The sequence below is a fragment of the Mesoplodon densirostris genome, chromosome 6, assembly GCF_025265405.1.
Source record: "Mesoplodon densirostris isolate mMesDen1 chromosome 6, mMesDen1 primary haplotype, whole genome shotgun sequence".
Taxonomy (NCBI): domain Eukaryota; kingdom Metazoa; phylum Chordata; class Mammalia; order Artiodactyla; family Ziphiidae; genus Mesoplodon; species Mesoplodon densirostris.
The window spans coordinates 24426745-24715102 of NC_082666.1; the positions used below are offsets into that span (position 1 = coordinate 24426745).

A 288358-nucleotide genomic window follows, 5' to 3' on the forward strand; every position below is an offset into this window, starting at 1 on the left:
ATTAGTAATCTGTACACCAATATTAAAAAGTTTATATTAATAGGGTCTATCCCACCAGAAACTATCTTATAATAATCCAAAGACACCTTATTTTCTGTCCACACATATTCCTTTTTATGAGCCATTTTAAAAATTAAAACACTTAAAGTTTCTGTTTGGGTTTAAGTGGTTTGTTCTGGAAAACATATTAGCCTTTTAAGAAAGTGGGGCTTTTGGAAACAAAAGCAAAACTAAACAAATGGAAAAAAATAAACAAATGGTACTACATCAAACTAAAAAGATTTGCACAGTGAAGGAAACTTATCAACAAAAAGGCCACATACAGAATGGGAGAAGATATTTGCAAATGATACATCCAGTTAGGCGTTAATATCCAAAATATACAAAGAACTCATACAACTCAACATTTTAAAAAAATGATTTAAAAAAGGGCAGAAGATCTGAATAGATATTTTTCCCCAAGGAAGACATACAGATGGCCCATAGGCATATGAAAAGATGCTCAACATCACTAATCAGGGAAATGCAAATCAAAACCGCAATGAGATATCACCTTACACCTGTCAGAATGGCCATCATCAAAAAGACAAGAAATAGGTGTTGGTGAGGATGTGGAGAAAAGGGAACCCTAGTACAGCGTTAGTAACAATGTAAGTTGGTGCAGCCACTATGGAAAACAGTATGGAGATTCCTCAAAAAAACTAAAAATAGAACTAACATACGATCCAGCAATTCCACTCCTGGGTATTTAGCCAAAGAAAACAAAAACAGTAATTTGAAAAGATATATGCACCCTTATGTTCACTGCAGCATTATTTATAATAGCCAAGATATGGAAGCAGCCTAAGTCAAGGGTATGAAATGTACAGTGTGGAGAATTTAGTCAATAACTATGTAATATCTTTGTATGGTAACATATTGTAACTAGACTTATGGTGATCAGTTTGAAATGTATAGAAATATCTAACCACTATGTTGTGCAAAAGGAATGAACATGTTGTAGGTTGTGTTGTAGGTCAATTATACTTCAAAAACAAGCTCATAGAAAAGATCACATTTTGGTTTGGGGGGAGGATTAGATGAAGGCAGTCAAAAAGTACAAACTTCCAGTTGTAAGATAAATAAGTGCTAGGGATAAAACGTACATGATAAATATAATTAACACTGCTGTATGTTATATATGAAAGTTTTTTAAGAGAGTAAATGCTGAGTTCTCATCACAAGAAAAATTTTTTTTCTTTAATGTTGTATCTGTGTGAGATGATGGATGTTCACTAAACTTATTGTGATAATCACTTCATGATGTATGTAAATCAAATCATTGTGCTGTACACCTTAAACTTATACAGTGCTGTATGTCAATCATATCTCAATAAAACTGGAAGAAAAAAAAGGTGGGGCTTTTGGGGTTGTTTTGGTTATTTTAAGTCGTATTTTGGATACTCTATTCTTCCAGTATAGAGGGAATGCATTTGCCTCTGTTGGAACTGCATGTTCACAAAATGATCGTGACTAAAGCTTCGGCTCAAACCGGACCTAGCTGGGCTGCTGATAAGACCGGATGGGTCTTTGCTTCAATCCAAGGAGGTAAAGGTGCAGCAACCGCTTGGCTGGCTTTGCTCCATCCAAGGACCTACCGATTCTTACATCTTAGACCACGCAGGAATAAAAATCCTCCCACCTTTTTCCAGATAACTCTACCTGGTACAAGTGGGGAAACCAAGACGCAGACAGGAGGCGACGCGCACCCACTTGGCCACGGACCCAAGCTTGGGGCGGCCAGGGTCCCTGCCCCGCGCTTCCCCTTGTGGGCGTCTCTCCCCGGCAGGGGACTGTGCGCTGCGCCCCGGCGCCCCCGAGTGGAGGGAGAGGTAAGGAAGGCGAGCTGGGCGGGCGGGGCGGGGCGGGGCGGGGCGGGGCGAGGCGTGGTGACAGCGCAGAGCCGGGCCCGCCCCTGGCTCCCACCCCCGGAGCCCACAGCGCCCGCCCGCTCGCGGCCGCCCGGGAGCATTTCCAGCCCCGCGCTCCCCTCACCCGCCGGCCGCCCGCGCTCGTCCCGCCGCCGCCCGCGCCCGCACCAGCCCCAGCCCCAGCCCCAGCCCCCGCGGCTCCACTGACCGGTAAGCGTCCCACCGGCCAGGGGTCCCCCTCGCGCTCGCGGGGCTCCCTGCCCCCGCGCCGGGGCCCCAGCCATATCTGGGCAAAATATTCAGCTGTCGCCGCCGCCGCCAAGAGGGACTGAGCGTGGCTCCCTCTATAAATAGCCGCCGCCTCGTGTTGTCTCCGGGGCTGAGGAGCCCGGGTCTCGGGGTCCGGAACCGGGCGCCCGCATCCGCGCCACTCGGCGCGCGTGGCCCCGGCCAGGGCGCCCTTCCCTCTGGACCCCGGCGCCGCGTCTGTAAACGGGAGACGGACCTGGGGGCTCTCGAGGAGCAGCGCCGAGGACGGGGGTCATGGCGGGGCCGGCGTTCCCGCTGCGCGCTTGACTCCAGCGCGCAGTGGTTAGGCGCCCCGGGCGCTCTGTTGGGTACAGGTGCGCCGAGCGCGGCACTCAGGCGCGGCTTCCCCGCCGGCTGCAGAGAGAGTGGAGGTGGGAGTGGGGACGCACTGGCGCAAGTGAACGTGATACCCGGGTTCGCTCTGCGCCTGTTTGCGGCAAGAAAACTTTCCCAAACTGCGTGGGATGACAAGGTTTAAAGCACCACCGTAACGCGCCTTTCGCGCAGAGGTGGAAAGAAGAGGGGAAGAGCCTGGAGGCAGGAGTTCCCTGGCTATCGCCAACTCACTGGGTGAACTTGACAAGCCTCCTCCCTTCCCTGGGCCTCGGTTTCCCCATTTGTAGGAGCGGGGTTTGGTTCCCGCGATAGAGCTCGTGGCCAGGGCCGTGAGAGCAGTAGGGCGCGCTCTTGACCGCCGGCGCTCCCCCCACCTGTTCACCGGCTCTGGGCCTGAGACGCTGGGGGCACAGCCGCGCATATCCGGAAGGGTTGCGGAGACCAGAAACTTTGGCGGTCCCTCTGACTCGGATCTTATACTAAGACCCAGTAGGACCCTCGGAAAGCCTGGGCAGTACACACCCAGGAAGCGCGCTCCACGGTGATTATGGGCATCTGTGCTGGGTGGCAGCCATCACCTTCGCAAAGAAGCTTGTGAGTCAAACAGCTTTAGACCCAGTGAACTGAGCAGGACTAGAGGCTCCCGTCCAGCCGCTCCCTGGCCTCTGTTTCGCCGTCTGTTTTGTGTCTGTGATGGTGCCTCGGAGCTCTGCAGGCACACCCCCTCCCCATCTCTTCTAGCCTTGACCTTGGCCCTCTCAAACTCTTGCAGATTACCTGGCCTAAACTTTTCCCTGTACGAATCACAAAACCAGACCCTAATCCAGGTTCTGGGCCCTCACCGGGGGCACCCCCAAAATTCCCATTTTTCACCCAGTGGTGACAAACATTTTGTTCCTGACGAGGGGCTGCAGAGCCCCCTGCTCAAGGTCACACGCTGCTGGACATGCCAGGCAGAGTCTCCACCAGCCTTTCTCATGTCTTTCCTGACACTTCCTGCTGCTCAGGCAGGTCTTGGGGATCTGTTCAACAACCCCTGTTCTTTGGTCTGCTGCTGTCCAGGACTTTCCCTTGCTCAGGCAATAGCGCCCCCATCTTGAAGTTTCATTTTTGTTTCTACTTTACTTCCTATCATATATTTTTTCCAAAGCCATCTTAAAGCCTCACAGAATTAAGAGGAAATGGAAACAAATAGTAAGGTTCTCATCAATTCGAGCCACACAACAAACAGGCAGAGAGTGAAAGCAAGGAGTGCTGTCACTTAGATGTGTTAATTCTATTTAATGAGCCAGTCTTAGAAGATCCTGGCTCTTAAGTTCCTCCCAGCCTAAGTAGAAAGCCAGTGTCCTCTAAAAATAGCCTCCGCCCCACCTTATCAGGGTCTCACACTTTCTCCCTCCTCCAGGGTTGGGCTGCTTCCTGCTGCTCAGCAAAAAACCCACAAAAACTAAGAGTAGGTAGTGGCAGCTCTGAGTAATGGGCTGACCTGGAGATTAGGACACCTGGCTCCAGCCCCAGCTCTGCCACCCACTTAGAGTGACCCTGAGCAATGAGGGGGTGGGCAAGATGCTCTCCAGTGGACCTGGAATTAAGAGGACTCAGAGCTTCCCTTGGAAGACTTTTTATCATGAGAAAAGTGAAGCACCAGGGATGAAATCCAGGGGAACCCACCCTATGAAGAGGAAGGAAAGAACGGGAGAAACTGGTTCCCAGGAGCCAAGGGAGGAGAGATATTGGCAGTGCCAGCTGGTGCAGAGAGACAGAGGGGAAGAGGACTGGGAAAGGGCCACCATGATTGGCAGGAGTCACGGGTGACTTTGGCCAGGGCATTGCAGAGGGTTCAAAAATGGGATCTGCCACTGCTTTACTGAAGCCAGTGACCCAGCCTGTCTGAGCCCGTTTCCTCCTCTGTACAAGGGGATAATAATAGCATCCATTTCAGATGGGTTGCTGTTGGGATTAAGTGGGATGATGCAGGGAAAGCCCTTGGTCCTGTGCTTGGTACCTGCAATGATGTTAATGCTAGCGAGAGGAAGAAGAAGCTAATGGGAGCCGAAGATTTGGAGACAGAGCCCACAACTCTTCTAAAAGCTTGGAGGAGAAAAGAAGGAAGAGAGGGCTTCCCTGGTGGCGCAATGGTTGAGAGTCTGCCTGCCAGTGCAGGGGACACGGGTTCGTGCCCTGGGCCGGGAGGATCCCACATGCCGTGGAGCGGCTGGGCCCGTGAGCAATGGCCGCTGGGCCTGCGCGTCCGGAGCCTGTGCTCTGCAAGGGGAGAGGCCACAAGAGTGAGAGGCCCGCGTATTGCAAAAAAAAAAAAAAAAAAAAGAAGGAAGAGAGAAGGTAGTAGGAGCTGGAGACAGGGCCGAAAGGGGAGGCGGGTGTTTCTGGGCTGAGGAGTGTGAGAAGAGGCAGAGACAGACCTGGGAGAGGGGAAGAGGTGAAAAGAGCATCTAAAGGACATGCACATGGGAGGACTGAGGGCCTTAATGACCTGCTGTATGTCACAGGCTCTAAAATCACATTCCTCTAGATTCAGGCTGAGCAAAGAAAGGGTAAAATGAAGCCAGTCCTGGCTCAGACCCTGGTGTCCTCTTGGGAGACTTCGGTATCTGTGAAGGAGGGTGGTGATGGGCCGCAAAGGGTAGTTTGACTCTGTCCAGGGGGCTCACGACCTTGGCTTGCTTGTTTCTGAAATGACGTCATGTATCAATGACTCCTGCTGAGCCCAGTCATAATGACCTTTTCCAGTCAGTGTTTTGATTTTTCGGTCTTACTAATGGACCAGCCAGGCTGCCAACATTTCTAAAGAGGCCAGTTCACTTTTCACTTAAAGCCAAAACACCAAGTAGATCAATTATTTGGCTGCTAGGAGCCATTATCCGTTTAAAGCCACAGGCTTGTTTGTATGGAAAAACATGAAGCAGATGGCATAATTTGGGGACCATTTCCTGTCTCTTGTTTTGTTTTGTAAAATCCTCCTTTGGTTAATCATGATAAGACCAGACTTTCTTTGCTCTTAACGTTAAGGAAAGAATGAGCTCACTGGAGTCAACCTAGGACAGTCTAGGAGGTTTTCTTCGATGTTAGGAGGTGCTGGATCCGTTTTTGATCTGAAAAACAAAACAAACTCAAGCATTTCTTTGTTTCTCCTTTTCTTACATCCTTTCTCTTGGAGAAAAAGAGGTTTGTGAAAGCGCTGTCTCGTTTCAGTTCTTCCTTCTCAGGTCCCCAGCCACCGCTCACTCGGGGGCTTCTAGGGAGGTGTCCCCAGGACTGTTCCTGGGAGATGATTCTGGTGGGTGATGAGGCAGAAATGCCTCTTGGCCTCGCTCAGCCTCCTTCATGGACTCATCTCTTCCCATCCCTTAAATATTAGTGCCACTCTCAACCCTATTCCTTTTCACCCCACACCCTCCTATAGTCCCATCCACTCCCAGGGCTCCCACTACTCCCTATACACTCAGAAACTCCCAAATTCCTGTGTCCAGCCTGGACCACGCTCCTCAGCTCTAGGCATCTCTGACTCCAGCCTAGGGGACAAAGCCAAGAGGGTGTCCCAAAGGCACTTCACACCCAACAGGCCCAGCTCAGGCTCACCACCCAGTCTCCCTCCAGGGTCCCCCCTTCTTGGTTAACAGTAACACCATCCACCCAGGCTCTGAGCCAAAAACCTCCATACCTTTCACCACCCCATTCATTTGGTCAAAAGTCCTGTCAATTCTACCTTCCTTAACATCTCTTCTATTCATGTCTATCCCCAGTCGAGTACTTTGCCATCTCTCCCCCTGAGCTCTTAGCAGAGCCTCTTAAGAGTCTTTCTGTCCCCATCTTCTCTCTCTCTCTCTTTTTTTTACCCCAGTCTTTTCTTCCCATGCTGCTGTTAAAAGAGTTTTGTGAAACATAGCTCGGATAGTGTTATTCCTCTTCATTCAGGGATTCCCCATTTCCTACCAGATTCCTTGGCATCCCACACGAGGACCATCTAAGATGTGGCCCCAAGCTACTTCTCCAAAACCATCTCCTGACACGCCCCCCAGTTCTCTACACCTTCTGGTCATGGTGCAAGCATATGTGACTTCACGCCTCGCTGCCTTTGCCCCTGCTGTTCCTTCTGCCTGGAATGCTGTCCTCTTCCTTCTCAACCTGGCAAACTTGTAATCCTCCTTTAAATCAACGCTCCTCATTGCCCCACCTGTGCTCCCACAGCCCCCTGAATGGACCTCGGAGAACCAGATGTAGTGTGTTCTAAGTGTAATCAGCTGCTTACATCCTTATCTCTGATTAGACTGATAGATCCTTGAGGGCAGAGTTCATGGCTCATTTACTGATATTTGTGTTTCCCCAGTGTCGAGCTCAGAGCTCAGCGCTTGGCAGAGTGCAAGTATTTTATGTTTTAATTGGTGACTGATCACTGAGTGAAAGATTATGTAAAAGACTAAGCAAATGAAAGCCCTGAGGTAACCGTGACAGTCACACAACATCATCTACATGTTTTCCCATCCCACCAGCCCGTCAGCTCCGTGAGGGCAGAGACCACACCTGTTCTGCTCCCCACCGACCCTGCAGCCCCTCAGCCCCCTCACAATAAATAGAATGAACCTATGATCTCATTTGAAACTCACAGTAATCCTGTAAGGGAGGGAGGGCCGGTATAGTGACCCCTTTTTGTAGATAGCATAGTGAACCCCAATAGGAATTATTCCAGGTCATCCAATTGGGATGTGTATTCCAGAAAAACCCAAGTGCTCTCCAGGGTTTGGTAAACTTGAGAAATCAGAGTGCTTCTCTAGTGCTTCTCTAGCACTGGAGATACTCAGGATCTTGTTAATGCAGATGCCGGCTCAGTAGGCCTAGGAGGGAACCTGAAACTCTGAATTTCGAATAAGCTCCTTGTTTCTAATAATCTTATTAAATAATAGGCTTAATAATTCCTAATAAGCGCTAATACACATCATAATGTGAGGCTTCTCCTGCATACACTGACCACCAGACTTTGACCATCAAGGTGAGTGCTGATTATCTCAAAGTTTTCCCTTGGCCTTTGCATTAAGATAGTATTTCTAGGGCTTCCCTGGTGGCGCAGTGGTTGAGAGTCCGCCTGCCAATGCAGGGGACACGGATTCGTGCCCCGCTCCGGGAGGATCCCACGTGCCGCAGAGCGGCTGGACCCGTGAGCCATGGCCGCTGAGCCTGCGTGTCCGGAGCCTGTGCTCCGCAACGGGAGAGGCCACAGCAGTGAGAGGCCCACGTACCGCAAAAAAAAAAAAAAAAAAAAAAAAAGATAGTATTTCTATTAGAATCTACAAATGAATTCATTTAAGCCTTGACTCAAAGTCAAAAATCAAGGGCTCTTTCTGGGATTTTGTTGTTGTTGTTTGGTTGTTTTGTTTTGTTTTTGTCTTTATGAGCACTGTACGGGGCATGAGGAGAACGATGGGGCACCTGCAGGGGTTGGAAGAACGCGGTGGAGCACGTGGCACAGTGGGGGCGGGACCTGTGGTGCGTGGTGGGCACGTGGGAAGGCCCAGGTGATGGGATGCACAGGGGGCGGGGATTGGCGAGGGGGCGGGGCTTGGGAGCACATGGCTGCAGCACGTTGGCAAGGAGGAAGTCCCAGGGATGGCAGGCTACGGGAAGGGTTAGGCTTGCAGCTGCGGTTTCTTTCCACCTTCTTCTGCCTTCCTGGCTTCTCCTTTGCTTTCCGGAGAAACTTAGGCCCAGACAAGGCTTTAAGGTCACACTGCCCAGTTCCTGGTCAGCCTAGAAACCCCCTGGCACCAGAGCTCCAGGCTTCTGTGTCCGACTGGCTTTTTCAGCGCACACTGCTTACAAGTTTGCTATCTATGAGTGCAGGGTGAGCAGCTGGCCCGTGCTGGGGTGGGAACCGGACTCCTGCCTCAGAAGCACTCAAAAGACAAGAAAGAGGAGAGTCAGGGAGGCGGACTTCCTCCACGCAAACCCAGGTAGATTTAAAAAGTCAGACTAAATGGCAACATTGCGTGCATTTGTTTATGGGTTTTATACTACATTCCACTTACACCATTAAAAGGGTATGGGCTTCCCTGGTGGCGCAGTGGTTGAGAGTCCGCCTGCCGATGCAGGGTACGTGGGTTCGTGCCCTGGTCCAGCAGGATCCCACATGCCGTGGAGCGGCTGGGCCCGTGAGCCATGGCTGCTTAGCCCGCGCGTCCGGAGCCTGTGCTCCTCAACGGGAGAGGCTACTACAGTGAGAGGCCCGCAAACCGCAAAAAAATAAATAAATAAATAAAAGGGTATGAGATTGCTTAATAAACCAGCATAGGCAACATAACTGGTGAGAACAGAAAAAAGAAAGAAAGGAAGGAGGGAGGGAGGGCAGAAAACTTGAAAATTAGGATCATGAAACTCTGAGAATCTGATGGGAGACATGGACTCTTGCTCCAGAAAAATGAATATATCCATGCACACAACAGTTTGCATGTCATTTGCGTGGGTGCATGGGTCTCTCTGAAGGCCTTTCAAAATGCCCAACACAGATTAAGGAGAGAAAATATGCCAGTGTCCTAGCTGAATGTCGGCAACTCTGTTTGGACACTCAAATCAGCTGATGAACCATGACAACTGAAAGGGAAAGGCAGAAGCAATGAATTGGAGACCACATCATGTCTGATTAAAAAAGACCAGTCCTCAGGAGAAAGAAATGTTTTCTTAGCCCTAATTCTCAGAGTGTTGGGAGGCAGTTTTGCATAGTGGTTAAGAACATACCTCCCTGGGTTCAAATCTAAGGTCTGTCAGTTATGGGCTGCATAAACTCAGGTAACTTTTAACTCCCCGTGCCTCAGTTTCCCCATCTGTAATATGGGGTTATTGTGGGGAATCTCTACACATGTATGAAGTGGGCTTGTTGTGGGGAGTAAATTAGTTATATGTAAAATGCTTAAGTCAGTGCCTGGGACACTGTTAGTGTTATAAAAGTGTGAGCTGTTATGGGAAGGCAGCGTGGAGCAGTGGTAATGAGTACACATTGCCCCCCTGGATTCAAATCCCGGCTCTACTACTTACTAGCTTTGTTACCTTGGTCACTGTAGTAGGTTAAATAGTATCCTCTGAAAAGTCATGTCCACCCGGAACCTCAGAAAGTGACCTTCTTTGGAAATAGGGCCTTTGCAGAAGTAATTAGTTAAACTGAGGTCATACTGGGCTAGGGTGGGCCCTAAACCCAATGACTGGCGTCCTTATGAGAAGTGGAGTGGACATACACAGGAAAGAAGACCACGTGACAATAGAGGCAGAGATTGGAGTGATGCAGGTACAAGCCAGGGAATGCCAAGGATTGCCAGCAGTCACCAGAAGCCAGAGAAGCAGGGTACAGAGTCTCCCTCAGAGCCTGCAAAGGGAACCAACCCTGCCCACATCTTAGTTTCCAATTTCTGGCCTTCCGACTGCAACAGGATAAATTTCTGCTGTTTTAAGCCATCCAGTTTGTGGTAATTTGTTATGGCAGCCCTAGGAAACTGATACAGTCAGATTACTGCATTTCAGTTTCTTCAGCTAAAATGGGAATTAAAAAGTACCTACTTCACAGAGTTATTAGGATTGCATGAAATTATCCACATAAAGAGTTTAGTACTGTGGCTAGTATGCAGTACGTACAGAATACTGCACGCTGTTAGAAGGTACATTGACGTAACAGGCAATGGTAGCCTCAAGGATGGTGTTAATAGCATTCTATTGTATGTCTACATTATAATTCATTTACCCAGTGCCCTATTGATGAACTTTTATGTGGTTTCCAGTTTTTTGCTAAGATAGATAATAACCAGATGACTTGTACATATATCTTTGTACAATTCAGTGAGTAAACTGGCAGGATAAATTCCTAGAAGTGGAGTTGCTATGTCAAAGCGTGTGTGCATTTGGATAGATATGACTTAACTTGCCTCAAGAGAGGGTACACCAGTGTGTCCTTCTATTCTGTGTGACAATGTTGGTCTCCTCCATATCTTGTGAACACCAGAGATTCTCAGACTTTTTTCATCTTTGTTAATCTGATAGAGGAGAACTAATGTCTCATTTCTCAATTTACTTTTATTATGGGTGGGTTTCATTCTCTGTTCATAGGCTTATTAGCCGTTGGTGTTTCTTTTTATGTGAATTGCCTGTTCTTTTCCTCTTCCCACATTTTCGCTGGACTCTTCTTTTTTTTTTTTTTTTTTAATTTAGGAACTCCGTTAAAAAAAATTCCCTTTGTTCAATATGTGACAAATATTTTCCCCCCAACTTGCCTTTTGCCTTTTGGTATTGCCCATGCTACTTTTCATATTGGCTTTTTAGAAAATACAAACACGTGCTTCATAAACCTGTGCCTATGTTAACCTCTGCTGTGAGGCAAGGTGACAAAGTTCATGTGTATGAAATGGAGAGTGAGAACAGGAGTTAGTTCACAAGCTTTTCTACAAGCCAGCTTTTATTCCACCAAGGCTTTTGTCTTAAGGCTGTCAAAGTCAGTAATAATGCCAAGCATTCATTCATTCACTTATTCAACAAAACTGACTTCAGCACCTGAGAGAAGCAGGGCTTTATGATGGACCATGGGAGACAAGGATGCTTGCTTTCAAGTAGCTTTCAGTCTTGGGGGGTGGGGGTGGAGTGCAATAAGATGAAGCTTCTAATGACAGAACTCTGACGGCCCCTCCCCTTGGTATTAGTATTTGGCTTGCTAGTACCCTTTTCAGCTGGTGTGGAGAAAGAGGCCATGGAAGAGGCAGAGGCTGGTGAAAGCACGTGGTGGCCTGAGCCAGGTCAGTTGCAGAGAGGTGGGAGAAGGAACCACAGAGTGGAGTACGGCAGGGTTTGCAGGGTCGGTGGGCAGGCCAGCTGGGACAGGGCGATGGGTTCAGCGTCTTTTCCTGGAACCCTCTTGTTTACAATGATTCGTTCAGTGACTCAGACACCCTGATGACCTCAAGAGGTGCAAAATGAAAACACACAGTGGTGCACGCACACACACGCGCTTTTCTAGTTTAAACCCTTTGACACCTTTGACGTGTGGACCTTTGAGGCTCCGTGTGAACTGGGATGGGGCTCAGAGTCACTGCAGAGAGTGACTTTTTTCAGAAGGTACTTTCCCGTATGACTAAGAGAATGAGATCAGCCAGGGAGAATAATGCAAACAAGCCAGGAAACAAGTCTTTTTTAAAGAGAGCTGATCATCTCTGAGGCCCCATGCTCTCTACTCAGTGGCTCCAAACATGTCTTACATAACAGAACCAGGCCTTGATAGGCCTGAAATCTCATCTTGTCAACTCCTAAAACCCACCATCAGTCGAGACGTCAGCCCTCTCTGGAAACCCTCATCTAGGGCTCTAGCATCTCTGCTCAAATGCCCGGCATAACAAGTGCTCACCACCTCCTGAATCAGCCCAGTGCCTCCTTGGACATTTTTTATTTTTAGACAATTCGTTGTGCTGATCGGAAATCCATGTCCTGGTCACCTCAGTAAATCTATGTCTTCTGAGCGCTGGGATCCACAGACCACTTTTGTTCCTTCTTCCCCAGGTCAGCCCATTAGAAGTTTGCAGAGTGTGACCATGTTCCCCCGGCCCTTCAACTGTTCTTCATATGACACCCTGCCCCCCTTCTCTGGACTCAGCCAGCACCACTCAAGAGAAAAGGCCCAATTCACAGGAGAGGTCACCCATATGGCCAATAGGCATATGAAAAGTGCTCAGCATCCTTAGTCATCAGGGAAATGCACAATGAGATACCGCTACCCACCCGCCATAATGGCTAAAATGGAAAGTACCGACAATACCAAGAATTAGCCAAGATGTGGAACAACTGGAACTCTCAAACCCTGCTGGAGGGGATGTAAAATTGTACAATTACTTTGGGAAACTTTTTGACCGTACCTACTGAAACTAAGTGTATGCCAACTCTGTGATCCAGAAATTCTGCTCCAGGTACATACCCAAGAGAAATAAGTGATTATTCCCACCAAAAGCCATCATAGGACTACTTATAATTACCAAATACTGGAAATAACTTAAATGTCCATTAACAGTAGAGTAAACAAACAAATTATGGTATAGTTCATGTAATGGAATACTACACATCAACAAAAAAGAATCACCTGCCCCTCTCACACACAACGTGGGTGAATCTCACAGATACAAAGTTGCATCTGAAAGGAGCCAGTTGCAAGAACATACCCTCTATATGTGTCCATTTATATGATGTTCAAAAACAGTCAAAGCTAATTTATTAGAAGGCTTTAAAAGTCTGAACAGTTGTTGCCTTTGAGGGAGATGGACTGGGAGGGGGATGAGAAAGCCTTCTGGCGGGCTGGAAATGGCCTATATCTTCATCTGAGTGGTGTTTACATAGGTGTATGCATATGGGAAGATTCAGTGAGCTGTGCTCTTAAGACTTGCCCACTTGACTGTATATAACCAGTGCCTTATTTATTTATTTATTTTTGCGGTACGCTGGCCTCTCCCTGTTGTGGCCTCTCCCGTTTTGGAGCACAGGCTCCGGACGCGCAGGCTCAGCGGCCATGGCTCACGGGCCCAGCCGCTCCGCAGCATGTGGGATCTTCCCAGACCAGGGCACGAGCCTGTGTCCCCTGCATCGGCAGGCGGACTCTCAACCACTGCGCCACCAGGGAAGCCCAACCAATGCCTTATTAAAAAAAGAAAAAACACCACACACCCCCAGTGCAAGAGTGGGGGCCCAGAACTGAGCTCCAGCCTGAAGCCTAGCAAGACCATCATCGCCCTTACTTTGTCCACTGTACCTTTATTTATGCAGCTGAGATCACACCATGGCTTTGAGAGCCAACGCTTCACACTGTTGATTTATGTTGGGTAGACAGTCACTTGAGAACCCCCAAACCTTTCTCGTGGCTACCCATCCATGTCCACCCATCTAATGCTTGTAGGGTTGGCTTACTGGGCTGGAGCTTCGTGAAACTGAGGAAGAGGGAGGGAAACCAGCCATCTGAACTGCCCATCCTTTATGTCACTGCTTCTTCACAGCACCCCTTCAGAGGTACAGGTTGTGCCCTCACCTTACAAATGAATCCATGAAGCTCAGAGGCACTAAGTGACATGCCCAAGATTGCCCCACCAGTTAGAGCCAGGGCAGGGATTTTAGCCCAGGCCTGCGTGACCCCTAGTCCATGCTTTCACCTGCCACCAGGCTGACCCAAGAGGAGGCATCATCTGTAAAGTGGGGCTAATGGCCCAGCTCAACCACCCTCTGAGGGTGGTGGGTGAAGAGAGGATGTGTATGACACCACCCCAGGGATTTCTGTGTGAGTCTTATCCTCCCGACTTAATTGCAAGCTTCCTGAGGGCCAGAACTCTCCTATTAATTTCTGTCTCTCCCACAAAGGCCCACTATGCCCTGGACAACGTGGGTGCTCAGTAAACACTCACTCAACGAATTAGGTTGTGGAAACAGATCCAGAGAGGTACAGCAACTTGCTCGATGCCACACAGCAAATCCTCAACCAAAGTCAGGACTTGTAATCAAATCCCCTGACTCCTATCCCAGTGTCCCTCTGCCACTGCACAATGGCTCCAGCTTCCTATAGACCCCAGGGAGTGGAGATCCCAGTGGGTTGGAGGATACTAGAAGAGAAAAGGACCATCCCAGGTGAGCCAAGGCTGAGTCTAGCCCTGGAGCCTTCAGGGTGTGTGTCCGGGGAAGAGGGCTGGAAACAGGTTGTAGGTTGTACAGAGCCCTGCTCTCAGAAGCACTCTGTGCTCGGTTGAATGCTCGGCAGTCAATTTCTTGAAATTCTTAATTTTATCTTTGGATTTATATTTTACTTTCATCTTTTTTTCTTTTTTTTTTTTTTGCGGTACGCGGGCCTCTCACTGTTGTGGCCTCTCCCGTTGCGGAGCACAGGCTCCGGACGCGCAGGCTCAGCGGCCATGGCTCACGGGCCCAGCCGCTCCGCGGCATGTGGGATCCTCCCAGACCAGGGCACGAACCCGTGTCCCCTGCATCGGCAGGCGGACTCTCAACCACTGTGCCACCAGGGAAGCCCCTGGATTTATATTTTAAAGTGAAGCCCCGTGGACAGTGAAGTGTGCCCCAGGGCTTTGAGGTCCCGCACGAAGTCCCATCTCCTGCTGCCTCTCTGCTTCCTGAGGATGGGTTCTCAGACTCCAGCTGCTTCGCCTCCTGGCACCCCCAGGTCCTACCAGCCTCCCCCTCCCCACCACTGCCCAGCTACTACTGGGGCTCTTGCCCTGGGTGCATTCAGCTGACAACCTTGCAGGGCAAACCTCTTGTCGTCCCGTGATCCAGGCACCTATTGTCCTGGTGCAGAGGTTGGGATACCCTTGGGATCACCCATCTCCGTGTGTTAGGGCAGTGGCCCCATTGGAAGGGGAGAAGCCTGGCTCAACTGCCAGGCTCCCTACAAGGGCAGAGCATGTCTGTCCTGCATCTGGCAGGGGAGGGAGGCTGGCAGCCAGAGGACTTGGTGTGCACTCTCTGAGTCACAGCACTTGGGCACCTGTGTAGATCATGATATTCAGTCATAAATTTTAAAGACACCATGACAGATCAAGACAGAGACCATGAGAGAAAGGAAAAACTTTATGTCTTGGTACCTTTAATGGCACTTTTTTCCCATTTTTGAACTCAGGACCCCACAGTCTTATTTTGCACTGGACCCGGCAAATTCTGTAGCCAGTCCTCCCTGGGAGAGTCTTTCATCAGGGCTAAGTGAGCACTCAGGCCATCACACAGGGGCTGCCTGGGGACACGAGCTGGCAAGGGATTCAGACCTAGGTGACTGGGAGAGCTGGGCCCTCTTGGTCCAGCCTTGGTCCAAGGCACTCTCACTTCTTGCCCTGCAGGGGACATGAAACTGCGGTCATGAAAGTGTTTGTTTGTTTGTTTGTTTTGAGTTGCAAAGGTCTCTGCACTTTGGACTGGTATTTGGTGTAATTATTGTGTCACATTTTATGACCCTCTTCCAAAGCTTAAACACTGAGGAAGGTAAGCCCCCCAAACTTCCAATCCCTACTTGTCTACCTCTTCCACACCCTACCCTGCCCCATCCAGTCGAGGGACCGTTGACTTTCTTCCGTTTGGGGTCACTAGCCTGAGATAGAATTCTGGTGTCCACCCAGCTCCGGGGGTCTGTATTCCTGACTGACCTGCAGTAACGGAGCCTTTCGTCTGAGTTGTGCGTGAGATGCTGGTCAGATGTGATGCTGTCCCCACCCAGTTCAGCCTGGGGGCTGGGAGCTGGGAGCTGCGGTCACCTCCACTGGGCAGGGAAGCACTGCAGGGAGGCCGAGGCTCTCCAGTGAGGAGGTGGGGAGAGGGTGCTCCAGACTGAGAGGACCGCGTGTGCATGGCCCAGAATGTCAGGGGTGCTCAGGTGCTGGGGGCGAGTGGAGGGTCCAGCTGGAAGGGGAAAGCCTGTGCGGGGATTAGAAGCTGGGGTGGCACAGAGGCCACCGGGTCTCTGATGGCCTCAAACCCCAGGCTGGGGAGTTTGCGCTCCATCTGTCATTCAACAGCTGGGGGGCTGTTGAAGGTGGCTTCAGCTCAGGAGCAGCATCAGAAGTGGCTTTCACAAAGATCACTTGAAGGCTGAGTTGCGTGTGGACAGGAAGGTAGCAGAACTGAGGCAGGGAACTGGGTTGGGAAGCCGTTGTGACAACACAGATCCAAAAAAGGCCGAGAGTCGCCGTGACAAGGGAGGGGCAGATACAAAGGATGGTAAAGAGATGGGGGTCTAGTCACAAAAGGACAACAGTGTATGATTCCACTCAGCTGAGGCACTTCGAGTAGACCGATTCATAGAGACAGAAAGCAGAATGGTGGCTGCAGGGTCTGGGGGGAGTGGGACGGGGAGTTATCGCTTAAAGGGGGACAGAGTCTCCGCTGGGAAAGATGAAAAAGTTCTGGACATGGATGCTGGCGATGGCTGTACAACAGCGTGAATGTACTTAATCCTATAGAACTGTACACTTAAAATGGTTCATTTTATGCTGTGTATTTTACCACAATCGTTAAACAACAAAAACCCCTATAGCATTCCAAAGAATAAATGAGAGAGAGAGAGAGAGAGAGAGAGAGAGAGAGAGAGAGAGAGAGAGAGAGAGAGAGGGTTGACAGGCGTGGGGACCCACCAGAACTGGGGGGGTCGAGGGGAGGGTTCGGACTGACCCCCAGGTGTCTGGCCTGGGTGGCTGACGGCAGCAGGGTGAGGGGCTGGTGGTGGCGGAGAGGTGACCGCCCTGCGGGTTGAGCACGTGAAGCCTGAGGGACTCCAGGAGATGTGCCCAGCAGAGCACGAGACCCTGCGAGGGTCATCAGCTTATCACTGGTAGCTGACCCCACTTGGAGATAGCCCGCAGGGGGAGTGTGAGCTGTGAGAGGGCAGTGCCCAGGGGCACAGGTGGGCCAAGAAGAATCCGTCATCAGGGAGAATGAGAAGGGGTGGGGAGAAAGGAAGGAGGCAAACCGGGACAGTCTCGTACTTGTTTGGCCGCAAGGAGCAGGGATGCATTCGAGGTAGCTGAGTGCAGCGAGGGTGTGCGAGGAGAGGGTGGGCCTCGTAAGGATTGTGGTGGGGCGGGGGTCTCATGGGACTCCAGCAGGAGCCGTAGCGGCCCAAGCCTGAGGGAGCAGGGACTGGGCTCTTCTGGGACGCCATGTTCCCCATCTCTCAGCCCCGTGAGTTCACCCCCCAGATCTCCCCACAAGAAGGACCAGCCCTGCCACACCTAGATTTTGGACTTCCAGCCTCCAGAACTGAGAGACAATGAATTTCTGCTGTTTAGGCCCCTCCGTTTGTGGTACTTTGTTAGGGCAGTCTCAGGAACCAATACAAATGCCAAGGAATGAAGGAGCTCATTCAACCAGCTCACTCTTTTTTTTAAATCCAAGCCACATAGATCACTGTCTAGCCACTCAATTGGCTGCCTTTGAGCCAGGCGCCCACTCTGCCCAGTCAGCTGAGGTAGGGATCACATGCTATACAGCATGGCTGCCCCCAGAGGTGCCCCTTGGAGGAGGGCAGTGGGGAGACAGCTCTCTCGGGAGGAACAGGGGACATCTCAGGCACTCACTGTTGTGTCCCTGGAGCCAATGGAAGAGAGAGGCTCAGGCTTCAGTGATGAGGGATCATGGCCTAAAATCCCTTCAGCCAAAGTGTCTTCCCAAAGAGAAGAGAAGACGAAGACAGAGGAGAAGGGTTACGAAGAATCAACTTTGTTTGTAAATCCACCTCCCTTCACTGTGGCTGAAATAACAAGATGGTATAACTGGAAAATATTCATTTGAACTTGTGACTCAGCTCTTCCGGACCTCAGGGAAATGCAGTCCATAAATCAAGATACCTCTCCAGAGCCTCCTGCCCAAGTGTCCCCCGGGGCAGATGCTGGAAGAGCCATTCGCACAAGTGACTGCACCCACCTCCCGTGAAAGATGTAAAAGTGCATTCGGTACTCCAGGAGCTGCCCTGTCTCAGAGCTTTCATTCCTGAAGCTTCCTGATGGATGGCCTCAGCCCTTGACCCACTCATTTTTACTATCCAACCTGCCTGGTTTTACTTCCTGGCACAGCTTGTAAATTCTATTATTTTCATATTTAGCAGAAGCTTAAGGCTTCTGCCACTGAGAAGCAGGGAGGCCAGGTGTGCCATTAGTGTAAAATGCACAGGATTGGGAAGACTTCAGTTTTTAAATGCGTTTTTAATTTATTGAACCGTCCTTTTCTTTTCCTCACCAACTCTTACTCAGGACCCAATTTGTAAGGCAGGCAGCAGCGGCGCGGTTCTGCCTTGGGCAGCCTCATCACCCCTTCCTGCCCATCCCTCCCCTCTTGGGTTCCCAGCCCTCCCAGATTTTTCCACGTTAAAGAAGGGGAAACAGAGGACCTGAGAAGAGAAGGGACTTGCCCCAAGTTCCAAGGACACTAGAGCAAAGCCCAAATGTGCTCATGCCCTCCTAACACCTTTACCAAGCACAGGACTAGGCACTGGGGCCATGAGGACAAGACACATGTCCTTACCTGGCGAACATTACAGACTGATGATAGTGTATGGGGAGGCAGGGGAGGGGGGCGGAGAGGCAGCGGCCCCAGCAGTAGCAGTGGCTGCCACAGCCTCATAATAATGTGGCTGATATTCGTGGAGCCCGCGTTGACCACGCCCCAGCCCCAGGCTGGACGTGATTTTCAACTTTTTATTTTAGCAGCTGAATCCTTTCTTCAAGAGAAACCTTATGTGGAACCCTCCATAAATCAGACAGTACGAGGGGTGAACCCTCTTGCTTAGCCTCTCCTGTTTAAGCCCCTGCAGGGGCTCTGGAAGAGCTTTCTCAGAGCCTGAGCTCTCCCCTGAGCACAGTTTCAAGACCACCCACGGGGGATAGGTTACAAGCAGAATTTCCGGGTCCATTTATGCCTGTTTTACAGATGAGCAAACAGAGGCCCAGAGGAGGGGAGGGATTCAGTGAGGGTCACCCAGGGAGTTACCACCACAACTGGCACACCAGCCAAAGTCCTCTGAATCTCAGGTCTGTGTCCATCTGTGACACCTCTTTTACTAGGAAACAGGGGCCTTTTACTAACAGCTATAAAATACCATCTCCTCCAAGCCATCTTTTTTTTTTTTTTTTTTTTCTTCTTTTGGCCGTGCCGTGCAGCTTCTGGGATCTTAGTTCTCTGACCAGGGATTGAACCCAGGCCCTTGGCAGAGAGAGCATGGAGTCCTAACCACTGGACTGCCAGGGAGTTCCCCAAGCCATCTTTTAAAGCCGAGCTTGCAGTGGGCTGCTCTATTAACGTGGTGTTTTCACCTCCCTCCTGCCCTGTCTGTCCCCCACCTCCAGTTCTTCCACATCACTGACCATAGGAGAAGAATCTCACCTTAGAGAAACTGTCCCTGGGAGCCAAGTAGATGAGTGTGGCTTGAAGCTGACAACTTCATAGTTTACCTTAGGAGTTCTCCGTTGCTCTCAGCTTATTTAATGTGATGCCTCATCACTCTGTAATATTCACAGGACACTTGACATTAGAAAGGGCCTTTAAAATCCTCTGAAATTGGAGTTTTAAATTCATCGGCACCGTGGAGTGTGTAAGCGGAACATTAACTTTCCTGTGTGCGCAAAGATGGAGACTTCTTCAGGAAATGTAATGATGGCATCTCTGGAGGTAGCCTGCTACCCAGCCCCATCCCTCCTCCAGCAGGCCCCATAGTTGCCACCTACCCCTCTCTTCTTGCTCATTCCCAGCTCCTTTTTTCCCGGGTGGCTTTGACGTGGATTCCTCTCTCCCCTGTTCCCTTGTACTGGCTCGTCCCTTCTCCAGGGTCTGTCCATGACTCTTTCTAAGGGTTTTAGTGCAAACCATCTAGGAAAAATGAGTCAACCGGCCAAGGTAACAAGCATGGGAAGCTCCTAGGGTTCCAAACCTGTCCCAGCTGGTTCTGTCCCTCAACCCCTTGTTGTGTGAGTCTAAATGGCTCCCACATATGACCCAGAGGTGAATCTAAGGCTGCGTTTTCCAAACGTCCCATGAGATTCCAGTTCCAGGAGCAGTTTCTCAGAGACATGGTTTCATGGTCCAAAGGACAGGGAAGTTCTGCTTGTACCCTCCCTGTCTTGGTGACTGACATCCTTTGTGGGTAAAGCAGACCAAGAGTTTTGAGAAGTCAGGCAGAGTAGAGAGCCCTGTGCAACTTGGTACAACCCAAGACCTGTCTGAGCACCAGAAACGTGTTTTGCAGCCCATCTGAGAGATGCTAATTTGGAGATGTGTCTGTGAGTTGATTCTGGAAGCCTCCGAGCCCTTCACTAGGGCCCTCTTGGCCCTGGGATGGAGACCACAGGGCCTCTCCCGGCTCCACTCAGGAAAATCCAAATTAGGTTATTCTCTGAGAGCCATCAGGAAGGGTTTTTTTTCATCTATACCAGAGCATTGTCAGCTGCTTGTGCTTTCTTTGGAAGTAAATAGAAATGAATCAAGCCAGGGTCGGGGGGCCATTTATGGTCTGAACATTGCATTCTTGGGGTCTGGTCAAAGGAAGACGTCAGACCAAGCTGAGCCATTCTTAGTGAAAAGGATGGCACTGGCCTTTTCTGTATTTGGGAAGCAAGTCCTTTCTTATCAAGCCAGCTGTCACACACTCAGATTTCTCCTACAAAGAGGCCCACACATGCACAAACTTATATTAATAACACGTGTCTCTGCTCTCTTTCTGAAATGGAGGCTTTTTCTGGTAGCCTAGTCAACTTTGTTTTTTGTTTATTTTTAATTACTTTGTTTCAAATTGACAATTAATCCCAGCTTTTTGATTGATAAGTTGGTTATCTTTTCCTAGGTTTTGTTTCTCTCTACTCTGGAAAATTCCATCAGTCATTTCACAGATGAGCCACAGGTTTTGTTTGTGTTTGTTTCCATTGGGGTCTAAAAACCACAAAATGCTGTGAGGAAGGTAATACTGATTGTATTAGTTTGCTACAGCTGCCGTAACAAAGTACCACACACTGAGTGTCTTAAACAGCAGAGATTTTTTTTTTTTTTTTTTTGCGGTACGCGGGCCTCTCACTGTTGTGGCCTCTCCCGTTGCGGAGCACAGGCTCCGGACGCGCAGGCTCAGCGGCCATGGCTCACGGGCCCAGCCGCTCCGCGGCATGTGGGATCTTCCCGGACCAGGGCATGAACCCGTGTCCTCTGCATCAGCAGGCGGACTCTCAACCACTGCGCCACCAGGGAAGCCCCAAACAGCAGAGATTTTTGTCTCAAAGTTCTGGAGGCTGGATGTCCAAGATCCAGGTATCGGTAGGGTTGGTTCCTTCCAAGGGCTGTGAGGGTCTGTTCCAGGCCTCTACTCCAGCTCCCGGTGGTTTGCTGGTAACCTTTGGCGTTCCTTGGCTTGCAGAAGCATCACCCCATCTCTGCCTTCATCTTCACATGTTCACGTGTTCTTCCTGTGTGCATGTGTAAATTTCCCTTGTTTATAAGGACATCAGTCCTGTTGGATTAGGGACCCCTCCTCTGGCGTGACCTCATCTAAACGTAACTGATTACATCTGCAACAGCCCTCTTTCCAAGTAACTGTTACATTCTGACTTGGAATGTGGTTCTGGGTTACTGAGGTACAGGGGGTTAGAACTTCAACATATGAATTTGGAGGGGACACAACTCCACCCATAGCATCAACTCTATACATCATAACACATTTCATCCTGCGGCATTTACAAAAGCTCGGAGCTGCTGCCTCACCCTTTAGCCTGTCGGCCTCAGGAACAAAGGCTGAGAGCTCAGCTCACATAGGCTGCAGGACGGGTGGGAACTGCCGTAGACACAGAGGTGCTAGCAGCTCCTGCAGCAAGCTGACGCGGTCCACTTTCCAAGAGAAGAGCCCAGAATGTCCTCAAGGTGCTCTGATTGGACCCCCAATGGCAGGTGAGAACTGGAATGGGGTTCATTAAAGTGAAAAACTTCCTGCTGTGTGCTCAGCCCGTGAGTCGGGCCCTCGGGAGAGTGGGGTGGAGCAAACCCAGGCCCTGCCCGTGAGGAAGCCGCAGGAGGCAGACGTGCGAGCCGCGTGCAGAGGTGTGGGTGCAGTGCCGTGGCCGTGATGCACTTTGCTCAGAGAGGGGACACTGAGGCTTCACAGAGGAGGTGATGTGTGAGCTGGGCTTGTCATGTTGTCCGACAGTTCCAGCCAAGCTGGGGGACAGAAGGGCTTAGGGCCCGGTCGTGTCTCCTGGGTTAGGTGACAGGCAGTGTGGTGTAGCGGGGAGCGCTGGCCCTAGGTCATCCCTCAGTTTCTTTGTTGATAAAGAAACTTACAATTTACAGGGTGTGGCATCAGGATTGAATGAGTTCTCAGGTGTGAACGTGTCATGGTTATGGAGGTAGCAGAGACGGGATACAGACACAGGTGTTAGGTGTCATCTGTGCCGCGGAGAATACGCAGTCGCCTTCTCTCGCAAGGAGAGCAGCTGGGAAGTGGCAGACCTGGACTCCCACCCCCTCGATCAACCACTTCCTCCCTCTGAGCCAGCTCCCTGGGGGGTGAAATGAGAGGTCTGGACCAGGCGATCTCCTTCTGGCCATGAAGTTAGGTGACTCTGTGAAAAGGTGCCTGATACAATGGCTAGAGCCGCGTGGGCTTGGAAAGCCAGCAGACTGGGGTTCAAATGGTGGTCCTGCCCCCTCTTGGTAGTGTGATTTGTGTGAGTCACTCAGCCTCTCTAAGCTCAGTGTCCTCATCTGCAAGACGGGGATAAATGCATAAATGCGTACCTCAGAGGTTAAATTAGAATGTCCTTGGGAATTACTTAACGCACAGCTTGGCGGGCGTATGGTAGTAAAAGTTAGCTGTTACCGTCAGCTGCTTCTTGTGAGGATTGAATGAGATGTTGTAGGGGAAGGGCCTGCGTGCAGCAGGTGCTTAATTAACCATTGACACTTCCCCCGCTTTTAAGATCAGCCTTGGCAGAATTTCCAGCGTTCATGTTTCCCATCAGGGTGTGGGGTGAAGGGTGGAGGGTTGTACAGAAAATTTTCGGACTATTTGAAGAATAAGATAGTTTTCAGGCACTCGTAAGCCATTTATAATCACCTATTACCTGTAACTAATGGCCATGCCAATTACAACAATTACAAGTCGTTAGATTGCATGCCCTCAGGACTTTTACCTTGCAAGGTTTATGAGAGAATTAGTCCAACTGAATACAGGATTCCAGTATAGTAATTATGATCCTGACAATTCATAAAACATGCCCAGGGCTCCATGTGAGTGATAAGCATCTATTTGCTCTGAGAGCAAATCCAAGAAGGGTCTTTCTAAGATTTTTCTCTTTCTGGTAGATCATAGATCGGAACAGAAAGTTCTTCTACGATGTCGTACAGACGAGAACTAGAGAAATACCGTGACCTGGATGAAGATGAAATCCTTGGAGCCCTAACAGAAGAAGAGCTGAGGACCCTGGAAAATGAGCTGGATGAGCTGGACCCTGATGTGAGTAGGCACTAAAGGGGACACGTTGTCACAGTTGCAAGGACAGCAGCCATTACCACCTAAGGAAGGGGTAGGCCGACTTCTGGAAGTACCACTTCCCCTCCCTCTGTGACAATAACATTGGAGTAACATTGCCTTTGCAGGTGTGTGTGTATGAGTGTGTGTTATATTAGTCAGGGTTCTCTAGAGAAACAGAACCATTAGGAAGTAAGAGATTATATATATATATATATATATATATATATATATATATGTAAAGAAATTTATTATAAGTAATTGGCTCACATGATTATCGAGGTTGACAAGTTCCAAGATCTGCAGTTGGCAAGCTGGAGACCCAGGACAGCTGGGAGTGTAGTTCTAGCCTGAGTCCAAAGGCTTGGGAACCAGGAAAGCTGATGGTATAGTTTCAGTCGAATAACTAGCAGGCTCAAGACCCAGGAAGAGCCAGTGCTTTCAGTTCAAGTCCAAAGGCAAGAAAAAAAAAAACACAAAAGCAATTACCCAGCTCAAAGTAATCAGGCAGAAAGAAATTCCCCCTTTGCTGGTAGGAGGATCAGCTTTTTTGTTCTACATGTATTCAGACCTTCAACTGATTGGGTGGGGCCCACCCACATTAGGGAGGACAATCTGCTTTACTCAGTCTACCAATTCAAATGTTAATCTCATCTAGAAACCCCCTCACAGACATACCCAGAATAATGTTTGTCTAAACATCTGGGCACCCCATGGCCCTGTCAAGTTGAGACATAAAATTAACCATCACAAGTCCACTCCTAGTCAACTTGGCACCCATACACATCTCCTTAAACCATACTTATCTCCAAATAAAGACAATGACAAGGTCATAATTCTGCCTAACATGATACAACTATCCTGTGTATAACCTGCCAGAAGAAGAGGTAAAGTCCTTGAGTAATGTTTGCTTTTCTCCTTGATCTCCCGTAATTTACTACTATGATGTAAAATTAACAATACTTAGATACCACCATATAAAACCAATACATCTTGTGTTTCATGTTAAGAGAATAAGAGAGGGAAGAAAACAAAGATATTTACTTAATACACATACATAGACTCACACATACACAAACATGTTCATAAAAAAATACAGAGGAAATACTCATGACAACACTGTCCTCGTTTCTCTAACTGGTCACGTGGTCATAGCTGGTATTTATAACTACCTTCTTCCACTGTCCATTCTGTACTTCCCTTGCCTTCAGCAACCATAGCCTCAGCTGGGTGTGGTTCTTTGCCTGGCGGAGTGAACCTAGTTCCGAAGGGCCTGGACCATTAGTAGTCCTGCCTGGACTGAGTTGTTATAGTTTTCCATTGACTCTAATCACAGGTCCTGGTAATACTAAGAAAGCCCTAAGGAATCTCCTGTATTACAGACATACTCTTCTTTACCTCCCTTGTGGAGCAGCAGTCTGATTTACCCTTGGTAACCAGGACCAATCACCCCAGCCGGTACAGAAACTCCCTCTCTGCCTATTCATTCAGTGGCATAAGGATCCCAAAGTGGCAGTCTTAACCTCTAATCCAGTGGAATCACTGCTGTGTCTCCTAGTGGAAGCATTCCTCCCTTTGGAACTAACTAAGACCTTGAGGCCAGCAGAGCATCAGGTCACAGGAACAGGATGCACAATGTTTTCCAGTGGGTCACTAGGGGTACCACTGGTAATAGTGAGGGGTGCTACTCCCATTTTCTGGACCCATGAATCCTGGCCGTGGGAGAAGAAGCACCATGTATTGGACTCTGATTCAGAGCGTGTACAGGCTCCTAGAGACCCTTGCCCCAGTCCTGAAGGGTATTACCACCTAGCTGTACTGCAGCTGAGTCTGCAAAAACCAAGTCCACCGTTCTGTCAAGCCAGCTGCCACAGGATGGTGGGGAATATGTGTCAGGTAGCACATATAAGTGTGTTTAGTACTCAGAATTTGCCTCTGCAGTGAGGTTACGGCAGTGGTTTGTCTGTGGTTTGGCCAGTCACCATGGAGCTGTCAGCAGAGCTGAGGGAGGTGGCTATTTCAGGGACCCCGGCCAATGCCCAGCTCAGAGAAGGGAGAGAATGAATGTTACTGAATTAAGTGAACTTCCCATTTGATATATTTTTAAATTAAAAATGGGATATTTCATGCCTTTTTAAAAAAAACCTGTCACTGCTCAACCCTAGTTTAACAGTGATCCATACAGGAAAACACTACTTTACCATTTCACTAACCCTCAAGTAATTGCAGCTAGTGTAGAGGGAATGTAGGTTAGCAGGGAATACTCAGGACTAGAGGTTAGGTGTCCCAGGTGCAACCCTGGCCCTGTCTCTTACATTCATGTGACCTTGCGCCAGTTGCTGTCCGTCCCTAAGCCTCAGTGTCCCCATCCATGAAATAATGGAGTTGGTTGGTCCCATTCAAAGCTAAGCTTCCATGATCTTATAACCTGGTCTTATCTCTGGGTTTGATTAAATGTCTTCTTTCTAGATAACCCAGAATCCTTGTTTAGGGGTGCTGGGTCCTAGGCCACACAGAGTGACAAGCCCCTCCAGCAATGTGTCCTCATCTTGTTATTCACGACCCCCGCTGCCCCCCACCCTGACCCCGCCGGGAGGAGGCGGTCCCTGAGGTGAGGCTGCTGGGGTTGATTAGAAGGCAGCGTTGGTGGGAGAGCCTTGGGTTCCTCCTCCCCCTGCACCATCGCTTTCCCTTAGCCTGGGTTGCCATAAAAACGAGTGATGTAGGGAAGAAACAATCAAGCTTCCAGCTTTAGTGCTATAAAGTTATTCTGTTCTAATTCTCTCCTAGATCACTGTCGTATAGAATTGCAAAAGCAGATAGTTTTAAAAAGTGAGAACTAAAGGAAGATGTAGCTACTTCTAGTCAATTCAGTAAACATGACTCAGTTACCTGCCATGCGCCGACCCCTGTGCGGCCAGCAACAGGGGGGCCTAGCGGGGATTCTGCCCTTCAGGCCCTCCGTCCAGTGGGGAGCGGGCATAATACACCACGTCCTAAGTGGGAGCACACAGGGAGCTCAGGGAGAGGATTAATTCTTTTTGGTAGGAGGCTTCACAGAATAGGTGATACTGGAACTGGGTCCTGGATTTTTCAAAGTCAAGAATAAAAACAAAGAATTCTATGCTGAGTGAAGGTCACAAGCAAAGGCTCATGTACAGCAAGTAATTGGGGATGGGGAGTTTAGGCGTGGTTCCTGTGGAGGGCTCGCTGAGCCTGGAAGGGGGTTTGGGCTAGATATGGGGGCAGAGGGGTGCAAGGAAGACCAAAGAGTTTGGACTTTTCTCAGCAGGCCCAGGCAGTCCCGAAGGCAGAGTCAGTGGACTTGCCGACTAAGGACAGATGGACTGGAGGAGATGCTGGGGAGATGGGTGAGAGGTGGAAGGGCTCCCATGGTAGTGAGAGAGATCTTTCCTGAAGATAAGGAGGGGCCCCTGCCCCTCTCCACAACCCTTCTGCCATCTTGCAGAACCTTTGCTGTTTTCAGGGTGAAGCACAGACGCCCAGGAGCCCCCAGAGCCTGCTGCCTCTGGCCTTGGGGCTGTTGGAGTTGCCCTGAGCCCCTGGATGGGGGTGAGTTTAGATTAGGCTGTGGCTACAAATTGGGTAGGTGATGACAAGGGTCAGAGCCAGGCAACAGACCTGGGAGTGGGAAGGGGGCAGATGGCGGAGCCCTCTCAGAACCGAGAGTGGAGCCCCTAAGGACTGCTTGAGCCCCAGCTAGGAGCTCCATTTCACTTCTAAACTGGCAAATGGCCTCACCCCTAGTATCAGGGTGTCTGGCCCTAGCAGCAGATTCCCAGGGCCTCTGTACCGTCACACAGCCAGCTGCCCTGAGCCCTTCTCACCAGTGATTAACAGGAAGGTATGCGTGTGAACACTGGAGGGCTGGAGAACCCGGTGAGGTGCAGAGAGCAGACTGACTTGCTCGGCATCACAGCACCAGGGCGTGGAGACTCAGATTTCAGACAGGCTCCAAAGTGTAGCACCTCCCCCTCTGGCAGGAGGAAGGTACGAGTGCACTTGAATTTCGGAGTAGGGTTGGGCAATCCGAGACCTGTGATCCTCGTAGCACTGTGGCTTCAAATGGACATTTTCAAAGCCCCCTTTCTCTCTAAGTTCAAGAAAGAGAGAAGAGAAATCAGAGCAAGGATAGGAGATAACGGAGCCCAGCGGGGTTTTTGTCCCCATCTAACAATTAGCCCTTCACTGAGATGTCTCTGTTACCTGATTTGCAAGTCAGGATGGGAGTTTTGAAAAGATCTAGTGGGGCTCCATTCTGTCTGAGAGCACAAACATTCCAGCTCGAGTTTCACCTGCCCTCAGCCCATGTTCTGAAATCACAGCACAGGGAGGGGTCAAAGGTATGCAGACCAGGAGAGGCCTCCGAGCCTCTGGCCAGGAGGGGATGCAGAGACCAGCAGGTGTCCAACCGTTCAACTTACAGGGCAGAAACTGAGCCCAGAGAGGGGAAGGAACTTGCTGTGGTCACAGGCCCAAGCAGAACCAGCCCAGGCCCGCTGCCCTCTCTCTTATACTCTATACTCCTCCTGTTTTAATTCTGGTTTAACAAGCGCTTATATGGCACTTTTTATGTGCAGACACTGTTCTAGGCACTTTGAAAATATTCATTCAACCGTCATCCTAATCCTATGGTGCAGGCACTGTTATCATGCCCATTTTACGGATGAGAAAACTGAGAGGCGAAGTAACTTGTCCAGGAAACTGAAATGAGGCAGTGGCAGAGCCATGACACGGCTCTAAAAGTTCACATCTTAGCCACACCGCTACAAGGCTTCACTGGAGTCTTCAGGAAGATAGTTTGAGCCACGGATGTGCTCTGGTTTTGTAGTTGGGGAAGGTGCTGTATGAAAAATTATCCCCTTTTCTTCCTAGAAACAGTCTGAGATGCTGAGGTCCTTATTCAATCTTGGCTCTGCTCCCAACTTTCCCTCTTTGGATCTCAGTTTCGCTATCTGCAAAATGGACACAGTGGGCCTAGATGCCCTCTGACACCTCCTCCAGCTCTGTCTCTGATTTTATGAGCAGTTCCTGGCAATCTTATGACCTGAATTCAGCTAACAGGTAATGTTTCAGGGGGTTATGTTTTCAGTGATGCAGTTGTTAAGCCTCAGTGTCATGTGACACAGTAGAGTACACAGAGTTGGAAAGCTGCTTTGTTTGCAGCAGAGGATTCCAAACTTGGGCACGGTAAAAAAAAAAAAAAAAAAAAAGTCCCCAAAACTTTCTCTCTTTTAGTCTGCGTCCTGGAAAAACTCAAGCTTATCATGAGATTGTTGCACTTGGACTCCCACGGGAGAGGAATGCTCCATGTGCTAAAAGTATCTGCTGTTGACTGATTCCCCAAGGGGATCTGCCCTTTCTTGTCTCTCTGGAGTTAAGTGGATGCTGCTCTGAAGCTGAGCCAGCTCCTCGGTTCAGATTGCCTTTGTACCAGGCAACAGGGAAAACGGGCAATGTACAGTGATGTTTGAGAATGACAAGTTACACTGTGACTTGGGCAGGGTACAGTGTGTGAGCTCTTATAGCATCAATAGATAGTTGACATTTACTGGGACAAAGCCCTGCATGGATTATCTTCTTTAGTCCTCTGAGTGGTTTGGTTATCAGCTCCATTTTAAAGATGGGGAAACTGAGGCTTAGAGGTATGAAGTAGCCTGCCCAGGAGCTGGGATTCCAGCCCAGAGAGTCAGACCCAGTAGCCTGGGCTGTTAACTACCACCTCCTGTGAGTGTGCGTGGGAGGGCCTGGAAGGCAACTTGGAGAACAAAGCTGGGGAATTACCAGCTAATTACTTTTTTCTAATTCAGTTTCTCTTGAAGTTGTTATGTTATTTTCACCATAAATATAAATCTTAAAAAAAGAAAGAAACCATCAGCACAAAGAATTTCACTATAAATGTTACTTGTTAATGAGGCTTTGAGGAAAAGGAGTAATCTTTTTTAGTGTCTCAGTAAAAGGGTCAGAATATTTACACAAGAGAAGATGGTAGAGATAACCCCAAACTTACAAAGAAACTGGGTTTTACAAGTTGATTTTGAAGTCTGCTATTGGGAGTCTGTGACACATTACAACTATAGAAACAACAATGGAAAACAACAGGCCCCTGCAAGGCCTGAAATAATAATAATAATAATTTTAAAACTACAGTTATTTCTCTGTTGAGGTCATCTTACATGCCAGGTGCTATGCTGTTTTATGGGCATCATCTCAAAAAACCTCCATGAGGATCCTATGAGACTGATCCTCATAGGTTGGGGTTGAAATCATTTTAAGAAAAGGAAATGGATGCCCAGAATCACATAGCTGGTAGGTGATAGACTGAATTCAGGTAGACCTGTCTCCCTCAGCCCAAAATGTGTCAAAAGTTCTGAGACCAAGGGACCATGAACTGCAGGGAGAAATGATGGGGGAGAAAACCTAGGACTGTAGAATCTCAGAGTTAGAGGAACACTTAGACATGATCTAAGCCCCACCTCTATCCCTGTATATACAAACACGGCGCAGATAAAGAATCCCTGATTTACAGGGTCCCTCCTACACACATGTCATTCACCCAGTGCTTTACGTATATCATCAAATCCTCATACCAACCCTTTGAGGTAAGCAGTACTATCCCCACTTTAGTGATGAAAAATCAATACAACAACAACAACAACAACAAAAACCCTGAAACCCAGAGAAGGGAAGGGACTTGTTCAAGGTCACACAGCAAGTAAGCCACAGCACCAGGACAAAATCCTGGGACTTCCTGTCACACTGCATGGCTTCCCACCAGACTCCACAAAATCATAAAATCCTCCATATTCATGGCCCAAATGGTATCCTATAAACCAGAGGTTGCTCTTGGCTGTGCAGGAAGCAGCCATGTTTGGTCCACAGGGCTGTGGTTCTCCCTTGTAGCACAAACCAGCAGATTCACAAGCCCGGGACAGAAGTAAACAGTTGAAATGGAAAGAAATAAATCTCTGCTCTAAAAATAGGCACACATCCTTAGAAACACTGCCGGCCGTGCACAGAGCCAAGGATGGGCCTGGTGGGGTGAGGGCGAGTGAGGCCAGATGTCAGTGTATCCCCATCCCGCGGGGTCTTCTGGCCCCGTGACCACCTCTCCACCCCACTGCCTTCCCCAAGACCGGCCTCCAGCCTCCCCAGAATGCCCTCCTCCCTGCCCTGCCATCCTCTCCTCCCTGCCTCTGCTGCTGGGGGACCTCTTGGGTCTGGAGCCCTTCATTCTCAAGTCAGAATCATCCCATTTCTCAAGGCCCAACCTCCCCACCCCTCCCTTGGGAAGCCTTCCTGACCCTCCCCCTCCAAGCCCCCAGCAGAGCACCTGCCCCACTAAAGACACTGAGCGGTTTCCTTTTTGACTTTGACATTTTTAATAGGAAGTATGTTAAACATACAATAGAGTACAGAATACACCTATGTTTCCACTATCCAAACTTAACAAATGTAAAAATGTTGCCTTACTTGATTCAGATCACCCTTAAAAAGAAAAAAAAAAATTACCATAGATAAAGTTTTAACCCTGTCTTCCCACCCGCCCCACAGTCTTCCCCATCTCTCCCACTGCCACACCTTCTACCTGAGAGGCAGCAAACCAGCACCCACAACATCAGGTAGGTAATATAACGAAGGGAGGAAGATGGGCCAATTTTCGTGAGGCACGTGGCCATCTTGGGTCATCTTTTACTTTTCCACTCTTTTTTTTTTTCTTTTTTCTTTTTTTCTTTTTTTTGCGGTATGCAGGCCTCTCGCTGTTGTGGCCTCTCCCGTTGCGGAGCACAGGCTCCGGACGCGCAGGTTCAGCGGCCATGGCCCACGGGCCCAGCTGCTCCGCGGCATGCGGGATCTTCCCGGACCGGGGCACGAACCTGTATCCCCTGCATCGGCAGGTGGATTCTCAACCACTGCGCCACCAGGGCGGCCCTACTTTTCCACTCTTGAAAGAGATGTGGACATAAGAAAGAAATTTTTCACTTACCACTTGTACCTTCCAAGAAGAAAAGCAACAGCAGAGCCAGTGATAAATGTTAACCGTTTCTTGGCCTCTGTGTCAGAGACAGGAGGGAGTGGTGGGGACTGAGGCAAATGGGAGAGTTTGTGTTTGACTAAAGGGCACTTGCTGTTCCACTCCGCCATTTGTTGTCCAATATTGCCACGTCATCTAATTTTTCAAGAGAGGCTGGAGGGCTTCCCTAGTGACACAGTGGTTGAGAATCCACCTGCCAACTCAGGGGACTTGGGTTCGAGCCCTGGCCCGGGAAGATCCCACGTGCCGCAGAGCAACTAAGCCCGTGTGCCACAACTATTGAGCCTGCGCTCTAGAGCCCATGAACCACAACTACTGAGCCTCGTACCACAACTACTGAAGCCCGTGCACCTAGATCCTGTGTTCCGCAACAAGAGAAGCCACCACAATGAGAAGCCCTCACACCGCAGCGAAGAGTAGCCCCTGCTCACCGCAACTAGAGGAAGCCCGTGCACAGCAACGAAGACCCAATGCAGCCAAAAATAAATAGATAAAATAATTTATTTTAAAAAATTTTTAAAAAGAGAAAGAGCCTGGAAATCTGAATTTTTATGTGCAAGTTTCCTATTTGAAAATGTTGGCAGCTCATTCAAATATACAGACAAAACCAAGTTTTGGCAGTTGATTGGACTATAGGTCTCCCAGTTTCCAATTCTGACTCTGTTCACATGACAGATTTTTAGATAGATAGATAGATAGATGAAAAGTACCTAGCCCAGTGCCTGGCACATAATAGGTGTTTAATAAATGTTTGTTGAACCTGAATATATGATTTGCCCACTAGAATCTAGGGTTCTTGCAATTTAGAGCCACATTGTAGCACCACAGTTATAGGGCAGCCAGGTACAGTTGTGCAAGTTTTGCACTGCACAACTCCAGCAACCACTGTTCACATAAACCAGAGAACATATAATGCCCTTGGAGTTGTGCCAGTGCACAACTTGCACAACCAGATGCAGCTGCCCTGACAGAGTCTCCCCATAATGCAGTGTCTGTTCAGTTGAATGGAAGTGAACAATTATGCCCTATGGTGATAAAACTGATTGTCATAGTCTGTTTCTAATATAGAGTTCAAGGCTTTATTCTGAGGCTTCAAGCTAAAGGAGATCTTGACCATTTTACAGAAAGGGAATTCAAAGTCAGAGAGCACCAGTGCCCTGTTTGTGTCCTCAAAGCCCTGGGATGAGAACCCAGGCTGTCAGTTAGAATGCAGTTTAGCTGTGAGTAATAGAGATTCAAAATAACATGATGTAAGCAGTGGTTTATTCATCTCATAAAAGTCCAGAGGTGGGCAGTCTAGGGCAGGTAGGGAGCTTAGCTCCCCAAACGTCCCAGAGTCCCAGGTTCCATTCAGCTCACGTCCTTGCCATCACTAAGGTGTAGCCCCCATCCTCATGATCCAAGGTGGTGGCCAGGATAGCTGCATTCCAGGCATTAGAATAGAAGAAAAGGGGTGGGGGTGGAGAAAAGGAGAAAGGCCATTTTTCAAGTACCTTTTAAGGAAAGTTACTGGAAGTTGCCACTGGACAGTTCTCATACCATGACCCAACCTAGCTGCAAGGGAGCCTGGGAAAAGTAGTCCTTAATCTAAGTGGCCATGCGCTCAGCTAAGGGTGGAGTGCTTTTATTACTGGAGAAGGGGAGATATGATACTGGTGACAATTTGAAGTCTGTCACTATGGGTTTGCCAGTCTGATGGCCTGATGTTCTGCTCTGCCAGAAGTTCTGAGGAGGAGTGAGAGGAGTTGCTAGGAATTTAAATCCAGATCCCCAAAGGAAACATTACAAAGGTCTTACTCTCTAGCTTGGCATTTTCCAAAATCTCCATCAGGAAACTCTGGTCCCATGGTGGGCACCCGCACTCTAGCACCCTTCATAATACATCCCCTTCCCCAGACCTGCTTGGGGCAGTAGCTGGGTGCCCAGCAAACAGCTCAGGGCAGCAGGTGTGATGCTGACTTGAAGGGTGTCCAAGAAATACCACCTTTTTCCTGCTGGAGCATCAGTGCTGTGTGATTCTGGACAATTCAGAACACATTAGCACTCACTGCTTGGTGCTGGAGATTCAGAGACGACTAGGATACATCCCAGCTGGCCTTTGAGGGGCATTCAGTCTCCTTGGGGAGAGGGATGCCGCATAAATGTGCTCCAAGACAAATTAGAAGGAACATTATATAAGAATTGGCAAGATGCCTCAGGGTGTTTGGAAAGAGAATCCCCAGATCAGTGCGGGGAGCACAGCAAAGGCTGGACAGGGTGCCCAAGGGAAGGGCTTTGAAGGATGAATGCAGGGAGGGGAGGAGGGATGGAATTCCAGGCAGAGGGCACAGCCTGAGCAATGCCCTGGCAGGGTGAGGGTGTGGGGCACGGCTGCAGAATGCGGAGCAGCCTGGAGTGGCTGGAACATGGAATACTTAAAGATGAGAAGATCGGGAGGCTGGAGTAGGGTGAGGTCAAATCACGAAAAGCTCTCCGTGTCTGGCTGATGAATTTAGTCATGATTCTGTGCGTTAGTAGAGGTGCTGAGCATTTGTGAGTGTGTTGGGGAGTGGCCCGGTCAGATGCGCCAGTTGGTGCAGTCCGTCTGGCTGATAGAAGGGAAGGGAGTACAGTTGGAGAGGCCCGAGGCAGGGAGGCCAGCCTGAGGCTACTCTGATGGTCCCAGCAAGAGACAGCACAGCTTGAACTAGGCCGGCTCCTAACGGGTGGAGACGTTTCCAAACCCTACAGCCTCAGACTCTTTCCCCTGGCGAGCCACACCCCCTCATCCTGCCAAGCCTCTGTCTCCCCGGTGCTATCCCCGGTTACATCCCTCTCCTCTCTTCTCTTACCCCGGCTGTCCTGCCTGGTGCCCTGGGGCTCACTCAGCTCAGGAGCCACCGCCTCCAGGAAGCCCGGGTAGAGTAAGCTGCTCACACTTGGGTGTGTCTCCCTCTCTTGGGCCCCTGTGGAGCGCAATCACTCATTCGTTGTCTCAGGGTGCCCCGCACAGCGGGGAACGTGGAACATTTTCCTTGTACATGAGGCAGAAAAGGAGGATTAGGAGAACGCTGGGAAGGGAAGGTTTGGCCTCACCTTGTGCCATGAACAGCAGAGAGACACAAAGGGTGCTGTTGTGAGCCATAGGTTCCACCACAAACAACTACTGGGCTTGGGCTACAGGGGTGCCTTTGGATGTCAGCATGAATGCCCTGTAAAGCTGTCCGGGGGATGAGCTAGCTCCTGGGCTTCACCAGTGGTGCAGCAGGGTCGTGGTGGCTGAGCCAAAGGCCTGGCTCTTTCTGGAGAGAACCAGAAGAGAGGAGGCGGTCCAGAGTGCGTTGGGCGGGTGGATGGGTGGGGAATGTATGGAGAGAGGGGGCATATTAGAGGTCTGGACCCGCTTGTCCCGTCTGTGACCGAGGCACGAGTGCTGTGCTCTCAGGCTAGGTTTTGCCGCGCGTGACAAGAAAGCTCTGCTGAAGCCCCACTGAGTGACCTCTAGTGGGATCTGGAAGCTGCTGGTGAACGGGGCAGAGGCCGGGCGCTCTGTCTCCTGATGGGCCCCGAGGCACTGGAGGGCCACGCTTTACACAAGGGGAATCAGACCTGGCAGATAATTGGAAAATAAAAGTCCTCAAGGCCACTTGAAAAAAAGCATTTGGGTCAAATGCCGTGTAAAAGGTAACTGGATGGCTGACTGGCCTGTTCGTGTTCGGACTGCTGCTGTGGTGGACGGGCGTCTGGGCAGGCTGAGGTCGTTTGAAGCAGGAGAGAGAGAGAAATTTACCTCCGAAACTTCTCAGTGGGAATTCTGAGAAATCTACCTCCTGGGTTTCACTCTTACCCAGGACAGTAACTCCATGCCTCCGTGCCTCAGTTTCTCCACCTGTAAACGGAGACCAGTGTGATAAAGAGGTGTACTCCGGAGAGGGAACCTGGTTCTTACACGGGGCCACATCTGGTTTCCAGGATCGGTTCTTAGAGGAAGGCAGCCGGGTGGGATGGAAAGCTTTCTGGGGCTTGGAATTCAGGAGCCCGGGCTCTCGGTCCACGTGTGACCTCAGGCAAGGCCCTTGCCCTCCCCGGCCCTCGCTGCCAATACCCGATGAAGAGCACGGTCCACCCTCTTCTAGGGGGCTGTGTATGGTTCAGTCACAGAACAGAAACCCAGGACTCCTGGAGCCCAGCCCTAGGGGGGGGACACATTGTACATTCCCTTGTTCTTAGATGTAGCTGATTTATGGGGGAAAAGTGATAAAATTCCTTGTTTTTTGTCACTGTGAAGAACCAGGGTGAAGGACATTGTATATGTGCTAAGCCACCAGTCTGAAGACACTCATACTGATCCTTGAGAAGCTAATTATGTGCAGTGTCACCTATATATCAGCTTAGGCTTCCTGGCTGTGTGGCTAACAAGCTGTGTGACTTTGGGCAAGTGACCTCAGTTTCCCTTGCCTCAGTTTCCCCAACTGAAAATGAAAGAATTGGCCCGGAGGCTGTCTCAGGGCTTTGCAGCTCTGAGCTGCCAGGAGTCTAAGATCCTTTTAATACATTGTATGTGTATGTGTGTGTATGTGTTGCTTGTGGGTGCACTTCTAACCCAGCCCGCAGTAGTTCTAGCCAGGATGGAGTCTCTCACAGCCCCAGCTATCTATAATTAGATAATTATAGTGATAATTGTGTAGATGCTTAATATTTGGCCTTTACTTCACCTGTTTGCAGGGCGTTAGAGCTCCTAACAACGCAGTTGAGGGTTTGTCAGTTTTCATTGTCCTGTGGGCAGCTGGACTCCAGAGCTTGGGTGAGAAAATTAGACTAAGATGTTAACCTGTCAGGCTGTACGTCCGAGTTTTAATTTTACAACAGTAAACGGAAGTCACCATTTAAAAAACCACAAGTAGGGAACTACAGGAAGAGATTGCCTAGTTTTTCCCTCTGTGATTATTTCCAAGAACATATTAAAGTTTTGATTCATTTTTTTTTTTTTAAGATGTTGGGGGTAGGAGTTTTTTATTAATTAATTAATTTATTTTTGCTGTGTTGCGTCTTCATTTCTGTGCGAGGGCTTCCTCTAGTTGTGGCAAGCGGGGACCACTCTTCATCACGGTGCGCGGGCCTCTCACTATCGTGGCCTCTCTTGTTGCGGAGCACAGGCTCCAGACGCGCAGGCTCAGTAGTTGTGGCTCACGGGCCCAGTTGCTCCGTGGCATATGGGCTCTTCCCAGACCAGGGCTCGAACCCGTGTCCCCTGCATTAGCAGGCAGATTCTCAACCACTGCGCCACCAGGGAAGCCCTTTGATTCATTTTTAATTTTTTTTAAACCTCTAAATTAAAAACCCATGTATACACCTCTTTCTTCCTCTGGCCCAGAGCCTGAAAGGAGCAAGACATTCAGTAATCATGTGTGGAATAAATGAATGAGTATCTTGACTTTCTCCACCTGGACTTTTAGCCTGATAGGAGCCTCAGGTCAGAGGTGGCAAAATGGCAGCCCTTGGGCTGAGACTGGCCGGCATCTGTGTTTTATTTGGTCTGAACATTGTTCTTAAACTATTTGGATCATGTGTCAATATTTAAAAATCAAGAGCCTCCACATAAAGTTGAGCAGATCTGAAAACACCACCCACGTTCTTACATGGCAGTCATGAGCTGGAGCCGAGTAGTGTGGAGGCACTGAAAGCTCCAATGTGCCACAGTCCTCCCCACTCCCAAGCGTACAACAGCTCTAATTTTATATTTAGCCTAAGATCAGAGAGTGTCTAGAAATTCTTCCTCCTTAAAACTAACACTAACTTTCCTGTCAGGCGATAATAAGGAGATCGCCCAGGCATTAGTCACTGCCCTCCTCACACAAGTAAATTTCCAGTTGTAAGTAAGGACCTGAAGGCATGCTCCAAGTCATATATATTTGTACCAAAACTGTCTCCTAAAGCAAATCTCACCCATAACCCACCGGTCTTTGAAGTGAAGATGTACATGTGATGTGTGTGTGTAAATACAGATTCCCCTTATGCAGAAGCGATATCTGTCTTGGAGGAGCAGACTGATGCTTTGAACTAAATCTAAAGAAAGCACGTGCCCAGCAGATTTACCCTGTGCAGACATTAAGATTAGGAGAATGAAACTTAAGTGCCTTAAAGTTTAGATCGTTTAATTACCAGCAGACATCGTGGACGTATACGACCTTTACAGGAATGTAGAGGCTAGTTATCGACTATTCTTTGCTATTCAGTAAAGTGGACCCCACTGTAGGATCTTGATTAACCTTAAAAACTAAAACAATACATTGTTTTCCACACGTGTTATAATTGAGACTTTTCTCTCATTTTACTCTGCTTCCCCCATTTACCTTCTGTCTCCTCAGTTATTCCAAATTAGAGAGCCCTTAGTGGGGTCCTGGTCTTAGCACACTGCCTGGACACATAATAGTCACTCCATGGATGTTTGTTGAACGAATAAGAAATGAAGGAATGAAAGATACATTTCTACACATACATGTCCTGGTCGAAGGTGACAACAAAATGGTTGTGGGAACTCTTTCCTCACCAATTGGGTAGGCTGGGTCTGCGAGTCAGTTTTAGGTTCTAATAGTCATCCAAGGCAGCATTTTCTTATACATTTAACTGCTCCATGATGAGTTTACATAATATGGCACCTTACTCTGTAAAACAAGACACCATATTAAATCTGGCCAGCTCTAGCCTGCCCAATCTCAGCATCATTTTTGGCCACTGACACATGAAGAGCCTGTGTTCTCAGCATTCCATGGGCATTTAATTTATTGCATTGGCCATTTTTGTAATTTTCCCCTCACTAACATAGTCCATTTTTAAAAAATTTATTTATTTTTAATTTATTTATTTTTGGCTGCGTTGGGTCTTCGTTGCTGCTTGTGGGCTTTCTCTAGTTGCAGCAAGCAGGGGCCACTCTTCATGGTGGTGCACGGGCTTCTCATTGAGGTGGCCTCTCTTGTTGCAGAGCACGGGCTCTAGGCGCACGAGCCTCAGCAGTTGCAGCATGTGGGCTCAGTAGTTGTGGCTCGCAGGCTCTAGAGCGCAGGCTCAGTAGTTGTGGCACATGGGCTCAATTGCTCCGCGGCATGTGGGATCCTCCTGGACCAGGGTTTGAACCCGTGTCCCCTGCATTGGCAGGCTGACTCCCAACCACTGCGTCACCAGGGAAGCCCCATAGTCCATTTTTAATAATGCCTTTTTTGAGATGTAAAATTCTTAAAATTCACGCATTTAAAGTATATAATTCAGTGTTTCTTAGTATATTCACAGAGTTATACGACAATCACCATAGTCAATTTTAGAATATTTTCATCACCTCAAAAAGAAACCTGTTCCCATTAGCTGTTACTCCACATTTCTCACCTTCCTCCTCAGCTGTAGGCAACCATTAATCTACTTTCTGTCTCTACAGATCTGACTGTTCTCTGGACATATATAAATGGAATCAGACACTATGTAGTCCTTTGTGACTGGCTTCTTTCACTTAGCATGATGTTTTCAAGGTTTCATCTATGATGTAGCACACACCAGTACTTCATTTCTTTTTGTTGCCAAATAATATTCTGTTGTATGGCTATACCACACTTTATTTATCCATTTGTCACTTGATAGACATTTGAGTTTTTTCCACGTTTGGGCTATTATGACTATGAACGTTCATGTATAAGTTTTTGTGTGAACATATTCTTTTCTTTCTCTTGGGTATATACCTAGGAGTGGAATTGCTGTCTCATATGATAACTCTTTTAATCTTTTGAGAAACTGCCAGACTATTTTCCAAAGGGGCTGCACCATTTTACATTCCCATCAGCAGTGTATGAGTGTTTCAATGTCTCCACATTCTCACCAACACTTGTTTTTACTCGTCTTTTTTATTAGAGCCATCCTAATGGGTGTGAAGCAGTATCTCACCCTGAGTTTGATTTGTGTTTCCTTGATGGTTAATGATGTTGAGCAGCTTTTCATGTGCTTACTGGCCATTTTTATATCTTCTATGTCTATTCAGATCCATTGCCCATTTTTATATTCTGTTATGTCTATTCAGAAATGTCCATTCAGATCCATTGCCCATTTTTATATTCTGTTATTTGTCTTATATATATATAATGTATATATATCTATATTATATATATATATATATATATTATATAGATATTTGTGTGTGTGTGTGTGGTATGCGGGCCTCTCACTGTTGTGGCCTCTCCCGTTGCGGAGCACAGGCTCCGGACGCGCAGGCTCAGCGGCCATAGCTCACGGGCCCAGCCGCTCCGCGGCATGTGGGATCTTCCCGGACCAGGGCACGAACCCGTGTCCCCTGCATCGGCAGGCAGACTCTCAACCACTGCGCCACCAGGGAAGCCCCATTGTCTTATATTTTGAGTTTAGGAGATCTTTAAGTATTCTGCATACTCAATCCTTCTCAGATATATGATTTGCAAAAACTTTCTCCCAAACTGTGGGTTGTCTCTTTACTTCACAATTTCCTTTGAAGCACAAACATTTTCAAGTTTGATGAAGTCCAATTTATTTATTTTTTTCTTTTGTTGCTTATTGTTTTAGTATCATATCTAAGAAACCATTGCTTAATCCAGGTCACAGAGATTTATGCCTATGTTTTCTTCCAAAAGTTTTATAGTTTTAGCTCTTACATTTAGGTCTTTGATTTATTTTGAGTTAATTCTTGTATATCATGTGAGTTCGTATGCTGTTTTTGAAAACAAGTTAAAATGATAAATAATCATGAGTTTAAAAAATATACAACTGTCTTTGGTTTTAATTGAAAGTCACGTTATAGTTCACTAAACGCACCATTTGATAGAATGAAAATAAACTCCTAATGAGGCTGATACTCTCAGTATTTACTTTAAAAATCCAATAAGCTAAGAATTGTTAGAAAAGGCCTTACACGTTGTTTTTTTTTTTTTTTTTTTTTTTTTTTTTGGGGGGGTACGCGGGCCTCTCACTGTTGTGGCCTCTCCCGTTGCGGAGCACAGGCTCCGGATGCGCAGGCTCAGCGGCCATGGCTCACGGGCCCAGCCGCTCTGCGGCATATGGGATCCTCCCAGACCGGGGCACGAACCCGTATCCCCTGCATCGGCAGGCGGACTCTTAACCACTGCGCCACCAGGGAGGCCCTACACGTTGTTTTTTAAGTCAGCTGCTTTCAATAAAGATAAATGAAACTATATTTTAACATGCCACCTAAGTAATATTTTAAAAATACATTAAAAACATCTTCACTCCCCTATTAGAATGATATGGGCTTCAGTTTTAACACTGAAATGCTTCTCAATCAGGGGCGATTTTGCACCCCTACCAGGGATATCTGGTGATATTTGGAGACATTTTGGCTGTCACAACTTAGGAGGGGGTGGTGCTACCGGCATCCATTAGACAGAGGACAGAGATGCTGCTAAGCAGCCAAGAATGCATAGAACAAGCCACGTGACAAGGAATCATCCAGCCCCAAATACCTCTTGTGCTGACATTGAAAACCCTACTTTCCCTGCCCCCCGTTTTATTGAGATATAATTGGCATACAGCACTGTAGAAGTTTAAGGTGTACAGCATAAAGACTTGACTTACATACCTCATGAAATGATTACCAGTTTAGTGAACATCCATTATCTCATGTAGATACAAAAAAAGAAAAAGAAAAAAATGTGAAAAACCCTACTTTGAATCAGTGGCCTCTATCAGATATATTCAAAATGAGATGTGAGTTTGCAAGCCCTTTTTCCCTCAGTTACAAGCTCATGGGTTTCTCCCATCACAATACTGAGCCTTTCGGAAGTCAGAATGTGCCCCAGCACCTCACTGCCATCAAAATCCTTTATGGTGACAAAAATCTCTCAGGTCTTCCTTGTGGGGATCATTGGGAAAACACTTGCTTTCCATGCTTAATTCATTTTATATTTGCATGTGTTCCTTTTTTGAAGTTTAAGATATATTGGGATAACACATCCCCTGTCCAACATACATATTTGGGTAACCAACCTCCTGGTATAAGGTATTTTATCTGATTATAGAACAGCAACCATAGTTAATAATAGTTTATGTGCTCACTGTATCAGGCACTGTGCTAAGCACTCTTCTGCACTAATTTACTTTTCTCAACAATTCTGAGAGAGTGACTGTTATTATTCACATTTTACAGCCAGAGAAATGGAGAAACGTTGAGATTTGCCCAAGGTCATGTTGCTGGAGACATCATTACTCCAAGTCAGGGCGTAAGCCTGGTGTGGGGTTAACTGTGACATGCTGGCGTGTCACAAAGAATTTGATTACTTATTATGGGTAATCACAGATGGACATTTGCCGACACTTAGGCTGTGCCCTCACTCAACTGGGCTACAGTAGATGTACTTTCACTGAATGGACACACACTAGTAGCCACAGGAAATCCTGTCTCACCTGGGACATACCCGTGGAAATGGGGCTCATCTGTGGACCATCAGCCGTCCTTCATATCACGGTGGACAGTGTCTGAGGACCGCTGCTTAAGGAAAACTAGGGTATCTGTGGCACCACGTATGTTCTTGACACCCATCCACAAATCAGTCACGGCTTGATTTTCTCCCAACTGGCCGTCCTCTCATAATGTGCTCCAACTCCCAAATGTCCCTCCTGACTTGTGGCCTAAATGCATTTGCACACACACCAGCCCCACTCTCCGAGCCCCTGTGTGTACCGATCAGTGTGCTGGGCCCTGCTCACCTCAGCTCTCCCAGAGTTGGGCTCACACTCCAGTCTCCTGATCTTGCACCCACCACTCTTAGTGGAACAGCACAGTGGTAAACTATCTTGTAAAAAGAACAAAAAACAAAATCATACTGCAGTCAAACAGTAGTATTTCCCTCCCAAGCTTTGTCCTTCTATGTGCCAGGCACAGAGCTCTCTTCATATAGCTGATAGTATTCCCCTCTCAGAGGGGGCTTTTAGGAAAGGATTTGAAGTGTGAGTGAGTGAGTGAAGATATGCATTTTGCTGGTACAAAGATTGGAGACGGAACGGCTCTCCAATTTAGCCATTTTGGGGGTGCAGCAAGAAGTGAGGTGAGATTCTGCTCACATCAGCCTTCCCAATATGCTCCTGACCTCCCCGAATGAAAGGGAGTGGGGAGAAAGCAATGATCTAACTAGAAGATTGCCCTCTTCCCCCAACTCTGAAGAAGGACCCTGGTTTTGGTTCTAGATTTGGGCAAGTCTTTCTTTGCTCTTGGCCTCAGTTTCCTCTTGAAGGGAGCATGTGTACACTGGATGATCTCTAAGCATCCTGGCAACCGTAAACTTCTTTGAATCTCTACGATACTGAGTTAAAGTGAAGTCCATGTGATTCAGATCCACCCTGATTAGGAATCTGCTTTAGTAGTGAGCCCACACCTGGTAGCCTGCCCATGTTTGAAGAAGAGAACGCAGTGATTGGTTGACGCTATCTTTCTTGAGAGACCCGTCTCCATGGGCAACGTTCAAAATATTTAACAGCCAGCATGCATGAGCACGACAGTCAGGAGGGTAGAAAGCAGCTGGTAGGGCCAACCAGGGCTGCAGCCTGACAGCATGCCCGGCCCTCCCTGCAGTCCTGCCCAGCTTTCTCTGCTTGTTTTTTGGGCATGCCTCTTCCTGCCTGATTCTGCATCCAGGGCCCTAACTCAACCCCCCTGGGCTGCTTCTCTCCCCAGCCACTTTCTACACAACGGCTGTAAATACCCTCATGCATCCCAACACCCACTTAATCCTATTCCTCCCTCAGCAGATGCTCTTGGAGCCCTCCGCTGTGCTCAGCCCCTGGTCAGCTGACCCCTCACCCCCTTGCCTTTAAAAAAATGTTAGAGGCTGGGAAACAGGTATGGTTAAGAGACCTGAGTCCTAGCCTAGCTCCGCCCCTGTCTGCCAGTGACCTTGGGCAAGCCTCTGCCCCTCCCATGTTGTTAGTTTCCTTACATGTAAATGAGCGACTTAGATTGAGCTCCCCGTTTTTCAGTGATGAGTTTCTGGAGGAATGCAAGTCTTCAGCAGCTGACTGCTCTCTCTCTTTCTCTCTCTCTCTCTGTGCACCTGCCCCGCAACTGCCACTGTAGAATGCACTGCTGCCTGCGGGCCTGAGGCAGAAGGATCAGACCACCAAGGCGCCCACAGGCCCCTTTAAAAGGGAGGAGCTCTTGGATCACTTGGAAAAGCAAGCAAAGGAGTTTAAGGACCGAGAAGATCTGGTCCCCTACACAGGGGAGAAGCGAGGTACTGAACAATGTTGCACTTTTGAGTACGTCATTCCCCATGATCATTGAGTGCCAGCTGTATGCCAGGCCCTGTGTTGGGCCAGATGTGACTGGGCCTACTTGCCCTCATCCCTGCCTGGCCCAAAGTCACAAACCCAACTCCAGAAGCATCGGCACAAGGGGTAGATTTAGTGAAGTTTTGGGGTAAACCAGACCCGTAACACTTTCCCCTAAGTCCCCTTTAACTAGGGTGTTCTGATTATTTTTCATACAAACCTGATACTGTCAAAAGGGAAAGAAGGAACTATTAAAATGGTATCAGGACACGAGGCCCAAACAAGGCCTGTCCCCTCCAAACCAGGAACAAGAGATATCCTGTCTCTACCCTAATTATCCCGTCTTTTTCCCCAAAGTTCCTCTCTCTGGCAGCTGCAGCTTCCCTTCCTTCATCTGCCCCTCTAAGACTCTCTGCCCCAGACTAAGGCAAGCCATCTAGAAGGCTCCGGGGAACAGAGAGGCACTCCGACTATCCAACCCTTCCAGAACTTCCCCTACACTCCAAACCATCCCCCTGTCCTCTGGTATCATGCTCACCCTTGCTCACTGCCCTCCTGCCCCACAGGCTTCTTTCTCTTCCCCAAACACTCCAAGCTCTTTCCTAACCTCAGGACCTTTGCACGTATGCCCTCTGCATGGAATGCTGGTCCTCTGTCCACCTCCAAGCTGGCTTCAGGGCTGGCTTCTCTCCTCTGTAAGAGGCGTAATGGTTAGAAACATAGCCTGGAGTTGGGTCTACTTTGGCTACAGTCTTGGCACTACCCCTTACTAGGCTGTGTGAACTCAAGTACATTTGTTTGTTTGGCCATGCCACATGGCTTACAGGATCTTAGTCCCCGACCAGGGATCAAACCTGTGCCCCCTGCAGAGTCTTAACCACTGGACCACCAGGGAATTCCCTCCAGTACATTTTTAAACCTGCTGTGCCTCCATTTCCTCATCTGTAAAATGGGGTTGATGAATATTACCAGCCTTCTGAGGGAGTTATGAAGATTGAGTTAAGATCTATACAAAGCACTTAAAACAGCACCCGGCACATCATGAATGCTATGTCAATATTAGCTATTATTACCCTTTCGGTCTCAACTGTACTGTCTCCTCTTTCAGGAAAGCCTTTTCTGTCTACACTGTTTAGGACATTCCATCCCTTCAACTCCCCCGTGGTTATTCTCCATCTCAGGAGCCTGTGTGTGTTCTTCAGAGCAATTCTTATTTTATCATTACGTCTTTATTTACACTGGCCTGTAAGCTCCATGAGGCAGGGACTCAGCTGCTTTTGCTTACACAGTTCCCCCAGCACCCAGCACAGGGCCTAGTGTACAGTAGGGCTCAGGAGAGAGGTGTTGAATGAATGAATGAGTTCAAATTAAATAGATGCATAATGGATCTTATAGGCTTTTTCCTTCAAATGTAAGCTCCATGGGTACAAGTACCACATCTGTCTAGTTCATTGTTATATCCCTATACCTCAAAAACCCTAGCATGTAGTAGGCACCTAGTAAAATATTTGTTGAATGAAAGCATTCATTCTAATTAATTAATTAATTGGGTAAATAATTGTTTGTGTTCCACCTCTTCCATTCTCCTCACCCCCAAGAATGTCGGCATGATGAGCCAGGGATCCCTGTCTATGGCATTTATTTCTGTGTCCCTGTTGTATTAGCACAATGCTGCACAGAGTAGCTGCCTGATAAATAATAAAATGAAAGAGCAAACAGGTGTGGGCATTTCAGGGAGGACTTCTAGCCATCCCAGCGCCTGGAATTGAAGCTCAGTCCAGATTTTTTTTTTTTTTTTTTTTTTTGCGGTACACGGGCCTGTCACTGTTGTGGCCTCTCCCGTTGCAGAGCACAGGCTCCGGATGCGCAGGCTCAGCGGCCATGGCTCACAGGTCCAGCCGCCCTGCGGCATGTGGGATCTTCCCGGACCGGGGCACGAACTCGTGTCCCCTGCATCGGCAGGCGGACTCTCAACCACTGCGCCACCAGGGAAGCTCCTCAGTCCAGATTTTACTGAAAACTTGGAAGGTCAGGGAAGCCCAGGAGACATCTGGATTACAGAGCTTTGGAAGAATTGTGTGGTCTGAGGCACCCTGGAGCTGGCGGCAGGGGAAGGGGCCCTTGACCATAAGGGCTGCGTGTGCCTGGATGAGAGCGCAGGCACAAGATGGTTTTAAGCAAGGTACTTGTACCAGGAGGAGTGATTTCTGTGCAGCAGGTAAAGATAATAAAATCTCTGGATTTCATGGGGTCTTAAAACTTCCACTATCCCCACTACACATTTGAAAAACGGGGAAACCAAGGCTGTGAGAGAGTCAGCAGCAGACCTGAGTGGACAGTTGGTGAGTCATTACTGACATCTGCTCCCTTGTGTGCCCATCCCCCTCCCAGGGGAGGAGCTGGAGATGAGATGGGGGATGGGGAAGGGAATCTGGGCGATATATAAACCAGTCCTGCTGCCCCTTCGCAGAGTGCTGACCTGGCCCCAAGCCGGGAACAGCTCTCCAGACTCCCAGAGCCTGAGTGCCCTCATGAAAAACCAGGCTGACCCAAGGAGGGTAGCTAGAATCTATTCTATTTTCATATTATGACAAGCCTAAAAGGTTTATCATCATCACCACCACCACCAGCATCGTCGTCATAAAATATTTACATCATGATTGTTGGAGTCCATGTGTATTGAATAAGTCCAGTCTCAACAGAGAGTGTGGGGAAGGAGACCTTCCAGCTCTAACAGGCAGACGCAGGGCTGTTCAGTCCAGCTCTACTGATCACTTGCCCCACGCTGGGCCTAGAGTGAGCCTAGGCTGAGGGCAAATAGCATTTCAGGCACTACAAAACCCAGCAGGATGTGGTAAGACCCATAAACTGGTGCAAAGTCCTGAGGAATTTGGATTTTCCCTCACTCTCATTCAAGTGGGGGAATCAGAATAAAGTTCCATGCAGGGTATTTTCATTATACAGATTTGGCTGCATGTGCTGAAGAAACAAGTAAAATAAGAGAGACTTAAAATGGAAGTTTAGTTTTCTTTCACTTAGTAGAGCTGCAGGGTTAGGCATTCCAGGGCTTGTAAGACATCTTCCTTGACATTAGGAATCAAGACCCTTTCCAGTTTTTCATTCTGCCATCCTTGTAATATATTCTTGTCCTCATGGTCCATCTAGCTGCTGAGGCTCCAGTCATCACACCCACATCCCAACTAGTAAGATGAAGGAAGGGAAGACGTCTGAGTCCCTCTTACAGTGTTTTAGAGTCACCACCCTCATGGAGGCATCTGCTGCAGGGGCATAATAAACCATAGGTCTTAAATATTTACTGAATGTTCATCCTAGTCACTGCATCAGTCATTTTCACAGTTCATTTTCCTTTTAGCCATTTCGTTTTCTTTTTAGCCATTTTGATTTGCTGTTTTCCAGATGCGCCTCTGGTGAAGGTTATGATACATTTTCTCCCAGATGACTTTGCTGACTGTTCTGCTTGTATAGTAATTGATCTTTGCTGTAAACAATTTGTTTATTTATTTATTTATTTTATAAATTTATTTGTTTATTTTTTGGCTGTGTTGGGTCTTCGTTGCTGCATGCAGGCTTTCTCTAGTTGTGGCGAGCAGGGGCTACTCTTCGTTGCGGTGCGCGGGCTTCTCATTGTGGTGGCTTCTCTTGTTGCGGAGCACGGGCTCTAGGCATGCAGCCTTCAGTAGTTGTGGCACACAGGCTCAGTCGTTGTGGCTTGCAGTCTCTAGAGCGCAGACTCAGTAGTTGTGGTGCATGGGCTTAGTTGCTCCGCGGCATGTGGGATCTTCCCGGACCAGGGCTTGAACCTGTGTCTCCTGCACTGGCAGGTGGATTCTTAACCACTGCACCACCAGGGAAGCCCCTGTAAACAATTTAAATAACAAAACAAAGTAATACTCTCTGCTGAGAGGTAGGCACTGATCCCATTTTAGTGAATATCCTTCTGAACATTGCTCTTCCCACCCCTCCCCACCTCTGGTCCAAGTCACTGTCATCTCTCATGTGGACTTTTGAAGGAGCCTCCTAACCATCTCCTGGCTTCCATACTGGCCCCACTTCAGGCTATTCCCAATCAGTAGCCAAAATGAGCAGGTTTTTAAAAATTGAAGTAAAATTCGCATAACATAAAGTTAACTATTTTGAAGTGAACAATTCAGTGGCATTTAGTACACACACAGTGTTGTGCCACTACCATCTCTATCTAGATCCAAAACATTTTCATCACTCCAAAATAAAACCCTGTACTCAATAAGCAGTTACTCCCCATGCCCCTCGCTCCCAACCCCTGGCAGCCACCAATCTGTTTCTATGGATTTACCTATTCTGGGTATCTCCTATAAATTAAATAATATAATATATGACTTTGCGTGTCTGGCTTCTTTCACTTAGAATATTATTTTCAAGACTCATTCATTCCCTTTTATTACTGAATAATATTCCACAATTTGTCCATTGACAAACATTTTGGTTGTTTCCACTTTTTGGCTGTTGTGTGATTAGTGGTGCTGTGAATATTCCTATACAAGTATTTGGGTAACTTTTGGGTATATACCTAGGAGTGGAATTGCTGGATCATATGGTAATTCTGTGTTTAATTTTTTGAAGAACTGCCAAACAGTTTTCCCAAGCAACTGCACCATTTTACATTCCCGTCAGCAATATATGAGGGTTCCAATTTCTCCACATCCTTGCCAACATTTGTTATTTTCCATTTTGGTTTTTGGTTTATGTTATAGCCATTATCATGGTTGTGAAGTGGTATCTCATTGTGGTTTTGATTTGCATTTGTCTAATGACCAATGATGTTGAGCATATTGTCATGTGTTTGGCCATCTGTACAGTTGACTCTCCATATCCGCAGGTTCCATATCCGCAGATTCACCCAACTGTGGATCAAAAATATTCAGAAAAATTCCACACAGTTTAAAAAGGCAAAACTTGAATTTGCTGTGCACTGGCAACTATTTACATAGAATTCACATTGTATTAGGTATTATACGTAACCTATAGATGATCTAAAGTATACAGGAGGATGTGTGTAGGTTATATGCAAATACTATACAATTTTATATAAGGGACTTGAGCATCCAATCCCCCTCAGATACCTAGAGGTAATTGTATATCCTCTTTGGAGAAATGTCTATAAGTCCTTTGCCCATTTTTAAATTGGGTTGTTTTTCTTTTTGTTGTTGAGTTGTAAAAGTTCTTTACATATTCTGAATACTGGACCCTATCAGGTATATGATTTGTAAATATTTTCTCCTCTTCTGTATGTTATCTTTCCACTTTCTTGTTAATGTCCTTTGATACACAAAAGTTTTATTTTGGTTAAGTTCAATTGATCTGTTTTTCTTTAGTTGCTTATTCTTTTGTTGTCATATCTAGGAATACTTTGCCAAATCTAAGGTCATAAAGATTTATGCTTATGTTTTCTTCTAAGAATTTTATAGTTTTAGGTATTATATTTAAATCATTGATCCATTTCCAGTTGGTTTTTGTGTATGGTATGAGATAGGGGTCCAGCTTTATCTTTCTGCATATCAACTGGATATCCAGTTGTCCCACACCACTTCTTGAAGAAACTATTCTTTCCCCATTCAATGGACTTGGCACCCTTGTCAAAAATCAATTTGCCATAGATGTATAGGTTTTTTTCTGGACTTTCAATTCTATTCCATTTTTTAATATGTCTATCCTTATGTCAGTGTCACACTGTTTAACTTTGTAGTAAGTTTTGAAATCAGGAAGTCTGAGTCCTCCAACTTTGTTCTTTATCAAGATTGTTTTGGTTATTTGGAGCCCCTTACAATTCCATATGAATTTGAGGACTGGCTTTTCCATTTCCAAAAAAAAGGAGGAGGGCCATTGGAATTTTGATAAGGATGGCGTTGAATCTGTAGATTGCTTTGGGCAATATTGCCATTTTAATATTGTCTTCCAATCCATGAACTTGGGATATCTCTCTGTTTATTTAGGTCTTCTTTCATTTCTTTCAACAATGTTTTATAGTGTTCCATGCACAAGTCTTTCACCTCCTTGGTTAAATTTATTCCTACGTATTTTATTCTTTTGGATTGTATTGTAGATGAAATTATTTTCCTAATTTCCCTTTCAGATTGTTATTTGCTGGTGTACTCCACTTATTTGTTTATGTTAATCTTGTACCCTGTTTTTGTGTGTGTGTGTGGAACATTTTCTGCATATGTCATCTGCGAACAGAGATCATTTTACTTCTTCCTTTCCAGTCTGGATGCCATGTATTTCTTTTTCTTGTCCATTTGCTCTGACTAGAACTTTCAATACACAGTTGGGTAGGAACAATGAAAGCAGGCATCCTTGTCTTGTCGCTGGTCTGAGGAGCTCATTTCCTCACTCTGTCAGGGCCCAGCTCACAGGTCATCTTCCCTGACCACGCTACCCAAGATAGCAGAGCCCACCTCACCCACACCCCAGCCTGGAACTTCCTAGTCTTTTGCTTGGCTTTATTTTCCTTTGTGATTCTTAGTACTCTCTGGTTTATTATCTGTCTTCTTTCACTAAACTGTATACTGCTCACTGCTGACTCCCTAGCGCCAAGAAAGGTGCTGGGCACATAGGAAGTGTTCAGTAAATATGTGTTGCATGGGGCTTCCCTGGTGGTGCAGTGGTTGAGAGTCCGCCTGCTGATGCAGGGGACACGGGTTCGTGTCCCGGTCCGGGAAGATCCCGCATGCCGCGGAGTGGCTGGGCCTGTGAGCCATGGCCGCTGAGCCTGTGTGTCAGGAGCCTGTGCTCCACAATGGGAGAGTCCCCAACAGTGAGAGGCCCGCGTACCGCAAAAAAAAAAAAAAAAAAAGTGTTTCATGGATAAATATATATTGATATATGTGCAATTTTTCATAAATGGAATTAAATAATTCATGCTATTTTGTAAACTTGCTTTTTCACACAAGATTTTGTCTTGGACATTTTCCTTTCATAGTAAGTAGAGATCTCCACCATCCTTTATAATAATAACTGCTAGAACACCGTCGTATGGATGCCCCATAATTTCTTTAACAATCGCTCTTGGTGCACACTGCAGCGACCAACCATCCTCTTGGCTCTTTGCTCTCTCGTTCAATTATGAGTCTGACACTGTAAAAATATAGCGTCCCAAGAGACATTATATTTTCTCCCTATGCCTCTTTTAATAATCTGAGTGTATTTTATTTATTTGTTTTAGAAATGCTTCTAAATTTTCCTCTCATACCAGAACGCTTGTTTAGAGTATTCCAGACCCTGGCATTTTATTATATTTTTCTTTTGTATCTTTTCCTACTTACAGATTGTTAAAATTAATAACCAATGTTTCCAGTAGTGAGCAGTCTCCCTTGACCAAGTTATAAAGTTCTTCTTTTCAAACGTGAAGGGTGCTTTGTTAGAGATCTCTGATTCCCTTTCTTTGGACAAGTTTGGCACTGGGTCCCCAGAGGGAGAAGTTTTAATGGAATCTCGGCATCGAGGGATCCACAGGGCTTTGGGACGGTCCACCCAGGGCCCCAGTGCAGCTGCACTCCCTGTAATGGGCACCCCGTGTGTTTTCAGGAAAAGTCTGGGTCCCCAAGCAGAAGCCGATGGACCCCGTGCTGGAAAGTGTGACACTGGAGCCGGAGCTGGAGGAGGCCCTGGCAAATGCCTCGGATGCGGAACTCTGTGACATCGCAGGTAAGAGGCGTTCCTGATGCTTCCCCACGTCCTCCAAAAGCATTTGACCCACGTCTGCAGGCAAGCCTTGGATGGTTTATTTCAACATACACACCCTCTCTGTTTCTAACAAGGACTAGAGGAGATAGAACTCTATTATTAAAAACCGAAATGAGTAAAATGGAGATAAAACTAAAACCCTTCCCACCACGGAGCCAGCTTTTGCTGCCATGAGACCCCATCCCAGAGGGAGGTGCAAGGCAGCCTGGACCCTTCACCAGCCATGGCATCAAATCCTGCTCAGACCGCCTGGGAAGAGAGGATAGAGGGGGGCAGACAGAGGGCTGCTGGCATCTCAGGTCCAGGAGGCTCACAGAGGGCTGGAGCAAGTCATCTGATTTTACCATTTTGCACAGCTTGGAGAGCCGGGCTTCGAGGCGATCACCCCATATCTCATATTTGTACAACACCCTCCATCTTCATGTGTGTTTCCATGTGATCTTCACAGACAGCCCCTAAAACTCCAGAAGGTGGCCTGATATCCAGAGCTTTTTGCCACCTGCTCTTTTCCCCTTTTTACTGTCTGGTCCCTGTCCCACTCGCCCATGTCCCTTCCCCCCGGGGGGTCAGGCTCTGGCCACAGTGTGCCCACCACCATGCTGTGCTCCCTGGCCCAGTGAGGTAGCTGGTCTTTTTCTTTTGCAGCCTTGGGGGCTACTAACCCTCACCCAGATGATGACAGGAGTGTGGATGGGGTAGGGAGAGACTCAAGGCAAGTGGGAAGGGGAGAGGAAAGACAGGGTCAACTGTGAGGTCAAGGGAGGAGCCCAGACCTGGCTCCAGAGACTAAGTGGACATTGGTGCCGTTAATGAAGGTGCATTAGTCTGCTCAGGCTGCCCTAACGAAATACCACAGGCTGGTGGCTTAAATAACAGAAATGTATTTTCTCAGTAGTTCTGGAGGTTAGATGTCCCAGATCAAGGTGTCCACAGTCTTGGTTTCCTCTGAGCCCTCTCTCCTTGATTCCAGATGACCGTATCTCATGGTGTCCCTCTGTGCACATGTCCCCTTGTGTCCCTTTGTGTGTCCTAATCTTCTTCTTGTAAGTACACCAGACAGATTGGATTAGGACCCACCCTAACAGGCTCATTGACTCTTAATCACTTCTTTAAAGACCTTATCCCCAAATATAGTTACAAATTCTAAGGTACTAGAAATTACTTTATGCAACATATTGGAGGGACAAATCAGGACAAAATCAACAATTTTGGAGGGAGGGACACAGTTCAACCATAACAGTGGGGAGGACAAGGTGTAGGGGAAATACGTAGTTCAGTTTGGGACCTTTAGAGTTCAGGTTGCCTGTGGGCCACCCAATCAAGGGCAGTTGTACATGAAAGGCTTTATTTTTAAATTAATTAATTAATTAATTAATGTATGTATGTATGTATTTATTTATTTATGGCTGCATTGGGTCTTCGTTGCTGTGCGCGGGCTTTCTCTAGTTGCAGCGAGCAGGGACTACTCTTCATTGCAGTGCTCGGGCTTCTCACTGCGGTGGCTTCCCTTGTTGCAGAGCACAGGCTCTAGGCACGCAGGCTTCAGTAGTTGTGGCTCGCGAGCTCTAGAGCGCAGGCTCAGTAGCTGTGGCGCACGGGCTTAGTTACTCCACAGCATGTGGGATCTTCCCAAGCCAGGGATTGAACCCATGTCCCCTGCATTGGCAGGTGGATTCTTAAGCACTGCGCCACCAGGGAAGTCCCTACATGAAAGTCTTGAGTTCTGCAAGGGGTCCACACTGGAGATAGAGAGGTGGGTGTCATTAGCATCATCAAGTTCCAGGCAGAGGGCCTGGCAGTAGTGGGGACCCGGGGCTCTGGAGGCAAGGGCCCTGGCCGAGGTAGAAGCCTTTGGGAGAGGAGTGGAAATGGGGTGAACATAGCCACAGTGGAGGCCAGGTAGCCACACATGGGCTGGGAACCAACGACCAAATCAAGATGGGCAGAGCCTAACGCAAGAGCTACGGAGACAGAACGAGGGTTCAGGGCTGGCTGGGAGACTCAGAGGTGAAGCCAGAGGCCAGGTGAGCCCGCCAGTGCCAGGAAACTCAGCCGGCCGCAGTGTCTTCTGCTTCTCACATCCTCCTGCTTCTCGTGGGTGTGGTGCGCCAGTCCTGATGACATTCTTAGGAAAGAGGAAGAAGGGGCACCAAAGCCAGGTTGCAGGGCCAAAGGAGGGCAAAAGGAGAGCCAGTGTGTAGACCCTCAGTCCAGCAACCCTCTCCTAAGAAGGCAGAACATTTGGGAAAGGACAAAGGGCAGTGGCTTAAAGTGTGTCAGGGCTGAGAGAGAAAGGTGTTCATTTTCTCTATGAAGTATGTAGCAGTGAGGAGGTCACCTGGATGGAAATGGAGCCCTTAGCTCAGGATACTCCGCTGGTTTGCTTGTCAGAAACCACACAAGTTGCATTAGATCCACATTAGGCTCGGGTATTTTGACGGAACCGTCTTCCCTGATGCTGGGTCCCCTTGAGTTCCGGTTAATCTGTGCAGCTGGGCGGTGGGTGAGTGACATGGTTGTCCAGCATCTCCACACTGACTCACCCCAAGGGCTGTTTTTATCCTGGTCCTTCTCCTCCGATCACCCTCCATGGCGTCGCTCCCCTAGTTAGGCAGCTCAGAGGGATTATCAAATGACTGCTGTCCGTGCCAAAACAGAGCTGCAATGTTGTGCTAAATTTCTGGGTTGATATCTTGAAACTATTCCTCTTTATTTTTATTGGCATGACTAATTATTAGTATCTGTTCATGATACCATACGCTTCCACTGTCCGGAAAGGAGGGGGCGTTGCTGCGAGGCGACCCCAGTGTTCACTGGCTAACCTTGGACATGTGTCGCTGTACGTCAGCCGTCTGCAAGGTGGCAGTGGAAGGAGGCGTGGAATGTTTGTTGACCACCTATGTCCCAGCTGCTGTGGGAGTTGCTTTCCATACCTTGCTGCGTTTGTTAACCACAGCAATCCTATGAAGTGAGTTTTATTGATGTCCCCATTTTTCAGAGAGGGGAGGTCGGCACGGTGACGTTATCCTTGCCCACGGGGTTTGAACCCAGGCCGCTTGGTCCCACTCACAGCGTCACCACCCAGTACAGCCTGGATAAAGCCCTCCAGGGTAGGGGAATGGAAACGGAGTGGTGAGAGGGGGTGCATGGCAGAGTCTCACAGAGTCGGCCTGGGGAGCATGGGGCCGAATTAGGAAAGGCTCCGGATGTCGTGGAAAAGCATTGACACCCGGGCCGGGGGGAGTGTTGGAAGAGGCCGGATGAAAGCAGGGGCTTGCGCAGAGAGGCGGTGGTGTTCGGAGGACGAGGGGATGTAGGAGGCAGGCCCCAGGTAAGGCCAAGGGCTGAGGTGGCCTGCGTCTGGAACGTGGCTCCAAGAGATCAGCTGTTCCTAGAGCTGGGTCAGAGGCCAAGAGGCTGAGATGACGAGACGACGCCAGGCTTTCTGGCCTGAGGCATCAGAAAACAGACCTGGGTGCCTGCAGGGATGCAAGGAGTCAGTCAGTTTAAGAGATGGAGGCTCTGGAGGCAGGACATCTTGTCGGAGTGCTGGGTGTGTTGGGGGGAGTAGCTGGAGCCCCAAGTGGATGACTCATTAGGGAAAGAAGAGGAGGATGCGCTGGGCACAGGGTCTTCAGGTCATCTCTGCTCCCCACAACTCAACTCCCAGGCAGAGCATTTCCATTAACTAAGCCTCCGATTGCTCTGGGCCAATCGTAAGAAAGCGGCCTGGTTTCTGCCCTCGAGCAGCTGAGGTTAAACAAACACTGAGGCCAACGTGGAAGGACAAGTGGGAGTGAGTGTCGGAGGGAGAAAGGGCTGAGTGAGGTGGTGGGGCTGCAAGATGAGAGTGGGGACCCAAGCTGAGCCGAAAGGAGGAAGAGTAGAGGTGAACTAGGCGGGGAGACGCATCCCAGTGGAAGAGGCTTTGAGCCCTGGTCCGGGAAGATCCCACGTGCCGCGGAGCAACTAAGCCCGTGCGCCACAACTACTGAGCCCATGTGCCACAACACCTGAAGCCCGCGTGCCTAGAGCCCGTGCTCCACAAGAGAAGCCACTGCGATGAGAAACCCATGCACCACAACGAAGAGTAGCCCCCGCTCGCCACAACTAGAGAAAGCCCGCACACAGCAACGAAGACCCAATGCAGCCAAAAATAAATAAATAAAAATAAATAAATTTATTTGGAAAAAAAAGAATGAAGCAGCAAGCAATGTTGATGTGCTCTTTTCCTCTATCACTCACTCCTGGTGACATGGAGTGTGCAAAACCAAGCAAGGATAAAGTCGATTTGGTGCTTAGGGCGGGAGAGGAAATACTGGCTTCAGAGCCACCAAGCATTCTGCTCAGCAGTGGAGATTTAGCTTGGCCTCTCCCCTTCCTCCTTCCCTCCCTTTTTCCCTCCCTCCTTCCCTCCTTCCTTCTTAGAACTCTAATCCCCTCTGAACTGCAAAGTCGTTTTATTTCTTCTTTGGGCTGCTATTGATATACATTACCTCCTAGAATATATTGTTATCTGTCCTTAGAATTCTGAAGTTGAGGACAAGTTTTAGAACTTTAGACCTGTTGGTGACCTAGTGTGTAGAGGTGTGGATGGGGACACTAACTTAGAGGCCAGGAGGGTCCTCACCGAACGGTCTTTGACCAACCATTTCCCTCTTGAGCCTGCTGGTAAAGTGGGGACCGACAGTAACTGCCCTGGATGCTTGCTGTAAAAATCAAACAGCATAAGAAGATGAGCAATTGCCGTGTGGCTATTAAGTCCCATGTGAAGGTAAGAGATCATCCTTCAAACATAGTCCATTTTACAGGTGAGAACACTGAGGACCCAAAAGTAGAAGTGACCTGGACAGGGTTACCCAGCAAATTAGTACCAAGGCCCAGACTGGAGCCCAGGTCTCCTTCCTCTGTCCCCCAGCACGTCCTTGTAACCTTCCTGCCTCTGCCCTCTCTTTCTGGACCATTACAAGAAGCTATTGTCCAAGCACAAAATGCATTTTCCATTTTCCACCTCTCTATACACTCTAAGCAAGACCAGCCAGCCATATGAGGTTACATCTTTCCTATGATTCCAGCAACCTCTCCAAACTGTTTTTCCAAACCTAGAATCCCAGCAGCAGCCCAGAACCACCACAAAAGCCACTCTCTGTATGGGAGCTGGAAGAGAAGGTGACTCCAGGTGATCTGATTCACCTGCTGCTGACGCAGGCTTCAGCTCCCTCCACCCACAGAAACGCAGCCTAAATTAAAGCCCAGAGAGCTCAAAACAGTGCAGATGCCTCTCTCCTTACCAGTTCTCCTTAGCGATGAGCAGGCAAGTCTAATTTTAGCAGAGAAGACTCTTAGAATGTGAGAAACAGAAGGTACTTTGAGATCATCTTGTCTTGTGGTTTGTAGCTCCCACTAAGCATCAAAAATCATCCAAGGAGGTTAAAAATACATCTCCAGAGATTCGAATCAGTTTGTTCAGGAGGAGCACTGATATTGTCGTAAAGCTCGCGGGTAATTTGTATATGCAGCCATGATTGAGAACCAATGGTCTGGTCTCACCCCTCATTGTACAGAGGACGCTGAAGCCCAGAGAGGGGAGGGGACTTACCCAAGGTCACACAGCATCAGGGGCAGAGTCAGGGCTGGAACTTGGTTCTCTTGAGTCTTCACTAAAGGCTCGCTGTTGTCTGTCTAACTAGAAATCGTGTCTAATGAAATGGCCAGGGGAATTTTTTTAAATGAGCAAATGTTTACCAGATACCATCTTCTGGAAGAGGTAGAAGAGAGATAATATTCTTCCCTGACCTCCGGAAGCCCACAGTCCAGTAGGGGAAGCATGCATGTACCCAGAAAGCTCTAACACTGTGTTGACTATGTACTGTGATAAGGACACCAGGTGCTGTGAGAGAGCTACAGAGAGAGAAGGTGGAATCCAGGAGGACTCCCTGGGGGAGGAAGCATTATTCCAAACTTAAAGGATGGGAAGGTAGAGTTGTTAGATCAAATATAGTATGCTCAGTTGGATCTGAATTTCAGATAAATGATGTATAAGTTTCTAATATAAGAAGGTCTCAAATACTGAACGGGATGTACTTATACTAGAACATTTTTCATTGTTTATCTGAAATTACAGTTTAACTGGGTATCCTGTATTTTTATTTGCTGAATCTCAAAACTCTCCCGGGGGGCATTTCAGCAGTGGGCAGTGCAGATGGAGAGAGGATTGCCAGCAGACAGGCAGCACTGGCAGAAGCAGGAGCATCTGCCAAGCAGTGACCATTTGTGTCGCCGGAGCAGAAAGGGCATGGGCGAGGGACAAGGCTATTGAAGCAGGGCCAGCCCCGGGGAGGGCCAGTGAAGCCAGACTCTGGAGTCACAAGGCACCGTCCTCCCAGGCGGATGCTGCACCAGCCTCATGGTCCTGCACGCCCATCCCTCCCCTCTAGTCAGTGCTCCACATTCAGCCTGAGTAACAGTCACAGAACTTGAGTCAGACCATCTCACTCCCTGCTCAGGCCACACCTAGAAAAAGACATCTGAGCTCCTTACCCAGACCTAGAAGACCCTGTAGGATGTGACCTTGCCTATTTGAATAAAATCTACTCCAAAGGGTTGTTGTTAAGATTAAGGGGAATGGCATTAGGCAGTGTTCTCAACCTCGGCTGCCTGGTGAAACCACCTGGGGAGCTTTAAAAAAGGCAGATGCCTGGCCCCAGCCCAGGGATTGTGGTTTAATTGGTCTGGGGGAGTCCTGGGCATCAGGAGTTTCAAGAGTCCCAGTGATTCTGATGCACAACCAGACTGAGTGTCACTGATGTACAGTGTACTCTCTAGCCCGACATAAGCATTTGGTGAGGACCTGTTGCCCTCTGCCACATGTCCAACTTCATCTCTATCCATCTTCAGCTTCCCCCTCCCTCCCTGGCCTTCCACTCCCCAAGCCTAGGGCTTCCCACCCGCCATCCCTCTGCCCAGAATGTTCTACCTCCTTTCTCTTAACTTGGCCAACATCTATATTCATCTCTCTCATCCCAAGTCTCTCTGTTCTCTTCTCCCAGAGCACACTGAACTTTTTCTTTACAACACTTAGCATACTCTGCACTTACGTTTTTAATTGTATGGGTACCTGCTTAGTTTCTCATTCCCAGCACACTGTAACCTACATGGCAGAGCCCCTGTCTTTCTTGTTCCTCACTGTCCCCACCCCCCTGGAGCTGGACACATGATGCTGGCACTCGGTAAATGTTGAACAAATGAACGGATGAAAGAATGACTGATCACGGGGGGATGTGGTTAGGTTTGCCTTTCCAGAGAGATCTTTCTGGCTGCTCTGTGCTGAATGCTGGTGGGGGAAGATAGGAAGAGACTGAGGCCAGAGTACCAGTGATTCCACAGCTGTGATAATACAGACGAGAACTGATAGGGCCTTAACCAGGACAGAGGTGATGGAGTGGGAGGTGGGACAGATGAGAGGCTCTGTATAGGAGGGTGAGGATTTAGGGGAAGGGGTGCCATGTGCCTGAGGGTCTACCCCGAGGGACAGGCAGGATGACCAGATGGAACGTGAGCCAAAGGAAGAGGCTGTTGTCGGGAAAGAGGAGTTCCGTTTTGGCCAAGTTGGGTTGGATGTGCCAGTGGGACATCAGAGGGACATCTAGGAATCTGAGGCCAGGGACAGAGAAACCTAGGCTGGGGATGGAGATTCGAGAGTCACGTCAATAGAGGCAAGAGTAAAAACCAAATAAAATTTAAAAGTTTACATGCAAGTGTTTCTTGCCCTTTCTGTGAGCAAAACTTCCTGGGGCATGGAATGTCCGTGCCCAGAAGGCTCTCTGTCTGAGAGGCGCGTCATGGGCCCTTCGTGTCCCCGCAGCTATCCTGGGCATGCACACGCTCATGAGCAACCAGCAGTACTACCAGGCCTTGGGCAGCAGCTCCATCGTGAACAAGGAGGGACTCAACAGTGAGTACGGGCGCCCCTCCCTGCCCCCAGCGAGGGCACCTTGGAAGGGAGGGGTCCTCCCACGTCTTGCTGCCTCTGCCCGCTCTCTGGCTCACTGCAGAAGATTTCGAATTCTATAAAGCCAAATCTATCCACTTTTTCCTTTTACTCTCCTGGGATTTTGAGACTTATTTACGAAGACCCTCCCCATCCCAGTATTAACAAAACATCCTCCTGTATTTTCTTCTGTAAGTCTTAGAGGTTTCCTTCTTTTTTATTTATTTATTTTTTTGTGGTATGCGGGCCTCTCACTGTTGTGGCCTCCCCCGTTGTGGAGCACAGGCTCCGGACGCGCAGGCTCAGCGGCCATGGCTCACGGGCCCAGCCACTCCGCGGCATATGGGATCCTCCCAGACCGGGGCACGAACCCGTATCCCCTGCATCGGCAGGCGGACTCTCAACCACTTGCGCCACCAGGGAGGCCCAAGGTTTCCTTCTTATATTCAACTTCTTAATCCTCCTAGAGTTCATGTTTGTGTGTGGTGTGAGATGAGATTGAACTTTCATTTTTTTAAATCAATATCCTGTTGTCCCAACACCACTCTTTGTAAAGTTCATCCTTTCACCTCTGGTTTGGGACTCCACCTTGATCATAAATGTCCGTGTGTCCACGTGGGTCTGCCTCTGGATGCCTCTCCTGCTCCACGAGTCTCTTTGTCCTTTCCTGTGCCAACATTGCATTGTCTGAATTGCTCCGCTGCATTGTTCCAAGCTGGCATTTTGGCCCCAAAGAGAAACAAGGGCCCCCAACGTGCAATTATCCCTCCCTCTGGAAGGCCTACACATTTCTTTCCCATCCAGGCTTCATTTTACCCTCACAAGAGCCCACTGGGTAGAACGACTCGTTCACATTCTACAGATGAGGACACCGAGGTTCAGACAGTTTAGCAAATTCACCCAGTTGTTGCAGGACGGCAGAGGCAGAGTCCAAGTAGGGCCCAGACTCCTGGCCCCGGCCATTGCCCACCCCCATCCCCCATAGCCCCTGAGATGCCCAGCCTTCCGTGTCCCTGAGCTCTGCTGCCGCTTCCTTCCGGTGTCCTTCTGTCGAGGGAGAGTGACACCCTGTCTCTGTGAGCCACCTGCCTGTTGTCGGTCACTCTAGGTGTGATCAAACCTACACAATACAAGCCTGTGCCTGATGAAGAACCAAATGCAACAGACTTGGAGGAAACGCTGGAGCGGATAAAGAGCAACGACCCAAAACTTGAAGAGGTCAACCTCAACAACATCCGGGTGAGGTTAACCCCTTTCACTCCACTTGCCCTGCTGGGGGGAGGTGGGGAAGCCATGTCTAGTGCCACCTAGACCCAGACGACCCGGGCCTGGCTGTGCGGAGACAGCAGGGTTCTGCTTGGACTCTGGGTGCTTCTGGGTAGGGGACAGAGACAGAAGCTTCTGGAGGGAGGACAGTGTAAACCAGCACGGCCCATGGTCCTGGTTTCTTTTGGGGACTGACATCAGACCCAGATGTTCACCACAGGCCAACCCAGCTTCGGCTCTGGAAACCCGCCACCTTTTTCAAAACACTGAGAGCTTCTCTGAGATAAAATTCCGAGTCAGACACATATGGCCGCACGGGATCCCGAGGCTGGAAAAGCCCAGGGCCCACCAGGTTCATGGGGTAACCCAAGCCTGGGGAGGGACCTAACCCTGAACCAGTATGGCGTGCACATATTCAGCCTCATTCTGCAACCTTAGAAGGGAACTGTCAGCCCAAATGTCCAAAGACATGTTCCAAGCCGTCGGCCCACATCTCTCCGGACCTTTCCCGTGTGACCACTAAGGGCAGAGCGGGGACGGATGGACAGGCAGTCCTACCCTGGACAGGCTGCAGGAGGAATTCAGAAGCAGGCCCAGCTGCCTGCCCACCTGCTCAGCCCAGGGGCCAGAGGGATTAGTTCTCGGGGGGTGTGGATGTAAGATAAGAAGTGGGCCCCTCACTCCCCGGCTCCCCTTTCCTTTCTTCTCCACTTTCTTTTAAGTGGCTGCCAGCCCCACGGCACAATCAGATTGGAAACCTGCGCCCGCAGTGTTCTCCTGCACCTGGCCTTCCATGCTGTGCTCCCACGGGGGCTAAAGTGACGCTCTGAAATGAGAGATCCGTTCAAACACAGCCAGGCTCTCTCTCTCGGGCGCCTCCACTGTCTGCCGTGTGCACAGTGGGAGACGCTGGCACAATTCAGAGCCGTGCACCCTGGCAGCACGTACCAGGAGGCATGGGGGTGTGGAACCTGGCCACGGCCCTGTGTCTCCACCGTGAGGCCTCAGGCAAGGGCTCGGCCCTCTCCAGACCTCAGTTTCCCCTATGCACGTGAAGCAGTTGGACTAGATCAGTGGTTTTCACTTGAGGAGATTAAAAAGTAAATAACTGCCAATGCCCGGTCCCTCTCCCTGCAGAGAGTCTGATCTTATTGGTCCGGGGCAGGCCTGAGCATCAGCACTTTGTGAATGTTCCCCAGGCACCTCTGATGTGTGGCAGGGCTGAGATCCCCTGGGACAGATGTCTCTTAAAGATCATCTAGGGCCAAGCCACACCTTAGTTTTCCAGAAACAAACCCAGAGAGGAGCAGAGACTTCCCCAGCGTCACACAGTGAGTCAGAAACATTGCCAGTGCTGGGGCGGAGGCCAAGCCCCTGCCCTCTCCCACACCCCCAGACCTGAGCTCTCACCACAACACTCTTCTGCATCCTTTGCCTTGATGTATTCCTCCTCCTCTGGTCTCCGCACGTACAAAGAGAAAATTACAGGTCCTATCTGAAATTTTCAGGGAGGATTTTCTCAATCTGTTTACCCGAAAGTTCTCCTCCAATCTCAGCCATCTGGGGCAAAGCAGGAACCCTTTGCCCATTCAGCTTTTTGGTCAGAGACTTGCAGGGAATCAGGTTGCACGTGTGAGAGAGCTGCTGCCCCATCTCTCTGCCCTGCCCGCCCCTGACAGGGGCTGCTGGTCACTGCTTGCCTTTCTCTCTGCAGAATATCCCCATACCCACTCTCAAGGCGTACGCAGAAGCCCTGAAAGAGAACTCATATGTGAAGAAGTTCAGCATCGTGGGGACACGGAGCAATGACCCCGTGGCATTCGTATGTACCTTTCTGATCTGCATTGAGAGTGGGAGGCATAGAAACAGGAAGGTTGACGTTTTTAGCCTCAGGACTGGCCATGTGCCACTGATGAAGAACCCTGTGTGGTGTGGTGTGGTGTGATGTGGTGAAAGGCCCTGGGCTAGGAGCCAGGAGAGGACATGGACAGAACAGCCCTTACCCAGGCACCATCTGTACGTTATCCTGGTTAATCTCCATAACCACCCCTGATCCCAGAGGTGCGGGGCTCCCCACTTTACACATGAAGAACCTGAGGTAAAGGGAGCTCAGGCAACTTGCTTTGTCCAAAGTTGCACAGCAAGTGAGAGGTGGAGCTGAGATTTAAAAGCAAGTCAAATGGGGCTTCCCTGGTGGCGCAGTGGTTGAGAGTCCGCCTGCCGATGCAGGGGACGTGGTTTCGTGCCCCGGTCCTGGAAGATCCCACATGCCGTGGAGCGGCTGGGCCCGTGAGCCATGGCTGCTGAGCCTGCGCGTCTGGAGCCTGTGCTCCGCAACGGGAGAGGCCACAACAGTGAGAGGCCCGCGCACTGCAAAAAAAAAAAACAAACAAAAAAACAAGTCAAATGTACCCTAAAGCCGGCTCTGTCACCACTCAGCATGTCATGAGTAGACAAGGGCCTGCCCCTCCCTGGTCCTCAGTTTCTCCATATCTAAAAATTATTATCTTCATCAGTGGTTCCCAATGACCAATTTTATTTGTTTTTTACCTATGTCTTAAAGATATTGCTGATTAGATTAAATTGTACTTATTATAAAGTAGCCATCAATTCGTTTTTAGAAAAAAAAAACATTCAACACATATTTATGGAGTCTCTCTGTGCCCAGGAGTGAATTAGGCTCTGAGAATACAACTGTGACCAAGACAGTCATAGCTCCCACTTTCATGAACATAATGGTCCATCCAGCCATGCAGACAGCTAAAGGATAACAGTACAGTGTGACTACTACAATACTAATAGCAGGTAAAAAGGTACAGGAATTAGCTTACCAGGCATGGTAATTAACCATTTAGTAGCAATCAGTTTGCTGATATCCACGAAATTACTTGCTGGGATTTCGATTGAGAATTGCATTGAATCTGTATCAAAATGGGAAGAACTGATATCTTGACAATACTGAGTTTTCTTGTACATGAACATGGCATATACCTCCATTTACTTAGTTCTTTTTTTATTTCATACATCAGAGTTTTGTAGTGTGCTCATATAGATCTTGTACATATTTTGTCAGCTTTATACCTAAGTATTTCATTGTTTGGGGTGCTAATATAAATGGTATTATGTTTTGTTTTTTTATTATTATTTATGTTCGGCTGCATTGGGTCTTCGTTGCTGCATGAGGGCTTTCTCTAGTTGCAGTGAGCGGGGGCTACTCTTCATTATGGTGCATGGGCTTCTCATTGTGGTGGCTTCTCTTGTTGCCGAGCACGGGATCTAGGCGCACGGGCTTCAGTAGTTGTGGCACATGGGCTCAGTAGTTGTGGCTTGCAGGCTCTAGAGCGCAGGCTAGGTAGTTGTGGCACATGGGTTAAGTTGCTCCATGGCATGTGGGATCTTCCCAGACCAGGGCTCGAACCCGTGTTCCCTGCAGTGGCAGGTGGATTCTTAACCACGGTGCCACCAGGGAAGTCCCTAACTGTAGATTTTTTTGTAGATATTCTTTATCAATTTACGGAAATTGCCCTCTAGTCCTAGTTTACTGAAAGTTTTTATAATGCATGGATGTTGTCAAATGCTTTTTTTTCATCTATCGAAATGACTATTTTACTTTTTTAGCTTGTTGGTGTGATGAATTATATTAATTGATTTTCCAGTGTTGAACCAGCCTTGTATACCTGGGATAAATCCCACTTGGTCATAGTTCAAAATACTTTTTAATTTATCTTGAGATTTCTTCTATGATCCATGTGTTATTTAGAAGTGTGTTGTTTAATCTCCATGTATTTGGGAATTTTCTAGTTATCTTTCTGTTATTCACTTCTAGTTTGATTCCACTGTGGTCTGAGAGCAGACATTGTATGATTTCTATTCTTTTAAATTTGTTAGGATGTGTTTTACGGCCCAGAATGTGGTCTGTCTTGGTGAATGTTCCATGTGAACACAAGAAGAATGTGTATTCTGCTATTGTTGGATGGTAGTCTATAGATATCAATTATATCTAGTCGATAGACAGTGTCGTTGAGTTCCGTTATGTCTTTCCTGATCTTTGGCCTGCTGGATCTGTCCAAATCCATAGAGGGGTATTGAAGTCTCCAACTATGATAGTGGATTCATCTATCTCTCTTTGCAATTCTATTAGTTTTTGCCTCATATAGTTTGATGCTCTGTCGTAAGGCACGTACTCATTAAGGATTGTTGTGTCTTCTTGGATAATTGACCCCTTTATCGCTATATACTACCCTTCTTTATCCCTAATAACTTTCCTTGCTTTGAAGTCCATTCATAGCCATCAATTATTTTCTGATTTTTAAAATACATAAGGCATTTCCTTTGATGTCTTTGAAGTGATGGAAATGGCTCCTAGTCTCTCACTGCTGCCAGTAGAGAACCTCTAGATAGATGTCCTCTGGCCTCAGGACATCTTGGTAGATCCTGAGTTTGCCCACAGAGAAACAGCTGGCAAAGCCATATGCCCTGTCCACTGCTATGTCATGGATCAGAAACTACACCCATGCATGCTGGCACTCAGCTCAGCTCCACGAATGTTTGTGGGGAATTGACCCTGTGCCAGGCCAACAGCTGATGTCAGCCCCTTCACACCAGGATACCCATTTTGAAGATGAAAATACTTCCGGAACAATCGGTAAATAGGCTTCCAGAGCTCTGCTAGTGCCCCCACTGCCTGCCCCAGCTCTTCTCCTGTCCGTTCCTCCACTCTGATCCAGCAAACAAAGAGTTGGCACCTGGCATGACAGTGCCTCCAGGACCAGCTCAGCCACTAGTATGTCTACTTGGATTGGCCTGGTGCACTGACAGACTGGTTGTTAAATTTTTTGATTATCAGGCCAGGCCTTTCCTGGGGAGTAAGAAGGATGCTGTAGAGCGGGCACAGACTCAGTCCCTCCCCTCAGGAGGGTCCAACCTACTCAGGGTCACAGAGGAAGCTGACATGTCATCCTGGGGTACATGGAAGCAGGGGGAGCTGAGGATTTTGGCTCAGAAGGCATCCTGGGAGCTGAGCCTCGCAAAGGTTTCAGCAAGCAGGGCCAGTGGGAAGGGCATTCCTGGATCAGATCGTCATTTCTGACCCCCAGGGCCCACTGATCATACATCCTGGCCCATCAGCTGCCGGTGTCTCCTTTCCTCCGCGACACGTCGTTTCTACCACCTGCTAATTGCCTCATTTCCTTTAGAGGCTCTGATTATCATCTGCACCCCTGGCTGAAGTCCTCCAAAACGTGCTGGGGCCACCCGAGCTCCTCTCCTCCGGTTTGGTCACTTGCCCAGCGGGATGGCTTCCCAGGCTCCCCTCTCTGCTGCTCAAAGAGAATGACGACTCCATGGAATTACAACAGGGACATAGAAGAGACAAGTGGAGAGCATATAGGGAGGTTGGGACTCCACTAGTCACTCAGTGAACAGTGACCGAGGACCTACTATGTGCTGGGCACTGTGTGGGTTGGAGGGCACCATGGGATGAATAAGATGACCATCAGCCCACCAAGAGTACATAGGCTGATGGCGGAGCCAACGCCAGAATAAAAACAACTCTAAACGCAGGAATACAAGTTCCTTGAGGGAGGTTATGGATTAAGTCTGTGAGGTTCAAGAGGGCAGGCACAGCTAGCTGGGGGGCATCAGCAAAGGCTCTTGGAGAAAGGGGCATTGAGAATGGCCTTAAAGGAGGGACAGGGTTTGAACGAGTGAAGCAGAAAGGAAAGAGCATTCCAAGTGCCAGGGACAGGATGAGCACAGGCAGAGCAGAGGGAAAGCACTGTGTGCCCGGGGAACTGAGAGTAGCCCCACCAAGACTGGCAGCCAGAGTTGAGGCTGATCAGAGTGGGGGAACCAGGTAATAGAGGCTTTGGATGCAGGCTATGGAGCTGTAAATCTCCAGCTAGGGGTTCGGGGCCATGGCAAGTTGGAGGGGAGGAGAGACACAGAGTAGTGCTTGGTGAAGGAAGTTGTGGAGATCGTCTTGCCTGGCCCCTGACGGTGTGCAAGGGACTCTCACTCCCAGCAAGGCTCCCTCAGTATTTTAGGTTCTACCCACAGGGGCTTCAGCCTTGATCAGGCTAACTCATGGGTACCCTGCATTTTCTCCTTTGGTTCAAGGCCCTTGCTGAGATGCTCAAGGTGAACAAGGTGTTGAAGACACTGAACGTGGAGTCCAACTTCATTTCCGGAGCCGGGATCCTGCGCCTGGTGGAAGCTCTTCCATACAACACTTCTCTGGTGGAACTGAAGATCGATAACCAGGTAAGATGGGCGGAGGTCTCCTTGTGTCCTTCACTTGATGCTCGCCAATCTGTACTTTCCCGCTTGCTGCCATAGGGACTAGATGCTGCTGGACAGAGCAGATGCTGCTGCTTATAAAAGCACCAGAGCCCAGCTTTAAGGGACCTCCAAGGTTGTCCAGTCCACACCCTCCACCATGCTCACCTTCCTTCTTCATCATTCCCACCAAGTGCTCCTCCACCTTCTGCTTGGATACCCCTAGCGATGGGGAGCTCACTCCTTACAGAGATCACCCCTTTCATTCTTAGTGAGAATATCCTTCCTTATATCCAATAGAAATCAGCTCCTATAAGTGCTGTTTGTTGAGTTTAACTCTGTTCTCTGCTGCACACAGGACACATCTGGTGCACAGGTTTTATAAACCTTTGGAGTCTTCCTCACTAGGCTAAACGTCCCCATTTTCATGAGTCACCCCCCCACACACAACACACACACACACTCAATGGACTTTTGGGTCTCCTTACCATGAAGGTTATTCACTGGGCAAATTCTAGTTTGCCTTTATCCTTACAGGGTTATCATTCCTCTATACCTTCTGTGGTTCCGTCATTTATTTTCAGGGCGACTCTCTCAGTTCCAACTTTCTAAGACAATGCTAATAAGAGTATCTTGTATGTTGCATGTGTTGAGGGTGTCCTGGGGGGCAGGCTCTGTCCTGTGCACCTTAGACACATCATCTCTGATCTTCCCAACAACTCTGCAGGATATGGGTGTTATCAGTCTCAGTTTGCAGAAGAGAAGACAGCTCAGAGAAGCTGAAGGCAAGCAGCTTTCTCAGGGCCGCCAAGTGAGCACTTTCGGAAGCAGGATTTGAATGCAGGTCTCTGACTTTAAAGCCCACACTCCCTCCAGTACACCGTGTTGCTTCCAGTGCTAAAATGCTTTCTTCTTTACGGTTTATGGATAGGGAACTTGAGCGTTTTTTTCCCCTACATGAAAACGTTTGCTGAACGGTCATATACATATGTATATAGGAAAAAGATTGGGTGGAAGTATAACAAAATTGTAAACACTGGTTGTCCCTGAATGAGATTATCTCTACTTTTTTATCCTTATTGAAAAATACTACAAACAGATAGAAAAGTGCATAGAAGTTAAATGCACAGCTTAATGAGTCATAATAGACAGGTAACCTCGGCCAAGAACTAAAGTATCACCAGCCTCCAGAAGACTTTGATGGTCCCCTCCCAATCATAAACCTTCAAAACTCTTCACAGTTTGCTCCCTACTTACTTTCACGCCTCCATGTCTTAGCTCTTGCTTTTCTCTCCCCCTGGAATGTCATCCCCTACCCCCACCCCTTCTCTGCCTAGAGAAATCCTCCTCTTCCTTCTGGATTCAGTTGAAGCCTCTCTTTCTCCTAGTGGTTCTAGAGCCAGCTTGAACCAGCATGCTCGAGCTGACTGTACACATCCCTTCTCAATTCCACTTGAGTGATGGCACGCTGGTACCTTGAAGTCACTCCTAGTGAGAGTATTTACACTATGGAAATTGGCAAACACTACAAGTCCAACCTTTTTGTTTGTTTGTCTGTCTGTCTTTTTTCCCAAGAGCCAGCATATCACCGCCTTCTCCCTTCAGCCTGCCACAGGGCCTCTAAGCCTCCCCCCAAGAGAGTTAGGTGCTCCTTCCCTGTATTCTCCTAGCACCTCAGCTTCCCTGTGAGGTTCTCAGAAGATAGTGCAGTGTCTGAGTCATGTCCATATCCTATTACCCGGCTCAGAACTTGGCCCTGCAGTGGCACTTTATAAGCAGGGCTGCCCTGGATATTTGTATATGTTGTTCACTGCCCAGGGAGGACGCAGGGAGCAAAATCCAACCCATACTCTACTCTCCAAAACTTGGTATGGGGCTTTATTCACCCAGAGAAGGCACTTTTCTCTAATTCATATAAAGAGGCCACATCAGCCTGCAGCAGCCCTGTCATGAGAGTTTGCTGCATCCAACACCTTCCATTTCTCATACGCCACTGGCCTGTGGTTGCATCACCCATTCCCAGCCCCCATCACTTCCACCCTTTCTTCCATTGCTGACCCTGCTTTATCGCAGGCAGATCAGATGGAACAAAGGCATGTAGCAGGCTTGGCAGCAGCCCTGGGCCAGGCCCTGGGATTGGCCACTCATGTGACTCCGGGCCTACCCAGGCAGGGAGTCAGGATCTACCCAGTGTCAGCTGAAACCTGAGCCCTGGGGCAGAACGTTGGCCAAAGGTGACCCAGCGCACTGGCCTCAGGTCATTGCAGCGGCAGCTTACAGGGAGTGAGCTGCCCACTACTCCTCTCAGCGCTGTCTCCCCAGAGCCAGTGCTGACCATCACCCTCACCCTGGCTAAACATCCTGTGCAAGGATGTTCACTTCCCTGAGCCTGTTTCCTCGTTTGTAAAATGGGGATAGTAAGAATCTCTACTTCTAAGGAGATAAGAGATGCAAACTATGAAGTTGTTCACTTTTATAATTACTCGGAAGGTGACTTAGGGAGTTTACACGTTATTCTAAGAGTTAATGTACTGAGCAGGTACCCTATATCCATTATCTCATGTAATGCTTGCAAAGACTCTTTGTGAGTAGCTGTCACAACCCACCCCAGTATTGTAGATGAGGAAACTGAGGCCCAGGCAGGCTCTGTACCCTGCCCGAGGTCGCACAGTAAGGAAGTAACAGAGGCAAGATTCGAACCCACGTCTTTGTGACTCTAAAGTCCATGAACTGTGCCTGTCTGGGCTCTTGAATCCTACTGTAGTTGTGTGTGGGTCTTGGATTTTCTCAGCTGTCCCTTTCCCTTGGTGCCAGGCCAGAGCACTGGTCACCACCTGCCCCCACCCCATCCCAGGAGCATCTTTTTTCAGTTCATCTCAGTGTTTGATAAGTGCCTGCTGTACCCCAGGGCTATGCTGGGCTCTGTGTGTGAATGAGGCTCTGGCTCTGCCCTCTAGGGATTCCACACTGGATAAGAAGACGGACAAGTGTTCAGCTGACCATCCAACCGGGTGCCCCAGCAAGCCACAGACAGTGGGCCACTGGAGGGAGAAATCTCAGTCAGGAGCAGGCATCAGGGAGGGCTTCTTGGAAGAGGTGGAATTTGAGATAAACCCATAGGGTGGACAGTATCTCAGAGGGTGGCCACGGCCTCAGGTGCAGGGAACCACACAAACAAAGAGAAGGAGAGGGGGAAGCCGTGGAGCCCATCCAAACTAAACTAGATTAATGGGACCGCCAGAGGAAAGCGAAAAAAGGAGTTAGGAGCCCAAAGGGCTCTGAATGGGTGGTTTGAGGGGAAGTGGTCTGTGGGCTGTTATCAGCACCAGTCAGAGTCATGCTCTGCGAAGATGGTTCCCGGCTGGATAGGAGAGGATTGGGGGCGGGGCGAGGCCATCCGGGCCCAGGAGACCAGAGGGGGCTCTGACTGCCCAGATGCAGGGGGCCTGTGGGGAGGTGCTCCTGGGAGCCTGGAGTCTAGAGACTGGACTGGGGCCTGGTGGGGGAGGGGTGGGCTGAAGGAAGTCTGGGGAGGGGGCTCTGCTGGCCCGGGCTAGGGGACGCCACCTGTACCTCTCGCAGTGTGCCGGGAGGCCTGGGCTCCGGGCGGCGTGGCAAAGAGGAGGTGGTGAGTGGCGCTGGGTTCATTCCTCGTTCTTGGTTAGTCACCAGGGCCTCCGGAGGCCGCAGCTTTCTCCGCAGCCCCTGCACCTGCAGCCTGTGTCAGCGTCTGTGTCCTCCTTTCTCCTTATACGGCCAAAGAAAGGGATTTGGGGCATTCTGCCTGGGGTGACACGGAGTCTCGCAGGCTGGCTCGGGACACAGATTCAGGAATAGGACTCTGGGGCAGTTTATTTACTCAGCCAGGCTCTCTTTACCTCCAGGCCATGTTCTCTTGCCGCCTGGAGTTGCCCTGGGACAGCAGTGAGGCTGGGGTGGGAGGTGGTGGCTGACCGCAGCCCAGCGCACTGAGACACACCTAGTCCCGCCCTCCTTTTATCCCTCGGTGGGGAAACCGAGGGTCAGAGAAGGGACCAGCTGGGCCAAGGTCATGGATCAAGTTAGTGTCAGAGCTGGGCTGGAACTGAGGAGCCCAGCTTCCAGACAGGCTGCATGTATGGATGGACAGGAGAGGCCCTCCCGGCGCCCAGGAAGCAGGCAGCACACATGGGGTGCCTGCAGGCCCCGTACATCCCTGGCCGGCCCTATGCCAACCGTGGGGCCGCTCTCCGCCCGTCTTGATTCACCCTCCTCCCCCGCACCCCCCAGCTCCCTCCAGCAGGCCCTTCCCAGGACCCACAGGGCGTGGGGCACTCTCCCTGCCCCTTAGCACAGATGAGGTCTGGAAACAGGACCCCTGCCCCAATGAAGACACGGGCAACGTGTGGGGGCAGTTCGCCGGATTTCTCAACTTTTCATTCCAATATTTGACAGTGAGAATGTGCTTCATATTTTTTTTTTTTTTTTTTTTTTTTTTGCTGTACGCGGGCCTCTCACCGCTGTGGCCTCTCCCGTTGCGGAGCACAGGCTCCGGACGCGCAGGCTCAGCGGCCATGGCTCGCGGGCCCAGCCGCTCCGCGGCATGTGGGATCCCCCGGGATCGGGGCACGAACCCGTGTCCCCTGCATCGGCAGGCGGACTCCCAACCACTGCGCCACCAGGGAAGCCCTGTGCTTCATATTTTGAAAAGGCGCTAAAAGAAGTGGATTGGGGTCTCAGACAGTCTCTATATCATCTACCAGGCCAAGCCGGCCAGAGCCCAGGGCTGTGCTGGCTCCTTCAAGGACAGGCCTGAGCTCTTCCCAGCCCTTTCAGGAGCCTTGCCGGATGGGCTGGTGGAATCTTACCATCCTCCCTCTGCCTGCCCTACTCAGCAGTCCAAGCCCCATCTGAACCCATACAAGCTCCAGTGAACTCATAATACCTGGGAGTAGTTCTCTGTCAGGAGTCTCAGCTGCGGTTCCATGCTTGTCCATTTGGGTGTTGGGCTGATGTGTCTTCTCAACCTTCCCGGGTTGCTGTGCATTGATCCTGTTCCTATTTTTTCCAATCAATTCAACTCCTTGCCCTTGCCCTAGAGATACAGGGTACTGTGTGCTCTCCAAGGGCTCACAGTCTAGGGCAGCATCATCCAACAGAACTTTCTGTGTTGATAGAAATGTTCTGTATCTGCACTGACAATATGGTAGCCACTAGCCAGTGGCTCTTGCACACTTGAAATGTGCCTAATGCAACTGAGGAACTGAATTTTAAATTTTATTTAATTTTTAAATGAAGTATAGTTGCTTCAGGTGTACAACATAGTGATTCAGTATTTTTTTTCTAGATTGGATTTTATTTCTATATATTCTATAATAATACAGTTGAAAATCTTGCCCACTTTCACACTCAATAACTTTAACAATCAGTTCTTCTTAAAATTTTGGCCTAGGAGAACATCTGTATATCCAGACAGATGGGTTTGTGTGTGTGTGTGCATGTGTGCGTGCACGTGTGTGTGTGTTTATAACAAAGATAAATATGTATAACCTATTATTCCCTGTTTGCCTTGAAAGAGAGTAACCCAAGGGCAAACTCCGTTTTTGTTTCTTGCAAACATCCTACGGTGTGGTGCCTTAAAGTACACTGCCTGTACACTGCTATATTTAAAATAGATAAGCAACAAGGACCTACTATATAGCACAGGGAACTCCACTCAACACTCTGTAATAACCTAAATGGGAAAAGAATTTGAAAAAGAATAGATACACGCACATGAATAAGTGAACCACTTGGATGCACGCCTGAAACCAACACAACATTTTTAATCAACTACACTCCAGTACAATATGATTCAGTATTTTTATAGATTATTCTCCATTATAAGTTATTACAAGATAATGGCTATAATTCCCTGTGCTATACAATATATCCTTGTTGCTTATCTGTTTTATACATAGTAGTTTTTACCTCTTCATCGCCTATTCCTATCTTGCCCCCCCACTTCCCTCTCCCCTCTGATAACCACTAGTTTGTTTTCTATATCTGAGTCTGTTTCTGTTTTGCTATATATATTCATTTGTATTATTTTTTAGATTCCACATAAATTTTATTTAATTTTAATTACTTAAATTTAAGGTTTAAAAAAACCCAAACAATCTGACTAAAAAATGGGCAGAGGATCTGAATAAGAAGACATACAGATGACCAACAGGTACATACAAAGTTGCTCAACATCACTAATCATCAGGTAAATGCAAATCAAACCACAATGAGCTACCACCTCACACAGTTAGAATGGCTATTATCAAAAGGTAAGAATTAACAAGTGTTGGCAAGGATGTGGAGAAAGGGGAACCTTGTGCACCATTGGTGGGAATGTAAATTGGTGCAGTCACTATGGAAAACAGTATGGCTATTCCTTAAAAAAATTAAAAATAGAACGACCATATGATCCAGCAATTTCATTTCTGGGTATTTATCGGAAGGAAATGAAAACACTAATTCAAAAAGATATATGTATCCCCATTTCATTGCAGCATTATTTATAATAGCCAAGACATAGAAACAACCTAAGTGTCCATTGATGGATGAATGGATAAAGCAAATGTGGTATATACAATGGAATATTATTTAGCCATAAAAAAGAATGAAATCTTGCCATTTGTGATAACATGGATGGACCTAGAGGGTATTATGTGATGTAAAATAAGTCAGACAGAGAAAAACAGATACCATATGATCTCAGTTATATGTGGAATCTAAGAAAAAACAAAAGGCAAAACCAACCAAGCTCATAGATACAGAGAACAGATTGGTGGTTGCCAGAGGTGGGGGGTAAGGTGTGGGTGAAATGGGTGAGGGAGGTCAAAAGGTACAAACTTCCAGTAATACATAAGGCATGGGGGTGTAATGTACAGCATACTGACTATAGTTAATAACGCTGTATTGCATATTTGAAAGCTGCCAAGACAGTAAATCTTAAAAGTCCTCATTGTAAGAAAAAAACCACTTTTTTTGTATTGATAACTATGTATGGGGATGGATGTTAACTAGACTTACTGTGGTGATCATTTCACAATGTATACAAATATCAAATCATTATATTGTATACCTGAAACTAATATAATGTTATGTCAGTTAAAGAAGATTTAAAGTTAAAGAGCCACATGCAGCTGGTGGCTGCTGTACTGAACAACACAGGTCTAGTTGGAGAGACAGTTGTGGAGGCAGGTGACCCAGTAATGCAGACAGACTGGGCCGGGAGTAGAGAGGGACAAACAGTGGGCCACTTGAGTGTCCAGTGGGGAAGGATGGTTTCCAGGGGTAAGGATCAGGAAAGGTCTCGTGGGGAAGGGGGCATTTGTGATGGGTATTAAAGCACTCAGGATACACCAACAGGTGGGTACGGGAGGGTAGGGGCATTCCACATGGAGGCAGGAGGGCACGTGAACATTTAGAAATAGACCTCTGCCTGCACGAGGTACCAGGTACCAGACTCCCCATCCCTGGGGTAACCAGGCTGAGTAAAGACTGAGAGAGGAAATAAAGACAAGGACTAAACTGCAGCACTTGGAGTGCCAGGCTGAAGAGGAGGCGGGGCTTATCCTGTTGGGTTATTGAATGAATTGAGACCCTGCAGGTTGCACACAAGGCATTGGGAACATAGTAAGCTCTCAATAAATGGCAGCAGTTGTTGGCAGTGGGAAGTGATTGGAGGTGGTTATGTGTTTCTGTTTGCTGCTTCTTTAGATCAATTTGGCAGTCTTGCCAGCTTAGCAATATTAAGTCTTCTGATCCGTGAATATGGGATGTTTTTATGTTTATTCAGGTCTTCCTTAATGTACAATGCTGTGGTATAGTTTTCAGCGTGCAAGTCTTTACTTCTTTTATTAAATTTATTCCTAAATATTTTTATGTGATTGTAAATGGAATTATTGTCAAGTTTATTTTTGGATTGTTCATGGCTAGTGTATAGAAACACAGCTGGGTTTTGTATATCGATCTTACACCCTGCAAGCTTGCTGAACTCGTTTATTAGCGCTAATAGTTTTTTGTGGATTCCTTAGGATTTTCTAGATACAGTATTGTGTCATCTGCAAATAGGAATAATTTTGCTTCTTCCTTTCCAATATGGTGACTTTTCTTTCTTTTTCTTACATAATTGACATCCAAGATGATTTCCTTGTCTCGTTCCTGCTCTGAGGGGGAATGTCTTTAATCATTAAATATGATGTTAGCTTGCCTTCTCTGTCTTTTCAAACCTCTTTAAGATTATATTTACTTTTTAATATCTTATTGTACATAAAACTCAAACAATACAGTAAGATACAACAGAACACAAAACAGGAAGATGCAAAGAAGAAAACAAAAACTCCCCCAAATTCCACCACCACCAATATGCTCCCAGGCCTTTCAGTGCATATATGTATGTATATGGGAAATAGAGGTAACTTTACATAAATATGACCCGTTTTGTCACTAGGCTTTGTCTGCTCAATATTGTGTCATGGCATATTTTCCAGCCTGGAACTGACAGTTCGCACCATCATTGTACAGTTGCCCATGTTCTACTCTAAAGCTGAACCATAATTTATTTGAGTAACTCCCTCTTGATGAATGTTTGTTTCCCTTGTATCCCCACTTGTATAAATGAGACTGATGAATATCCTCATCATATCCTTCCCAACACTGTGTATTATCGTGTTTTCCTTTCCTTTCCTTTTCATCTTTGTCAGATGATCACTATAGATTTGGGGGTAGGGAACTAGCATGATCAGAGTGAGGCTTTAGGAGGCTAACTCTGGCAGTCCCAACTTACTCTGTGACCTTAGGCAAATCCTCTTCCCTCTCTGGGCCTGTTTCTTTATTTGTAAATTGCTAAAGGATTGGCTAGCAAACCTGGCTGTGTATTGAAATCACCTGGGGAGTTTTAAAAACCACAGACACCTGAGTATCATCGCAGCAAGTGATTCTGATTTAATTAGTATGGGGGATAGCCTGGGCCGTAGGATTTTTAAATCTCCCTGAGACTAGATGATGTGAAGGTCCTTCCTGCTGAAATATTCTAGGAAGGCTGCAGTGAAGCAGTAGAAAGATCTGTTCTTGGTGTCCAGCAGCCCTGGGTTTGAATCTCAGCTCATTCGCTCCTGGCTAGCTCCTGTCTTTTCAAACCTCTTTAAGATTATATTTACTTTTTAATATGGCTGTGTGACCTTTCAACTTCTCCAAACTTCCATTGCCCGCCCCCCCCCCCACCACGCCGTTCTTGGAGTGGGCGGGGACAGGGAGGTATTAAAATCCCCGCCCACCACTCAGGGTTTCTGCAGGTAGAGAAGGTTTATTTTAGGTCCTGCACAAATGAGTGAGAGATGACTGTGTTCTTTTCTTGATCAAAGAGCCAGCCCTTGGGCAACAAAGTGGAAATGGAGATCGTGAGCATGTTGGAAAAAAATGCAACACTTCTCAAATTCGGCTACCACTTCACTCAGCAGGGGCCCCGGCTGCGGGCGTCCAACGCGATGATGAACAACAACGACCTTGGTGAGTGGACATATGCAGCCTACCCGCCGCCTCTCATTCTTTCCACCTGTCGTTCTTTCCACCTGTCATGGGAGGTATGGCAGGGAAAACTCCACTGCCGCCTTCCCCAAGGGAGTCCTCTTTTTGGGTTTGACTCCCAGTTTTCATGCTGATTCCGTTCCCTTGTTTTCGGTGTTTGCGCCTTGCCTCCCCCCAGACCCTTGCCTAGACGCGAGCGCCCTGCCTGCAGGTGCCGAGGCCAGGCCCTCCTCCCTGCAGGTAGCTCAGCTGAGCACAGGGCTGGACCCAGAGTGCACCCTCAGCGTGTTAGCCGGGTGAAATGAAACGTGGGAGGCACAAAGCCAACATGGAGTCTCCTCCTCTTCTGAATACCCTTTTTGGAGCCCAGAGTCCTCTCCAGATCATACAGTGTGGCCCAAGCCCCAGATCCCAAGGCCACCAACCAGCCCTACTATCCACACCGCAAACCTAGGGGACTTCACGTTGCTTTTAACGTAAAGGTTGAAAATGCTGACTTTATAGTAAAGTAAAACAGGTTATATTTAATCTCAGTTAAAGACATAGTTTGTATTTTTTTCTTAAAAAAAAGAAAGAAAATGTCACAATCTTTCTTAGGAGCAAACACCAAATAGAAATACTAGTCAGTTGAACAAAAAGGGAGACCAATCACTGACTTACTTCCAGATGCTAAGGGTTCTCAAGCTCTATGCCTAGTTATTTGTCACGTGTATTCCTGCTGGCTGCTTAAAGAACTTGATAGAGTGTCCAAAGAGGAGTATGTCTGATAAGGCTATAGGAAAATAAGAAAAAAAACAAGGAGTAGGTCTGTTAACTTAATTGATCATTATATTCAGCTGTGAGTTTCCTAGAATTAAGGCAGGAGGAAGACAAACCAAGTTACATTACTCTTGTCTGAAGAGAAGGAAGCATAATGAGTTTTTTAAAAAGAAGAAAGCTTCTTTCTGGGATTGAATTGTGAAATAACTATATTTCTAAAGGACGATGCCTTCAGTGAGTTCTTCATCAAATTCAAACCTGCTCTAAATGTGTTTCTTTTTTTTGTTTCTAACACTCAGTAAAATGCAAGGAGCTTAATACTAAAGCACATCTCAGAGTTCAGGTATGTCACTTCCTGTGATGAATCTGAAGCTAGGTTAATACATGGAAGGCCTAGAAGAATGGGGATGAGTATGTAAGTGCGTATCCACGAGGCAGGTACTCACAGAACCTATGCATAGATAACCACAGAGCTACTCAATTCAACCAACATTTGTCAAAGTCCTATAGGGCACTGGCTGTTGAAGGTATAGGTTCCTGTTCTTAAGAGGCTATTTATTCATTGCTTACTCCAGCTGCTACTTTTTCTAGAGCTGCAGATCTAGAAAAGTTCATCAAACAAACAAAAGCAACAAAAAAACCCACACCAGGTCAGGTGTCCTGGTTTATCTGAAGTGTCCTTATTTGAAACAAAACAGAGCAAACACAAACAGCTAAGAATTAGAATTATCATGGTGTAACAGAGGTGATAGCTACATTGAATTGCTGAGGAAGGCCTGCGACCTGGACTCTGTTGGCCCAGTTGTGATCTGGCTGCAGAACCAGCACTTAAAAGCCTTGAGTTCTATTCTGATATGCAGTCATCTCACTTTTTTTTTTTCTCTCTCTCAGCTTAGATTAAGCTTCTTATGTGTCTCTCGGTGCCTATCTCAAGGCTAATCCAGCTTTGGTCTTCCAGTGGCAAGATGGCTTGGAGGACTTCTTTCTAGGGACAGAAGTTTCCGGATGACTAGAGTCAGGGGTGCTGTAGGGGGGACCCCAGGGTCAGCTGGAGGCTAGAAGAAATGGCCCTTGAGGACTCTCTGTCCTGAGAGTCTATGATTCCAAAATCCAGGCCCAATTCCTATCACCAGGGACTTGCTGAGGTTACGGCAGGAGCCCAGCATGCCAGAGCTGGACGGGACCTCAGGCTCCTCCCTCCAGTTCTCTTCTGGAGAAACTGAGGCCCGGGAGGGACTGCCCTTCTAGACAGTGGCTCAGTCAAGTCACGCCCTTTGTTAGTTACAGTGAGCACTTTGGGAGCATCTTTTGTGTGCCCAGGACTGTGCAAGGTGACATAAGGGGTAGCAGAAAGCTAGTTCCCTGACTCAAGAAACTTTACAACCTTTTAGGGGAGAAGAGACTCAAAATCATGCCCCCAAATTCAAGAAGGCCTACAAACTGTATCCAAACAAAGCGAGCAAATGATTTGTGAGGACAGAGGCGGGTTAATCCAAGCATCCTGGTGGGTGTGGGCCTGAGTCAGCCTTGCAAGGAAGAGACAGGTTGTGTGGGAGGTCAGGAGGCCTTCCTGGCAGGGGTGCTGGTGTAGGCAAAGGCAAGGTGGTAGGACCCAGTATGCAGGATAGGAGAGACAGGAAGTTCCGAAAGGATTGAGGAACTATTACTGGGTGTTACACCTGGACGGAAAAACAGGAGCTCCCAGAGGAGGGAGGGAAGGGTATTCCAAGCAGAGGGAACAACATGGGCAAAGGCAGGACAATGAACAGGTATATGGGGTGTTCACGGGAAGGGGGCTGGGTAGGTGTGGGAGGCTGTGAGCCAAAGGCCTTTAACGCCAAGCTCAGGAGTTTGGTGAGGAAAGCAGGTGGGAAGTGGGACCGTGGCAGTTTTCTGGGCAGGAATGCCAGGTGATGAAAATGGGCCTCTGAGTTACCCCATGGAACTGTGCAGCTATTCCCTTGAGGTTTCCCACAGAAGGAATTAGAGCAGAATCATCTAGGTGACTGCACGCAACAGAGTACTAGTTGGTGAAGTAGGACATCTAGCTTTAAAAGCAAATTTGCACCCATCCGCTAATTTTTGTGAAAGAAACGCTTCTGATTCTGATGGTGCGCCAGCGTCCTCCTGCAAAAGAGAAATCCTGCCTTTCTTTCCAACACAGTATTTTCATCCTGCTCTTGATGCTCTGATGAAGCAGACAGGCTTCCATGTTTCTCAGCTGAATATGTTTGTCATAAAAGCCTCCTGCCGGCCCCGGTCCAGCCACCGTGGTTGTTACCGTGTCTGCTGCTGCAGCCTGGCAGCAGCGGGCAAGCTCCGTGCGGTCGAGAGCGGGCCTCTCCGATTTCCTTCTCACTCCAGCCTACCTCTGTGCTGGCTCCTGGCCCATTGCCGGGTCTGCGGGACCTGGGCTTTGCTTGCCTGCGAGGCAGGTGGGCTCTTCCTTGGGAGACATTTAATCCCTAAGGCCATGGGTCAGCCCTGCCCAGGACCCATCCTGACTGGCATGTCTTTGGTCCTTCCCAGCCTTTGCCCTGGGCTCTTAACAGAGGGTTCTGTGGGAGAGAGTGGGGTACCAGTGTGAGGGGGGTGTCAGGAAGGAGCCGAGGACCCCCATCTCTCTTCTCCCATGGTGACATCTCAGACAACTCCCATCTCCACACTATTTATAGCTGAGAGCCAGGCTGGCACTCAGGTCCTGTAAATCTGCCACTGAAGCCCTCTTCACTTAATGAAATCTCAACTGCAGCCTCCAGGTTAAGACAGTTGTGTGGTAGAGTAACATGTTTAAAAGCAGAAAACATCCCTTCCTGGGAAAGTCACTTTTTTACTATACTCTCAAGGAAGACCTTTCTAACAGGCGCCCCAGACACAGCACATACACCCCAAATCAATTTCATCATCTTCCCCCCAAAACCATCTTGGGAAAGGGCACTACTTTCCTCACAGCCATTCAAGCCAGAAATCTCTACCTCTCTCTATGCACTACCCCCAGCCCAGCCAGCCACCTCCTCACCAGCCACCTTGCCCTGCCCTTTGTCAAGCCCTCATCACATTTACCGGGCGTCCTGAAACGTCCTCGGGCCCTGCAGCTCCTCTAGCTCCTCCAGGGTGGGCATCTCACGCAGCGCTCATCCCAAAGCTTGTCCCACCACTCTGCTTAGAGCCTTTTCTGTGTTCCCACTGCTCTCAGGTTAAACTCCTTGACATGGCTTCTAAGTCCCTTAGTAATCGTAGCTGATACTTACAGGGCACTTATTGCGTGCCAGGCCTTCTCTGAACACTTCAATCTTACCAACTCCTGTAACATTCCCAACAACCAGCTGAGGCAGGTGCTGTCGTCATCCCCATCCTACAGTAAGGAGACAGAGGCCTAGAGAAGTAGGTAAGGTTACCCGCTGTCCATGGGCGGAAGTGGGACTTGTCCCGGCAGTCTGGCCCCAGAACCTGCGCTCTCCACCTCCTCTCTGGATGAGGCCCTGCCAGACTCATCTCTTGACACCCCAACAAGCCATCCTCTTGCCCTACTGGTACCAACCGGTCCAGGTAGCTGGAGTGCCTCCCAGTGACCCAGGCAAAAGCCTCCCTTTAGAGGACTGTTACTCCTAATGCTCCCCGTACTTGCCCACCGTCTATCCCTTTATCGTTTAAGATTCGGCGTACAACTTACCCGCCGTCCTTGGAAAATCTGACCACTTCGTTCATTGTGCCTCTCATACTTGATAGAGATCTACCAGGGTACTTGTGATGTTTTATCAGATTTCTTGTAGGTATATCTTGGTCCCCTGTTAATCTTTATTTCTGGTACCTGTGCTTGGCACATCATAGCACTCAGTCAATGCTGTTGAATATAAAGGAATATGAAATGCCCCCCAAAGGCATGATGGAGGTGTAAAGCTTGGTGGGAAGTGTTGGAGGGAGCTCAAGCCTCGAATGGGGGTTGGTCCAGATGACTCGAGATTCCTGCCAGCTCTGACAATCAACGAGTCTCTGGCAGTTGCCATGATAAGCAACGTGGAGGAGTTTGCTTTAATGAATGTAAAAAGCAGGTTGATTTGAAGAAGGATATTGGGAGACCTGGCTTCTGTTCCCAGTTGCGTCTCTTATTCACTGTGACTTGAGGCAAGTTACTTCCCTCTTGGCCTCAATTTCCTTCATTATTAAAATGGAAAGAAAAAAAAAACCTGAATAAGTGGGTGCCTTTCCCTTCTCCCCATCCAGTCCCTGCAAAAGCCAGTGGCAGGAGAACCCTGCACAGGTGCAGCCCAGTGTGCATACTGAGGGCAGGGAGGGGGAGACAGCGCGGGATCCTTTTCTGTACCTTGAGCCACGAGCTGGGGACTCAGGTTCCGGGCTCTGCCGCTTGCTCTCAGGAACCCTGGCTCCCTTCTCTTCTCCAGGGGAAAGGAGCTAGTCCTCCTTGTGAGAACCAGATGAGATGTGGGTGTGTAAAGCCTACATGGACAGGGCCGGATTGTACTGAGGAAGTCGCTGGACCGAGGCTCCAGATGAGTCACAAGCCTTGGTTCCGTCTGGTACCGGCTTTATTGTTTTGTTCCCTGCCATACTTTCCTCACCCATAACATGGCAACGGTGAGAACACTGACAGAATTGTTGGAGGGGCTCCAACGAGGGGTTGAGTGCAAAAGGGGTGTAATGCTTGTTCAGCTGACGTGGAGATGCTGTCAAGCCTGGCTCATGTAAACCCTCTGGTCACTCTGGGCAAACTTCTGCCCTTTGGGCTTTGGGTTTTGTTCCCCCCCATCTTCCCCCAAGCTGTTGGACATTCTGATGGTCTCCAGAAATCTGGCCAGACACACTGTCTTCTCTCCAGGAGACTGCCCACTGATTCGCATTCATTGTTCTTTCGAGGGGGGTGGAGGGGAGGGGGAGGAGCTCAGGCAAAGGCTAAACTCTAGGCCCCAGGCTGGGCAGCCTGTGTGCCCCCGCGCCCCTCCACATCAGCGCCTAGCCTCAGTTCGGTTCTTGTTGCAACCCGTAAGCATCTATCTGAGGTCTGCCTGCTCAGCTCAGGAACTGGAAGACATCTAAGTATAGACAGACTTTTTTCCTCTCGCAATAGCTTCCTGTCTCTGCCACACCGGCAGCCCCCTTGACTGCCCCCTACCGGCTCCACAGTCGTTGACCGACCTTTCTCTTGTGGCTGATCTAGCTTGCTGCTTGGTTTTCATCTGCAGACACTATAATTTGTTTCGAACCCTCTCCCTTTGCTATAACAAAGGGAGCCCTACCCGCCCCTCCAACCATCCCCGACATCCTGTCAGCTAATGACCCCAGTCTGCAACCCCCTGGCTCATGCTTTACATTTAACTACTTTGTTATGTGAACAGTGTTTGGGCTTATATTGTCTTGCCCCCGGGAAAATGTCAAGGTTGACCATAAGGGGACACAGATAATACAGGGTAATCTTCAGGGCAGACACTGTTGTTTACACAGGCAGGCCAAACGCTTTGAGGAAGAGTTGGGGGAAATGTTTCCACCAGGTTAAGATCTCATTAAGATCGACTGAACTTAAATCTTATCTGACCAGAGTGAGGATCTTCAGCCGTGGGGCCTCTGTACACAAAGGACAACAGCGGAGTTGGATAAAGTGGGTTTTATACCTGTATGGCCAGCGATTTAGAAGTACTTTATGAACGAATCTACACCACTACAGACCCTCCTCTCAGTGAAGGCTCACAAGCTGTCCTTTAAAAACACCAGACATCAGAGTTTGCTGAGCAAAGTTGTCAAGAAGCTTCCCGGCGCTCTCAGAGCCACGGTGGTGGTTCGGGTGCACAGGGACAGCTGGCTCACGTCTCATCTCCATTCCTTTCCAGTGAGGAAGAGGAGGCTGGCAGACTTGACCGGGCCCATCATTCCCAAGTGCCGGAGTGGCGTCTAGTGTGTGCGGGTGCCGACCACGCCTTTGAACTGGACGTGTTCTACTGATAGGCTGTGCTCTGCAGTGGAAACCGGAAGGCAAATGCCGGCACAAACCCTGTTGTGGTTCAGTTCTTTACGCACTAAGGTGTTAGGTTCGCTAGTGGTTGTAGTTGAAAATTTTATAAACTATGGTGAATGTGAAGTTTTTCTTTAGTCACAGAAGTTCAGTCCGGTTATTATTTAAAAACTAAAAAGCCCCCGAACTGGCAGACCTTACTGACGACAATGTTAGAGCAGCAGTGACTTAACTCCAGGAGCCCAGTTTCGGTGACCTTGCTGTGTGGTGTTTCAGGTATATTTAAAATGTGTAACATGAACAAACAGCACCCTCTTCCACGTGATTGAAAAGCATTATAAAATATTTTATTACAAATTTGATCTTAGCTCTTTAGCAAACAGAACATATCATCATTCTTTATTAATTCTCCTTTAAATTTTAAGAACCTCAAGATTAAAGTTGCTAGATTGGTTTCTGGATCAAGAACACATTTTTTTTCCCCTCAAGAAAGACAAAAAGACTGAAGCCACAGAGCTCTGCCAGGAATCAAAGAACATGAGATTCCTTAAGCTGGTTAAGAGGAAATGATAGAAAAAGCCAATGGTGAAGTCTCAAATTTTAAAAACCGTCCTTTTTTTTTTTTTTTTTTTAAACAATTCCAGGCAACAAACATTTCCCTGGGTGTTCTTTATGAACATCTGGGATTTATTTACAATTTAATACTGGAGTCAGAAAGAACTTTTTCCTTATCGAATGCCAACCTTACGATGGATGTGAAAACCTATGGCCAAATACTTGAAAACACCTTCCTCTGTTGCACAGTGGGCCAATGCCTTATGTGAGGCACATCACTAGAGAGACAAATTTCTAGTCCATCATGGCTTACGCTTACAGACTTCAACTACCTATCGCATCACTTCTTAGACAAGTCACCGCTGATCTCATGCCTGTAAATAAGCCTCCAAAGGTCAGTGGTGAAGAAAATCTAGATATTTAAGAACCAGGAAACCTGGCCAAAGCACCCAAGATGATAATTCTGAAAATGTACTTTTGGCATTTCTGCCGGATCCCTTAACATCACGTGCATCTCTTAGGATCCAGCAAAAATGTTAAGCCACACTGCCCTTGTGCCTTGTAATATGCCACGGTGCCAGTTAAACTAGTATTTCTGTTGCTTGGGGAGTTATTTTCGTGAGTGATTCAGCAAATCTTATGATAAAGGACAAGCCAGAGAGCGGACGAGCACAGACTAAGCTGCAGAGCACTGAGCAGAGAGGCTTTTGGCGAAAAAGGAAAAGTCTTGCACACGGAACTGTGATGATGGGACAGTACAGGGTAACCAGAGGTGGAGCCAGGGCCTCACCGCCATGGAGGAGTGTCTACTGAGGCTGCAGATGGGCCCACGAGTGTCTCCGTGCTGCAGGAACGGCCAGCCCCACTCGGCTTCTCCTTGAAACACAATTGCAGCTGTATTCTGCATCACGGGAAACTGCAATATAATATTAAATCTGTTGGTCTAAGAATGGCTGTGCATGTATTTCTTGGGACTTGTGGGCCAGGGACATGCGCCTGACGTGTTGGCTAGAGGCTGGGAAAGCACCCCAGCAGTGCTGAATAAGCTCACACAGAATGTCTTGTGTCCTGAGGTGTTCGCCTAAAACCTACTGCCCAAGTTCCGGCGTCACCAGGCTCATGTGAACCTCTCAAAGAGAGGACTTCAGAGCTAAGAGTGTGGGTGTTGGGGGAAGCGGAGGAAATCTCTCACAGAAACCAAACCACTGGCACATGAAGGTGGACCACATCTTTAAGACCATCTCCTCCACCAGAGGAGCTGTTGGTCTAGACTAGAGGTGGCAAGTTTTTTTCTGTAAAGGGCCAGGTAGCACAGGCGCACCTTTTTTGGTGGTGCTTCGCAGATATCTCGGTTTTTGCAAAATGAAGGTTTGTGGCAACCCTGCACTGTCAGATGATAGTTAGCATTTTTTAGCGATAAAATGTTTTAATTAGGTTACGCACATTGTTTTCTTAGACATAATGCTATTGCACACTTAATAGACTACAGTATAACGTAAGCATAGGTTTTATATGCACTAAGAAACCAAAAAATTCACGTGACTCACTTCATTGCAGTGGTTTGGAATCGAATCCGCAACATCTCCAAGGTACGCCTGGAAATACTGCAGCTTTTGCAGGCCATAATGTCTCTCTTGTAAATACTTAATTCTGCCATAGGTCATATGTAAATGAATGGGTGTAGCTATTCCAATAAAACTTGATTTACAGAAGGAGGTGGGCCAAATGCCATAGTTTTCAGATCCTGGTCTAGTGCTCTGAGGCTAGCAGAGAAGAGAGAGGGGTAGGGGTGGATGGCAGATTGACCTAAGGGGCCTGGTTCCGAGGAGTCCACTTCCAGGGTCACAGCTTACACATTCTGCCATCAGGAAAGACAGGTTTGCTGATTAAAAAAAATGACTACTCCCAGCCCTGCTGCATGGCATAGAAAGGGCATGACCTGGTCACCAGGCTCAAGGGTCTCTCCCTCAGCAGCTTTGGGATCCTACACAGCTCGCCTTTTTCTGTGCTCTAGCATCTTCTGAGTCAGAATGTCTCCGGTAAGAGGCCAGCGCCCAACTCCCTCTTCCCTCCTCTTGTGAAGGACAGGTGGCCAACATGGGGACTAGTTGTCCATGGTGGCCCTGGCAGCACTGAAGTTCCCTGTCTCTCTGCTGGATCAGCCCTAATATTCTCCAATACATGGTCGCCCCAAACCTAGCTCCGTGAAGGCTTGGGAAAAGGCAGATGGGGCCGCTCAGGTAAGCATGGCCCATCCTCCTCATCACCTGGCCGGGGCCCCGGGCCCACAGGGAGTCGCCCCTGCTGTAAGAGCTCCCTGGGTGCGCGCAGCCGTCGGGCTGTACACTCGCATTCCTCTTTAAAGCTGCTCTGGGCTGGGCTTGCAGCCTGCCTGCTCCCTTTGTCTTGACACGTGACACAACAGGCTGTGAATCCTTGTCCTTGGCAGGCAGGGCAGGTCAAGACGAGCTGGCGGCACTGGGCAGTGGAGCACAGTTTATACTGGTCCCATGGGGCCCCACAGTATGAACATTCTGGGGAAGAAAGAAAAGCCTTGTTATAAAGAAAGACACGTGAGCACACACGTGTACACACACAGATGTGTACACACACACACACACACACACACGTACCACAAGCACACGTAGATGCAATTCTCCAGTTCCTAAATATAACCCTTAGCTCATCAGCATCTAATGTATCCTTTTGGGTCTGAGGAAGGTTTCTAAATAGTGTAAGTCTCCTGTCTTCTAACAGACAAGGTTCCCCCACCCCCACCTTCTTGGGGGGAGGTTGCTTCTGGGAACTGTCTTCTGATTCCAGCATTCACTGACCCATTTTTCTTTTTCTCATTTAGAACACAGGTAGTAACGTTTCTCTCTTTCATTGACTAGTCCAAAGCTGGCCAACCACCCTTTGTTGAATGGTCTTTTCCCTTTAGATCATTCCCTTTTGCACTGGAAGACAACACGCCTGAATACAGATAATCCCACACTGACATTTGGCTTCTGCAGTCCACACTCCTCTTCCCCAGGCCTGAGGTTCTCCTGCTTTTGCCAGGGGACCCTTGGCCACACAACTCCTAAAACTCACATTATCTACTTTCTCGGCCCCTTTTCCCTGCTGACCTCCTATCACCATTGATAACATCATTCTTCAAGTCTCTTTACCTAGCTTATGTAAGCTACCTTTGGGCCCTCTCTCTCCCCTTTCTGCTCCATCTAGCTCCATAAGAGATCTGAAGTTGCTTCCAATAAGACACAAATATAAGACCATTAAAACGAATAAAAAGATCAAGAAGAAAGGAGAGAGGAAATCAGACTCCCATCTTATTCATTATCTGAGTGTTAATTCAATCTCAGCCCCTGATCACAGGAGTTCTAGAAAATTCTGACAGCCACTAGGGTTGTCTGCCTGTGATCTTTCCCATTCAAAATGGTGGCATCCAGGGGGAGGATCCATTTTTCTTAAGGATTATCTCCATCCTTCTTTTACTGACTGCCCTCATCTGGTACCATGTTAGTGTGGACTCCAAACTACAGTCATACCACAGACTTCCTGTAGCCACCCCTGCCTCCTGCCTTGGCCCTAGGCTCAGCTCCCGCCTTGGAATGCCCCACCCACCACTCGAAAGTGCATACCACATGTGTCCACAGACCGTCTAATTAGGGGTTCTTTTACTTGCGCCATGAATTTACTTGACAGTCTAGTGAAGACTATTCTGTCTTAGAAAAATGTTTTTACAATGCATAAAATAAAATACATAGGATCACAAAGGAAACCAATTATATAGAAATACAAAATAACAAAATATTCTTTAAAGTCTGGTATACAGTAAAATACTTATTAACACCTTCTATAACAAGATTTAGTGATGGGCCTAAAAACTATTTCCATTTTGAAGCAATGATGAACATAAATGCTATTTTGAAATACAGCTGCTGTAATATATGAAAATACTGTGATTTCTAGTGATAACAAAGTCACAGGTACATCTAATACTACTGATTTGCTGCTTACATTCATAATTGAAGGAAGTACTATATTTAGTGAGGGGTTATGAAACTAAAGATAAAATTATTTTCCATTCCAAACCCTGTCTGCTCCACTGCTGCATCTCCAGCTCTGTTAGGAAATGGTGGTACTATGTACTCCTTTCCCCTTGCTTTATTCTTCAAGTAATCAGTACTGGTCTGTCTTCCAGAAGGTTAATACAGAGGGTGTGCCTGATCATGAATTTAGGTTCTGAGTCTATGCTGACCTACCTGACACTATGTCACTGTTGAAGGATAAGGCATAACGCTCATCAAAAACAAACAACTTCCCTTTGTAAAAACCATCAGGAAACTCCTCCAGGTACTTGTGGATGCCACCCTTGAGCTGGAACACTTCCTTGCACACTCCCTGTGTGTGGAAACACAAGAGGAAATTTGAGGAGACTAGCAGAGACCAGTAGGAAGCTCCACAGAGGAGCAGCATGTGGTAGGAATGCGTAAATGGGGCTCCTGGCTCCCCCTGTGGGACACTGAAGAACTGCTGACCAAGGGGGCAAGGATCCAACTGGCAGATCTTGCCTACTAGGGTGATGGGTGAGGACAGCAGTCAGGGCCTTCACTCTCTAGATCCTGGGAAGCCCAACTATTTTTGCTGCTCCCTAAATATAGGAAGACACCTGTTAGGACATGTAATGTTACTGAATTTGCTCTTCTCAGGATCAAGCAAAAGGATTAGGAAAAGGGAGATATGAACTAATCTTTCCCTTTTGTACTTGATGAGTCTCTAAGACTGTTGAGTGCTTTTCACATCTTGAGATTTAAGAACTTCAGATTTTATACTTAGAAACTCTATGCTAGGGAGAATAAATCCCTGGCTGGCTGGGCGTGGGAGAGGGAGTGAAGGTGGGGATTGGAAAGTTCCACACACGCTGTGGGTGGAGCCTTCTTCACCTCCATGCCTGCAGTGCCCTAAGGGTGGTGACTCACCTTGGCTTTGAGGTAGGCTGAACCCCGCTCACAACGGATGCCCCCAGTGCAATACATCAGCACCCTCTTCTCTTTGAAAAGTTCTAGATTTTCATCAACATAGCTAGGGAAGTAACTGAATTTCCTGATGTCTGGGGCTAAGCAGCCCTGGAACCGTCCCTACAATATAGGAGCAGCAGAAAGAAAATGATCAGAAAAACATACCTGGTAAGGACAAAGCTTCTTTCTGTGTCAAACACCACTCCCCACCCCTGCCTTGGCAAGGAAGCACTTGCTCCCTGCTGTTTTCATCCCACACGCTAGCCTTTCAAACTTCAAAATCTGGAACTTAGAAACAAGGCTGGGTGGGCTGTGGGTCACCCATCCAGAGACCTCAGGGGAACTGGAGAGGCTGCCCAAAAGCAAACTTGACAAGATCCTTGACACATGTCAGGGGTAGGCATATGGGGGCCAGAAAGTCCATTATGTGCCAAGATGTCTTTAATCCATATTTTCTTAAGACTTTCTCACCAGACTCTGAGTTTGAAGTCTTGGGTTTTCTCTGATGCTGCTAGTAGTGGGAGGAGAGCCACTGACTCAGCCACAGGTGGGCGCACAGCATCCCCTTCAGAAACATGCTATGCTGTGGGAACTCAGTTCTGGTTCTTACTTACTATTTTGCTTTCATAGAAGTTTCTGCAGTCCAGTAGGATAGTATCCCTTTCTTCTTGATTTGCCTGAGACAGAAACTTTTCTACTTCTTTATGAAATTCACCTGGGGATAAATGGATACCTAAAACCAAACAAAAAAATCAGTTAAAACAAAACAAACACTAAACCCAGTTACAACTGGCCCAGCCCGATGACTTCCATTTGCTTTGTTTCTCCCCATCTAAACCTTTCCTCTCATAATTACAATTGCGTCTGAAAATGACACTATCTGATGATCATAATGAAAGAATTTAGTAATTCCATGTATCCTCACTCTCCCTCCTCCTAAGATGAGCACTGTGGAGACCTGGCAGTTTAGAAATAATTAGAGAATTCTGCATCCTCATACTTGGCCTAACCCAATAATAAAAGCCAGACAGAAGGGATATATACTGCCATGTGGGTTTTCCGGTCCATGTTATGGCCAGTGTTCTATTGTCACTGTATATGGAGGAGCCTGGGCATGTATATGCTTGACTACAGGCTTTATAAACTGTTCTACACCAACGTCAAGTCCGAGGCTAAGAACCCTGGCACAGGCAGGTGTGAGCATATGGTTATGGAACAAAGTTGGAATAAATTTTTTAAAAATACAAAAGAGTAAGAAGAATGTGTCTAAGTTTGTGTGCATGAGTAAAAGAGAAAAGGGCAGGAATGAAATATGAGAAAGAAGGCAAGAGAGAGAAAAGGATGAAACGCTAGAAGAAGGAGGAGAGAAAGGAGATGAAGAAGATAAGTAACATACAAGGAGGCTAAAAAGAAAGAACCTGTCTGCTGAGGCCCTCTGCCTTCTCTACTCTCTAGGATAGAAATACTCCTGTATCTTTAGGGTCCAGACATCTCAGTAGTTTGTGAGGAACTTCTGGTGAATTTGGCCACCATACCTCACGGTGGGGGGTGGGGCGCTCTGGTCCTTGAGTCACCACTCATGATACAGCCTGACAGCTCCGCTCAGGGGTGAATCCCAACAGCCCCCTGAAACTGCTGGGTACCCAGATCGGGCTGGAGACCCAGAGCACGGCCAAGGAATCTGGACTCCTACCTGCTTAACCTAGGACTGCAGGGAGAATTTAACAAGGCCAGATTTTATATAAGTTACTGTCACATAATTACAGTCACCAAAACAGTGGGGTGGGAAGGGAGGTTCAAAACTGTGATGAGGGCTTCCCTGGTGGCACAGTGGTTGAGAGTCTGCCTGCCAATGCAGGGGACACGGGTTCGTGCCCCGGTCCGGGAAGATCCCACGTGCCGCGGAGCAGCTAGGCCCGTGAGCCATGGCCACTGGGCCTGCGCATCCGGAGCCTGTGCTCTGCAACAGGAGAGGCCACAACAGTGAGAGGCCCGCATACCGCAAAAAAAAGAAAAAAAAAAAAAAACTGTGATGAGAAGCATGGAAATCTGCTAAGACTTCTCCTTACAGGGAGCTGCAGGGAACCCAGCCTGTTCCTGCTGCTGCTATTACTGTGGCTACTCTCCTGGCCCTGTGGAGGCCTGACCAGAGAGTGACTCACATGAAGTGCTTAAAAGAAGTGCCTCCAAACAACCTGGCTCAAATGAAAGCAGCGAAGCACTGCCTGGAGCCCACTCTCCCCTAAGCTCCAGAGCAAGGTCCTGTAGCGCCAACGAAGAGCTGTTTGTGGTCATCCTGCCTCCTGCCAAGGTAGGGACACTAAGCAGACACGGCCCTTTTTGGCCCTTTTCTCCTCATACATGAGTCTCTTTTCCTAGATGCTTGTATCTTACTCTCATTTCCCTCTGGTTTAACTCTTAGCCTTCCTTTTAAATATTTACATGTTAAAAAATGAACATAGAGCCAGCCAGACCTTTCTGTTTCCTGATAAAAGGAGACAATACTACCTATGAAGTAGACTTGGGGAAAAAAAAGGAAAGAAAGAAAAAAGGAAATCAAACCTGAACCTGATCAAGCCTCTAGACATGAGCTATCTAATATGGTAGCCACTAGCCACATGTGGCCAATGGGCACTTGAAATGTGGCTTGAGATGTGCTGTAATAAGGGTGACATAGATGCAGGATTTCAAGGACTTAGTATACAAAAAAAAGAGTACAATATCTCATTAATAATTTTTTACACTGGATACAAGTTGAAATAATATTTTGGCTACACTGCATTAAATAAAGTGTATTATTGAAATTAATTTCACTTGTTTCCTTTTACTTTTTAAAATGTGGCTACTAGAAAATGTAAAATTCCATTGTAGCTCACATTATATTCCTATTAGACAGCACTATTATAAATCTAACGACAGTTCATAGGAAATACAGAGGACAGAGGAACATCCCATGGAGATGCAATCAGCATTATCCTGATTGTGGGAAATGCTATAAGCAAAATGATCTAATTCCTTCAACAAATAAACTGCAGGGGAAAATAAAAGATGGAAGTGAATTTCTAGGTTAAAAGGGACTTTAGGAGACACAGCGATCAATCACAACGAGTGGACCTTACTTGAATCCTGATAGAAACAAACTTAAAAAAGTATGAGATAACTGGGAATTTTAACCACTGGCTGGATATTTGATAACATTAAGAAATTGCTGTTAAAATGTTTTAGATGTGATGATGGTTTTACAATTATTTATTTTTTTAAAAACCTTTATCTTTTAGAGATATCTACTAAAATAGTTATGAATGAAATGACATGACATTGGGATTCTCTTCTAAATGATCCAGGATGGGAGAAGCGGGTGGGGATAGATCAAAGTTGGCCATGAGTTTATAACTGTTGAAGCTGCGGGAGAGGTACATGGGAGTTCACTGTACTGTTTTCTCTATTTTTTTTAATGTTTGAAATTTTTCATAGTAAAAAGTAAAACAAAACCAAAAAACCCAGCCAAACAAATGTCTTTCAACCATCTACGGTACCCGTGAGGGAGGGGCAGAGAGAACATTCTAGAGCACTTGCAAACAAACTGCTTTGGTGTTGAAAGCCACTTGCTTCCTGTAGCAAAAAGCCTGTGTTTTATTCAGTTGATGAACTAGTTGCAAGGAGTAATTACACTCTTTCCAAATTGTTATCTTTGGAAAGAAAACAACTTCTTGCCAAACCATCACCAAAAAGAATAACTAAGCCAAGTCATTCTAAGCAGTGAGTCTCCAATCACCGGAGCACCAAAGAGAAGAACCAGTTTAAGCACTGAATGACCCAAGTGTTAGCCACCCCACAGATATTCTGAAGAGAGAACTCATCACAACTCTCACTGATCAGAATGTCTAGCTTTCACATTTGTCTCTATATTAAGATTTGTCCCTATGAAGAAAAGGAAAATGTTTCTTCTTAAAGCAAGCATACCAGGCTTCTTATAGGAGATCTTACTGGGACTGATCCCCATGGGCACAATCTCTTCAAACACACCGACACGCAATTCTGGAAAACAGCAAGCTCCTCCTTTGCTGGTCTAGCCAATGAGAAACAAAACAGAATACAGTCTTTCTCTCCCATCTCCAGGTATAAGATATTTATTCAGTTAAATTATCTGGAACATTCTACGCTCTAACTCCCTTTTCCCACTGAAACAGTTGTTCCTAATTCGAGGTTTCTTAATACTTCAGCTACCCTATTATTACACAACAGATATAATTCTTATATTTGGCACTTATTTATTGTGTATCTACCATGTGCAGAAATGTCAAATTGAAAAGGTGTTTCTATAGCAATAAGCATTTAACTATAAAAGTGAAACACCACTGAGCAATTTCAACATGTAAGATTACATCCCAGCTTTTGTTCAGGAGCTACGACCTTTTCTTTTCTTATCATCATCACCAGCACTAACACTAGCAAGGTATTTCCCACCACCTCTATCACCCATGATGCTAAAGCATAAAGTCACTCCAACAAAGCAGCTCTCTTGGGAGAGCAATAGCTTTATTCCCTGTGTGGTGTGAAGTGCTGATCTGATCCCACCAGGTTTACTAAACACATAGTGATCCTCTGATACAGCCAGGTGGTCTCTCAAACGAACAAACACGGCTAAGTTTGAGAGTTTATAGAATGTATAAGCTGTAACGTCCTTATTCTATAAAAAAGGAGACCAAGGCCCATGATCACGTGGCGACGTGGTGGACGAACTGGAATGAGCATGCTCCTTCTCCTGCACTGCCTTGGGACCTAGCAAGAAAAGGGTGTTCTGTCCAGCACTGCTTACTTCTCTACAGTGATCCTCTTCATAGCCTGGAGTGGGAAGAGGCACTGAAGCAGAAGCAAATGGCTCTCAATCCATTTTATGTTCAATTTCTCTTACCTTAAAATCGTCCTTACACAGATAATCCTTAAACAATGGGCAGGAAAGCATGACTTCTACATAGAGTCTGGTGGCCAATTTGCTTCCACCCACTGTCCCATTGATTCCTTCTGTAGCAATTCGAACCTGAGACACAAGACAGTGAGAGAAAGGGAATGCAGGCTGTTCTTAGCTCGGTTCAAATCTCTTCAGGGCAGAACAGGTTCATGTGTGTCAATGAGTTTAACAGGAAAAGCAGAAACATTGCTGTGGACACCAAAGTGTTACCACACACAGGATGCTTGTAGTTTCCTAAAATGGCACACTGCCCGTAGTTCAGATGAGGTACTCAGTTAACGTGTGCTGAACAAGAGAATGAAATGGATAGAACAACTGGAAAGCCCCATTTGCTCTGGAGCTCCAGCTGTCCAATGGCCAAAACTTAAATTCAGGTCAACAGATGTAGGATCAGGATTCAGCTTTGCCACTTACTTGCTAAGCGACCCTGAGAAATTAATTCTCTTCTTTGAACCTCAATTTCTTCATCTTGATAAAACAGATGGAAAAGAATCAACAATGAAAAAACTGCTGTCCTCAAGTCCTAAAGCACAGAACACATCTGAGGGCTGGGAATGCACGTGAGCACATCTCTGCACAGTGTTGGAGGTAAAGCCCACCACTGCAAACCCACCCGTTGGAATACAAATTCCAGGAGGAACTTATGTCTCTTTTGTTCTTTGTTGCATAATCAGTGCCTAGAGTAGTACTTGCCACACAGTAGGCATTAAATATGTATTTGCTGAGCAATGAATGTGTATCCAAATCTGAGGCTTTTTGGCTTCTCAAACCCTCTATTCTCTTTAAAATGCTTCACTGGTTAGGGGACATTAAAGCCTGGGTTAAGGCCCCTGCCTTAAGAGGCAATCCTCTGGGGGGCCTGCAAAGTTACTTGTTCTGGTACCACAAAATCCTCTGGATAAGTTTAAAGATGGATCATCTCTAGACAGAGCTAGCTTTCTAGGGAAAAGTAAGAAAGTGCAACACTGTATATCATGGTATTCTCTGGAAAGAGATGTAAATTAAGTCAAGGTCTTATATTGTTACCATTTTGTTATAGTTATTTATATAGCAATGATACCTACCAATGCATTAGAATTTGAAAAATTTTAAAAGCTCCCCTTTTATTGGGGCCTAGAGAAGATACTTCATTTGTTGCCTCCCTTGATTCAATTCTTTAGAGCATGGATATAAATGGGATTCATTTCACAAGCCAGGGCCAACTCTCTAGTAGTGGCTCTCCAGAGTTCCGTGATGAGCCTTCTGAGTCACATCCAGGCTCCTTGAGAAAGAGAAGTGCAGTCTATTGAAGCCTGTTCTGGGCTGGGAGAGGAAAGTAGGAAGCATATGCCATCTCTGCTGTACAGACTACTGCACCTATTACCGACTCGTATTTTTTTAAGGGACAACATAGAAAAATAGAGCTGAACCAGCGTTAAGGGTCAGGAAATCTACCCTAAAACTGTCTCTGATGGGGGCAAATATGATGAAGAGGTACATACGTCTGTGTACCTGCCTTCTAAGTAGGTCAGAAGACCCTTTCCTATGCTATTTTAATCTCAGAACCCAAATAAAAGACGAGCACAGGCCCTCCCTAAATAGCTGAGGCAGAGCAACCTCTAAACTCAGGCACTAGACCTTCAACTTCTCTTGAAGGAGTCTTCAGCTGAAACCTTCAAAGTAGCTGCTAGGTGAGGAAGGCCTTATACCTCAGAGAGGAAGAGCAATAGTTAGCATTTATTGAGTACCTAGTATGAGACGGGAACTTTACATTATACTCCTGGAAAGTAGATATCAAAATTCCCATTTGACAGAAAAGGAAACAGAAGCTTAAAGAAATCAAGTAACTTGCCCAAGGGCACAGAGTTGGTAGGTGGTAGATCTGGGATTCAAAACCATATCTTATTGGGTCCAAATCTTGCAATTTTTCCTTTCTAAAGCCTCTAATGCATCCCCTCAAATTTCTTGAGGCAGTAAGAAATGTATAGCAAAGGGATCAGAAGCTTCTTTCCGTAATTCTAGAATTTTCAAGTTCTCCTCTTTCCCTACAAATGCCAACATTCTGCCAAATCTCCTACCAACACAAAACTTGAAAACTTGGCTGAAGCCTTAAAATTTAGAACTAAGATCCAGGCAGGTGCTGCCACCTTGTGGGTAGAGACCCTCACTGCTAGATCACCTTGGGCTGGGCCAAGAATAAAAATCCGTCCCAAACCAAGGAAACAAATTGATTTCCTATTTTGTAGGCTCAGGTTTACTGTGAGAGAATATCCATCTTTCAAGGTGTTCTCTAAATAGAGATGGTGATAAACGTACATATGCCACAAATGTTTACTGAATTTTTTTTTTTTTTTACAATGCGCCAGCAATTGTGCTAGGAATTGGGTCATAGTGGTTAAAAAATAAATTGTTTTTGCCCTTTGGGAGCTTACAGACTTAAGGAAGGTCACAGATATTCAGAAAAAAGTCACAGACTGACAAGTGCTATGAAAAATCACTGCAAGTGGCAATGAAAGAGTGTATTTGGAAAACAGAATTTAGATGAAAGGTCAGGAAAGATGTCTTTGAAGAAGTGTCATTAAAATTGAGAACTGAAGATCGGTTAAAAATTAGATAGGAGAACCCGAGTGGGTGTGGGAGAGTCCCTTGAAGAGAATTTTCTTGTAAAAAGGCCCAAAGGCACCAAAAAAACTTTGTGGGCTCCAAGAAACTAAAAGGCTATTTTGCTGGAGTGTAATGAGTAAAGAATGGTATCAGATATGTGGAAAAGGCGGAAGGGGCCAAATAATCCAGGAAACTAAGGGCACGTTAAGGATTTGGGTTTTACTCTAAATGCACTGGATAGCTACTGAAAGATTGTGAGGAGGGAGGGAGGGAGATGATTTCATTTACCTTTTAAGATCATTCTGGCTGCTATGTGGAAAATGATTAAGTGCAGGCAAGGATGGAAGAATGGAGAGTAGTCTGGAAGCTGCTAAAATGAACTAGGTAAGAGAGGGTGGGGCTTGGTTTAAGGTGGTGGAAGCAGAAGACAGAGTGAATGGAGTCAAAGGATATTTTAGAGGCATAAGTGGCAGGACTTGGTGATGAACTGAATGAGGTAAAAGAAGCTTTCAGTCACTATCTATAAAACAACATGGGTATGAAAAATATCACTGACTGATCAAATAATTGCCTTAGGGAATTAAAACCTAGGACATGTGTGGGAAACATTAGGCCTAAGACAGTACAGCGTCATAACCAGAGGTGATCTCAGAGGGAATCTAGTTCACCTCCTTTTGATTTAAAATTTTAAAATACATACATACACATATGTGTGTATATATATACATATATATATGTATAATCATCGAGGATTTGAAAAAAAAATCCATAGTCCTATCACGTAGAGATAATCACAACTAACATTTTGATATTTACCACTCTCCATCTTTTTACACACACGCTTGTGGTTTTGTTACAAACATACATTCATCCTTGTACTCAACATTCTCCAAATATTTACTGTCTGCTATGTGCTAAGCCCTGTTCTAGCACTGACAATATATCAATTGATTAACAAAGTTCTGTACTCATGAAGCTTATATTCTACAAGGGAGATAGATTATAACAAATTAAACAAAGATTATACTCTCCAATAGTAGTAAACTTTTTGAAATTCTTTGAGCAGAAGGGAATAGAAAGTGATGAGGTTTGGAGAGAGATTAGAATTCTCAGGAGATAACATTTGAGGGGAGATCTGAAGTGAGGAACAAGCCATGTGAAGATCTAGGGAAAAAAACATTCAAGAGGGAAAGGAAACAGCAAATGTCAAAACCACAAAATGGCAAAAGACTGACATGTTCTAAGAAAATTAGGAAGCAACTTGATATCACACCTATATGCACAGTTCTCTAAAATGTTTTTCCAGTTCCCCATGCAAGGGGTCAGCAAATTATGCCTGCTTTTACATAGGTTTTACTGGAATACGGCCATATCTGTTCTTTTACATATTGTCTATGGTTGTTTTCATATTACGACACCAAGTTTGAGCAGCTTTTGTACAAAGCCTAAAATATTTACCATATAGCTCTTTAAGAAAAAGTCTGCTGATCCCTGGTCTATGCCTTTATGTAGTCTTATAAAACACCATTTTTTAAATTGAAGTATAGTTGATTTACAATGTTGTGTTAATTTCTGCTGTACAGCAAAGTGATTTAGTTATACATATATATACATTTTTAAAATATTTTTTCCATTATGGTTTATCATAGGATACTGATTATAGTTCTCTGTGTTATACAGAACGTTATTGTTTATCCATTCCATATATAATAACTTACATCTGCTAACCCCAAACTCCCACTCCATGCCTCCCCCAATCCCCTCCCCGTTGGCAACCACGTCTGTTCTCTATGTCTGTGAGTCTGTTTCTGTTTTGTAGATAGGTTCAGCTGTGTCATATTTAGACTCCACATATAAATGAAATACGGTATTTGTCTTTCTGACTTACTTCACCTAGTATGATAATCTCTAGTTGCATCCACATTGCTGCAAGTGGCATTATTTCGTTCTTTTTTATGACTGAGTAGTATTCCTTTGTATATATGTACCACATCTTCTTTATCCATTCATCTGCTGACGGACATTTAGGTTGTTTCCATGTCTTGGCTATTGTGAACAGTGCTGCTATGAACATCGGGGTGCATGTAGCTTTTTGGATTAGAGTTTTGTCTGGATATATGCCCAGGAGTAGGACTGCAGGATCCTATGGTAGCTCTATTTTTAATTTTCTAAGGAACCTCCATACTGTTTTCCGTAGTGGCTGTACCAACTTACATTCCCACCAACAGAAAACATCATGTTAATAGCTATTTAGTATTCTACTTAAATGCCTAGCAGGAATTTGCTAATTTCTAAGAACCCAACTGGTGAGGCCTTCAAGCACAGCATCTGCAAACTAAGTTGGAGGCAAGATGAGTCCAGTGAAGGATAGGGTGTGGCAGAAGGCATTACCTTGCCCGTGAGGTGCAGGTGCTGACACAGAGCTGTCTGCCAGGCACAGATCCAATCAGGATCCTCCAGGTCACAGTAGCAGTAATAAAGTAGCACCTCCCCTTCACCATTGCCGTGGCCACTATAAAAAGAAAACCACAGGGGAGAAAGCATTTGAGTCACTGGCATAAGGAAGACACCCAGGCAGACTCAGAAGAAAGGCCTAATGGAGCAGCTCATGCCTGCCTTTGCTCCTAACTATCATTCTCCCCCTGAAATGAGAAGCAACTCCTGTCTGTATTTGCTCTAAAGAAGACAATACCTGCACTGAACTCCTTCCTTTATAAGCAAGTGAGCTTACTTTGATTTCCTTGTTTAATCATCATATCCATGAGATAGGTATTAATAACCCTTTTTCATAAGACAGCTGGAAATGTGAATCCATTCTGGCTTATACTCTAACACAAGGCAGTATCTGTTTTGAATCTCTCTCTGTACAAAAAGGTTTCACTTCCATTTTTTCATGTAATCCTGTTACCCATGAGACAGGTTATTATCATCCCCATTTTACAGCTGAATAAACTGAGCCCAATTCATCCCAGGTGAGACAGCTACAAAGTGACAGTCAGGACTGGAACACCAGTCTTCTGATACTAGAACCCATACTCTTTCTACTGCACTGTGCTGACTTATACTAACTAGTTATGGGACCTGGGTGGGTGTCTTATCATCCCTGAGCCTTGATTTCCTCATCTGTAAAACTGGAGGACTGAAATAAACTGCATTTCTCAAAGTGTGCTCTGAAGCTGTTCTATGAAATCACATGTCTGAGAAGTCCTGCAGATAATATCTCCCCTTTGAGAGTCACAGTGAAAGCCCCTCATCTATGAAGGCTCTGGGCAGTCTTGCAAAAAAGAACATTTTAACCTAATGCTTCCCAAACTTAAGCATCTCTTTTCAACACCTGATAGCATCCTCCAGAGCTAGTGTTGTACAGACATATTTTAGAGAATGATATAACAGATAATAATTAAGGTCCCATCCAGCTCTGGAATCTGTGACTTGTCTCATCAGTGCCCTCTTCATATTTCAGGGCCTAGTCTCTGAAACCTGCTTATCTATTTCAGAGCCTATCTATTTTCCTTCCTCTAAATTCCTGTAATGAATTACTGTCTGAGCCATACAATCGTAAATGATAATTATATAGCCTGTCTCGTACCATCTGCTAAATGTTTCATGTATCCTTTTCTTTGTCTTTCTAACTAAAAAGCAGGGCCATACAGAAATGAAGAGACCACATTTGTATAGCACTTTATAGTTCACAAGTGCTCTTACCATCATCATTTTATATAATTCATATAGCGATTCTGTGAGGTAGGCAGAGCAGGCATTATTATTCCAGTTTAGAGGCGAGAACGTAAAGGTACAAATAATTTTAGTGACTAGCTCAAGTCTGACTCCAAGTTCAGTTCTCTTTCTAACTTTCTCTTCCTCTTTCTGATAAAGGGAACTGGCATAACACAGGTGACAAAAATGTATCAAATTTGGGCATTTTCTATTCACCAAATAGTTTAGGAGTTGCTTAAAATCAGAAATCTGTCCTCTAGAATTATGTAATATTATGATTTGGTGAGGTTTTCAAAGGCAGATTTAAATTTCTAATCCTATGCCTCAGTTCTAAAACTTAACATAGGGACTTACCTGGTGGCACAGTGGTTAAGAATCCACCTGCCAATGCAGGGGACATGGGCTCAAGCCCTGGTCCGGGAAGATCCCACATGCCGTGGAGCAACTAATCCCATGCACCACAACTACTGAGCCTGTGCCCTAGAGCCTGCACACTGCAACTACTGAGCCCGCATGCTGCAACTACTGAAGCCCATATACCTAGAGCCCATGCTCCGCAACAAGATAAGCCAGCGCAGTGAGAAGCCCGCGCACCGCAATGAAGAGTAGCCCCCGCTCACCGCAACTACAGAGAAAGCCCGTGCGCAGCAACAAAGACCCAACACAGCCAAAGATAAATTTTTAAAAATAATAATAAAATAAAATAAAACTTAACATACTTTATAAAACATATTCAGCTCAGAAAACCACATTTGGCACCAAAAACCCCTTTTTAAGTTCTGACATTATTTAGGGTACAGGAATCATTAACATTTCTGGGCCTTCTGATTTCTCTTTGAGAAAAATACAATTTTCTGTTCTTTACCTCTGCCTAGAGAAGATAAGATGTAGGATGGCTTCCGAGAAACCCGGAGCACAGTGTAAGCTGTGCGGGTATATGCTACCGCATAGGCTATGGTCTTCTGTTATACATAGAACATGTTTATCGGCCTAGTTTAGGCAGTAGAGAAATCCTGTGCCTCAAGGATTTGCCATTTTAGTGGATGGGTGGTATCTCACTGTGACTGGAAAAACATTTTTTAAATTAAACAGGGCTTCCCTGGTGGCGCAGTGGTTGAGAGTCCGCCTGCTGATGCAGGGGACACGGGTTCGTGCCCCGGTCCGGGAAGATCCCACATGCCGCAGAGCGGCCGGGCCCGTGAGCCATGGCCGCTGAGCCTGCGCGTCTGGAGCCTGTGCTCTGCAACGGGAGAGGCCACAACAGTGAGAGGCCCGCATACCGCAAAAAAAATAAATAAATAAAAAATAAATTAAACAAAAGGTATAGAATGAAATTCTTACCTTAACAGCTCATCAGGGCTAAAGCAGCTTGTATCAGGGAGCCAAGCAGACACTTCATGGTTATGGGTAAGGTCTTCTTTGAAAGGGTTTCTTTTGTCTGCAGACTTAAGAGTCTTTGAGGTGCTCGATGTCACAGTCAGCTGCTTTAGAACAGAAGCAGTCTCGTGGTAAATCTCATCAGCATGTTGTGTTGCCACATGTCTGTGGATGCTGGTCTGGTCTGTGAATAGTTGCTGACAGCATTTCCACCATTTTTCTTTATACTCAGAAGGAGGTGCTGGAAGTTCTTTAGTTTTGACAAAAAGGGCAAATGCCTACAATTAAATTTCAAATATGTCACTGTTAAATAACCTTAGGTTTCAGGCTAGAATGAAAGTCTCAGTGAAATCCCTTATCCTTCCACAAGGGTTTCTAGTTTTACGTCCTACTGTTCTATAGAAGAACTTACTGAGAGACTGAACTTCCTCCAAAAAGGAAATGGTCAAGGAAATTATGGAGTATACTTACTATGGAATATTAAGCAGCCAGTTTTAAATTACATGGGAAAATATAATATTAAATGAAAAAAACTGGATAAAATTTGCTTATACAATGTAATCTCAACTACATTAAAAAGTACATTGAAAAAGACTAGAAAGACTACCAAAATGTTTTGATTTGTATAAAGAGGATTTAGGCTAATTGTTAAAAAAAATTTAAACAGAAGAGAAAATTATGGATGCACCATAACTTTTTTAACCAATTCTAAATGAGTGAGCTTTCTTTGTTTCCAATATTTGCAGTTATAAGCAATGGTGAACAAACATGCCATGCACACATCTTTCTATACGTCTTTAACCATCTACTTAGAATAACTATTTAGAAGAAAGTTTTGGAGGTGAGGAAGCATAAAATTTTAAACTGTGAGAAATACTGACTACCTGGAAAATCATACCAATTTATACACTCACCAGCAATACATGAGGGTTCCATTTTATCCACAGCATTTTTATCAGTATTTAATTATTGTCAATATTTTTAATATTGACCCAAATAAAAGGCAAAAGAAATATCCTGTTTTTATTTGTGTATCTTTGACTTAAGGTTGAATATTTTTTCATATTGATTCAATGTTCTTTTCTAGCTTACCTGTTAATATCTGTTGCCTATTTTTCTACTGTGGCATTTATCTTATCTTCTTACTGATTTGTAAGTGGTTTTAGTGACCTTTTGTTGATCATAGTTATCCAAATTTGTTTCCCAGCTTGTCATTCATTTTCAACTTTGTTTTTGGTGTTTTTTGATGTATAAATGGAAGTTAAATGGCATCTATGATTATCAGCCTTTTTTCAAGGCTAAAAAAAAAATGGAAAGAAAGGTATTTTTACATATATATATGTATCTATATATATTTTAAACAATTTTCTTAATGCATCTGAAGACTATAGTACAGCACCCAAAATTGGGCACTCTGAAGAATAACAATTATAAATATGGAGCATCACTTTTGGACCTTCCTCAGTCTGTACACAACCATATCTGGACTGTCCCAGACTGAATCAGGATGGGGTCGTCTGAAATTACACTGGAGGGCATTTTTTAGCCTCTCCTGCAGTTAATCCTTCTGTATAGGCAAAAAAGAGAGACAGAGATGGTGTGTATGTCAACGTAAGTGTTTCTTTGTATTATACTTAGAACTGAGGTGTATGCATCCAAGGCCTCACTATCATCGAGGCCTCAAAAAGTCATGGTCCTTAAAGAAATACTATATAAAATCTGAATTTTTTCCTTCTTTCCTCCTTCCTTTGTCAAAAAGCCATCAGGCAGGCCTGAGCAAGATGGGAGGCCCAGTGTAAATGTGGCCTGCCGCTGGTCTTTTAGGGCCTCGTGAACAAAGCATTGAGGATCCAGCAGCAGCTAGGGCCCGTGTGGGGTCTGTTCAAGAGAGATGCAGGCCAGGGCTTCCCTGGTGGTGCAGTGGTTAAGAATCCGCCTGCCAATGCAGGGGACACGGGTTCAAGCCCTGGTCCAGAAGACCCCACATGCCGCAGAGCAACTAAGCCCGTATGCCACAAATACTAAGCCTGCGCTCTAGAGCCCGTGAGCCACAACTACCGAAGCCCACATGCCTAGAGCCCGTGCTCTGCAACAAGAGAAGCCACCGCAATGAGAAGCCCGCGCACCGCAACGAAGAGTAGCCCCTGCTCGCTGAAACTAGAGAAAGCGCATGCATGGCAGCGAAGACCCAACGCAGCCAAAAATAAAATAAATAATTTTTTTTAAAAAGAGAGACAAATTACTTCTCTAAAAAAAAAAAGAAAGAGAGATGCAGGCCAGAGTTAGGAAGGCAGCTCAGAGGTGGGTGAGGCCTGTGTGGGAAAGGCAGGCCCTGGTGAAGGAGGCAGCTTGGCAGAGTGGGAATACTGCATACAGGGAATAAGCAAGTAAGTCAATATATTGGGACTAAATGGAGCTAGGTTCTCCACCAATATGAAAAGGAGAGAGAGGGAGTTCCATGGCGGTCCAGTGGTTAGGACTCCACGCTTTCACTGCCGAGGGCATGGGTTCAGTCCCTGGTTAGGGAACTAAGATCCTGCAAGCTGCACAGCGCAGCCAAAAAAAACAACTGGAGAGAGAATAAACCTTGTGATGTTGGAATGGAACTGAAAGTAATGGTATGAACTCATTTGATTTACACTGATATAAAAGTAAATATAAAAGTATCTGTATGATACATATGGATGTATGTGTATTCATCTCTATATATTCCTAGCTCTGTCCACCAGAGGTCCTGGGAGAAGCAACACCTGAGAAGCAATGCGCTCACCTAGCCCCCAGGTTTTGTTTTTTGACAATTCTCCACTAGAAAGAACCAGGGCTCCTTGAAGAAATGTCTGACTCCAGGGATGAGACAGGGAAAATACAAGATGACCCTGAAACATCTTGTTGAATTAGAAAGTAAGGAAATGCTCAAAGAATGATGAGGGCAAGTCAGAAAGACATAGATACTAGCATAAAGGGGTTCCCAGCCAATCTGAGATAATCTGAGCATCAAAATAAATAATTATAGTAATGGATTATAGCCCACTGAATAAAATAGAATTCTTGAATACACACTGATACAAATAAATTGGGAGGAAAGAAAGCTCTTCCTTACAGAATAATGCCAAGTAAGAAATCTAGAAGGAATGAAGCAATTAGAAAATCACCATTTAGAAACCATCACAGTAATAATTCAGCAAAGAAACATCAATGGATCTAAAACTAGTAGATGAAAGTTGGTTGAGGAACAGGCTATTTACATAGTCTCAAAGTATTTCCCCCCAAATACTGAATAATTAAAAGGGAAAAAAATAATTTTATAGCAAAGAAATCCGACAGGCACTTCCTTAATCAAGTATCCAAAATTAACATTGCCAGTAATGGGACAAACTGGCACTATGACTGCATGACAGAACGCAGCCAGATGAACACAGCATCTCTTGTGGGGCAGTCTTATTAACAAGCCATAACTTGAATCTAATCACAAGGAAACATGAGTGAAAATCATGAGACGTTCTACACCATAACTCATCTGTAATCTTCAAAAATGTCACAGTCATGATTTCAGGGGAAAAAAATGAGAAAGTGGTCCAGACTGAACACTTATGAGACATAACAACTAAAGGAGCTAACTAAAGCCATTTGAGGCAACTGATGAAACATGAATGGAGCTGCTGGGCAGAGGGGAGATGGGGGTCCTCTGTACAATTCTGGCAACCTTTCTATAAGTTTGAAATTATTGCAAAGTAACTTAAAAAAAAACCTTTTTGTACCCTTTGGGTTTCATTTTCAAGGAAATCTGTGTGAGATGAGGGTAGAAGGGTGGTAGATAGGAAGTTATAAGCAGAGACATCTATTCTTCATTGACATGGCGCCAACATAAGATGATTTTGCAAAAGAGGGACCACAGATTGGAGGTAAGAAAACTGCCTCAATTGCACTTCCTCAGTCAAGTCATTTTCCTTTGAGCTTCAGCAGGTTTAGCCAATAATCCCTAAAAAAAGAATAAATGGCATAGAAGAATAGCATCCATACCACCCCTGTAACCCAATCCTCAGTAAGCCTGCAGCATTCTGGGCTGCTCTGTCCCTTCTCCCAACCAACGGAGCCCTGCCAGCTGGACTGGATCAGGAGTCTCAGACAGCAGTTGTCCTAATGCCTGTCTGTTCTCCTTACAACGAGGCTTCCTGGGTTCCTGGGATTCTTCCCATAACCCTAGGTGGGAAAAGGAATCCAGCCCATCTGTCTAGGATCTGTCCTCAAGTACTCCACCATAAATAAGTGTTCCAGAGCCACACCTTGCCTATGATTCTCCTTTGCTTGACACTGAACTAAGATTACTGGCTAATGGCTCTGACTAGACCTTACCTTGAACATGGCATCAGTCTAGTGTCTCGCTAGCCCTCCACTCCCTGGAGGAAAACCTTGATGAGCTACTTCTAGGTATATCTACATTAACTATACCTAAATGATCCTGAAACATCAACAGCAATTTTACCTTTTTCTTTGCAAATGAGTATTTCTTCTTTGTACTGACATCTAACTCTGCTTTGATACTGCTACTGGGATTGATAAGACTTGTTTCTTTCAAATCCAGGTCTGAAAACCTTAAAACACAGGCCTCCAGGTCATCTCCTTGGTCTGGTGAAGTGGAAGAAGGCATCTGGTTTGGTTCCAGCAGTGAGGCAGACTCCTTTCAGTTAACTATCTCCTAGGAAGTAAGCAAGGGAAAAACAACAATGTCCAAGTCTTTGATTACTATGTGAAGTAAACTTGAAGCTAATCAATCATGCAAATGAGCATGGGTCCAAGTAGCTCAAGCTATCCATCCATTCATTTACTCGTTCATCCAAGAAATATTTATTTAGCACCAATGCTATGCCTAGCACTGTTTGAGGCCCTGGAGATATAGCAGTGAATGAAACAGAAAAAGTCTCTGCCTTCTTAGACCTCACTTTCCAGTGGGGAGAGAGAGAAGGTAAACAAATGAATAAATTGTTTTTAAACAACAGTCAGATGGTAAAAAGGGCTATGATGACAACTAAGCAAAGTGAGGAGACAGGGTCACCAAGGGGTTCTTTAACGCTCAGAGTACAGTCTTTCTGAGGCGGTAGCATTTCAGCAGAAACCTGAATTAGAGGGCACGCCAGGCAAACGTTTAGGGACAAAGATACCAAAAAAGCACCAGATGCAGCCAAAATCAACCAAGCTTCCTGTTAGTACCTTCAATTATAAACGTTTTGTTCTTTTTTGTCCCCTAATGTTTAAGTTAGGCAAATTCCCTTACTTAGAAGAAATAACTACCGAAAGAGCCTCATTTTAATGAGCCAAAAGAAATATACAAGCTGCTACTGTGGCCGAATCTTGTCAAAATGGACACAGTACAACCAACATGCTGTTTTTTTGGTCAAGCAAATGGTACAAGTGACAAATGTGAAGAACATGAAAGACTGGGGAAAGCATGGGCTTCGGATTGTGGTGCAGCTGGGTGCAAGTGTGTGAACCTGGGCAGGATATTTAACTTTTCTGAGTTCTAATTCCCAAATGTGTAAAATGGAGATGACAGTATCTACCTTGCAGGACTATAGTGGGGACTGGAAAGGACTTCGCAGCCTTTGACACATACGTAGTTCCCCTACCACTCTAGGCTCATCTAAGACAACACTCTCCCTCACGTATCCTATTCTGGCCATGCTGGACTTCGCCTAGTTCTGCAAATGAGCCCTGCTCTCTCTTGCCTCAGGGTCTCCACACATGCCTTTCATACCACCCCAAAATGACCTCCCCTCACTCTAAACCCTCTTTCAGTTCTCACTTTAACTTATTTATATATTCTTTATTATTATTTGTGGGGACTTTGCTATGTGCCTGACAGATAAAATAGTGATGCAGATGCAGGTCTTAATGGAACTGATAAGGTCCTTGTTAACTTGGAGCTTATGTTATAGTAAGAGAAGAGACACTACATAAACAAAAAAACATGAAAATATCAGTGATAAGAGCTACTGCTTCTCAGTTTTCTTTGTTGCGGATCCTCCTTATCATCCCAACCTCTAAATGTTCAATCACTCTATCTACACTCACCTTTGAGGTGATCTTCATCTAGTCCCAGGGACTTATAAACTATATTTACTTCAGAATAATTGGGCAAGGGGAGATAATATAGGTAAAAGAAGATGGGACATTAGTTGGTAATTGCTGAAGCTGGTTGATAAAGTCCATGGGGGTTCAATATATAAATTCCTCTACTTCTGTAAATGTTTGAAGCTTCCATGAAAAAATTAAAAATGGAAACAATCATAAAAGAAATTTGATGTTTAGAATACTATACGCTAGATGACTCCAAATTTGTATCTCCAGGCCAGGCCTCTCCCCTGAACTCCAAATTCATATAACCAATGTCTACTGGATAGCTTCAGCTGGAAGGCTAGGAGGCTGTTGAAATGCAACTGTTAAAACCAAACTCTTAACTTGCTCTTCCTCAGTCTTCCTTACCTCAGTAAATAATTCCATTCTTCCTGTTACTCAGACAAAAAAACTTTGGGATTCTCATCTCCTTACTCTTTCAGACTACTGAAAAGCCTATCAACTCTGCTTTTGAAATACAATGACATCAGACCACACTGCACCACCTTCACTACCAACCTCATTCAAGCCATCATTTCTTGACTGAATTACTGCAGTTGCCTAACTGCCCTGCTCCTGTAGAAGCCACAGAGGTAACTATTAAAAAATAAGTCAGATCGCCCTCCAAAAGCTTCTAAATGTACTAAGATAAAAGTCCAAGGTCCTTATAAAGCCCCTTCCACCACCTCCCTAATATTATCTTCTCCCACTTTTGCTCACTACCTCTGATTGCACTGTTTGCTGGTTCCTGAATGGGTCATCAGCACTGAGAAAGCAGGGGTTTTCCTTTGTTCACCTCTGCATCCTCAGCATCTAGAACAGTGCCTGGCACACAATAAATATAACATATTTGTCAAATTAAATAAAGAGTGATTGGGTGGCCAGGGAAGCCTTCACCAAGGGCCTGACGTTTGAGCTGAGACGGAAATGACAAGGAGCCATCCATGCAGACTTAGGAGCAGAGAGATTAAGACAAAGGAAATAATGAGTATAAATTCCTCAAGTGGGAACGAGCTTGACTTACTGGAGGTACAGAAAGAAAGAGGGGTTGGAAAACAGTGATGAGAGAGTAGAACCCTATAAGAGAGATTATGGAGGTTTTTTTGCCACGGAAAGCTGTAAACAACGGAATAACGTGATCTGCTTCTGGATCAGTTCGGAAAGCAGAGTCGGCAGGGTCTACCGATAGATTGTTCCGTAGGAACAATCCTACCTACATTTTTGGATTAAGCAATAGAATGGATGGTGCCATTTACTGAAATGGGTAAGACGGAAGGAGGAATGAGTTAGGCCAGGAGAGTGAAACCTAAGTTCCATTTCAGACGTGTGAAATTTCAGATGGCCATGGACAAGGCAGTTAGATAAGCAGCTGTGGTGCTCATCAGAGATGTCAGGGCGGGAGATATTCACATACACGTATGGAGGTATCCAATAACTACTGAAAATATTACTAAAGCAATCACCCGTTCCTTCCTAAACAACTCGGAGGCGCGAGAGGTCAGATGACGGCCAGAGGGTAGCCCCGGTGTATCAAGCTCACACTAGGGAGGGTCTTTCTGTCCCCGGGGAGGCTAGAGCGGCGCCGCCTCCCACCCGGGCCCCACCCCGCGCGCCGGGCCTGGCCCAATCTCTCCGCCCAGCTTTCCCAAGCCGGCAAAGGCCCGGAAGTGGGAGAAAGATGAGCACATACCCGCCTGTCCTGATCCTTTCTTAAATCTTTCTTCACGGAAAGGTCTCCGCCTAGCAACTGTCACCGCTCACTGCCCTCGCACCTCCAGCCCCAGCCTGTGTTTACGTAGGAAGGAACGCCGGGGACCTCACCTCACTCCGGAAGTCTAGGCCGTTAGCGAAAGGGCCGCCGGGAAAACCTCCGAGAGGCCCAGGCGTGGGAGGGTCTGAAGTGGAGGCGGGGACTAGAGCGTCCTTCCTAGACCATTGGCCTCCTAGCGTGGCTCGCGGCTGACGGGCTCGGACTGGCTGAAAAGGCGGTGCTCTCCGCGTGGCCCCGGAAGGACTTCGAGGGAAGGCGGGCGAAGGAAGCAGCAGAGAGGCGGAGGTAGCCCGAGAGGGCGTTTGCGTGCGGACCAGACGCCCGCGGCCTGGTGAGCTTCCAGACGCCGGCCCTCCCGGATCCAAGCCCGCCGAGCCACCAGGCCACCTCTACCCCTTGTGCTTCCGGGAGCCGTCGCGAGTGAGTGCGCCTGCGCAACAGCCGCTCCGCGCGCCTCACCGCTGTCCTCGCCGCTGTCCTCGCGCCGGCCGGCTGCCCGAAGGTTCCTGCCGCGCTTCCCGCCCGGCGTCTCGGCTCGGCGGCGCACCGGCGTGCGGCATGTCACGGCGACGGCACAGCGACGAGAACGATGGTGAGTGCCCTGGGCCCGGCCGCCGAGGCCGCGCCCAGGACGGGTCGAGCTTTGGCTTCTGTGGTCTTCGGGTCTCGAGCGAAGGGACGGGAAGCCCTTCCCTCCGGGAGCGTTCGGGGCGCCGCGGAGAGAAGCGGGTGGTTCAGCGAGAGTGTGGCCGGGCGACTTCTGAAAAGCCCCTGCTTCTCCCCGCCCCACCTCCTTCAGTCGTCGGCCGAGGAGCGGCCTGGTGGACCCCTGGTCTCTAAGGACTCTTCAAGATTTGGCCCTTAGCACCGCCGAGCAGGGAAATACACCTGTGTCTGTGCCGCCGCCTCTTAGGGATAGTGACAGGGACCCACTCAACCCCGTGTCTCGTTTTGACCCTCAAACTGCACCTAAAAAGGGCTCTCAGAAGACGAGAGACCTGATGAATCGCAATCTGAGCTCTCTCCTGTACCGGTCATCCGTCGTTTTGCCTTTTTTCAAGCGGCAAGGAAAGAAATCGGTTTCTTATCCACACCCAAGAGGTCTCTAAAAAAAAAGATGTACGTAGGTTGTTGTGTTAGATTTTGAACTGGCCGTAAGCGTATTTCCCTCGTGTAAGAAAAAGTGCCGGAAGACTAACTGGAGAGCTCGTAGAGATTTAGAGCTAAATTCCCATCTCCATTTGCATGGTTGCGCTCATGGGGATCATGGAGTTGCCATCATAAAAACCAAGAATAATTTTGCTAGTTAAAAATAGAAAAGGTGCTTACATTACAAAAATCAGTCAAGAACACATCCAAAAAAAAAAGAAAAACTAACAGTAATTCTGTTATTAATATTTTAAGAGTGTAGTGTAGTGGTTAAGAGGCCAGACTTTGGAATCAGAGGGCTTAAGTTCAAAGCTGGACCCTGCCATTTACTTTGTGATCTTGCCCAGGTTTTATCACCTCTTTAAACCTTAGTCTGTAATATAGAAGTAATGATACATACCTCTTGGTTTTGTGAGGATTAAATGAGGTAACACATGTGACTAATTGCTCATGATGGTGTGTTTTTTATCACCTGTTAATGCTTAAGAGGTGACAAACATTGGCAGATGTCGACAATGTAAGAAAAAGTACAGAACAAAACATTTGAATTAATTTTCTCCACTAACATTTTTCTCTCCTTGAATGTTGGGGCACTTTGGGCCTGGAGCAGAATCCCACTAATTTAGTTTTAACAGTGAAATATCAGATTTCTGCTGGGGCATGGCTTGAGAGGATATTCTAGTTCAGCCTCCTCATCTGACACTTAAGGGTCTAAAATTTTAGTGTAATTAACGCGGAGACACGATTAGTAGTGCCCAGACACCAGTGAAAGCAAGTCCAAGGTTCTTGTCACTACACAGGTATTACTACGCTGCATGCTTTGATTTTCTTTTTAACACAGGAGGCTTCTTGTATAATATACATACAGGGCACAGAAAATAGTTTTCAGGTGCTTTGCCTTTGATTAATTAAAGACTTAATCTCCTAGAAGTCATCACTTGGGGTTTGGAGAAGTTGAGGCTTTTAAAGTTCTTCCCATTTTCTTTGCTCTTCTCATGCTTTCTCTACTCTTCTTCTTCTCTCTTCTAGGGCATCCCTAAAGGGAGAGAAAATGTTTCCAAGGGGCAGCCTGGAGAATTGGATGTGAATATGTAGGAAAACAACTTTGGCTTTGGTTATTGGGATGCTGGCATAATTTTCTTAGGAGTTAGCTTCTGGCAGCTAAATCGCTGTCCATTCGGGTCTTGCTGCAGGAACTTCAGAATAAATACGTAAAGACAAAACAAAATAAGGAGTTAATTAACCAGAGTTTACTATGAATAATATAGTAGTCGAGGGGCAGTTTATAGTCCCTCTTAGATACTACACCAAGTCTGGAACTTTTGTAAATTGCAAAAGTTTGGGTAATGAACAGCTAGGGTTTATCCTAAACGGTGATCTGAATCACATATTTTAGATACTTTTCTTTTGGTTAAGCATCTAATTTTTTTTAAATCAGAAATATTGGAAGCTTAAATACTGCAGAAAGCTATTTTAAAATAGGCTGAATTATTATTGTTGTATTAAATAGATGCATCTGAGCATTTCTGGATTATTGTCAGCTCTTATCAGTCACTGACTGCCATGGCTTTCCATATGTTTGATTAGATATAATAATTTATTCAACAAATATTTAACAGTGCTAGGCACAGTTGTAACTACTGACAGTACAGCAGTGGACAACATAAAGATCCCCTTTTACAGGCAGAATACAATCAAGTAAATATAGTGTATAATACGGTGTTAAGTGCTATGGAGAAAAAGAAAACTGGGTAAAGAGAGTAGAGGCTGCTGTCGGGGAGGAGTTGCCATTTTGTATTGGTTGGTCAGGGAAGGCCTCACTGAGAATCGCATCTGATCAAAGACCTGCAGGAGGTGAGGGGGCAAACCAGATGGCAGTGTGGGGGAAACGCAGTAGTCTAAGCACAGGGAGCCTCAAGTGCAAAGGCTTTAAGGCTAGAGTGTTCCTATCATCCTGAAACAGCAAGGAGGCCAGTGTTGCTGTAGCAGAGTGAGTGAGGGGGAGAGTTGTAGGAGATAAGATTGGAAGGGTCGCAGAGAATCAGCTCACAGAGGGCAATTTTAAAATTGTATCTCTGTGCTGAGACTAGAGTGTCCTTGATCCAAGGAGATAAGTTCCAGAAGCTATACCAATGAAGTTCACCTAGAGATGGATTTATAGACAAGGAAAGGAAAATCCTAAATGGAAATTAATGTGTATGGATACTGGTCCAGTGCTAAATCTAACTCATTTCTTAGACTCTTTTTAAGACTGTCTCTGAAGCTTTTCAGTTATTTTGGATATGCATACAATATCTGTTCAATATATTGCTTTGTTCTTTTAAGAAAGTTTTTAGATTGTCCATGATCTTGGCCAAAACCCCATATTAGTCCCTTTTAAGCTACTTAGAATTAGGTCCTTACCTTTTAGACGGTGACTGTTCTTTTACCTAACTATAGAAAATAAAACGAATAGAAGTGAAAGGATCTGTTATTCTGATGAAAAGTATAGTTTGTTTCAGAAGTGATGGTTACTTCTTTAAATCTGCAGGATCAAGGTGCTTTACTTTTCCCCTTTCCCTTGTTGTTTTTGTTACTTTCTCTTTTACAGAGTTGGTTTTTGTTTCCACTTTGTGGGTCTAAAATTTTTTATAGTACCTAATTCTAAATAAGGATATAAGATGTGTAGTATAGTGTATCCATATAGAATAAGGATCACCTTACAGGTGAAAAATTATTTGGTGTATTAAGATTCTTTCTGATGGGTTTTTTGTTGGTTTTTTTATTTGGCTGCATTGGATCTTCGTTGCTGAGCATGGGCTTTCTCTAGCTGCGGTGCGCGGGCTTCTCTCGTTGCAGAGCACAGGCTCTAGGCACACAGGCTTCAGTAGTTGTGGCACGAGGCCTCAGTAGTTGTGGCTCACGGGGTCTAGAGTGCAGGCTCAGTAATTGTGGCACACGGGCTTAGTTGCAGTCTTCCCAGACCAGGGATTGAACCCGTGTCCCCTGCATTGGCAGGCGGATTCTTAACCACTGTGCCACCAGGGAAGTCCCTTTCTGATGGGTTTTAATAGAGACTTGCTTCTCTCTTCTAGCCAAGGGTGTCAGAACGAAGTGCTAATGTGTAGCTTTAATTTACATTGTAAAACTTATACTTAGTTAACATGTTAATATAAAACCTGTTGTTTTGGGAGCTACCCTAGATATGCTTTCTTGAGGGTAGATGAAAACATTCAGCTCATTCCCAAAATTTTATTCTTCATTAAAGTGCTTTATTCTACTTCCCCATGCTCTTGCCCACATTCTCTTGAGTTCAGTATCCTGTTACTGTGTATGAGTTCACATTGTGTCTGTATGTCCCCCTCCCACCCCTCTTTATATTCTCTCCAATATCAGGTGAGTGTGGGGCATCTCTTACTTCTTAATACTTTCTGCCTCTTCTCATTCTCCAAGCATAGTAAAAATGAGAAGAAGAAAAGAAAAGAAGAGTTGCACTTCAGAGATAGGACTGTATACTGTATTTTCTAGTTTTTCTTCAGAAATCCTACCTTCTCTCCCCACAGCAGTATTTTCTTCTTTTCAGTCTTACAAGAGGGCCTAGGAGGGTTGCTTTAAAGACTGGGATATGATTCTAAACTGATTTGAGAACAAGCCAGCTGGATGGTTAATTTAGAGAGGGTGTGGAGGTGGGATGTGGGATAAAGGGTTTTGGCAAAGTAGATGGGCCAGAAAGAAAGGAACAATGGTTAAAGTTTAAAAAACAAAACTGCTCTCATTCAGCTAGTTTTTTAGCACCTTCATTCTCCCACCCTTACCAGAATCTGGTTCTGAAGAACATTTAGTATATTCTGCTTTCAGAGTTTCAGAACAGAGTTTCTCGACATCAGCACTACTGCCATTTTGGGCTGGATTATTCTTTATTGTTGGGCGTTGTCCTGTGCAATGTGGTACGTTTAGTAGAATTTCTGGCCCCTGCCTACTGGATGCCAGAGTTGTGACAACTAAAAATGTCTCCAGAGATTGCCAAGTGGCTCCTGGGGGACAAAAAGCCAACCCAGTTGAGAACCACTGCTCTTGGAGAAGGCTATTTTAATGTCCTGGCTGATAGCTTATATAAACATTGCATCAAATATGTCATTTTTTTCAATGAATGAATCCTGGAAATAGAAGTCCTTTGTGTCGAATTTGGCTCTTGGGGTGGTGGAACCTTTATAGAGGTCCTGTGACTTCAGTTTAATGTATATTTGAGAATCAGGGTCACTGATCCCACAATACCACACATGTCCACAACTTTACACGGACACATATCTCCAGGAATACATCACAGCTGTCATGCTGCATGTGTATTACATTTTTTATGGCATTATCCCTTCAAAACTATCCCTTCAAAATTCAGTGGTTATTTAAACCAGATCCTAATGATAACTAAGGGGCTGGGTGGGGGGTCAAAGCACACAATGCTTTGCCCTATGGCCTTTTATAATACTTGGTTTGGTCCTATCTAGATAGTAATAGATCGGTTTTATTCAGCTTGAGTTCAGGTGGTAGGTACCTGAAGATCATTTCAGACATTGGAAAAAATTTTAACACCCCAAGCTTAGAATAGCCAAGTGCTGTGTTTTATGAAAATCATTGTATTTTTCAAGCCAAATGTTCCAGTGGCAAGTAGTAATTATGAACTCTGTAAAAATGGTTCAGTTCCTTTGGCTGTACAAGTCTGGAAAAGATTAAAAATATAACTTGCTACTGGGTAACCTTATATCTGCAGATTTTCATTATTAATACAGATCTCCAACACAGTTACAGATTATTGCTTCCTTGTTCACATGCCATCCTAATAATCTAATTGGTGGAAGTTAAAAATTGAATTATACTGGGAGACTAGCCAACATTGTGTGTAGCAACAGCATCATGTTCCATATTTAACACCTTATTTGAAAATTTTTCAGCCTTATGTTAGTCCACAGAAGGATATAAGGTGGGTATGTTGAGGTTTTAAACAAAATATTGGTAGTAAGAGATCACTAACAGCAAGACAGTCCAGTGCTTAAGGATTTTGTAGCACAGCTTCATTCAAATTGAATTCTTTAGCGACCAAAAGGACAGATAGATGACTGGTAATGATTTCAGAATGGTAGTTTTTGTTTGTTTGCACAACTCTGAACGACACCGTTTTTGAACATAATAGGATCAGTAAAGTATGGAACCAAGAGCTGGTTAAAGCAGGAAACCATAAAACATATACCTTTTCCCCACCGATTGTTTGATGTAGTACTCAGGACTTTTCTTTGAGTAAGTCTGCTGATTGTAATTCTCATTGTTTGGGATGAACTAGACCCTAGTGCTGCAAGGTCTGTAGAACCAAAACTGTTAATTGAAGAGTTAAGAGCTCAGACATTTGTAAAAACTAGTGAGGAATCCTAATGTTTTATGCTCCCTTTCCCATCTTTTGAAGTTTTCCTCTTCATACCTTTCTTTTTTAAAAGCTTTTTTTCCCCCTAATCAAGTCTTTCCACAGCATTCAACTTGGTTTTTACACCCATATTTCATCAGTTTACATAATTTTCATTATTAAAATAATGAGTACTACTGGCACCGACAGGTTTTAGGAACAAGCGACTAAGGATGAATAAACAGCTCAAGTTCAAAGAATGGGAATAGCCATACATGAGTATTACAGGGAGTCTTCTAACTGCTAGTGGTTAGCATGTTATGGGCACCTTTGCTGCCTATCCATAGAAATGGACAGGACTGCTGCATTGCGTTGCTCCATGGGGGCACTATAATCACAAAATTTAACATAAATAATGCTTCCTGGAGTTATTATGGTGCCACTGGGTATGGAGACTGTTGGTTGATCTAGCCTTGTCTGAGAAGTGGAGGGTCAGTTAAGCACTTCTGTGTGTAAATAGTAGGGCTTCTGGTACAAAAGTGATTATAGCATTAAAAAAATTAACGTTTTTGATAACAGATTCATCATGTAATGTTCACTTTTTTACATTGTTGAAACAGGGGGACAGCCTCACAAAAGGAGAAAGACCTCTGATGCAAATGAAACTGAAGATCATTTGGAATCTTTAATATGCAAAGTAGGAGAAAAGGTATGATCAAAATAGGCACAGACTGTGATGGGCTTAGGGTTGTAGTTAACTGTGCTTGATTAGTTTCTGCATCTGCAAACTCGATGATCTAAGTTGTGGGCAAAGTTTGTATTGTCATATATCTATATCCCAAAGTAAATGCATATTAAAAGCCTTGGAATGCAGAGAGTTAAATGTTATTAGTAATTTTCATAGAATATGAGTCTTAGAAGGGACCTTAGGGAATAGTCCACTCAATTTAAAAATGAAGACCAGGGGCTTCCCTGGTGGCGCAATGGTTGGGAATCTGCCTGCCAATGCAGGGGACACGGGTTCGAGCCCTGGTCTGGGAAGATCCCACATGCTGCGGAGCAGCTGGGCCCGTGTGCCACAGCTATTGAGCCTGCCATCTGGAGCCCGTGAGCCACAACTACTGAAGCCCGCGCGCCTAGAGCCCATGCTCCGCAACAGGAGAGGCCACCATAATGAGAAGCCCGCGCACCATGGCGAGGAGTAGTCCCCGCTGGCCACAACTAGAGGAAGCCTGTGCGCAGCAATGAAGACCCAGTGCAGCCAAAAATAAATAAATTAAATTAATAAATTAAAAAAAATTTTTTTTAATGTATTAAAAAAAAAACTGGAGACCGAGGAAGTTCTGGATAGGTGAGGTAATTTGCCCAGTCATACAGTTAAGTGAATTAGTTAGAGAAGTAGAATAGAGCCCAGAATGTCCTCCCATTTCTAATACTTGTTCTGCTGTCTTAGATTGCTTTTTAAATTTTATTCGTTCTCTTTTCATGGTTTTCTAAAGAATAATAACAACCTGAATTTATTTATACTAAACTGTCAGTGCCTTATGTGTAACTTTTTTATCATCACCTAGAAAATTTTAATGCACTAATTGCTGAGTACTTGACAGATATTTAATATGCTGTCCTCTACAGAGTGCCTGCTCTTTGGAGAGCAACCTAGAAGGCTTGGCTGGCGTTTTGGAAGCTGATCTTCCTAACTATAAGAGCAAGATCTTAAGGCTTCTTTGTACAGTGTATGTATACAAAAGATTTATGAATCCAGGTGATAATGTATTATCTACTCTTAAATGCTTGTGAATGTTCAGAAGATGTGTTTATGTTCCATATGTCATCTGCTTTCATTCTGTGGGGAATTTGTCAAATGAAATGACCTTTTGCCCTTTGGCAAACTCTTAGCGATAAATAGGATGAAAATTGAGCATTTTCTTTGTTTTGTTTCTTGGATCCTTAGAATCATTTGAGTTAACTACTTTTAAGTGAGAAAGTAGACAACTTCACATTCAGCGATTTTCTTTTAAGCACGTACAATTAAATGTATATAATAGAGTTTAATTTATATTTTTAATCAGTAGTATCAAACATATTTGAGAACCAGTCACTCAATTAACAATAGCCCTTCTTAGAAGGCTGAAGATACTTTTGAAGCTATGACATAATAGGCATAATCTTTCTCTGAATTAGGTTAGCTAGAACGAGTATCAGCATTTAATTTGTAAAGACATTAGAAAGGGAAAAGTCTCACATGAAATCATGAAACAGTCTCTCCCAACAGTGGAATTAGCAATCCAGACTTCCTCATCACTCAGGTGGACATTGGTCACTCTAAACTGTATGCTTTGCAAAGGAGTATCTATGACTTCTGGATAAAGAAGTCTTCATTATGAAGGTGCCTTAAAATGTTATTTCAGGGGCCTCCCTGGTGGCGCAGTGGTTGAGAGTCCGCCTGCCGATGCAGGGGATACGGGTTCGTGCCCCGGTCTGGGAGGATCCCATATGCCGCGGAGCGGCTGGGCCCGTGAGCCATGGCCGCTGGGCCTGCGCATCCGGAGCCTGTGCTCCGCAACGGGAGAGGCCACAACAGTGAGAGGCCCACATAACGCAAAAAGGAAAAAAAAAAAAAAAAAAAAATGTTATTTCAGTTATTTTAAAATAATGGGGTTTTTTAATTGCTTACAGCTCAGTTTTGAAATTTAAAAATGTACACACAAATTGAAACTATCAGTGGATTTTACTTTAGCATCTCATAAAGTACAAATAATTTCAGATGCAATTTTTTTAAGGAATCTAGTTAATATTCAGGAAGACATGTCCTTAGACTAAGAAACTAATACTAAGAAAAGTTATTTGGCTATAGTTATCCGTAGATTCCTTCTGTTCTGAAAGCATTTATTAGAATAGAGTAGATTTATGCTTAAACTCTGATGGAAGCCATGACTTTGAAGCAGGGGAGGGTTGAGGAGGAATGGTTACTATCAGTGCAGTTATTTTTTTAAAACCTAAATTGTCCCTAACACTCTTTTCTAGGAACCTTGGGAAAATGCAAAAAGTATAAGAGAATCTGAACAATCAGGAGTTCCCATTTGCTTTTCTTTTTTGAGCTGATTTCTAAAGGCTGCCTAAATTAGGGATCAACATTTGCTTTTTTCAAAGATTTATTACTGTAATCCTCTTCTCTACTTTTCAGATAACTTTAATGAAAGTTAACACACTTGAGTAAGCAAACTGGATGTAAAGAAATCTTACCATATCAGAGTACCATGTTAAAAATTCAACAATTTAACTGATAGGAACTGGTTTTCGTTCTGAATTTTTTCTAAGCAACTAGAATAGTGTTTCTCAAAGTGAAATTCTGATCCCGTGACATTTGGTCGGCTAAGTTTAGAAATGTTGATTGCTCCATCTCTCCCTTAATGATTCTGCATTAAAGAAACTTTTTATATTTTCACTCAGCAATTGCCAGATATTTTACCATGGAAACCATTTTCTGTAGACCTGCTATTCAGTTCCACTAAGCACATTGGAAGAAAAACTGGTCTAGCGTCAGTTATATCTATTTTAGTTTGATGACTTCACAATTAGAGTGTTTTACTTTCTTAACTCTTGGATTAACTAATTAGAATTAAAATGAAAAAATTGAGAGAGCCATGTCTGCAACTCTTCTCAATATTTATGCCTTTTCTGACATAGTTTTAAAAACATAGCTAAATGTGATGCTTTTCTAAAGTTAGTAAAACAATTTAAAATTTTATATAGTATAAAATTCAGCAACTTAATGCTGTTGTTTTGGGATCTTCTTATTGTGCTGGGTTCTCAAATCAGTGCACGTCTGTTACCTGAGAAGTTGACAATTTATACAACATTAGTTGGACTACTAAATGCCAGGAATTACAACTTTGGTGGAGAATTTGTAGAAGCCATGATTCGTCAACTTAAAGAATCGTTGAAAGCAAACAATTATAATGAAGCTGTATATTTGGTAAGTTTTTTGTGCTTTTGGCTTTTGGGGAGCTTTTTGGTATGTTATGACTTAGTGTTGGGATGAAGGGGAGAGGTGAGCTACAACCAAATAATTTCTTTTCTCTTGAAATACAGTTCCCCACTCACCACAACAGCTGCTCTTTTGAAACCATTCTTTTTTTTTTTTTTAATCTTTATTGGAGTATAATTGCTTGACAATACTGTGTTAGTTTCTGTTGCACAACAAAGCGAATCAGCCATATGCATACACATGTCCCCATATTCCCTCCCTCTTGAGCCTCCCTCCCATCCTCCCTATCCCACCCTTCTAGGTCATTGCAAAGCACCGAACCCATCTCCCTATGCTATGCTGCTGCTTCCCACCAGCCAACTGTTTTACATTCGGTAGTGTATATATGTCGATGCTACTCTCACTTCACCCCAGCTTCCCCTTCCCACCCCATGTCACCAAGTCCATTCTCTATGTCTAGCTCTTTATTCCTGCCCTGCAATTAGGTTCATCACTACCTTTTTTTTTTTTTTTTTTTAGATTCCATATATATGCGTTAGCATACGGTATTTGTTTTTCTCTTTCTGACTTACTTCACTCTGTATGACAGACTCTGGGTCCATCCACCTCACTACAAACAACTCAATTTCGTTTCCTTTTATGGCTGAGTAATATTCCATTGTATATATGTGCCACATCTTCTTTATCCATTCATCTGTCAATGGACATTTAGGTTGGTTCCATGTCCTGGCTATCGTAAATAGTGCTGCAGTAAACATTGTGGTGCATGTGTCTTTCTGAATTATGGTTTTCTCAGGGTATATGCCGAGTAATGGGATTGCTGGGTCATATGGTAGTTCTATTTGTAGTTTTTTAAGGAACCTCCATACTGTTTTCCATAGTGGTTACATCAATTTACATTCCCACCAACAGTGTAGAAGGGTTCCCTTTTCACCACACCCTTTCCAGCATTTATTGTTTCTAGCTTTTTTGATAATGGCCATTCTGACTGGTGTGAGGTGATACCTCATTGTAGTTTTGATTTGCATTTCTCTAATAATTAGTGATGTTGAGCATCTTTTCATTTGCCTCTTGGCTATCTGTATGTCTTCCTTGGTGAAATGTCTGTTTAGGTCTTCTGCCCATTTTTTAACTGGATTGTTTATTTTTTTGATATTGAGCTCCATGAGCTGTTTGTATATTTTGGAGATTAATCCTTTGTTGTTTCATTTGCAAATATTTTCTCCCATTCTGAGGGTTGTCTTTTTGTCTTGTTTATGGTTTCCTTTGCTGTGCAAAAGCTTTTAAGTTTAATTAAATCCCATTTGTTTATTTTTGTTTTTATTTCTGTTACTCTAGGAGGTAGGTCAAAAAAGATCTTGCTGTGGTTTATGTCAGAGTGTTTTTCCTATGTTTTCCTCTAAAAGTTTTATAGTGTCTGGTCTTAACATTTAACTCTTTAATCCATTTGGAGTTTATTTTTGTGTATGGTGTTAGGTAGTGGTCTAATTTCATTCTTTTACATGTAGCTGTCCAGTTTTCCCAGCACCACTTATTGAAAAGGCTGTCTTTTCTCCATTGTATGTTCTTGCCTCCTTTGTCATAAATTAGGTGCCCATATGTGCTTGGGTTTATCTCTGAGCATTCTGTCCTGTACCATTGATCTATATTTATGTTTCTGAGCCAGTACCATACTGTCTTGATTACTGTACCTTTGTGGTATGGTTTCAAGTCTGGGAGCCTGATTCCTCCAACTCCATTTTTCTTTCTCAAGATTGCTTTGGCTATTTGGGTCTTTTGTGTTTCCATACGAATTGTAAGATTTTTTTGTTCTAATTCTGTGAAGAATGCCGTTGGTAGTTTGATAGGGATTGCATTGAATCTGTAGATTGCTTTGGGTGGTATAGTCATTTTCACAATATTGATTCTTCCAAACCAAGAACATGGTATATTTCTCCATCTGTTTATGTCATCTTTGATTTCTTTCATCAGTGTTTTATAGTTTTGTGAGTACAAGTCTTTTGCCTCCTTAGGCAGGTTTATTCCTAGGTATTTTATTCTTTTTGTTGCAATGGTAAATGGGAGTGTTTCCCTAATTTCTCTTTCTGATTTTTCATTGTTGGTGTCTGTGCATTGATTTTGTATCCTGCAACCTTACCAAATTCATTGATTAGTTCTACTAGTTTTCTGGTGGCATCTTTAGGATTTTCTATGTATAGTATCATGTCATCGGCAAACAGTGACAGTTTTACTTCTTCTTTTCCAATTTGTATTCCTTTTATTTCTTTTTCTTCTCTGATTGTTGTGGCTAGGACTTCCAAAACTATGTTGAATAAGAGTGGCAAGAGTGGGCATCCTTGTCTTGTTCCTGATCCTAGTGAAAATGCTTTCAGTTTTTCACAATTGAGTATGATGCTTGCTGTGGGTTTGTCATATATGGCCTTTTTTATGTTGAGTTAGTTTCCCTCTATGCCCACTTTCTGGAGAGTTTTTATCATAAATGGGTGTAGAATTTTGTCAAAAGCTTTTTCTGCATCTATTGAGATGATCATATGGTTTTTATTCCTTAATTTGTTAATGTGGTGTATCACATTGATTGATTTGCATATATTGAAGAATCCTTGCATCCCTGGGATAAATCTCACTTGATCATGGTGATCCTTTTAATGTGCTGTTGGATTCTGTTTGCTAGTATTTTGTTCAGGATTTTTCTATCTATGTTCATCACTGATAATTGGTCTATAATTTTCTTTTTTTGTGATCTCTTTTTCTGGTTTTGGTATCGGGGTGATGGTTTCTTCGTAGAATGAGTTTGGGAGTGTTCCTCCCTCTGCTATGTTTTGGAAGAGTTTCAGAAGGATAGGTGTTAGCTCTTCTCTAAATGTTTGATAGAATTCACCTGTGAAGCCATCTGGTTCTAGATTTTTGTTTGTTGGAAGATTTTTAATTACGATTTCAATTTCATGACTTGTGATAGATCTATTTATATTTTCTAATTCTTCCTGGTTCAGCCTTGGAAAATTGTACCTTTCCAAGAGTTTGTCCATTTCTTAGTGGTTGTCCATTTTATTGGCATATAGTTGTTTGTAGTAGCCTCTTATATATAATCTTTTGTATTTCTGCAGTGTCAGTTGTGATTTCTCCTTTTTCATTTCTAATTTTATTGATTTGCATCCTCTCCCTTTTTTTCTTGATTAGTCTGGCTAAGGGTTTATCAGTTTTGTTTATCTTCTCAAAGAACCAGCTTTAGTTACATTGATCTTTGCTATTGTTTTCTTCATTTCTATTTCATTTATTTCTGCTCTGATCTTTATGACTCCTTTCCTTCTACTGACTTTGGGTTTTCTTTGTTCTTCTTTCTCTAGTAGTTTTAAGTGTAGAGTTAGATGTTTATTTGAGATTTTTCTTGTTTCTTGAGGTGAGATTGAATTGCTGTAAACTTCCCTCTTAGAACTGCTTTTGCTGCATCCCATAGGTTTTGGGTCATCATGTTTTCATTGTCATTTGTTTCTATGTATTTTTTTCTTTCTTCTTTGATTTCTTCAGTGATCTCTTGGTTATTTAGTAGCCCACTGTTTAGCCTCCATGTATTTGTGTTTTTTACAGTTTTTTTCCTGTAATTGATTTCCAGTCTCATAGTGCTGTGGTCAGAAAAGATGCTTGGTAGGATTTCAGTTTTCTTAAGTTTTCCAAGGCTTGATTTGTGACCCAAGATGTGATCTTTCCTGGAGAATGTTCCATGTGCATTTGAGAAGAAAGTGTATTCTGCCACTTTTGGGTGGAATGTTCTATAAATATCAATTAGATCTGTCTGGTCTATTGTGTCATTTAAAGCTTGTGTTTCCTTATTTTCTATTTGGATGATCTGTCCATTGGTATAAGTGGGGTGTTAAAGTCCCCTACTATTATTGTGTTACTGTCGATTTCTCCTTTCATGGTTGTTAGCATTTGCCTTATGTATTGAGGTGCTCCTCTGTTGGGTACATAAACATTTATAATTGTTATATCATCTTCTTGGATTGATTCTTTGATCATTATGTAGTGTCCCTCCTTATCTGTTGTAGCAGTCTTTATTTTAAAGTCTATTTTATCTGATACAAGTATTGCTACTCCAGCTTTCTTTTGATTTCCATTTGCATGTAATATCTTTTTCCATCCCTTCACTTTCGGTCTGTATATGTCCCTAGGTCTGAAGTGGGTCTCTTGTAGACAGTATATATATGGGTCTTGTTTTTGTATCCATTCAGCCAGTCTGTGTCTTTTGGTTGGGGTGTTTAATCCATTTACATTCAAGTTTATTGTTGATATGTATGTTCCTATTACCATTTTCTTAATGGTTTTGGGTTTGTTTTCGTGGGTCTTTTTCTTCTCTTGTGTTTCCCGTTTAGAGAAGTTTCTTTAGCATTTGTTGTAAAGCTGGTTTGGTGGTGCTGAATTCTCTTAGCTTTTGTTTGTCTGAAAAGCTTTTGACTTCTCCATCAAATCTGAATGAGATCCCTGCTGGGTAAAGTAATCTTGGTTGTAGGTTTTTCTCTTTCATCACTTTAAGTGTATCCTGCTACTCCCTTTTGGCCTGCAGTTTCCACTGAAAAATCAGCTGATAACCTTATGGGGATTCCTTTGTATGTTATTTTTTGTTTTTCCTTTGCTGCTCTTAATACTTTTTCTTTGAATTTAAATTTTGTTAGTTTGATTAATATGTGTCTTGGTGTGTTTTTCCTAGGGTTTATCCTGTATGGGACTCTCTGTGCTTCCTGGACTTGGGTGACTATTTCCTTTCCCATGTTAGGGAAGTTTCCCCCTGTAATCTCTTCAGACATTTTCTCAGACCCTTTCTTTTTCTCTTCTTCTGGGACCCCTATAATTTGAATGTTGGTGCATTTAGTGTTGTCCCAGAGGTCTCTGAGATTGTCTTCAATTCTTTTCATTCTTCTTTCTTTATTCTGCTCCTCGGCAGTTATTTCCACTGTTTTATCTTCCAGCTCACTTACTCATTCTTCTGCCTCCGTTATTCTGTTATTGATTCCTTCTAGTGTATTTTTCATTTCAGTTATTGTATTGTTCATCTCTGTTTGTTTGTTCTTTAGTTCTTCTAGATATTCGTGAAACATTTTTTGTATTTGTTTTTTGGTATGTTATGACTTAGTGTTGGGATGAAGGGGAGAGGTGAGCTACAACCAAATAATCTATGTTTTCTCTCGAAATACAGTTCCCCACTCACCACAACAGCTGCTCTGTTGAAACCATTCTATTTTTTTAAATAAATTTATTTATTTTATTTATTTATTTTTGGCCGTGTTGGGTCTTCGTTGCTGCACGTGGGCTCTCTCTAGTTGCGGTGAGCAGGGGCTACTCTTTGTTGCAGTGCATGGGCTTCTCATTGCGGTGGCTTCTCTTGTTGCGGACCATGGGGTCTAGGTGCACAGGCTTCAGTAGTGTGGCTCACGGGCTCTAGAGAACAGGCTCAGTAGTTGTAGTGCATGGGCTTAGTTGCTGCGCGGCATGTGGGATCTTCCTGGACCCGGGATCGAACCCGTGTCCCCTGCATTGGCAGGTGGATTCTGAACCACTACACCACCAGGGAAGTCCCGAAACCATTCTTATTAAAGATGCAGAGCTCATTACCGAGTCCAGTGGCTTCTGTTAACTCAATCCTAGTTGACCTCCCTGTAACATGGGATGCTTTACACTACTTGGTTTCTGCAGCACCACTCTTTTCAGGACCTCCTGCTGCCACTTACCTTCTATTCCTCAGTCTCCTTTTACTGGGTAACCTTCCTTTGCCCCTTAAATTTTTGTGTTTCCCAGGATTCTGTCCTCACTTCACTTTTTTTTCAAACATTCTCTGCTGAAGCATTCTCATTCTCTCTCATAGCTTCATAAACTACCTTTATTTTGATGACCTTCTCCCCACCAACTCTAGTCTGTATCTCCTGCTTCAGCCATTCTCCTGAGCTCCAGACCTTTGGTCCAAATACTACCTGGATAGCCCTAAGGTATCTTGCCTGGAAGTCCCTGAATTAATGCATTCTTCATACCTCCTTTCCTGTGCCCTCAGCCCAACCCACACAAGTGGCTGCTATTTACTGGATAGCCCGTCCAGAAACCTGAGCATTAATTTTTGTCTTGCCTTTGCCCTCTCATACTCCAAGCGGTCTCCAAGCCCTGTCTGTCCTACCTCTTAAATTTCTCTCCAGTCTGTTCCTTCTCCTTGTCTCCAGGGCCTCTAGTGCAGTTCATGCCTTCCTCGTAATGTCTTAACAGCTCTTAACAGATTTTTTTACATCCAGATTCTCTGCCTTTCACTTTATCTTCTATAGTGGCACCAGAATGGTCTTCTGTAACTAGGCTCTGTTCATGTTGGTTACAGGTTAAAAACCTCAGTTCCTTCCCATTTTCTACAGTGGATAGTCTTCAAAGCCTGGTGCACAAGATGATGCAGGAAGTAAATATCAGAACTCTTATTTATCTTAAATGGAAATGGAATTAAGCCTTTTTAATACATAACACATAGATTGACAGTGGGCCAACTTATATTTATGTATAAGTAAATATTATGTGTTGAGGTATGTGATCAAATTCTTTTCTTTTTTTTTTTTTTTTTTTTTTTGCGGTATGCAGGCCTCTCACTGTTGTGGCCTCTCCCGTTGCAGAGCACAGGCTCCGGACGCGCAGGCCCAGCAGCCATGGCTCACGGGCCCAGCCGCTCCGCGGCATGTGGGATCCTCCCAGACCGGGGCACGAACCCGTATCCCCTGCATCGGCAGGCGGACTCTCAACCACTGCGCCACCAGGGAGGCCCGATCAAATTCTTTTCTACTGAGTACATAATCAAAAGAGTTTAGACACTCATCAGGCTATTAAGTTCAGATTCCATTAAGTCTGATCCTTCATGGTTGCCCCAGTCTGTTTCTCTTTGCCTCCCATATACCCTCCAGCTCTATCTGAATTATTTGCTGGTCCCTGAACACACCTTGTTTTTGAACCTTTCTGCCTAGAAGCCTCTCCTTGCTCTCCACGTGAGGACTACTTTTTTCATCCTTTATGATCTAGCCCGATTGTTACCTCCTATATGATGTTTCCCCCTACTCCCTTTGTCCCTATTTCTAGAACACTTTATTTATCTTTTAGTATAGGATTTATCCATCTGGGTTGAGATTGTGCTTGTCCCACTAGTCTATGAGCTCCCATGTGACAGAGACTTTAATAGTGCTCAGCAGTGGCACACAAAGGGCACCCAATAAATATCTGTTCATAAATTTCCATTTCTGTGGTCCAGTGAAAATTTTTTCACAGCCAAACAGAAAAGAAGATTATTGGTTTTAATAGCTAGAATATTACAGTTTAGGTTCTTAGTCTAGTATAAATGTAAAGCTATAAATTCAGATTCCTGTCCTTCCTACAGTCTCTGTCACAACTACTCCGCTCTGCTGTTATAGCACAAAAGCAGCCACAGACAACATGTAAACAAATAAACATGGCTGTGTAAAAGTCGATTTGCGGACAATGAAATTTAATTTCATATAATTTGTATGAATCAAAATATTCTTTTGGATTCTTTTCAAGCATTTAAATATTTTAAAACCATTCTTAGTTTGCAGGCTGCTTAAAAAACAGGCAGTGGGGGCTTCCCTGGTGGCGCAGTGGTTGAGAGTCCGCCTGCTAATGCAGGGGACACGGGTTCGTGCCCCGGTCCAGATAGATCCCACATGCCGCGGAGCTGGGCCCGTGAGCCATGGCCGCTGAGCCTGCGCATCCAGAGCCTGTGCTCCGCAACAGGAGAGGCCACAACAGTGAGAGGCCCACATACCGCAAAAAAAAAAAAAAAGCAGTGGGCTAGATTTGGTCCTTGGGTTGTAGTTTTTCAGAACTGTGGTTTCAAACATTACAGAATTGCTTGTGTTATAATTATTATAAAGGACATTTAGATTTCATAGAAATTGTTCTCCCCACCAGGTCCGTTTTTTATCTGATCTTGTGAATTGTCACGTCATTGCTGCCCCATCAATGGTTGCTATGTTTGAAAATTTTGTAAGTGTAATTCAGGAAGAAGAGGTGCCTCAGGTAAGAAAACCCCTTGTGCTGAATCCTGTCCATATAGTACCAGGAATTTTTCACTAGTAACCCTTTAGTAATAAAAACAGAAGATTAACAGTGGATTTATCACATTATAAATTCTTAATGTCTAAAAGTTAAGTCAGCTGGTATAATGGTGGGTTCTCATGACATCTGTGCATTAGTTAAATGATTCTGTCTAGTAAGATTAAAGCTAATATATCTAAAAATGCTCTAAATGAGCCAGATGTCTTTCTTAAGTCCTACTGAATTGCGTCCATAGGATTTCATTCAGGAATAAATATAATATGAATGAAAATTCACTAGCACCTATTTTAAATGTACCTTTTAAAAAAAATTCTTTAGGTGCGCCGGGATTGGTACGTGTATGCATTTCTATCATCTTTGCCCTGGGTTGGAAAGGAGTTGTACGAAAAGAAAGATGCAGAGATGGACCGAATCTTTGCCAACACTGAAAGCTATCTTAAGTAAGGGCACAGCAGCTTGGTAATGATTTTGTGTCCCCTTAAGTTTTTTCAGAAGAATTTTGTTATAAGTTTCATTTTCTATTAATAGGTAATTCTTTGGATATTGTTAATATTTACGTAGTTACAATAAAGCTAAAGGAAGGCCAAAGATAAAAATCTGCTTTCTCATTACCCTAAGGTACCTTTAAATGATTTTTTAAATGTTTTATATTTTTCAAAAGTTGTACTGTTTTTTTAATTATATATAGATGTTTACAAAAGAATGAAAGTAAGAGTGTGAACATGCTAACATTTGAATGTCATTCCCCCTTTTTATACAAATGATAGTCCAGTATACACATTGTTCTTCTATACACACTTGCTTTTTTTTCCCTCTTAATATAGTTTGGATTCATTGCATAAGATATTTAGCTCTACCTCATTCTTTTTAACAGCTGTATGGTATTCCAGTCTTTTAATGTACCATAATTCCTTTAACTAGTCTCCTCTTGGTAGACATTGAGGCTATTGCAAGTCTTCGGCTATTTTAAACAGAGTTTCAGTGAATATCCTTGTACATAAGTCTTTATGTGCATGTACAAATATGTTTTGGGGTGATGTGAATTCTTAGAAATGGCATTGCTGGGTTGAAGTGTCTTTAACAATTTTAATTTTGATATTTAGTCAGATTGCCTTCCAAAGAGATTATACTCTTCCAAATGTCATCTAAAGAGATTATATCAATTAGCCCTCTGCCAGTGATGTTTTTGAAACCATGTATTTGCCTACATTTTGGCAATGCAATACATTATCAGAGATTCTAATATCTGCCAATCTGATAGGTTAAAATGTTTCACTCCCTTAATTTGCATTTTATTAATTATGAAAGCAACTGAATATCTTTTCATGTTTTAAAAACCTAAATGTAGATTTTCATTCTTACCTTTAGAAGACGCCAGAAGACTCATGTGCCCATGTTACAAGTATGGACTGCAGAGAAACCGCATCCACAAGAAGAGGTAAATTGATTTCAGTCTCTTGTGATACAAGCACAGAGTAGATTCTTACCTCTGTGACATATTCAAATCACCCCATTTGCATACCTCAGCTGGGTTTTCACATTTCATATCAGGGGTTCAGCTCCTCATAGCCCTAGGCATATAGTGGATTTTTAATAAACGTTAGAATGTCATCAAAACATGCCCTATTCTTTGGGATTCCAGATATCATAGAGTTGATGTATGTTTTATTTATGTGCCCAATTTGAAAAAATAAGAGGTATCAGCCCCAGACAGACTTTATAAAATAATTAAAACAAAAACAGGAACTTAGCAGTATTCCTTAGTACTGTATTTAATTGTAAGTTAGCTTTTGTATCCTGTATTTTAGAAGGCAGTAGATTTTTGGTTTTGTCTAGTCAAAATGTTATTTCATCTAGCCTCCAAATATCTATTAATTGTTCAAAATTAATCTGTCTTTAGTATTTAGATTGCCTCTGGGCCCAGATTCAGAAATTGAAAAAGGATCGCTGGCAGGAGCGGCACATCCTAAGACCTTATCTTGCCTTTGACAGCATCCTGTGTGAAGCACTGCAGCACAACCTGCCTCCTTTCACACCACCTCCTCACACTGAAGATTCGGTGTACCCGATGCCAAGGGTCATCTTCAGAATGTTTGATTACACGGATGATCCTGAGGTACGTGCATGACCAACAAAAGTGCCTTTCAAAGCGCCTGTGTTGTGTTGTAATTGTGGTTTAATCTTGTTTGAATTATGCCTATGGGACATTTTAATTTTGAGTTGTTTATTATCTAAGAGGGTCAATGGCAGCGAAGTTAACAGTTTAATTCAGTGAATGGTATCACCTCATTATTCAAGAAATCATACTTAGGCAGTGTAAATTGACAGCACGGTGTACAATTGAAGGTTGTAGGTTTGAGAGGCCAAGTAGGTTTGGGTTTTAATCCTGGCTTAGTCACAGCCCAGCTGTGTGATCTTGAGTGAGTTATTTACCTCCTTATCTTAGTTTCCTAATGGAATAATAATAGTATATATTTCATAAAGTTGTAATGAGGATTAAATTATTAACACATAAAGTGCATAGAACAGTATGTGACACGTGATGAGTGTTCAATAAAGTGTTTTTAATTTAAAAATCCCAAAGATTAGTATAAGCTGACTTTATAGTTCTTAAATATATATATTTTTTATTATGAGGTCAGGTTGTTGATAGCTGTTATACTTTAGCAATTAAGAAAATGTATAATTTTGATATTAACATTTGATATAAAAATTTACATTTTAACTGTGCTTTAGTTACTTTATACCTTTGCATTTGAATGACTGTTTTTTGGGGTTTTTTAAAATTTATTTTTGGCAACGTTGGGTATTCCTTGCTGCGCACAGGCTTTCTCTAGTTGCGGTGAGCAGGGTCTACTCTTCCTTGCAGTGCGCGGGCTTCTCATTGCAGTGGCTTCTCTTGTTGTGGAGCACGGGCTTTAGGCACACGGGCTTCAGTAGTTGTGGCACATGGGCTCAGTAGTTGTGGTTCATGGGCTTAGTTGCTCGGCGGCATGTGGGATCTTCCTGGACCAGGGCTTGAACCCGTGTCCTCTGCATTGGCAGGAGGATTCTTAACCACTGAGCCACCAGGGAAGCCCATGACTGTCTTAACTTTAATACCCAGGCAGCAAGCACAGTGATCACTGGGCTGGTTCTGAAAAGAAACTCGCCTGGCTAAAGTACTATACCTGTTGCTTAGTACATTCCAGTCAGCATAGAGCAGAGTTTCTCAGCCTCAGCACAACTGATGCTTTGGGCTGGGTAATCCTTTGTTGTGGGGCTGTCCTGTGAATTGTAGGATGCTTAGGAGCATCCCTGGCCTCTACCTTCTAGGTGCCAGTAGCATGTCAGTTGTGACAACCAAAAATGTCTCCAGAGATTGGCAGATGTCCCCTTAGGGGCAAAATTTCCCCCAGTTGAGAACCACTGACATAAGAACCAATGTTACCACCTTAGGTCAAACTTGAGTTTTCCTCCCCTGTCTTCTCTCTTCTGTTCTACGGAAAGTTGCTTATGACCAGGGAAATTTTAGCGTATGTATACTCTATCTCAGGGTAAAAAGTTGTTGGATAATTGGTTATATATACAAAATTATCAACTTGCTACCCACTTGCAATATTGCATACATAATAAAATGCTTTTAGTCAACTTTATGTAATGGTCTAATTAGAGTATATATAATTGGAAGTCTAATTTACAATAAGACTGTTAGAATCTTTGTGATTAGGTATTTATTTGTACAAGGGGAACATTAGAATGACACCTCAAAATTTGCTTCTGTACTATTTGTACTTAATTGGTGTTGCCTCTGTAATGTGCCCATCATCTTTTGCCAGAAGAGCATAAATATGTAAAATATCTGTTTGAAGAGGATTTGTTTTTTTGTTCTGGGCTTTCAAAAAATGTTTTGTTTTGTTTTAATTAGAAATGATAAAGTAGATTAAAGTAAAAGTCACCAATAAGTAGTAAATAATAAGTAAATAAACTCATTGAACCTGTTTGCTATGCATATTTTTTTTAATTAAACAATATTATGTAGGTAATGTTCTTTAACCTTTTTTAAAACAGCGTAGTGTGGGCCTCCCTGGTGGCGCAGTGGTTGGGAGTCCGCCTGCCGATGCAGGGGATACGGGTTCGTGCCCCGGTCTGGGAGGATCCCATATGCCGCGGAGCGGCTGGGCCCGTGAGCCATGGCCGCTGGGCCTGCGCGTCCGGAGCCTGTGCTCCGCAACGGGAGAGGCCACAACAGTGAGAGGCCCGCATACCGCAAAAAGAAAAAAAAAAAAAAAAAAAAAAAAAAAACAGCGTAGTGTGGATATCTTTCAATGCATACATGATTTTTTTGTGTCTACATAGTGTTCGAGACAAAATTTTCCCTCTCTCCATGTTTTTTATGGAAGTAATCCAGTCCCATAGTTTCAAAAAATAAACTGTATAGGACTAATAATATACAAAAATTATTTAGTTTGCTTCATTTAAGACTTGAAGTGGGCAAGGATAGTACAGTGTCAGATGTAGAAGAAACACTATAGCTGACAGTCTAATTCTCTTGTAGACATAAGTGAACACAACAATAAAATTTGCTGAAATACAGAGCCTTCACACTTGTGAACTTTTATCCCCAGCATCCAATACAGTGTCTGGAACATAATAAGCTCTGATATATTTGTTGAATAAATGAAAAACAATATTTTGTCTAGGTCTGGAGTATATGCATTTGGTTTTCTTTCCAGGGTCCTGTAATGCCAGGGAGTCATTCAGTGGAAAGATTTGTAATAGAAGAGAATCTTCACTGCATCGTTAAGTCCCACTGGAAGGAAAGGAAGACTTGGTAAGATGCTTTTCATGGTACTTTTATTAGAGTGGAGAAAAAGTAGCAATCTTGATGATTTAGTAAGAGCAAAATGTACGTTAAGAGTAAGAAAATCTTCCTCTCTTCCTGATGCCCTGTCTTGCTAAGACTGATCTCTAAAACACTTGATTTGCTTTCTGGAGGCACTTCACCCTCAAATAGTACTTTCCTGGATGCTGTATAGTACTATAGTGCTTTGTAGTAATATGCATACTGCTCTTTTGTGTGGATATTTGCCATGTGCTCTGGACAAATTAACTTGAATGGCAAGCTGTTTTTGGTATGAATGTTGTGGGAATAAATGAATACTAATGGTTTTGCTGTTTCCTAGCAGTTAGAAAAGTTTATTTTTAATATTTTCTGAAACCTTGGAAAGTTTTGGTTTAGATCTTAAAATGGAAAGGAATATAGTATTTTGGGAATGGTCTACCTTATAAAACATTTTAAGTTAGTAGATCTGAATATACTTCCTTACTATTATTACTTACACTCCTTTTTTTTTTTTTTTTTTTTTTTTTTTCTCGGTATGCGGGCCTCTCACTGTTGTGGCCTCTCCCGTTGCGGAGCACAGGCTCCGGACGCGCAGGCTCAGAGGCCATGGGTCACGGGCCCAGCCGCTCCACGGCATATGGGATCCTCCCGGACCGGGGCACGAACCCGTGTTCCCTGCATCAGCAGGTGGACTCTCAACCACTGCGCCACCAGGGAAGCCCACTTACACTCCTTTTGATCTTTCAAGGAGTTTTGCATGCATTAAAGAGCTTCCTTATGGTAGACAGAATAATCTGTGCTGTAGTTAAGTGAAGTAACTGAAATCTAGAACATTTCAGAAAAGATTTCCTTTATATCTACATACACTGTTTTTGAAACTGCTTATTTGGTTTTTCATATATCTGTGTGTACTCATTAAACTTAAATTACACTTTTTATAGTGCTGCACAGCTAGTGAGTTATCCTGGGAAGAACAAGATCCCCTTGAACTACCACATAGTTGAGGTATGCATTCCAAATGGAGTTTGTTTTTAAGTTTCAGAATCTTTCTGTTGACTGTAAAGTGTAATCTACTCTTGGCCTTTTTGTTGTTCTTGGTACTTGGCAGGTGCTGAAAATTAATAGAGAAGAGAGGAAATTGCTTTCAGTTTTGGAGCTCTGTTAGCCATGTTAGTAAAGAGGAAAGAGGTTAAGCCCAGTGTACAAATGGAATTTTGAGTTGCCTATAATTTATTTATATATTGATAGTATATCTTCATTCATGAATAGTTATCATGGATAACGTAAGTTACCTCTAACTCTGTCAATACATTGTCCACTTAACAGATGTATAAGAGGCTTAAATAGTTTAAAGTATTGTATTCTTTAGGCAGATAACCCATCTTTAACTGTGTTTATCTGGCCTCTTATTACTAGCATACCCCTGACTAGTGTATTATTTCCTGTATCACAGGGTAGGGATAAGTAGGAATCCTTATTTATTCTTAGAAATCAAAAGAGCCAGTTGTTTTAGAAGTGGAAGAAAATAGATAATGCTTTTGATTCCATATGAAGTCATACAGAAGGATGATACTAGTAGCGTAGTTGAACACCTTGTAGAGATTTATTTCCCAAAAAACAGTGTTTTCACTTGACCTGTGGGTCAAACTGTCAACTGCATTATTCATTTATGTTAAAATACTCAAAGTGAGCATAATTATGTATCATTTGATTCACTTTTTATTCATATTCTACCTATGTACTTCCTTAGAAATGCTGCATCTGTTCTCTTTATAGAACTTGAGAGTGTGCTTAGGCTATGAACTTGACTCACTGACATGTCAATTGAAATGCAAAATATAAGTCATATTTTTAAATCTGCAAAATGTGTAGAAATTCATACAAAAGTGTAGGAGATGGGAGTGAGAAGGAATGCAGACCAGGCTCTAGAAGTCGAGGTAGATGGTCCACAAATAGAAGGAGGATGGAAACAAGTTTGTGAACAAGAGCATGGCAAAAAAGTCTTGGAATACCAAGAATACGGTAACAGTGTAGAATGAGTTAACTATCTTCTGTTCCCATCCTCCGAGTCTACAAAGGACGTTTACTTCTTATAGAAATGAAACTCTGGTGGATCTGTGAGTCCCCAGTAAACTGTACCTCCCTGAATTAACTCTGATACTTCCAGAGTTGAAATTGGACAGTTCTCTGGAAGTATCAACTAAGCATTAATTTTTGCATATTCTTATTTGATTGAGTTATAAAGATAAGAAATCTTCATTACAGTATTCAATTGTAGATCTTTGTGTTTTAAAGAGCATAATTTTAAAGGTTAAAAAGTAATATTTTTTATTATGAATACCATAGAGTTAGAGTTTAGAACATTGAGGTGTTTCTAATAGTAGAAATGTGTAGATAGCTGTTGAATTGAGTTCTGACTTGTGATTCCTTTGTAGGTGATCTTTGCAGAGTTGTTTCAACTTCCAACACCCCCTCACATTGATGTGATGTACACAACACTTCTCATTGAACTGTGTAAACTTCAGCCTGGCTCTCTACCCCAAGTTGTATCCTTTCCTTTGTTTTTAATGTACTCTGTTTGGCCTGACTTTAACAGATTATTAAATATTTCTGCTTGTGGGTTTAAGTCACTTCATGAAAACAGTTTGGCATTTCTTTAAAAGTTAAACATTACGTGTACTATACAGTCCAGCCATTCTGCTCTGGAGTATTTACCCAAGAGAATTAATGTTCATAACTTTATTTGTAATAACCCCAAACTGGAAACAATCCAAATATCCATCAACACAGAATGGATAAGCAAATTTTGTTAATAGCTATACAGTGGAATACTACTCAGTAATAATAAAAAAAAAAGGACAAATTTTCAACGCAGGCAGCAACATGAATGAATTGCAGAATATATTGAATAAAAGGTGCCAAACAAATATGAATTCATACTATATGATACCATTTACACAAAATCCTAGAAAATGCAAAGTAATATAGTGACAGCAGACCAATATTTGCTTGGGGGCATAAGTGAGGGGAAGAAGGGAGAATGGATTACAAAAGAGCATGGGGAACTTTTGGAGATGATGTAAATGCTCATTATCTCGATTTCACGCGTGTATACAGATCAAATGTACATCAATGATACCTCAAAGATCAATTACTTGAAACGAAGCTCAGCATTATTAGTCATTATATAGACTTCTAAGAAATGTTATTTTTTCTATCACAGCTTATTTTCAAGGAGAGTATAGTTTTCCTTATCCTGAAATTCACAGCTTGCACAGGCAACTGAAATGTTATACATGCGTTTGGATACGATGAATACTACATGTGTAGACAGGTATAGCAATTGCCTTATTTCTGTACTGAGTGTTAGCAGCTTCTGCTCCCTGTACTTTATAAAAGAATTTGATCAGGAAAACATTCGCCTTTTTAAGAATTTCCAAGTTGGTTTTTCTTTCTTGCCTCCCCCAGATAATCCTTTATATAATAAAACTCATAATTGTTATAACATCACACTTTCTAGTTTAATTTTCAATATGAAGTGATGCCCATACTGAGGTTTTCTTTAAGTGCATTGTTTGGTTCTTTGGTATGGTTACACTTTTCCCTCTGTAATTGAGTAGGTAAGCTTTTAAAACAGGTTTTATGCTAACCCATATGTAGAAGCAGAGTCTAATGCTGTATATTTATGTTTATATAATATATATGTATTTTTGTTTATGAACAGTATCTGCTTCTAAAATAATTAGCTACTATGTGACTACAGCTCCAAGACTCAGTTTATACAAAAAGCCATATTGGATTTTTATAGCTGTGGTAATTTCATGCCCGTTGTCATCTTCTGGGTGAGGTATATGTACTACCTTTATTAGCTGGTGTTCTCTCTTCTGTCAGTTTTCCAAAGTAGATCAGGACAGATACTGAACATTTTCCATAATCTGTCATGTCTACTGTCCAAATGCGATATTTGAAAATTATCAGTAAAGGCTATCCTGTGTCGTTGACCTATTATCTTGAGTAATTTTCATGACTGAAATTATAGATACATGAGGGATGTGCTTTAAGAAGGTGTCTGCTGAGGTGTTTTTTTTTTTTTTTTTCTTCTTCTTTTTTTTTTGCGGTACGCAGGCCTCTCACTGTTGTGGCCTCTCCCGTTGCGGAGCACAGGCTCCGGACGCGCAGGCTCAGCGGCCATGGCTCACGGGCCTAGCCGCTCCGCGGCATGTGGGATCTTCCCAGACCAGGGCACGAACCCGTATCCCCTGCATCGGCAGGCGGACTCTCAACCACTGCGCCACCAGGGAAGCCCCTCTGCTGAGGTTTTTTTCCCAGTCTAGTTAATAAACCATTAGTTGTGCTGGGCATCCCTATTATGCCATTCATTCAGCAAGTGTTCATTGGGCTCTTAAAAATTTCACAGTTATACAGTCTACTAAGGTGATCCCTATCTAGTCAGAGAGATCAGATGTGTTTTTAAGAGAAAAGGGGGCTTTGATGGTATAGTTTGTTGTTTGTGGTGAAAGGGTGTGGTATGATGAGAGACTACTTTGGCTCGTCCGTTTATAAAACATTTTTAATCTTTTTTATTTTTGCACCTCACACCTCTGTTTTGTTGTCAGTTAAATGGGGAAAATAATACATTCCTCAGAAGTTATTGTGAGAATTAAATTATATAAACATATATAAGGTACTTGATATAAAACAGGCACGTGAATCATATCTATTATTCACTTAAAAAGGATAGCACTGTTAGGAGGAGTGAGATGGGGGACTGTTACTTTTTGAAGTAGAAGGTGAGTTACAGGATTTGCACAGAAAAGGGCAACTGGCAGGAGAAAATACAGCTGTAGGTAGGGGGGAAATCGGGTTTTGTCTGAAGGATTATGTAAGTTCCTGTTATAAATTGCAACCATTCATCCTTTTCTGTCCCCCCCCACCCCACTTCTCTGTATAGGTTTATTAATTGGTTTTCCCATCATCTAAGTAACTTCCAGTTCCGTTGGAGCTGGGAAGATTGGTAAGCAGTGTTATGTATATTATATCTTTCTTCTCTCTACAGTCTACCATTTTTTAAAAAAGTTAATATTTAAAACTATAAAAGCAATCTTTTTCACGGTCTGAAAGATTTAGGGTTTTTTTGGTATGTATATAAATGTAATAATTTAGAAGGGAACTGTTTGTAGCTAAGTACAAGTTAGGTATAGGTGCAGATCATGTGTAAGAACTTATAAAACTATATTTCCTCATTAGGTCAGATTGTCTTACTCAAGATCCAGAAAGTCCCAAACCAAAGTTTGTAAGAGAAGTTCTAGAAAAATGTATGAGGTAAGTTCTTTGTGTTTTCTCCTTGGCTTAGGTCTTCTCATTTCTGTGGGGGTATTTTTCCCTTCTCTGCATTTGTGATGTATGTCTAGAATATTATTTTTAAATTCCAAGTACCTACCTCTCTTCCCTTTCAGTTTAATAAAGATTTAGGCTGAAAAACTTGGGCAACCATGCCATCTGGATTCTATGTGAATTAAGCCAGTAAGGTTTTTTTGTCAAATAGACTTTGAAATAATTTCAAATTTCAGGAAAATTGCCAAAATAGAGCTCTGTATCGTGTTCATCTAGATTCCCTAGTTAACATTTTACTACATTTGTTCTAATGTCCTAGTCCTTTTTCCCTCTCTGTATATACAATCTACCCTTTATATTGGTCTTTTTCTGAACCCTTTGAAAACAAGTTGCAGATACGATGTCCAAGCATCCTTTAATGGTCGGTTGTATATTTCCTCAAAACAAAAACACTATCCTACATGACCAGCATACAGCTCTCCAAATCAGGAAATGAGCTCTGATACAATAATACCACTATACGATCCACAGGTGCTGCTGAAATTTTGCTAACCATCCCAACAATGTCTTTTCCTTTTCTGATCCAAAATTCCTGGATAGAACATATGTAGCATTTAGTTGTCATTTTCTTCAGTCAATCTTGAACAGCTATTACTCTTTATCTTTCATGTCCTTGTCAGTTTTAAAGAATGTAGGCCTTACTTTGTTGTGTTGCCTTGATGCGCCCTCATGACTCAAGTCTTGCATTGTCCCACCACTAGAGATGTTAACCTTGATTACATGGCCATGTCAGGCTTCTCTAACTTAAGTTCACCATTTTTCCCTTTGTAGTTGATTAATATTTTGTGGGAAATACTCTGAGGTTACACTCACATCCTGTTCATCAGACCTCCACTGACAACTTGTACTTTTATCTGTCACCACTATGGTAATTGCCAAGTGATGATTCTCTTTGTCTATTATTCTTTCTACATTTATTAGTTGGCATTCTACTGTAAGAAAGAGCTTTCCTTTTTCACCCATTTATTAATTCCTGTGTTAATTCCTGTGTTTATATATCAGTAGGGACTATTTCATTCAGTGGGTTCTAATTCATTACTGTCTTTATTAATTATGATGCTGAAATTGTCCCTGATTTGTCCATTGGGAGTCCTTTGTGGCTCCTGTGTCCTTTTCTTTTTCTTCTTTAATGTCCCCCTCCATTCATTGAGCATTTCCTTATTTCTGGCACAAGATGTTCCAGGCTTATCTTGTGTTTCCTTGCCCCTTCCCTGGAATCATCTATTTATTCAAGGAGCCCGAGTTTCTTTTAGTGGAGCATGGCACTTAGGAAGCAAGGTCTGGACACTTGATGTGCTTGTTGCTATTGGGGTGTCATTGGTTCTAGGCCCTCTGGATGGACACACACACACACATCTGTAACTATTTTTATATCCACTTAGATGTGTGTATCCCTCCAATTCCAACCAAACATCTCATTTTTTTCCTAGCCTTCCCCTTTGCCGTGATTTGTAAATACCTTTGCAGGCATTAAGAAACCTGGTTCCCATTAGCCTCAATAAGTATTTATTTGCTGCAATATAACCAGTCTCCCAACCATACAAACTGTTTCCTCTACCTCATCCCACCCCACCATCACCACCCCACCTACCTGGCCTCCAGGCTTGTGGACCCAGTGGCCCATATCTCAGTGCAAACCATTAAGTTTTGAAGAAGGCCTGAGTTCTGGTGCTGGCCTAGACAACAGTTTAAAAGACTTGTTGTCCTGTCCCCTTTTATTTCTTGGTTGTCAGCTGAGTCCAGGGTGTTGGAGATTGTGACCTTCTGGGTAAGTTGGATGTTACTGAAGAATGGAACTGATGAGTGATATTTTCTGAGGCTCTTATTTGTATTGTAGGTTGTCTTACCATCAGCGTATATTAGATATTGTCCCTCCTACCTTCTCAGCTCTATGTCCTGCAAACCCAACCTGCATTTACAAGTATGGAGATGAAAGTAGCAGTAAGTAATAAAACAAATCCTGTTTTTAAAAGGTACTAATGCAAGTATTAAGTCGGTTATCTAAGGTAGAGAAAGTGAACTTTTTCTCTTCTTGGGTTTGTATTTTCTGTTTGAAAGGTGATTTCTCACTAACCTCTATTTTATTTGCTGTCATCAGTTTGAAGGTTTATTATGATTTACTTAGTTATTACTGGCTTACTTTTTTCTTTTAATATTGTTTATATCTATGACATTATTTTAAATGTTGCTAAGTATAGCAAGATGAATTTATGGCCAGAACTTAATAAAATGAAAATGTTTGTTATGGCAATGCAGATTACTTGAACTGATTAACATCTGGTAACAGTGCAGGTGTAGGAACACAGGTGCACATAGACTATATTTTGACCAGCAGTATGCCTCTAGAAGTAAATTCTTTTTTTTTTTTTTTTTTTTTTTTTTTTTTTTTTTTCTTTTTGCGGTATGTGGGCCTCTCACTGTTGTGGCCTCTCCCGTTGCGGAGCACAGGCTCCGGACGCGCAGGCCCAGCGGCCATGGCTCACGGGCCCAGCCGCTCCGCGGCATATGGGATCCTCCCAGACCGGGGCACGAACCCGTATCCCCTGCATCGGCAGGCGGACTCTTAACCACTTGCGCCACCAGGGAGGCCCTAGAAGTAAATTCTTAAACTTGCTTTTCTTACTTTTTGGTCACATCATTTCTGAGGTTGCACTATAAATCGGGGGGGCCTATATAATTTGATATGCCATTTGTGTTTTACACTTAATGAAGGTAAGGTTGTACATTGGTGAGCACTGGTAGAGAGTTAGGTGTGGAGTTTCCAAGTTAGTCTTTTCACATGGCACTGAACACAGCTCCTCCATGAGCCTTCCACTTCGTGTTGTGTAGCAGTTCTTTGCATCTTGAAACTCACTCCTCTCCCTTGCCTTCTCATATTGTACCCCTGGTTCTCCACCTGCACCTCAGACTACACCTGTTTTCCTTGAAATAAACTCAGTTGGTTCTAGTGCGAAGTACATTTCCTATGTTACTATGTCACGTATTCCTTAAAACAAGTCTGAGAAATGGGTATGTTTATTACACGAATTTTACAATGAGGAAATGGCTTCAAAGAGGTAAAGCCAGAGTGAGATTGCTTCTGAGTGGTAAAGCCCAGAGTCAGATACTGAGCAGCCCCGCTCTTGACCACTGTCTTTTCCTGAAAAAGCAAAGCTTGATGTGGTACTTGTAAGTGCCAAGTTTTGATTTCTGCTTTCTACTGGCTCAGAGATACAGTCAGAGAGTTCAGACTTTTGTTGAACACTGAGCTTTTTTTTTCCATAGAAATAACTCAGCCTAACACGTAAGGCCCTTCTGTCATTCCTACTTTATGATTTGTCAGTTCTTCTCAAATGAACCTCCACTCCAGCCAGGCCCACTTCCTTTTTTATTTTTTCTATGCTTCTTTCTTGCGTTTGCCTTTGTGCCATTATCCCATTCTAGAAAGCCCTTTCTGTTAAGCCCTTTCTGTTCTCTGATTCCTGTTCTCTTTCCAGGGGCCCAAGCTCCAGTCTTTTAAATATTTTGTTAACCTTTGGCAAGCCAGTTTTTTGTTGTCTCTGGCTACTTCTTATGTGAATATCTTGGTTTTCCACCTAGAATGTAGACATCACAGTGGCAGAGGATTCTTTTTTTCTTCACTTATCTTTCTCTCCCACTTTCAAGAAAAGCACACAGCACATGTGACCTGTTGTAATTGACTTTATTCATTCCAAGTGCTTAGTGCTTAGTAACTCATATTCTACATCAGAATTGATTTTTTGTTACCTCTTTGTCTACCTTACATTAAAAGTAGTTGTTCTGGTGATGCCATACAGTATATCAGTATATACTAGTACAATATAATACAGTAAGGACTCAACAGATATTAACCACCAGTAAACATGTGGAGTCAAAGCACATAAGCATCTGGCTTACATAGATTCAAGTGTGTGGACTCAGCAAAAGAGAAAAGCAAAAAATCTGTCTTAAGTTGGCAGCCTTCACGTTGTTCAAACCCAAATTTAGTTTCCACTGTCTTAGGGAAAGGGAGGAGGAAGGGTACATTGACCAAAATGAAAGAGAATACATTGATTCTCAGCTTTTCAGCTTATGGAGGCCTAGGGATTTGAGGACTGTCAAAGGACAGCTGCAGCTGTGTCCCCTCACCCTCATCCCTGAGGAAGATCAGTACCCCTCATACTCTGAATTTCAGTTAGCTCCGTGTTCTTAAGGAAGTATCGAGGCAAGAATTACCTCTTATGCTTTATTTTAGGTGAAAAAACCATTGCCCTATTAAATGAAACTTTCACATGTGGTTATCTTTATACAGAATAAATATTGATCTTAGGATAAAGAGTACTGTATTTTAAAAGAATTTTTTTTAAGTTTCTCAGTTATTTAACTGATTGCAACAATAGTCTTAAAACCTGATCTACTCTCCTCCCCATTCTGTGCTTAGACTCTCTTCCTGGACATTCGGTTGCCCTCTGTTTAGCTGTTGCCTTTAAAAGTAAAGCAACCAATGATGAAATCTTCAGCATTCTGAAAGATGTACCAAATCCTAACCAGGATGACGATGATGGTAAGGGAATTAAATATTTCTTGAATGGAACTCTGTATGGACCATGTTAAAAGTATAAACATAATTTTCTTAAATCTCATGGGATACTCATAAAGCAGTATATTTGTTTGGCCTGCCCATTGTTCCCAGAACCCAGCTATCTTCTCCCTTAAACATTCCCTGTTTTCACTTTAGAGAGTTTCCTGCCCAGAAAGACTTGGTATATTATAAAGTTGGATGTTCTCTCCAAATTAAACTATAAGTTTATCATCAATAGCTAAGACAAAAAGGATGAGATGGACTTGCTTTATCTCATATTAAAACATCTTGAAAATTACAATAACTAAAACAAAAAAATGAGTAAAAGAGATGAAAAGTCCACTGGGAAAACTAGGTTAACCATTTGTGGGGGGGCGGATTTTGTTGTTAGATGTGTTACATAATGACGTGCACAGAAAAATGACGCAGTCAAAACATTATTGGTGTTTGGGTTATTATTGGGATTTTGTTTGTTTAGATTTTTTAAGAAACTTGTATTATGATGTTCGAGAAAATGTATTTAGAAAGTATAATTCAAAATGACAGTGTTAAATTTAGGCATTCTCAGACATCTTAGGACACAGACCTAACTGTTAAGGGCTTACTGTATTTTTTTCTTTTACTATATTTATTATATATTATTTATTATATATATTATTATTATCTTGCCACCATGTAGAGAGATAAGAACAAGGAAATCTATGTGGTATTTGTAAAAAGAAATGGATCATATAGAAGAATCAGGGAAACAATCCCCAAAAACTTAAGAATTAAGATTATATAGTTTTATATTTTGAGTATTTGAAATCAGTGGTAGTCTTTTATCATCTATTAGTACTCAAAGACATTGCTTGAATGTCTCACCTGGTATTTGGATGTGAGTGTGCCATCTGTTTAGCAATTCAGGCGAGGGTCCAAAAAATTGCTATACTTAAACTTTTTCCTAACTCTCTTACTGTGGGCTATTTTTCAGATGAAGGATTCAGCTTTAACCCATTGAAAATAGAGGTCTTTGTACAGACTCTGCTACACTTAGCAGCCAAGTCATTCAGCCACTCCTTCAGTGCTCTTGCAAAGTAAGTACAGCAAGAACACACATGCTGTCTTGAGGGTTTAGAACTTTGTTTGGTGAATACCAATGGCGTACTAATTTTTACCTAAAATTATTGACTGAAGATCTTAACAGTATTATCATATAATTTGATACAATGGGTTTTGGTTTGTGCTGGCTAAAATCCCCATCCTATGGCTCCTGTCAGTCTGTTAGCACAGTTTGCGTGTATATATATTCAAAAGAATGTACATTTTTTCATATAAACCTTAGAGAAACAAGTGAAAAACCTGAGTCCATAGGACAGTCATATACACAGTCAAGAAGTTTCCACCTTGGGACATCCCTGGTGGCATAGTGGTTAAGAATCCACCTGCCAATGCAGGAGATGCAGGTTCGATCCCTGGTCCGGAAAGATCCCACATGCCGCAGAGCAGCTAAGCCCATGTGCCACTACTACTGAGCCTGCACTCTAGGGCCTGCAAGCTACAGCTACTAAGCCCACATGCCTAGAGCCCGTGTTCCACAACAAGAGAAGCCACCACAATGAGAAGCCCACTCGCCACAACTAGAGAAAGCACACACACAGCAACACAGCCATCCATCCATACATCAATAAATAAATAAATATATTTATTTCTTTAAAAAAAAAAAGTTCCCGGGCTTCCCTGGTGGTGCAGTGGTTGAGAGTCCGCCTGCCAATGCAGGGGACACGGGTTCGTGCCCCGGTCTGGGAAGATCCCACATGCTGTGGAGCGGCTGGGTCCGTGAGCCATGGCCGCTGGGCCTGCGCTCCGCAACGGGAGAGGCCACAACAGTGAGAGGCCCGCGTACTGCAAAAAAAAAAAAAAAAAAAAAAAAAGTTCCCACCTTGCCTAAGCATCTTCCTAAAAAAAGGTGAGCAGAACTGAGAGCCAGCTACATTTTTAGGAGCCACCCAAAAGGTTGGCATCTAAAGACAGAACTTTCTAACTCGTCCTACAGTTCCAAATGAAGAAAGAACATATAGATATTCCTTCAGTTGAGCAGAGAAACTAGACTCCTCACCCCATCTCAACTTCCAAGTCTCTATATGACTTGCAGGGTTCTCACAGAAGGCACAGTCAGAATACTGCACCTGTGTTTGGAGACAGTTCCTTAGCCCTCATCTATTCTTAGATACACAGTAAACTATAGTCCTAGGCTAATGATAGTATATTGTAATTTTCCTAAGATTTTATGACAAATTCCATACAAACTGTGAAATCCTAATCATACCTTTTATATCCTTAATGGTTAACGTTTGGTTATTTTGCATTTATATATTGCGCTGTAAACTGAGTAACACTGTAAAGGCTTTGAAAATATTAAAATGCTTAAGTTTGTATGTGGTATTTTTCCCCCACTGTCAAAAGGTTTCATGAAGTCTTCAAAACCCTAGCTGAAAGTGATGAAGGAAAATTACATGTTCTAAGAGTCATGTTTGAGGTCTGGCGGAACCATCCACAGGTAAAAACTAAGACATATTGAGGTGCTGATTGTACAGGTATAAAAATAAGGCAGTTAATACCATCGTTTTAGTTTGCAGAACATGAAATTTGACTTGCCTATAGAACAGTTTTTAAATCTGTAATTTTAGTGCTCTGAAAAAGTAATGATGTTTGAGTCATTCTTTAAAGAGCAATTGTTATGATTTGGTTTGGTATTATAATATCTCAGCACATTTTAAGTACTTAATAAGAAAGAATGCTTATTTCTTGGAAGGTTCTCCAGTTGGGTAGGAAATAGTTATCTAGTCTAGCCAGTTTCTAAAAAACAAGCTCCAGATTTGTCAAATCTTGATACACTATTATCATACCATGTGTTATAAAGAGGCATTAAAATAAATTTCAGAGTTATATTAAGACTTTTGTGATAAAACTATCTTGTATTTCTAAATTTTAAGATTCGATGGAAATTATATATTTTGTATATATCATCTAAAATTTAAAGAAACATTTTTAAGTGTTAATATTCAGTTTTTCTTTTTGCTCAATCTTTGTGTTCTTGTATTCTTACAATAAGTACCAGAGCCAAGCAGAAGGCAAAATAAATCTTAAGACCTGATGGTTAAATTGTTCAGTTCCATAGCCACTGAAAATGAACTTCAGTTTTGTAGCAGTGGGATTATTGTGGCCTATATATAAGTGTCATTTACCCTAATAATTTATTTTCTCTGATTGTAGATGATTGCTGTACTAGTAGATAAGATGATTCGTACACAGATTGTTGACTGTGCTGCAGTAGCAAATTGGATCTTTTCTTCAGAACTATCTCGTGACTTTACTAGGTAATACGGATTATTTTACAAAGTTCCTGTTCTCTAAGAATTAGTTTACATGTGGTCCCTTATACATGAGGTCCAATCTGGTAGGATTGGACTTGGCAAAGATTCTTGCACAGTGGAAATCCACACAGCCAGTCCGGTTACAGTGTCTCTTAGGGATACACGTAAGTTGATTAGGACTCAATCAATTAAGTAGAAATGCTTATAAAGGATCCAGACTGTTGGGAGGGAAGATCAGGCTGTATGTCAGGGTCTCAACTAGACAACGGGACATGGGCAGGAGTTCCAGCTCCACTGGGGACCTGAAATGCACCCCAGGAACTGGTAGAAATCACAGTCCATCATAGATTACACGTCATGGAGGGACTGAGGAAAGCCTGGTGGGCATCTGAATGCCTCTTGGGGAGGGAGGTCTCACCTCAGTCATAAAAGTCCTAGATGTAATACACAGAAGATTCATTCTAGACTCATTCCTCATAAAGAGACTTTTCATTAAGCTTGGTTCTTATACATGAAGTTGAGTCCATAGGCTTTATAACTGATCAGGACTGGGACAGCAAGAGTTGACACAAAACAGGAAACAAAGGAAAATTACACTTGCAAAGACAAATATCCGTTACAACCTTTATCCTCTTCATTGTATGTTATTGACAGAGGACACTAGTCTGAGATAAACTGAATCCTTAGGGTGAAGGAATGTGGTCTAAGGGTATCATACCAGCCAAGTAGGTACTCACAAATGAAGGCAACATCAGACCATTCTCAGATTTGCAATATCTCAGAAAACTGACAACTCAAGTAGGTGTCAGCCATTATCCTGAATGATTTACATCTGCAACTCTAACTCTGCAAAGCCTTCCCTGACCACCCCTTCCAGAGTTAAAATACTGTGCTCTTTTATCCTATCTGCTAACATTCTAGACCTTGAGTTTTATGAAATGATTGGTTTATTATCTTCCACTTAAACTGTCATCGTCCAGATCAAAATCTGCAGAAAGAAGTACTCTTCTGTGCTGTATATCCCGGGGTTAGGAGACCAAATGTATAGACATACAAGCAGTTAAGAAGCTACTTAAAAAGCACATGCATATTTATGCGACAAACATTTAAAGCACTTTCAGGTGATCCTGGTATTTGAGCAGTTTGAGAAAGTAGTTGACATATTTATGTCAAATATCTCATTCTTAAAAGCCTAGCAGTTGATAGCTATTATCAACTAATGAGATTCTTAAATGTTTCAAGAGAATTGGCTGAGTTTGCGCTAGTTAAATATCAACAGTATAAACCATGCAGATGAGCCTCAGATTGTTTCCATTTCAAGTTGCAATACTTAGTGTTTACGTTTAGAAGAAAATGTATTTTTGTTCCTAACCTGTTTTTTCTGGTTTGCCATTTCATCGAATATGTACACATACCTTCTATGTGTCTAGTAGGGGATGGAAAGAAGAAAAATGACAAGGACCCAATATTGCCTTCAGGAAGCTCACCTGAGTAATGGGTGGGGCTAGATGTTTTGTACAGTTGACAAGAAAAATCATAATTGTTGCTGGAGAGATATGCCTTACTCTGTCTGCCTAAAGAACAGAAGGCTATATAAGATCTCAAGAATGAGTAGGTTATAAAAGTTGAGAGGTCTTATTTTCTATGAGTATAGTTTAACATATAGTAATCAAATGCCTTATTACTTTAAGATTGTTTGTTTGGGAAATCTTGCACTCCACAATTCGTAAGATGAACAAACACGTTCTTAAGATCCAGAAGGAGCTAGAAGAGGCTAAAGAAAAACTCGCAAGGCAACATAAACGGGTAAGTCTTGTGTTGATTGTAAATGGTCAAAGAAAATATACCAGAAACTTTTGCGAATATTCATTACCTTGATGGGAACTTATTTTTTCGAGACCAAATCATGCAGAGCTGTTTGTAGAAGTGGAGGAAGGGACGGACCTGGGGTCTGCTGTTCTCTCGTTCTGCACGGTGAACCTGTTTAGGAAGCCACAAACCTCACTTCTCCATAGTTCACCATCTCTGGATCAGTTTCATGTTTGCCTTCCCAAAAAGGAAGGAGAAGGAAGGAGGACACTTGTGTTTCTGTAAGAGTTTCTGATGCAAGAGGGGAAGAGGGAGAAGATTGTCCGTGTTCACCACTCCCCCGGTAAGGTTGGGGTAGTGGGGGGGTCATTCCCAGGCCTATAAGATACTTCTCATATTAATAAGAAGTTAAGTATTTTAGCTATTTTGGGCAGAAACAGTGAGCTGGCTGTATCCTGCAGACAGTGCTGGTGTTGGGCAGAAACAGTGAGCTGGCTGTATCCTGCAGACAGTGCTGGTGTTGTTCATTACAGAATTTTCCAGTTCTGCACATTGATCATAGTGGAGGGTAAAAGCAAGTTCAATGATTTAGATGAACCAGAGCATGTTCGAGTGCTCGTCTCCATCTAGACACTCATGTATACCTGAGCACGTATGTAAACACACTCACAGATCTCAAATACTGTGATAAGGCAAATGGTATCATCCCCATTTTATACATGTACAAACTCCAGAGACTTGACTTCACACCACTCTGTTCTCTAGATATGTGGTGTCCAATATGGTGACCAACAGCCACATGTAACTAGTTACAAACTAATTAAATTTGAGTACAATTTAAAAGTCAGTTCTTCAGTCACACTAACCACATTTCAAGTGCTCAGGTGTCATGCGTGGCTGGTGGCTATTGTGAGGGCAGCGCAGATCTACGGTGTGTTGTGATGAGAGGCTCCCAAGACCCTAACCCTGTATTTCCCCTAGGAGCAGCAGTTCAGTGTTCACAAACTCAGGGTTCCCAGCAATTTCATAAAACAGATTATGGTGAATAACAAGAATCAGCTGTACATTTTCCATGGCACTCAAAGCTGTTTTCATTTTGAATGGAGGAAAAATGTGACACATATTTCCTCCTTGAGTGGGCTGTCTTATAAAAGGCATAACTTACTTCTGCTTTATAGCAAATCTACCACGATTACCCAAGTGCCACTGAATTTCCCTGGCCTAGATAAGAGGTACTCATCATAGGACTTGGGACGTTTTGCCTGTATGTTTGGGACACGGGAGTACTTTTACTATAGAATACAAGTCTTCAAATAGCATTTGACCAGACATAATAAAAATCCTTAGATTTACTTGATGGGATTTAATACACTGCAATCCTAAATGGTGTTTTCCCTTTGTTCCTTTGCATTCGGTAGCGAAGTGATGATGACGACAGAAGCAGTGACAGGAAAGATGGGGCTCTTGAGGAACAAATAGAAAGACTGCAGGAGAAAGTGGAATCTGCTCAGAGTGAACAAAAGAATCTCTTCCTTGTCATATTTCAGGTATCTTGGCTTGGGACACTGACGTGTTCAAAGAAACAGTACATTTCTTTAATTTTAAAAAATGTTTTTATCACAGAAGTAATACATATTCATTTATAAGATCTTAAATATATAAAAATTTACAAGGGAAAAATAAAAGTTCACTAACTGGAAGTAATTGTTATTTACTTAATGAGCATTCTTGCATGAGCATTTCTCCTTGCTTTAAAAAAATGGATACTATTGTTAAATACCTCTTTCATATTTAATTATTCCCAATTGTTGATCTATTTATTGATAGATGATTGTTTTCCTTCCTGAAGATTTTTGTGTATACATTCCTGTTAACATTTCTGATTATGTACTTAGAACAGGTTCTAAGAAAAATTACTAGCATAAGTAATCTAGACATTAAAGGTCTTCGGGTATTCCCAAAAACAATGTACTAACTCATTATCACTGCTTTTCTACACTGACAGTTATTTATTGAATTATGAAAGTTATGGATACACACCACAAAGACAGGGTGAAACAAGCAATACCTTTGAGGTCTCTTGGTCAAAAATGTGATTGTTTCCAAAGTATAAGAATTTTTTCTGACACCTCTGGAACTTTGTACCCCTTTTCCAGCGTTTTATCATGATCTTGACCGAGCACTTGGTACGATGTGAAACTGACGGGACCAGTGTATTAACACCGTGGTATAAGAACTGTATAGAGAGGCTCCAGCAGATCTTCCTACAGGTTTGTGGAAAACTGATTATATAATAAACATCATTCTCAGCCACAGGGATTTTCCACTTCAAAAAGTCATCAAATCTGTCAGGAGGTTATGTAGTACCTGTAAGCCCCTTAGTGTCCATTTGTTCCTACTGCTGCTCATCACAATATTTAGGCTTAAACTGGCTCTATCATTCAGACTCCTAATTACCATTCTCTTTGGAGAGCCTAGCTGTAATACAACATATAGAGAAAAAAATGCTAAGGGAAGAGTAATTAGATTTTAAGAATCTCTGTAAATCCAATGTGCAGATGATAACCTTGTTTCTGGAGGCACTATTTAAGTTCTCTGAGGTCCTTAAATGCAACACCTACTCTCTGCTAGATTTAAGTTAAAGATCTGTAAGAGAGTGAAACTAATCCTTTGTATCTTCAGACACTAACACCCCAAATCCTCATTTGTTTGTTCTAGAAAAATGATTAAAGCAGAAGGCATAAAAGGGGGGGGGGTTCTTTAAGTCTGCAAGCAAAAATTTATTCTAGTTTTAGTTACTGTCAAATTTAAAAGCTTTAACAGCCCCTAGTTAGTCCTATAGGAATCTCAGTATATTAAAGTTTATATTTGTACACATAGAAGAAACTATTTCATTTTCTGACTTTTTTTTCCAGTTAGGTTCAACAAGTCACTGATTTTCAGTAAGACAGATAGATGACCTCTTTATTTTTAAAAGGTTAAAAAAATGAGGTTTTCCTATTTTGTGGAATACTTCACAGATCACTGGCTAATATCACCGGCTAATTCTCTAATATTTTTTTCTTTTGCAAAGAGATACATTAAAGCCCTAACCAAAAAAAGGAAATGATTCCAAATTTTTCCTTATGTTTCAAGGACCATGGTTAAATCATGGTTACTTAGTAACAGTGCTATTCTTATTTGTAATGTATCCACCTCCCCCCCAACCCCCCCCCCCTTTTTTTAAATCTTCCTAGATCAGTCCCTGTCCTGACAGCTTTTAAAAAGTCATACTGTATTTTGTCCTGATTAGGGGAGACACATCTGAACCTCATCTAGAAGAGTAGCAGGTGCTGCTGCCTTGAAGCATGAATTGCATTTATTTACATAGAAGCAGGCCAGAACTGGATTTTTTAAATTATTGAACATCGTTTTGTTTTGTTGTTTGTTTACGCCTACATTTTCTTAAGGTTGAGGCTTTTCAGGGGCCTATTATTCCTACCGGCAAAACCACTTTTTTTTTTTTTTTTCCTGTTCTTTCCCATCATTCCAGTGTGGGTGGGCCGTTGAGGAAAATGTTCTGCAAGACTGCTTATGTGCTCTCTCTCCTGACCTAAACACTTATCCCCTTTTCTGTGTCCACAGCATCACCAAATAATCCAGCAGTACATGGTGACCCTGGAGAACCTGCTCTTCACTGCTGAATTAGACCCTCATATCCTGGCTGTGTTCCAGCAGTTCTGTGCCCTGCAGGCCTAAGGGTCATTTTTTTTTCCCCTTCCTGTCAAGATTTTTTTAAGATCTCAAAATAATGTCTTATTTTTGATGGTTTGAATGCTTGCTTTCTTGTAGCATCCTTTCTTGAAGCAGAGGGGGAGGACAGGACAGTGAAGAATATGGTATTGATTACCTTTAACTGCCTGCTAAAAAGCAGATATTCCCTAATGACAATAATGTGACAGTGGATGTATTATATATGTGACAGATACAACTTTTCTCTGATATTTTTCTCCTTAAGGCACAAAAGATAACTGATTTGAGGTATGTGAAACACTAGAGGTCAAGCTTACAAAGTAGTATATAGAACTGATGATGGATTTATTATCAAGTAGCATAGCTTTTCACAGCTCATGGGTAACATGGGTCATCTAACAAACATGGATGAAATAAAACTGAAAATATCTTTTTTAAACTTTAGTATTTCATGATTTATCATCTCAGTCCACTTTAAAATTAGTGGTTTCTTACTAAGTGAGGTTTCTTACCTCTATCTGAAATTTTCTCTTCAAAGTATTTTTCATTACTGTAGTATTTTAAGACACTACTGTTATTAAAAGGTGTTACTAGAGTAGACGTTCCCAAATTCATCTGAACATAAATCACCTGGGGCTCTCTAAGGTTTTTTTTTTTAATTAAACCACATTCTCTGGGGGTGGAACAGAGACATCATTGGTAGTTCTTAAAGCTCCCGGGTAATTCCAATGTGCAGATAAGTTTTAGAACTATCATCATCTTAGAATATTTGATCATTTCCTCAAATCTGAGACATCTGTCAGGTCATACAGTGAATTACATGCTAAAGTGGGATTTAGAAGTAGCTAGATTGGCTAAAACTATACTTGGCATTAGATGTAGGTTTGGATTTTATTTCTATGGAGTCTGGGTGGGCCAAGTAACTACTAATTCTGGAGCCTGTTTCCTGTATGGTGTTGAGGCTTAATTAAGATGATAAAAGTACACTGTTAAATAACACACAAGGGATTATTTGACATTCCAAATCCTAACATTTTTAGACTTTTTTCATTAAACCTTCAGAAAAATTTACCAATAATCTCACAACTGAAAGTATCTTTGTGCATTTGTACTATCTTTTTTTTTAACTTTTAGTACATCATAAGTTTATGATGCATTAGGTATTTTCCATATTAATAAATGCAGTCTCTTTGGTTTACCATACATTTAGTGGCTACAGAATATAGTCTACTCAATAGATGGAAATTCCTAGGATTTTAAAATACCGTACCATTTTACAAATAATCACAAGATTAAGGTTGCATGGCATGTTACTGGCAGAAAAGGAACTAAAACCCAGGTTCTTTGCTAAATGGTCTTTTGTTTACACTGTTCCTCCTTCCCACAAATTATGTAATTAGAAAAAGCTCCTGTCCTCAAGAAGCTAAAGGATAACCATTTAAGGCTTTGGTTAACTTTGATCCTAAACTGCTTTGTAATCCTTTCATAATGTATTGCAAAGTTTGGCTAGTTATACTTACTTGATCCAGATCCTAGAGGAATTTCTAGGTTTTCACCTCTTTTCTCTTGGACCCTCTCTTCATGTGTAATGGTTGCTTCTAACAGTTGCTCACTGATGTAACCCTGCTCTGACCCAGTCTGGCAGCTAGGTATATGAAAAAACTGAATCAGAGACTGAATTTTGAAGAAATAAAGGTACAAGAGCAAACATTCAACAGTTGCTCTCCCCACTAATGAAGCTCACACAGACAAAAGAATGGCATGTCACTGTACATCATACCTTGCAGTAAATCAATATTCTATTAAACTGTGCTGATGCCATTTAACATGCTTTTGTCAAAGTGAACATGTACTTTTCCTTAACTCTCAATCTCCCAGGAATTATTCAGAAAGCAGTTCATATGAAGATAAGTTTGCTTTTCCTGGAAAGTATTTAGCAGTGATTTGTGTAACTTACTAATCTACAATTATACCTGAAAATGAAAGATGAGGACAGAACTTGGCAACCTGAGTAAAGCAGATCTGGCTGTCAGCGACAGCTGGATACCAGGACTGTCCTAAATTGATGAAGGTGAAGAGTGACTAGAAGCCCACCTCAACTGGACAAGTCTATTAACTACACTGGTCTTGATGATATGATGTGCTCATTAACAACTGGCTGTTACGTGCCAGATGCTATAGATTCACTGTATTTAATCGTCATGAGAGTCCTTACATTATTATACCCATCTGACAGATAAAAACAGGCCCACGGAGTAACTTACCCAAGGTCCACAGGTAGTAAATGGAATCTGAAACTACGTCCATGTGGTGGTTTTAGGGTTCCTTGTCTCCCAGTAGTAATGCTGTTGTCAGCAGCCTGAACCCCTAGTTACTTGCTGGGAAGGTGTTTTTTTTTTTCCCAAGAAGTTCTTGCTGCCCATTTGGAATCGCTTTTTACTGAGCTGTAATATTCAGCATAACACATTAAAAAAATCAACACGATAAATAAAACATTTCTGTATTGAATACTTATATAGGGAACAATTAGTAATTATAGTCTCAAGTCTTTGACTTGTTTTGACTTTTGCCCTTCCCTCAAGCATAATCTCCAAGAGCTGATCTAGAGATGAAAATGTACAAAAACTTCCTATTTATTTGTAGCAGTAGGATAAGAAGTCCTGTCAAAGAACTTGAAAATTTATCTAGTTTATCATAACTTGAATTTGTTTTTATCAAAAAAGAATGCATAGACCCTGTAATCAAGCACTTGGGATCAAATGCTCTTACTAGATATAACTACCTTGTAATCCTTTTGACAAGATAGAGGAATATTTGACTACCTAAACTTGATCCAGGTGTCTGGGGTGATGTCAGGTTGTAGGTTACCACTCCTTTAGAAGTGTTAAAACAAGCACAGAAGCAAGCTGTCTTCCCTCCCAGGATTAAATGAGAATACCTGTAAGGCACTTAGCATAGTGTCTGCATGGCACATGGTAAATGCTCAGTAAATGTTAACAAGTTATGATAAACTTATCACTACCTTTGATCAATATAGTTTTTCCATTTTAATCCAGACTTGAAAAGGGCTATCTGGAAACTAATATTAAGATCTATAGTAGTAAACCCTAAGGGTACAGAAAACTTGTCCCAGCAATAGCTCCCTGCTCCCTTGACTTGCAGACAGTAGTCTAGAAGACCTGGCCCAGCCTCTGGGGTGCAGTGGTCTACCACCATCCCTGCTGTTTCTTGGGATAAGAATCCAGTTCAGCCAGTTTTTGCCTTTACTACTAAAAGCTCTTCCTCCTACCCCAATCTAGGGTTTGTCTTGGTTGCTTATTTCTCAATTTTAGCTCTAACCTAACATTTTTGAACCTATCACTCAGCTCCCATACCTATTGTAGAAAAAATGGTCACAGACCCAATATTTTGCCCACAACCAGACCTGCTGGACCTTAACTGAAACTTTTTCTTAAGCCATAACATACATAATTATTGAAGCATTATTTATACAAGTGTTTCATTCATCTATGAAGACTTTACGTTTTGATGAATTTTGAACAAGACCAATCTAAAAATTTCCACACTATAAAACATATCACTTAACTAAAAATCACATTTTCTCGTATGTCAGTTCATGGCCACACACAGTACAAGTCTTCCGGTACATGTCATCCTCTAGGTTTTCTTCTGGTCCATACTCATGTTGATGAGCAACTGTCTCCTTTTTCCATAGACTGCTTCTTACTGCTCGCCGTAATTCTAAGAGAAAAATAAAAGCCAGTTTTTCAGTGGTGCTATTTCAGCTGTGTGTGTTTAAACCAAACGTGGTTTACACCTTAATTTTATAACAAGTCAAAACTGCTGATACAGATTTGGCAAGCTTACTTTCTTATCTCACTCACTGGTTTGGCCTGTGAAATTATTCATGTGATTGTTGGAGTTAGTGTGAAACAGGAGATTCAGAATTGAGGTATATGGACTAGAGGGACTGCAAAAGAACAGATTCAGAAGACAAGCGAAAGAACAGGGTTTGTTCGAGCAGCTGACTATGGAAAACAAGATGCCACAGCAGGAAAGGGCAATCAGCTGGGATGACTGAGGATAAGGAGCATTTTAAATTCCTTGTAAGTCAGGAGCTACTTCTCTAAGAGGCAAGTCAGACTTTGCTTGCAAGAAAACTAGAAAGCCAAGAACACCACCACTCGCTCATGGCTGTTAGAAAAGCTGCTCGTGCAACTGACCTTATGTCTATTAAATTCTTTACCTTATAAAATGAGAGCAATAGTTTAGGACATAAATTGCTAGTAATCATTGCAAAGTACAACATAAATAAAAGAAACACTGACTATTAAGACCTGGAAAGAACCATGGAGTTATTTTACTTCATTTTACTTTGCAGGTAAGGAAATTGAGCAAAGATAGCATGGGAACTCAGGTCATTTATTCCAATGTTTAGAACTTTTCCTGCTACATCACGTTAAGATGTCATTTTCATAAAGAAAAGTTATGTTGGATGCTCTGAAAAGTGACTAGGACATTCTAAAGTTCACACTGCATGTTACCTGAAGAAACCAAATGTTTTGTGTTAATCAGAAATTAACAAGCTAATAACATCTCAGTTTCTAGTTTAATGAATAAAAAGCAACACGAGTTGTTTTCATTTTTCTATTCTGACCAATGATCCATCAAACCCTGCACTTTTGACAGCAGCACTACCTAAGGGAGGGTATGACCATTATCTTCTATAATCTCAACCTTAAAAATCAAAGTACACCAAGTAATCACACACATTTTCTTTAATCCATTTTACTATGATAAGTACTATCAAAATAATACTTGAACCTTTGTATTTTCAGCCTTTATTTGTACCATGAGGATAAGCAAGCAAATAGGGCTATGTATCAGGCACTGTTCTAAGCACTTTATTTATAAACATTTAATCCTCACAACACTTTGCAATAAGTACAACTATCAACCCAATTTTACAGATGAGAAACTAAGGCTCAGAGAAGTTACATAAGTTGTGTCTAAGATCAGGCAGAGGCACAGTCTAGCTCAGGCCATGTTCTTAACCACTAAGCTGTGATGCCTTTTCATACACCTCCAACATGAAAAGCACTTTATCTGAGACATTTTCAAGCTTCAGTGTATATACCTCTAGACAGTTTCCAAACTAGGGAGAAGATCATGTTCATCCAAACTCTAACCTTTATTCCTATCTCCTCTCATATTCTGAAGAACCCTAATTTTTCTAAACATATCTGGAATGCCCTTTATCCTTTTATTTTTCTACCTTGGGATATTTTTAAAATAAAGAATAAGTGATATGCTGACCAGAACTGCACAGATGCCTCATGGTTTCAGATAATGACAGGAAGATGTCTCCTGTCCAAGTTCCAATACCAACTTTTCAACTTTGCTCTGATGTGAGGTATCCTGGCCACTTTCCCTTTACTACCCCACGAGGAAAATCTCTCAAAATCTGACTGCATCCCAGTCACTAAGCTAACTGCCCAATTTGTGCATTATGTGAACTTAGGGAGATAAGAAAATTTTCTTAACACTAAAAGAATACTTAACAAAAATCCAGCTTACTAGGCATAATTGTCACAACAGAACATAAGGTTTTATATTGACTTTATGGCTTTTCTTCCCATCCTTCAGCTAATCTATCAAGGTCTATAATGACAATAAAGCCATATCTTTAGACATTCCTGGAAAAACTTGTGCTAGGAGGCACTAAAACAAAACAAAACTGGTATATCTGTCATTTTCTTGCCCTTCTTTCCCCACATGACCAATCTAGTCTTAAAGCCATGAGGTGGAGCAAGTGGGCATGGGGAGGGGAGGGAGCCCAAGATAGATAAGGAAGGTCTCCTAGAGAGGAGGCAGCAACAGTGAAGGGAAATTAGGTCCATTCCACTAATCAAATAACTATATATTATAAAGGGTAATGGAAATCAGGTTTCTCACTGTCAAAGAAGGAAATTACAAATAAGGAAGAAAACCAGGATAAACCCTAAAATTTTGGATTAGAACTCGGTATATCAGTGTAAACTCAAGGTTTTAATTATATATTATAGATGGATATACACGTGTTTTAAGCTAGAAAGAAGTGCTCAAAGAATGATGAAGACATGTCAAAAGGACACAAGACGTAGCTTGAAGATACTCCTAGGGGCCCAAATCTGAAACAATTTGAGCACCAAAATAATTGAGGACAGAAATGAACCAAAAGCCACTGAGAAGAACAGGAATTAATGAATCCATACCAGTAAAAAACAAATGGGGGAATGATGCTATAGAATGCCGGTTTCCAACTGGTTAAATGTGGAGTGAGCGCTGAAGGTAGAAAACAATTTTTGCAACCATCATACTAAATACTGATTCAGGCAAGAACCATCCACGGATGAATGTTAAATTTAGGGTGAAGTGTTGAGGAGAAGCAGGACATTCAGGTGGTCTTACAGGGTTTTTTTGCTTATCAAAAATAAATATTGGGCCTCCCTGGTGGCGCAGTGGTTGAGAGTCCGCCTGCCGATGCAGGGGACACGGGTTCGTGCCCCCATCCCGGAGGATCCCACATGCCGCGGAGCGGCTGGGCCCGCGAGCCATGGCCGCGGGGCCTGTGTGTCCGGAGCCTGTGCTCCGCAACGGGAGAGGCCACAGCAGTGAGAGGCCCGCGTACAGCAAAAAAAAATAAAAATAAAAATAAATAAATAAATAAATAAATAAATATTACATCACCACTGAGGGCAGATGGATATCACACGCCTCCAGATGTGATGCCCTAGAAACGTCACTTCATTTATGCTCTATCCAACCTGAAATGAATAACCCGAATCTAACCACCAGGAAACATCAGAAAAACCCCAAACGAAAAACATATTACTACAAAAAAGGCAGGCAGGGGAAGAGAAAAGACTTCTTCAAAAATGTCAGTGTCATAAATGATAACGGCTGTGGAAATATTCCAGAATAAAGTAGTTTAGGAAGACTTGGTACCTAAAGCCAATACCTGATCCTAGACTGGATTCTGTACTAGAATAAAAAACTACACAGGACATAATTGGGTCAACTAACAGAATATGGATGACAGATTAGATAAAAATATCAATAGTATACTTTTGTAAGAGAATATTCCTATTCTTAGGAAATATACACTGTAGTATTTAGGGGTAAAAAAGGGTGGCAATGTACACAACCTACTCTTAAATGGTTCAGAAATAAACGTTGTGTAGAGAGAATGCAAATGGCATAAAGTGTTAATAGGTAAATCTGGGTGAAGAATCTGGGTGTCCCTTGTACCATTCTTATCCCTGCAATTTTATGTAAGTTTGAACGTATTTCCAAATAAAAACATTTTTAAAAGACAGTAGCTAGATTGACGGGGCTTCCAATGGCCAAATTTGGGCATCAAAATGAATAATCAGGAATGGACAGACTGTAACACTTACTTGAGAATAAGAATCCATGAATCCAACTAGTACTAAAAAAAAGCTCTTCTTTCCAAAAGAAGCCAAATAGTAATTGTAGAAATAACAGAAAAAGAAAGTCACCATTTATATCCACCCTAATAATAACTGACTCAGGCAAGATTTAACCTGGGTGCTAAAACCACTGAGTGAAACTTAAGGAATGAGATGTTCACAGAGTGTCAGTTACCCCATAGATTTCTTATTAATTACAAAGGGGAAAGGGTACCTTTACAATGGAGAAATCTGGCAGACACTGCCTTACCTAAGCGATACCATGTGTCTCCTGAGGTAACCAACCAGAATCTAATTGTGAGAAAACAAACTGCTAATAAACCAACGTTGGGACATTCTTCAAAACAGGTAGCCTGGATTCTTCAAAAAGGACAATGTTATGAAAGAAAAAGGCTGAGGAACTAAAAGAGACTATGGATATACATCATCCTTGATTGGCCCCCGGATCCAACAACTAAAAAGCTATAAAGGATATTGGAACAACTGGGGAAAGATAAATAATATAGATTATATACTAGGTAAAAGCATTATATTAATGTTGTTTATTGAGTGATTATTTTTTGGTTAGCAGAAACATGTCCTTATTTATAGTAGATAAATGCTTAAGTATTAATAAGAATCACAATGTCTACAAGTAACTCTTAAATGGTTCAGCAAAATATGTGTGTGTGAATGAGGGAGAAAAAAGTAAATGTGGCAAAATGTCAACATCTGGTGAAATAAAAAATTTGTTTAAATAAGGATTAGAAAGTTTTTCACATTACTTTATTTAAGCAACTTAAAACTTTGGAAAGTAGAGGTCAACTACCTACTGCTGAGAATGAGAAGAAGAGGTGGAAAGATCAGAGACTTTAGAAGAGTGAGAAAAGGTCTGCTAGGCCTTGGGAAAACTAAGGAAGCCTTGGGGGTGGAGCGGGGACATACCAAGCAGCCCTGAAAGCCTAACCGAGGCTGGAGAACAGAACAGCGGTTACCGCGTTCCAACCTCCTGGCCCCACTGGCCTAGGATTTCACAACACAAAAAGCTGTAGACTACTTCTCTGGGAAGGTTATAACACTGTTCATGATAACCATCAGTCTTGCTACTAATTATCTTCAGGGACTGTTTCTATTTTTTACCCAAAGAAGTTTTCCCCTAAATCTTTGTTTCAATGAAAAATGTATTTTATACCACTCTACAACTTGTATTTTATCCAGCTTAATATCTTAATTTTACAGAAGAGGCAGCCTGTATCCAAAGAAGCCCAATGCTGTTTACCAGGTAAACTTATAAAAGAACTAGTGGAGAGAGACCAGATACTTCTAAATAACTGATGGGAGGGCAGCAAGTTTTGACATAGGGTGCCCACTGGTAACGAGAGGGAAAAAAAATCACAAGGAAATAACATATGAAGCTTTGGTCTTACTTTGTCCTCCAAAACTAAGGATAGGAAACTGTGTCCTTCAAACTCCCCTGAGAGAAGTCCAAAAATAGTCATAAATATAACCACTGGCCCAGAATTTAAAATGTTCACAAACTTAGAAGGATCCCCCAAATGGGATTTTCTCACCCACCTCTTTTGGGGAAAAAAGTGCATACTAACAAACAATGAAGATTAATTGTTCTTTGTTTTTAGAAGGCTAACCTCTACCAGTATTAAGAGAAAGCTGAGTATAACTTTAAAGAAAAGCCTTACAGCCACCTTATCTGTGAAAAGGAGCCACGCAAACCCAAAATGTTCTGTGCATTTGCACCAATTCAAAGTTCCCATCCAATATCCAGGCCAACACATACTGCCTTTTTAAAAATCTAGTTAAACTAAGAACAGTGATGCCATCCTTTCTACTTCTGCCTTCTTGGATCTAAGAGATCTGTAACAATTTGAACTTGCCGACAAGGAAATTCTTTGCCTTTCACCTTGTCTAAATTTATATATACACCTTACACTATCTATAATTTTCTTCTCTAGTAAGACCAATTATTTCTCAAACTGATGAAGTAGAAGATCCTATTCTACAAACAGGTAAATGTAACCTCTTACCTCTCCATAAAGAAGTAAACTTTGTGTCAGCTTCTTTGTGGACCAAAATCAGAAGACCAAGAGGAACCAGGTTCCAATTTCTTTTGAACTAAAAAAACTTTTAGACTTGCTTTAATTCCTCTCTGTTCTGAGCCTTCTGAGCAAAGTGCATAGTAAGCTCCTCGTTTCTAGTTTCTACAGTGTCTACTCCACTCTCAGCCCTCTGTGGCCTAGTCAGGAAGACAGGAACATATCCACCAACCTCTAAAGTAAATCAACAAGAAGAAGCCATAATTAAAGAAGGCATGGCACTGACCTCAGCACGTTAAAGACCAGAAGACAATGGAGTAATGTTTATACCACTGAGAGAGAACTCAGGTTTTCATATGCAAGAGAAACAGAAAAACATTCTTAGATTCGTAACAGGGTCTTAGAAAATAAACCATTCTTGTCACCACTTGGAAAATTTCCTCAAAAAACATGCTTCATCCAAACAAGAAATAAACTGAATTAAAGAAACCAGTCTTAAGCGGTCCAAGAAAAAATTTAGGGCAAATTCAAACTCTTCAAGGATGAGGAAAATCCACAGTAGTTTATCTGGTGGATAATAGCAGCAATTTAACATAGCGAGAAAAACAGCCAATTATGTTTGAGTTTATACTTCTTTAAAAAAAATACCCATGTGAACTGTGTAAATCTTAAAAGAAATGTTCTATTCATGCTAATATTTAAATAGATATGACTATCTTAATAGAATTGTTATAGAAAAAAAGCATGAAGAAATTAAACAGATGCCATCCATCATGTTATTGTTAGTCAAATTATAGAATTTAGTCCCCTTTAGATGACATCTTGACCAAACTACAGAAATATTATAGTATCTAATAAAACTACAGATACACCCTCTTTTTAAAAATATTTCATCACTTTGAAGGTGTAAGTTTCTAATTCCTTTATCCATATATTATTATCGACAGCAAAATACCATCAGGACAGTGGTTTGAGGAGGCGGCAGAAAGGGAAGAGCTGGGGTGGCTCAGGGAGCTGGGCTACAAAAACCCGAGGCTGGTGTGTGATCAGGCTACCAATGTGCCCTCCTCTTCCACACCCCTTCAGGTGCCTTCTGTTACCTGACCCCTCAAGGCTTTCCTTGATGTTGAAAGAGAAGAAGGGTCGGGGTAAAACATGGAAGAGATTAAAGAAAGGACCAAATTCAAAAGAAGTCTTTCCAAATCCTCTCAACTGGCCCTTGCAGGTATTCTGGAAGACTGTGGTACAGAAGTGGCTAATCGGGGGACGAATCTTCAATGAAATGCTCTTACATGGCATAGTTTGCTATAGGAAACCTCTCTACAAAGGCATAAAAGTGTCCTTATTACCCTCTGATTCAGGAAATGATATGTTAAGTAACTATAATTTATATGAAGATGTGTATAAGGATGTTTTATCATGGGGTTGTCTGTCTTTGATAAATTTTTTTTATTAAACTTTGATTTTTATTCTTTACTGTTAAGTTGATCAATTTTATATATCAAAAATTTCATTTTTAATCAAAATTAAGAAAGCTGAATTAGAAATCTGAAAGATGCTCAACTATTATTCCCTTCCTATAATTAAGGAATAAAGCAATCATTGACAAATATTTGAACATTTACACCCAAGTCCAAGGATATATAAGTGGATCTGTTACCTGCCTTCATTATATAATATCTACAGGGGAAAAAAATAAAACTTTTCTCTAAAGAGTATCCTTGTACAGCAACACATGCAGAACTGTCATATTCTTATAATAGGTACATAAGATTCCATAGTAATACTACGATCTATGGGATGTCACCCTGCCCTAGTTCTCATCTAAGCAACTTATGTGTAATGTCTCACTGATTCCTTACTAAACTTTTATAAGGTGGGTGGTATTATCATCATTTTTATAGTTGAAGAAACTGAAATACAGAGAAGTTTTTTTTCTTCTTTTTTTTTTTACAGAGAAGTTTTGATAAACTTCATAAATGTCCAACTGTGCTTCCATTTTTATAAAAATTTTTAAGGGCCTATGCATAGAAAAGAACAGGAAAAATAGACCTTAAACTGTTACTGATGATTGTCTCTGGGTAGTATAATTATGGGATAGAAGTTCTTTATAGTTTTCTAACTTCTCTGCACTGCACATGAATAACTCTTGTACTGAAAAGGGGGAAAGAATTCCCTCACAATAAGAAGGAACAAGGTAGGCTTACATTCAATTTTTTTTTTTTTGCTCTTTTGTTTTTAAGACATCTGATCTTCATGCACCCTCCAAAACCTCTTCTAAATCCTAAACACATAAGCAAAATTACTTATTATGGCTACGATACTCATTTTAAGTGGATCAATTTATTATATGTATAACCCTGTATATACAGAGAATACATGTTATCTATATACACTTGACACCACACTGGCACTCTATTGTATGAAGAACATTTATGCCTACTTTTATAAGATTCTATTCTCTGTAGGGAATCTGTGATACAGCCAACAAGTGCCCTTTGTGGTCCTATAACACTCTATGTTCATCACTGTCACGGTACTTATCACACTCGATTTTGACTAAGTTTACCAGTCTTTCTCTTCTGACAAAATGTTGACGCCAGCATTTGTGTTAGCACAGAGCCTGGAACACAGCTGACACTTAGCAGTTGTTGGATACACTGATTACAGATGGACGGACAGACAGACTTCTGCACATATGCATACATGGATGGATGCATGGACAAATAAATAGAGATAGATGGACAAAAGAATGGATAGTCAGGTGGATAGACAGATGTATGGACAGAGGAATGAATGTACCAATGCAGACTTTCGGTCATGAAATCCTGGCTCCAGTCCCAACTCTCTGGCACCTATGTAACAAGTCACTCTACCTTTCCAGGTCTTTTATTCATATATAAAAGTGATTAGACTATCTGACATTAGAAGGTTCCTTCTAGCTGCTAAATTAGATCACTGAGACTTAGGGATTATTTTTTCATTTTAAGCAATTAGAGAGGTTTGCTGGTGGAAAACTTCACTTTTGATAACTGTGTGGGTCACATTTAAGATTGCATTGAGGCCAAACCCTTAATCAGGGGTACATTCCGGACCCTACTGCCGTTCCTATACAAAAACATGACTCACTTGAAGACGAGGGCTTACATGCTTTTTTAGAATTGCAGTGAGGTTTGGACTGAGAGTCTCAAACACCAACTTACCGAGGGCAAACTTTAAGTCTTTTGTTCTTCAATTTATGGGAAAAAAAAAATTTCCAATCCAATGGTGACATTGTATCTTTAAAGTGAAAGAACTTAGCTAAAGGCTCTTTGCAAAGCAGTAGAGCACAGTCCTTCATGATGTAAATGTAGCCACTTACCTTTTACTTTTTTATCAAACTTCTTCTGTTTCATTTTTTCTCGGTTTTTCTGTTGAACTTCCTTCGCTTCTTCTAATGCTTCCTGACTACCCCAAACTTCAAGAGACCTCTTCACAATCTGAAATACAGAATCCATAAATTAGTTGTGATTCATTGTTGTAAAATAGTTATAATTATTAAATCCATAGGTGCCAAAGAGTGATCTAACTTAAGTGCAGTTTTATGAGTATTTATTTGAAATTTAAGTTTTTAAATATTGATAAGAAACATCTCTAATAATATCTCTATCTATAAACCTATGAAACCTTCAGTGAATGTATGATGAATTAGATTACGTATTTGCAAAGCACAGTAAAACCAGGTGTGCCTGTGTAAATAGAAAAGCTGTCCTCTGACTGCAATCACTTCTCTGCTTTGTTTTCACGTGAATCAAGAGAACTACATGTAGTCAGTGGGTTTGATCGAGTTTTGGCAGGATCACCAAAAAAAATCTGCTGACCAATTATATGAGGTCATCTCCAGAAATCTCCCATCACAGGAAATCAATCACTACTACTCTTCTCCTGAATCAATAACAGTTTCCATCCACTTGACTAATTTCTGATCTTCAAAATATGAATTTTCTTTAAAAACTTTGGTAGCTGAATGACCTAACAAGTCTTTATTCTAGTTTAAAAACCTTGGAATATATATATATATATATATACTCTTTATAATATTTATTTACATTTAGAGAAATAATATACACACTGAGAATTATGCTCGGGATATCCCTTACAGTATGTTACAGGGACCAGAATACCAATCAATAAAGCCAAACTGAAATTTCTTAACATAAAGTAATATACTGTTATTTCATAAATTCTAAAACATCACATTTTCCACAATTTAACATCCCTGAAAATGCTGCATCACTAATGTAACTTAATGGTACTTTAACAACTCTGAGTCAAGAAGTGGTTCAGAAGAATTGGACTCTGAATGTAAGGAAGTTTAGGAATACCTTAATAAATCTGTGGTACTTGTATTTTCCTTTTTATGTACACACAAGCATGATTTATAGCAAAAAAAAAAACTATAGTAAGTCTAATGGCACTATTTCAATAAAATAAAAGCACCAAGTGATAAGGCAGCCCTGGGTCGGTTTAATTAGCAGCATGTTTTCATTTTTAATAGTACATAAAATTAGGGTGAATCTTTTAATCAACAGTGTATTATGTTTAGTGAAAATTCAGTATATGTCTGCTTTTACAATGTGGTTTCTTTATTAGAAGATACTAGGATCTTCTAGTATATTCCAATCAAACTGTGCTCTAAAGCAATAACTCCCAATATTTTTTATATAATGGCACAAAAAAAAGAATATTATGATATTTGTACCATTCTTGGGTAGACACAGGAAGCTGGAGTTAGATTCTGGGCATCTGTGAAATTCCCAAATTTTTTTTAATGATTTTATTTGGGGGGTAGGTAGGCAAGGGAAACACGGGCTAACTCCTATTTCAAGCATTTTTGTTTCCAAATTGTACTCCTAACATCACCCAATAGTAATATATTTGCTTCAAAGTGCCACATCAAAAAGCAAAATAAGTAAACATGTTATTAAATGTCATTATGTGTAGCTATGACTCATGTAAAACAATAAAATGAAAAGGATCTTTTTAACTTTCTGTAAGTAAACACTAATTATAACTAGTTCATTGTTAAAATTTCACCCGACCCAGGGTTTAAAATGACTGAATATAACTTATTAGAGACCTGTAATTTTAAGTAGAGTTTCATATCACCCCATTGTGCATGATGAGGATTCTTCTTCACAATAAATTTAAGAGCTGGTTCTCTTTTTTCTAAATCACAGTCTTTCAGAAGGTATTCTTGTTTTGCTTCTGTTTTAGTTATAAGCTTGTGTTTATCATCAGCATCTCTGAAAACAGATTAAGTCCATTACATAAAGTAGTTGTTTTAAATAAATTAGATTTTCAAACAGTCCCAAAACCTAGGGGCATACATGCCAAAAGAAACATATAAAATACTTTTTCCTGAAACTCTCATGGTCAAATTAGCAGCATAAGAATTCCAACAGAAAAATACTTTCTTTCACTAATTCTGAGAAGCTATTTATATTAGCAGCAGATCCATGTTATTTAACATGTTAAGAATTTCTTTTTACTAAGTCCCTCTTTTCCATAAAGTATTTGAAATAACTTACATGAACACAGCAAATATAAATGAGAACTAAGACTCAATGAGTAAGAAAATATAAGGCTTAAAGTCAGGACAGGCAGGATATAAGGAATATAAACATGCAAGGTCCAAATGCACCAAGCACAGCTGAGTTTCCAGTTGGCTCTGAGCTTCTTCAAAGCCCAGGTAAAAATGGAGACATAGTCAATTACGTAGCTCTTCTCATTCATTTGTTCTCCATCTACATGCTAGGTATTGTTCAAGGTACTAGGAATACAGCAAAGCATAAAACAAAGCCTTGTTTTCAGGAAGCTTACATTCTAGTTAGGAGAAGACAGTCAATAAGCAAACATGATGATTGATAAAAGTGCTATAAAGGAATACAAAGCATGGTAAAGGAATAGAAATTTTCAGAGAGATTGGGAAATCAAGAGAATGCCACTGATGAGGAAACATTTGAGCAGGGCCCTTTAGAAGTCAGAAAACATTCTGAATAGCTAGAGAAAGAACATTCATAGCAGAAAGAAGAGAAAGTGCAAAGACTCTAGGACAGGAGTGTGCTTTGCAAATGGAGTTCACAACAAGCGGGCCAGTGTGACCAGAATGCTTAAAGTAAGTGATGGTGAGGAGTGATGGAAAATAAAAGTCAGAGACAGGCAAGGGTCTTGTAAGAAATGGTGAAGACAATTTTATTCTAAATGGATTAGAAACCATTAAAGAGTTTTGCGTAAAATGCTATATGGAGAAGAGACTAACCGTGCACAAGTCGGGGAAGAGGCCAGTTACAAGAGTACTACTGCAGTGGTCCAGGCAAGAGCTGACAGGGGCCCAGTCTAAGGCAGTAATAGTACAGAGGATGAGAAATGGATGGATTCAGGATATGGTTTAAATATAGACCCAAATGGATTTGGAATTAAACACGGGATAGAGAAACAGCCAGTGAATGAAGCTGGCCTTTACTGAAATGGTGAACACTTAGGAGGAGGTATAGGACAGGCAGTGGGGGGAGGGGGGGAGGAGTTATAACTGGGAATAACTTTAAGAAGACTAAGTAATTTGGAAGTATACACCAAAGGAGGGGACAGGTAAACTACATTGTACTAATTTATAATCGTCAAAGATGTTGGAAAAAACAAATAGAATGGAGGGCTGTATTCCTAATTATGTTTACATTTTAAAAGTATATTTCCAGACTACTACATAACATTGTATAAACTGATAATTAGGTTGCTTCCATTTTCTCATGGAAGTAAGGTTATATGTGGTAATTTAGTTCCTGAACACTATCTGTACTTTAAGGAGAGTGATAACACTGTGGACCTTAACCACTGTGTGCCTTAATGACACTGTTACATCAATGGGAATAGAGTTAATAATTCCAGCGGGTACCAGAACATTTCCCATCACAGATCTGATCATGAGACCAGAAACATCTCCCATTCTATCTTCTAAGGATCTACTTAGCAACAAGTCAGTGGTGATGGCTCTAGATGTCTGCAGCAGGGACTGTGAAAAGGCAGGTCCACCAGGCGTGTGAGCAGTTGATCTAGGACTGTACGTACAAGAAGTGGGGACAGGGAACAGATAAGAGGGCTAAGTAAGAATCCAAGGTGGGATCTTTAGGTGTGAAAGACACCAACACAGGACTTGGCTGAGGTAAGCAGTAGGGATAGGAGAACCAAGTGGAGTGAGTAATATTCTGTGGTGATACAAAAAGAGATAAAGGCTAGGAGAAGAAAAAGAATGACAGAAGAATGTGACTTTTCCTCATCTAATCTCCTCCCTGCCAATTCAGGAGAGTAGAAAATGAATGGAAAGAGGTGTTCTGAGTACCAGAAGAGTAGCTGGAGGCGTTATACTTCCCTCCTCTCATTGAAGGTGCCAGTCCTCTGACCAAGGTATCAACACACACTGGTCAAAGAAAAAGAAAGAAAGGGATCCTTAGGGGCTGGGGGGAGAGAAGGGTTAGGAACCTGCTACTGAGAGATGGTTAGCACCCTCCCAACCCCCCAGCAGAAAGGAAAAGGACATATCTGTGGCAAAACCAGGGACATCCTTCCTATTTATGTGGCATAATGTTGATAAGCACAGTCTTCCTGTAATTCTTTAGCAAAATGGAAAACACAGAAATTTTAGGAAACTCCCAAAACAAAAAACATATTTATGAAGAAAATATTAAATCCAAATGGATCTAATTATTGTTTTGCCCTAAACCTACAAGCAAACATTAAATTTTAGTAATTTAGAACATGCTCTGAAATAAAAATAAGTACCTGCAGTTATCACAAGTTGCCAAATCAAAGTGGTTCATTAGATAAGAATCCATAAATTCTTTACCACATTCTTCACATATAACATAATCAAATTCCATTACAGGTCCTAAAGAAAGGAAGATTAATTCTCTAAGTTGCCTTTTTTTGTGATTAGAATAGAGCTTCCTCTATCTTATTAGCTTACCAGCATGTATTTTATGCCTGATACAAACATATTTATGTAAAAGACAACATAAAACTTTGATTAAGTAATCTTACATTTATCTAAAAAATTTTTTTTAAGGAAATAACATAAAGGAAAAAATTATGGACTCACCCAGTATTTTTGAACTCAAACAACATGTAAGGTACTTTTGTATTGCTGGTATAACAAATTACCACAAATTTAGTGGCTAAAATAACACAAATTTATTTTCTCACAGATCTGTAGTTTATATGTTTGACACAGGTCTCAGTGGGCTAAAGTCAAGGTGATGGCAGGGTTGCACTCCTTTCTGGAGGTTTTGAGGGACAACCTATTACCAGCCATTTCCAGCTTCTAGAGGCCACCTGCATTCCTTGACTCATGACTCCCTTTCTCCAGGGATGTGACCTGGAGCCAGCAACTGCAGCTTCTTACATTACTATGGCTTCTTCCATAATCACACCTACCCCTGACTCTCTCCTGCCTCTCTTCTACTCTTAAGGATCCTTGTGATTACACTGAGCCCAGCTGGATAACCCAGAATAACCTCCCCATCTCAAGGTCTTTAACCTTAATCATATCTGCAAAGTCCCTTTGGCTCTGTAAGGTAATAAATCCACAGGTTCCGGGACGGTTAGGATGTGGACATCTTTGGGGGCCATTACTTGGCCTACCACAGTACTGTTGAGAGTACGAAGATTTAGTCTCAAGGCCGGAGGGAGGTGGGGGAGCTGCTTACAGATAAGGGAGATGGGCACTAACATATAACACAGCAAACAGAGGCAACACAGAATTCACTTTCAAATGGGAAACTTTTTCTCTCCCTCCCCCCTACCAACAGAGTAAACAGCTTCCTCTTCATCTGTCTCAACCACTAGATTGGAAATCTCTCGAAGGCAGAGACTGTATTTAGTTTAGTTATATATCCTCAATACCCAGCACAGAAACTACTCTAGGTAGAGTAAGGCCGGATTCTTTTTTTTTTTTTTTTTTTTTTTAAGATTTCAAATACCTAGCTAAGGATCTTTATCCTACAGAATTTTTTTTTTCCAGCAAGTCTGAAAGTTTTACTCCTATGTCTTTAGGATGATTGCTACTGCCAAGCCCCAACTCTGAGAACTGCCACAAGTCCCAGCAGGAAGAAAAATGGAGTTGCCATTTGTTCATGATTTGTTCAACGTATTCCTATCACTGCCTTCCCTTACCTACTTCCAACACAAGAAGGTCAGTCAGTATTCTAGCACTCCTCAATCTCACTAATCTCCAAACTCTAACAAAAAAAATCACTCTTCTTTCTAAAATATTATAGGGGCATAGCTATGGACAAAAGGAAAAACTGAAAATATAGTCAGAGTGGTATCTTCAAAAAACTGGTTACTGGAATGTGTTTGGATAGAGAGAAATTACAGTCAGAAATACCAATTAGGAAGGTACTGCACAGTATTATTAATCAAAAGCCATAAAATGTGCATACATTTTCCTAATTTTAAAAATGCCTTATAATGGAAAATTTAAAATATACATAAGGATGATTTTTCAACTCCATCACTCCCTTTACATTTACCATTTGGAAATTGCCAGTCTACTGTAATCAAGAGCCTTCCCCTCCCCCATTCATTCATTCATTCACTAACACATTTATTATCCATATAGACTCATGGATTCCTATTATTTCAATGGTGTCCTTCATTACTTTAGCATTCAAATTGTCTGAAATTTGGCCAGTGGAAGCCCCTTCAAGCTGACACTTATGCCTCTGTAACATGCTTCTATCACTTTCGGAACACTGACATATTTTCTGGCATTACAAAATCTCCCAGGCTCATCTTGTAACCATCCTGCCCCAACCCTGGAATCAGCTATTTCTCTGAAGGGCCCTGGTTCCTTTTAGTGGAGAACAGTATCAGCATCCAAGATCTGGACACCAGCTGTGCTCACTGCTACTGGGCTACCTCTGCTTCATGGCCATTTCTGTGAACAGGGCTAGGAAATATACGTATATACAGACACACACATAAATACTCATACATGTACTGTACACTATTTTTGTTGAGATCTGACATAACATTATATTAGTTTCAGGTGTACAACATAATGAGTCAACAACTGTATATATTACATAATGATCACCACAATAAGTCTAGTTAACATTCGTCACCATACGGTTATATTTCTTATCATAAAAATTTTTAAGATCTAGTCTCTTAGCAACTTTCAAATATGTAATACAGTATTACTGTTACCATGCTGTACATTACTTTCCCATGACTAACTGGAAGTTTGTACCTTTTGACCCACTTCAAACATTTCACCTACTTCCCTCCTCCCCCCTCTGGCAATCATCCATCTGTTCTCTGTATCTATGAGTTTGTGTGTGGGGGGGTTGTTTTTAGATTCCACATATAAGTGAGATCATATGGTATTTAACTTTCTCTGACTTACTTCACTTAGCATAATGTCCTCAAGGTCCATCCATGTTGTCACAAATGGCAAGGTTTCATTCTTTCTTATGGCTGAATAACATTCCACATTACACACACACACACACACATCACATTTTCTTTATCCATTCATCCATCGATGTACACTTAGATTGTTTCCATATCTAGTTATTGTAAATAATGCTGCAATGAACATGGGGGTGCATGTATATTTTCAAGTTACTGTTTACATTTTCTTTGGATAAATACCCAGAAGTGGGATTGCTGGATTATATGGTAGTTCTAATTTTCTGAGGCACTTGCATACTGTTTTCCATAGTAGTTGCACTGAGTTACATTTACAAGCGTTCCTTATATCCACATGCTCACCAACACTTATTTTCTGTCTCTTTGATAACCACCATTCTAACAGGTGTGAGGTGATAGCTCACTGTGGTTTGATTTGCACTTCCCTGATGATTAGTGATGTTGAGCATCTTTCCATGTACATACTGGCCGTCTGTACGTCTTCTTTGGAAAAATGTCGATTCAGATCTTCTGCCCATTTTTTAATCAGATTGTTTGGGTTTTTGCTATTGAGTTGTAGGAGTTCTTTATATATTTTGGATACTAACCCCTCATCAGATGTATGATTTGCAAATATCTTCCCCCATTCAGTTGGTGGCCTTTTCAAAGGTTTGCTTTGCTGTGCAGACGCTTTTTAGTTTGATGCAGTCCCACCTGTTTAACAGTTTTGCTTTTGTTGCCTCTGCTTTTGGTGTCATATCCAAAAATATCATGGCCAAAACCAGTATCAAGGAGCTTTTCATTTATTTTCTTTTTTTGTTGTTTTTTTATTTATTTGGTTGCGTTGGGTCTTAGTTGCAGCTCGCAGGCTCCTTAGTTATGGCTCCAAGCTCCTTAGTTGTGGCATGTATATGGGATCTAGTTCTCAGACCAGGGTTCAAACCTGGGCATTGGGAACACAGAGTCTTAACCACAGTGCCACCAGGGAAGTCCCCATCTGTTTTCTTCTAAAAGTATTATGGTTTGTCTTACACTTAAATCTTTAGTCCATTTTGAATTATTCTGTGTGTATGATGTAAGACAGTGGCCCAGTTTCAATCTTTTGCATGTGACTGTCCAGTTTTCCCAACACCTTTTATTGAAAAAACTGTCCTTTCCCCTTGTATATTCTTGGTTCCTATGTCATAAATTAACTGACCATCTGTGCAGGTATATTTCTGGGCTCTCTCATCTGTTCCATTGATCTATGTGTCTGTTTTTATGCCAACAGCATACTGTTTTCATTACAATGGCTTTGAAATATAATTTGAAATCAGGAAGCATGAGGTCTCCAGATCTGTTCTTTTTTCTCAAGATTGCTCTGGCCATTCAGGGTTTTTCATGGTTCCATGTGAATTTTAGGATTGTTTGTTCTATTTCTGTGGGAAATTGCCATTGGAATTTTGATAGGGACTGCACTGATTCTATAGATTGCTTTAGGTACTATGGACATTTTAAGAATATTAGTTCTTCCAACCCAGGAGCACAGAATGTCTTTCTATTTATTTGTGTCTTCTTCCATTTCTTTCATCCATGTCTTATAGTTTTCAGTGTACAAGTATTTCACCTCCTTGGTTAAATTTATTCCTAGGTATTTTATTCTTTCTGATAAATGGGCAACTGTAAATGGGACTGTTTTCTTAATTTCTCTTTCTGATAGTTCATTAGTAGTGGACAAAAATGCAACAGATTTCTATATATTGATTTTGTTTCCTGCAACTTTCCTGAATTCATTTTTTTAGTTTACATGTACACTTTTACATGCATACACATATACATGTTTTAGAAATCAAGAGTTCACACTGATACTGGCAATTTTAATCCATCCCCACAGGGTTCTTTCTTGCCTTCTCCCATTCCATATTTGTATGTCCTTTCTTCTACAATGAGAACCTTGGCTCCCAACAACATCAAGAAATACATTCAACTGCTTGAGCCAATAATACATCTAAACTGGTTTCAAAATTTCTTCACTCATACCACTCTATAAAATGAGTTCAGGAATTTTGTGGTTTTCCCCTTACCACACCCACTTCAAATTGAGGATATACTGTCAAATACTGCCCTCATAAATCATTTGGACTAGTTCTTTCTGTCCTCTTCAACATGATCATGTTATTTCGTTTGGAAAAATACGTCCATTTGTTTATTTGCTTTTAGGTTGTTTACTCCTTCTATCAATGTTAATTTAACTTTTTTTTAAGTACGTAAACTTTACCAGAAATATACATACTTTTGGGTCAGTCACCCTACTGCTATGAACCAGAGAGCTGGACAAAAGTGCACCTCCAAATATATTCACTGCAGTAATAATTATTAGAATAGAGAAAAGAAATAAACAAAAGAGCTGCATTTAAATGAATCATGGGAAGGAATCGGGAAGATGGCGGAAGAGTAAGACGCGGAGATCACCTTCCCCCCCCACAGATACATCAGAAATACATCTACATGTGGAACAACTCCTACAGAACACCTACTGAACGCTGGCAGAAGACCTCAGACCTCCCAAAAGGCAAGAAACTCCCCACGTACCTGAGTAGGGCAAAAGAAAAAAGAATAAACAGAGACAAAAGAATAGGGGCGGGACCTGCACCAGTGGGAGGGAGCTGTGAAGGAGGAAAAGTTTCCACACACTAGGAAGCCCCTTCGCGGGCGGAGACTGCGGGTGGCGGAGGGGGAAAGCTTCTGAGTCGCGGAGGAGGGCACAGCCACAGGGGTGCGGAGGGCAAAGCTGAGAGATTCCGGCACAGAGGATCGGTGCCGACCGGCACTCACCAGCCCGAGAGGCTTGTCTGCTCACCTGCCGGGGCAGGCGGGGGCTGGGAGCTGAGGCTCCTGGCTTCGGTTGGAGCGCAGGGAGAGGGCTGGGGTTGAACACAGCCTGAAGGGGTTACTGCACCATGGCTAGCCGGGAGGGAGTCCAGGGAAAAGTCTGGACCTGCCGAAGATGCAAGAGACTTTTTCTTCCCTTTGTTTTCTGGTGTGAGGAGAGGGGATTAAGAGCGCTGCTTAAAGGAGCTCCAGAGACGGGCACGAGCCGCGGCTAACAGCGCGGACCCCAGAGACGGGCATGAGATGCTAAGGCTGCTGCTGCCGCCACCAAGAAGCCTGTGTGCGAGCACAGGTCACTATCCACACCTCCCTTCCGGGGAGCCTGTGCAGCCCGCCACTGCCAGGGTCCCAGGATCCAGGGACAACTTCCCCGGGAAGAAAGCATGGCACACCTCAGGCTGGTACAACGTCCCACCGGCCTCTGCCGCCACAGGCTCGCCCCGCATCCGCACCCCTCCCTGCCCCCGGCCTAAGTGAGCCAGAGCCCCCGAAGCAGCTGCTCCTTTAACCCCATCCTGTCTGAGCGAAGAACAGATGCCCTCCCAGCGACCTACAAGCAGAGGCGGGGCCAAATCCAAAGCTGAGCCCCGGGAGCTGTGAGAACAAAGAAGAGAAAGGGAAATCTCTCCCGGCAGCCTCAGAAGCAGCAGATTAAAGCTCCACAATCAACTTGATGTACCCTGCATCTGTGCAATACATGAATAGACAACGAATCACCCCAAATTGAGGAGATGGACTTTGAGAGCAAGATTTATTATTTTTTCCCCTTTTCCTCTTTTGGTGAGTGTGTATGTGTATACTTCTGTGTGAGATTTTGTCTGTATAGCTTTGCTTTCACCATTTGTCCTAGAGTTCTATCCGTCCGTTTTTCGTTTTTGTTTTTTTTCTTTTAAAAAAATTTTTTTCTTAATAATTATTTTTATTTTAATAACTTTATTTTATCTTACTTTATTTTATTTTCTTTCTTCCTTCCTTCCTTCCTTTCTTTCCCTCCCTCTCTTTCTTTCTTTCTTCTTTCTCTCCCTTTTATTCTGAGCCGTGTGGTTGAAAGGCTCTTGGTGCTGCAGCCAGGAGTCAGTGCTGTGCCTCTGAGGTGGGAGAGCCAACTTCAGGACACTGGTCCACAAGAGACCTCCCAGCTCCACGTAATATCAAACAGTGAAAATCTCCCAGAGATCTCCATCTCAACACCAACACCCAGCTTCACTCAACGACCAGCAAGCTACAGTGCTGGACACCTTATGCCAAACAACTAGCAAGACAGAAACACAACACCACCCATTAGCAGAGAGGCTGCCTAAAATCATAATAAGTCCACAGACACCCTAAGACACACCACCAGACGTGGACCTGCCCACCAGAAAGACAAGATCCAGCCTCATCCACCAGAACAAAGGCACTAGTCCCCTCCACCAGGAAGCCTACACAACCCACTTAACCAACTTTAGCCACTGGGGACAGACACCAATAACAATGGGAACTACGAACCTGCAGCCTGCAAAAAGGAGACCCCAAACACAGTAAGATAAGCAAAATGAGAAGACAGAAAAACACACAGCAGATGAAGGAGCAAGATAAAAACCCATCAGACCTAACAAATGAAGAGGAAATAGGCAGTCTACCTGAAAAAGAATTCAGAATAATGATACTAAAGATGATCCAAAATCTTGGAAATAGAACAGAGAAAATGCAAGAAACATTTAACAAGGATCTAGAAGAACTAAAGATGAAACAAACAATGATGAACAACACAATAAATGAAATTAAAAATACTCTAGATGGGATCTATAGCAGAATAACTGAGGCAGAAGAACGGATAAGTGACGTGGAAGATAAAATAGTGGAAATAACTACTGCAGAGCAGAAGAAAGAAAAAAGAATGAAAAGAACTGAGGACAGTCTCAGAGACCTCTGGGACAACATTAAATGCACCAACATTCAAATTATAGGGGTCCCAGAAGAAGAAGAGAAAAAGAAAGGGACTGAGAAAATATTTGAAGACATTATAGTTTAAAAACTTCCCTAGTATGGGAAAAGAAATAGTTAATCAAGTCCAGGGAGCACAGAGAGGCCCATACAGGATAAATCCAAGGAGAAACATGCTAAGACACATATTAATCAAACTGTCAAAAATTAAATACAAAGAAAACATATTAAAAGCAGCAAGGAAAAAACAACAAATAACACACAAGGGAATCCCCATAAGGTTAACAGCTGATCTTTTAGCAGAAACTCTGCAAGCCAGAAGGGACTGGCAGGACATATTTAAAGTAATGAAGGAGAAAAACCTGCAACCAGGATTATTCTACCCAGCAAGGATCTCATTCAAATTTGATGGAGAAATTAAAACCTTTACAGACAAGCAAAAGCTGAGAGAGTTCAGCACCACCAAACCAGCTTTACAACAAATGCTAAAGGAACTTCTCTAGGCAAGAAACAAAAGAGAAGGAAAAGACCTACAATAACAAACTCAAAACAATTAAGAAAATGGGAACAGGAACATGCATATTGATAACTACCTTAAATGAAAATGGATTAAATGCTCCCACCAAAAGACACAGACTGGCTGAATGGATACAAAAACAAGACCTGTCTTGTATGCTGTCTACAAGAGACCCACTTCAGACCTAGAGACACGTACAGACTGAAAGTAAGGGGATGGAAAAAGATATTCCATGCAAATGGAAATCAAAAGAAAGCTGGAGTAGCAATTCTCATATCAGACAAAATAGACTTTAAAATAAAGACTATTAGAAGAGACAAAGAAGGACACTACATAATGATAAAGGGATTGATCCAAGAAGAAGATATAACAATTGTAAATATTTATGCACCCAACATAGGAGCACCTCAATACATAAGGCAAATACTAACAGCCATAAAAGGGGAAATCGACAGTAACACACTCATAGTAGGGGACATTAACACCCCACTTTCACCAATGGACAGATCATCCAAAATGAAAATAAATAAGGAAACACAAGCTTTAAATGATACATTAAACAAGATGGACTTAATTGATATTTATAGGACATTCCATCCAAAAACAACAGAATACACATTTTTCTCAAGTGCTCATGGAACATTCTCCAGGATATATCATATCTTGGGTCACAAATCAAGCCTTGGTAAATTTAAGAAAATTGAAATTGTATCAAGTATCTTTTCCGACCACAATGCTATGAGACTAGACATCAATTTCAGGAAAAGATCTGTAAAAAATACAAACACATGGAGGCTAAACAATACACTACTCAATAACGAAGTGATCACTGAAGAAATCAAAGAGGAAATTAAAAAATACCTAGAAACAAATGACAATGGAGACACAACGACCCAAAACCTATGGGACGCAGCAAAAGCAGTTCTAAGGGGGAAGTTTATAGCAATACAATCCCACCTGAAGAAACAGGAAACATCTCGAGTAAACAACCTGACCCTGCACCTAAAGCAATTAGAGAAAGAAGAACAAAAAACCCCAAAGTGAGCAGAAGGAAAGAAATCATAAAGATCAGATCAGAAATAAATGAAAAAGAAATGAAGGAAACATTAGCAAAGATCAATAAAACTAAAAGCTGGTTCTTTGAGAAGATAAACAAAATTGATAAACCATTAGCCAGACTCATCAAGAAAAAAAGGGAGAAGACTCAAATCAATAGAATTAGAAATGAAAAAGGAGAAGTAACAACTGACACTGCAGAAATACAAAGGATCATGAGAGATTACTACAAGCAACTATAGGCCAATAAAATGGACAACCTGGAAGAAATGGACAAATTCTTAGAAATGCACAACCTGCCAAGACTGAATCAGGAAGAAATAGAAAATATGAACAGACCAATCACAAGCACTGAAATTGAAACTGTGATTAAAAATCTCCCAACAAACAAAAGCCCAGGACCAGATGGCTTCACAGGCGAATTCTATCAAACATTTAGAGAAGAGCTAACACCTATCCTTCTCAAACTCTTCCAAAATATACCAGAGGGTGGAGCACTCCCAAACTCATTCTACGAGGCCACCATCACCTTGATACCAAAACCAGGCAAGGATGTCACAAAGAAAGAAAATTACAGGCCAATATCACTGATGAACATAGATGCAAAAATCCTCAACAAAATACTAGCAAACAGAATCCAACAGCACATTAAAAGGATCATGAACCATGATCAGGTGGGGTTTATTCCAGGAATGCAAGGATTCTTCAATATACACAAATCAACCAATGTGATACACCATATTAACAAATTGAAGGAGAAAAACCATATGATCATCTCAATAGATGCAGACAAAGCTTTTGACAAAATTCAACACCCATTTATGATAAAAACCCTGCAGAAAGTAGGCATAGAGGGAACTTTCCTCAACCTAATAAAGGCCATATATGACAAACCCACAGCCAACATCGTCCTCAATGGTGAAAAACTGAAAGCATTTCCACTAAGATCAGGAACGAGACAAGGTTGCCCACTCTCACCACTCTCATTCAACACAGTTTTGGAAGTATTAGCCACAGCAATCAGAGAAGAAAAGGAAATAAAAGGAATACAAATCGGAAAAGAAGAACTAAAGCTGTCACTGTTTGCAGATGACATGATACTATACATAGAGAATCCTAAAGATGCTACAGAAAACTACTAGAGCTAATCAATGAATTTGGTAAAGTTGCAGGATACAAAATTAATGCACAGAAATCTCTTGCATTCCTATACACTAATGATGAAAAATCTGAAACAAAAATTATGCAAACACTCCCATTTACCATTGCAACAAAAAGAATAAAATACCTAGCAATAAACCTATCTAGGGAGACAAAAGACCTGTATGCAGAAAACTATAAGACACTGATGAAAGAAATTAAAGATGATACCAACAGATGGAGAGATATACCATGTTCTTGGATTGGAAGAATCAACATTGTGAAAATGACTCTACTACCCAAAGCAATCTACAGATTCAATGCAATCCCCATCAAATTACCAGTGGCATTTTTCACAGAACTAGAACAAAAAATTTCACAATTTATATGGAAACACAAAAGACCCCAAAAAGCCAAAGCAATCTTGAGAACTAAAAACGGAACTGGAGGAATCAGGCTCCCTGACTTCAGACTATACTACAAAGCTACAGCAATCAAGACAGTGTGGTACTGGCACAAAAACAGAAAGATAGATCAATGGAAAAGGATAGAAAGCCCAGAGATAAACCCACGGACATATGGTCACCTTATCTTTGATAAAGGAGGCAGGAATGGACAGTGGAGAAAGGACAGCCTCTTCCATAAGTGGTGCTGGGAAAACTGGACAGGTACATGTAAAAGTATGAGATTAGATCACTCCCTAACACCATACACAAAAATAAGCTCAAAATGGATTAAAGACCTAAATGTAAGGCCAGAAACTATCAAACTCTTAAGAGGAAAACACAGGCAGAACACTCTATGACATAAATCACAGCAAGATCCTTTTTGACCCACCTCCTAGAGAAATGGAAATAAAACAAAACTAAACAAATGGGACCTAATGAAACTTCAAAGCTTTTGCACAGCAAAGGAAACCATGAAAAAGACCAAAAGACAACCCTCAGAATGGGAGAAAATATTTGCAAATGAAGCAACTGACAAAAGATTAATCTCCAAAATTTACAAGCAGCTCATGCAGCTCAATAACAAGGAAACAAACAACCCAATCCAAAAATGGGCAGAAGACCTAAATAGACATTTCTCCAAAGAAGATATACAGACTGCCAACAAACACATGAAAGAATGCTCAACATCTTTAATCATTAGAGAAATGCAAATTAAAACTACAATGAAGTATGGCCTCACACCAGTCAGAATGGCCATCATCAAAAAATCCAGAAACAATAAATGCTGGAGAGGGTGTGGAGAAAAGGGAACACTCTTGCACTGCTGGTGGGAATGGGAATTGATACAGTCACTATGGAGAACAGTATGGAGGTTCCTTAAAAAACTAAAAATAGAACTACCATATGACCCAGCAATCCCACTACTGGGCATATACCCTGTACCAAATTCAAAAGGAGTCATGACCAAAATGTTCACTGCAGCTCTATTTACAATAGCCAGGAGATGGAAACAACCTAAGTGTCCATCATCGGATGAATGGATAAAGAAGATGTGGCACATATATACAATGGAATATTACTCAGCCATAAAAAGAAACGAAATTTAGCTATTTGTAATGAGGTGGATGGACCTAGAGTCTGTCATACAGAGTGAAGTAAGTCAGAAAGAGAAAGACAAATACCGTATGCTAACACATATATATGGAATTTAAGAAAAAAATGTCATGAAGAACCTAGGGGTAAGACAGGAATAAAGACACAGACCTACTAGAGAATGGACTTGGGGATACAGGGAGGGAGAAGGGTAAGCTGTGACAAAGTGAGAGAGTGGCATGGACATATATACACTACCAAACGTAAAACAGACAGCTAGTGCGAAGCAGCCACATAGCACAGGGAGATCAGCTCAGTGCTTTGTGACCACCTAGAAGGGTGGGATAGGGAGGGTGGGAGGGAGCGAGACGCAAGAGGGAAGAGATATGGGAAGATATGTGTATGTATAACTGATTCTCTTTGTTATAAAGCCGAAACTAACACACCATTGTAAAGCAATTATACTCCAATAAAGATGTTAAAAAAAAAAAAAAGATAGCTAGTGGGAAGCAGCCGCATAGCACAGGGACATCAGCTCAGTGCTTTGTGACCACCTAGAAGGGTGGGATAGGGAGGGTGGGAGGGAGGGAGACGCAAGAGGGAAGGGATGTGGGAACAGATGTATATGTATGACTGTTTCACTTTGTTATAAAGCAGAAACTAATAAAAGTAAATAAATAAAAAATTAAAACATAAAAAAAAGAGGGAGGAGATATGGGAACATATGTATATGTATAACTGATTCACTTTGTTATAAAGCAGAAACTAACACACCACTGTAAAGCAATTATACTCCAATAAAGATGTAAAAAAGTAAAAACATAAATGAATCATGGTGCAGCCATCAAATGGAGTATTATGTAGCCATTAAAAAGAAAAGTTCTGAAAGAATATTTAAGAAATGGGGAAATGCTCTTAACGACATTCTTATAAAAGAAACATATTACATTCTCATTCACATATCAAAGACAGTCTCAAAGATAATACATCAAAATGTTTGCACAAGAAGTTATTGTTTAATGGGACAAAGTTTCAGTTTTGGATGATGAAAAAACTCTGGAGATGGATGGTGGTGACTGTTACAAAACAACGTGAATGTATAGTACTTAATGCCACTGAACATACTAAACATACGCTTTAAAAGGTTACAATTGTAAATTTTATGTTATGTATATTTTATCACAATTTTTTAAAATAATTTTTTAAAAAGACAGCATGAGCAGTGACTGACCTCACTGTTACACACTATTCTCTCCACATGGCTGCATTCCCCTGTAGTCCTAGAGTACACAGTGGGTTTAATTCTAGACCAGAGGTTGTCAAAGTGTGGCCCCTGGGCCAGAAGCATCAGCATCACCCAGGAACTTGTTAGAAACAAATTCACAGTCCCTACCTAAGACCTACTAAATCAGAAGAAGCCCTAGGGATGGGGCCCCACAAACTGTGTTTTAATCAAGCCTTCCTGGTGATCCTGAAGAACCCTGTTCTAGATTCTAAAAGCATACAATAGGCTCTGTTTTATAGGTAGCAAAGCTTAATGGCCCAAATAAATTATTTTGATTTTTCTCAGCTATGCTACAAAAATAGACTGTCTTTAAAATTAACAAAGAAATCCTTGGTGGGCGTGTGCTGCAAAAGGTCCAAGGGACACTGCCCTCAACAAAGGATAAAGTACCCAGTCATAAGAATCCTGGGAAGCAGAGGGACTTCCCTGGTGGTCCAGTGGTAAAGAATCCACCTTCCAGTGCAGGGGACACGGCTTTGATCCCTGGTAAAGGAACCAAGATCCCACATACTGTGGGGCAATTAAGCCCACATGCCACAACTACTGAGCTTGCGAGCCGCAACGAGAGAGCCAGCGTGCTGCAAACTACAGAGCCCACGCACCCTGGAGCCCACACACCACAACTAGAGAGAGAAAACCCCCAAACCACAACCAGAGAGAAGCCTGAGCGCTGCCAGTGAACCGCAAAAGATCCCACATGCCACAACTAAGTCCCAACACAGCCAAGGGAAGGAAGGGAAGGAAGGGAAGGAAGGGAGGGAAGGAAGGAAGGGAAGGAAGGGAGGGAAGGGAGGGAAGGGAAGGAAGGGAAGGAAGGGAAGGAAGGGAAGGAAGGGAGGGGAGGGAGGGAAGGGAGGGAAGGAAGGGAGGGAAGGAAGGGAAGGAAGGGAAGGAAGGGAGGGAAGGAAGGAAGGGAAGGAAGGGAGGGAAGGGAGGGAAGGGAGGGAAGGGAAGGAAGGGAAGGAAGGGAGGGAGGGGAGGGAGGGAAGGGAGGGAAGGAAGGGAGGGAAGGAAGGAAAGGGAGGGAAGGAAGGGAAGGGAGGGAAGGAAGGAAGGAAGGAAGGAAACAGAGGAGGAACCAAGATGGTGGAGTAAAAGGACGTGCTCTCACTCCCTCTTTTTTTTTTTTTTTTTTTTTTTGGCGGTACCCGGGCCTCTCACTGTTGTGGCCTCTCCCATTGTGGAGCACAGGCTACGGACGCGCAGGTTCAGTGGCCATGGCTCACGGACCCAGCCGCTCTGCGGCATGTGGGATCTTCCCGGACCGGGGCACGAACCCGTGTCCCCTGCATTGGCAGGCGGACTCTCAACCACTGCGCCACCAGGGAAGCCCTCTCACTCCCTCTTGAGAAAACACCAGAATCACAACTAACTGCTGGACAATCATCGACAGGAAGACACTGGAACTTACCAAAAAAGATACCCCACATCCAGAGACAAAGGAGAAGCCACAATGAGATGGTAGGAGGGATACAATCACAGTAAAATCAAATCCCATAACTGCTGTGTGGGTGACACACAAACTGGAGAACACTTATAACACAGAAGTCCACCCACTGGGGTGAAGGTTCTGAGCCCCACTCAGGCTTCCCAACCTGGGGGTCTGGCAACAGGAGGAGGAATTCCTAGAGAATCAGACTTTGAAGCCTAGTGGGAAATGACTGCACGACTTTGACAGGACTGGGGGAAACAGAGACTCCACTCTTGGAAGGCACACAGAAAGTAGAGCGTGCATCAGGACCCAGGGGGAAGGAGCAGTGACCCCACAGGAGACAGAACCAGACCTACCTGCTAGTGTTGGAGGGTCTCCTGCAGAGGCGGGGGGTGGTTGTGGCTCACCGTGGGGACAAAGACAAGGGCAGCAGAAATTCTGGGAAGTACTCCTTGGTGTGAGCCCTCCCAGAGTCTGTCATTAGCCCCACCAAAGAGCCCAGGTAGGCTCCAGTGTTGGGTCGCCTCAGGACAAACAACCAACAAGGAGGGAACCCAGCCCCACTCATCAACAGTCAAGTGGATTAAAGTTTTACTGAGCTCTGCCCACCAGAGCAACAGTCAGCTCTACCCACCACCAGTCCGTCCCATCAAGCCTCTTAGATAGCCTCATCCACCAGAGAGCAGACAGCAGAAGCAAGAAGAACTACAATCCTGCAGCCTGTGGAACAAAAACCACATTCACAGAAAGATAGACAAGATGAAAAGGCAGAGGGCTATGTACCAGATGAAGGAACAAGATAAAACCCCAGAAAAACAACTAAATGAAGTAGAGATAGGCAACCTTCCAGAAAAAGAATTCAGGATAATGATAGTGAAGATGATCCAGGACCTCGGAAAAAGAATGGAGGCAAAGATGGAGAAGATGCAAGAAATGTTTAACAAAGACCTAGAAGAATTAAAGAACAAACAGACAGAGATGAACAATACAATAACTGAAATGAAAACTACACTAGAAGGAATCAATAGCAGAATAACTGAAGCAGAAGAACGGATAAGTGACCTGGAAGACAGAATGGTGGAATTCACTGCCACGGAACAGAATAAAGAATGAAAAGAAATGAACACAGCCTAAGAGACCTCTGGGACAACATTAAACACCAACAACATTCGCATTATAGGGGTCCCAGAAGGAGAAGAGAGAGAGAAAGGACCTGAGAAAATATTTGAAGAGATTATAGTCGAAAACTTCTCTAACATGGGAAAGGAAACAGCCACCCAAGTGCAGGAAGCACAGCAAGTCCCATACAGGATAAACCCAAGGAGAAACACACCGAGACACATAGTAATCAAATTGGCAAAAATTAAAGACAAAGAAAAATTACTGAAAGCAGCAAGGGAAAAATGACAAATAACATACAAGGGAACTCCCATAAGGTTAACAGCTGATTTCTCAGCAGAAACTCTACAAGCCAGAGGGAGTGGCAGGATATACTTAAAATGAAGGGAAGAACCTACAACCAAGATTACTCTACCCGGCAAGGATCTCATTCAGATTCAATGGAGAAATCAAAAGCTTGACAGACAAGCAAAAGCTAAGAGAATTCAGCACCACCAAACCAGCTCTACAACAAATGCTACAGGAACTTCCCTAAGTGGGAAACACAAGAGAAGAAAAGGACCTACAAAAACAAACCCAAAACAATTTAAAAAATGGTCATAGGAACATACATATCGATAATTACCTTAAACGTGAATGGATTAAATGCTCCAACCAAAAGACACAGGCTTGCTGAATGGATACAAAAACAAGACCCATATATAAGCTTTCTACAAGAGACCCACTTCAGACCTAGGGACACATACAGACTGAAAGTGAGGGGATGGAAAAAGATATTTCATGCAAATGGAAATCAAAAGAAAGCTGGAGTAGCTATACTCATATCAGATAAAATAGACTTTAAAATAAAGAATGTTACAAGAGACAAGGAAGGACACTACATAATGTGATCAAGGGATCAATCCAAGAAGAAGATATTACAATTATAAATATATATGCACCCAACATAGGAGCACCTCAATACATAAGGCAACTGCTAACAGCTATAAAAGAGGAAATAGACAGTAACACAATAATAGTGGGGGACTTTAACACCTCACTTACACCAATGGACAGATCACCCAAAATGAAAATAAATAAGGAAACAGAAGCTTTAAATGACACAACAGACCAGACAGATTTAATTGGTATTTATAGGACATTCCATCCAAAAGCAGCAGATTACACTTTCTTCTCGAGTGCGCACAGAACATTCTCCAGGATAGGTCACATCTTGGGTCACAACTCAAGCCTCAGTAAATTTAAGAAAACTGAAATCATATCAAGCATCTTTTCTGACCACAACGCTATGAGATTAGAAATGAATTACAGGGGAAAAAAACATATAAAACACAAACACGTGGAGGCTAAACAATACGTTACTAAATAACCAAGAGATCACTGAAGAAATCAAAGAGGAAATCAAAAAATACCTAGAGACAAATGACAATGAAAACACAATGACCCAAAACCTATGGGATGCAGCAAAAGCAGTTCTAAGAGGGAAGTTTACAGCTATATAAGCCTACCTCAAGAAACAAGAAATATCTCAAATAAAAAATCTAACCTTACACCTAAAGGAACTAGAGAAAGAAGAACAAACAAAACCCAAAGTTAGCAGAAGGAAAGAAATCATAAAGATCAGAGCAGAAATAAATGAAATAGAAACAAAGAAAACAATAGCAAAGATCAATAAAACTAAAAGCTGGTTCTTTGAGAAGATAAACAAAATTGATAAACCATTAGCCAGACTCATCAAGAAAAATAGGGAGAAGACTCAAATCAATAAAATTAGAAACGAAAAAGGAGAAGTTACAACAGACACTGCAGAAATACAAAGCATCCTAAGAGACTACTACAAGCAACTCTATGCCAATAAAATGGACAACTTGGAAGAAATGGACAAATTCTTAGAAAGGTATATAACCTTCCAATACTGAACCAGGAAGAAACAGAAAATATGAACACACCAATCACAAGTAATGAAATTGAAGCCGTGATTAAAAATCTTCCAACAAATCAAAATCCAGGACCAGATGGCTTCACAGGTGAATTCTATCAAATATTTAGAGAAGAGCTAACACCCATCCATCTCAAACTCTTCCAAAAACTTGCAGAGGAGGCAACACTCCCAAATTCATTCTATGAGGCCACCATCACCCTGATACCAAAACCAGACAAAGATACTATAAAAAAAGAAAATTATAGACCAATTATCACTGATGAATACAGATACAAAAATCCTCAACAAAATACTAGCAAACAGAATCCAACAACACATTAAAAGGATCATACACCACGATCAAGTGGGATTTATCCCAGGGATGCAAGGATTCTTCAATATATGCAAATCAATCAATGTGATACACCATATTAACAAACTGAAGAGGAAAAATGATATGATCATCTCAATAGATGCAGAAAAAGCTTTTGACAAAATTCAACACCAATTTATGATAAAAACTCTCCAGAAAGTGGGCATAGAGGGAACCTACCTCAACATAATAAAGGCCATACACAACAAACCCACAGCAAACATCATTCTCAATGGTGAAAAACTGAAAGCATTTCCTCTAAGATCAGGAATGAGACAAGGATGTCCACTCTCATCACTATTATTCAACATAGTTTTGGAAGTCCTAGCCACGGCAATCAGAGAAGAAAAAGAAATAAAAGGAATACAAATTGGAAAAGAAGTAAAACTGTCACTGTTTGTAGATGACATGATACTATACATAGAGAATCCTAAAAACGCCACCAGAAAACTACTAAAGCTAATCAATGAATTTGGTAAAGTTGCAGGATACAAAATTAATGCACAGAAATCTCTTGCATTCCTATACACTAATGATGAAAAATCTGAAACAAAAATTATGCAAACACTCCCATTTACCATTGCAACAAAAAGAATAAAATACCTAGCAATAAACCTACCTAGGGAGACAAAAGACCTGTATGCAGAAAACTATAAGACACTGATGAAAGAAATTAAAGATGATACCAACAGATGGAGAGATATACCATGTTCTTGGATTGGAAGAATCAACATTGTGAAAATGATTCTACTACCCAAAGCAATCTACAGATTCAATGCAATCCCTATTGAACTACCACTGGCATTTTTCACAGAACTAGAACAAAAAATTTCACAATTTGTATGGAAACACAAAAGACCCCGAATAGCCAAAGCAGTCTTGAGGGAAAAAAACGGAATTGGAGGAATCATACTCCCTGACTTCAGACTATACTACAATGCTACAGTAATCAAGACTATATGGTACTGGCACAAAAACAGAAACACAGATCAATGGAACAGGATAGAAAGCCCAGAGATAAACCCACGCACCTATGGTCAACTAATCTATGACAAAGGAGGCAAAGGTATACAATGGAGAAAAGACAGCCTCTTCAATAAATGGTGCTGGGAAAACTGGACAGCTACATGTAAAAGAATGAAATTATAACACTCCCTAACACCATACACAAAAATAAACTCAAAATGGATTCGAGACCTAAATGTGAGACCAGACACTATAAAACTCTTAGAGGAAAACATAGGATGAACACTCTTTGACATAAACCACAGCAAGATCTTTTCTGACCCACCTAGAGAAATGGAAATAAAAACAAAAATAAACAAATGGGACCTAATGAAACTTCAAAGCTTTTGCACAGCAAAGGAAACAGTAAACAAGACCAAAAGACAACCCTCAGAAAGGGAGAAAATATTTGCAAATGAATCAATGGACAAAGGATTAATCTCCACAATATATCAACAGCTCATGCCGCTCAGTATTAAAGAAACAAACAACCCAATCCAAAAATGGGCAGAAGACCTAAATAGACATTTCTCCAAAGAAGACATATAGATGGCCAAGACACACATGAAAAGCTGCTCAACATCACTAATTATTAGAGAAATGCAAATCAAAACTACAATAAGGCATCACCTCACACCAGTCAGAATGGGCATCATCAGAAAATCTACAAACAACAAATGCTGGAGAGGGTGTGGAGAAAAGGGAACCCTCTTGCACTGTTGGTGGGAATGTAAATTGATACAGCCACTATGGATAACAGTATGGAGGTTTCTTAAAAAACTAAAAATAGAATTACCCTATGATCCAGCAATCCCACTACTGGGCATATACCCAAAGAAAACCATAATTCAAAAAGACTCATGCACCCCAATGTTCACTGCAGCACTATTTACAATAGCCAGGTCATGGAAGCAACCTAAATGCCCATCAACAGACGAATGGATAAAGAATTTGCAGTACATATATACAATGGAATATTACTCAGCCATAAAAAGGAACAAAATTGAGTCATTTGTTGAGACGTGGATGGATCTAGAGACTGTCATACAGAGTGAAGTTAAGTCAGAAAGAGAAAAACAAATATCGTATATTAACGCATGTATGTGGAACCTAGAAAAATGGTACAGATGAACCAGTTTGCAGGGCAGAAGTTGAGACACAGATCTAGAGAACAAACATATGGACACCAAGGGGCGGAAACCACAGTGGGGTGGGGATGGTGGTGTGATGAATTGGGCAATTGGAATTGACATGTATAAACGGATGTGTATAAAATTGATGACTAATAAGGACTTGCAGTATAAAAAAAACAAACAAAAAAACAACTAATACTAAGCTTTCTTTGGGTTATTTATGGAAATATGTTAATATAAATGTTTCAGACATTACATGAAATTTCTAAAAATCTTGTATGTTCTGGTATAATGTTATAAGTCATAATTCTAGTTATTACTTTAAAATGTATATCCCAGAAATAACTAAGAAAGAGCTCTTAAGCTGCACCAATTGTAAGTAACTTAAAACATTAAAAAAAAAAAAAAAAGTCCTAGGAAGCAGAAAAGCACAGAGAAGCAACCAGCCTCTTCTCCATAGGCATCTAGCTTTTTACCAAAGGAGAGGTTCTACTGCTCCCTCAGTCAAGAGTTGCAGAAGCTCCACCCTAACCCCCTCCTTTTTTTTTTTCTAACCCCCCTTTTGAGATCTCCCTGTGCAGTGTCCTAATCCACGGGGCCCCTCTCCAGTATGTATGGAGACATCCAAACTTTTATAAACCTAGTGAAGCCCATTTCCTTTCCTTTTCAAGCCCTTTCATCATTGTGACTGTCTGAAATTCTGCCAAGTACAGAAATTAGTGTCTCACTCTAAAAAAAAAAAAAAGTGATAGAAAATATTAATTACTCTCCCCGTTTTCTTCTACCCATAGAGGTCATCCACATAAAGTCTTAAAAGTAGGCTCCTTGTGCAAAGGCACCTGCCCAAGGGGGCAAACAGGTGTCAAAATGCAGCCCATGACCACTTTTTAAGCCATGAGCCCTGGCCCAGGCTAAGTCAGCCCAGAGAAAGAGGGTCTTTTTCTAATTTCTCTCCCAAAGATGACACTGTGGAAGAGGTAATCAAGGATGTGACCACTGGTTAACCTGTGAGCTGGACCAAGGCAATCAGAGGCTCCTCACTCTCTCCTTCTCTCCTTGGGATGTACATTCTGCCCCACGTTCCCACAGTGGGAGCTGTTTCAAGGACACAGCCTTGAGAGAGTATGGTGTTGTTGAGACCACGTGGACTTGAATATGCAGCTGAACCCAGTGAAAGCTTCTACATATACTTTAAGATTTGGCGAGCAGGTGTGGAGATCTACTCAACTCACAGCCACCCAAGACAAGCCTCGTAAGAAAGTTCCCTTGCTTATTAAAACTGCCACCTACCAATCTGGAGTGCTCTGACTCTTTCTTTAGCCTCTCCCTGCCTTCCCTGTATGCAGCCAGCTTGTGAATAAGAGACACCTTTTCTAACCTGCACAAATTCGCTACCAGAGTGCTAACTGCAAGCAGCAGCCCTACCGTCAATAACAGTATATGACACATGCCACATACACACCTCAGTCAAGCAGAAAGGCACTACAGTAGGTTCTCAATTAATGTTTGTTGCATGACCTGTTAAATGAACACAGCTTTATAAGCCTGTGGTGGATTCAGGAATCTATAGAAAAACAGTTACAGTGAATCTTCATATCCACAGAATCATAAGGACTTTACAGGTCATTGAATTCAAGGCATTCCCTCCTGATACAGGGCTTTTCTAAAACATCCTGCTCAAGTGGTCTCTCAATCTCTGAACCCCTCCAATGCTTTGCTATTTAGAGGCAGCACTCCACATGGTTTGGCTCACATGATATACGTGCCAAAACCCTATTTAGTGCAAAGTACAAGTTCACTGTACTGAGTTGGAATCTCCCTCACTGTAACTGTTACCCACTGTTCCAATTCTCCCCTCCAGAGCAAATCACAGTAAGTATAATCTGTCTTCCATAGAGGAATACTTCTTGCATTTGCAGGCAGCTGAAGTGTTTCTAAGTTAAACATATCCAGTTTTTTTTTGTTTGTTTGTTTGTTTTTTTTGCTGTACGTGGGCCTCTCACTGTTGTGGCCTCTCCCGTTGCAGAGCACAGGCTCCGGACACGCAGGCTCAGCAGCCATGGCTCACGGGCCCAGCTGCTCCGCGGCATGTGGGATCTTCCCGGACCAGGGCACGAACTCGTGTCCCCTGCATCGGCAGGCGGACTCTCAACCACTGCGCCACCAGGGAAGCCCAAACATATCCAGTTTTGACAACTGTTCCTCACATGCCAATTGCAATATTTCCATTTTGACCACCCTGTTTTGGACATATACACTTGTCAGTAGCCCTCATAAAATATGGCACCCAATATATACAGTGGAATATTACTCAGTCATAAAAAGAAACAAAACTGAGTTATCTGTAGTGAGGTATATGGACCTAGAGTCTGTGATACAGAGTGAAGTCAGAAAGAGAAAAACAAATACCATATGCTAACACATATATATGGAATCTAAAAAATAAAAAATGGTTCTGAAGAACCTAGGGGCAGGACAGGAATAAAGACGCAGACATAGAGAATGGACTTGAGGACACGGGGAGGGAGATGGGTAAGCTGGGACGAAGTGAGAGAGTGGCATGGACATATATACCCTACCAAATGTAAAGTAGATAGCCAGTGGGAAGCAGCCACATAGCACAGGGAGATCAGCTCGGTGCTTTGTGACCACCTAGAGGGGTGGGATAGGGAGGGTGGGAGGGAGATGTAAGACGGAGGAGATATGGGGATATATGCATATATATAGATGATTCACTTTGTTATAAAGCAGAAACTAACACACCATTGTAAAGCAATTATATTCCAATAAAGATGTTTAAAAAAAAGGCACACAAACTAAAAATAAGTATTTTAATCCTTCAGGTGTCAGCTTCTGAAAACAATAGTTTAGACACACACAGAAGAGAACAGGATTACCACCTACCTTGATGAATACACAACACTTCTAATGCTACAACCAAAACTGAAATAGCTTTTTTAAGCTGTTATATTCCACTACTGGCTTCAAACTTATGATCAAGTGAAACTATCTTTTTCAAAGAGTGTGAAAGTACCCTCATCCAGAGGATGGATGGATATAGATATATATGATTTACCAAAACTTTAACCTTAGATAATAGTTATTTTATTATTCTTTTTATGCCAGACCTATCTTGTACTTTACAGACCACTTTTTTTCCTCTAAACATAAAGAAAAGACCTAAATTTTTATCTCTTGCATTCAAGTCCCTCATTTCAGCCTATCAAAATACTTTTAAGTATTTATTCTATCAGCCTGCCTATTATAAAACAGAGAGCATCAACCCTAAGTACACAAACCACATGTTGAATGAATCATTGCCAAATTTGTTTCATTTTTAATCTACTAGCAAAACTGCCAAATTTTATCACTCTTATAAAGCCAACCTGCTCAGTGACTAGACTAAATGTGGCATTTTCTAGCATCACTTTGCAAAGAATTATGCATGTTACTCAAAATGACCAACCTAGGTATCTATTTTCTGAAAACACACTTTACCTGGTTGATGAACAACTTTTCCAATTGTATGTTCTTCTTCCTCCTCCTCTTCCAGAATGAAGCCTCCTCCTGTGTCAATTATCTTCGGGGCTGCTTTTACATTAGCCATCCCTACAAAAAGTAAGAGTGGTCAACAAATGAACTAGGTAAGCCCTTATGTTCCCTTGTGCATAAACAGGAACTTTTAAAAATTTAATATATATCAAACAAGACAAGGATGTCCACTATTACCACTTCTATTCAACATTATAATGAAGGTCCCAGCCACTGTACTATGGCAAGAAAACAAGACAGGCATAAAGGCTGGAAAGAAGTAAAACAGTATTCACAGATGATGTGATTAGGTATACAGAATATCCAAAAGAATCTACAATTAGAATTAAGAAATAATACCTAGGAACAGATGTGTAAAACCTCTATACTGAAAACACCACTAAGAGAAATATAAGTCAATTCTCCCCAGATTTACCTAAAGATTCAATGTGATTCCATTCAAAACCGCAGCAGTGGCGGGGGGTGGGAACGCACGTGTGTGTGTGTGTGTGTGTGTGTGCATGCGTACGCACACGCGCGCAGGCACGCTCCAGAGGGGGAGGAGTAATGGGAGCTGACAAGCTGATCTAACACTTATATGTAAATACAAAGAACACACAATAGCCAAGATAATCCTGAACAAAACTGGAGGATTTACACTACCAGATTTAAAGATTTACTACAAAGCTTCAGTAATTATGATAGTATAGTACTAAAACAAAGGGACCAACGTATTGATAGTAGAAGAGAGAGTCCTGAAACAGACCTACACATATTTGGTCACTTAACTTACAGCAAAGGCTCCAAGACAATTCAGTGAGAAAAAGATAATATTTTCAAAAAATGATGCTAGGATTTATGACAAAGGTACTACAAAACAGTGAGGAAAAGATGGTCATTTCAATAAATGAACTTTGACTCTACCTCATACAATATACACAAAACAATGTTTAAATGGATCATAGTCTTGAATGCAAAGGGTAAAAGGTAAAACAATAAAGCTTCTAGAAGAGAACACTGGAGAATAATTCCATGAACTTGAGGTAGCCAAAAACTTCTTCAACATGACACAAACGTATTAATCATAAGAGAAAAACTGCTAATTGAACTTGATTAAAACTAAGAACCTCTATTCATCAAAAGACACCATTATGAGAGTAAAAAGACAAGATACAAATCGGGAAAAGCTATTTGCAATATGTATATCTGACAAAAGACTCATCCAGAATATGTAATGAAATCCTATAAACCAGTAAAAGACAAATAGCCCAACTTAAAAAAAGGGAAATAGACCTGAAGAGAAACTTCACAAATGAAGATATGCAAATAGCTAGTAACCACATGAAAAAGGTCTCATCATCATAAGTAATTAGGAAAATACAAATTAAAACCATACTGATGGGTTTCCCTGGTGGCGCAGCGGTTGAGAGTCCGCCTGCCGATGCAGGGGACACGGGTTCGTGCCCTGGTCCAGGAAGATCCCACATGCCGCGGAGCGGCTGGGCCCGTGAGCCATGGCCGCTGAGCCTGCGCGTCCGGAGCCTGTGCTCCGCAACGGGAGAGGCCACAACAGTGAGAGGCCCGCGTACCGCCAAAAAAAACGACAGTACTAATCAAACGGTCAGAATGATAGTTACTTCTGAGGGTGAATGGTTGACTAAGAAGTGCCATTAGGGAAACTTCTAAGGTTCTGGAAGTGTCTGTACAGTATATTGATTGCTGTGGTATTGACATGAGTATTCACATAGGTAAAATTCAGATGAGCGCGTTTTACATTAATGTATGAATGTTATAACTCATTTTTTAAGACAAATTTAGTAAGTATTATCTTGCTTAAGTCTAAACTCCCCTTCTCTGGCCTCAATTTATTAAATAAAGGAATTAGAGTATAAGCCTGTTTCTACTGTTAACAGCAATTCTCATATGCTACTACACTGTCTGTCCATCTCTCTACATCCCTTCATTAGACTGAGTGCTTTTACCTCCGTAATTCTGAAAAATAGTTAAGCATTCCACGACTATTTACTGACTGGATAGAAATCAATGAATGTATCAGAATATGATTCTCATTTCATGAATAGCGTAGCGAATGATTAGAATGATCATTCATGGGTGCAGTAAGAATTAAGAAGGGAGGGCTTCCCTGGTGGTGCGGTGGTTGAGAGTCCGCCTGCCGATGCAGGGGACACGGGTTCGTGCCCCGGTCCGGGAGGATCCCACGTGCTGCGGAGCGGCTGGGCCCGTGAGCCATGGCTGCTGAGCCTGCGCGTCCGGAGCCTGTGCTCCGCGGCCAGGGAGGCCACAGCAGTGAGAGGCCCGCATACGTCAAAAAAAAAAAAAAAAAAAAAAGGGAAGCTGGGGTAATCAAGACCATAATCTGCAGGATCCTGAACACTGGTAAATCATGCCAAAAACAAAGCCCAATTTCTCTCTACTGCTATGCCTTGTTTTTTCCCCAGGCCCTTAGCACTACTCTTAGCAACACATTCTAAGCAAGTTCTTCTCAGTCTTTTTCATGGCATGTCATAGCACACACAGAAAATGAAAACTGTACAGTACATTGAAATAAAAGTACTAAAAAGATTAAAAATCTCAGCACCTACTTAACTCTTGAAGCACAGCAGGTTGTACACAATGTTGCAACACAGTTCAGTTCTTTGGCAAATACCTAAGAAATCTAACAAAATATTCATGCTACCTTGCTTTCCATTATCAGACGTTTAGTTTAATACCACTTTATGCTCTATTTTGCACCGGTGTTCCACGGTCTTTTAGTACAGATCTAGAAACCTTTATGGAATAATGAATATGAATTAATCAATGCAGATGGACAACTTTTTGTCCTGACCCTAGAATGCTTCAAGTTGGGAAAGGAATAAAAGAAAACCACTATAAAGCAGAAAGGATGAGACCAGAACCATTAAAACTGGTTGCAATTTGCGGATTCAGTGTCAGTATGAATATCAAGACACGCAGCTCGCTCTTTTCACTCTTTCTTACTTCTGGCTGATGAAAAAGGGTAGTGGATGACACAGCTCTGACCGTGCTCAACTGCTCACACAGTATGGATACAGGTTTAGAACACTTGTGCTTCACATTATAGAGGTGGTCCTGAAGAACCACATGTCAACCAAACTGTATTTCCCTGAGGAAAATTATTAGTTGACCCCACTGGAGAATTACATGATAGACACATACATGATAGGCAAAGAGACAAATAAGCCGCCAAGGGCTGCCCTAAGAAAAGGGAAAGATGAAATCCAAACAAGAATAACAGCCTTTCTTCCTATGGGTGAGAGAGATGCCTAGTATAACAGAGGCAGCTGGTGAGCAAGGAAAGGCCCCGAACCCAGGGTCAGATGACCCGAGTTCTAGTCCTGATTAGGCTTTGCACTTACTGGGATGCACCTGAGCAAACCCCCTTTCCTTTTCTGATCCTCAGTTACCACCTCAGTAAAACACGGATACCAAACCCTGTCCTAATTATTTTCTCACAGGTTAGCTGTGAGAATCAAATCAGCCAATTTGAAAAACGTGAAGCACAACAGGTGCCACTCTGTTAGCCCCACGAAGGCAGCAGCTAACGTCTGTTTGCTCCCAGCACGGAGCAAGCACTGTGCCGGTTACGGAATATGCACTCAATCACCCTGTGTTGAATAGATGACTGAGGGAAGCTGGTGCAGAACCACTAGTTAAATGTGTTACAAGGTCTACAAGCTTTACACAAAAACCACCCCTGGAACCGGTGGAAGCTGCAGGAAGAGAGCAGAAAGGGAGAACTGAGGCACTGGCTGGCATTTCCCGACGGCGAGGGCGGCTGCATTCCCAAGCTAAGGACCGCCCAAGAGCAAGGAGGAAAGGCCAGGGCTGGGAGTCAGGAGTCGCCCTGTGGTCTCGGACAGCCCGCTGTGACAACGCCCGCTGAGCGGATCCCACCCCCACCCCCCGCACCTGGGACTGCGGGAGGGTCTGCGCGGAAACGCGAAGGGAGTGCACGCCACACCCAAGACGCTAGCCCTGGTCCGCAAGGAAAGAGAAGGGGCAGGCGCCGCCCGGGCCCAAACCTCCGGTAGCCGCAGCCGTCGTCGCCGGGTAAGGCCGGGCCGCCAGCCGGGCCTGGCGCAGCATCAGCGCCCGCTGCCGCTTCCGCTCGATGCTCGCCCGCACCGCGGCAGACAGCTCCGCCGGCTGTTCTGAAACCGCCGGCTCAGACGAAGCTCCCCCGGCGGCCGCCATCTCCGTGCTCCCCCAAAGACTGTGGCTCTAGCCCCGCGCACGCGCATTGGCTCCCCGAAGCGTGCCCAAGGCCCCACCGGCGCCGCCACCGCCTCCGCGCCTGCTCCACGGCTCAGCCTCCGACAAGGAGAGCGCCTGCGCAATTTGAGAAGCTCGTGGGAAAGGGAGGGGCGACGGGCGGAGTCTGCGCACGCGTCGGCGGGGACTACTGGCCGGCTTGTAACCCAGGGGGAGGGCCGTGGCTGAGATCGGTGATGGTCATCTTTAAAATCATAGTTTCGCTTGGTGGTTCAGAATATGGACTTTGGAGTCAAACTTGGGTTAAATCCTATCTCTGACACTTGCCATCTGCGTGACTTCAGCAAGTTATTTAACCTGAGTTCAGTTTCTTCAGTAGTAAAATGATAATTACGGAACCACTTCCATGGTTGTTGGGAAGATTAGATGTAGCCTTTCAGCACAATGCCTGGCACATAAAAAGCTTTCAAAAATAATGGCAGGACTTCCCTTGCAGTCCAGAGGTTAAGACTCCGTGCTTCCAATGCAGGGGGCGCGAGTTCCAAACCTGGTTGGAGAACTAAGATCCCGTATGCCAGCAGCACAGCCAAAAAATGTAAAATGAAATAATAAAATAAAATGGCAGCTAGTAGTAATAGTAGTGCCAATCAAGAGAGATCAATAGATGATTGGTCTGACTACTTACAACACCTGGCCTAGGGGGGCAGTGTCTTAGATTCGAAATGAGAGCACCTGGGTTTGAACTCTCACTTGCTGTGACATCAGGCAAATGCAGCACCAGGTTCCCAAGGCTGGTATGCTTGAGCTCGGCTGTCTTTTCCTTGGAATATTTCTTCAGTGTGGATGAGCTGCCACCAGGTAGACAGTGGGTTTGGATTTGGGCCAAATTCTGACTTCCCAAATGTGTGGCAAATGAAGCAAAAGAAACACTGCATGATTTTCTAAAAATGTATGCTTTTTCTTTATTACACATAAAACCTAACTGAAGCCAGAAAACATTAAGTTCTAATTACTACCTATACCATTTGGGACTAGTTTTTAGAGCAAGCTGGCACACTGAGGTTTCCCACTAATATTCAATGATAAAAGTTTGAGAAGCACAAACTAGTGGTTCTAATCTATCAAATATATGTATATTTAAACTGGAGGACCTTATATAAAGCAGAGAAATGCTGAGCTCTTCTGGTTGAACTGGAGACAGAGACCTCAAGCCATCCCTATTCCCTTTCTCCTCAGATTCTTCTTGCTCCCCATCCATTGATCTTGTCCAGGTGATAAAAATCTCAAATTCTATATGACACCTAAAGCACGAGCAAGAAAAGAAAAAATTAGAGAAATTTAACTTCATCAAAATTGAAAACTTTTGTTCATCAAAGGACACTATCAAGAAAATGAAAAGACAACTCACAGAATGGGAGAAAATATTTGGACATCATATACAGGTTTCCATGTTCCCTACCCAAAAGTACAGCATTCCTAAGAAACCTTTTCTAAGCCAAAATGGCATAAAGCAAAGAAGCAATTACCTTAGGACACATCTTGCTAACGAATGCACGTGCACAAAATAAATCGATAAAGCACAGATGCTCAAAGACACAGTTCAAAGCTATGGCAGCTGGACGCTAAGATGCTGAGGGTAGTTCCCCAGGAAGGAGCTTGATGGTGTCATTCTCTCAAAGCGCGCTGCCTCTATTCTGCCTCATGCAAAACAAACTCGAACACTATTTTTGCTTTTCCCCTTTTTTCCCGAAAGCGGAAATCCTCTTCACATTTCTTTCTGTTAGTGAAAACAGGTACTAATGAAGGTCTTTCGTAAAAGCAAATTGAGATAAAGCAAACTTGAAAAGCGAGGGATACCTGTAGCTGAAAAGGGAACTCAAATAACAAAAAGGCAAATAACAGTTTTTAAATGAGGTAAAGACTTAAATAGATATTTTTCTAAATAAGATATACAAGTGGCCAAACAAGCACATGAAAAGAATTCATCATTAGTGAAATGCAAATGAAAAGCATCTGATCAAATGTGAAGTGCGATACCATTTCACACCCATTACTATGACTAGAATTAAGAGGGAAAAAAAAAACAGAAAATAACAAGTGTTGGCAAGGATGTGGAGAAATTGGAATCCTCATACATTGCTAGTGGGAATGTAAAACTATGCTGCCCATGGCAAACAGTTTGGCTATTCTCCAAAAAGTTAAACATATAGAATTACCATATAAGTCAGCAATTTCACTCCCAGGTAGAATTCAAGTCCTCAAAGGTTGAAAACAGGTGTTCAAACAAAAACTTGCATACAAATATTCATAGCAGCACTATTCACAATAACCAAAAGACTGGAACTACCCAAATGTCCATCAAATGATGAATGGATAAACAATGTGGCATATCCCAAAAAGGAATATAATTCAGCCATAAAAAGGAAGTACTGACACATGCTACAACATGGATGAACCTTGAAAACATAGGGACTTCCCTGGTGGCACAGTGCTTAAGAATCCGCCTGCAAATGCAGGGGACACAGGTTTGATCCCTGGTCCTGGAAGATCCCACATGCCACAGAGCAACTAAGCCTGTGCGCCACAACTACTGAGCCTGTGCTCTAGAGCCCGAGAGTCACAACTACTGAAGCCCCCGCACCTACAGCCTGTGCTCCTCAACAAGAGAAGCCACCGCAATGAGAAGCCCGCACACCGCAACGAAGAGTAGCCCCTGCTCGCCACAATTAGGGAAAGCCTGCACACAGCAACGAAGACCCAACACAGCCCAAAATAAATAAATTTATTTTTTAAAAAAGAAAAGAAAACATTATACATTTCTTTTATATGAAACATTTGAAATAAGCAAACCCACAGTAACAAAAAAGCAAATTAGTGGTTGCCAGGGACTGAGGGGAGAGGGAAATGAGAAGTGACTGCTTAATAAGTACGGGACTTCCTTTTGGGGTAATGAAAATGTTCTGTTGTAACGGCTTCACAACATTGTGAATGTACTATGTGTTACTAATGGTAAATTTTATTTTATAATAAGGTTTTTAAAAATTCCAATTCTAACTGGGCCCAGGCAGGTAATGGAAGGTAATGAATCCATCCAGGTGTGGGGCTCTGGCAAACTGGAGTGTGAGGGCCCCGCAAAGGGAAAAGCTACTGCACAGCTCCAGTGGGCAGACAGAATTTGGGCCCAATGTTGCCAACGGCCCAATGTTTGAAGAAAAGTAACTGCTTCTCAAATTGTAACGCACATACAAGTCACATGGTGATCTTGTTAAAATGAGCATTCTCATTCGGTAGGTCCATGGTGGGACTCGGGAATATGCATCTCTAAAGAGCTCCCTGATGGGGCTGCAGCTCCACGAACCACAGATCCAATAGTAAGGGTCTGGCCCACAGGTTCCCAAACTTGGCTGCAGGTTGGAAGCACCTGGGGAGTTTAAAAACCACAAACAGAGTTTGATATCATTGGTCAGAGGTGGGATCTGGGCATTAGGATTTTATAAAGCAACCTCTCCCCCACCCCCATGATTCTAATGGGCAGCAAACTGTGAGAGGCAGCACGCTTAAATGACCCCTCTAGACTCTACACAGCTCTAGGAGCATCTAAGGCTGTGCAATATTTCCGTAGGACAAGGTAACAGTTCTCCCCCAATGTAAATTTTGACAATTAGCCACTAGAAACTCCTCCCCAGAAAAGCATTCCAAACTTGAATATTGAAGGACATGGACCATAGCTCAGATGCTGCACCAGCCCTGGTATTTTGTTAACTCTTGACAAACTTGGATTTCCTTTTACGGGTAACTCCCTCTCCTTGGGCTTCCTGACCTTTGTTAGCAAGTTTCGTGTAATTGGGTCTGAATTGTTAGCTGAGGCCTCAACCAAGGTAAACCGAGATTCCTCCTTTAGAGAAAAGAGGAGTACATGCCCTGATCTGTGCGTCCCACACAGTGACAGAGGCTGCAGGGCTTGCCTGGAGCACAGGGGCATGAGTCGTCTTGGTGGGGGCACAAAAGGAAAACAGGCAAGGAGAAGAGACCAGTGGATGTGTTCTTGCCCCTTCCCATTCACAGTGTCGGGAAAAACCTGCTACTACATCTAGCTTCCTGCTTTGTACCTCTCACTTCCCAGACCAACTGTGATCCTGGCTGAAAGAAGGGTAATTAACAAAGCACAGGAAGAACTGAAAGCCCTTAAGGGAGGCTGAAAAAGAGCAGGCAGGTAAGAATGGAAGCCAGGAAGGGGAATGAGAAACTTGGCAGTGTTTCCTGACAGGGCCTCCTCTCTGAGAGCATTTCTGGGGTTATTCATGCCTGAGATGACAGGATGTGAACATATTTGTCTTTATTATCTAGTAAATAGTACATGTGTGTGGCTTTCTTTTTTACTTTCATTTTTCCCCTGATTCCATTAACCCCCTTAATGTGGTTACTTTGAACATCGTTGGCATAAATTCACAATAGGAGAACATCTGTGGTAAGGAGCATGCCAAGGGGGGAAGCTGTCTGGGACGAGGATGCAGCAACACAGAAGTTAGCCCGATCCTGTAGACCTAAGCTGTATTGATTTAGTAACCAGGAAATGCAGTCTCTTTTGGCTGTGATGGACGCTCCTTCTGGAAAAACCTAGATTTCAACCTCCCTGCACCAAAAGATAAAGGGATTGAGGCAAAAACATCTTATTGGAACCTTGATCAATAAAATGTGTGTGCAAAGGGATTTAGAAAACATCTTAAAGACTCACAAAAATTTTCTTTCCAGAGGCAATAAGAAGTAGGAGGGTCCAAACATTCAACTAAAGACAGGACCTAGGAAAAATGATTATCAGCACTGGAAGCCAAAATCCAGTCACCCACTGACCAGCAAGGGCAGATCTTCCCGACTCTGCATTCCCCAGGTCCTGAATGTGGCCCAAGGGACCTTGCTTCTTACTACTTCTTCTGGGAAACTTGCCTGTCTCCTTCCTCAGGCTCCTATGAACCTCGTGTGTGCTGGTGTTGTGGCTCTTCCACACCAGAGGTGATACCTACCTGCCGTCCTTAACTAGATTATCAGGTCCTCGAGAGCTGGGACCGTCTGGTTCATCCCAGTATCGCCAGCACAATGTCTGGCACAGAGTAGCTGCTCATTGAATGTTTGTGGAATTAAATAAATAGAATGAATAGTACTGAATAAACCTAGTCGGATGTCTCACCAGCACCGAAAACTCAGTGTCCAAAGCTGAACCTGACAACCACCTCAGCTCTGCTTATATACCTGTGGTGACAGGGAACACTCTACTTCAGAACAGCCTGCTCCATTGTTGTCTAGCTTTGGCCAGTATTTTTTGCAACAATAATAATAATAGTAAACACTTACATGGTGCTTAGTATATAATATAGTAGGCGTTTTTAAGCATTTAAAATTTATTAATTAATCTAATTTTCATAACTACTCAATGAGTATATTCACTAGTGCCAGTTTATAGATGAGATAACTAAGGCACAGAGATGTTAAATAACTTGTTCAAGGTCAAGGTGACAGAGCTGAGTTCAACCAGGCACAGCCCAGCCCCAGTATCAATACCGTCAACCACTAAACTCTTAAGTCTCGAAATTAGAATGTCTTCCTCTTACTTCTCCACTAGTACTTGTTCTGCCTGAGTTAATGCAGAGCTGGGATCAGAAACCAGATCCTTGTAATACCCTACATGCTAACCAAGTGGCTTGAAACAGACTGGGCTGTCTTCGTCTGAAGCCTGGTCTGAGAGTTATTATTGCCAGTTTTAGATAGGGCCAAGGGAGGGTGAATGTGGTCCAGGGCTCATTCATTACATGGATGAACTCCAATCTACATAATGGGGTCATAGTTTTGTAGTTCCCTGTTTTCTTACTATCACCAATTGGGGTTTTTGTTTTCCTTTCAATTACCTTTATAAAGAGTGTGGTTGCAACTTTTATTCCAACTTTTTTATTGGCAAGTACTTCCTCTAATAGTTGGAGTTCTGTTGAATAGGTGAACTATCTGTCACCAGATGCACTTGCTTTTACAGTTTTTATAATACTTGGAAATTGGCTGAATGTCTCTGGCTTCCATCCCTTCTCTGGTCCCACTACTACTGGCCTAGTTTAGCCTCCATCATCTTTTGCCTGACCAGCCTCTAAGCTGGTCTCCCAGCCTCCAGGCTGACCCCTTCTGACCCATCTTCCACTTGGCCTTACCGCATCTTTCTAAAGTACAACTTTAAGGAATTCCCTGGCAGTCCAGTGGTTAGGACACTGTGCGCTTTCACTGCCGAAGTCCCGGGTTCAATCCCTGATCAGGGAACTAAGATCCCACAAGCTGTGTAACGTGGCAAAAAAAAAAAGAAAGAAAAAAAAAAGTACAGGTTTAACCATTTGCTCAAAAGTCATTTGACCCCAAGTCTATAGCTAATCCCCATCATCTGGTTTCAGCCACCTTTTGCGGGGACTTACCTTCTGTGAATCCTCATTGAACTTTATGCTTTAGCCAAACTGGTCTATCTTCTAGGCCAATCCTGCATTCCTCTTGCTTCTGAACTATTTCTCTCCCTGCAATTCTTTTGTTCATACACTCACTCACTCATTCTTTCATTTGTATATTCATTCAGTCAGCAACTTTATGACACCATGACACCGTGTTCCAAGCCAGGTCCTGTGCTGAGGACCAGGAATACAGCAATGAATTAATGGTCCTCCTCTCAAGGTGCTTCAAGTCTAATCTGGATTCTTCCTGATCACATCCATCACCATCTGTCACAGTCTTATCTGAAAGAATACTATTCCCCTCTCCTTGAAGCCTTTTCCCAATGTTTCAGCTAGAAGTAACCTCTTCCCTTCTCTGAGGCTACTCCATTACCCTCCACCTCCATCTCCCAAGCACCCCCATCTTCCAACCTTGCATCCTGTATTATAATCATGCAGCTGCCTATTTCCCCTGGATGATACAAGATGCACTTCAGCTTCTTAAGGCAAAATCCCTCTGCATCCAGGGACCATCAGAGGAGCTAGCCCAAGGTGGACACCTATCCAGCCAAGGCTGCTGAGAGACCCTGCATCCACCATGAGTCAGGCAGAACAGATCTCAGAGAGGTTCCACAAAGCACTCACAAAAGGCAGTGTCGTACAGCTTTATTAAGATTTAAGTCACATACCATACAATTTACCCATTTAAAGTGTGCAATCAAATCATTTTCAGTATATTCACAGAGTTATGCAACTATCACCACCATCTATTTTAGAACATTCTCATCACCCCAGAAACAAGCACCATACCCATTAGCAGCCACTCCCCATGTCCTCTCAAACCCTCTCAGTCCTAAGCAACCACTAATTTGTTTTCTGTCTCCATAAATTTGACTGTTCTGGACATTTCATATGAATGGAATCATACAATATGTGACCTTTTGTGTCTGGCTTCTTTCACCTAGCATAACGTCTTCAAGGTTCATCTATGTTGCAGCATGTACCAATATTTCACTTTTTAATTGCCAAATAACATTCCATTTTATGGATATACCACATTTTATTTAATCCATTCATCAGCTGATAGACACTGAGTTGTTTCCACTTTTCGGCTATTATGAATAATGATACTATGAATGTCCGTTAACAAGTTTTTGTGTGGTTATGTGTTACCACTTCTCTTGAGTAGACACCTAGGAGTGGAACTGCTCAGTCATACGGTAATTCTATGTTTACTAGTCTGAGGAATCGTCAGACTGTTTTTCCAACGTGACTGCATTATTTCATATTCCTACAAGCAATGTATAAGGGTTTCAATTTCTCCACATCTTTGCCAATATTTATTATCTTCTTTTTTACTATAACATCCTAGTCGATATGAAGTGGTTTCTCATCGTGGTTTTGATTTGCATTTCCTTAAAGATTAATTATGTTGAGTATCTTTTCATGTGCATATTGGCCATTTGCATTATCTTCTTTGGAGAAATGTCTATTCAAGCCCTTCACCTGTTTTAAAATTGGATTATTTGCCTTTTTATTGTTGAATTGTAAGTGTTCTTTATATACTGTAGATATCCCAGAGTTTTTGTTTTCCTTATGCTTTTTGTATTTTCTAAGTCTTCTACAATGGTAATGAGTTACTCTGGTAAGCAGAATATCTAATATGTGATACTAACCTACCTGAAAATATAGAAGTTGTACTAATCAAACTTATGAAGGAGATTAAGCTAGAAAGGGTGATTAATGTGTTTGGGGTTTTTTGTTTGTTTGTTTTACAAAATCAAGATCCATTCCTGGAGGAGTGGAGCTGTGGGTAAAACAGTACTATGTGTGTTAGTGTGAACTTCCTCATTTCAGTTCAACAATTTTGTCAAGTGTCTGATGAAGTGGTCTCTTTCGCCTGTGTGGGAGGTGACATTAGACGATCTCCAGGACCAGGTTCAACATTCACTGTCTATGATTTTCAGTTAAGGCAGGGGTAGAACTCTCTTGAGAAGGGTTCCTGAAAAAATAATCTGAAGGTCTCGGTGTCTCACAAACTCAGTGGCGACCAACATGTGATGTGACCAATGAAAAGAGATGATGTGATCTGAGGTGACAAGAATAAGAGCAGGGTGTCTGAACTGGGGGAGACATCTGTCCTGCTGATTTGAGCTGTTCAGACCACATCTGAAGCTGGTGCCCACTTCTGGACAATACTCCAGGAATCAGAGCACTGTCCATGTGGCCAGGATGGAGAGGGAAGGGCTGGGAAGAAATTGTTGGGAGGGAAGCCAATTCAGAAAAGTTGTGATCAAGGCACTACATCTCCAAAGGGCTTCCCTGGGCAGAGGCATCGATGTGGCCTGCCAGGCCTTTATCATCTCACTTAGCTGGAAATTCATAGCAGCCTCACTGGGCAGGATTTCTTCCTATCTCAGACCACAGGACCCAGGACTACACTCATGGCCAGCTCCAGTGGCCCCTCATCTAGGGAGCTGAAGACCCAAGTGGCAAGACGGTGAAAGTCTGACCCGAGGTCCACACAGCAGGGATGAGAAGACACGAAAGACCCTATAGGGCAGCAAATTCAAGTTGTCATGGGGTCCAAGCTAGCAATGAAAACCAATGGAGCCAGTTGAGCACTTGCCTTTTCAACGTATAGACATTTCTTCACTTCCACAGATAAATATGTCATACACTATTTTTCTTAAAACAAATGACTTGGTTTTTAAGTTTTCCTCTTTTCAGAAAGAACTAAAAGATGTTTTTAGTTTTGTTTTTGCAATAAGAAAAGCAACAGCACATGTGCAATAAGAAACGGCATCCCAGTCATCCTTGTTGCTGGGGTGACAGTAGGGAACCTAGAGGACAGCTGTGACAGGACTGCAGCAGGCCCAGTGAAGCCAGGCCTTCTACTTTGTTAAAGAAGAGCTAAAACTTGGGATTTTTATGTGAAATCTTCCAATATCTAAATCTTGATGCCGCTGGTTAGAAAATATCATACAGGCTTGAAATCCCTCTACAACATCTCTTCTGTGGTCTTCTTAACTCTGCTTGCATATCCAGGGATTGGAGCCCAAGCCTACGAACTCAGCCATCTGTGTCTGTGGACTGCTGTGACTGATAGGAATGGACTCTTCAAATTAAACTGAAATCAACCCCTTTACAGTACACTGGGCCAACCACCCCACAACCTGCACAGCCTCTGCCATTAGTCCTAACCTTCACCTCTCAGCCACTCCATCTATTCATTCACTCATTTACACACATACCCCAGGGGCCCAGTTTCACACCATCTGTTGAATCCAGTGGATGGGAGTCCCCCACAAGTTGAATACGTGTTTTCTTTATCTCTGAGTCCCTTGGGGCCTAGAATAGAGGGAGGTCCCCTGGGTGGGAACATGGTCTCCCAATCCCTCTCCTGAATGAAGTCTTCCGCCCCAGGAAGAAGTTCCCCTGTGGACCTTGTGTGTGGCTCTCCTGGGCAGTAGCCTGGCATTGAGCAGGAGCACAGGGTTTACTGGATCTGGACCCTGGACAAGTCACTGATGTCCCAGCCCAGGCCTCCCCCTTGTGTAAACAGGGGCATTAACACCCAATTCCTGGCAGATTTTGAGGTAGGTATAAATCATTTTAAGGGGAAATTCCTACACACAGCATCAGGATTGTGACAAGTGGTATTGACATGGAGGCGTGGAAGGAACTTGGGGTCGCACAAGGCTAGGTTTGAATCCAGGCTCAGCCACTTTGGGCAGAACATCTAACGTCTAAGAGCCCCTACTTCCTCATCTATAAAATACGGATAAAACTGCCTAGTCTACAGGCCTGTTCTTTGGATTGAAAATTAGCAGTAATGGCACACGTTGAATGTCCTGCACAGCAGGCACAGTAAGGGGTAGCTGTTGTTGCTGCCATAACTGGTAACCAGTAGAGGGCACCAAACTACTCCATAAATGAACCCAGCCTGGTGTACTCACTACAGGGGCCAGAAAGCCTTTACCTATGTGGAGGCTGCGGGAGATAGATACACACACACACACACACACACACACACACATCTTTTACATTGGAAAGTTAGAAATTACATTTTACATTGTACTATTGGGCAGGGGGTTCATTTAATAACAAAAGCAGCTTGGGAGCACCCCAGAGAGGAAGACTTCCAGGACGTGGGTTCTTGTCCTTGTGCTGTGTGACCTTGGGAAAGTCTGGACCCCTTTTTGAAGCCCGAGAGGGTCAAACCGTAATCTCTAAGGGACCTTCTAGATGTCTATGACTAAGATTCTGGGACAAATATATTTCATGAAGCATGCAGGTGGTCAGGGTCGCGATGGGGTGAATGGACTAAACAACCCCTGGATGCCCTCCTGGGGCTGGGATTTGATGGTTTGTACACAGTCACGGGGAGCCTCGTACGGGCTAATCCTGGCCTTACAAAGGAGTGCGGTTAGAGTCGTTGGGTGGTGGCGAGGTTCTTCTGCAAGCACACACGATGCTTATCATCTTTTGTGCAGGTTGATGCCGAAGCCCCAGAGACCACCCAGCCTGACAAAGAAAGGAATTCTTGTCTGCAGTTGACAGCCTTCAGGTTGACGGCTTTCCATTTGCCCCGGAGGCTGTCACTCGCAGAACAATGGCGGCGAGCAGGGTGGCTCTCACCTGAGACTGGCGCTGCTGTGGGGGAGGGGGAGTGACCGCTGCCTCTCCTCCCAGGACGTGGAGGCGGTAAGATCTCTCAGCCAGCAGCAGGCACGCAGCGGCAGACGTGCCTGGAGAGGCTGTGGAGGATTATTTTCTGCGTGGATGGGGTCTCACTCCACAGATCAGAAAGCAAGTAAGTGCTTAGGACATCGCTCTTCATTTAAAAAAATTATAATGAATTATTGATACACACAAAGCATAAATCAGTCTCAAATCACTATGTTGGGTGAAAGAAGTCAGACACAAGAGATTGCATACTGTATAAGCCCATTTCTATGACCTTCTGTAGAAGACAAAACTAAGCTGTGGTGCTAGAAATTAGATCAATGGCTGCTTCCTTAGGAGAGGGAAAGGTTGACTGCAAAGGGACAGGGAGGAACTTCCTAGGGGGTAGAAACTCTGTCTTGACTGAGTGATGATGAGATGGGTGCACCTTTGTGAAACTCTGAACTGTACACATAAAATCACTGCATTTTATTGTATGCAATTATATTTCAATAACACTGATAAAAACTAAACTGTAAAAACAAGTTTAGGGAATTCCCTGGTGGCCCAGTGGTTAAGGCTCAGTGCTTTCACTGCCGTGGGCCTGGGTTCAACCCCTGGTCAGGGAACTAAGATCCCACAAGCCGTGTGGCACGGCTGAAAAAACAAACAAACAAAAAAAACAAGTTTAATGACTTTCTCATTCTCAAAAGAAATACTTGTTGGGAGTTCTCTGGTAGCCTAGTGGTTAGGATTCCAGGGTTTCACTGTAGGGGAACTGAGATCCTGCAAGCCACATGGCACAGCCAAAAAAAAAATGTTCACATTAGAAGACTGAGAAAATACAGATATGGTGAAAAATAAAGAAAAATCATCCATAATCCCATCACCCAGAGGTAAACACGGTTATCATTTTGATATGGGTAGTGCCAGACCTTTATTTTCACAAAAATGAAATCATAATCTGCATTATCATTAATTTATTTATGCATTAAATTGGCAATATAGGTACATAAGTAAAACTTCAAAAGGTACGAAAGGTCGTAAAGTGAAAAATAAATCTCTCTCCCAGTCTCCCCTCCCTAGAAGCAATTACTCGTATCATTTACTTGTATATTCTCCTGGAGATATGTTATGCGTTTACAAGCATATATGCGTGATGATCCTTAAGGAAAAAAAATGGTAGCATACTCTATACACAATCTGTACCTGTATTAACCTATATATTTTAATATAACATGACAGGAATATCTTTCCATATTATTGAAATTTTTCTACAGTGTCATTTTTAAGCAACCTTTGATTCAAGTAGAACATAAAAACCAATTTATGCAAAAACTATAAGTGTAAAGTTCAAAGTGTTTTCATAAATTGAATCTACTTTTATATCCAGTACAAATATAAAACAATAGATCATTACCAGCATTCCAAAAAACCTTTTGGACCTTCTCCTAGTCACTGTCTCCTCTCCTGCAAAAGAAGCCACTATCCTGACTTCTAATTTCTAATGAGTTTTGCCTATTTTTTGAACTTTATACAGTATTTATATACTGATAATAGAATTATACAGTATTTATTCTTATGTCTGTATACTTTCACTCAACAGTATATGAATGAGATTAATTTGTGTCATTGCATATAGCAACATTTCATTCACATTTAACTGCCATATAGTATTCCTTTGTATAAATATATCACAATTTATTTATCCATTCTGCTGTTGAGGGACATGGGGGTTGTTTTCAGGTTTTGGCTGTTATAGATGCTATGAACATTCAGTAGATGTCTTTTGGTGAACATATGTATACATTTTGTTGCATATATGCTTAGGAGTGCAACTGCTAGGTCATAGATATGCATATATTCAGCATTAGCAGAAAAAAAAAGTCTCCAAAATGGTTGCACCAATTTACACTCTCTCCTGCAGTGTATGAGAGTTCCAATTGCTCTACATCCCACCTACAAAATCAACTTTAATGGCTATGTAGCATTTCATTATACAGACATGCCACACTTTATTTTACCTGTTTCCTGTAATTCAGGGATTCCTAACTCTTTTTGAGCCATAGACACACTGGCGTTCTGATAAAGCTTGAGGACCCCTTCTCAGAATATGACATAGTAAAATATGAGTTTTATTATTAACATACTAAATGATAACATCTAGCAGCAGGTCTAAAATCACAGTAACATCGAAATTTCAAAATCAACATAAACATTAAAATGCTTATTCCCCTTTTGTGCTGCTTTTCCTGTGAAATGCATGTCTTAGCTTTTGCCAATTTTTAATGGCCTATTTATTTTCTAATTTTTATATAAGCACCCCTTGTGTATTATAGATAATACCCATCTATGTGAAATGTTACAATTTTTTTCATTTGTCATTAGCTTTGCCATTGTGTTTGTTTTTTAAATAACAGCTTTACTGATAAAAAAAATCATATACCATAAAACTCACTCTTTTCAAGTATACAATTTGGTGGCTTTTAGTATACATCAGCATGTTTTCAGGGCTTATCCATGTTGTAGCAGGTGTCAGTAATTCATTCCTTTTTATGGCAGAATAAACTCCATTGTATGGTATGGTAGACCAAGTTTTTATTTATCAGTTGATAGCCAGGTGGGTTGTTTCTACTTTATAGCTATTATAAAGTACAAGTTTGTATGTAACAAGTTTTTGTGCAGACATATATTTTCATTTATCTTGGGTATATACCTAGGAGTGGAATTTCTGGGTCATATGATAGCTCTATGTTTAACATTTTGAGGAACTGCCAGACTATTTTCCAAAGTCGCTGCATCATTTAAAAATCCCACTAGCCATGTATGAGATGTTTATGGTTTTTTAATACATAAAAATTTTTAATTTTATATAGAAAAATAAATCAAATCAATGTTTTTCTTTATGGTTTCTGTCTTTGAGTCATTCTTAGAAAGGCTTTCACCATTCCAAAATTATAGAAATAGCCATATGTATATATTTACACACACACACACACACACACACACACACACACACACTATGTACTTCTATGTTTTTCATTTTTGTAATTAGAAACTTTAAACAACCACTTGGAATCTACATTATGCAATGCCAGGTCTTCCTACTCTCTCTGCCATTTTGATGGACTTCTGAATCCATTTCTGTCTGCCTTATAATTAATGGCAATTTTCCCCAGATTCAGAGGTGTGGTGAATTGTTATTGAACTCTTTTCTTGTTTCTTCAGTTTTTATGGCTGTTTCAGGTACTTCTAACCATATGCCTTTTCTCTTTTTGGCATATGACTTTTAAATGAAGTGCTCAACTGAATGTATTTTTCAGTGGTATAAACATTTTATCAGAATTGGGGGAAAAAAAAAAAGGCTACGGGACTTCCCTGGTGGCGCAGTGGTTAAGAATCCGTCTGCCAATGCAGGGGACATGGGTTTGAGCCCTGGTCCGGGAAGATCCCACTTACCGCAGAACAACTAAGCCCATGCGCCACAACTTCTGAGCCTGCGCTCTAGAGCCCACGAGCCACAACTACTGAGCCCAGGCGCCACAACTACTGAGCCCAGGCGCCACAACTACTGAGCCTGTGCTCTAGAGCCCGAGAGTCACAACTACTGAAGCCCACGCGCCTAGAGCCCGTGCTCCGCAACAAGAGAAGCCACCACAATGAGAAGCCCGTGCACCACAACGAAGAGTAGCCCCCGCTCACCACAACTAGAGAAAGCCCGTGCACAGCAACGAAGACCCAATGCAGCCAAAAATAAATAAAATTTTTTTAAAAGGCTATGGATGGTATTCTAGACACACTTTATTTCATGTGTCCCGTCTTTCCCTGCTTTTATTGTCTTTAGAGTGAATGGAAGCCCTGTGTTTGGCAAGAAGACAACAATTGGCTGAATAAGTAGTGAAGAGACTAGCGGGGCTGAGAGAAGTTTGGGAGTCTTTGGGGAACATTCACTAGGTTTCCCAGCCTGTCCTCTGTTTTTTCTCACTCTACCCACCACCTCACAAACAGAAAGTTGACTGTTTCCACTTGTAATAGTGTAATGAAGCCTCACATTTCCAACTTTTCATATCATTTTTATTCTGTTTTTTTGTTGTTGTTTTTGCGGTATGCGGGCCTCTCACTGTTGTGGCCTCTCCCGCTGTGGAGCACAGGCTCCAGACGCTCAGGCTCAGAGGCCATGGCTCACGGGCCTAGCCGCTCCGCGGCATATGGGATCTTCCCGGACCGGGGCACGAACCCACATCCCCTGCATCGGCAGGCAGACTCTCAACCACCGCGCCACCAGGTGTTTTATCCTTACTGCAATCCTAGGAGGTTAGATGGGACCAGGGCTCATTAGCCCCATTTTACAGATGAAGAAACAGAGCCCCCAAGAAGGGAAACGCTGAAACCATAAGGCTGGGGCCTGGTAAAGTAGCATCTTAACAGTCTAGGACTCCTGACTTAAAGCCTCAAAAACCCCTGTTCAGCAGGGAAAGAGGGTCAAAGGTCCAGGGTGTGTACACATACAGCCCTCAAAAGGAATGTGGGGTTTTGTGGTTTGAGTTTTTCTTCCCCTTTCTAAGCACGCTTCGCATGCCAGCAAAGGGCGTGCGTATGTGTGTTGGGGGATGGGAGGGGTAAGTCTCAGAATTGCATGTCATTCCTAAGCTATTTTATAAAGGACATCAAAGCATGGAACGTGTCATGAAGTTCACAAGTCCCTTCTGGCCTTCTGGTGTCTCATCAGAGCCCAGCTTCTGCAAGAGAATGACGGAATGAGTAGAAACTAGGCTTCGGTTCCATGTGACATGACTCATTAAATGGTTTACTGTGATCTGTACCTGTGCTTCAAATTCATAAAACACCCCTTTTGTGATAATAGAGAGAGACAAACTCTGCTTCATGGGTTCAAAAATAAAAGTTGAAAAGATAAAGTCTTTGCATGCCTGTGACACTGCATATCCCAATGTGAAGCATCCTTTGGGGGAGGGGGGAGATTTTCTGGTCAAATGCTTTGAGCAAATGCCACATATTGCACACCCCTCTTGGAGATTCACAGTGAAAATCAATATATTTGAGGCTCCAAGAAGTCAAGCAATGATGAGGCGTATTGAATTCTGTACCCTGGGGTTTACCTAGTGTCTCTAACCACTGAACTCTTTCCTCAGGTGACATCCAAGATTTCTTGCCCAATAATGGTTCCACAGAACCTAAGTTTGCATAGTGCTGCTATAGAACATACGTTTCTACTACATCTGTGTAAATATTAATACATTCCTCCATTAATTCCAATCTATGACTTTGAATAAGCTGACAGTGTTTTTTGAGCCTAAATATAGGTTAAATTCTATTACAACAAACCCCAAGAGGCTGCCCCAATTCTTTTACATTTGTGCTGTGCTTCTAAATGTATCAAATATTCCTTGTTATAAGTGTACGATTTTCAGAAACTGAATGCATTTTTGATCATGCAGATATTTTTATTGTGTAAGAAATTTATTATAATATACTTTCATCTGTATTGTACTTTTTTTTTTTTTTTTTTTTTTTTTTTTTTTTGCGGTATGCGGGCCTCTCACTGTTGTGGCCTCCCCCGTTGCGGAGCACAGGCTCCGGACGCGCAGGCTCCGGACGCGCAGGCTCAGCGGCCATGGCTCACGGGCCCAGCCGCTCCGCGGCATATGGGATCCTCCCAGACCCGGGCACGAACCCGTATCCCCTGCATCGGCAGGCGGACTCTCAACCACTTGCGCCACCAGGGAGGCCCTGTATTGTACTTATTGAGTGGTTGAACTTGATATCTCTATCTAGTATTCATAAAATATCTTATTTTCAAAATTGTCCATATTATATCATCATCAATTTTTATTGAAGCTGTATATGTAATTTTCATGAAAATATTTAAGTGGATTTTCCCTTTGGGGTATTAAAGTATATCTGAATAGAATCTTTGTTATTACAGGAATAATTGATGAGCCCTTTTAAGTTTTTACAAAATACAGAAAAGCAGAAAAAAGACCGTTATCTATTCTCTCAAATACAACCACTATTAGCATTTTCACCTATGCATATATAGTTTTTACATAGTGGAGATCCCGCTTTGCAATGCTGTCTCTTACTTATTGACTTAACATTTTACCAAGAGCATTAGCATTTATTTCTATATTTGACGAATGTATAAACAAAGAAAACAATTTAAGATGAGATTCTGCCTTCCAAGAGACATTGGTGGTTTCAATTATGTGGAGCCCAAGAGTAATGAAGAGGTTCCTCACAGGATGCAGAGAAGTGCAGGGCTGCTTAGATGACCCTGAGTGTCAGTGAGGTAGCATCTTGGCCCCCAGCAGCGCCCCCTCCCTATAGCTAAGTCCTCTTGGGTCCCCCTGGAAGTTTCTCCAACCCCAGGTCCTAGGACCATCCCCTCCCTCACTCAGACTTAAGTCAAAGAACCACGGTCAGGAGAGACAGGTGAATTCACACTTTACGTTATAGAGAAAATTGAGATAAACAACCTTCCCTCAACCACCAAGTTTTGCTTTTCCCTTTCTCCCACATTGGCTGTAATATGAACAATTGCACATTACCTTATAGTTTAAAATCCTGATAACTTTAAGTATTCTAATATTACATATTCTAATGTAGTCCTGATGAGAGCCTTTTACAGATGAGGTAGTTGAGGGGGCTTAAGTGATTTGGCCAAGACTCCTTTCAGCAGGTAAGTAATAGCTCCAGAATCCCAGCCCCGGTCTCTGGAGTCCCAGTCTCTGGCAGAGACTATGCAGACCTGCACCCCTGCTTTCAGGCAGGCATAAAATGCCATATAAAATGTAAAACCAAACTACAGCTGTCCTTGGCTGTGGGGAATTGGAAGGTATTTCAATCCGACAGAATGAATGGGCTTATTACAAAATCCTTCTAATTCCTCAGTCAGCTTGTCTGAGCCACAGTTCTGGGCCCTCCGTTGCTGGGTATTCATCTATGGCTGACAGGCACTGCACATTCAGAATAAAAAGCACGCAGGGCTGGGAGGTGGCTTTGGTTCTCATAATGGCCACAGGTGAGGTCAGATGACAAAGATGATGGCAAAGACTGACCTACCTCTCTGAGGTTTTACACAGCTAGGAGGATTTGTTGTGTGGGGCAGCTTTCGTTTGCCTGCCTGTGTTTTCCCTGGAAAAGGAGGACACTCAAAAACATCTCCAAAACTTTGAATCTGGAGGGCAGTTCAGGCTCAAAACTGAGTAAGAAAAGGTTAGAAAAAAATTAGAGTGAAGTTTAAAGAGCATTTTAACCAGGCCATGTACGAGACTAGGGTTGGAATTTGCTGGTGACGGCCAGAGAATAGTAAGAAAGGAACAAAACTGTATTTGTTTCTTTAAAACTGACAAACTTCACCATGAAATGCATGCTCCTTGCCATTTGACATCATTACAAATAAATACAGTTTCCCAAATGTAGGGCCCCAAATGGAACCTTTCAATTTTTTATTCTAATCCTTCAAGTGTTCCTGAAAGACTGGGCCAGAAGATGTAATTTCTCAGTCTGGGTCTTACTTCCCCTGTCTGTAAAATGAAGGATTTTGAACACACAACCACTTAGGGTCCTTCTATTATAGTTTCTATTATTTTTACATAAATTCAACTTAACAAACGCCATTGAACACTTATCCTATGGCATTTCTTGTTCCTGGCTCTGACAGTGCATAAGATACTCGTTTCCTGCCCACAAAGAGCCACTGTTCGCTAGTGGGGGGATGAGACTAGTGGAGAGGCTTGTAATACAAAGCCAAGCCTGGTGTGTGTACATGTGTGTGTGTGTGTGTGTGTATGTGTGTGTATGGTACACAAGATGCAGTGGGCCAAAAGAGTGATAGAAGTAGAGAATCTGGCCTTGAATGCTAAGGCAAGGCGTGGCCAGTTCATTTGGTGGGCACTGGGGAGCCACTGAAGGCCTGAAGGAAGAGATGTAATGTCATCAGAATTGTACTTTAGAAATATTAATCTAAATGGGCCTATTGGTTTTCCTAAAGGCCTCCCAGGTGGCAAACAGAGGAGTTGAAATTAGAATCCACCCAGGCTGACTCCCAAGCTTGGGCATATAGCTCTCCAAAAAGGCCACAGAAACACTCTAGATGAGCTTCAAATTGACAACCGCTTAGACTGTTTAGACACCAGCATCCTATCCGGAAGGATACACTGGGGGAAAATAACATCTGACAGGAAGGGGTGAAGATTTATTTGCTAATTCCTAGGTATTGAAAGCTGACCCTTAAAAGACATGTCCACATCCTAATCCCTGGACCTGTGAATATTACCTTGCATAGCAAAAGACTGAATATTACCTTGTAGAGCAAGAGACGTGAATAAATTAAGGATCTTGAGAGGAGGAACTTATTCTGGATTATTCAGACAGCCTTACATGCAATCACATGTATCCTTATAAGAGAGACACACAGAGAAGAGGAAGAAGCAATGTGACCACAGAGACTGGAGTGATGTGGCCACAAGTTAAGGAAAGCCTGAGACCACCAGAAGCTGGAAGAGGCAAGGCATGGATTCTCCTGAGAACCTCAGAGAAGAGATTGACCTTGCGACACCTTGATTACAGACTTCTGGCCTCCAGAACTGTGAGAGAAAAGATGTCTGCTGTTTTAAGCCACCAAGTTTGTGGTACTGTGTTACAGCAGCCACAGGAAACTAACATACAAAGCCACTTTTTGTTAAATTTAATTAATTCATTTCAACTGGTAATGCATGCATATGGGTCAACATTTTGAAAGGGTAAAGAATATATACTGAAAAGGAAATCTTCCTCCTTTTCACATCCACCAGCCACCATTTCCTCCCATTAAATCTTGTGTGTGTGTGTGTCTGTGTCTGTGTGCATGTGCGCAACTACAAATTTGCACATTTTCCCAAAATAATCTGGAAGGTAGCATGTGGTCATGCGGTAGCAAAAACAGACCTTATCTGGGCTTCCCTGGTGGCACAGTGGTTAAGAATCTGCCTGCCAATGCAGGGGACACGGGTTCGAGCCCTGGTCCGGGAAGATCCCACATGCCGCAGAGCAACTAAGCCCGTGCCCCACAACTACTGAGCCTGCGTGCTGCAACTACTGAAGCCCACGCTCCTAGAGCCCATGCTCTGCAACAAGAGAAGCCACCGCAATGAGAAGCCCGTGCACCACAACGAAGAGGAGCCCCCGCTCGCTGCGACTAGAGAAAGCCCACGCGTAGCAACGAAGACCCAACGCATATATGGAGACTCTCTGGACAAGCTCCCTAACCTCAGAGGGCCTTGATCTTCCCCTCTGTATAGGGGGGATGATGATGTTTCCCACCTCTAGGACTGCGGTGAGGATTAAATGAGATGACGTGGGTGAAGCTCACAACAGAGACTGGTATGTGGCTACATAGAAAGTTCCCATCTTGTGAACTACTGTCGCTGCTGCTTATGTGGCCTGTTGGGGGCGCTTCTCAGCTCAACACTTCTCCACTTGCAATCAGCCAGCACATCTTTTGCTGACAAGCCTAAAAGAGATGGCCGCATTCTTGTCACTCCAGGGTTATTTCTGTCTGTCTGTGGGCTCTTCTTTCGGTGTTGATGGAAAACAAAGGTTACGTAACATCAATAAGCCAATTCTTTTTTTTTTTTTTTTTTTTTTTTTTTTTTTGCGGTATGCGGGCCTCTCACTGTTGTGGCCTCCCCCGTTGCGGAGCACAGGCTCCGGACGCGCAGGCTCAGCGGCCATGGCTCACGGGCCCAGCCGCTCCGCGGCATATGGGATCCTCCCAGACCGGGACACGAACCCGTATCCCTTGCATCGGCAGGCGGACTCTCAACCACTTGCGCCACCAGGGAGGCCCAATAAGCCAATTCTTAAAACCCATAAAGAGAAAGTAAGGAGCATGAGAGGAAAGCAGATGTGCCTGGGTTACAAAGACAGGATTCTGGGCCTTCACCCACACTGTTCCTTCACCTGCAATGCCTTTTGGAGTACAAAAATTCTAATGGCAACCCTGCATTGGGGTCTTCAATGTAATTGAAAGAACACAGGAATTAGGGAATTCAAACCCACTTACACTGCAACTTTGGCCAACACGCTTCCACTCAGTGAGCGTCAGTCATTTTAATCTACCTATCTCAGAGGTGTCATGTGGGTTACAAAGGAGGAGCCAGGGACCAGCTTAGACATTAGCTACTCCATTGCTTATTTTACAAATGAGGAAGTCAGGATCCAGAAAAGACAAGTTGCCTGCCCAAGATTACCCAAGGAGCCAGTAGCTGAGCTGGGGCAGGAACTCAGCCTTCAAGAAACGTCCCTTTTCTCTTTAGCAGGCTGATGAGACATACGTGATGAACCATCATATACTACATAAATGTCATTTGAGGTCACTGGTCTTAATGATGGCTACACCTTGGTCTACCTGTTTCTTTTTCTAAAGTTCTATCCAAAATGGATGCAAGTCCCAAGCCTCTGCTTTTCAGCCTTTGAAGGAAGGGTATGAGGTATCTGAATTGCCCCTACAACTATGGGCCTCTGGTCCTAATCCCCACTGGCTGCTCCTGACCCCACCCCTGTGTGCCCCTTGATCAGGAATGCAGGGAATGAGCCTGTGCATAAGGCCACTTGACCTTCTGCAGGGGGAAATGGTGATGGGGACAGGGCACGGGGAACCTTTTAGTGGCAAATGATTCTTACTTGGACTGGGTAAACATTCTTTAAACCCACACATAACTCTCAAATATTTGTCTCCCTGACTTGGACTTCATTCTTTCCAAATTGTATGAAACTGGAAAACAAGTTGGGAGGTTTCTAATAAATGTTTACCACCATCCAATATGAAATGTCTTCTTTCTTTTTACCTATCAATAAAAATAAAACAACAGACTATACTATCTGGAGAAACAAGGCTGTTTACATTGTGTGTGTGGGAAACTGTTATTTGCATTAGCAGGTATGGGCAGAAAGGTGATTGGTCACCTTACCCTACAACAACTAGAAACATCCAACACTATGTTTCCCTTCTCTCATATCTAGAGACACCAGAAACAAACAAACTCAGTAGAATTTAAAAGAATCAATCAGTTTTCACTTATAACAAATTAGATGGTCTAGAATGAACACAGACAGGTCTCCTGGGAACTACCAGTGTATCTTAAACTTTCATTTGTTTTTCATGTTACTAAGTAGCATCCTTTCATTTCAGCTTGAAGAGCTCTGTCAGCATGATGATTCTTATTACAACCAGGCTTTACCATGATGGTTGCAAAATGATAATCTTCCAACCCTAGCACTCCCTTCACACTTATTGGTTGGCATTTTACTGTAAGCAAGAGCCCTTGCCTCTTCCCTATGTAGTCACCCATTTATTATCAGTACAGATTCATAGAGTCCTATTTTTTCAATGGTTTATTATTCCTTATTTTCTTAATTATTTTGATGTTCAAATTATCCCAGATTTGGCTGGTGGGCTCCTCTTCAAGATGATTCCTGTGTCATTTTGACTTACCCCCACCATTTTTTTTTTTTTTTTTTGAGCACTACCTTACTTTCCAGCACAAGACAGACCAAGCTCATCTTGTGAAAGAAAAGCATGGAGATTAGAAAAAAAGAAAGTGGCACTTACATATCAATAAAGATGACTGCGCATTATCAAAGTATGGGTATTAACCAAGAATAATTATTCTAAGTATTTAACACACAAAGAAATAATTATGCATAGAAAAAAGAAAGGACTAGAAGAAAATGCTAGAAAACTAGAAGAAACTCTGTTGGAATTATGCGAATTTTTTCATATTGCTCTTTTTTTCTGTATATCCCAGATTTTATGTGGTGAGAATAAATTATATTTATAATGGGAAATTTTATGTAAAAGTTTTTTTTCTTAAGAATAATGGAGTAAAAAAAAAAAAAAAAAAAGAATAATGGAGTAGGGGACTTCCCTGGCAGTCCAGTGATTAAGACTCTGCACTTCCAAGGTAGGGGGCGCAGGTCTGATCCCTGGCTGGGGAACTAAGTTCCCACATGCCCTGCGGCCCAGCCCCCCCCCGCCAAAAAAAAGAAGAAGAATGGAGTGGGCCAGCTCTGAGAACATTACATAAGAATTTATAAGTATGTTAACAAACACTATTAAAAATCACTGAAAACACTTCATCAACTACACCATCAAAACAAAGCCCTGTGGCACACACTGGTACTGAACTAGGACATAGAAAACTTGGGCTGCTACACCTGGTTCTGCCATGTATAATATGTCTGGGTAACTTTAGGCAAAATCATTTCATCAATTTGGGCCTCAATTTCCTCATCTGAAAAAAGGAGATACCAATTTCTTCCTATATCAGCAATGTAATGAAGCTCAAAGGAAACCATGAGTATGATAACTCCTTTAAAGTGCTACAAAGGTAAATGGGTTTTTTTTTAAGAGCTTAAAAAAAGTTTGCTTAATGCTTTATTGAAAGGTTAAATTTTTAGTGGTTTCCCTTTTTTTTGGTATTTTTTTTCTTCCAGTTTTATTGAGATATAATTGACCTACAGCACTACATAAGTTTAAGGTATACAGCATAATGATTTGACTTACATATGTAATGAAATGATTACCACAATAAGTTTAGTGAATATGCAGCATTCATGTAGATACAAAATAAAAGAAAAAGAAAAAAAATTTTCCTTGCGATGAGAACTCTTAGGATTTACTCTCTTAATTTAAATATATAATATACAGCAGTGCTAATTATATTAATCATATTGTACATTACATCCCTAGTACTTATTTATCCTATAACTGGAAGTTTGTACCTTCTGACTGCCTTTATCCAGTTCCTCCTCCTCCACAATCCCCTAGCAGATTCCTTTTCTAAGTGAGTGGCAGAAAAGCCCTCTAGGAGTTTCTGTGCGCCTGCTTGAGTTCCATCTTACAGCCAAAGCAGCAGCATCTCTACGGCTGCCTCTTAAATCAGGCTCCCCAGAAGCAACCTTGGTAGGAGGAGTCATGTGCAAGTGATTTACTAGCAAGTGCTCCCAAGCAAACTGGTAAGGAAGTAGGGAAGTAGGATCAGAAAGGAAAGGGGGCCCAGCAAAGGTACATTATCAAACAAGTCATTCGGAAGATACTTTTGGCTCACTCCTCAAGGAAACTCTGGTGAAAGTCACACCTCAGAGCCATCCTGTTTAGGGGCAAGGGAGCTGGAGTATTTACACCTCTGTACCCATGGTTACAGGAAAAGGGGGAGGAGTAGGCAATCTCCCAGCACTTCCAGGTCTCCTGGGTGCAGGCAAAGCAGAGAGGTTGAGTGACTTGCCCAGGGTCACACAGGTGGCAGGCAAGATTCCATCCTTGAGCTGTCTGGGAGAAGTCCCTGTGGTCTGTCCACAGCCCGGGCACCTTCTTCTATGCTGTGTTCTCACTACACTGGGACTAATATCTTTTCTATGGAGGGCTACCCATAGGGAATCCTTCATGTTCCACAAAATCTCACAGACTTCCCTGCCTTCAGAAATCCCAGAGTCCCCATGGGTGTCACCATGATGGCATTAGTGGCTCTTTCCCCATAGTCACTCCTCTCTTCTTGAATTTGTCTAACACAAGGCACCAGAATGGATTTAAACATGACTTTATGAGTTCCAAAAAGAGACGCCCATGTCTCAAATACAGGTGGCCTGTCTCCTGGCTGCAAAGACATTATTAGTGATTCGGGGAAGAGTCAGTTAGATAAACAGGTACCATCCCAAACAAAAGACCTTGTGAGCACACCCACTTGGTTCTCCCTTGTTGTACTTAAGGGCAATTTCCCCACATCCTGCATTCTGAACATGAGCAAACATGTGAAGGAGCAGACACACAGGAGCTCAAGTCATGGAGACCTTGCATGTAGCTGGGGAGCAATGGTCCGGAGCCCCAGGTCCATGGCCAGCCCCACCACACACTAGCTGAGGGATCTTGGGTAAGACGTAGAATCTTGTCAGGTCTGATCATCCTTGTTCATAAAGTGGTTAAAGCCGCATCTACCCCATAAGGGTATCATGAGGCTCTATGACGTATCTAGGGGGCTTCATAAAGTGTCAGGTTCAATGCACATGTATAGATATTGCTACCCACATTTGTCCTACCAGCATGATTTTTACAAAACCAAATGCAGTCACTCCCCTTTCTGGGGATTGCTGATCCAACATCCTCAGACATCCAGAAGTCAGCCAAGAGTTAGGATATAAGCCTGTAAGGCCTCTGGGTGGCTGTACCACGTGACAGGCACCTTCTTCACAATGAAGCAACTGGGCTCCAATGCCCAGTGTGTTCTCTTCCAGGCAGTTCTAACAAGCTTCGTTATTGTGTCTGGTTTTTTAGAGTAGAAGCAAACAAAGACTCAAGAAGTTGGCCTACTGACCCTAGCAAAAAGCAATAATTAACAGCCTGACAGGAGAAATGTCCAAAAGAGTATAAATGACAGCTGTATTCACTCAGAATCATAGTCTGGATTGAAAGTCTACACATTCCAGAGCTCCTGGTGCTGGTAATGACTCAAAACACTAAGAATCAAGTTGCTTTGTGATCTGTGCTCTCTCTTTAAGAGTGCAGGATTTTGTAATAACCATAAATGGACTGTAATCTTTAAAAATTGTATAAAAAATAAAAATGAAAAAGACACAAAAAGAAGAGTGCAGGGACAACTAGTAGAAAAGTTGACAGAAAAATATCCAATAGCACTGGGAATTAAAACAAAAGCACATTAAGCAATAATAAAGTCTATGATGTTTACATTAGCATATATTTTCTGAAATGAAAACATTCAATGCTGGTGATGATGAGGTAAAACTGGTTCCAGAAAACCAAAAATGATATAAATGTCTCAAAGGAAAGTTCAAATGAATTTTAATTAAACAAAATATGACATTATGCATTCACTAATAGTGAAAAATTTGAAAACTATACAGGAATATGGAAAATTGCTTATGATATTACATGAGAAACCACAAGACACTAAATAGCACATCCAAGCCAAATAGAACAGCCCACAACTACAGGCCTAAGAAAAAAAAGACTGGAAGGAATATCACTGTGCTTTCCTTCTTTCCATCCCCTCCTTCCTTATCATTTTACAGATAGGGAGACTGAGGCCGAGTGGCTGCCCTGCTGTTGAGAACCTGTTCCTACAGCTTCCATGGGGCCCACAGGGATACCTGAAGGGGCAGAGTGGAGGAGTGGTGACCGTGCACCAGGAGGGTCGGGTCATGGAAGGCATCTGGGTCTGGGGTGGAGAGGCTGTTTCAACACGTGGCTTTGGCACACGCTTCCTCAGTGACACGGCCGTCAGGGACAGAGGCAGATCAGACCTGGCGACCGCCCTCATAAAGCACCTGGCAGAGAGAGAGGCCTCTGGCTGGATTAATCAGGGAGAACACATGGCATGCTGGAGCCAGCGTGTGCCAGCTCATGAGAGTTGATTGCTAAATTTTCAGGAATCTCGCATGTCAGTGCTTAGACATAGCCATTAATAAAAATAAATTAATGGGACTCCCCTGGCGGTCCAGTGGTTAAGACTCCACCCTCCCAATGCAGGGGGCCCGGGTTCAACCCCTGGTCAGGGAACTAGATCGCGCATGTCGCAACTAAAGATCCCGCATCCCGTAACTAATAAGATCCTGCATGTCTCAACTAAGATCGGGTGCAGCCAAATAAATAAATAAATATTTTTTAAAAAAAAAGGAAAGGGGAGGATAGGAGAAGTCCACAGTTTTAATAAATAAATAAATGATATGAACTTACAATTTCATAAATAATATTTGAAACAAAGGTTAACACTCCAAACTCATCACTTCCTAATTATTTTACTTTATTTTACTATGATCTTTGAGGTTGAGGTTGAGGTTGAGGTTTTTCACGTCTACTGTATCTGTATGGTGGGAATACTATGTAATGGTCTGCTCCCATGCATCTCTCCCCAACTCCATGCTGATAGTGACATCATGTCAGTAGCTTGAAACTGGCAGTGGTGGGAGTATTTACACCATGAAAATGGGCAAAGGCTACAAATCAGGACTTGGTTTAATGCTTTGTTGCTTGTCTAGAGGCTGGATTCTGGACTTTAAAATGTGATGGAAAAAATGTTAATAATACAGATTAAATTTAAAAGTCTGTTATATCTATGGTTTTTTAAATATTATGAATAGCACCAAAATATGAGGAAATACTTCTAATACTTGAAAACTATTATCTGATTCAGCAAAAAAGTTATCTTTGTCATTAATGACTGAGTGAAGTTCCATTATATGTCTTCATTATTTCACTTTTGTCTTAACGCATTAGTGTAAATGAATATATCAGCCAACATTTATGAAAGAACTTCACTCAGTGACATGAGTGACTTCCTGGCTGAATCCTATGATAACCAAGCATTTGTTCGTAGTTTGATTTTGTAATGCTATTGTTGTTGATAGAATTATAAAAACTAATAGTGGATTTCACAAGGAATAGCAGAACTGAAGTTAAAGGTGTATGGAATTTACAATAAAGAGTATTGCATATTATTATTTGTAAATTGTGTGCCACACATTCTTTGTATCAGGAGAATGTATAGCAAACTTACGTACAGATATATATGCATACATATTTTTTTAAGAGAGCCTTGTTAAACATTTACCAACATACCACTGGTAGGACTCAGGAAAAGACAGGGTGGGCGTGGGTAGAGAAGGGTGTAGAGTAGGGATTGTAAAATGGGTTCTGTAGCAGAGTGACACTGTAGGAGATGATGTGGCTGCTATCTCTCAACAGGGGACCAACATCCTCACTGCCCTAGATTCCCCTGGCCCGGGTCCCTGGCCCAGACAGCTTTCAGGAGGGAGGAGGAGGCCCTGCGTGGGGTGGCTCCCGACCTCCCAGTGAGTGAGCCTGGCTGGAGGTATGCTGAGCCCAACCACCCCAGGAGGAAATGCCTTGAGGTGGTTGGAGAGAGGGGCCCTGCACAAAGCATCCTAGAGGTGAAGTAGCCAGAAGTGGGAGGGCCCAGAGATCTCCCCACATAGTGCCAGCCCTCTTGAGGTCAAAGAGGAAACAAGTGCAAGTAGGGGAAGTTGGGGCAGAGATGGGAGGTCTAGACTGGCTGAGCTGTCTCCAGGGGACTCTGCACACCCAGTCTGGGACCTGTGTTTCTGCCCTTCAAGGACACACACTGCAACCCTTGAGGGCATTGGTCTTTGCCTGATTCTGCCATTGCTTTGTTCTGTTTTTGTTTTTGTATTGGGGGTAGATAAACGAAACTTCATCTAATGCAAACCAAAGCTTGTGTTTTGTTTTTTGTTTTTTATAACTGAAGTGTAGTTGACATACAAAATTATATTAGTTTCAGACATACAACATAGTGGCTGGACATTTATATACAAAACAAATTGCCACAATAAGTCTAGTAATCATCTGGCACCATACAAAGTAATTAAAATGTTATTGACTAAATTCCTTATGTTGTACATTACATTTCCATGACTCATTTATTTTATAAATGGAAATTTTCCTCTTAATCCCCTCAACCTATTTCACCCAACCTGCCACCCCGCTTCTTCCATTACTCTGAATCTTAGCGAGACAGGCAACTCCAGGAAGCTCTCTGTCCTTCATTGTGTATGCCTGTCCTTACTTTCCTCACTACTTACTTTTCTTCTATAGTTTTAAATCTCTGTGTCTGTAGTCAGATTCCTCTTTTAACCCCTGCCCTTATTTTTGTTCTTGATGTTGTTTGTGTCTCTTTCCCCTTAATTATTCCTAAGACCAGGCTACTTTATCAGCTTTTCAAAGAACTGGCGTTTCATTTTGTTGATCATTTGTATTGGGTTTTTTTTTTTTTTTTTTTTTTTTTTTTTTGCAGTACGCGGGCCTCTCACTGTTGTGGCCTCTCCCGTTGCGGAGCACAGGCTGCAGACGCGCAGGCTAAGCGGCCATGGCTCACGGGCCCAGCTGCTCCGCAGCATGTGGGATCTTCCCGGACCGGGGCACGAACCCGTGTCCCCTGCATCAGCAGGCTGACTCTCAACCACTGCGCCACCAGGGAAGCCCCTGTATTGGGTTTTTTGCTTGATTTGGTTGTTTCTATTTCAATAATTTCTCATTTTTACTATATCTGTTTCTTCCTTACACTTCTCTGGGTTTATTTTATTGTTTTCTAGCCTTTTGGATTGAAAGTTCAGTGATTCCACTCCTTATTTTTAAAGTTTTCTCTTTTGATAGTGAGGACCGTTAAAGTTATACATTTCCCTCTGAGTACTGCTTTGGCAACATTTCACAGATCTGATATCCAATCATTCAACAACTATTTGTTATTAAGTACCTACTAGGTACTAAGAACTAAGAAATGGTGCTCCCATCATACAGTTCTAAATAGTGTAATTTCCATTTGGATTTCTCTTTAACCCAAGAGTTATTTTACAAGGGTTTTTATTTCCAGGTGTATGGAATTGCAAGGGGGAGCTATCTTTCTTTTTCCTTTTTTTTTTTTTTTGCGGTACATGGGCCTCTCACCGTCGTGGCCTCTCCCGCCGCGGAGCACAGGCTCCGGACGCACAGGCCCAGCGACCATGGCCCACGGGCCCAGCCGCTCCGCGGCATGCGGGATCCTCCCGGACCGGGGCACGAACCCGTGTGCCCCGCATAGGCAGACGCACTCTCAACCACGGTGCCACCAGGGAAGCCCAGAGCTATCTTTCAATAACTTAATTCTAGCTTTGCATTCTGGTCAGCGAATATAGTTTGCTTGATGGCAACATTTTGGAGTTCATTGAGATTTCCGCTCCCTACTATTTATTCTTAACATTAAAAAAAATTGCTGTAGGGACTCCCCGGGTGGCATAGTGGTTACGAATCCACCTGCCAATGCAGGGCACACGGGTTTGATCCCTGGTCCAGGAAGATCCCACATGCCGCGGAGCAACTAAGCCCATGCACCACAACTACTGAGCCTGTGATCTAGAGCCTGTGAGCCACAACTACTGAGCCCACATGCCATAACCACTGAAGCCCGCATGCCTAGAGCCCGTGATCCACAAGAAGAGAAGCCAATGCAATGAGAAGCCCAAGCACCACAGTGAAAAGTAGCCTCCACTCACTGCAACTAGAGAAAGCCCGCATGCAGCAATGAAGACCCAATGCAGCCAGAAGTAAATAAATAAATAACTTTATCCAAAAAAAATTTTGATGTAAAATACACACTCAGTAAAGTGCATAGATGAATTTTCACAAACATATATATCTATGTCTATGTCATGTGGATTAACATAAAGAAAATTACCTAGACCACAGAAGACTTCTTCTTGCCCCCTCCAAGTCAATATTCCTCAGAGTTCCTCAGAAAACTAAAAATAGAACTACCATATGATCCAGCAATTCCACTCCTGGGTATATATCCAAAGAAAGTGAAAACACTAATTTGAAAAGATATATGCACCCCATTGTTCACAGCAGCAGCAGCAGTAGCAGCAGCACCATTATTTACAATAGCCACAACATGGAAGCAACCTAAGTGCCCATCAACAGATGAATGGATAAGGAAGATGTAATATATATATAAATATATACAATTCTTTTTGCTTCTTCGTATTTTCTCTTTTGTATTTAGATATCTAGGATTGAGGTGTTTTCTTTCATTTGGCTTTATCCTCTCTTGAAGAGCTGTTCTAAAATTCCTGATTTACCTGGTTGCTTCAGGATCAGCTCACAGAATCTTGTTTTTAGGTTAGATACAAACAAAATTAATCATACTTGGTGTAAATATATATATATATATATATATACACACACACACATATATATCAATCTCCTATTGAACTACATATACATATATATGTACATATAATGGATTACTACTCAGCCATAAAAAAAATGAAATTTTGCCATTTGCAACAACATTGATGGACCTGGAGAGTATTATGTTTAGTGAAATAAGTCAGACAAAGAAAGAAAAATAATGTATGTTATCAATTATATGTAGGATCTAAAAAATAAAACAAATGAATGAATATAACAAAACAGAAACAGGGGCCTCCCTGGTGGCGCAAGTGGTTGAGAGTCCGCCTGCCGATGCAGGGGATACGGGTTCGTGCCCCGGTCTGGGAGGATCCCATATGCCGCGGAGCGGCTGGGCCCGTGAGCCATGGCCGCTGAGCCTGTGCGTCCGGAGCCTGCGCGTCCGGAGCCTGTGCTCCGCAACGGGGGAGGCCACAACAGTGAGAGGCCCGCATACCGCAAAAAAAAAAAAAACAGAAACAGACTCACAGACATAGAGAACTAGTGTTTACCAATGAGGAGAGGGAAGGGGGAGGGGTAAAATAGGGGTAGGGGATTAAGAGATACAAACTACTATGTATAAAATAAATAAGGTACAAGGATACATTGTACAGCACAGGGAATATAGCCAATACTTTATAATTATTTTAAAAGGAGTATAGTCTATAAAAAATTTGAATCACTATGTTGTACACCTGAAACTAATATTGTAAATCAACTATACCTGTTTTTAAAAAGCCAGATACACACACACACACACACACACACACACACACAATAACCCTGAGAGATATTATCCTGATTAGTTTTTTCATTTCTAAGTTTTAAAAATCCTTATAAATGGAATCATACAATATGTATTCTTTTGTGCCTAGTTTCTTTCACTCTACATTATGTCTGTAAGAGTCATCATGTTTTTGAGTGTAGCAATGTTTTATTTCATTTTCACTGAGGCATAGTAGTCCATTGTACAAATACATTACAATTTATCCACTCTCCTACTGAAAGACACTTAGGTTGGCCAATGTCTGCCTATTAAAAATAGTGCTGCTATGAACATCATCTGGAGTGCTTGTCAGAAATGCACAATCCTGTATCCCACGCTCTTGGATTGGAAGAATTAATATTGTTAAAATGGCCATACTACCCAAAGCAATCTAAAGATTTAATGCAACCCCTATCAAATTACCCATGACATTTTTCACAGAACTAGAACAAATAATCCTAAAAGTTATATGGAACCATAAAAGACCCAGAATTGTCAAAGCAATCCTGTGGAAAACGAACAAAGCAGGAGGCATAACCCTCCCAGACTTCAGACAATACCACAAAGCTACAGTAATCAAAACAGGAAGGTATTGGCACAAAACAGACATATGGACCAATGGAACAGAATAAAGAGCCCAAAAATAATGGACAATTAATCTTCGACAAAGGAGGCAAGAATATACAATGGGGAAAAGACAGTCTCTTCAGCAAGTAGTGTTGGATAAGTTGGACAGCTACATGTAAATCAATGAAGTTATTAGAACACACCCTCACACCATACACAAAAATAAACTCAAAATGGCTTAAAGGGGCTTCCCTCGTGGCTCAGTGGTTGAGAGTCCGCCTGCCGATGCAGGGGACATGGGTTCGTGCCCCGGTCCGGGAAGATCCCACATGCCACGGAGCGGCTGGGCCCATGAGCCACGGCCACTGAGCCTGCACATCCGGAGCCTGTGCTCCGCAACGGGAGAGGCCAGAACAGTGAGAGGCCCGCGTACCGCAAAAAAAAAAAAAAAAAAAAAAAAAAAAGGCTTAAAGACTTAAATATAAGACATGACACCATAAAACTCCTAGAAGAGAACACAGGCAAAACATTCTGACATAAATCATACCAATGTTTTCTTTTTTTTTTTCATATGAATGTTTTCTTAGGTCAGTCTCCAAGGCAATAGAAAGAAAAGCAAAAATAAACAAATGGGACCTAATCAAACTTACAAGCTTCTGTAGAGCAAAAGAAACCATAAACAACAAAAAGACAACCTACGAACTGGGAGAAAATATTTGCAAATGACGCAACCGACAAGGGCTTAATTTCCAAAATAGACAAACAGCTCATACAACTCAATAACAAAAAAACAAACAACCCAATTGAAAGATGGGCAGAAGACCTAAATAGACATTTTTCCAAAGAAGACATACAGATGGCCAATAGGTACATGAAAAGATGCTCAACATTGCTAATTATTAGACAAATGCAAATCAAAACTATAATGAGGTACCACCTCACACCAGTCAGAATGGCCATCATTAAAAAGTCTACAAATAATAAATATTGGAGAGGGTGTGGCGAAAAGGGAACCTTCCTCCACTGTTGGTGGGAATGTAAATTGGTGCAGCCATTATGGAAAACAGTATGGAAGTTTCTCAAAAAACTAAAAATAGAGTTGCCATATGATCCAGCAATTTCAATCCTGGCCATATATCTGGACAAAACTGTAACTGGAAAAGATACATGCACCCCTATTGTTCATAGCAGCACTATTTACAATAGCCAAGACATGGAAACAACCTAAATATCCATCGACAGATGAATGGATAAAGGTGTGATATATATATATACAATGGAATATTACTCAGCCATAAGAAGAATGAAATAATGCCATTTGCAGCTATATGGATGCACTTAGAGATTATCATACCAAGCAAAGTGAGTCAGAAAGAGAAAGAAAAATGCCATATGATATCACTTATATGTGGAATCTAAAATACGACACAAAGGAACATATCTATGAAACAGACTCACAGACATAGAGAACAGACTTGTGGTTGCCAAAGGGGCAGGGGGTGGGGGAGGGAAGGATTGGGAGTTTGGGATCAGCAGATGCAAACTAGTATATATAGGATAGATAAACAAGGTCCTACTGTGTAGCACAGGGAACTATATTCAATATCCTGTGATAAACCAAAATGGAAAGGAATGTGTAAAAGAATATATATATATATGTATAACTGAGTCACTTTGCTGTACAGCAAAAATTAATGCAACATTGTAAATAACTATACTTCAATAAAATTTTTAAAAAAGAAAGAAACAGAAATGATCAGGAAAAAAAATGCACAATCCTGTCCCTGCCCTAAACCTATCACCCTGGTCCTCCAGGAGCTGGACCCAGGAATCTGCATTTTAACAAGTATCCCCAGGTGATTCTACTGCTCATCAGATGTGAAAACCTTCCTGGATTCCATGTTTCCATGGGCTATGGACCAGTGAGAAGAATTATCACCATCCCAGGCAGCCTGGGTCCTTCCCTGTCCCCTTCTGAGAACAGCAGTTACAACTGGGTCCTCCCCTTGCCCCACTGTCTCCTCGTCTTTGCTCCTAAAAGCCCAAGCAAAGAATGTGGATGATTTGTCAGAACTACCAATAAGTTTGGGTGGATCTGGTCCCTTTCCTCACTGTACCCGTAGGAAAACTGAGGTCAGAGGATGAAGGAGGCAGGGTCCAGGAAGAGCCTACAATAAGAAAAAAGCCCTGCAGAAGGAAATCCCTTAGTCCCAAGTCTCCTGGGAGTATCAGAGTTCAGGAAGGGGCTTATGTTGTCATAAAATAAGCATGGCCTTGGGAATCAGACAGACCTGAGGTCAGATTCTAACTCCTCTCCTTGAGGCAAATAAATGGAGGTTTCTGAGCTTCAGGTCCCAATCTTGAAAATGGGATTAGAGCTGATTAGGATTACAACTAACATATATGAAGTGCCTGGCACATGGTATGTATGTGCAGAATAAACAGACGTGATGATTAGTAGGAGACTCTGTATCAACCAGAAAGTCCTGTCACACTGTCTGGAATGTTACACAGTTTGGGTAGCAGGAGTCGAGGGAGAAAGGAATGCTGGCTTTCCCAATGCTTCACCTACTGTCTTTAGGTTCTTCTTTCCTCTTGTGACCTGCATGCCTGAACTCCAAGTTCACCTGGGAGCTGTCCCATTTCCTGAGCAGCGACTATGGGCTGGGTCCTGTGAGGGGCACTGGGGTTTCAGTTCCTGCCCAGAGGAGCACCCAAGCTGACAGACAGGCAGGCGTGTGTATGGAGAGCTGCAGTTAAGAGGGCAAAGTGAGAGTCCACGGGAGGAAGCAGAATTTGGAGCGGGTCCCAGGGCCCAGGGCAGGCAGGGGCCAAGATGAATGCAAGCCTGGCAGTCTACAGATGGGTAAGCGCAGGGTCAGGGACTTGGGCAAACACTCCTAGTGGCCCTAAAACCAGGCTGCCTTGCCTCTCCTTCTACTTTGGAGTTTATCTTTTAGGGAAAGCTGAATTGATACACTGTCAATAAAGAGCCCAGCAGCTATGTAAGAGCTTAGTATGAACTTGTAGGCAGAAAGCTAATCAAATATGCTAAGCAAACAGAGTCACAAAGTCTTTTGTATGCCTATCTGAGCTAATATTTCAGAAAGAAAGAGGGCACCCCTCCCCCCGCCCAACCTCTGCACAGTACATGTGAATTTGTGTTACTAAATACTGTTTACAAAGCATTTTGGTCTCAAAATCACCTCTACGTGGATGTTCAGATGCAAGAGAAAGAACTCGCCTTAAAGAGCACTTTGCTCTTTTCAGGGCCACTCTTGGTGTGTGAGTCCTGGGAGTCCAGAGGCCTGTGTTTTAGCCAATCTGTGCTTGACTTGCTCTGTGTCCCTCTCTGGGCCTCAGCAGCTCTGTGAAATGTGAGCATTAGGCTAGTTGCCTCCCAGGGCTCCTGCAGATCCAGAGTTCTGGGACCCTGCCATCTTTTTCTGGATACTTGTAACAACCCTGGAGGCAGACATCATCATGCCCATTATACAGATGGAGAGTCAAGGCTCCGAGGTCACCAGAGAGTCAGAGGCTGAGCCAGACCAGAACCCAGAGCCCCAGACCTTTCCTGAGTATTCCTTCTAGAAATCCATGTGTGTACACATCCATGGATATCAGGGTGCGTGTTTCCACATGTGCCCCAGAGCTGCCCTGCAGTTGTTCCTGGATGCTGCGTGTGCAGACCCATAGGCTGGGCTGGGCCTGTTCCAGGCAGTTCCACCCTGTGGGAGGTAGGGGAGAAGGAAGGAGTGGGGAGGGAGCTACACCTACATTTTTGTGCTGCACACGGATTTCAGCTGCTGCAGCTCAGGCTCCTGACTGCTGTGTACTTAGCTAAGTCTGAGTGACTCCATACACAGGCAGTGAGCTGGAACGCTCCCTTCCAAGCATCACAACTGTGAGTTCCTCTCACAGCTGGGATCCAGGCCTACGGCAGCATCCATGGATCTGCACGCAGAAACAAACGCATACATGCACATACACACCCCCACACAAACATGCACGCATGCACACACACGTGGCAAACTTTTTTCCCCACTCTGGTCCCAGTTTTCTCATCAGTAAAATGGGAGACAACTCTCTTTGCCTTGCCAGAGGATCCTTTGAGCTCAGAGACATTGCAGTTAACTTTGAAAACTGTAAAGAACTGGGAAAGACCCTGCTGAGATAACGCTCATCCACATGAATGGCAGAGAATGGGGCTTTTTTCCTTTTTCTCAAATAATAAAAGAAGCCATGTGAGCTGCCTTTAAAGGAGACTAGATAAATTTACTCTAGTTTTATCTTAATACAAAACTGGTGATTTCAACCTCAGAATCACACTATCCAGTGTGCCCTCCTCCTGCCAAATCTGGAATGGTTTGATTGCAGAGAATACCCTGACTCACAATTCAAAAGGAAGCTGGTACAGTGAAGTGGTTAACAGAATGGACTCTGGAATCAGACTGCCTGGCTTCTAATCCCAGTTCTGCCGCTTGCTAATTGTGTCACGGTGCCTTGGACGTGTTATTAATGGCCTTGTGCCTCAGATTCCCCATCTGTCAGGTGGGATTTCACTGGATAGCTATGAGTATCTAGCTATCATTCAAAACTGTTCCATAAGAGTGGCTTTCTTTTTTTTTTTTTTCGCGGTACGTGGGCCTCTCACTGTTGTGGTCTCTCCCGTTGCGGAGCACAGGCTCTGGACCTGCAGGCTCAGCGGCCATGGCTCACGGACCCAGCCGCTCCGCGGCATGTGGGATCCTCCCGGACCGGGGCACGAATCCGTGTCCCCTGCATCGGCAGGTGGACTCTCAACCACTGCGCCACCAGGGAAGCCCCAAGAGTGGCTGTTTTTGATGGACATATTCAAGGTCACTCAGAGATTCATTGCCAGTGCCAAGGCTAACCCAGAGCTCTCCTGTGTCCCCTCCATTCTACACTGGCTTTGTGAGAACCCTCTGTTTTCGGAGGGAAGGCAGGTACTCTGCCCCAGCTCCCTGCCCACAGCTTTGTCTAAGGTCCCATGGGAGGTTTTAATGAGGGAAACTCAAACTCTCACTGGTTAACTGCAAAAAGGGGCTTTCTGCTCCACCCTCTACCAGTGATAGCATCAATATCACCATCATCTGTGCCTGGACACCAATGTCTTGTGGCAGAGGGTTTGAAACCCTGAGGGCTGTAAGGACTCAAAAATTTATTGGAAAAGGAATAAATGAAGAGTTGGGCTCCAATTTCTGCTCTGCCCTGACAAGCTGGATGACCCAGGCAAGTCATTTCATCTCTCTAAGCCTTTGGAGAGAACAACATTGGTTGCGGTTCTTAAGGCTAGGATTTGATAGGATCAGAAATGTCACACTCCCAAGGATGCTGATAAAAAGCATTTGCTCAGCTTGGTGAAAGTGTGAGGAGAAATCAAACATGGAGACTGACTCTAACCTGCTAAGCTGCCAAGAGCCATCATAAGACCTCATTATTGAAAAATTACTTATGACGGTAATTTTATTTGCAATTCAATCACAACACAAGAAGCCAAGACACAAAAGATCAGGTCATGGAAGCTGTCTGTTCTGAAGGCGGCTGCCCAGAGGGTGAAAACTGGTGAGGCTTCAGGCTGTGAGTGAGCACTGCGGTAAAAGGGCTAAGCACGTGGCTTTTGGTGTTAGCCAAACCTGGGTTTGAATCCCTGCTTGGTCACTTACTAACAGCTGATTGACCTTAGATAAGTCCCTCAACCCTCTGCATCTCAGCTTCCTCATCTGTAAAATGGGCATGATGATCATGGCCCACGTGGCTGTGTGCAGGATTACATAAGGTGAGGCAGTGGAAAGCTCCCAGCACATAGTAAGCTCAATAAATGGAAGATGTTGGTCTCATTTCAGATTCTCTTGCCTTGGTGTGAGAGAAATAAAACTCAAGTAGTTTTTATTTCTTAACAAAGAAAGCTTAAGCAAAGAAGGCATTTTATTGCTTTAAGTAACCAAGAAGGGCAAGGGTGGAGCTGGCCTCAGGGAGGTCTGGTACCAGGGACTCAGACACCAAGACACTGTCTTCTCAGCTTCTCATCTCTAACTGTTGGCTTCATTTCATCCTGCCACAGACAGGTTTCTCCATGGGTGTGGATTTGGCTTCCACAAGCTCTCCATCACATCAGGAGAGGATTCTTTCCCACCAGCTAAAAGAAACCCCAAGAAAGGACTCCAATTGGCCTGGTTTGGGTCACATGATCATCCTTGGACCAATCACAGTAGCCAGGAGGTTGGAGCCCTCTGATTGGCTCAGCCTGGGTCATGTGCCTAAGGCCTCAAGGGGTGTTTCTTCCTAGAATAAACAGAGGAAGGGGGTGCTGTGCAATTTTCTCCTTAGAGACACCAGCATGTGGGTGGAGTTGGCGAACAGTTCTCTGCACCAGCTGCTGGGGATGGCATGAAGCCACTTCTTACAAGTGCTACATCCTCTTAGCGTGTCTCTGGTGCCATGTTTATCCTAAAATGTACTCTTTGTAGAAACAGCTCAACTTAATACAGCTTAATGCTGCCCAAATCCACCATCTTCAGCTGCTGTTTGCAGAGCTTATGCAGTGCTCACAGCAGATGGAGCCCAGGCACGATGGCAGTCTCCCTGGAGGGCAGAGTGGATCTTTCCTTGCTTCTACCCACCATCTCCAGACAGTGGGACCCTTGCCTCTGGTTCTGCCACTGACCCCGGGCTGCAGATCTCAAGGAGACTGGGAGTTCTGTACTTAAAGTAAAAAATGATAGCACTAGAAGGGACCCCATTTCACAGGTGGGGAGACTGGCCCGTTTCACAGGTGGGGAGATGGAAGGCACAAGAGGACAAGGGGCCTGCCTACCCAAGGACACAAAGCTCCTTTGGAAACTGTGTCATCATCAAGCACCCTCAGCCTGTGGATATGGTAGGGCCTCAATAAAGGAATATTCCTGGCCTCCTGATTCCCAAGCCCATATCATTCTGCTTCCTCTTGAGCTTAAAAATCTTAATTTCTAGATCTAAAGTCCTTTCCCATTCTAAGGGGGATGGGTCCTTGGCCAGGAAGGGTAGGAATGACCAAAATGTTCACAATCCTAGCTGAAGTGACTGAGAAGTGGTGTGTGGTATTAGGGACAGGCAGATGGCGAGGAACAGATGGGAGCAAGGTGAATATACTCATCATCTTTTTACAATTTATGATTTGGTCCTGTGTGTGATAGGCAGGGCAGGGGGTCCATTCCCATCTGCTGTATCAGAAGACTGAAGCTCCAAGAGGGCAAGTGACTTACTCAGCCTGCCTTCCCTTCCAGCAAATTGTGGAGGCACTTAGACCCCTTCTCAAGTTTGGGAGTTTCAGCTTCTGGCTCACCAGCCCTCTGTAGCAGACACTTTGGTGGCTCACCCACATGCCCTCAGCCCCTGCTGCTCTGTCTGGGGGCTCTACCTGCTGGTCATTCCCAGCACAGGCCAGACATGCTAGGAAATTAAGAGTCCCCTCCCTGGCAGCAGTTTTCCACTGGTGGCTGACACGAGTTGGGGGATACATACCCCAGCTGCCTGGCCCCTCAGGTGGGTCAATGCCAAGGCTGTACACACCGGTTCCCAGAGTCCCCAGCATAATCAAGCTCCAGTTACTAACAGGGGCCACTTGCTTGATAATGTGCCATTTACTGTGCTCCTCCCCCTCCCTGTTTTACTTCCAGGCTCCCTGGCAGCATTTCTTGGGACCCCCTCCCAAATAAACTACTTGCACTTGAATCTTTGTCTTAGAGTCTCCTTCTAAAGTCACCCAAACTAAGAAAATCACCTTCTTTTGAAAAAAAGAGGGTGGACCGATTGGCTAAATAATGACAGATACAGACTATAAAAGGTAAATTCAAGTCAGGTCTAGAACTCCACAATGCCTGCCTGCTCTTTCCCGGCTCCACCCTCACCAGTCCTGCAAGTTTCTCCACCACCCATTAAGGAGGCCATTACGTGTGAGGGCATCACAGGTCATGCTACTGAGAACCAGCACCATGCAGGGCTGACTCCATCCCTGAGCCCTGGGTGACAGTTTCCCATGGCTCTGACAAGTTGTCAGGAGTGAGTCGGCACAGGCTCTGCCTTCTCAGGCAGGTGGCTGGTCTGTCCTGATGCCACACATGAACCCAGCCTCATGTCACCCCGTTCCAGGACTGACCCTCTCCCTAGGATAACCTATGCCTGGGCCCAAGAACTAGAGTCGTGGAGTGGGTCATGGAATGCCGGAGCAGGAGACAGTCACAGGGACCGGGCTCCGCGTCTAACCCACCCATGGTAGGGGGAGGAGCTGAGACCTGGGGGCACAAGGTCTGTCCAAGGTCACACAATGCATCAGGAGTGGAACAGCGTATGAGCCCAGGCTTTTCTCCTTTTATTTCCAGGTTGATGCATTTGCTTCTCATTATCAGACTGTAGGGAAAGAGGAGAGGGGAGCAGGGCAGAAGAGCAGGAGCACTGGATTGAAGGCAGGCGGACCTCGGCTTAAAACCTGCTTTCGCCAACTGTTGGCTGTGTGACCTTGGGCGAGTTACTCAGTTTCATGTACCTCAGTTTCCATGATTGTAAAGTCAAAGTTCTATTACCTTTCCAACAGTGCTATTGGGAGGCTCAGCAGAGATAACCGAGGTGGAAGGCACCTGGTAATAAGAGATGCTCAATAAACACCGGGTGACTCTGAGTCTAAAAGGAGATCCCTCCCACTGTACAGGCTCCCACGTGGGTTAAACTCGACAGAGAGTTGATATAGAAGTGTCCTCACCATCTTCATCATCACTTCTAGAAAGTCTATAGCACAGTCTAGAATTTCCGGATGCAGAATTTCCGGATGGTGTCCTTTAGAGTAAGTGCTACTGCTGTGTGAGAAAAGATGCCACGTGAAAAAAGAACTGCACTGCCAAGTACATTTGGAAAGGGTGGCATTAACGTCAACCAAGTTCACAGGCTGCAGGACCTGTCATGGCCTCTGCTCCTCCATGTGCTTTGCTCATATGCAGCATCTCCCAGCACATCTGACCGTATAACTCTTTTTTTTTTTTTTGCGGTACACGGGCCTCTCACTGTTGTGGCCTCTCCCGTTGCAGAGCACAGGCTCCGGACGCGCAGGCTCAGCGGCCATGGCTCACGGGCCCAGCCGCTCTACGGCATGTGGGATCTTCCCGGACCAGGGCACAAACCCGCATCCCCCGCATCGGCAGGCAGACTCCCAACCACTGCGCCACCAGGGAAGCCCCCGTATAACTCTTTGTCAGGAGCATTAAATGTCTCCCAGTAGTTGGGAATGCTCCAGGAAGCAGTTTGGCAAACAGTTGCTGTCCAATGGAAAGGCCACCTGACTGAAGTCAGTTACTGTCACTTATTCATGTGGCTTTAAACATGTTCTTGACCTGTATGGGCCTCAGTCTCCCCATCTGTAAAAAGAGAGGGGGAAGTGGAATCCCTAAGGCTGCCTCCAGTTCTGATGTGCTGGGATCTTGAAGCTCTTCTCCTCTACCATTAGCTCTCTGCTTGTAACACTAGTTCACCCAACTCTGGCCAAGGATGGTGCTGGGAGAAGGGCAGAGGGTTCCAAGAGGGCACCGGCAAGCAGCCCCATGGCTGGTCTCAAATCTGCCCTTCAAACGTAAGTGGAACTGTGCTGGGCAGGGTGCAACCAGCCTCCTGCCTGGAGAGAAGACAGGAGAGCTGCTGTCTTCCCCTCCTTCCTCCTCTGCCCTGCTGCCGGGACAGTCAGCCGCTGGGGGATTAAGAGTGGGCCCAGCGCCCATTCAAGCCATTCAACAAGACAGGAAGCCAAGCGCGCTCTTGCCCGCCCGTCTCTGCTGGGCAGGTCGGCAGGATTACACGCATTGTGCTGGGGAATCACACAAAGGGAGGCCCTGCCCATCAGGAAAGGCCGTGTCCAGGCGGGTATGCACCGCCTGATGGCTGGGGCGGGCTGCTGGGCTGCAGTGCTAATCCTCTCCTCCATCAAGCCACAGGCTGCACCCTCACAGTGCCCAGAGCTGCCCTTTACCTGCACAGTGAGTGGTTTGGGGCTCCCAGGGGTACGAGGGGTGCCACCCATTACAATGCCTCCCAAGACAAAGTCCCCGCATCCACACATGAAGTTTCAGCCTGCGCGCAGGAGTCTTTTCTGAGCACAATGCAGAGACCTGCACAGAGGGCAGGCAAACAGGCAGGCGGGTGAGGACAAGTTCACCTCTCTGAGCCAGAGGCTCCTGAAGGCCTCTGGGGAACAGGCATGTTCATTTCCTCTACCTTCTTACAGCCACCATCTAATCCTTAACCTGGATCTGGCTTTGAAGGTGACTCGAACACAGACATGTCCCTGTCAGTTCCCAAGTGCCAATGGGCCAGATGTGACTGGACAGCCAGGCTCCGTGCAGATGTGTCCCACCTGGCCACTTGAAAACATGGGCATTCACTATCTGGGATCCTGTGATTTGCACTCCAGGTGATGCTGGGTGCCCTGAACTTCACTCATGCCTAATTTCAGCCATATCTGTGTACACCTGCGCTATTACTGATAATGTTTTTCTTTTTAACAACTTGCTTTTTAAATTGAAGTAACTTCTTTAGCCTTTTGCAAAGCTATAATATCTATGAAATCATGGGTCTTACATGCTAGTAGTCCCTAATACAATAAAAATAATTTCCCAACCATAAAAAAAACATGGTAGGTCCTTAGACTACCTAAAATCAGCTTGGGAATTATCAGTGGTAAGTGACATAGAGAGAATGAGGCTGGATAGTCTCTAAGCCCCCTTCAACTTTTGGGAGCTGGGATTATAGGATACTGAGAATCCTCAATGCCACTGATTCCAAAATTCTCCACAGTCACCTAAGCCAGACCCTCAAGAGTCCTTCCAGACTCCCCGATGCAGTCACTAGGCAGTCCTGCCTCCTGAATACCTCTCGCATCCCCAGGGCCACTGCCTTGGTTCAGGCTTTCACCCACTCTCACTCGAACGCCTGCAGTAGCTCCTGGCTGGTCTGCCTGTACCTCCTGCCTCTAATCCCTCTCCACTCTGCAGCCAGAGCACTCTTTTGGCCATGCATATTAAAGTACCTGGAACATGGGAAACACTCCACTAATGACAGCTATGATATTTTTTAAGAATACAAATCTAATCATGTCTCTTTACTGCTTAAAAGCTTTCCATGGTTTCCCCATAGACCTCAGGATAAATGGAAATTGTAACCCAGTATGGAAGGCTCTTTCTGATCTAGCCCCTACCTAGTCCTTGGGCTGTGTTTTCCATCATTTCCCAACTCTAACCCTGTGTTTCAGTGAAACCAGAACACTGAGGTGTCCACGTGTGCCACGCTGTTTCATGCCTCTGTGCTTTTGCTGATTCTGTCTCTTCTGCCAGGATTGTTCCCCCTTCCCTGACTGCCACCTCTTCCTCAGATGTCTAGCCAATTTAGGATCTTACTAAATTGCATCATCCTCTCTGTATCAGTTAGCTTCTGCTGCATAACAAACCAAAACATAGTGGTTTACAACAAAAAACACTGATTATTTCTCATAAGTCTGTGGATTGGGTGGATGGTTCTTCTAGTCTAGGCTGACTCAGCTAGGGCCAGATGGTCTGGAGTGGCCTCACTCACATGTCAGCGGCCTCGGTTGGTATGTCTGGGATAGCAAGGATGGCTAGAGTCTCTCTGGACATGATCTCACCCTCCAGGAGGCTAGCTTGGACTTGTTTACATGGTGGACTCAGGTTCCCAGCAACAAGAGAAAGGGCAAGCCCCAGTGTGCAAGTGCTTGTGAAACCTCTGTTTACATCACATTTGCAGATGTTCACTGGCCAAAGCAAGTCACCAGATTCAAGGGGTAGAGAGTGGAAGAGTAGCAAAGTCATATTGTAAAAGGAGTGCATATTAGCATTGGAGGTAATTATGCTCTTTTATAAAACCCCACATTTTCTGAAATTTTCTACAGTGAAAAACTCTTGTCTTCCTGGTACATGTTTTCCCCTTATTCTGGTAACATCACCCTCCTTTCTCTTGAAGAACTAGTCCCTCCTCACTTCAGTCAAAATCCCTCCCCCAGCCACAGTACCTCATCCCCTGGGCTATGGTGATTGGCCCAAAGGTCAGGCATATGACCCAACAAAAGCCATTCAGTATTCTTCCCTAGGATTTTTAAATTGGAGCTGGAAGTAAAGAACCTTCTCCTCTCGGATGAGGAAGCTGGGAAGACACGCCCAGAACTACCAGCAATCATGAAGCTGCCAAACCTACATGAAACCATATCCTAACCATCCCAGGATTTGCTCACAGGAACCAATTAATGCCCCCTATTTGCCTAAGTTGATTAGAATATCTATCACATGCACCCAGAGTCCTGACCACCTCACCTTTCCTGGTCCCAGGCAGAAGTGACCATACCTCCTCCCTTGTTCCACTATTATACCTGGGGTTCACCTCAATTATCAAGTGTTGGCTACATGACATCAGTCAAGAAACGGTAAAGCAGCTGACCTTCAGCAGCCAGGAAGGTCAACAGCACTGCACAAAAGATATCACCTTCTCAATGTTTCTGTTCAAAGGGGAATTCTTTTTCAGCTTGGATTCCAACCAGGAAATTATTCTTCCAACCAAAGGAAACAGATTATAACTCTCAGAATTGTCACATCCCTGAAGAAAACAGGGAGATTTGGAGCAGGCTGCTCATATTAGGAGAAGGGAAGCCATCCTCAGATGGAGGCAGAGGCAGGGTGCTGGAATCTTGAAGAGTGAACAGAGGAATAGACGTCTAACAAAGGCTTGCACTTGTCACAAGCTCTGAGTAATGTCATAAGACAAGCCTAAAGATGTTCTTTAAATATTAATAAAGGCCATGAGACAAGAAAATATCACCCTCTTGCAGGTGGCACAGAAGTCCAGTGGAAGATCTGTGAACTTGGAACAAGACAGACCCATAACGGACCTGAAAGGAGGACCTTCCTTAGTTAAGTTGATCTTTGGAGACCGGGACACACTCTCAAATACTAGGGTTTCTAGAGGCATGCCTGAGGGATTATACTGTACCTCCAGGTGTACAGCATTTACTTGCTGGTCTCTCAGCATCGTGACATTGTTTGATAGGACTGTGTGCCCTTACATACCCACAAAGGAGAGCTCTTGTGTGTAATCTTATTTCTCACTCCCAGTGAGTTGTACTCCAGCTACCCTCAATCCCATAATCTCTCCAGCTCAATCTTCCAACCACAACTGGAATTACTGTAGCTGAAATTAAGCTTATACCTTTGTGGTACTCCAGTGTACACTGGTTAGGAATTGCTGCCTTAGCTGTACAGATAAGCCAATGAGACTCTCTGACAAGGAGCTGGATGTTTATGTCAGAGCTCATGGATTTGCAGTATACTGTACATACTCTGATGCATAAATAAGTATATTAAAATATATGTAATTCGTGCTTAATAATATGCTTCAATCTTTTTTAGTAGTCCATTTATCTTAAAGAAAATTTTTAATTAAGGTATTAACTGTGGGCTTCCCTGGTGGTGCAGTGGTTAAGAATCTGCCTGCCATGCAGGGGACATGGGTTCAAGCCCTGGTCCGGGAAGATCCCGCCTGCCGTGGAGCAACTTAAGCCCGTGCACCACAACTACTGAGCCTGCACTCTACAGCCCGCGAGCCACAACTACTGAAGCCAGTGAGCCACATCTACTGAAGCCTGCACACCTAGAGCCCGTGCTCTGCAATAAGAGAAGCCACCGCAATGAGAAGCCCGCAAACCGCAAAGAAGAGTAGCCCTCGCTTGCCGCAACTACAGAAAGCCCACGTGCAGCAACGAAGACCCATCACAGCCAAAAATAAATAAATAAAATTTATAAAAGAAAAGGTATTAACTGCATACAGTAAAGTACTGGAAATGTCCTATATCTTGATCTTGGTATATGTTTATATATTCCTATATATGCTCATAGATTCCTGGCTTCTTTTGTTCAGCATAATGTTTCTGAGATTCATTCACGTTGTTGCATATATCAGTTGTTTGTTCTTTGTCGTTGCTGAGAAGTATTCCATTGTGTGAATATATTGTAATTTGTTTATAGACACTAGGACACCTCCAGTTTAGGGGTATTATGAATAACACTGCTATGAATCATCTTGTCTTTTGGTGAACCACATTTCTCTTTGGTTTATATTCAAGAATGGAAATTCTGGATCATAGGATAGGTGTATATTTAGATCTACTATGGGATTTTAATAAATTATGGAGGTTTTTTTCCCTTCATAAAGTCCCTCCAGGTACTGTTATATGCAGGCTCCCAGACTGAGATGGACTCTACCTGAACTTCAGCCTATATTCTGGTGTTCTAGACTGGCCCAACCAGATCAGCAGCCCCCTTTGCAGAATGCTGTCTTAATAAAGCATTTTTCTACCTTGTCTGTGCTACAGACCACACAGGCACTGTCTCACACTCCACTGTAAACATTGTTTTATATTCCACAACCCCCTCCAATCCCCACAAGACTGAATGCTCTCTGAAGGCAGATACTCTGCCATCCCTATAATCTCCCTTGCTTGGCATGCAATAGATAATGAATGTCTAATAAATGTCTAATAAATAAATAATAATAGCTAGTTTATTAGTTAGCTGTTGCCATATGACAAATTACCCTAAAGCTTAGTGACTTAAAACCACATTTGTTATCTCAGAGTTTCTGTGGGTCAGAGAGCCAAGAGTAGCTGAGCTGAGTGGTCTGACCCAGAGTCTCTCATGAGATTGCAATCAAGGCACTGACCAGAGCTGCAGTCATCTGAAGGCTTGACTGGGACTGGAGGAGCCTCTTCCAAATTCACTTACTGCTGGCTGATGTCTGGACACCTCAGTTCCTTGCTACAGAGTCCTTATGACATGAAAGCTGGCTTCCCCAAAGCAAGTGACTAAAGAGAGAGAAGAAGGACCAAGCTGCATTGTCTTTTATGACCTAGTCCTTGAAGTCACACGTGGTTACTTCTGCTTCATTCTATTCATTAGAAGTGAGGCACTAGATCCAGTCAATACTCAAGAGGAGGAGAATTAAGCCTCACCTCTTGAAGGAAGGAATATTCAAGAAGTTGTAGACATATCCTAAAACCATCATCTCTAATAGTAGCTAACATTTACTGAGTGGTTACTATGTGCCAGGTGCTACACTGTATGTTTTTACAGAGCATTTTGTTTAATCCTTATTACAATCCTACAAGGGAGATACTATCCTCAGCTTTTCAGGCAAGAAAACTGAGGTGCTGAGAGACTAAGGAATTTGCCCAAGGTCCCACAGCCAATGACAGAGCTAGGACGGGAACCCAGGAGTTAGACTCCAGAGCTTTTGCTCCTAACCACTAAGTTATATAATGAATGAGAGATGGTGGATGATTTCATGAGTCTAGGTTCTCAGATGGAGTGGTGGGCCAAACGGTGGCACCAAAGATATGTCCATTTCCTAATTTCCGGAACCCATGAATATTACCTTTCAAGGCAAAAGACGTGATTAAGTTAAGGATCTTGACAGGAGGAGCTTAATCCCGGATTATCTATGTAGACCCTACGTGCAATCATATGTATCTTCATGAGAGCCGGAAGGAGTTTTGACACAGACAGAAGAGGAGAAAACACACAGGAAAGGTGAAGTGAAGACAGAGGCAGGGATTGGAGTGATGCAGCCCCAAGCAAAGGAATGCCAGCAGCAACCAGAAGCTGGAAGAGGCAAGGAATGAATTCTCCGCTAGGGCCTCCAGAGGAAGCGTAGCCATGCTGACACTTTGATTTGAAGCTTCTGGCCTCCAGAACTGTGAGAGAATAAATTTCTACAGTTTTAAGCCACCAAGTTTGTGGTACTGTGTTACAGCGGCCACAGGAAGCTAACATAGATGACAAAATGTGTTCTACCTCCCTGCTCACCAGTGTTGCTCTTGAGGACTGGAATGGGGTGTCGCAGGCTTGTTAGCGTGGTTCTCATCTTTGGATCAGCTTGGCATCAACTCATCCTGAAAGAGCAGAAGAAAAATTAAACCCGGGTTTAAAAAAGGAAGAAAATTGTATAAAAACTACCTATATTATTATTGAACTTAAATTTTACTCTGATCTTCCTGGTAGTTGAGGCTAAAAGAAAATCAGGATGGATTATATAAATTTCACTTTCTGATAAAAAGGAATCACATCTGTTCTTCAAGAAACACGCGTCTTTCCCTCATATTATATTCTAAGAATAACTGAGCAAGTATATCTTCATACACTGGACAAAACAAGAGATAAAATGTCAACAGTAACTTAAGAAGACCGAGGGACTGTCCACATGTGGAGGTTTCTCGTGTAATCCTTGGATAAAAACTACAGCCCAAAAGAGAAAGACAGTTCAACATCCTGGCCACACAGGCTGGAATCCAGGAATGAGAGCTCACATGGATACAGGGTGCCAGAGTTCACAAAGTGCTTTTATACCCATCATCTTATATGTGCTCAAACAGTTCCTGAGAGCCAGGCAGGGCAGACAGTATAATCTGCATTTTCAAATGTATAATCCAAGGCCCAGAGAAGTGAAGAGAGTGTCCCAAGGTCACAAAGCTGGTGACTGGTGGGGCTGGGTTTCAGTGAGACTCCAAGAACAGATCTCCAGGCATGCTGGCTCTACTTAGTCCACATGCCTCCTACTGTTCTCCAAGGATTTCATGCCGGTCTGTCGTATCTCTCCAAGCACACTGAGCCTTTGGAGGAAGGGTCCTCCTCTCATACTTCTTGGGAAGCCCCTGCTACCTGCCCAGGGCTGGTCCTGAAAGATATCCCACCATGTGTCAGGCCCTGCCCCAGGAGAGACTATGCCCACCCCACCCTGGCCTGCTTTTTTAGTCAGTTCCCAAGCCAGCTGAGAACAGCCACCTAAAGGAGAGGAATTGAGGATGGGATTGTGGGGTTCAAACCCAGTACCTCACAGAGGGATCTAGGAGTGAGCACAATGCCCAGCCCGGCCAGGGCGCTGTCCACCCCGCAGTGCTGACCTGCCCCTGGTTGCTGGGAAAAGATGGGACCCCCCCCCCCCCCAGGGAGATGGGTTTGGCCTTCCCATCTCCCAACCCTCCACAACCAGCAGCTGAGGGGTTGGAGACATTTTGTCCCCTTATGGACCAGGAAGAGAAAGAGAAGGAAGGGCTGACTACTCCTGCTCTTCTCCTCACTTTCTCCCCACCCATGCCCTTTGGTGCTTCTTTTTCCCTGATTCATCCTCTTCCTCTGCTTTCACTCCATTCCAGTCTCCTTGTCTTTCCTCTGGAGTCACTTTCTTTCCACTTCCCTCATCCCTATCCTCTCTCTCTGTTTCTTCCCTCCTCCCTCTTTATTTTTTTTTATTGAAGTATCATTGATTTACAATATTATATTAGTTTTGGGTGTACAACACAGTGATTCAAATTTTTTATAGACTATACTCCTTTTAAAGTTATTACAAAATAATGGCTATATTTCCCTGTGCTGTATAATATATCCTTGTTGCTTATTTATTTTATACATAGTAGTTTGTCTCTTAAACCCATACCCCTATCTCACCCCTCCCCCCTTCCCCCTCCTCACTGGCAACCACTTGTATGTTCTCTATATCTGTGAGTCTGTCTCTGTTTTATTTTACACATTCACTTGTTTTATTTTTTTAGCTTCCACATATAAGTGATAACACAGAGTATTCATGTTTCTCTGTTTTACTTATTTCACTAAGTATAATACTCTCTTGGTCCAGCCACATTGTTGCAAGTTGCAGAATTTCATTCTTTTTAATGGCTGAGTAATATTCCATTATGTATAGATACCACATATTCTTCAACCATTCATCTGTTGATGGGTACTTAGGTTGTTTCTGTATCTTGCTATTGTAAATAGTGCTGCTATGAACATTGGGGTGCATATATCTTTTTGAACTAGTGTTTTCATTTTCTTTGGATATATAGCCAGTAGCAGAACTGCTGCATGATATGGTAGTTCTATTTCTAATTTTTTTTAAGAACCTCATACCGTTTTACACAGTGGTGGCACCAATTTACAATCCCACCAACAGTGTACAGTGTACAATCCCACCAACAGTTCCCTTTTCTCTGCATCCTTGCCAATATTTGTTATTTGTAGACTTAAAAAAAATAAATTTATTGGGGCTTCCCTGGTGGCACAGTGGTTGAGAGGCCACCTGCTGATGCAGGGGACACGAGTTCGTGCCCCAGTCTGGGAAGATCCCACATGCCACGAAGTGGCTGGGCCCGTGAGCCATGGCCGCTGAGCATGTGCGTCCGGAGCCTGTGCTCTGCAACGGGAGAGGCCACGGCGGTGAGAGGCCCACATACCACAAAAAAATTTATTTATTTTTGGCTGCATTGGGTCTTCGTTGCTGTGTGTGAGTTTTCTCTAGTTGCGGCGAGTGGGGGTTACTCTTCATTGCAGTGCGAGGGTTTCTCATTGAGGTGGCATCTCTTTTTTTTTTTTTTTTTTTTTTTGCAGTACGCGGGCCTCTCACTGTTGTGGCCTCTCCCGTTGCGGAGCACAGGCTCCGGACACGCAGGCTCAGCGGCCATGGCTCACGGGCCCAGCCGCTCCGCGGCATGTGGGATCTTCCTGGACCGGGGCACGAACCCGTGTCCCCTGCATCGGCAGGCGGACTCTCAACCACTGTGCCACCAGGGAAGCCCTGCGGTGGCATCTCTTGTTGTGGAGCACAGGCCCTAGGCACGCGTAGGCTCAGTAGTTGTGGCGCACGGGCTTAGCTGCTCCACAGCACGTGGGGTCTTCCCAGACCAGGACTCAAACCCGTGTCCCTGCATTGGCAGGCGGACTCTTAACCACTGCGCCACCAGGGAAGTCCTATTTGTAGACTTTTTGATGACATCCATTTTGAGAGGTGTAAGGTGATATCTCATTGTGATTTTGATTTGCACTTCTCTGATGATTAGCAGTGTTGAGCAGTTTTTCATGTGCCTGTTGGCCATCTGTATATCCTCTTGGGAAAAATATCTATTCAGGACCTCTGCTCATTTTTAATTGGGTCATTATATTGAGTTGTATGAGCTGTTTATAGATTTTGGATATTAACCCCTTATCGGTCATAACATTTGCAAATATTTTCTCCCATTCAGTAGGCTGTCTTTTCATTTTGTTGGTGGTTTCCTTTGCTGCACTAAAGCTTTTAAGTTTAATTAGGTCCTCTACAACGAAGTACTACCTCACACCAGTCAGAATGGCCATCACTAACAAGTCTACAAATAATAAATGTTGGAGAGGGTGTGGAGAAAAGGGAACCCTCATACACTGTTGTGGGAATGCAAATTGGTGCAGCCACTATGGAAAACAGTATGGAGGTTCCTTAAAAAACTAAAAATGTTGTTGCCATATGATCCAGCAATTCCACTCCTGGCTATATATCTGGACAAAACTGTAATTTGAAAAGATACATGCACCCCTATGTTCATAGCAGCACTATTTACAATAGGCAAGACATGGAAACAACCTAAATGTCCATTAACAAATGAATGGATAAAGATGTAGTATATATATACAATGGAATATTACTCAGCCAGAAAAAGAATGAAATAATGCCATTTGCAGCTATATGGATGCACCTAGAGATTATCATACTAAGCTAAGTAAATCAGAAAGAGAAAGACAAATACCATATAATATCACTCATATGTGGAATCTAAAATATGACACAAATGAACTTATCTACAAAACAGAAATAGACTCACAGACATAGAGAACAGATGTGTGGCTGCCAGGGCAGGGGGCAGGGGAGGGATGGGTTGGGAGTTTGGGACTAGCAGATGCAAACTATTATATATAGAATGGATAAACAACAAGGCCCTATTGTATAGCACAGGGAACTATATTCAATATCCTGTGATAAACCATAATGGAAAAGAAAAAAATTTCAATAAAATTTAAAAAATATTTAATTAGGTCCCATCTGTTTATTTTTGTTTTTATTTCTTTTGCCTTAGGAGACAGATAAATATATATATATATATATATATATATATATATATATATATATATATATATATCACTACCATTTACATCAAAGAGTATTCTGCCTATGTTCCCTTCTAGGAGTTTTGTGGTTTCAGGTCTTTCATTTAGATCTTTAAACCATTTTGAGTTTATTTTTGTATATGGTGTGAAGAAATGTTCTAATCTCATTCTTTGACATGTAGCTGTCCAGTTTTCCCAGCACCACTTGTTTTAAGAGACTATCTTTTCCCCATTGTGTATGCTTGCCTGCTTTGTCATAGATTGACCATAGGTACACGGGTTTATTTCCAGGCTCTCTATCCTATTCCATAATCTATGTGTACGTTTTTGTACCAGTACCATGCTGTTTTGATTACTGTAGCTTTGTGGTACAGTCTAAAGTCAGGGACCGTGATTCCTCCAGCTTTGTCTTTTTTGTCTCAAGATTGCTTTGGCAATTCAGGGTCTTCCCTTTCCTTATTTTGAAGCATATCTCAGATATTATATATTTTTGTCCATAAATATTTAAGTGTGGGTCTTTAAGGGATATAGTTCATTTTAAAAACATAACTAAAATATACTTACTATTCCTTAAAACTCTGCATTAATTTAAGATTACCAAATAGGAAGGGGGCATTCACATTTCCAATTATTGTCATGCTTTTCTGCTCTCCCCTTCTGCCTCTTTTAATAAAGATAATGATACCTCTTCCACTGCAAAGACCTTCCAAACAGGTTAACTTATTTAATGCTCATATTTGCCCTTGGAGGATGTTCCTCCTTCTGGAAATGAGGAAAGTGAGGCTCAAAGAGGTAAAGAGACTTGTCCAAGGTCACACACTGGGCTAGGGGCAGAGCCAGACCCTGGCCCAGGCCCCGTGTCTCCTAGCCCTTACTTCTCTCCACCCCAGGGGCCTCGCGACGGGAGATTTCAACCATCAAGCTCAGAGGCTCCAGGGGAACCTGGAGGAACAGGCTGAGAGGCTCTACCCCAGTGGCAGCAGGCTGGATAGTATGCATCCCCAGCTAGGGAGGTACATCCAAGCTCTTTCCTCCAGGTAACAACAGGACCAATTCCTTGGCTCAGGCTTATTTGCATGCAGTAGCTCCCCAAAGCCTCGACAGTGACTGGGGCTTATCACCCAACTCCTGAGCAGCGTGCCTTAAGCCCCTTGCACTACGGCAGATTGGACGCTGACACCCAAAGGGCAGGCACAATAGCCAGATCACTCAGCCAACCTTATCTTAATTCTACTTTTTGCCTAAGTGCAGGAGGAGGGCAAAGGTCTCTGTGTTTTTCTTCTGGGAACCTTCTTGCTTAGCCAGCCATGCACATGCAGAGAATGCCATGGATTCCATTCTAAATCCCCTGGCTTTTGTGGCTAATTCTTCCATTAGTCTGCAGACTACAGAGCAAACCCCTCAGCCTGGCATTCAAGAGCTGCAGTCTGCCCAACACACTGATATAACCTATCATAGAGACCAATGGGACATGGTACAATTTCAAGGCAGGCAAAAAAAAGCTTTATACTAGCTAATTCCTGAAATTATCCTATTAGAGCTTCACTTCTTTATCTTTAGACTATGCATCTCTGTTTAAATGCAAGCATTGTTCCTGTCAGCAGTGTCCATTAAATCTCCTTCCATACCTCAAATTTAATGTCCTAATATTACCACTTGCTACTTGTTTACCCATATAAACCATGGCATTTCATATCTCCATACCTTTGCTCATGCAGTTTCCTCTGCCTGGAACTTCACTTCTTCCTTCTTCATCCACTAGCTACTAGGGGTGCTACCTCCTCTGAGGAATCTTTCTGAACGCCTCCTCCTCTCACAGCCTTCCCACCCCCCCAAGTGGGCAAAGGGCCCTTTCTTGGGTTTAACTTGACCATAGCTGTATCTCACTGCATGGTACCCAGCACACTGTGAGCTCCCGCAAGGGCAGGGATCAATGCTGTGCATCTAATCTTCCCTAGATCTGAACACAGGGCCTGGCACATAGTATCGTCTCCACTTAATGGGATGGTTGAAATACTTTATCTCACTGAACCCTCGCTGCAGCCCTGTGGGTTAGGCTGCTGAGGAACGATGGTTCCTCCCATTTCATAGAAGTGGAGGTTGAGACACAGAGAGGCAAAGTGACATGTCCCAGGCACCCAGCGCTGAGTGGGGGCCACTGCTCTTACGCATGTCTCCTGACCCCTGGTACAGCGTGCTCCTCCTGCTGCTGCCCTCCCAGACAGACCCCGGCTGCCCAGGGCCGAGGACCCGTGACAACGTGGAGCAGAAGCCAGAACTCCGGGCACACTGGAGCTAGCAGCTGTGCTCAAACACCTCAGCACAATTCCCCGCTGCCAAGGGCAAAGTCCAAATTCCTCATCACAGCCTCAGGGCTTCCCACAACTTTCCCCAGGCCCACCTCTGCAGCTTCACCCTCTACAGCTCCCTTTCACACGCCCCTGCTCCCACCACACCTGCCTACTCACCCTTCTCTGGGCTCAGCTGACTTTTCAGAACCCTGCATAGGGTGCCCAAACCCTGCCCCTGTCACTGATCATGTCCCCATGTTCAATGCAACTGGATGGAGAGGTAGGGCAGATGTTGACAGGAGTCTTCCACCAATGTCAGGGTGACAAAGCAGCATAGCACAAAACAAGCGGATCAATCAGCATTTGCCACACTGTGCTCATGGAACACTAGCATCCTGAGAGATGCTTATAGCTATGTCTCCACAAAAGAGCCCCCTGGGCAATATAACAGTAATGCCTGGCATGTATTGAGTGCTCATATTTCAGGCACTGTGCAGAGCATTTTGCATGCAATGTTGCATTTCAACCTCACAAGAATACTGAAAGGCAGGCTTCATTTTTTTCTCTGAACTACAAATGAGGAAACTGCAGCTCAGAGAGGCTAGTAAACTTCCCCATGGTCACACAGCTGGAAAGTAGGAGAACCAGGATTCAAAATCCAGCCTGTGCTCTTAGTTATTTTGTGAGACTACCTCTCTCTTTCTCCTGCATTGTTCCTTGAGGAAATTACAGATGTAATTACCATCCTGAGGATTCATATCTAAATTTAACTAAATATTTCCCACACTTATTTGAGGCTGGAACAAGCCCCTCCTCACCACCTTTTGTTTTACTGAATCCTATACACATCCCACAGAATATAATGTTTCACTGAACTCAGTTTGTGAAACGTTGCACTAGAAGATATCAGCTCTTATTGTCCTAACAATCTGAGAGCACAGGGTGGAGGAAGGAGCCCTGGAGACCTCTGGGCAGAGCTTCCTTATTGTACACATGTGTTCTGAGGCCCAGACAGTGGCCAGTGTTCTCCCTCGTCGCGGCCAACGAGGGGAAGGAGCAGGTCTATGACTCCTTCTCAGGACCAAGAGAGGCCTTTACTCAAGGCAGGCAGGTGAGGCTGGCAGTTTGGAAAGCTCTCAGTGGGTGGAATTCACATACCTTCCTGCAGAGGCCGCACAGGCTTCAGGAGATGGAAACTGCTGGAAGAAGCACTATCTTATTGAATAAAAATCATAAGTTCCGAAGACCACAAAGCAGGACGCCTCCACAGATCACACCAAATTTAACTTCTCCAACACAAAGGCCCAGAGAGGGAAAGGCACTTGTCCAAGGCCACACAGCAAGTTCAAAGCATAGCTGGAACTAGAATTTAAGCTTCCTGCCTCCTACTCCAAGGATCTGTCTGACATTTCCTGCAAATGCTGATATGTGTGTATGTCTCCTCAGCCTGGCCAGAGGCCCCTCAAGAGTCAAAACGGTGTCCAATTCATGCCTGACTTCCTGGCTCCTGGCACTTAGGGTTAAAGAAATACTGATTAAGTGAATGAATAAATAAAACCCTTGATTTTTACCCAAAACTCTATTTCTCAGCTTGATCATTCACATGGCTGAGATTAACTTTTAGCCGCTTCTGAAAATGAGTATACCCTCAAAGGATAAACATGCTACCAAAGAATAACAGCAATACTTCTATTATGCCTAATATATATGTGTGTGTATACACACACATCTACATGCACACACATACACAGAACACCACTCTAAGCATTTTACCTATATTAATTATATTTAAATATCACAGTGACCATAAAAGGTAGGTATTATTATAATTATCATTCCCATTTTGTAGATGAGAAAAAATGTGGCAAAAAGTTAAGTAACTTGCACAAAGTCACACACCTAATGAATAACAGAATCAAGATTTGAACCCAGGCACTCTAACACAAAAAGCTATGTTCCTAACCACTGCCTCTCGAAGGTCCTGTCTATCAAACATGTAAAATGTGCCAGATGCTTTGTTAAGGCATCACTTAACATTACCTGTAATCCTCAGAGGAAAGCCCAGAAATAAATGTTATTTTCTATTCTGCAGCTGGAACAATGGAGGCTCAGAGGTATAAAAGGACTTACCTGTCTAAAGTCACACAGTTAGGAAGTGACAGAATTGGGATTTGAAGCTATCAATTCTAGTGATATGCCCATAGTCATCTTTTATGGTTTATGGCTAAATTGCCATACACAATTCAGCCAAAACTTAAGTAAAAGCTAATGCATTATCATCTTCCATAATATCATGTGAAATATCTTCCTTTTGTTGGTTAGTTTTGCTCCAAGGTTTAGTTATTCATTATTTCATTTGTTCATGCAAATATTTATTGGATTATAAACACATACAGACACATGCACGTGCACGTGATCTGAGGGATATGGTAATAAACATGACAGATATTGTCCCTACTAACCCTGCCTTCACAAACCTTGCATTCTGGTAAGACAGAGCATCATTAAACAATTCATTTCACAATTAATTAGCCAATTAAATGGTGGTAATTGCTACAAAGGAGAGGTAGAGAGAGCTACGGTGTGATTAGCTGTAGAAAGTTCTGGTTAGTCTGCTGAACGTTTTGAAAGCTATCATTAAAATTAACTTTTCCATAGCTCCAGATGGCAGTTGTTTTAAAAAAGAGCAGGATTTCCCTCTTATTTAAATTAATTTAAATTTCCCTCTTATTTATCTGAGGGAAATAAAATCATTGATAAACGCATATTCCTAGACAACAAGACTATTTAAGAGTAAATTAGAGATAGTCAAGACATACTCAACGAGAATGTCTCCTGAGCACCTACTACACAGTGAAACCCTCTGGCGGGCTTTCCCAACGATACTGTTAAATAAGAGCTTTTATCCCAATTTAAAGAGGAGAAACTGAAGACACAGAGGTTAGCCAACTCTTTAAAGGTCAGTCACACAGCTACCAAGTAGGACCAGGATTCAAACCTAGGGTGGTGGGCTTCTCCGGTGGCGCAGTGGTTGAGAGTCCGCCTGCCGATGCAGGGGACGCGGGTTCGTGCCCCTGTCCGGGAAGATCCCACGTGCCGCGGAACAGCTGGGCCCGTCAGCAGGAGCGGCCACAACAGTGAGAGGCCCGCATACCGCAAAAAAAAAAAAAAAAAAACTAGGGTGGTGTGACAGCAACAGCCAGAATCCTTCCCTGAGCCATACGGTATTTTCTAATCTTAAAAGCTGATCAGCCAAGAGTTGAAACTTTGGACACTGACATCATAGGTATGCAAAGTCTTCTTGTCAATCCCATCTCCCCTCCATGTGGCCCTGGAGAAGAAACACTGCATTTTCCGGAAACCAAAAGGATCAAAATGAGGAGACCATGTATGATGCAAACCACACTTCTTGGGGGAATTGTTAATTACTGGAATGATGGCATTCCTTTCCCCTGAGATATAGGCTTCTTGAACCAAAAGCTTTAATATTTTGTTTACGCAAATGGAGTAACCATTCTCCAACTCTCAAATAAGATGCCCACGTGGGGTCTTTTCTCTGCCATTCTACAACTTAAGCAAACAAACTTTGTTCTTCTCTAAGGCAACACCACCCCTTGGTGCAGCCAAACATTGCCCAGAGTTCCTGGCCCCAATTTCAGGAGCAACACCATTTCCTACTAATCCAGTTTTCTCAGAGTTTAAAAGGGACAATGAGGCTTCACTTTGCATTTGAAGAAAAAAAGCTCATCTTCTCTGGACTCATCCTCTGGCCTGGGGATGACCTTCATCTGATCACCCAGTGGGTCAGACTTCACAAATGCCCTTTTCCATCAATGACCGACACTTTGGAGCATTTTCCAACATTGAGAAAGAATCCAACTTTGGAATAGAAAAGTGTAGATTGTGCCTTGGCCAATGTGCATTCCTGGAAACCTGCTCTTGGAAGCCTACTGCTCCCACCACCCCCAGGCAGTCCCACCACAGGGGTTTGGGAACCCAGATGTCCACTGAGCTGCTCCTGAAGCAGACATCTGTCTTCTTGAGACTGAACAGGAAAGAGGACACCTGGACAGACGTGTTCGAACAGCCCTCCCTCCTAAGGAGCTTGCCTTGCAGGTTTCCTAAGAGCTGATGTGCCTGTGGATTCTATAATGAAGAGGGATTTGTTTGTTGAAGGATCTTTTCAGCTTTATTGCTTAACTCAAAGGTGAGAAGGGGGTGGGGGCAAGATGAGAATTACTCTCCTTTGCCTTCCCAGATAGTCCAAATTTAAGCGTAGTCTGCCCTGAAACAGCAGCAAAGATAGTTTTAAAAATGTGGAGCCAGAAGTTCTACTCCTGGATTGGCCCCCTAACCTGCTATGTGGCCAGGGCAAATCCTTCCCTTTCCCTGGGCTAGAGTCCCCTCATCCGTTCAATGAGAAGGTGGGAACTATTTTCTGTGTCTCAGTTTCCTCATCAGTGCAATGGGCACTGCAGTAAATATCTGACTTCACTCTCCTGGCTGTTAGAAAGATCAACATGGAATAATATAAACTAGATCTGAGAACTGAAGGCTTAATTTTGACAATGGATGAGTCAGGCCTATAAAGCAGTGCCACGTTCTCATTGGCTTTGAGATTTCCTTGGTGGTGGCTATTAACTTCTTCGTGCAAGCAACGTAATTTATTTTATTTTATAACTTTTTATTTTGGAAAACTTTTCAATTCACATAACAGTTCCAAAAAACAGAATAGAGAGTTCCCATTCATCATTTGCCCCAACTTTCCCTGATATTAACATCTTACATAACTATTGTAAAAGTATCAAAACTAAGAAATTATCATTGGTACAAAACTGTTAACTACAGACTTCATTGAGATTTCACCAACTTTTCCACTCATGTCCCTTTTTTGTTCCAAAATCCAATACAGGGTAACATATCACATTTAGTTGTCATGTCTCCTTATTCTCCTCAATCTGTGACAGTTTCTTTTTTTTTTTATGACCTTGACATTTTTTGAAGAGTACTGCTCATTCACTTGATAGAATGTCATCAACTCAGGTGTGTCTGATGTTTTCTCAGGAAACAACAGAGCTAATGAGCTTTTAGGAAGAATATCACCAAGATGAAGTTCTCTTCTCACCGCATCATATCAGGGGTATGATATACATAAAGTTATTACTGGTGATGTTAAACTTGAGCACTTGGTAAAGGTGGTGTCTTCCAGGTTTCTCCACTATAATGTTACAATTTTTCCCTTTCCATATCCTACTCAGAGATGAGAAAGACTGAGCTCAGCCTATGCTACACACCAAGTTCTCCCACCCCCTGGGAGAGGAATATCAAAAAATCTGTGGACATATGTTAAAACCACCACACTTGGCAGGAGGTCCCTTGAGGCAATACAAACATCCTGTTTCACCTTAGAGTTTTGCCTACCAATTTTACCATACTCAGTGGATCTCGCAATTATTACTGTGGTGTTCTAATGGTGATTTTCTATTTCCCTTATTCCTTCTATTAATATATTCATTATTTGGAATTCTTCTATAATGAAGATTTGGCACTTCTTCCTTACTTGTTTATTTATCTATATATTCATATCAATATGGACTCATGGATCTCTTTTTAATATACTTTGGGTTATAACCCAATATTATATTTACTTTGCCCACTGCAATTTCTTTCAGGTTGACTTTTTTTTTTTAAGGCAATAGTTTATTTATTTATTTTTGGCTGCGTTGGGTCTTTGTTGCTGCACACGGTCTTTCTCTAGTTGCGGTGCGCGGGCTTCTCATTGTGGTGGCTTCTCTTGCTGCAGAGAACGGGCTCTAGGCGTGCAGGCTTCAGTAGTTGTGGCACATGGGCTCAGTAGTTGTGGCTCACGGGCTCTAGAGCGCAGGCTCAGTAGTTGTGGCACACGGACTTAGTTGCTCCGTGGCATGTGGGATCTTCCCAGACCAGGGCTTGAACCCGTGTCCCCTGCATTGACAGGCGGATTCTTAACCACTGCACCACCAGGGAAGCCCCAGGTTGACTCTTATGTCCTTTTTTCATGCTCCATCTTTTTTTTTTAAATACTTCCTTACTTTCTGGCACTACTTTAGGCATTAGAATCATCTTGTATTTACCCTGACTTCGTCCTATAAATGGCCATTTCTCCAAAGAGCCCTGGCTCCTTTCACTGGAGAATGACATTTAGGAACCAAGGTCTGGACTCTGAGAGTGCCCATTGCTACTGGGGTGTCACTGCTCCTAGGCCCTCTCAGCAGACAGAGCAAGGAAATGTAGAAGTATGCTAACCCATGTATACACACATATCTATATTTGTTTCTGTATCTATCTGTATATATATATATTAAAATATACATGAATTCATACTGATACTTCTAACCCTACTGTATCCCCACAGAGTTCATTCTCGCTTTTCCCCCATGCTCACGTGTGACTTCCTTCTCTGACAGGAGAAACCTGGCCCCCATTATCTACAATTTATTTACTTATTTGTTTAACCCTCGTGTACATGTAGTTTCAGAATGCTAACCTCTATTCCTATGAAGAATACATTTAACAACTAGAGTACAGTGTTTATAAACAGTTCTTTTTGTCTTTAGCCAAATACAATTTTTAATATTTAAAAGAATGTCTGGATTTAAATCCCATCTCTGCCACTCGTTGGCTGTGTCAGTGTGAGGAACACACTTAACATCTCTTTCATCTCAGTTTACTCATCTATAAAACCAGAATAATAGGCTACCTTCTTCATAGTCCTGATGGAGAGGGAAGAATTAGAGGAGAAAAAATATACAAAGGGGCTCAGGAAAATCGCCTAGCACTCCTCAAATGTTTGATGTAATCATAACATCACAGTCCCTGAGCTCCAGGGCTGGGCCCTGCAGATGGTAGCTCCTGTCCTCTGAGTCTTATCCTGCTCTAAGGCACATACAAGGGTTACAAGTGTCCACTCCTTTCTGCATCCAACTCAGTGAGTCTGATCCAGGCCAAGCTGGAAGGGAGCCTGGTCTCTGGCTAAATAAACACAGACACTACAAGTGTCTAGGCTCTTGGAGGCTCTCACTAGCTGCTGGAGCATTTCAGCCCAACTGCCCTGACCAGAGCCAAAGTTCTTCACTGGCCTTTGTCCTCAGCTGCCTTTTCTTCTGCAAGCAGCAGACCTTTCTGGGGGGCCTCTCCCTCTTTGTTGGGAAAAACCCCAGCATCCTGAGATGGGAAACTTTGCTCTTACTTTATTTTGCAGACTGGCAGGGCCCCTTCCCTCCTCTGGTCTTCAGTTTTCCCATCTCTAAAATGAGGGTGTTGGATTAGGTCAGCAGTCCAAACTGGTAGCTGGATCCAGCAGGCATGTGTTGTATTTGGCCCACAGGGCACTTTCAGTATTTTTTTTAAATTAATAGCCCTTATTTTTAGAGCAGTTTTAGGTTTACAGAAAATTAGTGGAAAGTTGAGAGCTCCCATATGCCCCTCTTCCTACCTCCACCACCCTGCCAACAGTTTCCTTTATTGTTCACATCTTGCATCAATATGGTACATTTGTTGCAACTGATAAACCAACATAATACATTATTATTAATTAAAGCCCATCATTTATATTAGGGTTCACTCCTTGTGTTGTACAGTTCTATGGATTGTGACAGATATAATGTCATACATTCACCATTACAGCAGCATAAGAATAGTTTCACTGCCCTAAAAATCCCCTATGTTTCACCTATTCATACTTTTCCCTTCCCCCTAAACTCCTGGCAACCACTGATCTTTTCACTGTCTCTACAATTTTGTCTTTTCTAGAATGTCATGTGCTTGGAATCATACAGTATGTAGCCTTTCCAGACTGGCTTCTTTCACCTAGCAATATGCATTTAAGGTTCCCCCATGTCTTTTCATGGCTTGATCAATCATGTCTTTTTATTGCTGAATAATATTCCATTGTATGGATGTACCACAGTTTCTTTATCCATTCTCCAGTATAATTTTAAGCTGGAATTATTTGCCAATAGTTAAGAATGGAAGGCATTATACTGAAATCCATATTTTCAGCTTCTCTTAAAAATGGGAAGATCTGTAACATTGGGTCTATCTTTCCAGATGGCAAAAATTGGCTAAAATTGTATAGTATCAGGCCTCTTTGGAAACGGCATGGGTGACCTGCCCACTACAGTCACCTCCTGCTTTTCCTTATGTGACCTGCCAGTTCCTGGTAAGCATTTAGACTGAATTTTACATATTATTAGCAGAGTGACTTCAGGCAAATGTGCTGATTGTTTTCCATCTGCACCATTTCCTATCCCTTAATCCTATTTCTACCCTTTTTTGTCCTGTTCTGTGTCCTAAGACACTGGCCCTGCACAGACTGCATCTGTGGGTTTGGCTGTAGGAGGCACTGGTGTGAGATCAGAGGTTGAAAGGAGACAGGGTCCACTACCCACTCCCATCGTGCTCCCCTCACTGCTTGGGTTCCTACTGTCCAGCAGTAGCTGCAGCTCTCCAAGCCATTGTTCCTGCTGAGCAACCCTCCCCTACCGTCCCAACCCTTTCTGGGCACAGTTAACTTCATGTCCTCCCTTTGTCCCTTCCCACTGTGGCTAGCCTCTAGGTCTCTCAACACTCTTATTTATTCCCTTAACCCTGTTAGTCCCCTGTAAATAGCCCTTTAGTTGAAGTCTCTCTATTTGAACCATCCAGTTTATTCCATTTCCTGTTGAGACTGATACAGCAAGTTGCTTATGCTCTCTGAGCCTCAGCTTCCTCGCCTGAAAATGGGAATCATGTTAATACCCACTTCAAAATGAGAAAATGCGTATATGATACCTAGCATAGTCCCTGGCATAGATAAGTGCTCAGTTAATGTTCATTAATATTATTATCATCATCACCATTAGAATTTATCGCTCTGGGGCTACATCATTTCTATAGGCCTTTACAGCATGGATAGAAATGAATGGGTGATTCACCTCACAAAAGTTGCTGCCAATAAATCTCCAAAGATCACCTTAATCTTTTGATCCCAAAGTAGAGTTGAGGCTTGGGTGGTATAAACTGTAATTATCTCTTGCCATTCATAAGCAAGGGGACTGGACCCTTTATAGGCAGCTTCGATATCAAATCTTTTCTCATGTGACAGTGGCCATATGGAACTCTTATCCCACTTACAGATAACAGCTAACATTTATGGAGTCCTTTCTCTATGCAAATAATCCAACTCTTCATATGTGGAATTATGTAACCACTGCACATCAGTGCCTCTACAGATGAGACAAATGAGGTTCTGAGAGACAACGTGACTTGCCCAAGGTCACACAGTCAACAAGTTTTTGAACTGAGACTACACTCAGGTGTCCAGGCTCCAAGTCTAGTGCACTTCCCATTACACACTCTTCCCCTCCATGGAAGAGGACTCTGCCACACCAACACCCAGAGTTTTCCTCACCACAAAATTCTTCCCACTTCTAAACAGAAGCCTCACTCGGCCTTACAAGACACCTGATTATGTTAGTTAGGATCTTGAGAAATGTAAAGTGGTATGATTGAGGGTGGGGTTAAAGTCTGCCCTCGGCCACCCTCTTTCCTCGTTGGGCTCCAGCAAACAGCCCCACTCGCTCACTTCCTGATGCTGACCAGGCTCACGGAGCTTGCACGCAGGGTGATCTCCTCTGATGCGTCTCCTTGTGAGAAGGGAACAAACCTGTCAGCTTGAGAGGCCCAGTGAGGAAAAGGCAAAAAATGAGGCTCAGACAAAAAAATCAGATCCCTCCACCCAGATGTCAGCACAACAAGTATTTGTAGAATAAAGGAAGGGAAGGAGGAAAGAGTAAATTTATCCACCAAAGTATCAGGGTCTGAACCATCATGCTTCCTTCTCTGAGCCTCCGTTTCCTCATCTGTAGACTGAGCTACTGCCACCTGTCTTTTTTTTTTTTTTTTTTTGCCGTACGCAGGCCTCTCCCTGTTGTGGCCTCTCCCTGTTGTGGCCTCTCTCGTTGCGGAGCACAGGCTCCGGACACGCAGGCTCAGCGGCCATGGCTCACGGGCCCAGCCATTCCGCGGCATTGGGATCTTCCCAGACCGGGACACGAATCCGTGTCCCCTGCATCGGCAGGCGGACTCTCAACCACTGCGCCACCAGGAGAGCCCTGCCACCTGTCTTGAGCTATCTTGAGGTTTGAAGTACCCAGCACACAGTGGCCCTCAGTGATGGCTAATTCTAGCCCTCTGCCTTGTTTCACATCCTCTCAACAGGTTCTTTGATTTCTCTCAGCCTTCTGGAAACTTATTCTGGATGATTATAGCAATAACATCTAAAAATCAATATATTTTAGACTTTTAGAAAGCAAAATGCCCAGAAACATGAAGTTCTAAATCCTTGGGCATATATCTGTACGTCTCAGCATTCAATGCAGTGCTTTGAATGTGGTAAGTGCTTGAGAATTGATTTAATGTAGATGGATACGTTAAATTTAGATGGCTGAGGCTTGGATCATCATCACCTCCCTCCTACTCTTAGTAAGCATAAACTGACATTTATGAAATCTCTAGAGTCCCCAACAACCTATGAGGTGATCCAGAAAGTATGTATTATCCCCACTTCATGGATGGGAAAACCAAGTCTGAGTGAGGTTAGGCAAGTCTCCTGATTCAGAATCCAGTGGTCATTATATTCTCATGGGCTGCCTTTTTATCTGTTATTGGAAGGGAAGGGTATCCTTGAGGTTGCCTCCAGGTAATGCTTCTCTCAACCTCAGAAGCTAAGTTCCAGTGAGGGGAAGCACCTTGCCCAGGGCACACCACAGTGGAAACCAAGTTGGGACAAAATTTGGGTTCTCCAACTCTTTCCTTTGAGTTCTTCTCACTCTTCTATGTGCCTTAGATTCAACAGAAAATAGATATTAGGCAGGGAGTAACAAAATGAGCTCCTCAGGCCGCCAATGAATCAAGTTTCCCCTGAGAGGGATCGGAGACTAGTCTCCAGGCCCAGTGTTCTACCAGCCCAAAGGATCCAAGGCTGGGATGTCTCCCTGGAGGCTGGCCTGGCTGCCCAGCTGCTGCCCAAGAGGCTCAGAGATGGCATTCAACCTCAGAGCTCCTGGGTAGAGCCAAGCATGGGGACCCCAGGGCACTTGGCTGCACTCAATGCCCTCTCCAGCACTGCTCCTGACCCAGTTGTCATAGGTGAGTGGATATTCAAGCCGCTGCTGGGAAAGAGGTGGCCAGGGCTCCAGGGACACTTGACTTGTCTCTCAGTGAGGCCAGGGACATGCTCCAATGACACCCACAGATACTTCCTCTGAGGGCACACTGCCTTTGTCCTTGCCAAAGAAGCTAGTGGGAGGTAATGAGAGGGTCCTGCTCTGAACTAAGCAGCCAGAAGAATCTGGGTGAGCAGAGAGTCATGGATAAACTCATGTATTTACTTATTCAACAAGCATTCACCAACTACCTGCTCTCTGTCAGACTCTGCACAGAGACTAGGGATTCTGCAGTGAACTGGGCATGATGTTTGCTCTTTAGATCTTAGATTTGTACCCAAGTAGCCAAAATACAAAGCAGAGACTGGCAGGGTCCTAGAAGAGGGACTCCAGAGTCATGCTGCCTGGTCCAATCTCCACCTAGCCCTATGATGCTGGGTGACCTTGAACAAGTTGCTTAACCCCTTAATCTTGGTTTCCTTCTTGGCAAGAGCTATTTTAAAGTGAAATGAAACAATTGGCTTGGAAGTACTTTGCAGACAGAAGATGAAGATGATTACTAGCATTTCATAGTTTCATCATTAATGTAAATGCCACTTATTCAGCACCTTCTAAGTACCAAGTATCTGTTCAGCATCACATGTAATTATTCCCACAACCCTAGTGACATTGTCATTATTATCTATATTTTAGAGATGGGAAATGGAGGCTCAGAGAGGGGTGGTGAGTTACCCATGGTCACACAGACTGTAAGTGACAGAGCTGGGATTGGAACCCAGGTCATTTGGATTCCAGAGCCTATGCTCTTTCTGGACTGCCCCCTGTGGCTTCCTTCTTCCTCTTCAGTCTTTCATTCAGCAATGGCTTACTGAACCCTTTCTATGTGCCAGGCATTGTGCTAAGCTCCGAGGATATGGGTGGAGCAAAACAGACCTGGAGCCTTCCCTAACAACCTCACGGTCTAGTGGGGAGGAAAGCAGTGAAGAATAATTACAAGCATAATAACTGTTGCCAAAAAGGGGGGATCAGACGCCCATGAGAGTGTAAACCTTATCTGGGAATCAAGCAAGGCCTTCAGGAGAAAGTGATCTTTGAGATAAAATCCGAAGGCTGACTGAGAGTTGGGCAGACAAGAAGTCACAGGGAGTGGGAACAGCATGGAATCCTGAGCCACAGATGGTCAAGAAACATAACAGAACACATAGTTCAAGGAACACAAAGAGACCAGGAGCACAGGCAGCAGGAGAAAGCGGTACAAGATGGGCTGAAGAGGGAGGCAGGAGCCCCGGAGCACATGCCAAGGAGTTTGGACTTGATCCTGAGGGCCCTTGGGAGCTGAGTTCATAGGGCCAAAAACCCCTCATTTTATGTCTGGTGTTTTCCTCTTCTGCCATCTGACTGGCTGGACCAGCAGCTGAGGATGAGTAGAGATGGGGCCAGAGGAGCTGAGAGTGACCAAACAAGCTAAGGTCAGCACAGAACTGCAGGAAGGGCAGGAAGAGGCCAGGCCAGGGCAGCACCAGGGACAGCTCTCGGTGGCTCTTGGGGCTCAAAGGCCATCAGAAATCATTCACTCTTTCATTTGTTCATTCATTCTACAAATATTTATTGAGTGCCCCTACCCTGAGGGCACTGTTCTGGGCACTGGAGGACACATCAGAAAACTAAACAGACAGAAACTCTCTGTCCTCTTTAAGATTACCTTCTAGTAGAAAGAGACAGAAAAAGGGGCCTCCCTGGTGGCGCAGTGGTTAAGAGTCCGCCTGCCGATGCAGGGGATACGGGTTCGTGCCCCGGTCTGGGAGGATCCCATATGCCGCGGAGCGGCTGGGCCCGTGAGCCATGGCCGTTGGGCCTGCGCATCCGGAGCCTGTGCTCCGCAACGGGAGAGGCCACAACAGTGAGAGGCCCGCATACCGCAAAAAAAAAAAAAAAAAAAAAGAAAGAGACAGAAAATAAACACAACAAATAAGACAATCATGCACTGTATTAGAAGGTGATGTGTATGGGAAGAATAAAGCAAGGAAGGGGAATCAGGAGAGAAATCAAGAAGGGGAGTGGTTATAACTTTAAATAGGCTGATCAGAGAAGGCTTTACCCCGAAAGTGACATCTGGGCAAACACATGAAGGAGGTGAAGGAAGGGTTGGGGGCATCCATAGGGAGGAGTGTTTCAGGCAGAAGGAACAGCAGATGCAAAGCTCCTGAGGCAGGAAAATGCCAGGCCTGTTGGAGCCTCTGTGAGGAATCTGGGGTGGGAGAGCAGGAATGGTTGATTCAGAGATGGGAGTCAGAGCATAGAGGGCCATTGCAAGGACTTGGCTTTTACTTTGGGTGAATGGGGAGCCACTGGAGAATTCTGAGCCGAGAGGTGACATTATTTGACTTATATTTTCATGGGATCCCTTTGGCTGCTGGGTGGATATTAGATTGTGGGGGTAATTATCTTCACTTTTCAGACAAGGAAAATGAAGTTCGGGGAGAGAAAGCTACTTGTCTGTAGTCACATGGTTAATAGTGGTGGAGCTGAGATTTGAACATAGGTCTCTCTGATGACTTCAATCCCTGCACTGGCAGAGCTTTTAGTACAGGTGGAATTTCCCCTGGGCTTTAAAAGCTAGGTAGACTTTGGACATGTAAAGGGAAGACTGGGATGGAGAAGGGAGTAAAAGGTATTTAAAGGAAAAAAGGTATTTTAGGCAGAATGAAAAGAATGCAAAGCAGGGAGGGTAATTATGGGTCTCTGGATTTATTGATAAAAATAGAGACATCTTTGCTTTCTTTTAAAAAAAAAAAAAGAGAGAGTACGTGCTGGGGAGAAGCTAGAGCTAAGTCTGAGAAGGCCAGTTCATGAAAAAGAGCCTTGAATGCCAGGCTAAGGAGGATCAAGGAGCAGCCCCCTCCTCTTGCAGCCAGAAAGCTTCCAAACTGGTGGCCTCAGTACAGAGGGTTAGAGAGGAACCCAAAACAACATGAAAGAAAACGGTTTCTTGTATCATATCTAACCAAGCAATTTTAACAGCTTTTGGAGGAAAAAAAAAAAAAAAAAACCTGCCAGATTTTGCTTGATGGTATCTACAAGGGAATTTTGGAAACAGACAGACTTGTGGATCAAAATATAATGCTCATCACTTAACCAGCTTTGTTTCTCAACAACTACACTAGGTCCCTAAGCCTCTCAGCAAAAGGGAGGAAGTAACAGGCATCACTTCTCCTTGCGGAGGACAGATATCCCAGTTTGTGGGCACTTTGGGTCCCAGCTCAGACCCCAAGGGGAAAGTGGGGCCCCACTTCCTTGGCTTTGGAAGGACCCAAGAGGGCAGAGGCGCTATGGGTGGGGAGGTGTGTCTTCTTAGATCTTGTGTCTACCCTCAAGCCCCCCCTTAACCCTGACACTGAGGCCTAAAGGGGAAATATTTGGAGATCTATTAGGGGCAAGGAATGGATCTCAAAGGGTCTCAGTTGCCCACCACTTTCAGCTCCTTGTTTTGGGCTTCCATTTGCTTTGCTCTGGTCACCTGCCATATGACATAACTACCACTGCAGGGCTTCACCATATGGGAACTGCTAAAAAGCCACCCAGCCACCCCCAGCCCATCCTCAATACCCCACAACTCACTCGCAAGGCTATATGTCTACCAGCCTCTACTGAAGGTCAGGAAGAACAATGGAATTGCATCCGTAAAACTGGACTCCAAATAGAACTCTTCCAAGAGTCCAAGATAAAGAAATATCAACCCTCCACAGGAGGTCTCTTGTTTCTTGCCTTGAAGACCACTTCCTTTTCCCTCCTCTGAGAAAGGAACCCCTTTGTCAGTCCTTCACCAGGGACACCTCTGCCAATTAGGAAAAGCTCAACCCTGATCACATGGATGGCACTAACCTAAGATCAAGGAGATTCACAGTACACAGTAACCGTCTGGCAGTATCTCTCCAAAAGTCTGAATCTAGAATAACCATGCAGGGCCCCAGCAGAAGATGGGGTGGGCTCGGGCCCTCAAAGGATGGTCCTCATCCATGTGTTTCCACCAGTATGAGATAAAAATTCCTACTCATTCTTCCCATAGTCTTCCAAATGGTAATGCTTGGAGAACACACACACGCATGCACACACACACACAGCATTTCCCAAAGCTAAACCATAATTCTCAAAACCAATATAGGCTCTAGACTACTAGAAGAAAACCATTTTTCTAAATCCACATAATCTACGTGGATTTCTCTGCCCACACGGAGATGCAGCTTATATTATTACACAAAGCAGTATCATGTCCCCCTATTTTGCTTAAACCAGTTGGAACTGAGTTCCTATCACTGACACTGAAAGAGTTCTGACCAATGTACCTCACCTCTCTGTATTGTTAAGAAGCTTTTAGCTGCAAACGACAGAAATGTTATCTCACAAAACAAAAAGTGTAGAGATAGGATGGCCTTCAGGGAGGGTTCATTCAAGGGTTCAACGATGTCTTCAGGTTCTTTCAAACTTCCCATTCTGCTTAGAAATGAGATGACCATATCTGATTTCAGATATCACATCCACATGACATCAACACAAGGAAGTAGAGGGACCAGCTTTTACTACATCTCTTTCTCAGGGGTGAGACAAGGAAACTTTCTCCAGCAGGTATCTCCTGCGCTTCATTGGCCAAACCTGGATCTCATGCCTTTCCTCAACCAACAAGTTGGGACAGGGACAACAGCAAGTGAAATAGAATTTTCCTGAGACCAACTGGATTCATCTCTGAAGTTAGGGGTAGGTCAGAGTCCCCCAGAGGCAGGTGGCTGCTGCTGTGTGTGTACGATGGGGCTTCTGTTAAGAGGGAGCGAGAGAGGGGCTTCCCTGGTGGCACAGTGGTTGAGAGTCCGCCTGCCGATGCAGGGGACACGGGTTCATGCCCCGGTCTGGGAAGATCCCACATGCCGCGGAGTGGCTGGGCCCGTGAGCCATGGCCACTGAGCCTGCGTGTCCAGAGCCTGTGCTCCGCAACGGGAGAGGCCACAACAGTGAGAGGCCCGCGTACCGCAAAAAAAAAAAGAGGGAGCCAGAGGAAAAATAGATAACTAATAAGGACCTACTGTATAGCACAGGGATGTCTATTCAATACTCTGTAGTGACCTATATGGGAAAAGAATCTAAAAAAGAGTGGATATACGTATATGTATAACTGATTCACTTTACTGTACAGCAGAAACTAACACAACATTGTAAATCAACTATCCTCCAATAAAAATCAAAAAAAAAATTTTAAAAAAAAGAGGAGGCAGGGCACCGGGCAGGCAGCCACTAATGTGCGCTGCGCTACATCCAATGGCTACCCTCACTGAAGCTTTCCTTGAACCTGGGCCACAGCCAATCCTTAGGCAGGACATTTTCTCCTACTAGTTTCTGCAAGAAGTTGGACTGGAGTGAGGTGGGACTGGAGGCAAGAGTGCCAGTTAGGAAGCCAGTCAGGCTGTCAGACCAGGACCTGTGAGATGAGGAAACAGGCCAGCCCAGTAATGCCAAAGTCTGAGTCATGGGCAAGTTTTTGGTGGGAAGACTGAGGACAAGAAGGGTGTGCTCTCAGAGACGGACCCTCGGGGATTCTGCCAAAGGTGGATGGCAGGACCCTGAGCTCTTCCATGAAGGCCAGGCAAGGAGACAAGACTCCGTGAGTAAGGGGCAGAGGAAGGAGACCCCCTCCAAAGCCACCACCTTAACTTGTCCTGAATGGAGCCAGGCAGTTTGGACAGACAGGCCCCTCAACAGGCCTGCCCCTGATGGCCTCTACTCAGCAGCTCAATGGGCATTCCTTGGGGGACTGGAACAGGGAATCTGGGATTTGATTTCTGCCGCTGGCCCTCCTCCATCCACGCACCAACCCTCACTCTCCAAACCTTCTGTGCTCTTTATTGCTTTCGAGCCTTTGCCTATGCCGTTCCCTCAACAGGAAGGCTTCTTCCTGCCCAGGATGCCCCACCTTATCCTTCACATACAGTCTGTAAAGCCCCACCTGAGTGAGGGGCTCCCTCCTTTGACTCCCACACAGCTGTAGTCTGTATGCCTCACCTTGGATTGTAATTTCTATCTACATGCCAATCTGTCCATCTCCCAGAATAAGCTGTGAGCTCTTCTGGGGCAGGCCCCTGTCTTGTTCATCTTGGTGACCTCTGCAGTGCCCAGTCAGTGTGGGGTCACAACACCTATGCAGGATGCAAGAATAGGGACGATGGGAAGGAAGGAGGTCCTGTTGCCTTCTTTAGAGCTGAGTTGTCCAATATGGCAGCCAAGTAAAATTTAAAATTTAGTTGCTCAGTTATACTAGCTGCTTTTCAAGGGCTCAATAGCCACTTGTAGCTAGTGGCTATTGATTGGACAGTGCAAATATAGAACATTTCCATACATACAGAAAGTTCTAGTGGACAGCCCTGTTCTAAGAGATTCAAACTATTGCTGCAGCTCTAAAAGGAGCAGATCATCTGCTACAGACTCCTTTCTCCTCCAATCCAGCCCCCAGCACACAGCCAGGTACCTCCTCCTTTCTCCCCTCTCTCCTTCCTCTCCACCTATCTTCCTCCACCCCATCTTCCTGTCTCCCCACAGGGCCGGAAGAATAATTCACAGTGGTTTCAGAGTCCTCAGAGCCTTCTTATAGTCTGTGTATCTCGACCCTTCACTACAGTCCTGGAAGGTAAGCAGGATAGAGATTATACTTTTCATTGTACAAGCAAGGAAGCCAAAGCTCCGAGAGGTGAAGACTCTTGCCCAAGGTCACCCAGCTGGCGAATGCTGGTGTCTGGATCAGACCTCAGAGTAGACTCTGGCCCCTTCTTTTCCACCAGTGTCGTATCATCTCTCACTAAGGAGTCGTCTAATCCAGCCTGTTGTCTGATGCACTTATCCATTCAACAACATTCCTCTCAAGCGTTTATCCAGCTTCTGCTTCAGTGCTCCCTAAGATGTGAGCCTCACTATCGTTTCCTGAAGCTGCGTTTAGATAGCTCTGCTAGAAAACGCCTGCTTATGCTAACTCAAAATCAACCTTGTGGGCTTCCCTGGTGGCGCAGTGGTTGAGAGTCCGCCTGCCGATGCAGGGGACACGGGTTCGTGCCCCGGTCTGGGAAGATCCCACATGCCGCGGAGCGGCTGGGCCCGTGAGCCATGGCTGCTGAGCCTGCACGTCTGGAGCCTGTGCTCCGCAACGGGAGAGACCACAACAGTGAGAGGCCCGCATACCGCAAAAACAAAACAAAACAAAACAAAATCAACCTTGTAACTTTTCTGTCCTGAGACCTCAGAAATCATGTGATACAGCCACTAAAATGCCTTCTGCAACACCACTGCCAGTTAGCTTGCAGCCTCTGCTCACACACCTCCAGTTTGGGAGAGCTCAACACCGCTCAAGGAAGCCCCTTCCTTCTTTGGCCATTTAAAACCCAGCCTCAATCCTGCAACTCCTCCCCACTGGCTTTGCCCTCTGGGTCTCCCAAGACTATATCTGCTCTCTCTCTACCCAGGGCAGCCCCTCAGAGACAATGACCATGCCCCCTACTTTGCTTTTGTCCTGACTGCAGACGAAACAAATCATCAGAGAAAGGATGCGCTGTTCTATTAGCACATGACCTCTTCTGGCTTCCCTTCCCCATTAGCACATGAACCCCCTTATTCCATGGACCCCATGGGAAGCCAAGGTCGTGTCAATAATAATAACTACGGCCATTTATTAAGTGTTCACCATGCAAGGCAACTTGAAAAGTGCTCTGCCTATATTTCATCTCCAAAACCCTGCAAGGTGGTCATTATTATTCCCATTTCACAGATGAAGTGACTGCCTGTATATATGTCTGTCACCCCAGGTGAGAGGACAATTGCAGGAACCTAAAGGATGGATGGGACCTGGGATGACCCAGGTTTGAGTCTGGGTCAGTCCCAGGGCCCCAGGCCCCAAGGAGGGTGGAGGAGTACAGAGGTTATGTGCACAGGCTGTAGGGGCAAAAGATCTGGGTTTAAATCATAGCTGCTTACCAGCCGTGTGACCTTGAGCAAGGTCACTTCACCTCTCTGAACCTCCATTTCTTCAAGTGTAAAAGGGAGTTAGTAGTACAAGGCACGGAGCCCAAGGATTGCAAAGAAGAGACAATGAATTCTTAGCACTGTGCATGGCACCTAGCAGGTTCTCAGCAGTGGGAGATGATACCAATATTATCATCAATATTATTACAGAGAGACCATACCCAGGGCCAAGGCAAATGTATTTACAGTATTATCGTCCCAAACTGAGCCTGGTCAGACCCAGTGGACTTTTGTACCCCCTCGTGGCTCCCAGAAAATGGCTGGTCTCTGAGATGAGTTCAAATGTGCTAATGGGGCTGCAGTGTGAGGAGGTGTGAGGGGCCTGAGCTGCTCCTGTGGTGAGCCAAGCAGTGCCCATACTTCTCTACAGAAAAGACAGAGGGGAATGCACAGGAAATAAAGGCTAAGGGAACTAAGAGATGGCAAGAAAAGAGACTAAGATTGAGGTCACCTCACTTGTAAAGCAAACACAACTTTGAACAAGTTGTCTTCCTCTCTGAGCCTCCATGTACAGCTCTATCAAATGGGGTAATAACACCACCCTTGCTGCCCAGGGGTCAGGATGAAGGAGGTGCTGTACATGGAAGCCCCTAGGCAGGGTGCAGCCCACAGGAGCACTTGGTGAGGGTCTGCTCCTGAAGCATCGCTGAGCAGCTCTCATGGTGAGCTTAGGCCATCATCGCAGTCGACAAAAACAATGTAATAATAATAATACCTATTTCCCAAACTCCTGCTCTGGGCCAATACTCACAGCAACCTTTGAGGAAGGTGTCATTATCCCCATTTACTGATGAAACTGACAGTTCAGCAGTGAACAGGGGTGACACGCCCCAGGTCACTCAGTAAGCCAAGATGCCGGGACTGGCACCCAGAACTGGCTGAAGCCAAATTTTGTTCCTTGATACCAGGCTGTGGAACCCCTGTGAACCAGGCCCAAGGTGTGGAAGCCTTTCGGTTGATCTTCCAGCCCAGTAGAGGGACCACCACCACAGACCTGGACCACAACCACTGTGCATGATGGAGGAGCACTGGACAAACGTCCAGAGACCTGAGTTCTGGTCCCCTCTGTGCTGCAAAAACAAATGCATGGTCTTAAAAAACAAATGCATGGTCAGCCTCAGTTACTCCATCTGGGTGCCAGAAGTCAGACTCTCGGGGTTTTCCAACTAACTCTCTGAGATTGTGCAGACAGTGGCAGGAAGGAGGAAAGCTGCCCTAAACGGAAACAGTGCACTGTGTTCCTCCATCCCTTAATAACCACTAATTAGTTAATCCCCACAGCAGCAGGGTGAGTTATCAGGTTGGTTTTTTTTTTTTTTTTTGTGGTACGTGGGCCTCTCACTATTGTGGCCTCTCCCGTTGCGGAGCACAGGCTCGGGACGCGCAGGCTCAGCACGCGCAGGCTCAGCGGCCATGGCTCACGGACCCAGCCGCCCCGCGGCATGTGGGATCTTCCCAGACCGGGGCACGAACCCTCGTTCTCTGCATCGGCAGGCGGACTCTCAACCACTGCGCCACCAGGGAAGTCCAGGTTGTTTTTTTTAACATCGTTATTGGAGTATATTGCTTTATAATGGTGTGTTAGTTTCGCTTTATAACAAAGTGAATCAGTTATACATATACACATGTCCCCATATCCCCTCCCTCTTGCATCTCCCTCCCTCCCACCCTCCCTATCCCACCCCTCTAGGTGGTCACAAAGCACCGAGCTGATCTCCCTGTGCTATGTGGCTGCTTCCCACTAGCTATCGATTTTACATTTGGTAGTGTATATATGTCCATGCCACTCTCTCACTTCGTCCCTTCCCCCTCGCTGTGTCCTCAAGTCCATTCTCTACGTCTGCATCTTTATTCCTCCTGTCCTGCCCCTAGGTTCTTCAGAACCTTTTTTTTTTTTTTAGATTCCATATATATGTGTTAGCGTGCGGTATTTGTTTTTCTCTTTCTGACTTACTTTACTCTGTATGACACACTCTAGGTCTATCCACCTCACTACAAAATAACTCAATTTCGTTCCTTTTTATGGCTGAGTAATATTCCATCGTATATATGTGCCACATCTTCTTTATCCATTCATCTGTCAGTGGACACTTAGGTTGCTTCCATGTCCTGGCTATTGTAAATAGAGCTGCAATGAACATTGTGGTACATGACTCTTTTTGAATTACGGTTTTCTCAGGGTATATGCCCAGTAGTGGGGTTGCTGGGTCATATGGTAGTTCTGCTTTTAGTTTTTTAAGGAACCTCCATACTGTTCTCCATAGTGGCTCTATCAGCCACTATCATTCCCACCAACAGTGCAAGAGGGTTCCCTTTTCTCCACACCCTCACCAGCATTTATTGTTTGTAGATTTTGTAATCAGGTATTATTATTTATTTTTTTTCGGTACGCGGGCCTCTCACTGTTGTGGCCTCTTCCGTTGCAGAGCGCAGGCTCAGCGGCCATGGCTCACGGGCCCAGCCGCTCCGCAGCACGTGGCATCTTCCCAGACCGGGGCACGAACCCGCGTCCCCTGCATCGGCAGGTGGACTCTCAACCACTGCGCCACCAGGGAAGCCCTATAATCAGGTATTATTATCCCCAGTTTACAAGCAGGAGGTTGAATGAGAGAGGGATTGGCACCACGCTCAGGGCAGGGATGGGATCAGTGAAGATGCTACAGATTGCTTCAGAAATGGGGGAGAGCTCAGTAGAGGGATGAGGGAGGCCTCAAGGGGGAGAAACCACATAGGAATGTATTTCTGAACCTCAGGGAGTTGAAGTCCCTTTGACGGCATCTGAGCCAGTTCTCTCTGTGCACAGATGGGCAGATGGAGGCCCAGAGAGGGAGAGAGACTGGTCCAAGGTCACACAGCCAGAATCACAGGCCTGGAGCACACAATGCCACAGGTTCTCAGCTGAGGCTGCTCTGATGGGGGCTGGGGAGTAGGGGATGGATCTTAGGAGCTGGGCTCCCTCTGTGGCCTTCCTTGAATTCCTAGAGAAAGCAGTAAGCCCCCGGGGATTATGTCCGTACTAATGGCCTGTGACAAAGACAGTAGGATAAGCAGGTTGCTCTGCAGACTAAACAAGGTACAAGAAGCCAAGTCAAACAAAAGCTGAGGTTTTGTGTTGGCCTGGCTGGTGGGCTAGAAGCAGCCTAGACTCTCGGTGGGCCAGGCCTTGTGTCACTGTCCAGAATCTCCTCTGGTGGCCTTTTCCCCCTTTGCCAGTGAGGGCTGGACAGAGGTTTGTCCACAACACATGATTGCCCCTGTTTGTAGCACAGAATGTGCTTTTATGACATTGCCCCCAAGATGAGGAAACTGAGGGTCAGAGAGAGGAAGGAAGATAATGTCCCAAGGCACACAGCAAGTCAGGCAGAAAGTTGGGACCCAAGACCTCCTGACTCCCCATGCCATCATGGCCTCCCAAATTCTTCCTTTAATTAGTGCTGAGTGACAAATGAACACTGGAACAGAGGGAAATGAAATTTTCTAATTTCTATCCAAAGTGTTGCCCTACGTGATATCTCATGAGAGTCCACAGCACAGGCTTCAAGGGCAGAGAAGCTTGGATTCAAGTCCTGCTTCCACATTTTTCTAGCCCCATGGCTTTGGCAAATTACTTCACCACTCTGAGCCTCAGTTTGCTCTGGAAAACAGGAGAAACAACAGTACCTCCCTCACAGAGTTGTTGGGATGATTAAATGAGTTAATGGATGGAAAGCGTTTTGCTCTGTGCTTAGCATACAGTAAGCACCTAATTACTGCTATTGTTATTAGCAACTCTTGCACCCACATGCTGGATGGCCCGAGGCAGGGCCCTCACTCTCAGCCTCCATACTCCTCTCTCTCAAATGAGCTGTCACAAAGATTTCTTCTCACTCCAGGGCTCTGTGGTCTCTACCACCAGCCTTTCCAACCCAAATGAAACTGTAGACTCCAGAGGCAGTGAAGTGGGCTGGGAGCCTCTGTCACCTTCTAGGCCAGGCTGCTTGCCCTGCCCCCAGCTCCACACACCTGCTCCAGGATGTTCTGGGTGTGAGTCCCCTCAGCAGGCAGTCTGTCCCTCCCCAGAGCTGGTTGAGTCAATTCTGTGCTGTTCCAACGGTTTGCATGTGATGGCCAATCAGGAGACCATAGGCTTTGAAAAGCTGGGGAGAACTTGGAGATTAGAGCTGAGGAAGAGGGTCAGGAAGATTTGGGGGCTAGCTGGGAGAGCATCATGTCCCTCTGCCCTGGCAGTGCTGCCCTAAGGGTCTAGGGAGTCAAATCCTCCCTGCCTTGTTTCTGGTAAAAATAGCTAAAGACGCTCCTACCTCCAGGGACTCAGAAGTCGGTCTCAATCAACTCCCTCAGCAAGGGTCAAAGGGACCCTCTTCACAGTCCTAACTGTGCAGGGATTGTTCTAGTTGTTTCTGAACACAGCTTCCTTTCTACATTCTAGAACTCACTTCTGCAAAATGAGAATGGTTTGACTCCAGGCCTGGGGCCATTTCTCACTCCTTTCCTCCTGGTTCCCAACAGGAACAAGAAGAGATCTGCCTCATGCGGATTAAGGTGATATGTTCTCTAGCAGGTAGGGAGGTGGCATGAGGAGATTACCTACCTCTCCCGACTTACCTGTCTGTGTGTCAAGTTTAAGCCCCTGGAGGGTTTGTGTAACACTGTTAGGAATCTTAAAAAGTAGAGACCCTGTTTGTGGGATTACAGGGTGTGGAGACATTCTCACCTTTTACATTGAGGCTTTAGATGGCTACCAACCCCACTCAGTCCTGCCAGCTGCTGGGCCCTGCTTTGCATAGAAGCAATTTATTCCAGTCTGTTAAAAATGAGTCACATCCCAGGAGCCCCTTACCTTTGGGATGCATTCTGCCATTGACCAGTTTGGAGTCAAGGTAATGTTTCCAGACACAAATGTAGTTGGGAAAGTGCTGGGCGGCGTTAAAGGCTCTGCTCCTCTAGGTGCTTCTGTGTGACCTTAGGCAGGTCATTTTCCCTCTTACCTTCCATTTCTTTCTTTTCTTTTCTTTTTTTTTTTTTGCGGTATGTGGGCCTCTCACTGTTGTGGCCTCTCCCGTTGCGGAGCACAGGCTCCAGACGCGCAGGCCCAGCAGCCATGGCTCACGGGCCCAGCTGCTCCGTGGCATGTGGGATCCTCCCAGACCGGGGCAAGAACCTGCGTCCCCTGCATCGGCAGGCAGACTCCCCACCACTGCGCTACCAGAGAAGCCCTGAGCTTCTATTTCTTAACCTGTTTCCAAAACACAACAACCTCCAGCCACATCTGTTGTTCATGGTTAGGTGAAAGAGCTTTCTGAAATGTATATTGTGGCATAAATTTGACATTTATCATTGTCGAATCTCATAATAGTTATTTGACTCTTTATGTATATGTATAACTTTGATAAAAATAAAAACTTTTAAAAATGACGTGTTGATAGCTGTTTTACAGTTTAGTTGAAATATTTGGGAATCATTAGAGAAAAGTACATAGAAAACTAATCAAAGCAATTATTAACTCCAGGAAAAACAAAACTAAGTACAAAGAAGAGAAACACAGTATTTTACTTGGCTTAGCATTAAACAACATTTACATAGTTATATCAATACTTGTGAAAACACTGAATACTGACTGAACCAAACATTGTGATAGTATAGTAAGAGGATAAAGACAGGGAAATTTAGAGAAGGTTAGTTAAGAGGGCTACACCCTCTTCCTTAAAATAGGAAATCAATAGATAATGTCTAAAATTGATAAATCAAGAAATAACAGTATAAGCATATCAATTGGAAATGCAGATATAAGTAGCAGAAGAAACAGCTAATGGAGTGTAAAGTGGTTGGCGGGGTCAGCCCTGGGGAATGAGAAAGGATGAGGAAGAGAGTTATTTTTCATTATAATAAGACTTTAGTATTATTTTACTTTTCAAGTTATATGCATATATTCTTAGATTAAAATTAAAATTAATAAAAAAAATAAAAATAGAGGAAAGTGACAGGTACAAGGAGGCTAATTTTGGTTCCAGATAAGGAAGAACTTCCTAATATCTAGAGCTATCCAAAACTGGAACCTCTGCAGATAGTGAATTCCCTGTCATCATAAGTTTTTAAACAGAAACCATATGTCCATCTGTCAGAAACAAGGTAGAGAGTTCTAGCTTTGTCTGGGCTTCGCTAAGTAAGCTTAAGGATCACTTTCAATTCTAAGATCTCTTCTAATTCTATGCATCTGTGGAAGCTGGGGTGTTCTTGTCATTTATCTCATAACTAATTCATTTATATGTGCGTTTCATAAGCATTTGCTTAGTACCTATATTGTTTCTGCTGCTGCACCAGGTCCTGGGTTGAGGATAGGGGAACCAAGATAGATATGACATAGTGTCTGCCAACAAGAATCACTGAAAGTCAGTCCTGGAAAGTTCCTCAGCATTTGTCCGATCCAACCCCTCATTATACAGAGAAGGAAACTGAGGCCCAGAGAGAGGGAGGCACTTGCACAATGTCACACAGCATTAGTGGCAGAGTCAGGCTCACATCTAGACCTCTTGATTCCTGTGCTAGTAATCTTTTCCTCACAATCCTGCTTCTGAAGAGCACTTCTTCAAAAATAGTTCTAACAAAAATAAAGTTGAGGGCTTCCCTGGTGGCGCAGTGGTTGAGAGTCCACCTGCCGATGGAGGGGACACAGGTTCGTGCCCCGGTCCGGGAGGATCCCACATGCCGCGGAGCGGCTGGGCCCATGAGCCATGGCCGCTGAGCCTGCGCCTCCGGAGCCTGTGCTCCACAACGGGAGAGGCCACAACATTGAGAGGCCCGTGTAACGCAAAAAAAAAAAAAAAAAAAAAAAAAACAATGAAGTTGATTCTTCATGGTATTTTACTAATCTCATTCATGTAGATACATCATCATTGTGCAATGAATCTTATTATTATTTTAATTATAGCAAGGTTTGACTTCCTGGATATCTGCTTCAGAAAGGTATGCAGTGAGCTTTCTGGAGACACCCAGTAAAAGTTCACTGAACCCAAACCTCCAAGTCATTCACCAGAGAGATCTAAAACAACAGAAATAAAACTAACTGACATTGCTTTGTCTCACCATCTTGTGACATGCGTGAGAATTCTTAGGTAGAGAGTTACCGCCTGTGTCATGGGTAAAATCCCAAATCATTTTGTGGAGTTTGTTATTATTCCAACAGCTATGAGAGCCAACATTTGCATGTACCAACATCTCCTTGCAGTATCACTTCCTGGATCCTTTTTGCTCGATTTAGTAGTCCTGTCTTTGCCACTTTGAAAAAAGTCCTACATCTCACTGAATTTCCGTTTTCCCTATCTGTTTTGTTTGGTTGGTTGGTTGGGTTTTGTTTGTTTGTTTGTTTGTTTTTAATAATAGTCACCATGGGTATTAGATAAGACTAGTGTTTCTCAACCAGGGACAATTTTGTCCCAACCCCTAGTGGACATCTGGTAATGTCTGGAGACATTTTTGGTTGCCACAACTGGGGTGGAGTGATACTGGCATCTAGTGAGGTAGAGTCCAGGGCTGCTGCTAAACATCCTATACTGCACAGAGCAGCCCCTCCCAACACAATGATCTGGTCCAAAGTGTCAGTACTGCTACTGTTGAGAAACCCTGGTTAGACTCTTTGGCTGCAAGGGACAGGAACCCAAGTCCAAGTTGCTTTAGTAAAAGAAGAAAAAAGAAAAAAACAAAAACAGGGTGGTTATTGGAAGAATATTATCATTGTTTTTTAAAAAAGAAAAGAACTAAAAAAAACTTCAGGATGGATACACCTTGGAGATTAGTGTAATTCAGTTCCCATCTGGACTACCTCTCCTGTCTGTCTTCCTTCTGTTCTCATTCTTTCCATATGACACAGGCCTAGCCACCCTAGTTTTGAGCTCATATCCTCTCAGCCTCACAAACCAGAAAGGAAAAGGTCCTTTTCTTTCCTAGATCCACTGTCACAAATTCCAGGGAAGGATTCTGATTGGTCAAGCTTGGGTCACATCCTCATCACTTGAACCAATGACTAAGGCCAGAGAGGGTGAAGTACTATATACAATGATTGACCTAGCCTGGGCCAGTGCCTACCCCTGTGGTCAGAGGGATGAAATCTGTTTCCTGAAGTGGAGAAAGTAGGTTCTAGATAGAGAAAAACAATAGCCACTACAGCATGGAATAATAAAGAGGGTGCTGGACTAAGAGTCAAACATCTGGATGCTATTCTTGGCTTGCCTCTAACTTGCTGTGTGATCTTGGACAAGTCCCTTTCCCTCTCTGGGCCCCAGTTTCTTACCTGTACAGTGAAAAAATGGACCAGAAGTCAAAGATATCTCCCACCTCTAACATTTGATAACTTTTGATTGGTTAAGTATTATTCATGTTCCCAAAACAATGTTGACATTTGAAAATACTTGCTAAACCCACCTAGCTTTTAGATTGCTGGTTCCAGGATATAATATAGTCTAGAAATATCTAATTTTTTTCAAATTTAGTTTAGTTATCTGATATTTTCCAACTTCTTAATGATTATGAAAACAGCATCAACTAAAATACTTTAGCATCTATTCATATTTTCAAAATGGTCCGTGTACTTCTCAATTCTTTCATAATATTCAACCCTTATAGGAAAAATTTGTAGACCCACAAGAACCACTTACACATTGCTTTTTCTTTTAAAAGAATTACTAGTGATTAAGAAAGATTAAATATATGAATAAAATCTACTTTCAACTTGGTATATGAATTTTATGTTAATCCTTATTTTGAAATGCATGTAGTCAAAAGAAACAGATGGTGTTGGGAAATCTCCAACAATATGGAAGATAAGGCAAAGATTTCAATATCACCAACCACTCATTCATTCAACAAATAGTTTCTGAGTACCTACTATGTTCTGGACACCACTCAATGATCTGCCCCTGTGTAACTTACATTCTAATGGATGCAGCTACATTTTAGTAATTGAAGAAGTATTTTTTGAATTCTAGCCCATCATCAACGAGATGAAATCCATACTTCTCAGCCCCTTGCCAACCCCTACAGCTCCAAGAGAACTCCCACTCACATCCTACACCTCACCAAATAGAACTTCCAGATTGCTACCTTCGAAATTCACCAGTTTCAGGACTTCCCTGGTGGCGCAGTAGTTAATAATCCGCCTGCCAATGCAGGGGACACGGGTTCAACCCCTGGTCCAGGAAGATCCCACATACCGCGGAGCAACTAAGCCCATGTGCCACAACTACTGAGCCTACACTCTAGAGCCCGCGAGCCACAACTACTGAAGCCTGCATGCCTAGAGCCCGTGCTCTGCAACAAGAGAAGCCACCGCAATGAGAAACTCGCGCACCGCAACGAAGAGTAGCCCCCACTTGCCGCAACTAGAGAAAGCCCATGCACAGCAACAAAGACCCAACGCAGCCAAAAATAAAAATTAATTAATTTAAAAAAATTTTATAAAAGAGTAGCCCCCACTTGCCGTAACAAGAGAAAGCCCATGCTCAGCAACGAAGACCCAGCAAAGCGAAAAAAAAAAACCTCACCAGTTCCCGCACACCTCTTCTACTTGGAGCCCTCTTGCCTTCTCCACATTAGTATCACTGCCTTTGGGGAACCTCCTCGTATGGTTCTTTCTTCCTACCCCACAGATTTAGTCCTGCCCTACTCTGTGGCCCCCAAACCTCATACACATGTCTATCACTTAACATCTCTCATTTTATGTCAGAATTATTTTTTATGTCTTGGCTTCTCTCACTGGAATACAGAGTTCTCTAGGGAAAGGAAAGGCTCTTATTTACCTGAGTACTTTCGGGGCTTGACAATCCACACACACACACGCACACACACACGTGCACATGCATGTGCCTCAGACCTGCTCTTCCTCCTCTATTCCCCTTCTCAGTGAGTGACACCCCCACCCTCCTAGTTGTTCAGGCTAGAAACCTGGGCATCATCCTCAATGAATCCCTTTCTCTAACCTCCCACATCCAACCAAGGTTCATCATGTTTACCTACCTCCTTACATACCCTCACCTCTGGATGAATCAGTTACTTCCCTTGGCCTAGATCAAACTTGCCCTATCCCTCATAGCCTGGGTAGCTTGTTATTCAGGGTTTACTTTAATCTTGACCTCCTCTAGGAAGCCTACCTTAATTCTTGTCCCTCCAGGCTGGGCTGAGTGTCTGTTCTCTGGGTAGTTTAGGTCTCCCGTGCTTTCTAGTTTATATGGCAATTCTTCTCTCCTAGTAGACTATACACTCCAAAAGGGTGGGTTCTTGTTTATGACTGCATCCCCAGCTTCTAGCCTATTTCCTGAGATGTGATAATTTACCACTAATGACTTTTTAAGTAAATGCAGGAACAAACTCATTTGGAGTCAGAAAGCCTGGATTCCACTCAGATCTGCCATTAACTAGTTGGGTCACTATGCACATAAATTCACTGAGCCTCAATGTTCTCATCTGTGAAATGGCCATAATAATTCCCCCCAGTCTACCTCCAGGGTTGAATGCAAAAAGCATATGAGATAATAAATGTGAAAGCTGTTTATAACCTCTGGGTTGTTTTACACATGTAAGGAGTTACTTCTAAATGTTTTGGGTTGTGTTTGGTTTTGGTTTTTATATTTTCTCTGATTATTTTAAATATAATTAGGTATCGCTCCTACTTGCGAATTTCCTGTAGGTGCAGAATCCAAGAACTATGTTGCTGCTACTCATCTCTGAGAAGATTAGAAGTGTTTTGATTTTTTTTAATGTTTAAGAGAATATTTTTGATACAAATTGTACTGGAGGCACTATTGGAAATAATCTAAATTTCACTTAAGCAACTAATACCAAATTGAAACAAATTAAACAAATTAACTCTTTTTTTTTTTTTTTTCTGGTACGCGGGCCTCTCACTGTTGTGGCCTCTCCCGTTGCGGAGCACAGGCTCCGGATGCGCAGGCTCAGTGGCCATGGCTCACGGGCCCAGCTGCTCCACGGCACGTGGGATCTTCCCGGACCGGGGCACGAACCCATATCCCCTGCATCAGCAGGCGGACTCTCAACCGCTGTGCCACCAGGGAAGCCCACAAATTAACTCTTCATAACTATTGATATAAAGGGAAAGAACTGACAATTTAGAACAGAATAGGAAAAGAAAATATACAAAGCAAACTTAACTTCAGTTTTACACTTATTAAATTAGCAAAAAACTTTTTAAAAATAGCCTTTGCTCTTCTCATTGGTTGATCTTAATTTATTTATTTATTTTTAATAAGTTTATTTATTTTATTTATTTATTTTTGGCTGCGTTGGGTCTTCGTTGCTGTGCGCGGGCTTTCTCTAGTTGTGGTGAGAGGGGGCTACTCTTCGCTGTGGTGCACGGGCTTCTCATTGTTTCTCTTGTTGCGGAGCATGGGCTCTAGGCACGTGGGCTTCAGTAGTTGTGGCTCGCGGGCTCTAGAGCGCAGGCTCAGTAGTTGTGGTGCAAGGGCTTAGTTGCTCCGCGGCATGTGGGATCTTCCCAGACCAGGGCTCAAACCCATGTCCCCTGCATTGGCAGGCAGATTCTTAACCACTGCACCACCAGGGAAGTCCCACAAAAAACATTTTTAAATGATAAGTCTCAATACACATACACTGCTGTTGGAATGTAAATTGTCCACTTCTCTGAAAAGCAAATTGATAAAATATATCGAGAGCCAAAAAATAATTCTACTCTTGGAAAGCTATCTTAAGGGAAGAATTTAACAGAATAAAAAAGTTTTGAGCACTAAAACATATAGATTACTCATAAATAATCAAAAAGTGCCAGCAACTACGACAATGGAGAAATGGTTTGGTAAAGCATGCTGCATCCATGGGATGAAGTATTTTATACAATTTAAAGCAATCATTATGGATGCATGGCCAGGGTGCTCTTAGTCCTGCCCACAAAACTCCTGTGAGTCCTGTTGGATGGTTTCTTCATGATCAGGGGAGGGCCAAACTCTCAGAACAGATCCTTGCTCAAGTCTTCAAGCACTCAAGGCCAAGTTCTCCAAGATGTTCCCAGTGAAAGTATTCAGCTTAAGCCATAGCCTACAATATAGTGGCAGTGGATTTGCAGGAGGTGGCAATGGGCACACTAACATTTCAGTAGCTTGGTAACTTACTGTTGACTCTGCTCACAGTGAGGCTGTTCACATTCTGCTGGCCTTGAAGGAGACTATAGACACCTGGAGCAAGGTTGTGTCTCCTGCAGCCAGCTCCTAACCAAAATTAAGAGGATGGCCAGGGACTTCCCTGGTGGCGCAGTGGTTAAGAATCTGTGGCAGGGGACATGGGTTCGATCCTTGGTCTGGGAAGATCCCACATGCCATGCAGCAACTAAGCCCACGCACCACAACTACTGAGACTGCACTCTAGAGCCCGCAAGCCACAACTACTGAAGCTCGTGCACTGCAACTACTGAGCCCACACGCCACGACTACTGAAGCCTGCGCACTGTAGGGCACACGTGCCGCAATTACTGAGCCCACGTGCTGCAACTACTGAAGTCCACGTGCCTAGAGCCCATGCTCGGCAACAAGACAAACCACCACAATAAGAAGCCCACACACCGCAATGAAGAGTAGCCCCCACTTGCTGCAACTAGAGAAAGCCTGCGTGCAGCAACGAAGACCCGATGCAACAGAAAAAAAAAAAAAAAAAGAGGACGGCCAGACTCCCTGGGGAGAAGGAGTCAAGTGCATTCAAAAAGGCAGGGGGGGCTCTGACTCTGGGCTCCCTGTAATTGTAAGAGGATCCCATGAACTGTGCCTCATGGTATTCATGTGCATGTGTAGCACCCTCTTCTTGAACCTGGACTGGTCCTGGTACACAACCCTAACTAGAGAACACAGCAGAAGTGAAGCTGCATGCCTTCTGAAGCTAGGTCAGGAAAAGCTTTCAAGCTTTTGTCTGGAACACTCTCTGAAAGCCATGGGCCTCGTGACTGCCATCCTAGAGAAGCCACTTTTAGGCACTCTGGTTGACAATACCAGCAAAGCTCAGCCTTTCAGCCATTCCCAGTAAGGCACCACACGTCCTCCAGACCAGCCCATCCACGAGCTGAATCCCCCCCCAGGTGACTTCAGTCGGTATTGTATGGAGCAGACAAATCAATCAGCTAATCTTGGACCAAATTCCTGACCCATGAAATTATGGGGCATAATTAAATGGTTGTTGTTTAAGCCACTAAGTTCTAGGGTAATTAATACACTATAGTACATAAGCAGCACATCACCTTTGGAGGACGCTTGAGAATAAACTCATAATTCCAGAAATAGGTAACGATAAAGAATCAAGTATTTATTTTGCCTTCCCTTTATGAACTGTACTTCAGAGTAACCAAATAGTTGATGAGATCAAGCTCTTCTTTATAAATAATTATAGCTAATAAATGATGAGGGAATATCAGAATTAGAATATCACCATTTGAAATCCCCGATGAAATAATAACGATGATCAATGACTGCAAAAATCATTAGGCAAAACCCAGCAAGGAACAGTATAACAGATTAGGCTGAAAACACCTCAACCCAACGATCAATATCTTCTTACTAAGCCATGAAGAGAGAAAACCAGACCTTAGGTGCCTCCTGATATGAGGCAACAAGAAGTATATGGCGCCAACTCTGAAGTTTTCTTGTCCCCAAATCAAATCTGAGTCTGATAACACTTCTAGATTTCATTCCAAGGGCCAGAGGAACGTGTTACATGATCCCCTGGGGGTGTAATCCACAAAGTCAAAAACATGGAAAGCTCTACGGGACAAACAACCAAGTTTCTTCAAAATATAATTTTTTTTAAATAGAGGAAGAAGGGGACCCTATTGATTAAAAGAAATTTAGGAGATACATCAACCAAATCCAAATGTGTAGACTATCTCTGGATTCTGATATATATATATATACACACATATATATACATTTGAACATTTAATACATTTGAAATATATATATATATTACTGTATATATGATAACTGACCGGATATTAGATGATATTAAGAAATCATTTTTAATTTTTAGGTGTGATAGGTTACTACAGATAATTTTTTTAAAAGCCTTTATCTTTTAGAGATAAAAGATACATCTATTCCAATGCATATGGGATTTTTCTTCAAAAGAATCCAGTGGGGCTTCCCTGGTGGCGCAGTGGTTGAGAATCTGCCTGCTAATGCAGGAGACACAGGTTCGAGCCCTGGTCTGGGAAGATCCCACATGCCGCGGAGCAGCTAGGCCCGTGAGCCACAACTGCTGAGCCTGCGCGTCTGGAGCTTGTGCTTCGCAACAAGAGAGGCCGCGATAGTGAGAGGCCCGCGCACCGCAATGAAGAGTGGCCCCCGCTTGCCAGAACTAGAGAAAGCCCTCGCACAGAAACGATGACCCAACACAGCAAAAATAAATTAATTAATTAATAAACTCCTACCCCCAACATCTTCTTTAAAAAAAAAAAAAAAAAGAATCCAGTGGTAAGGGGGTAGGAGTGAATAGGGTATAAATGAAGCAAGACTGGCCATATATTGATACTTTAAAGTTAGGTTATGGGGATATGGAGGTTTAATATACTAATATCTTTAGTTTTATATATAATTTAAATTTTCATTAAAAAAAACTTTAAAACAAATAGCTCTAGCCAAAAAAAAGTGTTTCCAGTGATGCATCTCTGAGTGGTCTGAGAGCAAGAGAGACAAGTCTTTACCTCCTCCCTCTTGCCAAATCCCCCTGCACTTACAGGACTAGAAACCTAAAGAGGCATCTGAAGTCACATTTTAAGGAAGCATAATGGAAGAGAGTTTGGAGAGGGAATGAAATCATTAAGGAGGATTATACTGTCACCACTCGACACAATGGGGATTGCTGCTTTTAACTGCTTTAAACAAGTCTTACTTCATACCAGAGCTTCGACTCAAGAAGGCGTCACCATGGGAAGTGGATCCTGCCCAGGAGATCAAATCTTTCTTCCTGGCTGAGTCTTTGAGTGCATGCTCCTGCCCTCCACAGCAAGAGAATAGAGGAGATTCTTAGAATGCACTTGAAATTCTCTTTTCCTCTTCATGGTGTCCTTGCAGCCAGGGGTCTTGGAAAGCTCAGGAATGAAGGTGCCTCAGATAAAGTGGCCTTCCTGCCTCTGAGGGGCTGGGGGACCAGGTCAAGTTTCTGCCTTTCTGGGGGTCTCTACTTCTTGCACATTCAATGAGATGTAGTACAGCACAGAGTCAGCCAGCCTCTGGACACAGTTGGTTCTGCAAGTCACCAGCTGTGCAACATTCACCTCATTGTATCCCTGAAAGTAAGATACGTCACCAGTAGCTCTACTGGAGCCATCCACAAAAATTCAGCCAAAGTTCTAACTCTTACTGCATCTGCTCAAACTGGCACCATCTGATCAGGAAATACAACCTAAATATGTGCCACCAGTGTTTGCATCAGTCCATGAAGGATACAGGCTTCATCAAGTTGGACTAAGTGATCTTCCCTGAATGGATTATATAAGACATCTACCTGACAAAACAAAGAAAAAAAGTACAAAGCAAAAAAGTCTTAATCTTAACAAACAAAAAAAAAAGTAGGGAAGATAACTCCCAGCTCACATTGTTGTTGAAAGGATAAAATCAGGTAATATATGTGAAGTGCCCAGCATGGATCCTAGCACTGAGTCAGCTCTCAATAAAAGGATATCACTATTATTTATTTCTCCATAAAATGTGGATCGAAAGATCCTTAAGCTTCCTCCTAATTCCAGTGTTTGAGGATTCATTCATTTATGCAACAAGCATTTATTGCCAAGCCCTACACCAGGTGCTGGTGCTATAAGATGGAGACACCTGACATGGGAGTTGGAGGCTAAAGTCAGCATATAAGGCAAAAATTCTGCATACTCAAAATTATTCTTGAAAACTCTTCCACCATCAGCTGACCTCCCAAGCATTTGCTCCCCCATTCAGAGGTGTTGTCAGAGGTGCTGCTGGTGGGAGGCGTAGCATGGAGTGATGGTGGCTGAGGGATCTTTCAGGACATGGCATCTTGTCTCCTCCCAGGCCCCAGAACATGAAAGCCTTAAACTTTCCTCCATTCAGAGCAAAGCTGTGTTCCCTCCTTTGCTTTTGAGCCTTCAGCCCCAGTGCTGGATGAGAAAATGGTGGGCAGCCTCAGGGGTCACCTTCCATCAAGCTCAGGGTCGCCATGAGATGGTCATCGCCCAGTTGACCAGGAGCATGCTATTCCACTGAAATGTATCAAGCACCTTCCATGAGCAAGGTGCGCTGAGCATTGGCAGGAGTGGAGTAAGCCAAAGGTGGCTCCCCCGGGACTGTACAGATGCAGACCCCAGCCACAGTAAAGCAGGGTCAATAGGGCCACAGGAAGACCCAGAGATGGACTATAGGGACCTAGGGGACAGAAAGAGTAATGTCACCCTCCTGGGTGGTGATACTGAACCTGACCCTTGGAGAACAAAGACCTGGGGGCAAAACACTGGGGAGAGGGTGCCCTGGGATGAGGAGACAGCAAGAGGCAAAGTTGGAAGCAGGGTTGATGGGCTGTGTCTGAGTAACAGCATGTAGACCATATGTTTGGTTGAAGAGGAAGGTGAGGCTGGAGAGTCAACGGGGCCAGGTGGCAAAGGCCATAAGGTCAGGTCAAGCGGACTGGGCTTGGTTGTGTAGGCAGTAAGGAGCCAAAGGCCTGGAGCTGGGCTTAGCGAGAGGACCCACCTGGGGTGAAACTCTCCTCCCAGTACCTGCCCACACCCTCTCACAGGACAGTGCACAGCACCCTCCCAGGTTCGGAAAGCCCCAACTACAAACCCTTCTGCCCCAAGATCAAGCCTTTCCATAGTGGCTTCAGCAGCAACTTTAGGTTTCTCTACACAACTGCCCTTCATTATGGAGAAACCACACCAAGATGGGGTGGGAGTGGTGGAGGAGATGAAGGCTAAACCTAAGAATAAGGGCTACTGCCAAAGTGGCAGACTAAATAACCTGAAAGCTCCCTGCTACAAAACACCTAGAAATGCTGGGTAATATCTGTTTTAGTCATTTGAAATATACCGGAAACGTCACGAGAAAGTAAGGGTATTTCCAAGATCAAAACAAAGGGAGAGGGACTTCCCTGGTGGTGCAGTGGTTGGGAGTCTGCCTGCCAGTGTAGAGGACACGGGTTCGAACCCTGGTCTGGGAAGATCCCACATGCCATGGAGCAACTAAGCCTGTGCGCCACTAATACTGAGCCTGCGCTCTAGAGCCCGTGCTCTGCAACAAGTAGGGAAGGCACCACAATGAGAAGCCCGCACTCTGCAATGAAGAGTAGCCCCGGCTCTCAGCAACTAGAGAAAGCCCGCACACAGCAACGAAGACCCAATGCAGCCAAAAATAAAAATTAATTAATTAATTTTAAAAAAAAACAAAGGGAGAGCTGAAAACTAGAGCAGGAAGAGGGCTGCAGTCTTACAGAGGAGCTGTCAGGGTAGCAGTGGAACTAGGGGCTTGCCTTCCAAGCATGTGGGAAGATTGGTAAGAATTGCGCTAGAAGGGCCCTTGGGAGTCTCACTCTGTGTGTGCTTCTAAGTCCCTGGCTGCCCTCTGCTTACAATGCTTGGAAAAGCCAGAAATGTTCTCTCTAGAGAGACAACTGGTATGGTGGAAAGAACCCGTGACGTGGCTCTGCCTCTGTCCTCCGACGTTCCTTCTTCCCTTCTCTAAGCCTCGATTGTATCATCTTTTAAATGGAAATGATGCTGCCACAACTGGCCTCACAGGGTTAC

At 43.7% G+C, this 288358-nt stretch overlaps 4 protein-coding genes and 1 pseudogene across 8 annotated transcripts; 3 read left to right on the forward strand and 2 right to left on the reverse strand.

The window, feature by feature from the left end:
* Nucleotides 1-18243: 18243 nt before the first annotated feature.
* Nucleotides 18244-154250, forward strand: NCBP1 (nuclear cap binding protein subunit 1). Of its 2 annotated transcripts, XM_060100974.1 has the most exons (23): nucleotides 109714-110123; nucleotides 116672-116760; nucleotides 117684-117784; nucleotides 119871-120027; nucleotides 127975-128082; nucleotides 128440-128561; nucleotides 129490-129559; nucleotides 130022-130237; nucleotides 132837-132934; nucleotides 133888-133951; nucleotides 135382-135492; nucleotides 136216-136280; nucleotides 137898-137960; nucleotides 138194-138268; nucleotides 140178-140281; nucleotides 142761-142883; nucleotides 143875-143977; nucleotides 145347-145440; nucleotides 146157-146260; nucleotides 147949-148063; nucleotides 149485-149613; nucleotides 150223-150336; nucleotides 151691-154250. In XM_060100974.1, exons 1-23 carry the CDS (start codon nucleotides 110090-110092, stop codon nucleotides 151802-151804), a joined length of 2373 nt encoding a protein of 790 aa, XP_059956957.1. In that variant the 5' UTR covers nucleotides 109714-110089; the 3' UTR covers nucleotides 151805-154250. The 2 variants fall into 2 exon arrangements, with proteins under 2 accessions (XP_059956958.1, XP_059956957.1); XM_060100975.1 differs by lacking the exons at nucleotides 109714-110123; nucleotides 116672-116760; nucleotides 117684-117784; ... (4 more) ...; nucleotides 130022-130237; nucleotides 132837-132934 and adding an exon at nucleotides 18244-18247 and having other exon boundaries at nucleotides 133887-133951.
* TMOD1 (tropomodulin 1) lies at nucleotides 23410-84058 on the forward strand. The gene is made up of 9 exons (XM_060100980.1): nucleotides 23410-23547; nucleotides 43695-43851; nucleotides 51470-51589; nucleotides 59493-59582; nucleotides 60727-60857; nucleotides 62599-62706; nucleotides 67002-67145; nucleotides 76538-76682; nucleotides 83303-84058. The coding sequence occupies exons 1-9, from the start codon at nucleotides 23428-23430 to the stop codon at nucleotides 83365-83367; spliced, it is 1080 nt and encodes a 359-aa protein (XP_059956963.1). The 5' UTR covers nucleotides 23410-23427; the 3' UTR covers nucleotides 83368-84058.
* On the reverse strand, nucleotides 83765-109662 carry TSTD2 (thiosulfate sulfurtransferase like domain containing 2). Of its 4 annotated transcripts, none has more exons than XM_060100977.1 (11): nucleotides 109582-109662; nucleotides 106133-106345; nucleotides 101614-101927; nucleotides 98947-99067; nucleotides 93916-94041; nucleotides 92964-93069; nucleotides 89615-89733; nucleotides 88962-89120; nucleotides 88245-88383; nucleotides 86247-86513; nucleotides 83765-84895 (listed from the first exon to the last, which is right to left on the reverse strand). In XM_060100977.1, exons 2-11 carry the CDS (start codon nucleotides 106295-106297, stop codon nucleotides 84786-84788), a joined length of 1626 nt encoding a protein of 541 aa, XP_059956960.1. In that variant the 5' UTR covers nucleotides 106298-106345; nucleotides 109582-109662; the 3' UTR covers nucleotides 83765-84785. The 4 variants fall into 4 exon arrangements, 3 of the variants coding, with proteins under 3 accessions (XP_059956960.1, XP_059956959.1, XP_059956961.1); XM_060100976.1 differs by lacking the exon at nucleotides 109582-109662 and adding an exon at nucleotides 109451-109574; XR_009532768.1 differs by lacking the exon at nucleotides 109582-109662 and adding an exon at nucleotides 109451-109574 and having other exon boundaries at nucleotides 84817-84895; nucleotides 85527-86513.
* On the reverse strand, nucleotides 149742-196954 carry XPA (XPA, DNA damage recognition and repair factor). The gene is made up of 6 exons (XM_060100979.1): nucleotides 196664-196954; nucleotides 192567-192677; nucleotides 169119-169224; nucleotides 166420-166585; nucleotides 164662-164779; nucleotides 149742-155539 (listed from the first exon to the last, which is right to left on the reverse strand). The coding sequence occupies exons 1-6, from the start codon at nucleotides 196833-196835 to the stop codon at nucleotides 155391-155393; spliced, it is 822 nt and encodes a 273-aa protein (XP_059956962.1). The 5' UTR covers nucleotides 196836-196954; the 3' UTR covers nucleotides 149742-155390.
* Nucleotides 196955-285789: 88835 nt separating this feature from the next.
* On the forward strand, nucleotides 285790-286062 carry LOC132491603 (small ribosomal subunit protein uS14-like; annotated as a pseudogene).
* Nucleotides 286063-288358: the final 2296 nt, after the last annotated feature.

What these genes read in the sequence shown, in the direction of transcription:
- TMOD1 (XM_060100980.1), top strand. Translation starts at nt 23,428, where the DNA reads ATGTCGTACAGACGAGAACTAGAGAAATACCGTGACCTGGATGAAGAT. An exon ending in TGGATGAGCTGGACCCTGAT is followed by an intron (nt 23,548 to 43,694) that starts GTGAGTAGGCAC and finishes CTGCCACTGTAG; the next exon opens with AATGCACTGCTGCCTGCGGG. An exon ending in TCAACCTCAACAACATCCGG is followed by an intron (nt 60,858 to 62,598) that starts GTGAGGTTAACC and finishes TTCTCTCTGCAG; the next exon opens with AATATCCCCATACCCACTCT.
- NCBP1 (XM_060100974.1), top strand. Translation starts at nt 110,090, where the DNA reads ATGTCACGGCGACGGCACAGCGACGAGAACGATG. An exon ending in TCTGGCGGAACCATCCACAG is followed by an intron (nt 145,441 to 146,156) that starts GTAAAAACTAAG and finishes CTCTGATTGTAG; the next exon opens with ATGATTGCTGTACTAGTAGA. An exon ending in TCTTCCTTGTCATATTTCAG is followed by an intron (nt 149,614 to 150,222) that starts GTATCTTGGCTT and finishes CCCCTTTTCCAG; the next exon opens with CGTTTTATCATGATCTTGAC.
- TSTD2 (XM_060100977.1), bottom strand. Translation starts at nt 106,297, where the DNA reads ATGCCTTCTTCCACTTCACCAGACCAAGGAGATGACCTGGAGGCCTGT. An exon ending in ACCTGCACCTCACGGGCAAG is followed by an intron (nt 94,042 to 98,946) that starts GTAATGCCTTCT and finishes CTTGTGTCTCAG; the next exon opens with GTTCGAATTGCTACAGAAGG. An exon ending in CAACAGTGACATAGTGTCAG is followed by an intron (nt 86,514 to 88,244) that starts GTAGGTCAGCAT and finishes TTTCTTCCCCAG; the next exon opens with AATGTTCATACTGTGGGGCC.
- XPA (XM_060100979.1), bottom strand. Translation starts at nt 196,835, where the DNA reads ATGGCGGCCGCCGGGGGAGCTTCGTCTGAGCCGGCGGTTTCAGAACAG. An exon ending in GACGGCTGCGGCTACCGGAG is followed by an intron (nt 192,678 to 196,663) that starts GTTTGGGCCCGG and finishes TACTTTTTGTAG; the next exon opens with GGATGGCTAATGTAAAAGCA. An exon ending in AAAAGTTGTTCATCAACCAG is followed by an intron (nt 169,225 to 192,566) that starts GTAAAGTGTGTT and finishes TCCTTTCTTTAG; the next exon opens with GACCTGTAATGGAATTTGAT.